Source organism: Drosophila mojavensis, unplaced genomic scaffold, assembly GCF_018153725.1.
Source record: "Drosophila mojavensis isolate 15081-1352.22 unplaced genomic scaffold, ASM1815372v1 contig_36, whole genome shotgun sequence".
In the NCBI taxonomy this organism is placed as follows: domain Eukaryota; kingdom Metazoa; phylum Arthropoda; class Insecta; order Diptera; family Drosophilidae; genus Drosophila; species Drosophila mojavensis.
This window is the reverse complement of record NW_025318858.1, coordinates 21,833,264-22,119,853: the sequence shown is the minus strand read 5'-3', so window position 1 is coordinate 22,119,853 and position 286,590 is coordinate 21,833,264. Positions and strand designations below refer to the sequence as shown.

The window sequence follows — 286,590 nt, the reverse complement described above, 5'->3', positions numbered from 1 at the left end:
TGTTTAAATTAAACATAACTTTGAGTGCGTTGTGTGTGTGTGTGTGTGTGTGTGTGTGAATCCTGCAAGCCTTGCCAAATGCTCGATTTGATATGCTATGATAGTTGGGCAATAATATGGAAAAGAGTTTTTCTACAGCCTGAAGTCATTGCAAATGGTAATTCAGAATGTGAAGTTGCGGATTATGATGGCGTGAGTGAAAGTCAGTTAAATTTGATATGCCTTGGGATGAGTGAATGAATTTGGCTTGGCTAAACGAGGATTTTAGACAACACTGGCACTTAGTTGCCTGGGGTATATCGTATACTATATTATCTGGATTCTTTATTCACAGATATTATTATGCGTCCGTCACGAATCAAGCACTGCCTTGGGCATGACATGTTCCCTTTACTTCACAAGCTTCTAGCGATACAATGCAGCTCGTCATAATTTAGTAGACAATCTGATGCTTTTCAGCTGAAATACAGATAGAGTTGCTTTACTACCGATAGCAACAGTACGTAAACTTAAATTTGTAAGATTCTTAGGCATATTTAATTTATTTAATTTTTCATACCACATGTTTCCTTTAAAACAATTTACTTAAATAATAAGTTTAGCAAAATTAATTTATATTTTACTTTATGCTGTTATTTATTATTCATTAAAATAAAATAAAAATATATATTAAAAAAATTAAATTAAGGAAAATTTATTTATATTGTAAATTTCATAGTTATTTATTAATTATTAAATTAAAAATTTTATATATAGATATATAATAAAATGCTTAAAATATTTAAATTTAGAAAAAAAAATAAATTAATTAAAAAAATTAAGTTTTAAAATAAATACTTTAAAATTTAAAAGCTAATACTTTAAATTCAAATTGAAAGGTTTATAAATAAAATAAATAATAATATTAAAAAGTGTGCATAAAGTATTAAAAATTAACTATTAAATATACAACTACATTTATTAATCCAAGACAAATAATACAAAGCAATGTATACGGTTGCTTCATTTATTTATTAATAATAAAAAAAAAATAATTAAAAATTGCTGCCAAAAATATAAGAAAATAATAAAAAACAAAAATAAATCAGAAATTACAATTATGTTTTTGTTAGCTTGGAAATTCTGTTTCTGTATAATACTTTATACAAGTTGATAAGCTGTGTGCCACACGTACAATAAACTATGAAACTCTGCATAGTGAACTTAATAAAACGTATAGACAAATTTAGAGCTTAACTTTGCAAAAGCCAATTGATTTTTCTAACCAATTTCACATTGGCAAATACACAAAAGTGTTTCAGCACCAAGCTTTTTGTTGTTGTTTAGCAGTTAAACAAATTTTCAGCTGTTTGTATAGCTTGCAAATAAAATCTGCCCAATCAAATGCGAAACAATATATAAAATATGCATATATCTTTTGGGAACTGTGAGCATATGAATAGTTCTACAATAAAATGCGAAATGCACTGATTTATTAAAGGCAGTACAAATTGCGGATAAATGCAGCTGGCGTTGGGTTCTGGGAAATAATAATTTGCAGTGATTTGCACCTGTTGCCGCGGCAACACATGCAACAGTCAAATATGCAGACATGCAACACATGCAGCGCATTCAGCTCATGCGGTTGCACAGCTGAAATATTTTGTCGCTTATGAAAAATCAGGGACAGGCAAATATTTTTGCACGCGTGCACATAAATTCCAATTCATTTACCTGTTAATTCAATTTTCGCCAGTCAGCCAACAGAAGCAGCCAGCCATCGAGCTAGCCAGGTGGTGCGCTAGGTGCGAAAAACCGTAAATTAACCCAAAAACGTTGTCGTGCACGAAATGTTACAAATAAAAGTTAAAAAAAAAAAAAAAATTGTAAAAAAAAAACTGTGAAAAAAGAATTGAAAAATTTTTATTTTAAACTAAAAATGATGCTGCATTTGTTGTAGTTGGGGAAAAGTGAAGTCAAATGAGCGCAACCCTTCAAATGTTTTTGGGCACCCTAAGTGGGCGTTTGGGGCGAGCGAGGCGTGGCGTGTGAGCCAGGGGAATGCATAAAAATAACGCGCTGATTGCAGGCGGCCCAAGTCTCTGGCGCTGTGAACGTGACTGAGTTTACACGCAAATAAATAAGAACTCGACTAAAGCAGCGACAACAACAACAGCAGCAACAGCAACAACAACAATGCAATGGCGGCGACAGCGACGACCCCAAAGTGCGAGCTATGCATAACAAAAATGTGGGGCTATGCGGGGTTAAGCATCGACAGCAGCAGCAGCAGCAACAACAACAACAACAACAACAACAACAGCAGCAAATATGAAATGCGGCTGCCAAAACAAATGCAATTTATTTGCAGCGCAAGACCCTCACACACACACACACAGATATACATACATACACGTACACTTTGCATACCCTTCCGTCATAACTTTATCACGTGCCGTCGCCAGGTGGCGCTAGGCAGCGGAAACGGAAACGCTGTCAACAGGCCTGCAGCTGCTGCTGCTGCAAGTGCGAAAAAAAGCTGGCAAAGCCGCGCAAAATGCGCTTTATCAGAACTCCTCATTTTTTCTCTCTCATCTCACGGTTTTTATTTTCGCTTTTGCCTTTTTTTTTTTTTTTTTTTTTTTTTTTTTTTGTTTTAAAGCAAGAAGTGAGATAAGTTGCGCTTAGACTTTGCTTAGTTGTTGTTGGACTTACCTAATGGTTACACCGGCGCTGAGTGCATCGATAAAGTGGCAAGCCAAGGCTTAGGCAGCTTTAGCTTTTTTTTCTTTTTTTCTTTTCTTTTAGCTGTGATGACAGGCATTGGAAGGCTTTAGCATATGTTGAAGTTAACTGGAACTGCGAGGGGAGGTTGTCATAGTTAAGTTACATTTATTACAGATCAAAGAGTTGCATGAGAATGCAGAGGATATCGGACATATAATGTAAATGTATATTGTATAATTATACTTATGTAAATAAGGCAAAAGAAGCAACCAGTGAATATTTGAGAAATAATATATTGTTAATTCAGTTTATTTATTTATATTTTTTCATTTATATTTACAGCACTCGAAACTTCCTGAAAAGGAAGTGAATAGCCTTCGTCTCGTTCAGAGACAATTCCGATTTAAATTTAAAAGTTATGGATTTTAATATCAGATAAATACTCATCACTTTTAAATTTAAATTCTATAAGATAACTAACATATCAATAGTCTTTATTCAATTTACCAAACCGTATTACTCTGCACTTCCTCTGCTTTAATATTTTCTCTCGTTTTCCATTGGCAAAGCCTTCAACTAAATCGAAATATTTTAAGCCATTAAATCATGAATGCTAACAGCTTGACAGCTTCATTGAACTACATGAGCCAGATTGAGAGAGAAGGAGAAAGCGAGAGAGAGAGAGAGGCAGAGAAAGAGCATTCTGATTAGTGGTCATTTAGTGTTCAGCATTGTCCTTGCGCTCCTTATCTTCGTCGAGTTCTTGCCCCCTCTTTGCTATTCATACATGTTTATGCCCTGCTGCACATACGCTTTCATTTGTAATCATCAGGATCCTCGGCTAAGGACTCTGTTGCTGATTTGTTAGCTAATTTATGCGCTTCATTTGATAATAAATTTTATATTTACGTTGAGGAAATACACAAAATATCGCACAACTAAACACACACATATATATATATATATACATATATGTGTATATGTATTCATATATAAACTTGTGTGTGTTTGGCTTTTGCTCTATTTATTTTTCCTTTTTTTTTCTCTCTCTACATGACAATATGTCATTTGTTCCATTTTTATTGTTCGCCTTACTTTGTTGTTGTTGCTTTTTTCGATATTTTTTCTGGTATTTTAGATCAACATATAAATATATACTGACATATATATTTATATATGTATTTGGCGTATTATTTGTTGTTGTTTCGATTCCGAACCATTTGTTATCGAATTTGCTGCTGCCTATTTGGTATGCCAGCCAGACCATTTAGGCCCGCTTTAAGCCTGCCAGCAGTCAAGTATGGGCGTATGGCTAAAAGGCGACAGTTGCCCCAGCGGGCACACACACACACACACACACACAAACATGGAGTCGGCGTTGGCATTAGATAAACTCGTATGCATGTTAATTTGCTGTGATTCAATAGGTTTGCATTGAGTTATGGCGGCATTAGGCATCGGATCTAGATTCTTGGCCATATATATGTATTGCATATATATGTGAATGTTACATGTGCTTGGGGCTAACAAATGTTTGGGCGTTAGTTAAATTCTCGAAATGCTTGCGGGTGTGTGTGTGTGGGATTTACTTTGTTTCACTTATATTAGTTAAATATAAATTTAAATTAAACTGCGGCTCGTTGTATATGGAGTATATGGAGTATATACACTTGCTCGCAGAACTCTGCGTACACTTGCAAACAAACCCCTATTTCTAAGTTTACATGTATATTGTATTTAATATAGAAGACTTAATGCAATACTTCTTTTTGTATAACAATTTTCATTTATTTATTAACATAATTATGTTTTCATTTTATTATTAAAACTAAACCTAATATAGAAAAAAATTATAAACAAAACACATTACCAAAAAATGACACCTCAAAAGTCTGCGTACATTTTAAGTTTGCTGCGTACAGCGCTGGAATTCACGATCACCGTTAGTTTTTGCATGTTTCTTTAATTCCTCTTCGCTCATTTGCGTAATTTGCTATCACTTTGAAAAGAAATTTGGCACGCGTTTCATCATGGAGCAAAAAGGGAAAGAAATATCGGTAGAAGTTCGTAAGCTTATATTAAAATATAGGTTAGAAGGCAAATCCTACCGAGAAATTGGTCTATTGGTAGGCAGAACTCATTCTTCGTGCCAAAGAGTCTACGACAATTATGTCTCATCGGGCTCTATATTGTCAAAGCCTCGTTCAGGCCGCCCACCCTTGCTCACGGAACGAGAGAAAAAACGTATTGTTCAATTGGTACCTCAAAATCCAATGATATCTGCTCACCAAGGACGTCTGGAAGTTGCAGAACGTTTCTCCAAAACTGTTTCTGAGGAAACCGTTCGACGCACTTGGAAAAAAGCGGGGTATCATGGCCGCGTTGCACGTAGGAAGCCACATGTATCAGAGGTGAACAGGAAAAAGCGAATGGACTTCGCCAATGAGCACATTTCCAAGCCTTCTAGCTTCTGGAAAAGGGTAATTTTCTCAGATGAGAGCAAGTTTTGCCTATTTGGCATAAAAGGAAAGAAAATAGTATGGAGAAAAAGCGGAACAGCCATGGATAAGGAAAATTTATTGCCTACAGTAAAGCATGGTGGAGGTGGTGTAATGGTGTGGGGATGTATGGCGGCTAGTGGCGTGGGAAATCTCTCTTTTATAGAATCAACAATGGACCATAAGGATTATATAAAAGTTCTTAGTGAGAATCTGCATCAGAGTGCCCAGAAATTGCACCTGGAGGACGAATTTTGCTTCCAACAGGACAATGATCCGAAGCATACAGCCCACAATGTAAAGCTCTGGCTACTTTACAATGTAAAAAGCCAACTCCGAACGCCTCCCCAGTCCCCAGACCTCAATCCTATTGAGCATCTATGGGACTTACTCGAGCGTAGGATTCGGCAGCACACCATAAGGTCTAAGAACATGCTGAAGGAGGTCATGATGGAAGAATGGGGCAAAATAACTGCAGAGGACACTAAAAAGCTGGTTGAGTCCATGCCTCGCCGTCTGGCTGAGGTGTTAAAACGAAAAGGGTATCCTACAAGATACTAACAACTAACAAATTCCAGCGCTGTACGCAGCAAACTTAAAATGTACGCAGACTTTTGAGGTGTCATTTTTTGGTAATGTGTTTTGTTTATAATTTTTTTCTATATTAGGTTTAGTTTTAATAATAAAATGAAAACATAATTATGTTAATAAATAAATGAAAATTGTTATACAAAAAGAAGTATTGCATTAAGTCTTCTATATTAAATACAATATACATGTAAACTTAGAAATAGGGGTTTGTTTGCAAGTGTACGCAGAGTTCTGCGAGCAAGTGTAGATTAAATTTCAATTTCAATTGGGCACAAATCGACTTTGTTTTTGTTTTATTCATGTGGACTTTTCCAATAATCAAAGCTAATATGCAAAAATTTGTGTAACTTGATGTACAAAGTAGTTATGATTGAATTTATTCCGAGTGGTCGCCGGCGCTCAAAGGAGCAAATGCCATCAAATTATGTTGAAGATGTTGGGAAAATGCTTCTAGTAAATATTTATGCATTTTCGTTGCGCTTGCCGATCCCCGGGAAGAGCTTATTGAAAACTTTTACCAACTGTTGCGATTCCTTTGGGCTTTTTATTTGTGTGCTGTCTGCCTCAATGCCCCTGCACTTCAGCCTGCCCCACTCCTCCCTCCCGCACGCACCCACAGTCGACCTGCCTGCCACAGGCGTATCTATGGCAACTATGTGAGGGCATTGGGGGGTTGGCTGCACGCCCCCAGGGCTGGGCTTGGGCATGGGCATGTCGTGACCGTATCGGCACTCGGTCTCGGGGTCAAGTTTCCTTTATCTGTTTACAGCTTGTAGATAGGGCCGTGACTGGGCATGGGCTGTGCTCTTGTCATTGATATATCCTGTATGCAGCGGGAGTTACTAAAGGGGAATATGCGTTATTCGTAAATGTGAAGCGATGCTCTCTATATGGCTTGTATACTCTATATATTAAATATACCATATATGATTTATATACTCTACACATTTAATATACTCGATAAGATTCATAAAATATGTATAATCTATATGATTTATGTATTCACTCTATGTACTACATATACTACTCTATATACTCTATAAACTCTATACTCTACATACTCTATATATTCTATATACTCTATAAACTCTATACTCTATATATTCTATATATTCTATATACTCTATATATTCTATACACTCTATACACTCTATATACTTTATACACTTTATACCCTCTATATACTCTATACACTCTATACACTCTATATACTCTATACACTTTCTATCCTCTATACTCTATACACTCTATATACTCTATACACTTTATACCCTCTATATACTCTATACATTCTATATACTCTCTACACCCTATATATTCCATATATCTATACTTTATACACTCTACTATTATTTTATGCGCTTTAATTTATATACGGTATAATATATAATAACCTTTATACTTTAAATACTCTATATACCCAAATACTTTATATACTCTATTAACTTTAGATGATAGACAGCATATAGCTCTAATTTCTATAATATAATAATATATATAATTTCTATACACTCCATAGTCCTTATATTCCCTTTATGTAGCACAGCTTCCTGCTAGAGCAACTTCAAGTCGATCACTTTAGTAAACTCCCCTGGCAAACCTCTTGCATTGCTTCGGCCAATTTGATTGGTAAAATATTGTGGCTGGCAGCGCGCGGCATCTCAAGTGTTGGCTGTGCTCGGTTGTCATTGGCAGCACACATGATAAATAAATGCCAGGACACGAGAGCTCGCATCCACTCGATCGGGTGCATGATGCAAACAAACAAGCAAACAGGGAAAAGAAAATGGTTAAGCAGCAGCAGATTTGTCAGAGTTCGTGGCAAACTAAATTTACACAAATGCTGCGCTGCCAGCTGATGGCAGCTGCCACACTATAAACGTAATTGATTACACGCACTGTAGAGACACGGGCCCCGGGCCCACAGAATTATAATATACAGCCCGAGAGCTGCGAGTAGATGTTTTTCTTATTTTTTTTTTCTTATATATATTTTTTTTTTTTGGATCCGTTTTTATGTTATGGCTGCTGGACCAACGCATTTGCATATGCAACACATGCCGCATGTGGACACGTGTCTGCCGGCAACACTCACAGCAAAATGTTGCATATTAATTTTTTTATGTACGTATTTTCATTTTTATTTTTCTCATCGTTCGGCTGCCTGGGCAAACATCTTTCTTTCTTTTTTTTTTTTTTGTTATTAATTTCCGTTTCAAGTTGGCAACGTCTCTGCGTGCCGATGCAAACTTTTGTTTAAAACAAACAGGCGAAGTCATATGATGGACGTTCAACAATTACAAGGGTAACAGCAATAACAGCAACAAAAGCGGCAACAACAACTGCAACAAATGGGTTTGTATGTAAATTACTTAAACAGATGTACGCCACATTATACAGACAGAACAACTCAGGGCACATCTGCCAGGGGGAAACAAATGTAAGTGAAGTGAAGTGGTGAAAAAAAAACTGTTAGCAAACTTTGAGTAATTTTTGTATTGCTCTATAATAATACAACATACATAAGCAAAAAAAAAAAAAAAAAAAAAAATAATAATAATAATAATAATAAAAGATATTATCAACTTCTAACTTCCATTAAAAACAAACAATTTCTCAACTATTTTTCGCTAATGAAATACCCATTTATGTAAATTAAAAAATAAAAATAAATAATTGTATGGCATATATGTATATAATATTAAAAAAAAGTTTTTTAATTTTCAAACTAAGGAGAAAACATGTTTGGAAAATTTAATTAACAACGTGCAATTTCTGTTAATCATAATTATGAGAAGAGCAAAAATGTTTTATAATATTTATGCTTCACTTTAAATATCGGTGTGGTGACTAAGCTCCACATATGTGGTCTGTGCTATTAAAGACAGGAAAAACTAAATGAATTGTTGTATAAATTCACCAAACTTCAGCAAAAAATGTTGCTTAACAAACCAAGTTTTTAACATTTGCTTATGTTACATGTTACTAAAATGTAACTTTTAGTTGGCATAGACAACAGTAGTATTGATCACATTCACCCTCTATAAATGTTATACCAGTGTTAGTTAGCATAAATTATTCTAAAATTATGTTCATGTATAGCATGAGCAACGTGAGTAGGTGTAAAGAGAGCCAATAAGATTATGTCAGTGCTAGTTCCTAATTGGACTTAATATTATGTTAATCTTACATCAACAATATTAATATCGAATATACTTAACACTATGTTAGCTTTATATAAATGTTAGTTAATGCTAGTTATTTAAGTAAGTTTATGTTTGCTTAATACGATATTATACATATATATATATATATATATATATATATATATATATATATATATATATATATATATATATATATATATATATGTATTCATTTTAAATATATAGAAAATCAATATTGATATCAATGTTTTTCTTTTTTCTTTTCTTTTTTTGGATTACTTTACTTTACATATTTCTTTAACATTATGTTAATCGTATGACAATTTTAGTTACTTTTAGCATACTTAACATAATATTAAAGGCAACACGCATATTAGTATAAGCCTTTAAGCCGTCAAAATTCACGCTTTCGAATATTGTGAAGAGTTTAACCATTTCTTTTTTTTTTCTTTTTTTTTTTTTCTTTAAGTTATTTTTGACGTCATAGCAGGTCGTTCGGACCTTTTGATTTCGCATGCAGCAAGCTGTGCATCTCATTCTGTTTGCCTTGTGCCGTCTCGCTTGCGCCTCGAGCTCGGTTGAAAATGCACAAAAAACCACAGAGAGCAAATGGCCAGCTGGCCAAGTCAGCTCTAGCTGAAGAGCAGCAGTTGGGTGCAGCTATGAGTGCGCTGGCCCGCCCAGCCGGCCCGCACCCCCTCTCGACTGCGTGCAGCATGCCACAAATCCAACGCTTTATGTTTGCGTTAACGTGTGCAAAATCTGATGGCTGCACTAACTTGCGGATTTAGGTGTTGAAAATTATGTGTAAAATGTGTCAGAGCTAAGCTGCGACTGTGTGACTATGTGTGTGCGTGTGTGTGGGTATGTGGGTGTGTGGCTGTGAGGATAACGGGCTTGGGGTCGAGGTCGGAATCGGGATCGGGCCTCAGGGTCTGACGCTCTGCTGCTGGCTGCTTGTCTAGGTTCATATGCCAAGGGGGGCGTGGCAAGTGCCAAATGTTGCCCCAAGGCACCCAAAGCGCGTGTGGCAAAAACTCGGCACAAATTTTCATATGTACAGCTGTATATGAATGAGTGTGTGTGTGTGGGTGTATGGGTGCTCCTGCGTGTGTCTTATACAAATGAGTTTATTTGCTTTTTAGCCAAAAGGCCACAAGTTTTTGGCATTGCCAAAGTTCAGTCTGTTCACTTGAGCAAAGTAACTAAAAATCTTTTGGCAAGACTTTAGCAACAGCTGCCCCTCGTTCGATATGGTGGGGCTTGGCACAGTTTGATAATATTGTCACATGCGCTCACCTTTAAGCCAGGCGTGGCACATGGCAAACATGACCCGGCTCTTAATTAAAATATTTATTAAGCGCTTTTTGACGCAGACAACAAATTAATAGCCCGCTCCAGAGAAGCGTCATGCACATAAAACCAAGTTAAGGACACGAACTAAGGCAGCTACCCGCAGCTTGCAGCTTGCATATTTTTGCAGTTACGTTGCCTCTCCCCAAACCCTTTCCCCAGCTCCTGCAGTGACTATGCAACAGCAGCGTCAACATTGCAGTTACCGCATGCCAAGTTGGCCAACTAGCTGGGACGGGCAAAGAGTTTCGGTACAGGCCGTAACAACAAGCGTCAGCCGGATGAACAGCTTGCCGGTTAGGCTGGCTAAATATGCAGCTGCCACTGCTACTGCTACTGCCACTGCCACTGCCACTGCCAGTGCCATCGCTATTTTCTGCCTGCCTGCCGTCTCCTTGCACCTCTTCCCCCATTCCGTACAATATCTAAAATATTTATGCGGCCAGGCAGGCGACGTGAACGCCTCTCGGCTCTCTGCTCTCCGACTCAGCTCTGGAGCTCTCCTTCAGTCCACAGCAGGCAACAGATTCTCGTCAAAAGTTTGCCAGCCCCACACTATATATATAAACATATATATATGTATATATATAGATATACATATATATATATATCTGGCCAGTTTGCAGTCTAAGCAGCTGGTTAAACAGCATATAAATTCAATAAAAATTCTAAAAGTGCATTTAATATGAAAATGTTCTACATGAGAAATGTTCATGTTCTAGATTTTTAAGTAGCTTAATTAGTTTGAAAATGCAATTATTTTGGGATTATGTTTGAGTCTCACACTTAACTGAAACATGATGAAATTTGCATATATGTACATATTTTATTAAGGAGAATAAATGAAATTTTCATCAGATTATCTATAGCACATAGAGTTGTATGAAAATATTGAAATATTGAATGAAAGTGAAACTAGAAAATGCTTACGAAGAACCAGCTAAAATTTATAATTATTATAAAAAATTTATAATTATTATATATTTATAATTTTGTTAAAATAACACATAGACGTTTGAGCGTGCTATAATTGTAATTATTATAATATACCAAAATAATATAATCGAAGTCTGCTTAAATTACAGATTGCCTATATCGCGTGAAGGGCTTGCTATTACTATCCAATGTTTACAACTATTACATATATATGTTAGTCATGCTTAATCTACCACCGGAATGAATAAGTTAACACTTCAATGCTCAAACTCTTTTCGGGAGAGACGTAGGTAAAAACTTGTATGAGAAAACTTTCGACAGACGCTCGTAGGGAGATCTATTTCCATATCTACTTTGTAAACTTTGCAATCTTGTTTATGTATTTGTTGATTTTTACTTCCCGGCAAATTAACTTCCACTTCATACATTTGCCAGTTTTTTCATACAGATAATCTGCTCACACTTGGTGCGTTAAACAGTGAGAGGAAACACACAGACTTGTCTACGGGATTGTTTGACAAGCATGATTTGCTGACCAACTTCTTTAAGTGAACTACCCGCATTCCTAATCATTGTCCCTATGATCTGATCTGTATCTGTATAGAAGCACTTGTAGTTCTCGCTCAAATTACACTTCCTGAGGGACAATGGCAATATACATATATATAAGCTGTAAAAAAAAAAAGAAATTCATAAAAAAGTAATTCAACAATGCAGCATACAATTTTTTACCTGTATCATTTGAGAAAATTTATATTATATAAACTAAAGGTGGAGAACTATCGATCGCAATATAAGAACTATTACTGATGGGGCACTACGGATGGGCCTATGTGGTGATGGAGCCAAAGGAACCATCGATAGTTGCTCAGCTGTAGTTAAATATATATATATTTATATATTCTATTATAAAAACATCAAATTATTCTCCGATCTTCGCAAAATAATTGTACAAACTCTGTTCCATATTCAACTTTACTTCATATCTCACTCGGACTCAAATTTTCCTTTATTATATTGTAGACTATCTTTTAAATTGATTTCAAAAAATTGGAAAATGAATTCATTTCTTTACATTTATTTTGCTTTAATTGTCTTTCCACCTTATTCAGGCTCTTCTAGTTAGAGAAGTATCTTTCTTCCTCTGCCGTGTTATTTCTGTTTTTCTTGCCTTACTCTCTCCCAAATAGTTAATCGTTAATTAGATGGTCGATGCAAGTGACAGACTTGGCTTTACGCAATTGCTTGCAAAGCTCACAGCGAATTCGCCTTGTGGCTCTGTCAGTGCCGCATCTTCGGCTGCAGCTGGCGTTGGCCCATCTATTTGACAGTTGCAGTTTCTATTCGATTGGGTGCGAACCGAGGCCGGGCTGCCACAATTAAATGGCAAATAAATTACTTTTTACTATTAATTTGAGCACTTCGATGAAATTAAATTGCTGCCATAAAATGTTCCGAAATATTTGCATTGATTTTACGCTTCATTGGGCAGGACAGAGGCCACGAAACAGTCGCCTTCCAAATTTTGGGCGAGCGTGCGAGATTTCAGTTTAAACAAGCTGAACGCGCAAATTACCATAAATTTACTGATATGGTGGTAAACGAGTCTGTTTAATTTAAATAAACCAAATGAGTCAGGGAGCGAGAGAGAGAGAGAGAGAGAGTGGACTTCCAGTGTAGAAGGAGAAAGCATAAGAGTTGCCAGATAAGTTGATTGCATTTCAGTGCATTTCTGCTCCATCAATTGGAAAACAATTTTCGTAATTATGAAAAAAAAAAAAAAAATCATTAAAAATTAATAAACAAAAACAGATACTATAAATATATGTATGATTAAGCGATATATAATCGTATGAGGACTGCTATACAAAGTGCGAGTCAAACTTAATATGTGGTTTTTAGTTTGTTGAATTTTGATACTCGTTCACCAAAGTCAAATGAGTATATTGGATTTCTGTCTGTCCGTCTGTTCATCGACAATATGCAAATTTTGACTAGGGGCGTGGGTATATCGCTAAGGCCCTGGTAGCTGAAGTGCTAAAGCATTGAAATTCAGAGATAGCAGACATGAAATTCAGCTAGATAGCAGACATGTTAGTTATATCTATGCCCATTGAGGGTGTGGCAAGTCGGAAAATGGATCTGACAGCGTTTTAGCCGTGAATGTGAATTCGGCAGTCGATAATGCCCGACTGCAACAGTCTTACTTATTGTCGTCTTTTTTGCTGTTTTGTATTTACATAATACAAATTGCTTTTGTGGATTTATTGCTCAAGCTGCGCATTTTTAGCCTGATTTCAATTATAAATAATCGGTTTAGTATTTTCCCATTTTTTTTTTTTTTTTTGTTATATTTTTTAATATTTATTGGCTATTTGTTCAGCCAAGCGTTATGAATTAGTCTAAATGAAAAATATGTAAAATATTAAATATTTATTTATTTATTTACTAGATTGTGGCCAATGCCTTGGGCTGTTGCTGCATGCGGCAAGCATTGTTCAAATATTTTTAGACTCTGTGCTTACAGTTATAGAGGGTATTGCGAATGGGGTGTCTAATAGCTAGGTGATAAGAAATCAAAATGTTATCATATGAATAACAGTTTGTCAATTTGCTGTAAAGGTATAAACAACTTCGTGGTCTACCTAAACTTAATTGTTAGCCAAGGCTAACATTCATATACACTGCGAAAACAATATGATTAGTATAAATAGCTTTTAATAATTTATCAACAGCTTTTCCACATTAAAAACCTCATTTATTTTAATGAGAAGAGCTCTTCACTTACATACATATATGTCGAGCATTTCGTATCTAACTCAATTTTATCAACTGCAGCTTGTTAGCTTGACTTGGCTTACACAGCTTCATTTTGGTTGTAGAGTCCGCCGGCAGTTGTCCAGTTGTTATACAAACAAATGCAATTTTCATGCTCCACAGATGCACGTGGAGCACTCGTATTTTATGCGCATGAGAAGTTTATTTGGTTTCCCGATTTTTGTTGCGTTTGCGTTTTTGTTTTTCTCTTTTTCCATTTTCATTTTCGTTTTCAATTTTTATTTACTTTATTTATTTATTTTGTTGTTGCCAACGGCTGTTAAGAAAATGCGCATCAAATGTAAATTTCTCTGCTGTGAATACCCTGCAGAGATAAGGCAGTGGAGTTGCTTTGACTCTGCAAACAAAATTACTAAAGCAAAATCTGAGGTTGGCTTTGTAGGGTATACGCCAGAGCAGAGCATGCTCTACTTATTCATTTTTATTTGCTTTGTTTCGTGTGTGCTGTGCGCTGTGCATTCTCTGTTTGCTTGGTTGTCTCTGCTGTGCATAAGTGCAGCTAGCCATACATGTGTGTGCACCTATATTTATACATATGTATGTACACTGTGAGAAAAAATTAAGAAATATAATTATTTTTATTTATATTTGATATTTAATTTGTTATTCATTTGTACTTTATTGTATTCCATTTAACTGGAATTTTTTTCTTGAAGTTGACTCCTGATTATACTAAATTTTCACCTAATGTATACGTAGTATTCGTATACTCAATATTCGATTTAACTAGAATGTCTTTCTTGAAGTTGCCCCCTGCGTATACCTGATTTTCAGCTAACGTATACGTAATATTCTCGCAGTGCACTTATTTGTATACTCAGCAGTAAACAACTGCAAACTGTTGTCTCCTCTCTGGCTTTCGCCCACTCCAACAGGAATGGAGCTTGTAAATATAACTACATACAAATATTTAATGCGCCATGTATAAAACCCTAATATTGACCGGATCAGCTAAAAGGTATGAGATTTTACGCTTTTGCTCATTTTATTCTGGTTCCTGTTGCTGTTGTTGTTGTTGTTGTTGTTGCTGTTTGTGTGTTGCGGCAGCGATTTGTGGTTTGTTGAAAATGTTTTGTTATCGGTTGGCCGTTTTAATTGATTTTCCATGTGCGCTCGAATATATGTATGTAATTTTTTTTAATGAGCTGCAATTAATTGCATGTTTATCAAATGCAAATTAGAAATCAACAAATGCGCATTTTAAATGCAAATACAAATATTTTGATTTAAATTAGGCCAAACGGGCCTCGGCCCAATCAACCTAGTCAAGAACAAGCACTCATAAAATCTAGGCCAATGCAGCAGCGGCCCAATAAACCACGTCAAAATCAAGTCAAAGCCTAGACAAACACTCTTGTTAGCTTATCATGTTACCCATGTTAAGCGTATTAATGACAGAGACAACTCAGAGGCCCGAGCTAAAACGAGGACGAGCACAAGGGCAAGATGCCGTCACACGTCTGCCCAGGCCAACAATAACAACAACAACAATAACAACAACATCAACAAAAGACGTCAAGGCGGCTGGCAGCTAGGCAAACAAAAACACAAGACCCAGAAATATTAATAGCCAGATACTAGAATAGCAACGGCAAAGGATAGCATAAAAAAGAAACGTTAAAGCAGAGCGGACCACTACGAAAAGTATATGCCCTTAAGGCCTGGGGATTTAGGGACGAGAAAATGCTCAGATCAGATGAAGCTATCTTTGTTTATCCAAAATGTGTTTCACATATTAACTGAATTTTGTTATCGTCCTTAATAGCAGCTATATTATAACAATATAATGCTATATAGATTATAATGTTCTATAACAGATAAATTTCTACGGGATGCAGTTTTGCCTTTGGGGGAGAAGTAAGAGATGTAAACTTCAAACTTTGTCTGATTGTCGATCGATATACATGCAGACAATTTTTTTTATTTAATTTATTTTTTAATTATTTGTTTACTATTTTATATGAGGCCAATTTCTTTGAAATGTAATTCTACATTTTTCAATTGAATAAAAAGTTTTCTACACTGTTCAATTAAGAGTATGGGACACCTTTGACCTTTTCTACTTAGGCATAATAAAATATACATTGAAACTTAATTTGCAAGACAGTGACAAAGGTAAAAATCTTTCATAAATTTTTAAATATATTATTATTAATTATATTATATAAATTATTTAATATATTTAATTATCTATTTTTTTTAATTTATTTACAATTTTATTTTGGTTTTAAAATATATTTTTAGTATTAATATATATGGCATCCATATCGATATCCATACCACATCCATACCACATGCCACTGGAAATTGGTCTTTTAACAAAATAATGAATGAATGTAATAAAATATTTAGATTATTATTACTGTGGTTGGCAATCAAAGAGATTTCATTGGTTGCAGTAGGAAGGATATATAAACGATCACCTGAATTGTTTGTGCTAAGGATATGAAAGTCAAAAGAATTTTTTGTATATGAAATAGGAAGATTAAAAACCTTTGAAGCACGAAGTGCTTGTCGAGAGAAAAGCTTTTTCATATATAACAAATATACTTTGTACAGACTTGCAATCAAATAAATATTCATATGTATTCTGAGAGTTAATCTCTATTATATAAATCTCAACAATGCCAATATCCTTTACACATTTGCAGTAACAAAATATGAATACCTTTTGTTAGAGTATAATAAGAACCAAATGCAAACAACTGATCCAAAGGGTTTAAGTGCGACGTGGAAAAGGTTAAAAGCTCTTGCAAAAGTGGATGGGGAGTTACAGCTACAGCTTAGCTGAAACTTGACATTCATCGGGGTGTGGAGTGTGTTTGCATGTATGCGGGTATGTACATGTGTGTCTCTGTGCATGTGTGTGTGTGTGTGTTTGGTAATATCTGTGCAAGTTAATCTTCACCTCAAAATTGTGTACATCTGTCACACAAGTGGTTCCGCTATATATGTCAATGGCGTCTGGGTGTGACTCTTTGTGTGTGTGTGTGTGTGTGTATGTTAAGACGATGCTCAGCATAAGCTGAGGGAGTCTGCGGTTATGTGAGACTTAAAATCTCGACTATGTGGCTGGAGCAGTTGGTAATTATTTATGAGGTGGCATTGTGGTGTAACGACAGTTATATAACTGTTTGTGGCGCTGGCCAAAGGCAGAAATCGAGCTGTTGTGCCTAGCAAACATAGTCTATAAACATATCTCCATTTTACAATTCCAGGTCGTCTATTCGCGACGCTGAACGTGACAAGTGACTCGCCGTCCTTCGTGTCTGGCAATTTGTTAAGTTCGTGTTCGAAGCGTTTAACTCATTTGTTTTTTAGGGTCTATCACATGGTTGGCTGCATAAATTTCTGCTACGCATGGGGCGTGGCAATTTGTCATGTTAAGCGCTGAATACAGCAAACGGCGTATTGACATATTGCCGGGCGTATTTAAATGGATCCTGTTCGGATTCTCGATTGGCCACCAAGTGACCGCGCCATAAAAATAATCAACATAAATTGTGCGGGGCGAAACTAGCTATGCTGTGTGGAGGAGGGGCTAAGGCAGTTGAATGCCTCATTCACAGAAACAATAACCATAAAAATAATAAAGCAAAACAATGGCTGAATATTTATGGGCAATGCAAAGCAAAAAGCATAAATAAAAAGTAAAAATAAGAGATTGTTACGCGCCCAAATGACTGTGAAAAAACAATAACAACAATAGCAGCAGCAACAACAATGCGAAAGGGACCAGCGTCCCCCTCCCTCCGTCAGCTCAATGTGCAGCTGCGTCTGGCAGTGTAAGCAAATCAACAGCCAACAACTGCAAACAGAGCAAAAGCCAAATGCTGTACAGGGAATTGGTATAGGCCGGAAAACACTCGCACATATACAGAGCCAGAGCACACAGACGAAGCACACCCACTTCAAATTACACACGCATCGTTGCCTTTAATGCCCGCTACCTAGAAAAGTTGTCCCAGTTTCGAGCAGATCTTCAGCCTTGTTCACATTTTCGAATATTTGTGCCAGCCGTGTTGCCGTACCTTATCATAGACCTATCTATTTGTTTTTATTAGCCCAATATACCCTACAGGTGAGTGGGTATAATCGACTCAGCAAAGAGAATAAAAAAAATAAAAAATAATTAAATAAATAAAAATAAAAAATAATAAAAGGGCTAAAGACAAAAATAAATAAAAGAATAAAAAATAAATAAAAATAGAGCAAAAGTAAAAGAGAGATTAGCAAAAAAATAATCAAAGCAAAGAAATTAAAATTCAAGAAAATAACATAAAAGAAGAGAAAATAACGGAAAATAAAGGAAAGAAAAACTAGAATGAAGAAATGAAAACAAGTAAAAAATAAGTAAAATTGTAAGGCGAAGTAAATGATAAATAAAAAAGAAAATAAAGTCAAAGAGAAGAAAATAAAGAATATAAAAAAGAAAAAATTTAACAAGGGAAGAGAAGAAAGAGAAGATGATAAATAAAAATATATGAATAAATAGAATAAAAAAATATAGAATAATGAAGAGCAAATGGGATAAGAGATAAGAAAAGTAAAGATAAGATAAGAGAAGGAAATAAGCATATAAGAATAGAAGTGGAGAAAAGGAAATACAAGAAAATATGTACTATATAAGACATGAATAGAGAGAGAGTAGAAAAAAGACAATAGAAGAAAAGAGGCGAGAGAAAAGAGTAATCCACCTTCGTTACTCTGCCTCTCTCTCTCTTTCTCTTTCTTTAAATAGATTCAAAATTATGTTCACTAAGTCGTCAAACAACAAAAGTCACTTAGCTGTTGCATACTTTTGGCAGCCACGATTCACTGCGTGTGTGTGTTGGAGTGTGCGTATGTGTGTGTGTCTGCGCGTGCACCAAGGAAATTATAGAGCAAAAAAAAAGGAAAGAAATAAATATGCAAATGTAGTTGTTGCTGTTAATGTTTGTTGTCTGCGTTGGCTGCTGCGGCTTCAGCTAAGGCCGAGGCCGAGGCCGAGGCCGAGGCTGAGACTGCTGAGGCGGCCCGCCCACTTAAGATATTTCCGTTTGCGGTTTTTATTTTGATTTCATTTTTTTATATATTTATTTTTTTCAGATTTTTTTTTTTTTTTTTTTTGTAAGTCCTGCCTAAAAGTTTCTTTATGTAAATAAGAAATTTATTTTTATGTAAGCGCGCGCCTCAAGTTGTAAAATTGTTTGTTGTTGCAGCTACTTGGGCATCATCTTCTCTCGGCTTGTTTTATTACCAAGCGCTTTAATTTAGTAGTTTGCGCTGAAGTGGCCCAGTTGCTGGCAAGTAACTGTGCTTTTGGGAGTTGGCCGCATAGAGCCCATGGCTCATCGTCTACCTCGTCAGCTTCTCGAGTGTTGTTGCTGCTATAACGGCTCTGTTGACTGATGCCACTCCTTTCATATTTTTTCGTTTCCCCCCTCCCCAACATTTTTTATTTGCCTTTTTTATGTGAGTGAGCTGCCTTCTGGCTGGCAAAATGAATCGAAAATACAAAGATTTAACGAATGAAACAGTTAAGATCGTGTAGCGAGTAGCTGATATTAAATGCAAGTTTTTCTTCTTCTTCTTTTGCGAAGCAAGTAGAGACAGAGATAGTAAAGGATTAAAGAAGTCGATTTTGTTTTAAATTTATTAATTTATTATTTTTTAGTATAAAGGCATAATAAAAGTGTCTGTTAAGAAAACATTTCGAAGTGACTCAACCATTTCAACTTTTCTCTGCTTTTCGGCAATAATTCCCATCAACGTAAACGGAATTATCCTGCTTGATTTGGTAATCATTTCGTTCTGTGTCTATTCAATATATTAGTGCGCACATTAAGGCAGCTTTACTATTTCGTGACTATGATATGGCTGTAATAATAACATTTCATCATCACGAATGATGATTTATGCAACATTTTCATGCCTCAAGTTGCGTTTTATGTATTTTAGTCCCATATATATATATATATATATTTTTTTTTGCATTATTTCGCTTTCATATGCCATTCACAATGGCCGCCACCCAAATAATTATGGCACCTAATAGCTGGCCGTCTCATAGATTTCGATTTACATACGATACGTGTAATTCTCACACGCGAGCGCATAAAATTTTGTTGCCTTCGAAGTTTGGGTTTCGGTACGCAAGGGTACAATTCACAGACACACACACACACGCACACACACACACGCATGGGTGTGTAGGTGTAATCACGAATGGGATGCAATCAAAGGCAAGTAGTAAGCGGGAAACAGAAACGGCAATTGGCACTTCATCACTTAAGCACCTGAGAAAAGCATTTTTCACTTTCAATTTCAGCGGCGGCGTGCCATAAAATCAAGCAAAATGCTGATGGCACACACAGACAAACACACACACGCACATGCAAACACGTACACACACATAGGCAACACCAATTCACTCACTGTTGGCAGTTGTGCCTGTCAATCGAGCAGTTGTTGTGCAATTTACACGCACAGCTTCAAATTGACAGCCGGAAGACAGCAACAATAACAACAACAACAACAACAACAACAAATTTTTGTGCTCCTCTTTTTTCCATATTTGCTAGGCTCTGCTTGTACGTGTGCACTTTGAGCGCAATCATAAAAAACAATTGAAATGTAAAATATAACATTCGTTTTGTATAGTATTTTGTTGTTGTTGTTGTTGTTTTGCTTGTCCTGTGTCACCTGCTAGCGGCACGCACACACACACACATACACTCACACTTGTTGTTGCTGTCATGCTCTTAGCAATTGCGCGCTGATTGCGTATACGCCGCGTTATCCAAATGCACACGCAGCAATTTCTATTGTAAATTGTGAGCATTTCTCACAAGTAAAACCAGCACTTACACACACTCGCACGTTAAGCCACTTGTGTGTATGTGTGTGTGTGCAGTTGCCTTACTAGCTTGGGCCCAAAGGCTCCTGGCAAACAAATTTTCAGAACTTGCCTGCCATCCTTTCTCGCCAATTTCTTTTCTTCACCATTTTCCTTTTCCTTTTATTTTTATTTTATTTTTTTTTTTTGGGCATGGGTTTTGTCTGTTTGGCGCCTGAAGCGTCTGTGGAGACGTTGCTGCGACATGTTGTCAATAAATTGACAGCAATTGAAGGTTTATAAAACACTTTTGAGCCCGTGAGCTGTCAGTCTGCAGTTGCGTCTGGACCCAAGTCTCACACAGTCTCTCCCTCTCTCCCTCTCTCTCTCTCGCTCTCTCTCTCTCTCTCTCATGCTCTTCGCGTGTGCGGCAAATATTTGAGAAACCCAAAAGCAATAAATTTTATGGTAAAAATGATTTTGTGCACCTTGCTCGGAGTTACCTCCATTTGTTATGCTCTAACTGGCGTTAGGTATTCGAATTTCGCCACGAAGCGTGTTGCTAGGTAGTGGAACTGTATTTGAAGAAAAGAAGTTTACTGTAGTTAACTAACTGAAACTGTTTATAGCATATCAATAATATAATAAATAATATCAATAATATATAACTAAATATAATTTGTAATTTATTTTTGACAGGTTTTAGTCTTTAACTATATAGAACCATTTTTAATATACCTTAATTATTAGCTAAATAAAAAAGTTCAAATTATACGGATTAACTGTAAGAGAGTTCATGCTTTGTCCGTTTAATTCATGGCTTAGTAAATATTTTTCATTTGTATATATTTATATAAAATTTCTTGTTTCAGCATTTATTTAAAGCCGAATAAGCTAAAGGCTCAAATGAAAATGTGATTATGGTGTTTTTTCAGCTCAATTTCTCACATTTTCTCTTGGGTAAATTCAGGCACATGAGGTGAGAGTTTGATAAAGTAAAAGTTTATAAAATCTTTATTGTTTTCTTTTATGCTATACACGTGTAAGACGAGAATGTGTGAAACAATGAATGAATTTTTAAACTTATTTCTTTTAAGAAATAAAATACAAAAGTAAAGAACAATATAAATTTGAAAATGAAAAAATTCGAAAAATTTACCTAAGGCATATCCATGTCAAATTCATGTTTAGTACGAGTTTTCATATAACAAATCTATTAAGAAACTTGTGAAAAATGCAGTTCATAAATAACAAAAATCTAAGTTATTTCTGTAGAGCATTCAATTTTAGATAAGTTTCCTGCATTACTTCCTTATTCTTCTTTTTTTATGACTCCGCAGCCCACTTTATGCGCTGCGATAAACTTAAATTGATGGGCGATGCTGGGAAACGTTTAAAGTCTTTAAGCAAGCGTCGCTTTTGTGATTCAATTTTCTCCTAAAGCTCGCCAATTTCGGGTTTTGCCCGTAGTGCAGTTAGAAAATATTGCGAAACACTTTGTTGTACTTGATGCTGCCTTGCTTGTGAAACCAATTTTACAAAAATTAGCCTCCTGCTCGAAATTAAAGCGCATTTCTCTGCAGAAATCAAAGCGACACACCCAAGCATCCGCTGTAGCTATAGCCGCTCCCCCTCTCTCCGCCCTCTTCACCATCCACCTCCTGCTCTGCTATTTCCTATACACCCAGCCGGCTTCTAATAAGTTCCTACGAAATTAACATGTCACCGCCGAGAGACATTAATGTCGAACAGCTAGCGTGAAGGCTGTGTGCGTGTGTGTGTGTGTATATGTATGCTAAGAGGGGGTTTGGTGTGTGGAACACATGTGGATTGCATTCCCCTAACATTCGAATCGCTGTTAACGAACAGGGGAGTGGAACACTGTTGCCTCTGTTAGGGGAACTGCTCGGATCTGTTCTCCTGCATGAAATTTGGCTGGGGTAAGCGAATGTTATTTGGATCGTGAGTGAGTGGCATGTTAACTAACAGTTCATGTTGACTTCATTAAAGAGGACTCAAATGCCTCTAAACCAAGAAATCGCGTAAGTCAGATTAGAAATTCATAATTGAGATATTCATATTTATATTCATATTCATATTCATATTCATATCCATATTCATATTCATATTCATATTCATATTCATATTCATATTCATATTCATATTCATATTCATATTCATATTCATATTCATATTCATATTCATATTCATATTCATATTCATATTCATATTCATATTCATATTCATATTCATATTCATATTCATATTCATATTCATATTCATATTCATATTCATATTCATATTCATATTCATATTCATATTCATATTCATATTCATATTCATATTCATATTCATATTCATATTCATATTCATATTCATATTCATATTCATATTCATATTCATATTCATATTCATATTCATATTCATATTCATATTCATATTCATATTCATATGTATTTAAACACAGATACATTAGTTATTTATTATATTACTCAAGCCCACAAATATAACCATATTGATATATTTAAATACATTTTAATATTCACAAATTCACAAATGGAAACTATAATTTATTTTCATTTTCATGTAGATATCAGGCAGAACTGATATTACTGAAAATATTATAAGCAAATTGATTTCTCAATCCCCTTGCAAGCTCTTCAAAACTTCATTTAATTGACTTCAATGATAGTTTGAATTTCTCTTATAAGTTTGACCATGGCTTACGGCTTTATCATTAAGTTAATTGCGAATTTTCGAATCAATCAATCTTGCATTCAGTTACGAGTTACAATCTCCGCTTGGCAACAACCACAATATTTGTTCATTGAAATCGTATGCCACACTCATGCACACATCATTAAATCTTCAAAGCCCGGAACTTTCGACAATCGTAATTAATTTTGCCTATGCGTAAAAGCTTGTATATCTGCTGTAAAATTTTAGGGAGTCACGCAACAACATTTCACACAATTATCGCTCTGCAGAAATTCCAGAAACAAAATAATTAAGATTGTAGATGATTGGGGAATACATATTAGATTTATTTTAGTCTTAGCTTTGGTTCTTGAACGTTTTTCTGAAATTGAGATGCTAAAACAATATTTATAATTTTTTTATAAATATTTTTTTATTTTTTTTTATGCTTGCGTTTCTTTTTAGCTTAATTTTTTTTTTTTTTTTTTTTTTTTTTTAATTTAAAACTCAGCACTTTGTTCGATTTCTGGCCTATAAAGTATGAAAATCTCATGGGCAACTGGGCCATGTTTGTTTTTGGGCTTAAGTAAGGTGTTAATGAATTACTCAATTATGCAATCGTGTGTTGATATTCGTCTTATATTTGATATAATATGTGGTTAATAAATCATTTCCAAAAAGTTGTTGCCCAGCCCAAATTGGCTTTGGCTAATTCCCCAGAGGCAGGCAACTGTCAAGGTAACAACAATAGCGCCTAATGCATTGCGAACTAATCCTAGCCATTTCGATGCTCTATTTGCATGCTCAACTTGATTGTGTGCCGTTGTATTTGTGCCTGTGTGCGTTTGTGTGTGTGTGTGGCACACTCGTATGCTCTATATAGTACATTTATGTTGGTCTACTGCACGACACGCTTTAGTTTGTTATATTTGCTAAATGCTTGCTAACAACACACACACACAAATGCAAATATACAGACTCGCACACACATATAAATACAAATTGCAGACTCAGCGTGGTACAATTACAGGCATTTCATGTGTTGTAGGTAGAGCGGGTGTGTCGTCTGTGGGGGGCGTACATTTAAACTGCCACGCCCATGAAAGGCGATTTGCATGAATATTATTGGGCGCCAAAACATCAAGCTAATTGGATGCGTTCAACAAAACGTTTTCAACCTAATTTCGCCAAAACTGAAAAGTAGCATACTGAAGTGTAGCATACTTTTCAGCGTCCACTATGAAATATGTCAGACTTAAAAATATTTTTGAAATAGTGAAGAAGACAAACATATTGAAATGTAACTAAAATTTATGAAAAGTAGAATAAATCTATAATTGAAATATTTTAAATAAGATTTTTTTTTTTTTTTATAATAATATGTTTTAGTTTATATGCTTTGGGAACTTTTATAAATATTTTTGTTAACTAACTATGAACTATAAAATTGTTTAAAAATATTTTTATATAATTAATGAACTGAAATGTTTTTTTTTGTCATTTCAGTTGTTTCAAGTGAGATATGTGGGGCGCTTTAAGCACTTAGAACGGGGCTCTACATTTAGTAGAGACAGCCCAGGACTGTAGCTTGTTGGCAAAGCCGAATCAGCGCCAATGTAATGGCAGCGTTTTGGGCCAAATTGCCAAATGGTCTGTGAGTGTGTGTGTATGTGTGTGGAGGAGTGTATGTCTCTCTCTCAGTCGTTATCTCTGCTGCTCCCTTCTCCCACCACTCCCTCACTCACTCTCTCTCTCTCTCTCTCTCTCTCTCTCTCTCTCTCTCTCTCTCTCTCTCTCTCTCTCTCTCCCTCTCTCTCTGGCCGCAGTCCTTTGCTGGCATTACGTGGTTTTTGTTTGTTGTTTTGTTATTTTGTTGTCTGGCTCCACTTGTTTGTCATTTGTTTGCAGATTTCTGTGTAGATTCTGCGGCTGCTTTGGCGCTTGTTTAGTTTATTTATTGTTGGCATTGTCATTTGTTGTTGTCGCAGCGAGGCTGTGTCAAGGTGCGCCACAGGAGAATCATAATTTTTTTTTCTTTTCTTTTCTGTTCACTTTGCAGGCTTGCCTTTAAGCTTGAGTAATGTTTTTTTGCGGCCTTGCAACTGGCAACGGCTCAGCTTATTTTTTATTCTCTGTCTTTTTTTTTTTGTCAACATTGTAAATAATGAAGACTTTAAGCTGTGTGAAATTAGCGCACGTTTTTATGCTGTGTGTGTGCGAATGGGCGTGTGTGCGTGTGTTTGCGCATTGTTGGCATAATGAACTTAATTCGGTTAAATAATCTTTGGGAGCAGCTGCGAGCTTCGCTTATTTGGGTAATGCATATAATTTGATTAACATATGAAGGCTTAAGCAGCCGTAAGAAAAATCACATACATACACACACACACACACACACACACACACACACACACACACACACACACACACACACACACACACACACAGAAATCTGTGATTATGTTGACACTTTTCGGAAGACATTAATTTTGCATATGTATGTATATACATATATGATTTGGATGCGGATGTCACTGCTTAATTACATTTCCGACAGATTGTTTGGAAAGTAAATTACATTAAGGTGTGTGCATAATTTGTTTAAGGTATTAGCTGTGCAGCTGATGCTTAGCAAAGTTTTGTAATTTATTTCTTTATTTTTAGAAAACGTTCATTATTTTTGTGGTCTTAAATTAGGCTTGATTGATGACAGTTCGTGTTTGCCTTAGATTTGGAATATTTTTATAAGATGTACATGTATTTCTACTCTTATGTCAGGCGGCATTGAGTAATTGGAGTCGCAATGAGCTGAGTCAAGTTAGCTTCATTTTACGCTGAAGCTGTCAACTATTACTGTAATGATTTTCATATAACTTATATTTTTGATAGGTTCAGTCGATTCGGCCAGCTTCGTCTGTCCTTCAACCCTCCTACGTTGATGAGACTCTTATCAGTCTCTTGGGTTCACTCCAGTTGAGCTGGCTCTCGTTTGCATATTATATATTATTTTGATGCTATTTTTACCTTTCTTTTATTTAATTTAACCCATTTCCATTTTTAGTATTATCCACTTAAATATGTGACTTTATGAAGCCGCCTGCCCGAGCCACTTGCTCATATTGTTTGACTGATTAGGTCAAGAATTTAACCGCAAAACAAAAGCACTTGACCCGATTTGTTGGCAGGGTTGTCGCTTTGAACCTAAACCAGCATAATGACTATTTCCCTCTCTATCTCTCACTCTTTCACTCTCCCCCTCTCTCTCTCAGTGCGCTGCTCTATCTCTTTCAAGTTTTTGTAGCGCATTCCAAGTGCATTTTTCACACACATTTGCTAAACTTTTCCTTTACATTTTCACTTGCTAATTCATTTTTAGTATATTTGATTTTTTGCTTTTTATTTTGATTTTCCTCTTAGGTCTTGACACGCGCTGCCTATTACTTCTTGTTGTTGTGGGACTTTGTGAAAAAAAATGTAATTTTGTCTACGCCAGAGTCGTAAACATATTTGAGATTTTTTTTTGGCTGTCGCTGCTCTGCGGTTAGTGTGTAGCCTAGACAGCAACTCTTCTAGCACTACCCCCAATACCAGCCCCGACCCCCCATCCCAGTCAACTTGTCTGCCTGCTATTTCTGGCAAAGTCCTTGGCTGAAGCTGATGTTGTTGTCGTTGTTGTCGCTTTTCCCATGTCGACGTTTATTTATGCAAATTTAATTTCCATACTAAACGCTCAGTGTGTACATGTGCATGTGTGTGAGTGTGTGTGTGTGTGTGTGTGTGTTGGTGTTGGCCTGTGGTGTGCGTATGAATGTTACGAAAATTCACTTAGCTGCGCCCAGTTGCCTGGATTTTACTTACTCTTTGTTGTTGCCCCTTCGCTGGGTGGCTATAATTTTTCTCCTTTGCTCTCTTTATTGCTTTTTATCAGACCTGATAAGTGAGTGGCTCATTCCGGCTGCTACTATCTTTGGCCTCATCCGCTTTCCTCTCGCAATTCTATTATGCTGCGGCGTTAAAAATGTTTGCCTGCTAATAGAAAATGCTGCCGCTTTTCCTTTTTCCTCCACTCTATTTCTTTTTTTCTTTTGCTCCTCTCTCTTTTCTTTCGTTTTGTCTTGTGTCGCGCACTTCATTTGCATGCGTCGGGCATGGGGACCAATGTCCTTAATTAAGTAACATAAAACAAGGCAGCGCAGGGCCTGGAATTTCGCTCTTAAGCTCCTTGTCATATGTGCTCGGCTGAGCCACTCGCATCAGAAGCTAATCTCGAATTTCTGCCGCTTTGCTCATTTCTCTTTCATAATTTTTTGCTGCACACCCTGAACTTTTTACATTAGTGATTCCTCTTTTAGCCAGAAATCAGTTTCTTTCTTTCGTTTTTCGCTGATTTTTTTATTTTACTTTTTTTTTATGGAAATGGCACTCAGGGCAGATAAAACATTTTCCCCCACATCAGTCGCTCTTTCCATATATTTTTTCTCTGCTCTGCGCCTTAAATTATTGGCAAGCATACAAAAGAGCTTGGCACTCAAACATTTTCCAAAAATGGAAGAAGAAGAAGGTAATACCCCCACTCGAACAGCCAACCACCTACATACGTATTTCTATTGACCAGGCAAACTTTTTGTGTGGCCCATTTTGTGGTGCGCCCAAACGTTTCGGCATGGTTATTTCCATCATTTCGAATCCAACAAAAAAAAAAAAAAAAAAAAAAAAAACTTGAACCAAAATAAATGTGTATGAGCTCGAAAAACCGTCTCAATCGAGTGTGTTTTCAAAAGCTGCTTGCCAACCATTTTTAACACATTTTTCCGTTTTCCCCTCATTTTTTTCGCACAACTTTTCGAGCGTGTGCATAAAAGTATTCAAGGAACAAACAGATGTATAAATTGTTTTCAAAATGAGACATAAAAAAAAAAAAAAAATAAACTATAAAAAAATTAAAAATATAGTTAAATTAAAAATAGACATATATGTATATAGAAATCTAGTTATCGGAAATGTAATCATTATTATAATCACATTATTTGTCGGTTAAATTATATTAAGCTCATATTAATAGAAACTAACTTAATTTTTATATGGCGATTATTATCATAGTATTTTCATTTCTATATTAATATAACATAAAATAATTTAAATGGGGTTTTTATATAAGTTTTTTCCTCCATATGAATCAATTTCCAAAGGACAATGTGTCCTGTACTCTTAAATTAAAAAAAAAGTTAAACTCAACACTTTTGTATGACTAAAAATAAACTGTGCCATATAAATAAATAAAAAAAAAAATAAAATAAAAATAAAATAAAAATAAAATAAAAATAGTTTAATAATAGTTTAATTTTAATAGTATTAATATAATTTGTATATAATAAACATTATATAAAATAAGAATAATAATTATAATAACATGATTGAGTTAACAGATCTGCATGAAGATCGGCAGCCAGCAGACATGTGTGGGACATTGAACTTGGTCCGTTGTTGGACTCGAAGTTCATGCGACAGTCGCGACACGCACACACACACACACACACACACACACACACACACACACATATATATATATATATATATAATAATATGAAAGATGTGCTTAGCGTCCTGTTTGTGGGACGCGCAGCATGGGATTTTAAACACATATCCTGGAACAAATTTGAGAGCTCTGCTTTAAGCTGGCAGGCGGTCCGAATTGGCCAAACAAAAATCAAAATAAAAACGAAACAAACACAAGCTGGACAACAAAGAAAAAAGTAAATAGATAAATAAAAAAAAAAAGGCAAAAGTAAATATAATAAAAGAGCGGAGCAACATCTGTGCGAGCATTTAGACAGCGGGTGTCCTTGTGCTCCTGCGTTGGCTCTTGCGAAAAGTTATCAATGCGCCATTTTTGCAGCTTGAATTAATTTTCGAGTGCAGGCGGTGGCGGCGGGGACGAAACGGAAGTGCTGCCATAGCGCACAGCAAACCGGAAGCAGCCATTGAAGCTCCTATTTGGCCCGCGTGAAAAGAGCTTGGCTAAAAGGATTCCGCCACAATTTGTTTGATGTTTGCTACGTGTTTTCAAATAATTCCACAGTTTTATGCTGTTTGCTGTTTGCTGCTGCTCCTGCTGCTCCTGCTGTTGCCGTTTGCTGTTTGCTGCTGCTGCTGCTGCTGTTGCTGCTTTTTGTGCGCTCTGCCGGGCGACAGTTGGTGGCCAAAGTGTGGCAAGTGCTGTGCACATTTCCAAGGCGAAATTGTTGAATGTTTTTGGCCCTCAAACGCTTCTTTATGCAGGCTGCGTGTGGAGCGAGTGATAAGAAATTGCCATGGCATGAAACCTTTCTGTGGCAACTGCATCAATTCAACTAACCATAACAAACTATATTTTCAAGCATTTCCTTTCCCAATACTAAATCAATCTGGTAACACTTTTGAACCACGGTAAATGTTCTGCCTGAATAAATTATCACAACATTTAGGCTGCTGTCGAAGTGCAGGACAAAATTTTAAAATATTCAGTAGATAAATAAATATAAATAGAATGGCTATAGGCAGGCAAAGTCTGGCTAGCAGATGCCCTGAATCCTTGTTGATTATTCTGAAATTATTATTATCTCATTATGAAATTCATTTGATCGGACTGTCAATTCATGGGAAATAAACTGAGAGCCATCGATTTACATTCTTTATTTAAAGTTGACTATGTCTGATGTGCAGATGAACTATAATAAAACGTTAAAGCAACTGAATTATTGCGTTCTATTTAAGAGATTCGCAAATGCTTAAAAATTCATTTGAAACAAGCCGGTAGATTAGAGAATAGAAGCTGCAGCTCTATGCTTGAATAATTCATATTATGCTCATATCATATATATAAAATTTGTTTATTTATTTATTTAGTCAATCGATCGCTCATCTCGCTCATCTCATTTCAAGCAATCCCCTTTAAGTTCTATGTAAACTCTGCTCTTTTTGAAAATTTGATGAAAATGTTAATCAAACTGCAAATTTATGCATGCTTTAAATTTCTATACAATACGCTCCCGAAGCGCGCGTGCAATTGAAAAACTTTTGCTCAACACATTTCGACACCTACTTCGGGCCTTAAAGTTTTTTGCATATTTAAACTTAGGGGGCAAACATTTAGCTAAGGCAATTGCAAACCAAAAATTAAAACTAAACAGACGTGCTGGAAAAAAATGAAGACGAAAAAGTGCGCTAGAGAGAGATAAAGAGCGAAAGAGAGAGAGAGAGAGAGAGAGAGAGAGAGGGAGGGGGATAAAAATACATAAAGTATAACTTTGCACAGTTCGCACTTGCGGCTAATAAATGGTGTGAAATTTCCATAAAATGAAAGTAAACGTAAAAAGCAACGCACCCACACACACACACACACATACACTAGCTCACATAAACTTCCTGTGTGCGTGTGTGTGTGTGTGTGTACGCCGGAAATAGGAAGTAGTAAAATCTCTAATAGGAAAAGAAGGCGAGGTACGGGCAGCCACACAAAACTAATTTCCCCAAGGCGCTGCAGCTATAACAACAACAACAACAAGTCTCCTGAGAAGGAGAGACATAAAGATAAACTGAAAAAAGACAGAGAAGGAGGAAAGTAGAGAGGGAGGATACAACTGACCGACAGTCAGACGCACAATAAATTTAGCAGGCAGCATTAGCAACTTGTTACAGAAGGCAAAGGCTGGGCAGGAGGCGGGGGAGGACTCGATAGGGATTTGCTACCTCTCTCTGTATTTCTTCCCCTCTCTCCCTCTCTCTGTTCCTCTCTGTTGATGGGCATCACTTTGAACGTCTATCAGAGCTTTATATATGGGCGTTAACAAGGGCCATTGTAATCAGCCGAGTCCTTGGGAAAGATTTAATAGTTTTTTACCATAAGTGGCACGTGAATTTAGGCTTGGGTGGCAGTTTATTGAACTCGTTAAAAATTAATTAATCGTGCCTGCTCTTCAACAGCTACAGAAGAGAGACAGAGAAAGAGCAATATATATAGAGGGAGAGGCATAGACTTGTAATAGTTGTATAAGATATTGATGGGAAATTTAATTTTAATTGTAAAACGGCTCAATGCTTTATAGTTGAGTAGGACGAAGAAGAGTGTGGGGAGAGAGAAAGAGAGAGAGAGAGCGAGAGAGAGAAAGAGGAGAGGGAGTCCTCAGTTATTATATGATAACTTGCTGACATTTGAAAACATTTAAGATGATAGTATAGCAGGCAGATGTGGGACTTTAATGTCTATACACTGAAAAGTTGATTGAGCAGAATTGAGATGGAATCTTCAATGCCTCAACCGCCCTTTTGATTAAGATTAAGTTTATTATCCCGGCGCATACGCCAACAACCATTATAAGTTACATTAATATCTGTTTCGCAAAAATTACTGCGGCGCTTACACAATAAATCAAACTAATTTGTCAAAAGGAAGGAGGGAGGGTAAGTAGATGAAGCGCATCTCTGCCTACGCATCATCACTAAGATTCACTTAATTTGGGGGGCTGTGTGCTACTTTTTATAAGAAGTTGAATAATTTTTGATATGCCCACAAGGTGTTTATTAGCAACACGGGAATAATGTGCGTATAAGTAATATTATACAAGAGCGAGCTTATTTTGTTGTTGCTGCTGTTGTTGTTGCCCGCAGACATAACTCATACGATGCGCTCTGCGGTGGCAGAAACACTCTGAGCCTCTTAAGAAGCCACTAAAAGCCAAAAGTCATAAAAGCAACAAAAATGTAAGAGAAATAAGTGAAAATGCTGCCGAGTGGCAGAGCAGACAAATGAAATAAACTACAGACGGAGCACAGGACGAATGAAAGAAGCAAAGAAAAAAATAAAATAAAAAAAAAGGAAATGAAATGCGCAAAGGTGCGCTGCAGCTCAAGAGCGTTCGAGGTGAGTGGCAGCCCGCTGAAAGATTCTGCGGAATGAGCCGGCTCTAAGTAAAGCAACAATTATGGCTAAGAGGCTGGCAAGGCAACCACCAAGACGTCAATGCAGACAGCCGACAGCCAACAGACGTCGTCAATGGGCTTTAATAGCCACACTTAGCCGGGCTAAAACGAGCAGCGACTCGGCGCCACCAGCCTCAGCTTTAACAGCCAAGTGACGAATTCCAGCTAATTTATATACGTATATATTTATATATAAATAGCAGCATACAGACATACATACATGAGGCAGTGTACTTCCACATTTATTAATGGCATTCCCTTGAGCTGCCCGCTCCGCCTCTTTATATGGGCTCACATTTTTTTATGCCTTGACATTTGTTTGTTTGTTTTCTCTCTCTCTCTGTGTGTGTGTGTGTGAACTTTTCCGTGCGTGACACAAGTCACGCGACAGAGTCAAAAAATAACACATACAATAATCACAAACCTTACTCCAAAGGGCATGGTATGTGTATGTGTGTATGTGTATAAATATGTGTGTTTGCACGCCATTGCATTGCTTATTGTGATGTGTTAATTAAGCACAGTGCAAAAGCTTTCAAAGGACTTTTTAAGGTCTCATTAGTGCTGAGAGTAAGACATACATATTGCATATGTGTGAGTTGATCACTCTCAATTTTAATTACAAATTGTTTAATTTAGTGCTGTCTGACTCTATTTACAGGCATTGGATTCTAGACTGCCCATTTCGCGTAATATTTTCTTCTGCAGAATTTGTATAGCCATCTTGCTCTAATTACGCTCAGCAACAATTGCTTTTGTCTCTTTCTTCCACGCTCCAATATTAAGCAGGGATGAGCAGCGAGCACTTAAAATTTAAGCTCACTTGCGGCGGCTACAGCAGTCACTCACTCCCACCACAGAAGGCAATCACAACAGCATCGAACTGAGTTAACAGCTGTAAACAGCAATGAGAGGAAAAGCAACAATGAAAGCATACTCTGTTATTAATTTAACAGTTAATGTTTATACAGCTTCATTATAGCTTACACTACAGTCGCAGAAGGCAATCACAACACATTGAGCAGAGACGGTAAACTGTAAACAGCACAGGGAGAGGGCAGAGCAATTAAATAAATAGAAAAGACTCTCGTTAGTTTTAAAATATGTTATCATATCACTGCAGACTTAAGACAAATACATATGTATGCACACGGTGAATACATATATAGTATTTAATTATATATTTAAAATTTTATTTAGACAGTTCTTAAGGTAATTTAAAATAAAATATATATATTTTGATTTTTTGTAAATTAACATTAAACAATAAAATAATATTAAAAATTGTTGTAACATTATTCGTAAATATTTCCTTTTCGTCTTTCATATTTACTGCTCATAAAACTTGCTCAAATTTATTTTCTCACAAAAACCAAATTGTACTAAATTAATCAACAAGTATTTTCGTCCAGCCAACTCAAGAATTCTTAGAGCTTATTTTTATTTATTTTTTTTTTCATTTTATTCACTCACAAAATTCGCCTCACTGCCCTACTTCCACTCTGTTCAAGTAAATTCCGAAAAACAATTCCATTCCAGACTCTTTATGATTTGATTAAAGAAAAGAGCAGAGATTTCAGACAGTTTTACAACTAATTTAATATATATTTTATGCAAAGAATTCTATTAAAAATAAACTGTACTCGCATGCTCTACGAGCCGTACTAATTGGGCTGCTCGCACAGAAGACTCTATAATAGTAACTTCATAAAAGTTGTTTGCCTCAATCTTAATTCGAAATGCTTTTGACCAGACACACGCATGTTTATACACAAATACACATAACTGGGTAAAACTTTGCCTTTTATATGTATTATATTTTTATTTCTTTATTTATTATTATTATTATTTTTTTTTTTTTTGAATTTGCATAACAAACTTGCTGTGCTGTGCTGTGTGCTGTGTGAGTTGAACAAGTTCCATTAGCAGCTCAACGCACTTGAAGTAAACATTTTAATGGTAATTTTCACATCAGCAGCCTCGGAGTGAGCCTCAGTTGAATTATCCTGTGAGTTATTATAATACAAAATGGGTATAGCAACAGCAACATCAACAGAAGCGACAACAGCAACAACAGCAACAACAAAAGCAACAACAACAATGGCCAACTAATCTCGGCTACAACAACAAACACATGTCAGTGGCACAGATTGAACTGATTTCACAACGAGGACCTCCACATAATGCATATAGAGCATATTTACAGAATATCTATATGAACAAGCACACACACACACACATATATATAGATAGGTATGTATGTAAGTATGTCTACAAAATATATGTATGCAAAATATTGTTTACAGCTAGTGTTTAGAAAAGAGGGAATATGCCTTGCTATGGTTAGACTCTCTCAGTGTGTGTGTGTGTGTATATGTGGGTGTGCGTTTCTGTGAGTGTGTGTGCGTTGGCTCGTCACATGTGCACTTGAGCTCTTGAGAAATTAATTTCAAGTGGAAATATTATAACAGATGCAAAAGCAAACAAATAAACAAAATACGTGAGAGATGCCAACAGAAAACAGACGACAGCTGTAAATTTTGATAAGCCCCAGGACAAGCAGCAGAAACCCTTGACTGACGTGGACCTCAGGCTGATGTCAACGAGTGTGAATTTGAATGTATGCGTGTGTGTGGATGTGCATGTGTGTGAATGCGGCATATGCAGGCTAGAGAAAAGCTGCAAAGTGAAATATAAAAGCTGCATTGGCTGCTTCAAATTATTCTTGACTTCGCTTTTCCAATGCAATTTATTCGATTATTTACGAGCGATAAGTCGAGATTTCTTGATATATTGTTTGATAACAGACTGTGTTGTATATATTTAAAAAATGCGTGGAAAAATAGAGAAACTATGTGATGAGTACATAATAAAATAAATTAAATATTTAATTTATTAAAAATATATATATATATAAATTCAAAATTATAAATTTAAAAATAAATCAAGTCTATAAAAATATGAATATAAATTAAATAAATTTGATATAAATACAGTTTTTAAAATATAATTTTTAATCATAGTGTTTATCTATCGTTATATAATTTATATTCATATTTGAGAGATTGGGATATATATATATATATATATATATATATATATTTTTTTTTTTAATTTATATTGTTTGTTTATTTTACTTTATTTAATTTGTATATTTTTTCATTAGTTTCCTTTTTTTTTTTTTTTAATTTAATTGTATTTGTCGGTTTTATATAAGTTTGTATACTTTACTTATTTAATAATTTCTTATCTTTTAATTAAAATATATACATATATACATATATTTAAATATGTATTATTATTACTAGACATATATACTACATAGCAATAGTAATATATTATATACATATATCTATTAATATTATACAATTTTAATATTATAGTAAATTATTGTTCTTAATTTTTTTAATTTTATTTATTTATTTTTTTATAACAATCTTTCATTTACTTTACCTATTAAAAATATATTCTTTAGAACTTCGTATTTCAGTTTTATTATACTTTAAATTCAAATTATTTGTAAGGCTTATATTAGTAATAATTATTTTATATGTTCGATATACAGTATTCTATAGCTGCAATGTAAAATTATGGTTCACAAAAGGCGACTCACTTCTCAAGGCTGCTCCAGGGAATACCTTTTTTATGACTTCCTTATAAGCTTTTCCTATCACTTTTTCAGTTGCCATTTCCAATTACATTATTAAGGCAAAGATCTCGCTGCCCAACAGTCTTCACGGTCCAGGCCAAACCATTTTAAAGTCTCGTTTTGTTCAACCAATTAAATTCTCTCCCTTTTAGCCATATTGAATTCAGGAATTGCTTTCTACCAAAGTTCTTTTTTGTGGCGACAGCGTTTCGAAATAATCCGATTGGCGCCATGAAGCCAAATACAATAAAAACCAAAATGAAGTGAAAAGACAGGACAAACGCACTTTTCCAACAATGTCAAAGGTCATAGAATTTGCTTAGTCTAATGCGTAAAATTAATGAAATTATTTTTGAAATCATTTTACAAATTGCCGTGGCACAACAACAATATTGGCCACAATGTTATGCCGGGCCAAGTCAAGCAAGCCCAGACAGCAAATGCTAGCCAAGTATCGGGTATCGAAAAGAATCGAGTAGTGCTGTGTGTGTGTGTGTATCTTACATAACGGGCATTGGGTATTGAGCAGCCAAGTCGAAGGCAATACAATGCTCAGCGAAGCGATTATATATATTTCATTTACCATGAGGCACTTACGTATTGCTAGCAATTTTTCTGCATCGAATGAAATAGAAGTTTTTTTTTTCTCTTTCTTTTTCCCTTCTGTTTTGCCTTCCTGCGCAGGGCCCGCTATCAATATCCTGGCAAGGAAGCGAGAGCCAATCAACAAGAAATACATTTGCTCACTTTCGCCTTTGCGCTTTTTATGAAATCTCGCATGCCTCATTTCATGGGCATAAAAAGCCGTTGGGAAAGGGGCGTGGGGAGCGTAGCGTTGGCGGTCGAACTGTTATTCCCATATTTTTGCTCATTTCCCTTTATGCCATGACAATATTCATATTAGCGGCCAAATTTACGCCCACTTTGCTGGGCGTGGCCCGTCGATCCCCTAACAATTGTGATTTGCCTGTCCATTGGGCCATGATGATTTCCAATCTGCATTTGCCAGCTTTTGATGTGAGCCGACTCGCTGTCTGTCTGTCTTTCTGTCCGTCTGTCTGACTGTTTGTTTATATCGAGTTGAAGCTTCCGAAATGAATTTGTAATACGGCAATCGCAGTATTATTTATAACGCATTTGTGCTGATGTTTTTTTTTTTTTTGTATTTATAGCATTTTGCTGAGATTTATTTTTATTGCCAAGTTATTACGCATATCGATATGGTAATAAATTTTCTCGTCGCCCTCCCCTCGCGCCATCTGCCACAAAATGCCGCAAAGCGCTGGCAAGACGAGTCTCTAGTGAAAGCAAAGCTTAAGCACTGCACTCACTGCCTCACTGCCTCATCATACGCTCCTCAGCTCTCGGCCCGGCTCGGCTCGACTCTCACTCACACAAGACGCACGACTCACAAGACTCACAATTTTTCTTCAAGTGGATTAAATTTTCGGCATCTTTATATATTGTTGCTTGCATTCGAATACCCTAGAATTGATGTGGGTCCGTGTGGTGGGAATTTAGCAAATTTATTTGGTTGTCTTAGAGCGTTAGTTCATCTGGCGATGGGAGCGAGGGCAGGGTTCGGCGTGGTGAGTTTGAAATTGTAGCCGGAATGGAAATTTCCCTTTAGGTTTAAAGAGATATTTGCATAAAAATTCATTGTTTTATTCAGCAATTATTAATGAAATAAACATAAAAGGTATTAGGAAAGTCTGTAATAATCTGTATATATATTAAGTATTATATAAGCATATTCATGTAGTCTACTTATATATTCAATTAAATTGCAAATAAATAAATATATTATACTAAATTTAAATATATATAAAAAAGTAATTTATCATATATAATTTTTCTGAATTTTGGTATTTTAATTTATATAAAAAATTTTGATATATATAATTTTTATATATTTAATAAATTAAATTAAATTATAAATATAACAATTTTTGCTATTTTATTCCAGGGTATCTTTGCCGTCTACATGCCACACCCACATGTAACATGTTATTTTTGTGTTGGTTTATTATTTATTTATTCATTTTTCGTTTTGGGCAAAATTTGATTCTTTTGCCAAGTTTTAAGCAATGGCAATGGCAATGCTCTTTGAGCCATTTTGTTGCCAATTCAGCAAGCTCTTGAAGCAAATTTCTGCAATTGGCCATGTTATTGCGTTTGGTTTGTTGCTTGACTTTCGCCTATGTCGTTGAACTTCCAGTCGATTTTCTTTGTTTATTTTTGCCTTTTATTTTACTTTCTTCTGTTTTTGCATTCATAACTTAAACCATATGAAAATCTATTTGCTTGTTGAGTTTGTGTATTTATTTGACATTTGCTAACGAAATAAATAATTGAAATTTGCATTTGGATTCTTTCTCAGAGGCATCTTGGCTAAAATCTCTGCTCTGCTAAATTAAATAACTAACCAAACAAAAGACAAAGGAATTATGGACAATTTCAACATAAATTGTAAATACATGTGCTGGTCACTTTAATGGCAATTAATTTCATAAGCTGATGCAATGGTTGACAACTCGTTTAGGCTCAGCTGCCAAAGGCCGGCTGCCAGCTGCCAGCTTTTATTTAATTTACACCATAAATCATGAGCTCTATTACAGCCCTCTCTCGCTCTCTATCTGTCTCACTCTAACTGTAGTTATATGTATATAAATAATAATCATACAAAAGAAGTAAAAACAAAGATTATGCGATTCAAATTGAATGCATTAAATTTAATTCATGGGAAAGGGAAACACAATAAGTTTCTGTGATAAAAATAACAAGTTTTTAAAATGTTGTTACTTAAATAAAAATATATATATAGCATATCTATTTTTTTTTTAATTTTAGTTTAGTTTTTAAATAAATAAATATTTTGTATTTATTTCCATAAAAATTTTTTTTATGGATTATACAAACTATGATAAAAAAATATTAAGTTTAAGCATATACATATATATATTTTTTATTACATAAATATTTTTATTAAAGCTATATTTTTTTGTTCGTATTTATAAATTTATATACTTATATATTTTTATATATTTAATTTTTTTTTTTTTTTTTTTTAAATTTTAAATTTGTATTTCAGAAGTAATTTGTAATATAATATAATAGTTCTTTACATATTTGACAGCTGCAGGACAATGTAATTAATTTGTATCCAATTTATAGTTATACTTATTTTCACACATATTAAAATGGCTGATATATTTGATTTATAAATAAAATAATTTAATTAATTTTTCTTTACGACATCCAAACCAAAGCAAACCAAAAATATTTCTAGTCGATTTTTTCTCCTTTTGTTGTCGCTTTGCAATAAATTGCCATTAGTGCCAATAGTGACTGAGAGCGCATCAAACGTAAAATTCAATTTGAAATGACTCTGTTTAATATGTGCACAGGTATTCCGGCTATTGACTTTTTTAGCGCTCTTTTATTAGCAATCTCAGCAATCTCTGTTTGCTCCCGGGCAAAAATTTCCATTGTAGGAAAAATTGCCGAGGCACTGAGTGCTTGATGTTGATTGATTTCGCTTGATGTTTGCAATTGACTCATAATTAAAATGGCAAATGTGGTGGAATACGTCAACAGTGAAATACTGGCAGTAGGCTGCCAGAATGTAATTATCAGAAGCAGCATCACATTTGCATGGTCTGCCAATATTAAGAGAATCGAGACTTGGACGGACAGGACTCTGCGCAGAGCTGTCTAATTGATTTGATTGCAAGCACCTGTGTGGACAATAATTGGCTCTATTACAATTCCAATGATTGTTGAAGCTGGGCAGCAGCACGCGGGGAGCGCAGTAAACTCTTGACCTTTTAGACAATGGCCGTGGAGCTAAACTAAATTTCAATTAGGCAACAGTGGGGAGCGCAGTGAATATATAGTGTGTCCAATGAATGCCCTGTTCATTGCGGTCATATATTTGAATTAGTTTGCCACAGAATGAGAATATATGATATTAATGGATAATTATGCTAACAAGTCAATGAGCTAAGCAAAGGTAAAGGCAAAACGCAAACACAAAAGGCGCAACAGTGCAGCTAAATCAGTTTAATTATAAAAGATTAACTGGCTAATAGAGAGAGACAAAAGAAGGAAAAGATAGAGACAGAAACAGAGAGAGAGAGAGAGAGAGAGAGAGAGAGAGATAGGATGTGTCTGTCTGAGGGCTTTGGTATACCATTAATTGAAATTCCACACGAACTCAATACAAATCCAATAACACGATTGCAACAACAGCAAATGGCAACTTGATTAGAACTAATCCCCAATGATTAACGAATATGCGCGTGAAAGTGTTCTCGGTTCTCTCGATTTATTCCCACAGCCTAAGGGCATATAATTCAATGCGGCTTAGTTAATGCCAGCTGTTGTTATTGTGTAGGAAGTATTCTCTGTGTGTGTGTGTGTGTGTGTGTGTGTGTGTGTGTGTGTGTGTGTGTGTGTGCGGAATTCAATAAAAAATTCTAATGGCTTTCTGATGATAATCTCATGGCTGCAAAATCAAACAGCAAACGTTGCCCCGGACAATATTTGCACTTCGACTATGCTTAGAGTTTGGGCCTTGGGGCCTTGTTGCCGAGACTCGATTCATTCCTGTTTTTCTGCTGCTTGTATATGTATGTATACGCTAATAGAGAAAGGGTACTTAAGGTCTGTTATGTAATAGGTAAATCAGATGAGCTCTTAAGGCTTAAGCTGTGCAGTTATGGTAGACGAATTCTCGAGCTGATTCAATGTAAATGAAAGCCCTGCTGAGAGATAACTGGAATTCATATAAATCGTGCCAGCTATATATACTCTATATATACATATACTCTATGCTCTAAATTTTTTCCATTCAAATTTTAGGGCGCTTACTTCATCAAGTCTATCTTTTAACCCTATCTCATTTTCAACTTACCGTAATAATATTCTTAAATTTGAAGTTCTATCAATTTCAATATACAATTTGCCTTAAAGTGTATCAAGACTTCGTCATAAGTCCGAGCTGTTTTTTGTCTCCTCTAAATTTTTGCAACGCTCCATGCTGTCAACTAGACAAGGACTTCGATTGAATTCCTTTATCGCTTCGACTTGCTTTGTTGTCAGGCTTGTCTGACTGTTAGTCTCTCAGTCTAACTACCTACGCTATCTCGCTCTCTCTCGATATTCCTCTCTCAGTCGGACCTTTTGGGCGTGCGTTTTCTTGACTCTTGTGACTTCAACTTCACGCTTCGTTAGCTGTAAATTCCAGGCAAGCAGAACATACGTTCTCCCGCTCGCTCACCTTTAACACCCGAACCCGCAGCCGCTCCTCTCACTCCCCCCATTCGCTTTGTCAGGTCCTACATATTTGTTAATACCTATGTATATGGCTTGGCCGACTGCTAAATTCGATTGACTTTCATCCTATTTGCCGCATTTGCTGCTTGGTTAGATTTTTTCATTTTCCTTGCTATTCCCTATCTGGATTTTTTTTGTGTTTCTCCTAAATCTCTCTCTCTCTCACTCTCGCTCTCCGACTGTTTTTTTTTTTCTTTTATTCGTTCTCTGTATAATTCGCACATTGACATTTTGATTGGCATTGACAACACACTTTTGCCGGTAGAAATTGACTTTCATATTGGCTTATTCAGCTACTATGACGACCGCTTGCGCGTGGTGCACTTCGAAATTTAAATAAACCACAAACAGCTTCTTGCATTGCTCTATTTATTTTAGCCACACGGCGTATGCGCAATTTTAATTCATCTCTGACTATGACGTCTGACTATGCTAGATGTAACGAATGTGTCCGCAGGCTTTAGACGTCTGCTTGGCTCGCCTTTTTCGTTTACTTAAATTAAAAATGTGGCAAGTGATAGTCAAGAAGTAGGATTGATGGACAGATGGCGTGAAATTTGTGTAAAAATAAACATATATACACAAATATACATATATTAAAATAATAGTTAAATAACATCAAGTGAACATGAATAAGAATAACGTTATCAGGATTTTGTATTCCATTTAATATTTTCCCTTAAGTATTAAAAAAAAGTCTAACTCATTCATATTGTCCATATTTGAGATTAAAATTTCCATTAAAAGCATTTTATTGAAATTTAAATTGGTATCCATGCAAATTTTTGAAAATTTATCTAACAAGATATAACAGACATAATTCAATAAAAAGATTTGATACTTTGAAAAACCTAAACAAGACTTAATATATTGCCATATTATTAATTAAATAAAACAGATAGTAGATTTAAATTATTTATAAATTTAAAAAATTATAAGTACTATTGGCCATATATAATTTTTGTTGAATTTAATATATAAATATATATATGTATATATTTTATTTTTTATCTTTTTTTTTTTTTATCTACATTCCATTTCCTAATATCATTTTCACATCTTCTTCTTCAATTAAGTATCTCAGTTCCGAACTTGACCCATCTAACTTTCGACTCAATCACCGCAGAGTCTTGCCGCAAACAGAACTCTCAGTGGAAAGCGCTTAGCAAGTCCACCAAAAAGTCGTTAAACTTGAACTTTCAACTACTTTGGGCTGGGCTGGAGATCAACTCTAATGTGTGCCGGCAACAGCATTCAATTTTCATTTTGTGTAAGCAAACAACAAACCAACAAGACACACACACACATGCGCTGAGTGCAAAACAGCCAAACAAATTAGCGGGAAAACTTTGGCGTGCAATTAAAAAATAGCTAGTAAACGCTTTTGGGCGGAAATGTAGCTCGACCCACAGACTAAAGCCGAAAACTGCGAATCCGCAGCTGGCCGCGACTTAAGCATCAGCAGCTGAGCCACTCTCATATTCAATTTGGCGGCTGCGTTTAATTTTAATGAGAGCCAATTAAAAGCAACGCCAGCTATTAGCGCTTACTTCTTCCACGCCTCACGCGCCACGCCCAACGACCAGTGCCACCCCTTTCGAAAATGTGCACACGCATACACAAAACAAATTGTCGTGTGGTTCCCAACAGACAAACACGCACACACGCATACACACACGCACACAGCAATCTTAAGCGGTTAGCTGCTGCCGCTTCTCTAATTGCGCAGCGAAACTACAAATTTTCAAATAATTTCAACGCTCCTTTGGTTTGGGACGAGCGTGGAGCGCTCTGTCCGAGTGGGGCGTGATAAAAACGAAAAGAAATTGAAGAACGGGTAGACAGTTGGCTTAAGACAAAATACGCCAAAAGCATCAAAGGAAGTGCAGCAAAAGAAAACACAGAAAACGGACAAAGAGACAGACAAAGATAAGTGTGTGAGAGACAGACAGAGACAGAGACAGAGACTCTATCTCTTTCTTCTGTTTTAATATAATGATCTCACCTGCAATGCTCTCAAAATAAAAAGCAAAAGTAAGTTTCCGTTTGTGGCTTTAAGAGCATTTGCATTTTAAATTTTCAGCATATTGCTTGTGAGCTACATTTTAATTTAACAGCCACTTTAACATGAAGTTCATATATATTTTGTTGCAGCAACTTACAGGCAAGTTTTTCAGCAGTTTGTCAAGGTTTGATCTACATCAAGTGCAAAAATTCTGTAGACTCTGTGGCAGATATTATATATTTTGTTTATTTTATTTTATTAATTTTTTTTTTTAAATTAACAGCTAGTTTAACTGGAAATTAATCTACCCATTAATGATAGAAGTTTTTTGTAATGAATTTTGATTTTCGCAGCAAATTAAATTATTGCTTATGTTAAAGTTGAGTTGAATCAGACAGCTTCTAGTACAATTTTACTTAATGTTAATGCTAATATGAATAAAAATATAACAAGCAAAAGTCTTCTTTATAGCAACTTTAATTAGAAGTTAAGCTACACATTATATATTAAATATGCTTGAGAGTAAGATTCTGTTCTGGTGCTTCAATCACTTTATTTTTTGGTTACACTTAAAGTGACTGACTTACCTCCATATTTACTTAATACATTTACATATATCTTCTACATATGCCCTAAAATGCCCCCATTTTTCTTAGAACTGTCATTTGTTCATTTGTCTTTCTCTCTAGTTAATTTTTGCAAGTGCAAGAACATTGCTTTCAAACCACTTCACGGAATGCCAGCTTATGTTTGGGAATTGTTTGCCTGCTCGAGTATCATCTGTGCATGTGGTTAGATTTTTAACTGCAAGTGCGCAAAATTAAATGTTATTTTCTATACACATACATATGTACTACATACACATATATATGTATGTGTACATTTCGAAGCAGCAAGTGCGTCTTTTATTGCCATGACAACGTAAGCCTTTACTTTCCGCCTGAGCCAGAGCAAAGGAATAACTTTATTTATTTATTAAATTTATACAAAAACAAAGAAAAGGAGTTTTTATTTTGAATTAGAAAGCAAATATTTAATATCAATTAGAAAGGATATACAAAATATTATATTCAAGTGAAGTCAGTTTCCCATTTCAATAGTGAAAACTCGCTTCACTTGAGCTTCCTCGAAGCGCAAATCAACTGTTAAATAGTGAATGCTGCTCTTGGCACTTTTGCATATCCAGTCGCCGTTGGCTGAGCAGCTGCTCTTGCAGCTCTCGCTCCAGGCGTGGCACATTTAAATTTCCAAATCGAAAATGGGAGCAGGCAGCTGGACAGACAGGGCAGACAGAAGGTATCGAGGGTAACCTAACCAAACAGACAGCTGCTACAATATTATTGACTCATATCGCATGCGTGGCACCAACACACACACACACACATACAATCGAGCAGCTGTTTACATTCAGTTCCTCTCGTTTTTTAGCTCCTTTCGCTTCCTTTGATTTGACAGGCTGTTGGCACTTTTTGAATACGTTGAACTTGGCATAAAATTAAGTGCTCCATTTTAATTGAATTCAAGTGGGGTTTCGGTTTGCAGCTGAGCTTCCCCTTGGCCCACCTCCCCACATCCCCTGACAATCTGATGCCAATAGATGGTTGGAGTCTGTGCCATATGCTTGCAATGGGGAGCATGGCCTACCTTAGACTCTGTCCTCAGATAGCAACTCAAAGCAATCAGCGTCTGGCATCGGGCACGTTTTCCTTTCGAGTTGCCTTTTCCTCAAGCGACAGCTGCTGCCGATTTCCACAGCAATTGTGGCACCTGTTCATGGCGAGGGTCGCCTTCTCGCTTAATTTTGAAATTTCTATTAACGCAGGCTTTTGCTCCATGCATTATTCAAAGCTCTCTAAAAAATTTCAAGCTTTTCATTTATCAAGCAACTTCTCCTGAACAAATTGTACCACTAATTGCTATATATTTCACTCAAGTGAAAAACCAAACTCCCAACAAACTTTCTTTCGCATTTTTAGCTGGAAAATTTATTAAAAAGAAGAAAAAAAAAGAAGAAAACGAAAAATATTCTCGCCCACAGCTAAATATGTGGAAAATTTTTGTTCAAGTTGGGCGTTCGATGTGCACAGTGCGTGACATGTCGCCGAAAGTTCGTCGAGCTGCCACAAGCCCACCCACCACAAGCCGCACCGCATAACCGTTAACGCCTTGACACTTGTGGGTTGAAGCTCAAACTGTCAGATAACGATGACGTTGCCAATAAAGCTGGGGCTTCTGCTGATGTTTAAAATGCCGTTTACGGCATTTCGTCGTGGGTATGGTATGGGCGAAATTGGATTTAAGCGACAATTGACAACAGGCATGAGCAGCATAGGTTCGAGTGCTCAAAACTTGCGAAAGTTGTCAATCAGAGAGCAAGTCTAACAACAGCGAAAGCAACAATGGCGGCGACAGCAACAACATCATAAACATGCGAATACATCCACAGCCACGCCCATTTTGCTGTTGACATTCAAGATAATGATGTCAAGCGTGCTGTACTTAACAAATGCCACTTAAACGTACCACTAGCAGCACCGCCCATTCACCCATTCACCCACTCACCCACTCACCCATTCACCCACTCACCCGCTCACCCAGCACTCTGTCAGTCATTCATTGAATGTGAATAGCTTCAATGTCAGCCGCAAGTCTTCCTCCTTTTCGCGTTCAGCATTTCTCGCATTTCACTCGCGTCAAAGCAAAATTGGAGCTTTTAATGATGCTGAAAATTTAGCGCTCCAAAGTATTGCCAAAGTTGCGAATCACTGAACGGTAATTAAATGTGACAATCTGATATGATTCACTTATCTATTTCGGTATCAAAAGTAATAGCGATTAAAGTTGATGCACAGCGCGTGCTCTGAGTAAGCAAAAATCTAGTTTACTAGCAGATTGCTGAGCTGAAGAAGATTTATGAGATTTATTAATTCTTGAGTGAATGAAAACTATCGACATCCGTTATCAAAAGTAAGGTGTGTGTCGATGGCTATTAATAACTATTATTGTATTGATAGAGTTGGTAATAAAAATAGTTCTGCTACTGCTTACTTTTGCCCTAAGTTATTAGTAATTTCATTAATATCTGATATCTAAAATCTAATATCTATTTGTTAAGTTATATCGATAGCTATAGAACATGTATATTTTGTAAGCTATTAAGCCATTGGCATTATATGTACATTATATAAATATATAGCATTATATATAATGATAATGACTATTTAAGTACAGTTAGAAAACACAATTAAGAAATCATAATAATAACTGATGAAATTTCTGAAAATTAATTTAGTTAGTAATCGATGTATATATATTTTTTAAAACTAACTTACAATAAGCTTTATATATAATTAAAATTCAGTTTTTAGAAATGATATCAACTATTATTATTTAATATTTTCGTTTTCTAACTAAAACTTGAAATGTCATCAAGTCTGTTTTCGATTCGAGAAGATAGCTATCAACATCTATCGATACTTTTATCTTCGGTTTGAGCGAAATAAAACAAAAACTAAAATACCATATATGTACATTCAGTAACTAATTCTTGTTTTCAATTAAAACAAAATTTTTATTTGGCTCACTCCTCTCGGTGCATTCAAAACATTTCATTTCGGGCTTAAATGCCTTGATTTATGCAGTCAAAATCGGAAACGCAGCAGATTTCTAAAAAATGTTTACACATGCATAAAGCGCAAATTGTTGCATATATACTCACACACACACAAACAGACAGACAGACAGTACAGTAGCACAGATACGTATTGATATCCTTAAAAAGTTTTGACCACAGCAAAAGGTAAGGCATAAAAAATGAATGTACAAATAAAACGCAACAGGAAATACAACAAACTGAAATTTCCCGGAAACAGATTTTTGTGTGGTTAATAATAATTTCGTTGTTGTTGTTGTTGTTCCTGCTATACATACACACACGCGCTTACAAAACAAAACTGAATTAAGCGCATACAGCAAAAAAATAAAACTAAAATAAAATAAAATAAAAAATAAAAAAAAAATGGAGAAAACAAAAAGAAAATATAACAAAATGAATTTTATTAAAAAAGTTTTCGTTGATGTTTTTCCCGGTTTGAATGTGAGTGAGTGTATGTGAGTGTGAATGTGAGTGTGTGTGTGTGTGTGTGTGTGTGTGTGTGTGTGTGTGTGTGTGTGTGTGTGTGTGTGTGTGTGTGTGTGTGCTGGATGTCTGCGCTTTGCTCTGGCATTGAGAAATATGTCAAAAAGAAAAACAGGCAGGCAATTTGCATTTGTCGTGTATTTTCTCTACATGTCTGTATGTGTGCGTGTGTGTGTGTGTGTGTGTGCGAGTGGGAACAAACTAACACCTGTCCATGTCAACTGTTGACGTTGTACAATACTGAATTCTAAAATATATTTGGGTATAACATTTTGCATGTGCCTGTGTCAGCAAACACACACAAATACACACACACACGCTCACCAAATATAATTAAAAATAACAAGAGAGAGAGAGAGAGAGAGACAGGAAGAGAGATGGAGCTGGAGCTGGAGCAGACACGTTCAATTGTGCCCATTGAAACAGCTGCATGCAGAATTTTGGAGCACAGATTTCTTGCATATTTTGCACAGACATTTTTTGAGGCCCTGCGCCTTGCATGCAATTATTCTAAACGATTATTTTGCAAATGCAAACAATTCAAAAAAATAATTGCTTTATTATTGTTGCCCAACTACAAATGCCTCACATTCGGTTGTTCTCCAGCTCCGGCGTAGATCTGGCTGATTGGCAACATCAGCAACAGCAGCAGCAGCTGGCAAAACTTGAATCTCAAATCATTTATGAGTGCAGGCAGCCCAGATGGGATTGTAGTCATAGTTCTGCAATGCATTTAATCAGCAGTGAAATGAAGTTTATACTGTATGAAATGTAGCCAACTAGAAGTGTGAAGAGACGAGACTGCAATAGAATACAAATGTTAGAAGATATCAATTCGGCTTAATATTTCAGCTTAAGCTACTCTTATGCCATTATCTACAAATATGAATCTCGGACAGAAACAGATGATATTTTCAACAATATAATGCAGATTGAGACCATTATTTATATGCCGATTTTTGCTTTTGGAATAGATGAGTCTAAAACGTGTGACTAATCTCTCGAGTGCTGAGCTACACTGACTTCTATGCCTTGCTTCTATGTGTCGTTCAACGAGAATTAAATATCAATTATTTGTGCAATAAATCATGAAAGAAATCGAGTAATTTTAAATCATATTAAATATTTGTATATCACGCAATTTAATTACTTTGAATATTTTTATTCAGCCTTCACATTCATCCACAGTCAGCAAATAACTGCTGAGCATTTCTCTATACATACAGTCAAGCATCGATAGGCCGGCAACCAATGCAATGGCATTAGTTCAAATGCAGCAGTAGTTGTGTTGTGTATGTATTTGTATGCATGCGAGAGAGCTCATCGAAAGTATACTTGAATTGCGTGTGTGCAAATGGTAAATTTTAAAAAATATTTCCAAAGCCTTCCGCAACTGTAGAAATATAAATATAGGATTTAGTAAAGCTCTTATAGGATATAGTAGAGCGGGTATATTAGATAAATTCAATTTCTCATGCAAGCCAAACTTCAACATTGAATGCATATTCACATTATAATCGATACGTTTGCTGTAATTTGGGATTCAATATGCGATTTGCGAGGACTTCGGCCGGTCGCAGCTGTAGCTGAAGTTGTTATGTAGTTTTTTGGCAAAAAATCAAGCATACGCCCCGTGATGCGGTGGAGCTTTATCTGACATGTTCGCCAGCTTTGTTTCATAGCCAGCCAAATATCGAATGACAGTCAACTGCAAAAATTTACGCTTCATTTGAAGTTGAGCCCGTGGTCGTTGTCGTTGTCGTTGTCGTTGTCGTCCGTCTGCTCTGTCCGCTCTGTCCGCTTTGTACGCTGCCAGCCAACCAGAGGCAAGCCAGCAACTGCTGCTGACGCTGACGCTGACGCTGGTAACATGAGCACACGTATACGACAGTTGAATGGATATCATCTCAATGACCCAACTACAAACAGTCACTCACTCATTAGATAACGCCCATCGGGGCAATCGACCCGAGCGAGCAGCTAACCAGACTTGCTGCCCCGACGTGGCCTGGCCTGGCCTGGGCTGGGCCTGGGTTCGCACTCAGTTTGATTTTCTATTGTGTGCTTTGGGAATTTTCGGAGCTGGCTATTTCGTCACTTAAGAGGCGACCCAGGCGAAATTGTTTTTGCATAAAGGGCCAGAAATTGCTTACCAAAGAGCCGTAAGGCCCTGCTCGCCCGATGGCCAACAAAGGTTAACCAATTTTGGTAGCCATGTGCGGTGGGGCTATTGTCACACAGTCTCACGATTATGGGCTGTCATTGTTTAGAATGGATTTCAAATTGGTTACAGATTAACCCAATTGGCTACCGAATTGCCGTTAAAGCAGTCTTTCCGCTTTAAGCAGCTATGCTGCGGAGTGGAAGTGGCTTAGGGACTTTTCCTAGAATGGGAAGCCCTAGAGAAAATCCGTGGAACTTCAAAGTGCCTCCAAATCGAAAGGTGAATGACACTCAGAGACAACTACAGCTGCTGGCAACAAACTCTAAAGATAATGAAATATTTATATGCCAGCAATAAGGTTGTTGAATTACAGTTATCAAAGCAGCAGATAGACAGAGCAAAGGTTTCTCATATTTCATATTAAGAAATTTTCGAATCTCAATTTAAATCGCACGACTGCTTGACTCCTGCTCCTGCTGCTGCTGCTGCTGCAGCGTATGGCTCCGCCTCCTGCTGACTGCAGCGCCCGACAATTTGCAGCTACTTGCAGCTGGCCATTGCCTGTGCATCTAATGAGATTATAGAATTATGTATTCATAGAGCAAAAATGATGTCAGACGTTGCTCTAGACATGCGGCTGGGCTGACGGGCGGTCGGGCAGAGGGCTGGCATCGGCTATGGCAAATAATAAGAATAAAGTGAGCAGAAGACAAACGCAAATTGCATACAAATGCAGGAGGAGGCGTCAGCATCAGCGGCAGCGGCAGAAGCAGCGGCAGCAGCAGCAGCAGCGCCAACAACTGCTGCCCGGGCCCAACTTTGAACTGTCCACGTTCAAATCGTGGCATCTTAGCGCAGTGCTTAGTTTAATGTATTTCCCCAGTCGTCTGAGTGACCCCCATGGATAGCCGCACGCCCGCATGCCACTCTCTCTCTCGCTCTGTCTATTTCTCTGTGTCTCTCTCTTTCTCTCTCTCTCTCTCTCTCTCTCTCCCTCTCCCTCTTTCTCTCTCTCTCTCTTTCTTTCTCTCTCTCTCAGCTGTTGTCTAGGTCCGTGGACCAGGTCGTGGTCCTGTTCCTGAGCCAGGTCCATCCTTTGCCAGCTTACTTCCGTCACATCGCAGCCGTTTTATTTGCAAATATTTCGCCATGGCAACGTCTGCCTGCACTTTGTATATCTATTTCCATTTCTATTTGCTTTTTTGTTCCATTTCTCTGCTGCTCTGCTCCCTTTTTCGGGCTACTGATAGTCGCGAAGGCAGCGCAGCCAGCGCAACTCCCGCTGCGTGCTTAACTGTTGCAGCAACAAAGCAATAACGGGGCCAAGCTGATAAATGCAGAGGGCGCACAGTTGACGCCGTCGCCTTAAAGTCGTACAGTGAAGTTTCCATAAAATAAGAGATGAAAATATTGTTCAAAACAAGTCGAAGCGAAAAGTGCAGACCGTTTTACCTGGAAAACGTTTTACCTGGTTGCAGTAGATATAACTGTCACCAAATTCAATTTTCAGCACAAAGCTCTTTTAGTTTTGCTTGTCTATCCTTCCGTCCACCTATCCGTTGTATGTATGTAGAGTCTTTCGAATTTCTTGCAAATCTCTATACGAGTAGATCAAGATTGTTTTAGGCTCATCCCGTTTTAATATTATCGAAAAAAAAAAACTCCTTAAACATCAAGCTTTTAGTTATACATCAAACGCCTTTACAGCTAGTCCCTAAATTTTACTGTAATGATGGTACGGAAGCGTTATTAGTTTGATTAATATATAAAATATTGATAATAATAAAATAGTGAAAATAAAATAGAAGCTATTAAACAAAATGTTTTGGCAGTTAGCAAAAGCTAAAAAAAAGCAAGTATTTTTTCTATACATTTCTAGGCATTCATATTATTTGCACATCAGCCTTAGTTAAGATCTAAAACCCAGTGCTCGAATATTGCCAGCTGAGACCCCACACGTGGACAACTCTGCTAAAATCAGTTGAATTTTGTATATGATTTGACGGTATCTCCTAGTCGGTCATGCCCGGCATCTGGACTTCTCTTTTTTTTTTACGTCTAAATTTCATCATATTTTAAGGTCAATTTCACTTGGTTTATTTATTATAGCGCATGTCTACTGTATGCACCCCGCTGTGGCCTTCAATCAAACTTAATTAAGCCAAGTCTATGCGCGACCTACTTGTGGGCCAACTCTAAGTCATTGGCTTTTAAGATGGATCAATTTTTTCTTACTTTTTGGGCATTCTCTCTCGCAAACTTTTGCCCATAAATTTTAAGTGGCGCGTCGTGAAAATGATTTCAACTCTTTAGTTGAGGCTTTTGCGCCCTTCTCGCTGGTCGAGCCATGAATTACGATACTTTTGCCTTTTTTACGATTTTTTTTTTTTTTTTTTTTTTTTTTTTTGGCGCAGTCCCTTTAAAGTTGGCGGCATCATAAGTTTTGCGTTAGTTTTCGGCTTTGAGCGCGAGACAAAGCGAGCCAAGTTGAGTTTACTTAAAGGCACCTTTTAGCTGTGATTGCCAAACTAGCTGGAGCTTAGCTCCTATAAGATGCTTAGTTTGATAAGCATACAAAGTTTTAATTGAATTTTTCGTTTGCCTTAATTATACTTCTTATATTTCGCTCTATTTTTTGTTTCTTTTTTGGCTCAGCCTAAACAAACTTTTGTAGCGTAATTTCCAAGCCTATATAAATAACAACTCAATCTTGAGCTCTCTCTCTCTCTCTCTCACTCCCTTATCCCCCCGATTGTTGTCTCCCTCACACTTTCACTTGTGAACTATTATTGAACGTTTGCCAGTTAGTAAATTAGAATATTATAAGTTTTGGCACGCGGCCGCAGCCCTTACATAATTAAATTATGCGCCCCTCATGAATATTTCATGCAAAAGCTTTTAAACGCCTCTTTATTTATGTATTTGGCGTACAAACATTGCCCCCAAAAATTTGCTTAAATTTGCGCACCCCAAAACAAGAGAAGCGAAAAAATTAATGTTTTGTTATTGAAAGTGCCAAGAAAGTATTCCATTTTAAGTGCCGCCTCCTGCTGCTGCCCCTGCTGCCCACTGTTCCTGCTCCTCTTTCCACTTCTGCCACTCCACCCCACTCACTTAACACTTTCAAAGTGTTTTTTCTCGGGCATTTTAATTAAATTTGCCGTCGCGCACCAGAATACGAAAACGAGATAGCAAAAAGAAAAAAAAATAAAATAAAACCAATTGAGAAAAGAATCACAAATTCTATGAAATTACATTTTCGCTAATTGGCAGCAGCCAAATTTTCGCAGCAACAATTCAAAGTTGCGTTTGGCTCTGTCATAGATTTTCAATTGCCAACCGAATGGGACGCATTGGGTTTGCGGCCAACGCCGCCTCCTGCTGCTCTGCTGCTCTGCGGCTCTCGTTTAGATAGCTGCATACAAAATTGATAAACCAACGAACGCTGAACGGCGTGTGTGCAAACAGCAAACAGATATTGTGGGCATGGTTATGTGTCATTAATTTCCATCGTGACACGAAAGGTACTAAATAGAGACAGACACGACTGAATTGAGATCAAAGAATTGTTAGGTAAGCCTAGGCAAAACTGAAAACTTTTCCTGGATTTGTATGAGTAGGGTTTTAATTCACTTCTCAGTTCTCACTATATGTTAAGTTGAACGATTTTGCAAAACTACTAATACAAAACAAAAATGAAAAACATAAACAGCAGATGGAATCCCACAAGTCCTACACAAATGTCAACATGACTCAAGCACGAGCAAACACAACTACAACACGATTTATGTTGTGCGTCTTTACGAGGCTTTTAAGCAAAAGACAAATATGTGACACGATATAATGAAACCTATCACAATCAAACACAAAGTGAAGCATGAGGAAAACGAGTTAATAATTGAGTTGATATCGAGCAATCGAACTGAACTAAAGCAGAACTCAGCCCAGCCATGAACTAGTGGGATCGTGTAGGATGCAACGCTATCGAATATAACTGAAGGCAACTTAAGCTACTATATAAGTATTAAATGTTTATGATTAAGTATTATAAATCTATATCGGCAAAATCTAAAAATTTGAGCCCGCTTTCAAAACACACAAAACAACTTTCACTTCGTAAAGCATTTGACTTTCCGGCAAAAATTTTAATCTATGCCTCGATTCAGCTCATGTCTACTTCGCTTCAGTTTTCGTGTTTGGCTTTGTGCCTAGCACGCTCGCATCTCTACACACGCACAGCCACATGCACACATGTGCACACACACACACACACACACACACACACACATCTATTTGCATCTGTTTGTACCCCGTGTAGGCGCGCTCGTGCTTAAAAAAACGTCCGCAAGCCCATATTGATAGCATTTCCCAGGCGGTAAGTCGGCATCGAGCAGGTTTTTTGTGGGGTACACCAACTATTGCCCCAATTACAGCAGAGACATGGCAGGAAAACACAAACAAACAAAAAAAAAAAAAATAAATAAATAAATAAAAAAATTGCAGCAACTACAAGAAAAACTCAAATACTAGCGATATGTGGCCATTTAGAAACATGCAATGCCAAAACTGATCTCATATGCGTCTGTCTGGAATTTAAGTTCGGAAAAGGACATATGCATTGCATTGCAGTTATCTCTGGGAGTTTATATGTGAGCTGTCAAGCCTAATAGAATTTGATTCTTAAAGTTTTCGAAATTCCGTGAGAAAATTCAAAATATTTAACTAACGTGTGAAAAAAAATTTTAGCTATAAACACTACACATACGGGAGTAAACAATTTAGTACTCATAGAAAAATAGTGAGTGTATAGAATGAATAGAGTCAGATATATATACAAAGCCATTTTTAGCTAAAAATGTTGTATTTAATTAATCTGTTTTCCCGATTTACTATTTGAAGCGTGCAAGCAATGGTACTCATTCAATTCATTTTATTTTATTATGAATATTTTTTACGTTGTTTGTGTAAATAATAACATGAATAATAAATGTTATTCTAGTTGATTGTAGCTAAAGTAAAAATATTTCTTATAAGATAGAGCAAGCACTAAGATAAGCTAAGCGATGTAAATTGCGTAGATAAAAAAAATTTTGCATGGCTGGAAGTAGCTGAGAATTCTCAATTTAAGGATTGCAAAAAATTGAAGCAATAAAATAAACTAAATTTTTGGCATATAATTGTCTTCATATAACAACAGTGCAGTTAGATTTAGAGGATTGGTTTTGCTGAATAAGAGCTTTAAAAAGTATGTAGATTTTTAATTTATTTATATTTTTTATGAATTGATGAAAGTGAAAATTAATCGTTAAAATTATTATTTAATTAAAAAAAAAATCAAATCCTACTCAGTTATTGTCCATTTTAAATCATTTGACTTGATTTTTAAATAATATAATCAAAATTCTCTTGCATTTCCCATTTATAAATCTATTTTTTAGCATTTATATTTAACGAATGGCATTAGTCAGCTTCTTTTTTTTTATTTTTATTTTTTTAAATTAATAAAAACCGAACATAATTTGGCCAATTTCATAACCGCACACAAATTGTGTTGTTTTCTTTTTCTCTGTGCCACTGGGTTTGCGGGCAATCGAAGCGCTTTGGTTAATTACAAAACATAAAGCGCAGTGTTGGGTATTGAGTGCAGCAGACAGGCAAGGAAAAATAAAGCTGCACAAAAACTATTGCCTATTTATTAGGGCGGACAGCGGCACGTGTCTGCGTGTGTGTGTATGTGTGTGCGTGTGCTTCAGATTGTGAGTGTGCATGTGGCATTCAAATTTATTCAAAACAATTTTATTCAAATCGCAAAAAACTAATTCGGGGCACGTACGGGCAACAACAACAACAAAAATCGAAAAACACAAACAACTACAGACGTTTGCTAATAAAAGGCAATCTCTCCCACACACTTACAAACACACACACACACAGAGAGCGCACACATGCTATGCTAGTAAATTCATATATATCTATGTATGAGTATGCCAGTATGTTTATTCTCGCGTGTATTTGCCTTTGCATTTGTATTTGTTGTTAGTTTTTGCCAACGCTTCACAATAGTTTTAGCCCGCCATCTCGCAGCCCAGCAAATTATGCCATTTCGCATATGTATTGGTGCTCCTGTGTGCGTGTGTATGTGTGTGTGTGTGCATTGATTGTATTGGGGTAGCGGCAGACTTCTCTTGTAATTATGTCTAATTTTATTGCACAGCCAGCCCCCTTCCCCCACAACAGCGTGTGGCTATCAGTGGACGGTCGATGGGTGGCAGTCATTTTATGATTGTGATACCCTGTAGAGATAGAGTGATGAGGAATGATGGTTATGTGATATGATAAAGACCTGAAAAACAATCGATCAATCATAGTGCTAGCTCAGCCAAATTAGTTTAGTTTCCGATACGTTGATTAAATCAAATTTGTATATATTTTTGCATCATTAGTATATACGTTTATTTATATAATTTATATCTCTATGTAATACCTTAACATATTACTTATACGAATCTGAAGAACTATAACTGAAAGCTCCATAATAAAGACTAAATCTGAAGCTATTCAAATATTTCTACCCCCAGTCAAGTCAGCTGAGATCATCTATCAGCGTCACATATGTAGGGTATCTTTAGGTCAATCACACAAACATCTTCATTAATATTGTTGTCGCATTGATTTTTGTTTCTGCTAATTGCTGTTTGCTCATAAACTATATTGATTTTATGCCTCTGTGGTCATTGCTGTAGCTGTTAATTAATTGTTTTAGGGCCACGAACTACGTACGCAATCTGATGATTGGATTCGATTGCAATATGTTACTCTGTTTTCTGAAATTATATTGTCAAGGCTGAAAATATTTACTAAGTGTGTTTGGCTTGAATTGTTCTTAAGAAATTGTCTTTTAATGTTGTGCAAAGACTTTAAGAGCTTGAGTGAAAGGAGAAGTGAGACAAGGAAAGAAAGAGGCAGAGGAAGAAATAGAACCAAAGTAGGAGAGAGAAATCAATTAAAATATAGTCACAGAAGGGAGAATGGAATACTGAGATCCTGCTGCAGAGGAAGACATAGAAGAGAATGAGATAGAGAGAGAGAGAGAGAGAGAGCTATACACAAATAAAGAGAAAGAGAAATTAGGGAAAGAGAGCGAAAGCAAGAAGAAGTTCACAAAAAGTTAGAGAGAAGGGGAGAAAGAGAGGTACAGAGGTACAGGTATGTACAGAGAGAGAGATAGAGAAAGAGAGAGAGAGAAAGAAAGAGGAAGCAGATAGAGAGAGAGATAGAGATAGAGGACTTTACACAAAAGACAGAGAGTGAGAGGGAAGACAAACAAGAGGAGAGAGTATGAGAAACGGACTGAAAGATAATAGAGATAGCAAGCGAGCCAGACAGAGAGAGACAGAAATACAGAAAGAAAGTTACAGAAAGTGGAAAAAGGCCGAAATATTCGAAGCGAATTAATTAAAAAATAAATTTTTTTAGCTTTATATTCTGCCTATTTTCTTCCTCCTTCTCCCTTTCTCTCATTCCAACTACATTGACCGCAAATAAATCTAAAATATTCATATAATTGAGCACCTAAGAAGCTGAGCTACAAAATGGAATTCGAACCAAATCAGCTGTGAATGTTAAATATTTACCGAATTCATTTGAAATTCAGACAAATGTTTTATTGTTTACCTGATTTGTACCAATTAAACTCTGTCCAATTGTTAGCCTTTATTTGCACATTCGGTGAATGGCTTCAATTACACGTACATTTTTGACATCGATTTAGCAATTGTTGTGCATGCTTATAAAGATGGCAATGGGCAAAAACAATCAAATTATTTTGGTGCCATGTTTATTTATTTTCATAACAAACTTCAATTAGCTTTCAGTTTTATTTTTGCTGTGTGCTTTTATTATTTTTTAATTAAATTTACCATTGAAATGATTTGACATTCCAGTCCCTTTCATTGGGTATTACGTTCGGCCAGGTCAGAGCATATTGACAATGAGCTAGGAATGTGGAAGGGCATAAAAAGGTGAGAGGGCATAATATCAAGTATACGCATGCGGAAATGCTGAGAGCAAATAAAAAGGCGGCACAGCACACACATAAATTGCAATAGTGTGCGAGCGTGTTGGCATTTAGGTGCACGTTAACAAGCCAAGAGCCGTGTATAATATTTTCTAATTTCTCAATTTCCCGCACATTGACATCCGAAACTAATAAAAATAAATCGCACTTTGATATCCGCTTTTGCCACTGCATTTTGCTATATATATTGTTTTGTTCTCTGCACTCTCGCTCTTTCCTTTTTCAATAATCGCCACACACACGCACACACACATATTAAGACAGCCATAACGGCTGTCATAGCCTGCTGCCCGGCCACAATTTTTATATCATTTTTAGTATCTTTTTTTTCATGGTTTTTGCCACACTTTTTGGCCTGGCGAGTTAGCGCCAACAATAAATAAATGCGCGCACAATTTCACCGACCTAGCACACACACACACACACACACACACACAGTCGCAGGACATCGGAAATTTATAGATCTGGCCGGATGTGCGTCGCTCTGGTGACATACACAGATACCAGCAATAGAACCAGCCATGAGATACGAACAGTGAACAGAAACTTATAGCTGTGTGCGTGTGTGTTAGTGTTGGTGTTGGTGTGTGTATGCGCGTGTCTATTACAAATACAAATAACAACAAAATGACCAACTAAATAAATAGTTTTTGTTACCACACACACTCACACACACACACACTCACACACGCACACAGGCTGAGTTAGAGACAGACAGGAATTGGCCTGCGATGCGAAATTCAGTTTTATGGGCGAGCAAATGGAAAACCCTATACTCAATGGGCCTCAAATGATTGTGTGTGTGTGTGTGAGAGTGTAAGGATGTGTCTGTCTGTGTGTGCGCATCGAAAACTTTGGCCAGCTGACAGCAAAGCTGCTAAACTCTAAGTGAATGAGTGAAAGTCATTTAATTAGAGCGGAAAAACTATTGCTTCAGAGTTTGCGAAAGAAATGTGAAATGCTAAAATAATTATCAAAGCTTATGAATTAGTAAATTAGATTTTAGCTCAACTTTGGGGATACTTTTAGGGAAGCAGGAATGAGCCAGAAGGTCAAAGTAAAAGAGCTCAAACTATAAGGCCAGACTTTGTAAATAATAACAAAATTGGCAGGTTGAAAAGTTGATGCACAAAATAAATTAAAATAAAATCATTTCAATTGAAAATTTTAAAAATTAAATTACATAATAAAAAATTGCATTAATATGTAATGGGTAATTTGAAAGAGAAAAAAATTATGCTGAGCTTGTCATGAATTAATATTGAAAACTAAAATAAATAAGTTAAAAATGTACTACAATAAAATAGAGTCAGAATCAAAAACTCAGTTTGAAATTAAATTAAAATTAAATAGTAAATTAAAGCAAATTTCGTAAACTAAATTTAAATAATAACATGTAATTAATATAATTGAAATATTAAATAAAAAAATTGCAAAATTTAACCAAACATTAAAAAAGTTATTTAAACAAATGTAAATTATATTGATTTAAATAAAAACTAAATAAAGAACATTTGAAAAAACATAAGTTGATATATTTTGATTTAAATTTAAACTTAATTAAACAAAATACTTTCTTTTTCTGTTATCTACTCCACTTTGTTTTGAGCTTTTCCAACTTCAGAACTTTAGTAATGTACCAATTAGAATTTAAGCACAGCATTTCATTTATGCTTCTTGTTAAAACTAATCATTCTTTAATTGCTAGATAACTCGTAGGCGGAATACCCTAAATGTGACAGTTGTCTAACACCGGTAATGGCCCAGCTTTATGGCTTTGCTAATCAATTATACCTATTGATTTCAAATGACAGAAAACAATTAAAGTTTTATTACAGCTGGCAGCTGTTGGAATACATAAATACTAGGTAATTAAACACTAAATACTTAAGCAGTTTTCTACGCTAACAACTTTTTTATATATACCTCAATTACTTAGCCAACTCTGGTGACATCTGTGGTCTTAAATTCAGCAAAGATATGCACTAATATGTATGTATGTAGGTATGTATGTACTATATACATATATAAATACAGAGGAATGCCTCAACATCTCTTAACGTTTCATTTGTACATGTGATTTATTTCAAGCTACTCATTTTACATACCCTATCAATGGGTATTATAGACTAGATACAAACAAAGTAACGGCAATGATCGTTTATTTGCAGTTCAGATTGTTGAATGATCTATTTGATTTTTCTTTATACTTACACATTTATACAATCGTAACTCTTAAACATTACTTTGCCATATTTTTGCCTCTAGTTTTCTACATTTTATTAAATGCATTCAGATTGGGAAGCGTTGTTAAAGGTGTAAAAATACTTGAGTAAATTAATAATTGTGAAAACATTTTTCTTAATTATTTTATATACGTATGTACATATTTTGAAATATTTTCAATTATTTTACATATTTAAGAAGTCAATTTTAATATTTAAAAAGTTTAATTTTATTAAAAGCTGAAAATAATATTAGTTTTGTTTAGAGCACACTTCCAATTGATAGATTCTTTGATTTTGATTTTAAAGAAAATTTTAATAATTATCAACTTTATATAAATATATATGTATATATATATTTTTTTTCTCTGAAAATATTTCATTTGAAATATGCGACATGATATAAAACTGCAAACATTTCCTCAACAACTGTAAGTGCATTACATTTTCGGCTTCTCATAAAAATATAATCTCATTTTTCTGGCCTTATCCCACCAACTGGACGCTTGCACTCTCAGCTGTCCCGCTCTAACCCATTGGCCTTTACATGCCCACTCGAAATAGAGACAGCGTTGATGCTGCTGCTTCTGCTGATGCTGTTGTTGCTGTTGGCTGGGTGCATCGTAAATCCTGGCAAAAATATATTTCACATACAATACAATATATACTTATAGAGAAACGTGAAGCACATAGACACACACACACAAGCTCACACACAGATAAAGAAATGCAAGATGGGTCAAGCAAGCGTATTATTGCTTCAGTTTTTAGGTCGCAGCACAATAAAATAGCTCAACTTGATGATAGAGCAAAACTGTTGTGTGTATGTATGGGTGTATGTGTGTGTGTTTATGTGCAGCATTAGATTGAGAGAGTAGCTCAGCATCCTTCTACTCATGCAACAAAGCTGCTTATCGTTTAACGCTCAGTGTAATGCGTTTAAACTTGATGATTGATTCAGGAAGCTGATGCCCCCGCCCCAGAAATCCCTACTCAAGACTCCAATGCAACTAAGTGCAGAGTGTTAACTAATGGGTGTGTGTGTGTGCGTGTGTGTCTGTGTGAGTTTGTGTGTTTGTTTCTTGGTCAAAAACTTTAATGGGCACTACTACTACTATTACTATTGCTGCCGTTGCTCCTGCTGCTCGTGCTGCTCCTGCTACTCCTGCTGCTAGATCCTGGGCCTGTGGCTATGGCCCGTCGCCATTGTTCGTTCGTTTTATGTTGTTGCCTGCGTTTTATTGACTCCGATGGTGGCAACGATGGCTGCCATTGTGTCCTAAACTAAAACAAAGTACCGTTAGAAGCGTTTTATACCACATACACAAACATATATATGTATATGTATGTGCCATACTCTGTATATGCGTGTATGTGGGTTATGGCTCGTTATGTGCGTGCGTGTTACTGCGCAAAGATGGCTCATAAATTTCGCGCATTTTCGCCTTCAATTTTTGTTCCTTTTTTTTGGGGCATTTTTTTATTATCTATTTTAGATACACTGTTAATTTAGCTAGTTAAGGTATATTCGCTTTAGCCCCATATACCTGAGTCGCCAGTGAGTCTATTTAGGTTCTTTTGGAATGAACAAGTAAAAAGGGGAAACTCTTGGAATTTATTTTTTTTGTTATTTTTTTTTTTTTTAGTATATTTTTTGAATGTTTTATTTTATTTTATTTATTTATTATCTAAAGGCAATTTTTTTTGTAATTTGTGATTTAATGTAGGTATTTTTCATTGGACCAAAATGGAATATCTGCAATTCATTAAAATCAAAGAACAGAAACTGTAAGAAAAACCCATTTCATGTTTCTATTCTTAATTATAGTAATTCTATAGGCACAGTATCTGACAACGATGTGTTCTAGGTTTTACTAAAAATATTTTTCTTAGCTCCTAGTTTTACATAAATACCCACAGTCCAACAGGAAATAAATTCCAATTAATATTTATAGCTATTCTCAAAGATTCTCTGTAACACAGTTGCAGCACAGTTCTATACTCCATCTAATGGCTATTCCTTAATGTTGTTTTTCATAACAGTAAACTGTTTCCCTATCACACGTATTCCCACTTCATATACACTCTCTTGACTGTCTACACAGTATTGTTCTATTCGTCACAGGCATTTTTTTCTTTTTGTTTTATTTTCATTGGATATATTGCACAATTATTTCTCGGCTGCGCAAAATGTTTTTGTGTTTCGGCATCTTTTTTATTCACTTTTTTTTTTGCTTCTAAATTTAATGACTTTGCCAGCACTTGGCTAGTAAATCAAATTGTTACAGTCATTTGGTGTGTATTTCTTTTACATGGCTATCGTTTGATTTAATTATATGTGCGCCACTGCCATTTGAAATGTGTAACGGAAGCGATTGCCTCCGAGAGCTAAAAAACATTGTCGCTCTCAATATTTATGGGTGCTAATTAGACCCGAAAGAGACAGGCAGACAGGCAGGCAGACGGTCTCCACATGAGAGGCACCACAAAATCAAATTGAAAATGCCGCACACCAAGAAGCAACAGAATCAACTTTACGCGATTGCCACAGGAAATCAAAGGAAACGAACTGGAAGACGGTCTGGCAATGCTGGCGGCTGGAAGCTGGAGATGAAGCTGAAGCTGATGCTGCCAGGAAGGCAGAAGTGAGCTTCCGCAGTGCAGGCGAAATGGTAAGCTGAACGCGCTCAGTATTGAACCGCCAGCAAATTTATTTTTATCACATATGCATATAGACATGCGGCATGCAAAAAGAGTGTATCTCTGTGCATATGAAGTCAGTGGATGCCAAGTGGAAATGTAGCTGAAATGCATGCAAATACATCTTTTTCTCTCTTTCAGATAGATGTTCTCAATTACATAACCACAAATAAAAAAAAAAAATAAAAAAAAAACCAAACAAAAAAAATCCATGTGGTAACCAGTGATGAATTGTTAGGGAAAATATATTGTATTTAAAGTAAAGAAACATATTACGTATACGTAATACATATACGCTTTGTAGTATGTAATGCAATATAATATATTTTTATAGTGAAAAGTTGTATGTTGAATGAATTTAAGCAATACTGTCACAAATCGCCAAACAATATTTCACAATTATTGTAAAGTTTGTATATATACCGTATACGTAATATTTTTCTCAAGTATAATAATTAGAGGGCTTTGATTTGTTTTAGCTAAATAAATATACATTGTAAAAATGGATTGATTTATCAATTACTTTACTTTTCCATTAGAGTATACTTCCACAGGGATCTCTGAATATGTTATTAAACTATTAACTTGAAAATTTTTATTATTTTAGCAAAAATTTACTTGCATATATTTAATTATATATATGGATAATTTTTTCCCAATATTTTAATAACGATTTTCGCTAATATATAACATACATCTAATACATAAGCTTTATAAAATAGTTCTCTTAACTTTATATACACTACTACAAAAAAAAAAAAAACTTATATTATTAGACCACGCATATGCAGTGTATAATCTATACTAAAAGTATTTTCTGATATATTTTCACCCACAATGCTAAACAAATTTTATACATAGAAAATATTTCACAAGACAGGAATGTTAACAATACTGTCAAAATATCCTTGAAATATTTTGCAACATGTATTCGTAACTTTTTACATGTTTTAATGAACTATTTTTTAATTCACATGTTATATTTTTGCTAGCCATTGGTATTGAACAATATTTGGCGTTAGTTGAGCTTGCGGAATTGTTTTAAAATATGCTAGCATATAGCATCGTATACACTGTATATTTCAGGGCATTTTCACAAGGCCAAGAATTCAGGAACGTTTTATTGTATGCAAAGAATTTATGATCCGCACGACAGTTGAACACTTTTGCACGCACTCAACTTATGCAGCGGCTCCAACTGCATTGACCACGGCAGCGGTAACTGCAGCTGCAACTGCAACTGAATACTGTTATTGCAGATGTAAGTGTGAATGCCAGGGCATGTTTCGCTTTTGCAGCCCTCTCAGCCAATTCATGTGTCAGCCGCCGCACCTTGGTATGCGCTCCCAGTCCTTAAAGCTGACCACAATGCACACGCGTAGGCTTACCCCGGGCCATGGATGCTGCGCTACGGCTGCACTTCAATTTTCACGTTTTCACATTTTTATAACAGTACTTTTTGTGTTTGCTGCTGCAACCCTTTGTTGGATTTTATTTTATTTGGATTTTACCCTACGTAGGGAGTGCGAGTGGACGGTGGCAGGAGGAGGGGCAGGAGCAGAACGAGGTGTGGTTCAGGTGGTCTTAACACTTGTTTAAAAATTTGTCATTGGGTTTCTTTATTCGTGTGGCTTATTTGTTGTTGGACTCCGGCCATGGTGTACCATGGAGGTCAGCTCTGGGCTATGGGGAGCTGTTGTCACTTTGCATTGGCTTTATCGGATTCCACGTAATATCGCTGACAAATTGAATACAATTGCGTTTAAGCTGAAAAGCTCATTAATGAAATTGGATAACGGCATTGTGCCAATCGGAAATTAAGGTCACAAAATTAATTTCACGCAGCATATGCAGAATATATTTTCAAAATAAATGAAGCGCCCCAATGAGAGATACTCAGTGAAAGTGGAAAATTATATTGATGTGTATTGGTGAGAAAAACATAATGATTTAGTTATTTTAAAAACAAATAATGTAGCTTCCTTTCTATAGACGATGACTATCGATTAGTTCGATAGTCATTTCTATATATTTTCTATAATTTCGTTTCTTTTACTGCTGCGACTGATCGTAAAATGTCTTATTTATTTATATTCCATTACTATAAATAGCATTATATGCCCAATCGTATTCAGCAGTGGGTAATATTAACAGATAATGCAGGTAAAGCTTTATTTGGATTGACTGCCTGCAAATGCCCAACGGGCTTCGCTTGATATGTTAAGCTGTTCAGCATTCTATGAGATTAAATAATATCTCTTCATCTTTTATTTAAATCAGAAGTCAGCTTTAACAACAAAAATAATAATTACAAATATTGCTATGGAATGAATTGTAATAATATACTAATATACTAAATATATATACTAAAATATAGTCGAGGAAAGAACTTTAAAGTCTTTCTTCTTATGCCTCGTGAATGTATGGACAGAAAATGACAGTATCCATATTTTCATCTGGTATTTATTTATTTATAAAGCAACGTGCTTGAGTCTACAATTTTCTAGCTGCCTGAATTAGCTTAGTTAAGCTTTTGCTTGCCAGCTTGGGCCAAGTGCCACACATGAGCCAACAGCTGGAGATGAGTTAGAGCAGACACAACAAAAAACATCAACAACAACTAAATTAAGTTAATTACAAGCAAATGAAATATGAGAAAAGTTTGCATTGAAATGTTGCAAAATGCTTTCAAGCCAAGTTGAGCATGGGACAGGACGACCGCTGAATGCCCCGCGCGCCCTCACCAGATTCCCTTGTTTAGTCTAGCTGTCAACAGTAGACGTTGGCATTGCCATTGCCATTGCCTTGTTGTATGCTGTTGTTGTTGCTGTTCGTGTTGTTGTTGTGGGTGTTGTTGCCCCGCCTGCGGACATGTTGCATAATATTTGCGTATTAAATTGTTGAGAGTCGCACACGTTTTACACTTCAGCAACATTTCCGCCTGTTAAATGTTTGGTCATTACAATGGCATAAAATCATTTTGTTGCTGAATTTTAAATGCCAACAGGGACCGCTGCCGAGCCACCCCAACCCAACTCTTAGCCCACACCAGGCAACCAACCAACCAGCAGACCAACGAACCACCCAACATGGACACAGAACAGCTGCGCGTAATTTTAATGAGAATATTCATTGGAGCCACAATTGAGACAACCGAAAGTGGAGTCACGTGGAATATGCCTGCCAACCCACCTCCTTCCCCTCCGACCCCTTGACATGCCCACACTTTTCCAGTGGCTGCCGGGAGTTAGTAAAAGATTGGCCACAGCTCTTCCGGCTATCGCAGCATCCAGCGGCAGCAACAGCACTTAATGTAATGTAATTTTATGCTGTCGGTTAATTATTCAGCGAATTTTCCCTGGGACCAATATTGAAGGCGGTTTCAACTGCTATTTGATGTCAAAATGCGTGAGTTCAAATAAAATAATATATACAAACGTACATATATATGTATACATTCATTTATATATTTTATATAGACTTTGCAGGCAGTTGAGAATATTTAATATTTAACTTAAGTGGGCATTAAGTGGGAACTAAATGCTTTCCATCATGGCTGATTAATATAAACAGGGTTCTCAGAAAATAGGCATAAAAATGTATATTGATATTTTTGGAACTCATAGTATGAATATTTTATAATGGTATGAGGAAATATGTAGGTATTATAGCCATACGTGTGGGGGATATATCATGAAAGTAAAATGTCTGGCGAGACATTTCAGGTATCCTGAATAAGGACTAAAGTCACGTTGCATAGGAACAGCTTAGGCGACTTTTTATTCTTTTTTTATTTGCACGTGTTGAGCAGGCAAAAAAAAAAAAAAAATATTGTTTTATTAATGCTACAAATTGCTAAATACTTTAATACAATATTTAAATAGAATGAATAAAATATGTATAGTGTAATGAAAGTTTCAAGCCTGGGCGGCCCTCAATATTTCAGTTGATGGCTGCAAAATAATTTGCAAATGATGATTACTTAAATTATAAATTATTCAACAATTGAGTAGTATAAAACATAGAGGCATTAAAATTTGAAAAAATGCAAATATTTACTTTATTCAGCTGATATAAAGCAAAAGCATAAAGCTCGCCATAAAATGGCAAAAATATACACATAATGATATATGTAAATATATAAATAAAACCAGATGAACAGAAAAAAAAAAATATTTTTGAAAAACCAAAAAAAAAAGAAAAATAAAAACAAAAACAAAAAAAATTAAAAATTACAAATAAATAAACTTGAAAACAAATTAGTACATAAATAATATAATTTACATAAAATTTTTTTATTTATCTAAATATTTTTCTTATATGCATTATATATATATTAAATGTTTAGATATACATATTATATATGTATATAAATATATATATTTAATTATTTTTGACAGTCTGAAGTACATGTATAAATTTATTTATATTTAACATGTACATGTACATATATATGATCACATAGATATGCATATATAAATACTTACAACTATATATATAATATATATTTAAATAATTGCTGCTCGAAATTTTCTGTTTTTGATGTAGCGAAGACATTTGAAGTTTGGCAACATTAAATCCCTAAATTTGGCCAATTTTCCAGAGTCGCACTCAGCCCATATTCACAATCTTTGTGCTTTGATTTCACATTTCAGATTTCCATATGTGTGTGTGTGTGTGTGTGGGAGTGTGTTTTTGTGTGGGTAATTTGATTTCTTATATGCTTCTCATGCTGTGCGGAAATATAAATTCATTTTAAATGAACCTACGCACACAGTCAGACGCACACTCTTGATAACGTGAGCTCGTACGAGTATCATTTCGAATTAAAATTTTGTGATTACGCAAAAATGCAATTATTTTCAATATTTGCTTGTAATGGGTCTGAGTGAGACGTCGAGGTTAGATATTAATTATGCAACAAATAAATTGATTTCTGCTTTGTCATTAAGCCACACAAAAGAGAGGGCAGAGAAAAAAGTCATGCAATAAAATGCGCACTAAGCTGGTTTCAAACTTTTGTGGAACTGCAGAGCGAACATTGCTGCTAGGGCCGTAATTTAAAGCAGCGCTTGAGCATGGCAGGTGCGTGGACTGCGGGACAGTGGCTGCATCAACCAAAAGGCAGCAACTGCCACGCCCACACTGCGGCTAGCAGTACGGCTGCTGCTGCCCCTGCTGCCCCTGCTGCTCCTCCTCCTGCTGCTGCAAAATTAAAAGCAAATTTCCGACACTCGAAGAGCCGCCTCATCCGATGCTGCTTGGCGTTGTCCTGGCAGTTTTACGAGCCGGCTTTAAAATCACGTTAATGATATTTACAGCGGCGGTCGTGAGAACTGAGCTGCAAATTCGAAACTGGAGCAAGTGCCAGAGCTGGTGTGAAGCGGCTCCTGCTGCTGCTGCTGCTCCTGCTGCTGGTTGCCTTTGACCAGCGCCTGGCCAAAGTCTCTTTGGTGTTAACTGTGCGAATTTTGCGTTGCCAGCGCAAGTCATTTACATAACAAAGTCGCGCCACGCCCACATAGCAGACAGCTACTCGGCTACCGGATCCAGCATCTGCAGCTGGTATTTACAACAGTTAAATTAGACATTAAATTTGAAAGATGGGCTGCCGAACAACTTTTGCCCCGGCCAGGTAGACTTTGCCTTCTGCCTATTTCCTTTTTTATGAGTGCTTAGCTTAGACGGTTGTTGTTGTTGCTTTTCTTTTTTCAGTTGTTGCAGATTATTTGGGGCGTATGGTACTGGCCTTGATTTACTTATTTACTTTATTTTTATGGCACTTAAATGCCAGTTGGCATTGCTGTGTGTAATTTGGCTTTGTGTTTGCGACTTTTTTTTTTGTCGTTGAGCTGCACGATTTGGAGCTGATAAGCGTAATTTCTCCTGCGCGCCATTTAGTAGCTACTTTTATTTGTTTTAGCTGTTGCTGTTGTTAACGGCCTTGCTGGCCAGTTCATATATTGGCTTATTGACAAACATTATGTGGGTTATGCTCTGGCAGTCCCTCTGTCACTTGAGCCCATCTGAGCTGAGCTCTGCTTTCAGATTTACGACTATTGCAAGGGCAATAGCTGTTCTCATATATTTATTTTTTAAATAATGCGACTTCTTTGCCGGTAATCTTTAAAATTAATAGACATTAACGGCGAGTCAAGTTGATTTTCAGTTCGGATTTGAGCTTTCGAGCCGTGAAGTCTTGAGCAGAAGAAGTTTCTCGTCAAACAGAACTGTAGCTTGTATATACATATATCTTACTTAGTTAAGCGCACTTATAAATTTTTACCGTTCCTTCTTGCCTTCATTATTTTGAACTGAATTTGCAAATCTGTTGACCCAAGTCCAATTCATCAAAATGTAATTAAGCGACATGGCTACCCAATAAATTTCGCTAAATAAACTCTAATTCATTCCAAGGTATCTGCAAAGGTCCTCTCAACAATGCCCTCAACGACTCGCTCACACTTCATCATTTTACAGAGATATGCTCTCAGCACAGCAACTACACTCTGGGTCGGCTCTCATCAACACTGGATCGATTTATTTAACATTTGGTTGGGTGCGCAGCACCTGCTGCGCTCTCTTCTGGTTTGCTTAGCCACCTACTAGCAGCTAAATGGCCACGTCAAACAGATTTTGTGGTAGAAAATATGCCTACTTATGGCCATTAGGACTAAAAGCTCAGCCAAATACAACGAGACGAGAGCTCGAAATTAATTTTCATACAAAATGTATAACGCCTTGGCTGAGTGCTGACTGGGAAGCGGGGGAGGCAAATGTTCAAAGAATGGCCCACACAGTGCCAACGATAAATAAAACAACAACGTGCCACAATATACCGCAACAACAACTGACAAAAAACACACAGCATAACAACAATGAAATCAGCACATTTGGTTTTAACGACTATGTGAGGTTGTTTTTTTTTTTTTTCCTTCTCTTCCTCTGCTGCTTCTTCGTCTCCATCTTCCATCGCTACTCACGCCCTTTAAGGAGATGCTACAGTTCCCATTCGGTTGTTGTTGTTGCTTTTTAATGTGCATTTGGGCTGCCGTTGGCGCCAGCGTCGCCATTTGAACATTTCAACATTACAAACGTCACGCAAACATTGGGAATGAGACAAACTTTTTTTTTTTTTTTTTTTTTTTCTTCAGTATGAGATTTTAATGGAACTGAGTATGAAAAGTTTGACGAATTCTTTGAGGGTTTTGCTAATGTATGAGAAGTCAAGGGAAACTAAATAAATGAAGACGAGTGGGGAAGAAGTAAATATTTTTAAACAATAGTTGATATACGTGGTATATTCTTAAACCTCTCTCTTTTTTGCTTGTTTATTTTTACAGGCTGTCATATACATATATAATATATAAATACAATAGCTTAATTGTTGTTGAGTTTTTAACATGCTTAAATATTTATATAATATTTAAAATATATTTAAAATAATAAAAATAAATAAAATAAAATAAAATAAAATATTAAAAAAAAAACTTAACAATTGTCTTTATTTTCCCAACATTTATAGTTATAGTAATATTAAAAGATTTTCAACAATTTGTCGCCTATACTCGATTTACTAAACGTTTTTTTAATCCAAGAATTTTTTTAATATTTGTCTTTAAAAATTTTGTATTTAGTATATACTTTGTATTATTTATTATTCATTTTTTATTATTTTTTTATTATTTATTATTTATATAATTTATATATTTAGTATTTTATATTTTTTATTTAGTATATATTTTCTATTATTTATTATTTAATCTTTGTTATTTATTATTCCATATTTTATTTATTTCAGAAATTTCAAAAACCGCCGCACCTATTCCCGGCTTGATTAGATTCTTGTTTGGAATTCATGAAGTTTATTGGAAGGCTCCCTAATTAATCAGAGGATGCCTTTGTTTATTATTATTTTTTTTTTTCATTATTTGTACATTAAGTTACATTAAATTATAGCGCAGCTACACGTCGCCAATACCCGTTCTCCTAAAATTTTGGTTGCTCTTTTCTGTGTTTTTGCCTGTGAATTTGAGCAGCTGATTTTGTGTCTGCAAACAGATGAGGCCAACATCATTTCATATCCGTTGTGGCAGCTGACAACAGAAAGCAGCGACAGCTCCAACCCCAGCCTCAGCCCCAGCCGAAACCCAACACAAACGCAAGCTCAACGAGCTGAATTGTTATTATGCAAACAAATTACATGGCCGGGAATTATGGGCTGCAGCCTCGTTAACCGTCTTTGTTTCCGCTTTTGTTAGTAGTTTTATGCCAGTTATCATTTGGCAATTTCGACTAGTGTTGAGCACATGCGAAATGTTTCGCCTTGTTTACAGCTACTCGTAATTAAAATATCCAATTAGGCAAAGTCGATGCTAAGCTGAGATGGCGGGCTGTGCATATGTGTGTGTGGTATGCCGGTTCATCTGCATATGCTGCTGAATTTTTGGGAAATTTTATGAGCTGCTCATATAACTAATGACCAGACCACACACAGCAAAAGAGAGAGAGAGAGAGAGAGAGAGAGAGAGAGAGAGAGAGGAGAGAGAGAGAGAGAGAGAGGGAGAGAGAGGGAGAGAGAGGGAGAGCACCATTATGCGCTTTGCAACATAAATTCCCTTTTGGGAAAAATTAATAAAAATGATTGCAGGCCGAGTCGCCGTCTCGTTGAGGCGAGAGCCACAATGAATGAATGGCGCATGCCAGCTGTTGGCAAAACATGTTTTTGATTGCCAACAACAACAACAACAAACAACAAGTAGGGGAACAAGTAAAACAACAACAACCACAATAACAACACCAAACAGTGTCCAAGCCCTGGGTAGTTACTCCAAACAGAAAAAGAAGAAGCAGCACATATGAAGTTAGCAATAAAATCAGAACGACTTCTAGATACCCTAAGCATGCGAGGAGGGAGAAGCAGTTGAAGCGGAATCAGATTTCAGAGAACGTTGCTCTATGAGCAGACAGACAGATACTATTAGTTAATTATATATCTTATTGATATACTGATATATTAATTTTTAATAATATTTATATTTGTCTAATTTATTAGATAAATCTTCTGCTATCTCTATTGGCATTTTGAATGATTTTAGCATTTAGGGAAATAAACAAATGTTCAAAGATCAGAAATACCAACATACAGTTAGTTTAACATATATGGAAAAGGATTAACAATATTTTGAATCATTTATTTAATGCATTGAAAACAGTTTCTCAGGCAAATAGAAGGAATGACACCACTTTGACCTGCTATATTAGATCTATATTATTACCCCACTCAGCATACCCCTTAGCCCATGCACAGTTAGCGCAGGTCATGGAAAATCTAAAAAAAAGAAGGAAACAAAATGCCTTTCATCAGCGTGTGCATAACAAGCGAGCGGCTGGGCTGACTGGGTAACTGGAAAACATTTGGGTGCTATACGTCGCTCACTCACAGCTCACAGCTCACAGCTCACAGCTCTTCAGCTCCATGGCTCTTCAGCTCTTCAGCTGTTCAGCTGTTCAGCTCATGATGACGATGACGAGATGGCTCCAGTTGTTGGTTCGCTTGCAGCCCATTTGGCTATGTCCTGCCACGTCCTTCGCTGTCACGCCACAGCAACATGACAAACAGCGCGCAAAATGTGAAGGAGAAAAAACCAAGCAGAGAGTAGAAGAAGAAACAAACAAACAACAAAATGTGAACAGCAAATTGCATTTGTAACTGAGGCAAATGAACATTTTGGAGCTGCCGCCAAATACACAAATGTTTGCTGCACACCGAAATCTGTTAGATTTTAGCGCTGCCTTTCCCCCGCCCCGCCGGCCACGTCTGCTCTTATAAGCACTTCACATCTAATCAATTATGCTATCTGCAAATTTGCCACGGCCTGCCCTCGCTCTCGTAGACGTTTCTTGGGGGCGTTTGGCTGGCAAAAAGCTGCCACACCAATGGCCACATAACATTTAAAAATGCATGAAGGCTTTAAGGGCCAACAGAATGGAGGGCTCGAACGTGGAATATGGCCAGCCGAAATGTAACTGTTACAGATAGCGCTAAGCAACAGCCAAAAATGAAAGATGAGAGAGAAGAGCGCAGCAACTGCAGCAGCTCTGATTCAGTACCAGTATCAGTCGTTCTGCTTCTTCTTTTCTTGTTGCTGGTGTGCTAATTCCGTTAGCAATTTCGTTAGCCAGCATAAAAGAATAACAAAAACAAGTTCAAGCGCTGACCTTGGCTCTGAGCAACTATGAAATACCCAGCATTATGCTACAAAACATAAAACATAAAACTGTCTCGAGTTACTTTCAAATGACCTGAAGGCATATCACGAACTATGAATGTTTTCAGTTTTGACAATTTTTGTAGAAAATTCCTGGATATTTACAGAGAAGACACAGATATTCGTAAATCATGCATTGTTCGTAATATAATCTCCTTTTCCTTGAGAGTTACAGCTCTTCACTTTATTTTTTATAAATTTATGTTTTCTCTTATTTTGTTTTATTCTGAACAAATTCGCGTTTACTAAAACTTAGGCTAATTTATTAATATTTTATTTATTTACCTCTTACTTGATTTAGTTTTAAGATTCATCGAATTTAATTTTGGTATTTAGCTAAAGTATTTTTTTTTTTTTTTTTTTTTTAATTAATGAGCAGACGAAATACAGTTATTAAATTTTCAGTCATTTTGCTTTATATATGTATATATTTTCAAAAATTTTAATTGTTGTTTACATTTATATGTATATATATTTTTTTTCTTAAAGCTACATATTCATATATATAAATACATATTTCGCCTTTTATTTTACATTCATTATTATATGTATCCAACTTAAAGTTTTACCTAAAAAATTACGTATATTTTAACAAAAACCTATATGCATAAATGATATTGCCTATGGTAATTTTACATCGATTATTTGCACATACATACATTCATGACATTGCCTTCATTTAAATTTAAACACAACATGTGCAAATCAATGTTTAAATAATAAAATTAGTATTGTGAATATTTACTATTCACATAATGAGAAGAGAAACATAAATAAATAAACGCTAATGTGCTTATCGTGTTACAGTTAAAACATTATGTTCATATTTGTTTTTACGCAATGATTTATTATTGAAATTAAATTTAAATTGTGTACATAATATTAAAAAAAATACTGAATGCAATAGAATTGAAGAGTTTTTATTTTTGAGCACAGGAAATTAAATGAGAGGATAATGTATTCAGACTTCTTCTCAGCTCTTCGACTGCATTTACATAATGACAAGCGAAACTGCTTAACGGTTTTAGCTGCTGCCAGCAAGAAAGAGAGCAAAATGCCCAAAACAAATTATAGTAGTGTGAGTGTGTTGGTTCCTTTCCTTTCCTCGATTTTTTTTTTTTTTTTTTTTTTTGGCTTGCGGGTATGCGGGCAGCATGGAGTAGAGTGTGGCACATCGCAACAGATTAACTTGCTTTTGCGGGGCTTAAGTACAGCGCAAACAACGACAGATAAGCTGAGTGACTGGGGGCGTGGCTGGTGCGACACGAAGAGGCACAAACGCTGCGAGCTGCCCCAAAAGTGGAGGCCACACACAAAAGCTACGTTAATTGCATTCAGGGTACACACAGCCACCCACACGGTGTCCTGGCGCTACACGTACCCCCTTCAATACTCGCTTTAAATAAAACAGAAAGCATACGCACTCGTCTCGTTATATGTGGGGATTTTCTTGTATTTATTTACATTAATTGGATTTCAATGTGTTTGCCACACGTTGCAGCCACGTTGGGGCACAGTACAGTCCAATATAGCTGGTCAAAAACACAGAGTGTATAGAAGAAGAGGGGGGAAGGGGAGCGAGAGGGAACTGGTTGGCAGCTGGAATTTACCCCCAGTTTGCGATGCTGGTAAATGGCAAAGGAACAATTTTGTAATTTAACATTTACATTACGAATGAATTTTTCCGTTTAACAAGCGACTCTTTGAGTTGGAGCGCACACATACACACACACACACACACACATACACACACAGTGGGACAGCAGCAGCAGCGGCACACAGCGGCCTCGTTTATCAAAGGACCCCATAAATTTATTTAAATTTTACGTTATTTGCATATAGTTTGTTAAGCACTGAAGACATTTTTGTACTGTCAAAAGTTTTGTTGAATGCATACACACACACACACACACACACATATGTACATAAGCATACAGATATATACATCCATTGAAAGAATGTAGATGGGTATATATATCAATATGTATATGTATATTATATACATATTTACATATAGATACATACATATATGCTGATGATGATATATACATTTATATATATACATATATATATATATAAACACGTCTATTCTTAGACACTTTCATGATTAGTTTACTAAATTATTTTTGCTTTTTCTTTTCTATTCTTAAGCTCTCTCTTGCTCTCCCTCTCACTCACATGCCCTCCTCAATTCATAAATTGAGCTTGCATATAATAATCTAAAAAAGAATTGATTTATATAAAGAATAAGTAAGTCATGCTAGGACAATTGAGTAAACAAAAAATAAATTATATTTTTTGTTCTTCTTCTTCTTAAATTATATTATGTCTACAATATTTCTTCTGTAACATAAACAGCTGAGATTACTTACTCCAGCCTAATGCAGTGGCCTCTGTTTCAACTACAACAAACATTTTATTGTTATTCTTATTAAACTAACATTTTTCTATCACATCAATTCCTTTTCCTCTGAAGATGAGTTCTCTCTCTCTCTCTTTCTCCCATGACCAAATAGTAATTGGAGCCGGCGCTCTTCTGGCTCGCTGAGCTTTGCATCCAATTAAAGCGATTAAAGCGATTAAGAAAAGGATATTATTAATTTAAGCTTCAATATGCTGGAATTTTGGAAGTTCAAGTAGAGATTTCTGATTCAGGATTTGCTCCCATCGAATCGTTCACATGAACACAATAAAGGTTGTTAAATATTTATTTTAGATTTAGAGTATTTGAAGTGCAACTCCGAGTGCCACAGGTCGAATGAGGCTTTGTTTATTTTGACTAGCTTATACTTCACTTCCTCTTCTTCTCATACTCGAACATTTTTCCCTGGAATATTTTTGTTTAAGCAAGCTGCAAAAAGCTGCAGCCAGAGGCCAGAGGACTTATTTAGAGAAAGGCATGCACTGTAAATCCCGAAATTGTTAACAAAACAAGCAGCAAATCATTTAAAGCTCTTGGAATGTGGGCAACAACAAAAGGGGGCGCGGCAGTGCGAGCCATACAGCAGCAGGCACAACAGGGCCGTAAAAATCCTTTTCTTTTTTCCTGGTATCTTTCGAAAATTGCCCAACACTGAAAATTGCATTTTGAAGGTATGCAATAAAAGGCTATGCATATTTTTTTTTTTTTTTTTTTTTTTTTTTGCTGCTAGACAATGGCGTTTGCCATTGAGGCACAAAATAAGATTATTAACGTTGTTAAACCGAACGAGAAGCGGAAGCCAAGAATCAACAGGAGAAGCAAGCAACGAGTGGGGACTCCAGCCTGGCCGATTGGCAGAGTCTGGCCAGGGCTTGCTTTGTGGCGGACCCTGGGCAAATGCGGAAACTGTAAACTAACAACAAACGAAAAGAATGGAAAAAAAATGAAATTGTTGTTTAGAGCACCCGAATGGGCAACAATAACACTAGCAACAACAGCAGCAACAACAACATATACGAACTGCAAGTTAAAATGGGAAAATGGCAAGGGGCAAACAATTTAAGAAAACCATTTGTTGACAAAGCCTTGAAGCTGAAAGCCAACAAAAAAGGCAGAGGGAGGGAAGACTGAGAGGGAGAGAGAGAGAGAGAGAGAGAGAGGGGAAGTATGTTATACTTGAACAGGCGAAGATTTGATACGCTTTCAAATAGAGCCTAATGGATTTTTCCATTTCTAGAGTTTCCGAGTATTAGATTCTTTTAGAGTGGAAGTGTATTTAGAAATGACTGGATATAGATGAAGATTTGTTACGCTACAGGATTCTTTATTTCAAGCGTTTTAGCATTTTCTAGAAATAAAATCTAATACAGCAAATAGACTTATTATTAATTAAATGAGACATATGTATACCTCATATTAATCTCAAAATCAAAGCTTCTGCTCTCATGACCTCATCATCTTCACTTTCTGCCGCCAGACGGTGAGTTTTTTTAATTTAAGAAAATCAATATATTCTAATTTTTGGCTTTCATTATGGCGTCTGCTGTGCTGAACATTCTTTCCCATTCAATGGATATGTCTGCGACGCACAAATATTTGTTTACTCAACGAGCAAGAGAATTTTAAAAATTTGTTGATTAAGTGTGAAATGCATGCCCTTTAAATTTGGTATTTCAACAACTCAATTGGCGAAGTATAAAATAACATTACATTTATATTTATCATATTTTGAATAAAAAATAAAAAATTCTAGCAATGAGACTTGTGGCATAAAAAAGTATCGAAAATTACCTTCAAGTATAAAAACTGTTTTATCTAAGTGAAACATTAAAGAAACATTGAGTAAAATTTAAATAGAGTCTTCCACTAATCCAGAGATACATTTAGATGGCATGTAAATCTCAGAGTCATACAGACAATGAAATCATATGATGAACCAATGTGAAAGATCTAAGGCTAACAGGGGGACAGCTCATTTTTTTGGAGACTCTGTTTCCTTATATTTAACAGAATTGATATACCCTTAAAGACAGTGTATTTCAAATGAATATGCTCTCTAGGCACTGCAGAAATTGTAGTGAGTGCAGGGACAATAACAACAAAAACAACAACAACAACAGCAACAGCCCGAGGCTAACAACATTTTAAGCCGTCTTCTTGGCTTGGCCAACTGATAACTTCCGGCTGCTAGCAGAGAGATACACAAGCAGAGAGAGAGAGAGAGAGAAAGAGAGAGCAGCAGGAGACAGGCATCATAAACAGCCACTTGGCACAATGGAGTTAAGCTTTGCTGTTTCCCTTGCTAAAATTTTTTTTTTATTTTTATTTTTTTTTTAATTTTCATTTTGTTGTTGTTTTTCTGCTGCTGCGGAACAAGTACTTGACTTGATCTTTCGCAAGGGCTGCAGACATGATAGATGAACCCCGCTGACGAGCTGGCTCAACCTGATGATGCCAGCATCCTGCCGCAGGCCTGTCACTATCTCTCTCCCTCTCTCTCTCTCTCTCTCCCTCTCCATATATGCGGCATATGTTGTCTTAGCTAAGCCATCATGTAACGCTAAATCTTTAGGTTTTACGCTCAATATGTTGCCCGCTCTACCACACTCCACTCTCCTCTCTTCACCCACCACCCTCCCACTTCATCTTTCACTTTATTGTTCGACACTGACAGGGTTCATTTGTTACTGTCCGCCAGTGCAGTTGACTGCGGTCCAGGCTATGGTCTGCTCCCAAGCTAAGTCGTACTACGAGAATGTGTCTATGTGTGTGTGTGGATATGTGTAAGCAGCAGATACTCATCATCGGCTTAGCAAATCCCCAGAGAACTGCATTTTGCTGCATGTTGCGGCTGCCTAATTAAATTTGGCTATTAGTTATAATCTGGATATTAAGTGGACACATTATGTGCACGGATATGGTGGTCTCAAAATCTTGAAGACTTTAAAGATATATAGAACATATATAATAGGATATTCTTTAAGCATTCATAAATTTGCAAGAGTTAAAATTTTATTATGCTCATAAATGTGGAATAAGTAATGCCAGATAACAAGCGATTCTCTCTCTCTTTTCGGGCATTAGCAAAATAAAATAAATAATAGACAATCAGAGAACGTAAACAAAAATCAAATATGAAAAGGATGCTGGGCATCACTTAAACAAGCGGAAAACAAACAGCAACAAAAATGCTGCACAAATCTAGTGTCAGCTGAGCAAAAAGAGAGCACATAAAGCCAGCTGATGGCAGCTCGAAACAACAGAAGTGAAAGCCGGAAAAATTAAACACCAAAAAAGAAAAACAAGTAAAAAACCGATTACCAGGAATAAAAAATAAGCCAAGTATTGTAGGTAAGTTCTAGTTGGAAAAACACGACTATAAAATATCATTTCTTATCATTATTTGAGTAATTTCAAGCTTCACATTCTTACTTGAAGTTAGATATTCATAAAGCGAAATATTCTGCAAGAAAATAGAAGAAATAGAAGTAGATTTACATGAATTCACAAGATATACACTTCAAATAAATCTCCATAGTCAGTTCTTAATTTTTAAGTTGGTTTTAATTTTATATTAACTCTAATAAGTAGCTAATAAATAAATAAAATTAATTTTATAAAAAATTATAATTATGTATACATATTTTCTATTATATATTTAATTTAAATTAAAAATAACTAATTTCAGTCAGCAATGCAAAATAAATTTTTTTTTTTTAAACTTCGTTAATATTCTCAGCTCAACTCTACTTAATCAATCGCAAATCGGTCTATAGCCAACAGTTATGATGTCAAATACATCATGTCCTGTAGCAACCGATATACCCGCTTCAACTATTTGCAATGGCTTCCGGGGTATACAAATAGCATTGAGACTGAACAAGCTGAGCGCTGGGAAAGCTGTAAAAGGAAAGCGTGGAATAAATAAATAAAATCAGATTTCGTTTCGGGGGATTTTTGTCGGCCTTTTTTCGCCCACACCCAGCCTGGCCGTAGTCAGACCCCATTCATGACCCCCGCCAGGGCCACACAGGTGCAAATGAAATGCAACGAAGCGAAACTCAAACAATAAATGGCTTAGATAATGCCCCAAAATATTCAATTAGTTTATGGCCATGTTTTACGTTGGGTTGGAGGCGCCAGCCCAAACTTTGTTGGCCAACCTCGAGAGCAGCAACATAATCATCCAAAACGAGATGAGTTTCGGCACGTTTGCCTTCAGTTATTATTATTTTATTTTATATTTTCTTTCTATTCCAACTCTCTCCCTCCCACTACCACTCCCACTCACCCTCTCTCTCTCTCTTTCTTGTTGTTTTTCGTGTGTTTTTCACATTTTTCACGTGCCACCAGCCCTTTTAATGGGCAGCCCGAGGGCAACCGTAAAAAATGTGCATTAAAATATTTTTATTGCGTGCACAGCAGCAAACACGAACAAAATTCTAGGATTCTAGGATTAAAGTGCGTAGCTGCAAAAATTGAAAATAGGCATTAGATAATGAAGCCGGACATCAACATGAGCTTTAACAGCTAATAAAAACGTAGCTGTTAGGTAATGAGGGCAACGCAGGGCCAAATACTAGCTATGTACGCCAGCTGGTAATAAATGCGCCTTTGACATTCAAATTATATGCAGGGAGGGTCAGCACAGCCAGCACTATAAATGTTAATGTTACATTAACACTAAGCTGACATGCATTTACAAGCAAAGATCATAAAATTAGACTACATTTAACTCTTTGCTGTAGATGTGGAGGAGAACAAAAATTGAATTTAATTTCTAGTAAAGTTTTATGCTGGCAACTTTATTAATTTTGTATCATTTATGTAAAGATAATTGTACGGTGAATAAGAGTTTCATATAAAAAAAAATAAAAATATGTATATTAATAAAGAATATTAATAAGTAAATAATAATTGTTTAAAATATAATACTTTCAGAAATCTATTTAACGACCTTAATAAAGTTTGATTTATTTTACAGTCCATTTGACAGTTGGTAGTTGCTTTTTATTGAATTTAATTTGTATTAGGATTTGTTTATTATTAGTATTAGTATTATTTGTTTTATTATTTTACTTTATTATTTTATTTTATTAATCAGCATAAATTCTCAAAGCATTTCAAATAGCCTTCACTCCTTAATTTTGCTCAGCTTCTACTGGAATGCTCCCTTTACCTACTCAATCGTAGCTTAGCCTCATATCTCATATATCATTGAATGTTCTGGAGTAGGCACAAAAAAAAAAAAATCGCCTTAGATCTCGTTAGCCTTAGTTTTTGTTTGATGACTTTAAGACATTAGGATGACTCAGAGGCTGCAAGAGTTTTATTTGTAAACTTGTTAAGCTAATGCCATGATTTATCAATAACTTTTGGTGAACGTCTTGTAGTCGAGTCTTGTGTAAGAAAAAAAGGTCAAGTTCTTAGCCACTTTAGAAAGATTCGTGGCTTTATAAACGAAATAGTAAAAAAAAATTAATCAAGAAAATTTAAGTTGCAAATTAAATCCAATAAACAAGTCATAAATTGAATATAGGCAAACTCTGCATTTCAAATACTGTATAAGCAGACTTATCTAATAGAGAATTTTCAATTCTCTAGCTATACAACATAAGTTATATTTAGGTATATCCTGCTGAAACCCTATCTGAAACACGTTAACATTATCTATGTATATGCGATGTTCAATGGCATCTGATATGCATCTCACTCAACCCCATCAATTCCACATGGATACAAAGCGAACCCGACAGAACGCCTCGGATTGGCTGTTCGCTCTGAGACGCTCATTATTAACGCATTTCGCTTGCCTTACATACGGGACAAATTGCATTAGGCTCTAAGGACATTTCGGCAAGGCTCTGACAAATTAATGCACATTTGCGACAACATCTTCAATTCAAATCACGTGACATGTCACATTCGATGTGCTGTTGCTGTTGTTGTTGTTGCTTTTGCTCTTGTAGTTCTTGGAGTGCCATTGAAAATCAAGAAGCAGCTCATTTGCTGCATCCACTGAAGCTCTAGTCCTCCATGTGCCAGCACACTCATATGCCCATCATCAACGCCATCATCATCAGCATCATGCTCATCATCGTCGTCAGCATTATTGCCTGTTGTTGTGCTTTGTCTCTCGCCCTGGCCCCCAAATGTCTCGCTCCCAGTGCTGGCTGACTGGCGATGTCGCAAATGCGCAACAATTCGTTCAAGTGTAAATAAAGCATAGAGCCGAGTCTGAAATCATGTCTGGGAGATAACGATGAAGATAGACTCTCCAGCTCTCCGTCTCTCTAGCTGTACACCTCTGTCTATGCCTTGGCGTCTGTGGCGTTAAAATGACAAAACACCTGCACCTGGACGAGGAGACGAAGGGACGTGCCGCTGTGTGTCTTTGTGTGTGTGTGTGTGTGTGTGTGTGTGTGTGTGTGTGTGTGTGTGTGTGTGTGTGTGTGTGTGTGTGTGTGTGGCGGGTTATCTTTTGTCATTTTTTATAGCAAGTGGCAGCTGGCGCCTCACACCTCCCCTCCACACTGCCCGCGCACTGCACCTGGCCGCACCTGCCCGCCCGCAGCTGCATTGTCTTTCCACTGTTTGTCGCGCACGTGCTCTAAGTGTAACTGTTAATATATTTGCCATTGGCCCAAGTGGCTACAGTCACGGCGCGACAGCCAAAAAAAAAATATATATATATATAAATGCTGCCCGACTTGCTATACTCTGTGTAGGAGGTGATATCTACGAATGTATATAAAGAAGTTAATATCTAGTCTCTCTCTATTGTCTTGCTTTTGCAGCTGATTCACATAAATAGACATAGAGCTTTCAATGATTGGCTTTGTTTATTTTAAAATTAATTAAAAAATTTTATAATCATTTTATATTAAAATAACAAAAAAGTAAAAAATAATAATTTTTTGTTTTTCTTTTAAGTTTTACGAGAAAAATATGCAATACGGTTTTATATATTTAATACAATTTTTTTTTAAATTATTTTTATTATTATTATTAATTTAAATTTTTTTTAATTTAAATTTAATTTAAATTTTATATATATATATATATATATATATATATATTTTTTTAATTTTAAATGATATAATGTCAAAGAAAAATGGATTAATTTAAATTAAGTTTAAACATGAATCATTTTATTTTTATTTGATTTTAATACAATCAACAATTTTTTAACATAATTTATTAAATGTTAATTATTAAAATTATTTATTCAAATTTTTAAAAATTAAATTTATTTAATTTATTTTTTAATTAAAATGATTAAACTCTAATTATAAAATATTAAAATTGGATCTGAGGTATTTGCAACGTTGAACATTATGCTATGAAATATTAATTAATATATTAATCGATACAAAGCATATACTATGTCTATGATTTACTCACAAATTCAATGCCACGGCTGAGGGATCATCATGAGATCATCTCAAATCGCGGTATCCCATAGTCGAGCATTCCCCAGCAGCAGCTACCGTGACTTGTTTTTGTCTAGCGCTCGTAGTGTGGCGCCAGCATCCAGTGCAGTTGTCAACTGTTGTCTGCCTCTCGCATAGCCGGTGGCAGCCTGGGCAGGGTGTAGGCCAACGTGTTGCCACGGCACTGAGATAATAAGTCTGGCGTAAATTAGTTTGCCATTTTGAGTTATGAATGCGCATTTCAACGGACTTTATGAGTGTGTGCGTGGGCGTTGCTGCAGTGTGCACTGGATCACAATGGATTAAAACTTGGCTGCGTATTACTTACGACCAACTCGCATCGCTGACAAACTTCGAGTGCTACAGATTGCCCGCACCCCGAGGCAGCAACAGTAGCAGCAGCAGCAGCAGCAGCAGCAGCGAAAAGCTCTTGGCAATATGTTGAAATTTACGCGTCTGCTGTGGATTTGGTTTGCTCAAATCGGATGTAAGCACGCCAAGGTATACTGCATGCTTAACACAGTAAGCTACTTAGGCGTTATTGTGAATGCTGAATTAATATCGCAAAGGGATATCAAGTAGAGAACACAATCTGGTCGCTATGGCAAATGATCTAAAGTCATATGCCTATATGCTTAGATCGTAAATTTCCTAGAATTTTAGATAAGATTACGTTTATACTGAAAGGTAGCCTTATATAGTTGTAGATTTATGTAAACGATTTATATATTGCTTCGATTGGGTTTTACCGACTAATGTACATATATATATATATATATATATATCATAATAGACATCAAAGTCTCTGCAGAGGAAAGCAACTGTTAACTACTTTGGAACAGCTCGAATAAGAGCTTAATGAAAGCATTTTTATATAATAAATAGAAAATATCATACAATTACCATTATTACCACATTACCCTTAAAAATTGTTGAAGAAAAAAAAAAAAATTATAATAATAATAATAATAATTGATAACAATTTATTTTCATAGAATGAAAACGAAGTCAATATTTTGACTTACTACTAAAAACTATACATCATATAGCAAGCTGATATTTCAGTATTATAAATTGTTTAAAAGTATTTTATTCATCTTAAGAATTCATAAATTAAATACACCTTCTGCAATCAAATTTAAAAATGCTGAAAAAAAAACAATATACATATATATATATATATATATATATATATTATTATTATAATAGGTATTATTATAATAGGTAAACTTTTTATAAATTGCTAATTTAACTGATTTGTCTGATTTAAGCAAGTATTTATGGTACCTTTATGTATTTCAAGAATTCATCACTTTATTGTACTATTGCATCCAAATATAATTACGAAAATGTATTTGAATTGCTTTTTAGCACTATAAACAAAATTTAATTCGACTAAAATTTATATTTTGCATTTCTTTAATTAGTTTCTAAATGCCCTATAGCACATCAAACTAATTAGGTTAATTAAATGTAGCTGAGTGAGCCATAAGATTTTGTTTTATTGATTGCATTAAATTTGCTAAAGATTATGGTGAACATGAATTTATTTATATGCTTGAATTAAACAGCTTATTTGGTTCATCAAAAATCAAACTAGAGCTAAACAAGGCAACTACAAGGCCGACCCAGACACACAGGAAGGCAGCATAATTAAACATATGATTGTTGGACAACACTAATATGCCCAATCATAAAACTAATCTACATGAAGATGGCTCATTAAAATAACGCATACGCCTCGTTGGCCGCTGTCAACAAGCCAACCAATGGTGATAACAACAGCAAGCAGAAGAATATGCCGAAGAATAGCAGAGCTGACAAATGTGCATGTGGACTGATAAATGTAGTTGACTCCTAAATGCGCTCTTCACTCACTGGTTTTTGCGGCCAGTCCTTGGTCTAACCGAGCAAATTAACATAAATGAATTTGCAGCTGTCGCTCGTAAAGTTATTACACCGTGCCAGACAAATGTGCCCAAGAACAAATCACACTGACCCAATAGTTAAGTCTGGCTCTGTCTCTGTCTGCGTGTGTATGTCAGTGTGTGTTCGTGTGTTGTGTCGACTGCCAGCTTGAATTAAAGATGAATGGAGAGTCGTGGAGCTGTAAACATGTGGCTTTAATAACGCCACATGAATCATTTATGCTATGCTAAATCCAAATACCAACAGCAGCAGCAGCAGCACCAGCAACGTCGAAGGTGCCAAGCATATTAAGTAATACGCAGCACGCTTCGAAATCCAGCCGCTACTTTAAGGACGAGGCACTAACCTACTACAACAAGCGACGCCTTAATAACAACAACACAAAACACAAACAAAAAATGACACATAAAAAGAAAGACGAAAAACTGTGTCAGCCGAAAAGTCCATACAGAGAGAGCAAGAGCGAGCGAGAGTGAGAGAGAGTGGATCATGCGCAATGCTCAATGGCATCCACAAACAATTCGAACTGCCTAACATTGACCAAGAAATCAAGCAGACGCCGAGCAACATGAAACATGCCACAGCCAAAGGACAGCCAGCAGCAGCATCCCGTCTTCAGTCGAACGGCATAGCTGTTACTGTGCACAACACACACACAACCTGGCTCGCGTCCCACGTTCTTTGCCCCAAACGCTTTCGTCAGAATACCAAAACGCGTAGATTCTGCGTGTGCCCCATACACCGGCTGCACTTTCTCGTAATCAAAATCAAAATCAAATCAAATTTTAATGCTCAATCAGGCGCGGCTAATTGCTGATCAAGCAGCATCAAAATCGAATTCGTTGAAATAAGAAAATAAATAGAATTTAATTTTTGCTCGTTGCGGCAGCTTTTGAAGTGGAAATTTACTGAGGCTCAAGAAAAATTTTGCTGGCCGAACTTGTTGCCAGATATATATTCATTTGAGCTGTCAGCAGGTGCAGCCTCCACAACCTAGGACACCAATTAGCACTCGGCTTGTGGCTGAGCAAAAGGCCAAAGAGCATAGAAACCAAAATTATAAGCAACAAATTGCAAAGTGCGGTTAAGTGAGAGAAAGGATAATGAAAATAAAGCAAAATTTCTGAAATAAAAAAAAGTGAAAAAAATAACTGCAAAAACTCAAAATAAAATTTTAAAAAATATTATTGATATAATAAAAATAATAACAAAAAAAATACAATTTCATTCAAAGGAGAAAAAAAATTATAAATAATGCATTAAATGTATAAAAAATTTTGCAAAACAATATACTCTTTAAATATAACGTTTAATTAGTAATAGAACAAAATTAATTATTCAAACAGATGCCAATGGAATCAAAATTTATGAATCAATACAAAATCAAAATTTAATGTGCGCTAAAAAAATCTCAAAGTAAAAATATCAATAATTAAAAAAATTCAAATATAATTGCCAACAAGTGAAGCAAATTAATCAAATCATAAGCCACATATGCTACATACATATATACATATTCAAATACATGTATATAAATATTAAAAAAGATATGCTTAAAAGACTTGTAACATAATCAAATTATTTGCAACTCTGACCTAATTGCCAAAAAAAAAAAAAAAAATTTATATATTAAAAAATGCATAATAAAATGTAAATGCATTTCATATAACCAATTGCACGTTCAAATAAATAAATAAATATATATACATATTTATGTGCTTTTCATATAAATTTTAAATATTTTCAAATCGATGGCATAAGTGTGTTCAAGTGCTGTTATCTGCACACATCTAACGGATGTGCGTGTGTGTGTACGCTTGTAAGTGTGTTGCCAATAATTGAGCATGCATTTAAACAAAAGCCATATATAAAAAAATAAATGATATATTAACGTAAATATTATGGAAAAATGCGCTCTTGAATGATTGAAGCTCATAAAACATTTATAGCTGCAACACGTTTCAAAGAGGAATACAACAAATGAAATGTCATATGAAGTTCATATGCTTCTTTGTGTGTGTGTGCTGCTAAATGCTTTAATTAAGAGTCAGCCATAACGAAAAAAAAAAATAAATAAACGGATCATTTGTGGATTATCAGTGGAAAATAGAACTGTAGCTGTGCTGCAAATGCGGGTAGGTTTATTGCACTTTATTATTATTATTACTTTTACATTTTTTCAATCAATTAAATACACAAAGTTGAGCTGCTGCCTTTGACAGTGCTGAGGCTTAAGCTGACTTATTATGAGTGCAGTGTACATTTTATACCAACGAATCAACTATTTGAGAAACCATTGTATAAATGAAGATGGGCGGATGATTTTAAATCTAATATGTAATTCTAACTAACATACCATCTTATCGTTATGGAGCTCATACTTGGATATGTTTACCTATTTCCATGTCAATAAAGAACCCAAGCGGTTGGGCTCTCGAATTTTGCAACACATTTAAAACATGAAGTATTTATTGATCACAATGCTTTAAATTCTTCCCTTTAAGATTGTCAAAGGAATATAATACATGCATATAATTTTATTTATTTATTTATTTATTATTATTATTATTATTATTATTATTATTATTTTAAATTTAGAATACTGTTACTTCTTATATTGTATAAAATATATAAAATGCAAAATTACACAAATCCAAACATTCTTTTTACAAAAGCTTAACTTCTTTCCCAATTTATTTTTGTAAGTTGACATTTTATATGCTGAAGTGCTAATTGAAACTTCTTAAGGAAAGCCAAAAATGTATATATATTTATATTATATTGGGTAGTCTAAAAAGTTTTTTCGTATTTTGCCAATAGATGTCGTTGGCGTCGTATATCTCCAGTGCTACCAATCACATTGTGTACACATTGTGGTGTTCGATTGGTAGCACTTTAAGCTTCGATTGCCAAAAAAAAAAAATGTAATTCAAAGAATTTGAAAAAAGTTACAGCTGTTCAAAAATGAGTGAAAATAAAGAAGAAATTCGCTATATTTTGAAATTTTTGTATAAAAAAGGGAAGAATGCCACGCAAGCCACTAATGAAATTTGTGATGTTTACGGTGACGATGCTCTATCAGTTCGTGTAGCACAACAATGGTTCGCACGCTTCCGTTCAGGAAATTTCGATGTGAAAGATGCACCTCGCTCTGGTCGACCAATCTTTGAAAAAGTCGATGAAATTATGGAAAGGATTGACCAAGACCGTCACATAAGCAGCCATGACATCGCAAATGAACTAAACATTCATCATCAAACGGTTCTGAACCATTTAGAAAAGGCTGGCTACAAAAAAAGCTCGATGTATGGATACCACATGAATTGTCTGTGAAAAATTTATTGGACAGAATTAACATTTGCGATTCTTTGCTGAAACGAAATGAAATCGAACCATTTCTGAAGAGAATGGTAACAGGAGACGAAAAATGGATCAAATACGACAATAATGTGCGAAAAAGATCATGGTGCAAGAGTGGTGAAGCTCAACAAATGGTCGCAAAGCCAGGATTGACGGCTCGAAAGGTAATGCTGTGTGTTTGGTGGGATTGGAAAGGAATAATCCACTATGAGCTGCTTCAGCCTGGTCAAACGATTGATTCGACACTTTACTGTGGACAACTGATGAGATTGAAGCAAGCAATCGAAAAAAAACGGCCAGAACTGATCAACAGAAAGGGCATCGTATTCCATCAGGACAACGCCAGACCACACACATCTTTGATGACCCGGCAAACACTGAGAGAGCTTGGCTGGGAAGTTTTAATGCATCCACCATATAGCCCTGACCTTGCACCTTCGGACTACCATTTATTTCGGTCAATGCAGAACTCCCTTAACGGAGTAAAGTTGGCTTCAAGAGAAGCCTGTGAAAATCACTTGAAGCAGTTTTTCAAAGAGAAACCACGAAAGTTTTACACGAATGGAATTATGTCTCTAGTGGAAAAATGGCAAAAGGTGGTCGACCAAAATGGTGCATATTTGATTTAATAAAGTTTATTATAAATATTTAAAAATATGATTTGAAGTTTCATTACAAATACGAAAAGACTTTTTAGACTAGATTTATATATGTTGTATTTATATTTCCTAATTAAAATAAATTGTTGCCGATTTTCGTCTTAGTCTCTTTGACGTATTTATCTCTAAGCCTTAGCTAACACGATTCCACCAAGCAACATAGCTTATTTGAATCTCTTCGAATTAACCTCTGAACAAGTTCAATCTGTTATTCCATACATAATATTCATATATACTCATACTCAACAAGTTGATAACCAATTCCGAATCTCTTTGCTGATATGCGAAAAAGCAATTAATAAATTAATAATTGCGCATAATAATGGACCTGGTTAATTGCAAATGAGTTTACGTTTAAACGCATATTAAATTATGCAATAGCAAAATATTTGAATGTTATATTGTGCGTAAGAACTGAAAGAAATGTACGCAGTTTCTGATTATGTTCAAATGTTAATTAATTGTTTTGCCTGTTCCTCGAATCTAATTAAGAATGTTCCCAATGCTCTATGTACAAAGAAAGAGGGACAGAGTTTTTCCGCATAAATTATTCATTGTTTGCTTAATGAGTTCGGCGTGTGCTAGACCACGTTGGGGCAGGCCAACAACAGCTAAAATGCTTTTTATGCTCCTGCTTCACACAAGAAAAAGAAAAAAAATTAAATTAATTGATTTCCAATAAAAAGCAAAAAACACAAAGTTGCAGAAACTCAGCGGAGCAATATAGAAATAATGTAAGGAAAACATATTTGACAACTTTTTGTTTGACCTCACTTTTTCTCTATTTTTTTTTTTTTTTTTTTTTCTCAGCGCTTTGTGTATTTTTGCAGCAATCTTGCTCTTGCTCTTGGCCCCCGAAATTTGCTGGCGAGTGTTGATTTTGAGACAATGTCAGCGCGTCGTCCTTATTGTTATTGCATGTAATTAATTTTGCTGGCGAGAGTTGGCGAGAGACAGCTATAATTAATTTAAATTAAGCATAAACTGTTTTGATATATAATACCAAAAACCCCGACCCCAAAAACAAAGCAAAGCTAATGCCTTTAGCCGTCGGCTATTTTGTTTTATATTAGGTTCCTTTCTCCCATTTTTTGCTGTTTTTTTTTTTTTTTTTTTTTTTTTTTTTTAGCACCACGTGGCGTATGCGTAATGTGTAATTGCCTGCGCTAGCCCTGAAGCAAAAGCTCATTTACATTAATTGTTGTCATGACAGCGTCGAGTAACGGAACCCAAAGGAAAATTCATCACAAACTCTCGTCAACTACTATTTACAAAGTAAGCATCAATGCGATTCCCTGTCTTTTGTGCTGAATCCGAGCAGTTGATAGATCGACTTGGGAGCGACACTGAATTGGATTTGTGCAGCAGCAGCTGCAGCTGAATTTCGATTTTATGGACTTGCAAATTATTTGCATAATGCAAATTAAATGCCTCAGCTTTTACGACATGTAGTATATGCAGACATATATGTAGTCTACAAATATATAGTTTAGATATATGTATGTATATTTATTGATTTCTAGACGTGGGCCCATCGGTGGCGCACTGATTGACATTGATGTATTGCCATGTGATGCATGTGTTATATAATATTTATGAGTGGCATGCGTATAGATAGCTACTCGAGCCGCGAGAGGCCCACTTCACAACTCGTGTGAGTTGTGCACAAGTTTCGCCAGCTGGCAAATGTGCTCAGTTGATAAATCATAAAATAGATTATGATTATTGCCGGGCTACGGGCGCCGTGTGCTGTGCACGCGCTCTTAATGTTCGCTGCTCCCAGTTTTCTCTTATTTTTTACATTTAGCCCAGTTAAATAAATTCTTTGGCCCGGCTTAGACCGATGCTGGCCGCAACGCAAATGCCAACGTGCTCGAGTGCTTGACAAATATGACGTGGCGTGGCTGGGGCATGCCGGAGGTAAGCCATGCAAAAGCAAATCCCACAGACGGCAGCTGCTACGTTCGACTGCCAGCTGCTACGGCAGCCGGGCCATAGCCATTACGTGGGCACCACAGCTATCTGTGGTTAGCTCTCCCTCTATCCCTCTGTGTGTGTGTGGGTGTGGATGTTTTTGTGCATAGCCTCCGCTGTGTGCATTTGCCTTGGCGTAAGCTGAAACCGAACGACGTAAACAATTTGTAAGTCATGTGTAAACATCATAAGTTACGCGCATTTTCTGTTCAAATTATAAGCACTTAATGTCCCAACAGGGACGCTCAGACCGAGCTCGAGGGTGGCAGCCGTGTTACGCGGCGTATACGCAATGTGCAAATGTTACGCATACGCCACGCAGCCGCGTAGCCGTACTGTCGTAAAATCAAACAAAGATAGACCAGCTGCTAATGCTGTCTGCCGTCTCTAGTTCATTCATGTTGTCGTTGTTGTTGCTGTTGTTGCTCGACTCCGTCTCTGTGGCACTAGTCGCTGCTTGTTAGTTAAACAGCAGCCAAGTAATTAGATTTTCCACATGAAGGCAACAGCTCAGACACAGTTACAAAGAGCAAGAGAGATGGCGACAGAGCAGCGGGCGTGCAAATAGTTTCAAGTGTAAACAAAGAGCTGGCTTAACACGCCCCGGCCACACCCACCTGGCAGCAACTACCAGCTACCGCCCATACAATTCAATTAAAAAGCAAACTCGCTGCGAAAACCTAATGCGTTTCATGCGTGAGGGGCAAGCAAATGGATTAGTGCTGTAGTTGCTGCGACCTGGCCACACTTATCCACCCACACACACACACACACACGCATTCACAGCCACATGCACATCCACTTGCTTTGTCTTGACTGCTCGGACCGCTGGCCATAAAGTTGAGCCATATGCCGGCTGACGCCAAATCGGCAAAACGCGCTTTGGGCCATTTTTGTTCGCTTCAGGCGCTGCTTGTCAGGCCGCCTGCCAAACTTATGGCTTATATTCCCATTGTTGACGCCGAAATGTGTGCAACTCTTGTTGTTGTTGTTGTTGTTATTGCAATGCCCATGTCGCTCCAGTTACGTGTGCGGCAAAAGTTGCCAGGCGAAAAAATTGATGTTAGCTGGCGGTGCGATGACAAACAGCAGGTGTATTGGCTTGAGATGAAGCTCATATGGAGAGTTGCTTTTATTTAGAGTTAAAATGGCTGAAAGAAGATGCAAAGTGGAAAAAATACAAGTTTTTTATATAAATATAAAATTGATTCAAGGAGAAATCAGAATTAAGCAAGTGGGTCCGCTTCGTTCCTAAGTTATGTTTTATACACATATATAATAGTTCTAATCTCTAATGAAAAAGCATTTTAATAAATTTGTTATGAGCTTGAAGCGATGATATTCTTAATTGTAAATAGGATTGGAAATAAAATATAGGAGCTTATAATAGGAAAACAGTGAAAGTCTTGTATTTTAATTAATATTCTATATCAAATATTTTATATGACTCAATACTTTATATATAATATTAATATTTATATAATATTTTCCGAAGACTTTTGAGTCCAAGTTTTTTTTAGAGTTCAAATAATTTTTTTTTTTTTTTTTAATATCAAAAGTAGGAAAACATCGAAAAAATAACACAATAAATAACAAATTATTTATTTATTTATTAATATATATTTTTTTTTCATTTTCAAGTTGAAAATATCTATATTTTTTTTTATATACTCCTACGAAACGCTAGTAAATATCATACAAATTATATTAATTTAGCACAAATAAAAGATAATAGAGAATACTCGACTTTAAGATTGTGAAAATTAATCTACCCAAAAGGTAAAAAAAAATTGTATTATGTATTAACATTAAATTATAATATAATTTTTCTTCGCCTTAAATATTTGAATCTTAATATCATCTGCATTTTCCCTCATTACCAGGGTATTGCGCCTTAGCTCACTGCCTATTTGTGCCTCAAACATGTGTTTATTCAAGGCTTGTCCGACTTGAACAAAAAAAAAGGTTTCGAATTCTGAAGCACATTATCATTAGCTGTTGCTACATCACATCCAAGTTTAACAATCGCATGTTCAAGTCGAATGAAACTAAATAAATATTTTATGACTCTGCATGCAGAGCAACAATTACCTGGTCATATGGGCGAAATTTGTATTTCCATTTGCATTTCATATATAAGATTCTCCATATTGTTATAAACATTTTTTGGAAATATTAATATATATATCGTATATGCAACATGCGAGTGAAATAGAAAACTGAAATAACCTGAGGCAACAAATGCAAAAATTTTAAAGTCCACTTTATGCATATTTGAAATAATGGCACATGCACAAAACTTTATGTTAACAATGTGTGTGTGTGTGTGTGTGTGTGTAGGTAAAGCGATGTCGCCTTTTGTATTTGGCCTGTGGACTCAAGCAGCCCAAACCAAAACCAAAATATTTTGCACTCTGCTCCTGCTGCTACTCCTGCTCCTGCTGCGGCTGCTGCTGCTACTGCTTCTATGTGTGCGCTGAGCAGATAAAACAGCTGCATATAAATCATGTCATAGCCAAGATAAAGAGTGCAAATAGCCAGACAAAAAAAAAAAAAAAAAAAAAAAAAAAAAAAATGAAGGAGTAAAAGAAGAAACAGAAGAAGAAGAGCTCAACGAAAATGCAGACTTCCACTTGAAGTGCAAGAGCAAAGGCGAGGCTTAACCCAGCCAGAGAGAGGGACAGAGAGAGATAGAATGAGGCAGACAGTCTCTCATTGAATTAGTCAGCTTACTTTTGTAATGGATGCGTGCATAAATAAATATAATTGAATTAAATTATAAAATAAATATTAGTACTGCACTCAAATGTAACTTTAAATAGTCAATAAATTATTCAGCAATAAACTAATACCATAAATAGCCAATGAATTAAATATAAGCTCGGCATTAAAATAATACAATAAATAGCTAATGTAGGAAAAATTATTGCTAGTTTTAGTATTGCAAATGAAATTATTGGCAAAGCTCTATCAAATTGCTGGCTGTCTCTCCTACTCGGCATATATGTATGTGTATATCTGTATATACATGTATATACGTGTATATAGCATACCCGTGGCATAATTACAACTGTCGAGACTTTCCATTTTCATGGGCCAAAAGTTCACATAATCACGGACTTTGCACAAGAAGCGACTCTTTGCTCCCAGGGCAACGTGCCCAAGAATTTCACGCTAATCCCCAAGTAATTGTACGCTTTAGCAACTAGACTGTCAATTTATTGACTTGTACGTCTTTCCACACCTGTCACAGTTAGTTGGGAGTATCGTTTGCCCTTCTTATAACCATTAGCTTTGATTTTTTGCACGATTTCTTATATTTCGCAATCGATAAGCAACCTTTTCCTTATGGCATACCCTGCGCTATGTTGACGTTGGATATGGAAGGCATCTTAAGAAGAGATGTCATGCAACGATGTGGTAAAAAACATATAGATAAATTTAAAAAATAAATAAAATATTAAAAATTAAGATAAAAAATGTTTATTTAAATTATTAAAATAAAAAATAAAAATCATTATAAATATAGGAATAAAATAATAAAATAAATAAAACAATATTTAAAAAAAAAAATAATAGTCGATTAATATTGATTTTAGCATTTTTTAAAAATCTTAGGATTTTTTGCTCTGTTCTACAAAAAGGTAGTAAACATTGCATACTTAAAGTTTTTACTGTCATTGTCCTTCTTTCTCCTTATTTTGTCTTCTTCCAAGACTCAAGACACATTAAGATCTTGGTTAATTAGAGACAACTTGTTTTGCTCTCTCTCTCTACTTCTTCTCCATACCAAATTAATATGTTTTAATTTCTATTCATCCATAGGGTAGCTTCTAGCACAGCTTCACTTTCACATCAAATCAATCCACTTTACTCTGACTTTTTTTTTTGGCTTCGAAGTTAGCAGGACACGCAGTTGGCACGTCGCAAAACTTTCCCCACTTCAATTTTTATTATGCGATTTTATTTATTTTGATTTTACCCCAGAGAAAGTTTACCGTTAGTCAGCGGCGATGCCAAATGCCAAACACCATTATAGACAGCCATGTCTAATGATGTTAATGGCCAAGGGCTTAAACGTTAAGTACATAAGCTTACGATCTAATAACTTGGCTCAGTCCACTGCTGTAGTTGGCAACGCTTTAAGCCAAGCTACGAAACTTTTCCACTGCTGGCCACCTTTTGCACAGCTCAAGCCAAGTCTTTGCAGGTGCTTAATTAATACGTAACTTCGATCTCTTATTATGCGCCTGTGGCCGCTGTCCATATGGAATTTTAATTTGTTGCAGCCAAAGCAGAAATAAGGAAAATTCAATTATTTTCTGCTCTTTCACCTGCCCGACGATAGCTGACCCGGCTGCCTGGCTACGTGGCTGCCTGGCTGGCTCGACTGGCCACTCTGCTGTAGTCGAATGTCGTGCGCTTCCGGCGGCGCATCGATGGTCATAAATTTTTAAATAACAGAAATTACAATTACTCGGCACCCAATGGCGCCAAATGGGCGAAAAATGCATAATGAAAGCAATCCATATTAAAACATAAATCACGCTCTGCGCCCTGAGTCTGTGTCCTTCTGCCACACACACACACACACGATATCTGTGCATGGGAACAATAATAACATGTCCAGCTGTCAGTCAGCGCACACCCGCAGCCTGCGTCACGCCAAATAATTAATTGGCTGCATTATGGAGCCTGCAGCGGACACAGGCCCGACTCGGCCCGACTTGGGCCAGCCATCTGGGTAAACATTTTAAGTGCGTCCACCTGTCAATGGCAGCTCAGAAAAAAAAAAAAAAAAAAAAAAAAGCAACCTACAAAAGTTTCATTTCCCCTTCCACTTCCAGTTTCAGTATCAGTTTCAGCTGCTCCACTCCACGCCGGTCCATTATGGGTCGCATAATTTTCAGCTTGTTGTGGCCGCCCAATTGACGTTCATTAACAGCGCGTAATTGCGGCCAAGTGGTTTCTGAAGTGCTCGCCGCGTGGTGCCTCTCAAATGGATCGCCCGCAACTGGCGCCCATTCACATGCAGCTCATGTCCGCTTCATCTTTTTCACGGCCCATTGCGAGGTCAATTTAATTTTCATCAAATACACAGCGCAAAATAAAATCTCATTGATTTTTCTGTCAGTCCATACAAATCATCTAAGTTGCGAAAAATAATGCTAAAAATATATATAATACATTTTTAATATATTTGAAATCTTCAATTGAAATTAAATTTTTTTTGATTTAAGTTTTGAAATCGTTTATCTCACATATTTAAATAGATTTTACAGATCTTAAAGTTTTTGCCAATTCCTTATCTGTACAATGAATAGTTAATCATAAATTGCAATAATAGCTTCGTTATTCATAATAATACTGTATTTTTATTCATAAGTTTTGCTCATATTAACTAGAAATTTCCTTAGTTACTTTCGTCTACTCATTTCATGGTCCACCTTGCAGCTTATGGCTATGCAGCAAACTGTAAATTAACTTAACTTTCTTATTGGCAAAAAGTTTTTATTGAATCTGGCAGGGGCAAAGTTGCCGAGGCAAATGGACATAACTCTTGGCCAGAGCAACAGCTCGGATATTAGCCCTGCAGCAGGAGCACAGATGTTGTCATTGTCGCTGCGCGCTGTTGTCCTTGTTTTTTTTATAAGCTACGTTGCATGTTAGCAGCTAAGAATATTCATGGACATGACTATGATTTTAACATACACACACAGAGAGACACAGACGAATACAGTCACATAAACAAATACGTCTAAGACCGGCGCCGCCTCACAGCAGGTCCTGGCGCTAGCTGGTAAAAAAAAAAAAAACAAAAGCTGCAATGCTATGCAAATCCTGGCGAGCCGAGTATAGCAACATGAAGCTCTCAACACGACATCTGCCTGGTGATGAAAGCACTTGCTAGCGCCGTCATCGACATGCCCCAGCTTGCCAGTGTCCTGCGTTGTCCCTACGACAGCAAACTACAGTCGCTGTCCCAGCTCCTGCTCCTGCTCCTGCTCCTGCTCCTGCTCCTGCTCCTGCAATATATGGCCCATGCAGTAGCTATGGCTTTAAGCACATAATCAGGCGATTTGCAGGCATTATGACCGGCCAGCTGAATGGCCGGCCAGTTGTCCTTTAGAAGAAACAGTCACTAAGCTGATGTCTATGCTGCATCCTCTCCACTGCCTCCTGCAAGTAGCTTTTCTCAGCAGTTGCTGCAGCTGGACAACAGCGCAGACAAATAGATGAAGTTTTTAGTTGTCCGTCTCTTTACTTTTTCCTGTCTTGACTGTGAAGCCAAACAAATTGACAATGGCGTGGCTCACGCCGCAAACGAACGCTTTGCTTTTGACTGATATTTTGTCTAGGGCTGGGAGCTAAAGGCATTTGATATTCCGATTTGGAAGCTTTAGTGCGGCAATAGGCTAGCAAATAATCTCAAAATGATTGAGCCAATCATGAATCATACTTGAAGGATCATAGTTGTCATACTTATTTGTTAATTTATTGAGAGTATATAGTTTAAGAGGAAACAAATTTTTTTTGAAAGCTATACAAAGTCTAAATGTTTGTAGATTTATATATGAATTTTTGAAAAGTTTATAATTAATCAGAATCTTTTTTAATAACATTCAAAACTTGACAATTTTAAATTGTTATTAATAATAATAAAAAATAAAGTAAAATAGTCAGAAGAAAAATAATTAAAAGTTGTTGAAGACAAACAAAAACTTTGTCGTATAAAAATAATTTGAGCATAAAATAAAAGAAAACAATTTTTTAAGGTTTTTTATCAGATATCACGAATATTTAAAACAATATGGAGATCAAACAAGTTTTTCATTTAGTAAAAGAAAAATATTTTATCTACTTACAATATTATACTTGAAGGATTATAGATTTTATTTATTTATTTTTATTTGTTATATTTTATTTATTTTTATTTTTTTTATTTTAATCAGAAAAATATTCAGTATATGTAAAAGAAATACAATTTTAATTAAAATAGTTTGACTTTTATTTATATATCAGAATATATAAAGGAAAGAGCCTGGCCTGTTAACAGCCCAGCATTTCAGTGTACTTCAGAAGAAAAGTAATTAAACTGCTAAGTAAAGAAGCTTTTCAGGCATATTAAGTTTTCGTCCATATAACATGAAATATACTTTACTCTGCTGTCTCACTGCCTTAACTTAATACTTCGTTTGCTCTTCGTCTGCGTTATATGGAGAGAGTTTATTCGGCTGCTTGTCGAAACTGCGAGAGTTACACGCAATCAAGTTGAAGCATTCTTAAGGCTCACACTTGAGCAGCTGCTTTGTTCGTAACCGCACAGATTTTGCTGGCCCTAATCTAAGGTGGCCAAAGCAGAGTTGGCAAGAAACTATCATCTATCTTGTTGCCTTATGGAAATCCGTTTCTTTTGCAAAACTGTTTTCAAGCACACGCACACATCAGGCAGGCATTATTTCTGTTCTATTTTTTCTGCTTTTATCCTCAGTCCCAAAACTATGGAGCAGACATTCGATGCAGTCCATACGCACATACAAAGCTGACAGCTTGCCCAGTTATACTAGTGACAGTTCTCTGTTTTGCAAACCCTCTCTCTCTTTCTCCCTTTCTCTTTCTCGCTTTAGCTGTCTCTGTGCTTTTCTGAGTTTTTTATGCGCTTTTCATTACGTCTGGTTGCCATTGCCCTTATTTTCTTGTTACACTTGCTCAAAGAATTATTGCCTTTGCATATACCAGAGATCGTTTTGTATTTTGTTTCTACAGTTTCATTGTTTTTTTGTTTTTTTTTTTCCTTTGCATTCCCCGCACTTAAATGACAGCTGACACTTGCGTTTAACCGCACAGATTTGCTCTGGTCATTGCCATTTCCCATTCACCCTCCCTCCCTTTCTCACTGCCTCTCACTCTGTCTCTGTCACCCCTTGCCATATGTCCGCTTCATGCTGTTGACCATCAAATTGCGGCTCGTCTATTTGTACGTTCATTTGAAGGCAAACTGTAATTGTCGTTTGTATTACCACCGACGAAGTTAAGCGTTGGGTTTGCGGTTTTCCTGCCCAGAACGTGGCCTGCATTGAAAGCATAGCCGCACTATCTCTATCTCTCTTTCTCTCTCTCTTTCTCTCTCTCTCTCTCTCTCAACTTCTCTGTCTGTTGCCAAATGTGTGAGCCGAAGACAGCTGAAAGTCCATAAAAAAACTACACGATTTTGACTTGACAGATTTATAGCCCACACGGCTTGCAAATTAAAAACGTGTTGGCATCCATTTCCCAGCTCATTTATAAGATGTTGAAGCAGCTCCACTTTTTATAAGCTTACTTTTTTTAAAACCATTTTTTTTTTTACTCTGCATAAATGCATTTGTGTGGGTAGGTTAAATAAGTTACCTACTTTTGATAAGCAGATTGAATCAATTTTTTTTGGTTTCATTTATGCCTTTAGCATGTTTTTTTTTTCTTTCTATTTTTTATATATTAAAAAAATTAATTTTTAACAGCATCATCATTTACATCAAGTTTCTCGAAAATAAAATAATATTAATTTTTTATATACATATTTTTCACCCCGAACCCATAGAAAACGACAAATCAGGATATAAAGCTTTAGCAGGCAGAAGGAGGCATGAAAAACCCCATAAATTATATACATATAAATTCTATATATTATTGACATTTATTATTACTGTCAATATCAATTATTTCAGTTGGCATATTTGAAAAAATATTAATAAAAGTTTAAAATATATATGTTATACTATATATTATAAACTATTTTTTATGAGAGTTTTTGTTATATATTGTGTATAAGTATATAATGTGAACGGCCTAAGAAAAATTATATAAGATTTGAAAAATATTATAATATTAATATATGTTAAAGATTTATACAATTATTGCTGAAATACAGTTTACCACTCTCCACCAAAACAAAAAACGAAAAAAAAAAAATGTTTTTATCTTTACTTATTGATTTTCTTTTATGATATTCTAATTTATTTTTATATTTTTCTATATTTGTAAAAGGCTTAAATTTACCGCTTTTAACCAAATGAAAATCAGCCGGATTTTATTTTTTGATGTGTCATATGGAAATCCGCCTCAACTTTCATTTGGACGCTCTGTTAATATTATTATTGGCTTAAAAGTCAACGAGAAGTGGATTTGTAAATAAAACCTCGGTGTCAGCTGCTGTGCCAACTGTTGGGTGTTAATGTTGCTGTTGTTGCTCGTGTTATTGTGGCTGTTGTTGTTGCTGTTGCTGTTACTGTGTTCCCTTGCCTGTTGTGTTATGTGCATACATTTGCATGCAATTTGAGTAACACAAACGGGCTCGACATTTGGGTTTACCACAAGAAAATACCCACACTTCAGGCAGTTGTTTCTGCCTGTTGTTACACGGAGCTGCTTAAATATTTGCTGACTTCGGTTGAAAGGCCATCAGAAATTTGCATGAGAAGCCGTGTTGGCGCAGAACTTTCGCCTTCCATTTATCATCGCCAACTGCCAAAGTGCTGACTGCGTATCACGCTGCGTATACTCGATGTTTGCCCTCTTAGCGCGCCACGAATTGGCTTTTGTTTAATTATTTGAAGCCCTTTCAACTGGCTTTGTTATAAATATTCGATTTTTCGCCAACGGTGAAAATGAATTGAAATGTGCAGAGTGAATTTTTTTTCTATCGATTTTAGTTTTGCTGCCTCCATCAAATATGCCAAAAGATTTATGTTGGCTTTGCAAATTTTTGAGTGCTAATGGAAAAATATTTGTTGCTGGTGCCGGACATCGAGCACAATCAAAAAATGAATCAAAATTAAAGTGCTGTTGCTTTATTACAACAATCGATATGTATCGATATTTAAATTGTTTTGTTATCTTGACTAAAAGTTTTAACACAAGTTCAGTTTGTACTTATTCTCGCATTTGGCAGTCGGGCCAAGGCAAACTTTGTAATCATCCACTTTGGAATATTGCAAAACAAAAGCAAATAAACATAAAGTCCGAGAACAAATGGCTTAGAAAATGTTCGCTAACAAATTGACATAAATAAGTCGATGGCAAAGCCAATATGAAACAAAATGAAATGAAAGCATTATCGACAGCGGCGGAAAATGCCTCGATGACGACAACGACGACAGCCACAAGGGGCGGAAGGACAGACAGAGAGACAACGTCAACTGACAAATATACAAATAAGATTTGGCTCAAAAATTTATTTAATTTCATTTTATTGGCCAAAGTCAAAGACAGCCAAAGCCGAAACCAAAACCAAGACAAGCGCTTAGCTTTTCGTGACCCGAGAAAATGTTTTTAACGCCGCGGCGACAATCCAATGAGAAATCATTAATCTTTTTCTGCTGAATCAGCAGCGCCCACCCCTCAAAGGAGCTTACGAACAGCACAACTCTTAGCCCGATATTTGCCTGGTCATTGTCTCAGTCTCTGACAGAGACTCACATTCGGAACGATTCGCCAAACACGACTTAATGGTTTCGCCGTTTGTTAAATTTAAAACGGGACTTTTTTTGTTTTTATTAATTTTTTAGCTTTTATTTGTGGCTCCATAAAATATATGTAATATTTGTTATATGTATTTTTTTACAGCTATAAATGACAATTTATTTTGCGTATTTTGTATTAATAAAAAAGTTCGGATTGAATATTTATTTATATTTACCATACTCTTGAATAATAATTTTTAAATGGCTTGCTATTCTTCGGCTCCTACAAAATTTGCATTTATGCTCTGGGTATATTCGCTGTTAGTTTCATATACATTAAACCTTCATTCCTGAAATATTTCTTCCAGTTTTTTCATCCTCTGTCGTTTATAGTCTCTATCTTGTATATCATATATCTTGTATCTTGTTCCTTGTATCTTGATTCTTCATTCTGTTATCTTTTATCTTCTATCTTCTATCATCTATGATCTACTATCTATCGTCTTTATTCTGTAATCTATGATCTTTAATTTATCATCTACCATTTATACCATATACCATGATTTAACTTCTACCTTCCATATTTAATCTGCCATCTTATATTTGCCCATCTTCAATCTACAATCTTTCCTATTCTATCTTGATTCGTCTACTTTCCATCTGATCTTTTCAGTTATTCAATTTCCAACTCCCATCTCATCACTTCCATCATTTATCATCTCTCTTTTCTCTTCCATCTCCCATTCACTTAAATTGTATTTTGAATACACTGATATACCCCGTCGTACAGGGTATATTCACAACAAATTGGTTTGGCATTTCGTTCGCTTCATTAACGCAAAATGTGTTTTCTCTCTTACTCTCTCTCTCTCTCACTCACTCTGTTGTCTCTTATGCTGTTTATTTATTCGCAATTTATATATATATTTGTGCAGCTCGTTCAATTTGGTTCAATTTATTTATAATTATATTTTTTGGGCAGTTTGCGTCGACAATTTTCGTATGGAGCGTTTGTTTGGCCAGCACTCGAGTGTCGCTCGGCCGTATGCGAGTGGGCGTGGCACACTTAATTTGCGCCCCACAATTGAAATTAAAAATTTAAGCACAACATGAACCCTCCGGGCCGCAGCAATAAAAATGAGAAATATGCGCCTGTTAACTTGTTCATTACCCTAATGGAGCGTTTGCCATTGGGCCATTGCCATTGCCATGCATTGTGCGTGGGGCTCGGATCCAGCCGAGCTGCTGGGCTCACTTCAATCCCATTTGCCAGTGAAAGGACTGAGTTGAGTGTTGTCTGCTTTATGTTGGGCCTTCTTATACATCTGCTGCTCCTGCTGCTCCTGCTGCTATTCCTGCTTCTTCTTCTTCTTCGTCGTTGACTGCCCACTCAAAGTTTTCCCCTCGAGCCGCCCATTGTTGGGCCCGTTGTTTATTGTGTGTCCCTTTTATGGGTGTCAGCCATGAGAGGAGCACATTTTTCAGTGCTGCAGCCACGCTGTTATATTTCATTTAAATGACATTTTAATTAATGTCAACATTTTGTTACTGCCGCAACTTTCTCGTCTTATTAGGCGTATGCAGACGCCGTCTGTCTCGCTTCCTCTCTCTCTCTCTCACACTCTCTCTCACTCTCCCTTTTCAATTTGATTTTGTCGAGCCACGAATTTTAAGTTCATTTACCCTAATACGATTATTTAATTAGGGCATTTTATTTTAATTTTTTTTTATTTTTTTTTCGTTGTATATTTTATTTGGAGTGAGATCTCGTTGAACTTGGCACCTAGGGATGAGGATTCATTTAAATATGCTGAATTTATGTGGAATTAGATAAGATGTTGGTATAAAATATGAGCGACTGAAGACTTGTTGCTGCTGATTAGAGACTGACTAGCTCTTTCTTTAGTTAGGTTTTTAGCTCTTGTCTTTAACCTTGTCCATGCCTCAAGATACGTTAAACAAGCTCTAGCAGGTCTACTACACGTTTAGACTGGATTAATACATACATATATGTTTGTGAATTAGCTTTTTTGCTAACTCTATTTATATTTATTATGTTATGTTTACTCATATACAATATATAAGATATTTTGATATTTTCCATCTTAAATAAATAAGAATAAAAGAAAAATCATGGCTTTGTTCCTATATTTTCCTTGTCAAAAAAAAAAAATAAATAAATAAATAAATAAATAAAATAAAAATTTAATAAATACAAAAAAATCATTAACCATTAGTTAATAAAAATATGTATAACTAAAATAGAAATAGAAATGTAATATTATAAAAATATAAATGGAAAATTGACTCGTTATTATATATACTTCAAAAACAAATTTACATATACATATACAATATAGCCAAGCCAGAGTGCAATCTATTCGTCTCTCTCCTATCAGCCTTTCATTCCCTTTCACAAATAAATATTTAATGAGCTCATTTTTGTATCCACTCAGACTTGAGGGATTTTTTAATATACGATAAACCACGAACCGATTTATTGACAGAGTTGATTTATAGTTAATATTGCGAAATCCAAGTGGCAATACAAAGGACTTACCGCAGATTTGCGAAAGCGAACCGAAAGGGTTCGCAGTTGGGGCTACAAAAGTCAAAAGCAAGTCAACTACTAATCTTGAGCTTAACGTCAATTTTAATCCCCTTGGCTAAGTCCACATTGACAGTTGAAAGTTTGCCAAAGTAGAATGTCGAACTGGCACACTCCCAGCGACACACACACACACTCACACACAGGCACTCAGACACACAATGGACAACAACGCTCTATAAAAATTGTACACAAGAGAGCAACTAAAAAGAGAACAGAAAAACTTTTAGTTACAATAAATTATATGCAACAGTTAAAAAATCACACACAAAAAAAAGAAAGGGAGGGGGAGAGAACTTCAAGAAATAAGAATAGTGGGAAAAAGGCCAAAACAAGAAAAAAGCAAAGCACAGAGAAACCAAAAAGAGTTAACGACGAGGCGGCCAACTGAAATGTTGGCCAAATAAAGCACTTGAGGGAATTGCACATAAAACGAATGCCATACGCCGGGCTGGGAAAGGCCGAAACACAGTTAGGCCAGGCCGGGTCTGGCCCTGCCCTGGTCTGGTCTAGGCCTAATGTGGGCGTGGCCCATCATTGGCATGTGGCGAAAAAAGAATCCTTTCATCTGGGGACCGCACATTGGCATGCGCTGGCATATGTGACTGAATGTGTGACTGCGTGCATGTATATGCGTGTGTGTGAGTGTGTGTGTGTGCTTCAAATATTTGCAGGTAGAAATGGCTAGGCGCAAGCAAATCCCAATGTGCCAGGCACTTTATTGCAATCCCTTTAAATAAGTTTTTTATTATTTGCTACCTGACGCTGGCGCTGGCCCTGGCTAGGCGCAGATCTACGTGCAAATGCGCAAACAAATGTGAATGCTTGGCAGCAGCCACAGTTCTAGCCAGTCCAGCTCCAAGTCGAAGTCCTTTTTGATACCCATTGCAAATGGCTGCTCGGGTTGTGATGGTTTTTGAGTAGATATAGCCCTGACTGCCTATTCTTCTGTGTAAATGTTTGTCTGTCTTCCTGTATGTACGCCTGTCGACCCTTCCTACCGTCGGCCCAAGCGCTCTTCTGTCCATTCTCCTGTTTGTCTGACTGTTTGTCCGTCCGTCTGTTCAATCGCCCATCCGTCCGTTTGACCGTCCTTCCGTTCGTCCATCCATCCGTCCTTCTGTATGTCTAACTGCTTATCCGTCTAATCGCCTTTTTGTCCGTCAATTTACCTATGTGTCCGTCCGTCCATCCGTCCGCGTCTGTCTTTCCGACTGCCGCCCGTATATCCATCAGTCTCTATGAACGTGTCGATCTCAGAGCCTATGAAATCAATATACTTAAATATCGGTTATTCCAAATAACCGATAACGATCGATGTTATCGATAAAAGCGTATCAATATTCAGCTAGTTAATTATATTTCGCTCGGTCTTAGAGCTTGTCTTAAAATTATACATAGATTTATTTATAATGTACACAGTTTATATTCAAATATATTTTCAATACCTAATCCATATTTAGTGAGGAAAACCAAAGCGTGCAGGGCATCTTTTAGTCCTTCAGTTACGTCTAGAGTATTCGTTTTTCCCTCTTTTTTTCATTGCTTTGTTCAAATCCATTTTCTTGGCCTTGGCAGCATAGCATACATAGCGCTGTATCTCAACTTGGCCAAAGCCAAATAAAATATGGAATTACTTAACGGACAGGGCTGACATTTTGTGTGTGTGTGTGTGCGTGAGTGTGATTGTGTGTGTGTGTGCGAGTGTATGTATATTTGCGTGTGTCTATTTGCTGGCGGTTCGCTAGATCTTTTGTGCTGACTTTAGCTGGGATTTTATTTGCCCCAGATGTGATTTGTTTAGCACTCACTCGCTCCCCCAACTCACAAATACATACAGCATATACACACACACACACTTACACGCCGACATATGCCAGTTTGTCTTTAAATTCGAGTGTGAAAGGTTTACTTTTTCAAGTCAGTCTCAACCTTTTCCCCCATTGCTTGGCTTCTGCTGGCGCTGTAAGTGCTACATGTGTTTCCAGGGGCTTCCCGACGTAATGTTCTTTGGGAGAAATTGTTTTCGGGACTTAAAGTAAACAGCACATTGAAGCGTGACAGCTGTTGATACGTCGCGTGCCACGCAGCGTATGATTGATATTTGCGCTTTAAGCACAAGCAGAGAAAGCGCGAGAGAGAGAGAGGAAAACTTTTATTATTATTTTTATCTGATTGAATAGTTTAACATTTTATTAGCTCAGCAAATGTCTTATCGCTAACAACATAAATAAGTGGAAGGCAAAAACTTTTGATTCCAAAACTATCGGGCAAACATTGTCGCTGGGCTCATTAAAAAGTTTTTTCTTATTTATTTATTTTATTTTTATTTATTTATTTTTATTTTTTTTTTTTTTTGTGAAGCTCATGAATTTTTCTATTAAAGCAAAAATTTTGCACGCTTCATAAAACCGCGACAAGGGCGAAACTCGAGTGACAGCAGTTGGCTTAAGCGGAAGAATAACGCCTGAAAGGGTTGCAGCTTCTTCTTGCTTAACATATGTATATATGTATGCTGTACATATATAATATATACGTATATATCTACGTCAGCGCCTTAGGTACTCATCAGAAATTCAGCGTGCGTGGGCGCATCTTATGAAAACTCAATGCCAGTGCTGATGACATTCATTGTTTTGTTTTGACAGCTTGCAGCGAGAGAGAGAGAGAGAGAGAGAGAGAGAGAGAGAGGGAAAGAAATACAGCGAATGGTGGAAGGAGAAGGGGGCAGAAGGAGAGGAAATGCGCTGCTTCATGGCATTCTTTTTTCAGCCACATGTAAGCTTAAATTTCGGGCATAACTCGTCAGGCATATCGAAATATTTATGCGGTATATGAAATTTCGCTGGCATTCAAAATGCCCTCGGTTGCCATCGTTTTGTAGGCCCTTTTTTTTCAAATTTACTTCTTTATTTATTATATTTTCTCTTTTTTCAGACATTTCCTTCAAGTGCGACGCGTCAAGTTCACATTTCCGCTTTGCTAACAGATGCCGCTCAAGCGCGCAAAAGTTTTCAAATGAAAAATTTAGCTGCTGTCCGTAGTGGGATTAGGCTTGTCTCCATCTCTTAATCACAATGCAGCTGAATGGGATAAAATTGAAGGACGCGAAATTTGCAAATGAATAAATAATTATATGTGCTTAAAATTATATTTTGATTTCATTTAAAATATGAAATGAGAAAAGGTTCGTGTGTGTGTGTTTTGCTTTATATTTTAGAAATATAAATGAATTTGGGTTTTAATATATATACATATATACTACATGTTGTATCAATACTTTATAATTTTGGGTTTCATTTATTTATTGTGAGTAGATTTTACCATGTCCTTATACTAAGCGCAATGGCTTAGGAAAGCATCTTGAGCTTTTTTATTTTTAATAAATATATAACATTAAGATTCTTATAAATGAAATATCATATCAGTTAACCTTATAGACTAATCTATTTTTGCTTGGTGTAAAATATCCCAAAGCATTTTTAACTTTATGTATGTGACTCCTTTTCAATAATAGTTATTACGGCGGCTAGATTTTTATTCTTTCATATTAATTTGTGTCTGGATGTTGACCCTAGCTATAAGAGCATCTCCTCAAGCTTTAATTTTGTCTAAGAATTAAAGCCAACATAATATATGTACATATATACAATATATAAAATGAGACTAAAATCAAGTTTTTTTTTATTAAAAGCTGACTAAGCTGACATTTATTATATAATCTATTTTCCTGGCATTAGGTTATTTTCGATAAAATGGCAAACTAATTGATATTTAATATTTCGCAACTTCAATGTTATCGATAACTTTAAGAGCATTAATACCACTCGAAAAAAGCACTTTCAATGTCTTTTGCTATTTTAGAGTGCTCTAGAAGATACCCTGCACCCTGCCTACTGCAAGAGTTTAAAGTTTTTAGGAGTCTTATTGATGACTTTCTTTTGCTCAAGTGCAATTTTTTTTATCAAATATACATACATGAAGCATGATAGCACATTAAAGGATATATAATGAAGCAGGATTGAGATGAGGCTGAAGTGAATGCTCCTGAATGACTCAGAGCTTATATCTAAAATACTTAAGAGCAGAGTATTTTGCATATAAAGTGGAATACCTGGAAATATCTTGACAAGCGCTAAATTCTCTTTAAGTATCAGTCAAAGGCGGCTCTGAGAGCTCAGTTAAGTCTCACGAATTCCCTGCTTATTTTCGAACAGAGGACAGACACTCAGATGTCTACAAAGCCTCTAATCATCATGCTGATCAGTCTACCACGCCTCCTTGTGCAACAGACAGATGCGTATACAAACTAATATACCCCGACTACAAAATGAGTTCAGGGTATAGCAACTCTAAGCACTTTTACATGTTTCAGTTGAGGCAACCAACAACAACAACAACAACAAAGGCTATATATTTATGCAAGCGTATTATTTTGCCTGCCTTCGTTAGATCTTCAATCTTCGGGTCCGAAATAGACTTTGTAACTGAACTGCAATTTCATTAAAGCCTATCTGAGTGCAGACAATTTATTAAGTGTTGAGCGTTCGGACAGAAGCCCGCACTTGCTCATTGAGTGCTCGGCTCGGTGGGTTGTTGGTGGTGCGAGGTGCAGGGCTGCGCCGCAACAGAATGAAGCAATTTTAATTTGCTGGGGGTAGTAAAACATCAACAGCAACAAGCAAAGCAGTCGAGCAGCCAAACCGAAAGTTTTTCCACACCAAATGCAGTGGGCAGGAGGCGGTGGTGGCAGCGGGGCATAGGGAGAGGCGGATGGGCCCAGGGCCAAGTGTTGCATCTCATAAATAAAACCAGGGGAAGTGCAAGACAGAGACAGTAGCTAAAAGAAAGAGAGGGCGTGGGACGGAAGGATGAGAGCGTGTGGTGGTGGGGTGGGGGAGGGGGCTGCTTTAATGGGAGCAGGAAGATGGCAGGACAGTGGCAAACTGTGTTGCGCACTTGGCCAGAGTAAGAGCATATTTTCTGCTTTTAATTGCAATATATTCTTTTTAGACAAAATGACTGATGATGGCTGAGCCGAGCGGAGCTGAGCTGAGCTCGTTTGGCCGGCAAAAATATATTGCCATGAAATTTGCACGAGGCAGGAAACGGAAAGCCAACGCGGAGACAGCGCCGGGCATTGTCCTTCGAAGGCAACTCCGCTTTGACTGCTAAATGAACAAGCCAAACTCATGCGCCCCTTCCCAGCCACACGCCCAGCCACGCCCAGCAGCTGGAGCTGTTGGTCGCTGCGGTCGGTTGTCCTTGCATCTGGGATACAAATAACTTGGGCCGAGAATACATTGGGGCGCGCTTTGTCTTAGCCAGCGATTTGGCCAACGCCATTTTGATGATGAATAAATGAAGGCCTTTTGTGTTCGGGCAAACGTGGCCAAAACCAAAAACAAAAACAAGTAAGAAAGCTCTAGTCGAGACTGCTCGACTACGAGATCCCCTGAACCCTTGGAGCAATAGATATTTCAATACTTTTTCGCGACTTTCAGCTTACACAAGAAACACGCACACACACACACACACGCACACGTACGCACACACAGGTATACATACACACACGCATACAGACACACATACACACACACACGCATACAGACACAAACGCATACACACACACACATACACACACACATACACACACAAGCACCCACGCATAAACACGCATGGGCTGCAGTGTGCGCTTACTATGAGAACTTAATTGTTTAATAACTTTTTTTTATGGACGTACGATCTTCATGAAACTTTCAGATTATGATTATAACATGAATATGCATGTAATTGCCAAAGCACAAGTCTCTAGTATTTGAAATACGCTTTTACAAAAGTGAGGGTGAGGGGGTGAATTTAGAGGTGGGGGGTAAATTTTAACAAAAACCGAAATTGTATAAATTGCATATAAGCATACATTAAAAATTTGGAGACTCTAGCAATAAAGGTGTAGAAGATATAATTTTATAACTGGGTTTCGATAAGGTTTTTTATCGATAAAAAAAGATCGAGATGAGTTATCGATTTTTAATGATAAACTTGATATGCGCGCTGTAATTACGGACATTTTAAAAAAATTTGAAGTCTCTAGCTCTTATATCTTCTGAAATCGACGCGTTCATACATACGGACAGACGGACAGACGGACAGACGGACAGACGGACAGACAGACGGACAGGGCCAAATCAACTCAGCTCGTCACCCTGATCAAGAATATATATACTTTGTGGGGTCTGCCACGCCTCCTTCTCCCTGTTACATACATTTCAACAAAACCATTATACCCTGATTTCCCATTGAAAATGGGTTCAGGGTATAAAAAAAAACAAAAAAAACAAAAAAAGCAAAAAGAAAATACAAAACTTACCACTTTCATTCAGTGCTCGCGAAAGAAATAATTAAAATCAACTCAGGGCTTAGACTGAGGCAGCTTCACAAATCTGTAAGCTCCAGACTTGTCCCAATTTGTGGACACACACACACACACACACACACACACACACAGATATAGGCTCAGCCACTCATAATGCTCTAATTTATTTAGTAGCAATTCAGCTCAGCTAAAAACTTGCTCAACTGAATAAAAAGCTGCCAAATTGACGAAAAATCTCATAATTTGATTTTATTTAATTTTTATTTTTTTGTCACGTTGCGCAAATTTTATTATTGGACATGCCAATTGCAGCGACAACAGCAGAGCTCAAGATTTTTGCATATTTTTTTCCGTTCAGTTTTTAGCAAACTATGCAAAAGTTTGCAGCGCTCAAAACAAAATGATTAATGAAGCTTGGAAAACTCGCGGCGCAAATTTAATCAAGCGCGAAAGCAGATCGAAACAATCGTAAAAAAAATCGCAAACTTATAATAAGCTTCAAATTTGTACAATATGCTGTGGATGTAGGAGTGGGAGTGGGAGTGAAAACAAAAGTGCGATGGGGCTTAGAAAATAAATTATGCCATGGTAAGAGCAATTCCGTTATTCTAAGGCCGCTGTGATTTATTACGCGATTTTTGACATGCATTTATTCAGCATTGTTTCTATATTCCATTCAGCTGGGAGTGAGAGGGGCAGAATGCGAGAGAGAGAGGGGGGGATAGTGAGAGGCAGAGAGTGTGAGAGTGCGAGAACCCAAGAGTAATGAATTGCACAGCGAATATATATGTATGTATGTGTGTGTGCGCTTGAATAAAAAAGGTTATATTCTCGCTCTCTCACTCACACTCTCTAAATATATTGGCATTTATATTTATGTGTAATCGAGTCAGGTTTCATAAATTTTAAGCGTACAACATAAACGCTAACTTTTAAATTATTGTAGATATAAATAGATAGACATAAATAAATGTATGTCTGTATAAATAAATATATATGTGTATGTGTATATAGATACAGTGATAAGATAATTTATTGTGCATATAAAATAAATACTGCATGCTAGTGCATAAATAAAAAACAATAAAAATAAATATATTACATGGTAAATTTATATAAATATATATGTATAGATATATATGGCGCAAAATTTGGTTCATGAATCTGCAATCAATTACATATATACAAAGATAATTTGTTATAGATAAGTACTTGCATTTAATTGATTAAAATTAATAGTTTGAATGACCCAACATTTAATTTTCTTGTATATAACTTTAAGCCTAAATACCTGCACTTATATTCTCTGCTTAAAATTTGAAAAATAAATAAAAATATTAATATGTATGCCTATGTTCATATACACACACAAATGTAATTCAAATACGCTGCTCTCAGACACCAAGAGCTTTTTAAAATCTACCTACTACAATTATGATTCTCTTTGGCGACCAAAACCTTAACGGATCCATGAAGAGTTTATAAAGTCATCTCGCGCTGCTCAGCATCAGCAGGGACCACTCTCTCTCTCTCTCTCTCTCTCTCTCTCTCTCTCTCTCTCTCTCTCTCTCTGTCTTTCCTCTCTTTGGTACATACGCAAGCTCACTTGGATAATATTTAGAGTTCGAAGCAAGCTCTCAGCCGCTCTCCACTATTGTAGAGGTAGAAGGCAATCAAAACAGAGTTGAACACGGAAACTGTAAACTCTCTTGCCCTCTCTCTGATCAAATCAGAAATGAGCAGCCTGCAATTAAAACGCAAACACTCACTCGGTTAATATTTACAACAACAGAGCAGGAGGAGCTGTCGGTGCACTTCTGTTTCCATCTCACCTTCCCTCTCTCTCTCTCTCTCTCTCACACACACTCTTTCCTTCTGCACAATGTGTACAACTCTATGCTCTCAGCTTCTCACACCTACTACAGTAGAAGTGGAAGGCAATCAAAACCAAATGAACAAGTCAACGGTAAACTGCATGAAGAGAGAGAGAGAGAGATCGAGAGAGCGAGCAAAAACGAAAACAAAGTTTGACTCCGCTATTAATTACGACGTCATATTCTTGATGAGTTGATTTGATCCGTTCATGTGTGTGCCTGTCCGTCGGTTCGACGGTTCGTCGGCGACTTTACTTGCTATAAAAGTTAAGGACATCATATTTTCAATGTGAATTCTTGAATACCGTCAAAAGAATAATATAAAAAAGATTTTGCCTATTTATTTATTATAATTATTATTATTATTATTATTTTTTTTTTTTTTTCTATAAAAATATTCCAAACCTATGCTCACAGAAAAATTCATTTAATTTATTAGAGTCTAATCGACAGACTGAAAATAATAATTAATATACATACATATGAAGATTTGCATACATACAAACAAATATGAATATAGCTGTGTTATTTAAAGTAGCAATGCGTCTGATCCCTAAATGTCTGATTACAGATTATCTCCTAGTGCATCATACCCCACTGAGATACTTGTTCATATTTGTAGCCAAGCCGTCACTCGATAAGGGTCAACAAGAATTTCCAGCAGCTGTTCTCATTCCTATTGAAGTCCTGCACAATCCATTTTTAGCCCCATTTCCACTTCCGTTCTGGGCTTCCCGGCCGTCGCCACTTCCTCTTGAACAGCTGCTGTCCATGTCTTATTGAGATGCCAAATCTCACTTTAGACTACATTTATATTGCTCTTAAAGTTTCGGCTCGGCTCGCTCATTTTTTATGCCGAGCTTTATCTGGTGCACGTGCTGCAAGCGAGCACAAAATATTTAAATATGCTCGGAATACAATGGAAGCTTTTGGCCAGTTGACGGCAGTCAGAAACATTCATCATGGCTGTCAGTTTTATGTTAAATTTTCATTAAACTTTTGACCGGTGTATAAATAATTCGATTCTATTCAATTGTTGTTGTTGCTGTTGTTTGTTGTTATTGTTGTTTGTGTCCCTCATCAGTGGCCATCACAGCAGCAAGAGGCAAAGTTTTGATATAATCAAGTGTCCGATTCATGCATATTTGTTTTTCACGTATTCATGAGCTGCAAACACCATCAATTTGATAACTGGCACCCGCTGCCTCTGTCGAGCAGCCGGCATGGGGCCAAACGCCCATTGCGTTGAGCCAGCTGCTCAAAATTTGACAGACGCTGGCCCCTATTGACAGCTAATAGGGGTGGGGCTTGGTCTGGCCAATTATTAACATAAGCCCAAATGAAGATGACGTTGACATCGAGCGGGTGACAAAGTTTTAATGATACTGTTAAGGCTCGGCATGGCACGGCACGGCACGGCCACGACTTGCACGGAAGGCAATTAATCACAGTCTTCCACTGCCACGTTCCACTGCCCCTGCGCCTTGCAGCTCGCTCCTCCCACTCAGTTTGAGTGTCGCTCAGCTTTTATGGCCAGGACGGTCAGCAGGAGTAGCGCGTGAAACAGCTCACGTTCAATTGTTTTATGCCAGTTGCGGTGCTTCGTTGTACTTGTTCGAGTGAATCGTCTTCTGCGCCTCCCCCTCTCAATCTCTCTCTCGCTCACTCCTCGTCGCTTTATGATGTCCTTGTTGCTTTGGCTTGAGCCATGCTGAGTGCCGTGAAACTTTTGTGAGCCTTGGCGAACGTCAATTTGGCTCCAAAAACTGGAAGCGCACAAATTGTGTGTGTGCAGGAGGGAGGGCGGCGGGGCTTTTAATGGCCATTTGAGGCAGTTTATGCAGCTGCAACTTCTCTGTCTCTGTCTCTGTCTATGTGTATGTGTGTGTGTGTGTGTGCGAAGATGGTCAAGTTGTTTGTTGCTGTTATTAAATTAGTTGCGGGCGATTTGCGGTAATTAGAGTAAAGTTTTATGGTCCTTTGAACTTGTTATGGCTGCCAGGCTCGACATTGTCTGCCTTTGACTTCCTGCATATTTTATAAGCTCTGGCCATGTTACATAAATAATAATTTGAGGGAAATTCTCTGGCATATATTGTTCAGCTACATAGACGGCCAATGTAAATGGTCTATAGATATTTGCGGGTGTGTAGGGGGACATGAGATATGATGAGGCAGACAGTTCGAGTGGATAGTTTCGTGTAAAACTTGAGCTGCTTCCCTAGTTTAAAATGAACTTATATTTGATATATGTATGTAGCTGTAATGCAGTCGAGGCTCGATAATTCGAAATGGTAAGGGAACATATATATATATATATATATATATATATATATATATATATATATATATATATATATATATATATATATATTTTTTTTTTTTTTTTTTTTTTTTTCGATTAACACAGAAATTTAAATTATCGAGAAATATTGAGAACGAATTTGTTTCAAGGGGATAGAATTTTGTTCGATTTTCGATTTAGTGGGGTACGAATTATCGGGGTTCCACTCTACTTCATTTCTTAACTGTAGTGAAGCTTTAAGTTTGACATGTTTATGGCTTTACTTTATTTTTGTAATTTTTTAAAAATACTTTCGCACATTGCATAATCAAAATCGAAAAAAAAAATTTCACATTTTATTAAATATTTTAAAATTATTTCCTTTTTATCAATATAAACTTCAGCTGAAATATAGCTAGTGCAAATACTAAAAGTCTTCTCAGATCTTACTCCACATACATACAGCATTATATTTTGCCATCGCTAATCGATGTTAAATGAAACTTCAAGTCTTTCCACATATTTCATTGGCACAGTTAAGAGTTGAGAGCAGACATGAACGCTTATCTCGGTCATGTCTGTCGTTCATCTTCATAAACTGTGAGCCGTCTCGCCGTCTGTTCGTGCGTGTTGCTGAATCTTAACCGAAGTATCATCATTTATTTATGACACACACAAACACACATACACACACATACACCTTGACAAGCTGCAAGTTGAGTAGCAGAAAGAGACGCAACCTGACAGCGACGACAACACCTGGAAGGAATCGGATGCTGTTGCTCTGACTGCGGCTGGTGCATTTGTGCGGCTGCTGTGTTAATAACACGTCAACGGCAGAGCATATCAAGCATACGCCACGTTGTGTGCGCAAGGCCTGTTACACAATGTTACTCCATGGAGAACATGGAGCCCTGGGCTGTGGGTGCACCCAAGTTCAACTGGCTCAACAGCTGCAGACTAAACGCAGCTGGCAACGAGCCATCGGCACACGCAGCCCTGCAAATTGCAATTAATTAATTGAAGTACTTAAGCGCCTCACTGCGACGCTGCATGCCACACCATTAATAGCAGCAGCACCACCACCAGCAGCAGCTATCCCGGCTACATTACCGCAAACTCCGTTTTCAAATGGATGTCACGTGTCTCTCGTGACGGTGTCTCAATGTCTCAATACCTCAATGTCGCACCGGCACTGACAAAATCCACTCAGCCCGGCCTTATTGATGCCTCGCCTTACGCTCTGTGACAGCTATTAGGACTGCATGACTCCCATTAACATGCCGCTTGCCACATGCCACATGCCTCATGCCACATCCTGCATTCCGCTAGCTGCATTCTTGACTTGTATTCGACCAAATTCCACAGTTTCTTTCTGTTGCGCTCGGCATGCCATTCAGGCAACAGGGCTTTCAACAATTGGCATATTCATTTATCCTTTCAAGCGCCGAATTACTATAGTCAATACGGTTAATCAAGCCGCGAATGTTGAGCATATAAATATCAAACGTACAGAGGACACACGTGGAGCTGCGGGTGAAGAATTTTATTGCAATATTTTTATTATACTCCTTAGGGACGTAGTCGATGGGCGGCTGATGTCCTTTGGCGTATAAAATATATGAAATATATTATTTATTTAGGAAGAGGGTGAGCTATTATTTACGAATGTGAAAAATCGTTAGAGTTGCAGAAGATCACGTCTAAACGACTTCAGATGTCTCATGCATTAATCTTTGCCAGATATGAGTCAACAGAGGTTTTACTCTATACCAATGACCTCTCTCTGATTTAAGACATAGACAACATCCTGATCGCTTCATCCCTTATATGATCAGCTGACAGAATCTTTCATTGGACGGCTTAACTCTCAGCATTGGGCTCATATCTCTGCTATAAGAGATAGATATAAGACAAATTTGATTCTTTTCTCTTTGCTTGACAATGATATCATATATGTAATAGTCTCAGATCCGGCTATTGGCTTAAATCAAATATAAGATATCAATATAAGAGAGTATTTTATATAGAAAGTTGTTTCTGTAACCAGTGACTCATTTCTGACATTATCATCATCTTTGATTTTTATTTTATTCATATATATGAACCGAAACTCTTTACAGAGCATCACTCAATTCAGCCACATCGCCAGCTCATTACTGAATCATTCACTCACAAATTAAATGAATGGCATAATTCGTGAAAAAAAAGAGAAAAAATGTGAAATCAGGAAATAAGAAACGCAATGCCGCTGTCAGCCTACTTTACACACATTAACATACAAATTTGATCGAAGAATTTCCTTACGACGTCTCGTGCTTATTAATTTGGATTGATACGGAAATGAAATCTCAATTTGAATACACATATGCCTATATCTCCAATCAGATACAATCGAGGAACAGAGCGACCCTCAAAAACAATATTTATTGTAATTTGTTTGCAGCCGTACGCTGATAAAAATAAATTGCATGAAAATAATAAAAAACCGAACATGAAAAAAAATATAAGAGAGAAAGAGAGAGAGAGAGAAACAAAATCAACACAAATAATTTTTAAAGTGTGTTCACATTTAATATTCATTGAAAATGTATATAAATATATGTATATACATACATATGTATAAATGCATATATGTATGTACGTATTTGGCAACAACAATAATCATGAGGCAGGCATAGCGGCAATAACAACAACAACAAACACAAACGAATTACATATATAGACATATATGTATAGAAACACATGCGTATATTTGCTTATGTGGCATGACGAGGGTTGACCCAGATGTTGCTCTGGCAATTTACTTTGTCGAATTTGCATTAATACTGATTGCTGAGGCGGCTTTATATGAATCAGCTCATATCGATCTGTATTTGAGAATTTGGTTAAAGTTCTATTCGCAAATACGTTAGACCTCATCAAAAGAACTTAACTATAATTTCTTTAAATTTTATAAAGTTTTTCGACACATTTAGCAGCCATCGACTTTTTCAGAATTGAATGACCGGCTTCAGTAAGTTTTTCAATATTTAATTCTTATAGAGATTACAAATGCAATCCCTCCTGTTTAGTCAATTTTCACACTCTTATTTCCTTTCTGCCCAAACATATCCATAATAATAATAATAATCTCTTTTATATTAGAGCATTCCTAAAAACGTTTCAATCTCATTGCGCACCGTCAAAACCAAACAAACAATTCGAAATGGCAAACACGTCGAAAAGGGCAAAAGGTTGGCTGAACGTGAAAGTGTTGGTTAAAGCGGGATCAACTTAATTCCCAATGTAATGTGATGCGAACAAAACATTTTCGCAGCAGCAGCGGCAGGACAAAAGCAGGACAACGACAGTTCATATAAATGAGTATTCGCTTGTTTCTCATCGTGATTGGGATAAATTGTGATTTACAAAAATAAAAAACACTGAGAACAGAAAACAGAGAACAGAAAACAGAGAGCAGAGAACGGAAAAAGGTGACAAGATAATTCACATGTAACTGAAGACTGTGAAAATTCAAATTACATTGTCAAATTGATTATAAGGCACAGATGTTGAAAAAAAAAATTTGTTATGCATTAAGGCGTGAAATGAGACAGTAAAGGAAATTCAATTTGGGCTATACAGTATATGAAATGAATTAAATACATACATATATAAAAATTTTACATTATACATCAATTTTGGGCTTACAATATTTAACTTAGATACATTTTTTTTATTTATTTTTTACTTTTCATTGTTCTCATTGAATGAAATATACATGTGTATAAAAATATTACATTTTATATTGAATCAAATACTTTAATTCTTTAATCTTTCTTTTTTTCCATGAATTAAATATACATTTGATTATTTTTGGAAGTTTTTGCTATTTTAAATTTTTCTAAATTAAATGTACATTTTTAGGTATTCTTTGTCTTTATTTTATTTTTTTATTTTTTGTTGTTTAAAATATTTATATATTTTTTTTATTTCTTTATTTATGTTAAAAAAAATATACATTTTTAAGTATCTTTGTTTTTTCTTTCTTTTTTTTTTTTTTTTTTTTTTTTTTTTTTGCTGTTGCTGACTTTTATTGTTTATATATTTTCATATATTTTTTTATATATTTAATTTCGAAAGAGTCTGAAATAGGAAAACTTTAAGAATAACTTCACATATTAAGCTAGACAAATATGCAGAAATTATGATATATATACGTTTTTTGTTGTTTTTGTTTCCATATTTCTTTGGCTGCCGTAAAGATAATAAATATGTGTGGCACATGACTCGCTTAATTTAGCAAGTGAAATTCTTGGCACTCAGCATGATATTTAATATGGCAAGTAAAGCATTTGATTAAATGTCCATTTGAAGCACATGCTAGCATGTATATATACACATATATATATAAGTCTGTATATGTATTTGAGTACATATATTATTAGTATATACATGCATATATATCAGACATAATGAATTCAATTAATTTACTCTTGCCAAACAGTCGACGCATGCTTTTTATGCTTACGACCTTGTCTCGGCATCATTATGATGACTGATTATTGTTGTCAGCAGCGTGTGTGTGTGTGTGTGTGTTGGTGTGTTTATGTCCTGTATTCACTTTGCTCTCCCTCTGCGTTTTTGGTTTTGTTTGGCTCACGTTCCTGCGGTTTTATTAATGCGTGCTAAATGTGCCGTCAAAGACGTCGTCTGCCATATACATATGTATGCGTATATACACAATGGAAGACTTGGCTACTGCTTCACATTCATAATAAACCCACTTGTGCAACGGCTTTCGCCTCATTTTTGTGAACATCATGATCTTGACGAAGCACCAGGCACTTATTCCATTACCTAATATAAGTTTGATTTGGCCCTGGGCAAACAATGGACCTGGCCAAGAGCTGCTCATGTCGCTCTCTATATATATGGCACCTATATTGGTTTTATTTCAAGTGCCCAGCAAATTCACATCAGATTTTACACACACATATACATACATATGTATATTTATTTTTGATAGTCACTAAATTGTAATACTTAATTAGTTGCAATTTTGTTGTTGTTGTTGCTGTTAGTTTTTGCATAGTTGATTTCTGTACATGTTTCGCGCCGCAAGCCTTCATTCAGTCTATTCCGTTTTTCGACCACCGAAATTTGTTGTTTCGCTGCAAATTTACGCAAATTTATGCAATTAAAAGTTCAGTTTTCTATTTTCGGTTGGCTCGTTCGCTGCTTGGCAACTGATGTGACTGTAAGCCATGTTGCGGCTAATTGGCACATTTATTTTCTAGACCACATCAAATGGGTGACGTTCGCAAATTATAATTTTAATCCATCAACTGATTGAATTGAATTGACCGCTTGATCGTCTTTGACGAATTGAAAAGAGCAGAAAAGCTAAATTGTAAAGTCTCTACAATTTGTAGTAAATGGTTGGTTATTAAAGGTGTATTTTGAAAAGTAAATTGTCTAACTATAGTTATATCTACTACAATTATAATTTACAAATTTATGGCTTTTCTTTAATATTATATATATTATATACATATATTTTGTATATAAATGAGTTTTTTAGTCATAGGGCAGGTAAATATATTTTTAAAAATAGTTTCAAATATTTTAACATATGATTATTTATTAGGAAAGTGCAAAACCTCAACGAAATATAAAGAAAAATACATTTATTTATAAGTCAAGAGCTATTGTTCCTGGACTTTTCTTATCGACTAACAAATCGACATATCGAAGTTGGAGATCAGGGCTGCGATTTACATAATTCGTCAAGCATTTAATACATAGACATATAATGTTCCATAGCAACAAAAAGCTCCTGTTTCTTGATCTGTCGACTAAGACTATAAGCCTGATCATGTGATGGCTTCCGCAATGCCTTTATTATTTCAACTACATGGATAGATACTTTTGCTAGCTCTCACTCTATATTTCTGCCTCTTTCTCTCTCTCTCTCTCTCTCTCTCACTGCACTCTCTTTGTTGATCTGAACTCTTAGAACAATTGATCGTATTTAATTCTAGAAAATTCCAGAAAAAGCTGCTCACATAAAATCGAGCTCAAGTTTTAGTTTAATAAATTGCATATTCATAGATATGACCATAGATCACAAAAACACAATTTTATGAATAGTTAACTGAATCAGTTTTGGCTTGCAATAATTTGGCCATGTTTGCTTTTGGCAGCCCGCGTGAGACGTGAACATAATGCGTCTATTTGCCACTTAATGAATTTTTCAATAGCTGGCCATAAGTTGGCCATAACTACGGGTGTGACTGGCAAATGGCAAACCTGTGTTCGCTACTCTCTCTGCCTCTCACTCTCTCTCTCTCTCTCTCTCTCTCTTTCTCAGCCAAACTCTTGCTGGCGTTGCCAACTTGGCAACTTTGCGCAAGTGGCAAATAAAGTAATGCAGCGCAACTTCTTAGTTTCTGCAACTTTTTGCATAGTTCGTGTTGAGAAAAACAAAACACAAAAAAAAAAAGCAGAAAAATTGAAGCAAAACAACAACTAAAGATGGTAAACAAAACCCGTTGACTGTCGCAGTGCAAAAATTTCCGGCTTCGGGCTGTGCCAAGTTAAATGTAATTGTAATTTTTAATTTTAAGTGCTTGCCAAAAACAAAGGAGAGCCAAAAAACAAAAAAAAACAAAATAAAAAATAAATTTAAAAACAAAAAAAAGGAATAAGAAACAAAACAAAATGAAGAAGTAGAAGCACTTGCTGTATGCTAAAGTATTTTGTGCCAGCAATGCAAATGTTAATTGCGCAACACATAACTCATATACTAGCAGCAGAGCAGCCAAAAGGAAGTTGCTGTTGTAGGGTGAGAAGAGATGGCAAGCAGAGTGTGTGTGCTGCATTGGTGGGGCTCTTGGAGGGGGGCTTAAACCTCTTTAATGAGTTCTGTGCCATCATAATTGGTTTTGCTGCAAAGCGAAAGACAGCTACAAAATGTTGCCAGCTGCAGGTTTTGCTGCAGCATAAAGAAAGCATCACCCAGCAAATGGGATATTATATATAAATTGTTCTCTCAACTAGTTCAAATTTCTTTGAGTGCACTTTTTACATTCTTTTTTTTTTTTTTTTTTATTTCTATTTATTTTTATTTATTTACTTTTTTTTTGGGTAGGAATTATAAAAAAGTAAATGAGTTGAATATTGAGTATTTAGAACATATAAATTATTAAATATAAAGCGTTTATAAACATATTAAAAATATTATTATTGCTTCAAAAAAAAAAAAAAAAAAAAAAAAAAAACAACCAACATATTTATATTATAATATATACATATATATATATATATATATATATATATATATATATATATATATATATTTTTTTTTTTTTTTTTTAAATAAGCTTTTATTGAAGCAATATTCATAATTATGCTTATACATTTTCCTCTATTTTACGAAACAAATAAAATAACAAAATTTGCGAACTTTTCTTTGGTCTGTAAGGCAATTAGACATGTTATTATTATTTTATTTAAACAATATTCATATTTTAAATGTGTATTATATTAATAAATATAAAAAAGATAAAATAATAAATAAAAATTATATTTTCAAATAAATCTAAAAAAAAAAAACAAAAACTTACAGTATAAATAAAAAAGGAAGAAGATATATATATATAAAATATCTTACAAAAAATATCCTGTTTTTTGAATGCCTGCTTAAACTGTAAAATTATTTATTTCTTATTAATTACTTTTAGAATTTTACAAATAAATATATTATACTATATTTATAATGATAAATAATTTAAAATATATCATTTTATTGAGCTATTTTTTTTTTTTTTTTTTTAATTGATATATATATATATTTGCAATAAAATAAAAAATTTAGTAATAAATCCAGGTGCGAGCAATTGCTAAATTAATATAAATGCGCACTCGAAAACTTCTGCGTGGAATCCATTTAACACTCGCCACTGTTGCAGTTGAAACGGGCTAAAATTTATTTGAGTTCTGTTGGGGGAACACTTGGCCCTAAAGCCCTACACGCTCTGGGCAGCTTTCAATTGCTGGCAATCGACAGCAAAAACTGACCCCAGCGCATGTACATATGTGTGTGTGTGTGTGTGCGCTTAGTGTACACTACGTGTGTGTATTTTTGTGTCGTGCTGAGGCCCTTTGTGCGTTACTTATGTGCGGTATTGTGTCTGATAAATGCGACGCGTTTGCTAGCCGTTTGTGCCTGCTGCCTCCTGCGAGCAGACTGCTGCCTGGCACCGGCTGCCCATAGCCTTTATACTGCAGCCTGCAGCCAGCAGGCAATGCATTAATTTGGTCCAGTTGCTGGCGCTGCTCCATTGTCCCGAAGAGTCCTTTTGGCGCCACGCGCAAGAATTGCAATTGTTTTGCTATGCCAGCACATCGATGATATGCTCATGACTTTCTGAGTGTTATCTTGGCCCAGGCAGGAACTGTGGCCCATTGTGTGGCAATTCGTGCTGCTGTTATTGCCAGTTGTTGCTCCGTTTAATTTCCACTCAGTTGCCTCACACGGCAAAATTGTGTGATTTTAATCAGCATGAAATCGTCCTCCTGCTCCTGCTCTTGCTGCTGCTGCTGATTCTCCTCCTGCTACTGCTGCTGTGTCTCCTGTTAGCTCCTGCCGAGAGCTGAGCATAGAGCACTTACATGGCTTCTCTATCGCTACAGGCCATCGTCGTTTATTATTAGCTTTGTGTTTATTAAACGCTCATAATCAAGTTTTGATCAACTCTCAACGACATGTGGCGTTAGATTTCAATGAAAGCAATTGATATTATCACAGCTATAATTAAGAGTAGATGAAAAGTTTGCTGCGGATGAAGAGAACATGAAATGGATATGAGAAATAAAAGCAGAAATAAATGATTGTAAAAAATGAATCGAGACCGTTTAATCGAATTTCAAAGCTTTATTAATATTTCAATATTTTTTCAATTAAAGTGAATTGTTAAAACTGTTAAAAACTGAGTTTATGCACCCATCGTTAGCTAAGAAAAAATTATCGACATTTATTTTTGTATTCTTTTTTTTTTTTTTTTTTTTGCATAGCTCTTCTTCAATAACCGAAATAGCTGAAGGAAATCGATGATGTGAAATGTTAGCTTCAATAATAATATAAATAACAAACTGAGCACAAACAAACTCAATTATCACATTTTATTCAATATTGGTTTATATATAGAGAGATTTTTGCTTGTTCCTTAGTTAACAATGCTTTTAATTGGTTGCAGTTTATCCAAACATTTTTTCAAGCTACTAGCGAAAAGGGAATAATCACATTGTTGAGATGTATGCAATGTGCGAATGCTGACATGCCAATCCGTGCATTTATGCACAGCAATATCAGATGAGCCCAAAAAAGTTTGTAATATTTTCAAATTGTTTTCAAATAATCCAATCTAAATTTAAGTATTTTTTTTTCGATAATTCATTATGTTTTCTTTTTATATATGTATATGACAATCGATAATCGATTGCAAAGCCAAACGGCTTTAAATAGACTGTTCTGGAGCCTTGAAGAAATATACAAAATATTTTTAAATTTTTAATACTTCTCCCTCTCCACCTTTCCTTTTTTATCTCAAAAAAAAAAAAAAAAAAAAAAAAAAAAATTATAATAAAAAAGTTTCTCAATTATTACAAATATGTACAGGTATTTGCTGGGCTCAGAGTATCTTCTAGTCGATTACTGCCGGTTACTGTAACACTTTTAGGGTTTTTTTTTTTTTTGGTAGAGAAAAAAAAAGCTTAAAATATTTTTGAAATATTAATATATGTTTTATCAAAGAAATTTACAAATTCCAAATTCCTTTTATCTACTTTAATAAAATATTAAAATATTTGTACTTCCAATTTGTTATTTGTTGTAATACAAGCTACGGAAATTTTAATTATCGTAGTCTGCTGAAAGCATTGAATTTGTAAAATCTGCCACAAATGGATAAATGGCGCATTTAATATTTCAACACTTTGCAACACATTACATGACAGTCACACTCACAACACTATCGACATATTGATAAAGCTGGCAGAGCTCACAAATTTCACACATTTCGGAGCTATAAAACGGCGATCAATCTAAGCGCAATCCACGAGCTTTGGCATTTGCTGCTGAAAGTGCAGGTTATTAATTTTCATTTGACATATAATTTCAGCAAATCGCAGGTCACAATAAACAAATCACGTCACAGCTGCAGTGGGCGAGTGGGCGGGCAGAAAAAAAGGAAACTGCCAAAAACAATTCAATTCAATTCATGTTGAATTTTGTGAGTATTTACAGCTGCACGACCTCTTTGTGGCCATGTAGCATTTGGTAGCTGCCTGTAGTTGGCAGTCGGCTGGTTCAGTTGCTGAAAATTGCAGTCGCATATTTTTGGTTAGATAATTATGGACTGACTGGGCAGCGGCTGCCGGATGCGGTTGCCAAACTGCGTTGCTTTGGTTGCCTTCAAAAATTATTCCTCACTGTCGAAAAATTCAATAAACACCAACTGTGTGCGAGCGCGTGCTAGTATATGTGTGAGTGTGTGTGTGTGTGTGTGTGTGTGTGGTGTCCCGTTGGCCTATGCGTGCACGTATATCCTGCCAGGGCGGCAGCTTGGTCAATTTTTCTGGCTAATGATTTGGTTTCCGCCACAGTTTCACTCGCTCTCTGTCTCCCTCACTCTGTCTCCCTCACTCTCTCTCTCTCTCTCTCTCTCTCTATAGACACAGCACTGTGTGGTTAGGTGTGTGTTAAATTTATGGCCTGCCAAGTGGTTGATTGTGAATGCCAATGGGCAACGACTGCCGTTGAATTGTGAATGCGACTGCGGTCACGGCGAAATGCTTATGAGCTGCCAGCCAGCCCAGCCCTGCTCAGCCAAATGGCAACTGGCAGTGGTAATTGAATGGCGAGCGAATGTGTAACAGCAGCATAAATTAGCAAGTCACAGAGATTTCATCGCCAGAGCCACGCTAAAAATAAATGTGAAGTAGGCCAGGAGCTGGATGATAATTAGCAGTCGGTTAAACCTTAATTCGCACTGACGACCGTTGAATTTTCTGTGTTCTCGCTAGCTAAGCGTCAATAGAATTACATATACATACATATATCGAGCCTGATTGGAGCTGACAACGAATTTGCTGAGCCACATTCCATGCAAGCTGTGGCGCCACCTGCCGACGCATACCGTTGGTTATTGGGCTTTAGTTCAATATATTTCAATCAAATTCCAATCTGTCTACATGACATCTTATATGAGTATATCAATCAAATTAGTTACCCCAAATAACATTTCAATAATTTAATTAAATATTGTAAGCTTTAAGCTGGAGCGAAAGCAACAGACCTCTGACTCCATGCAAATATTTGGTCATTTGTGTGGTGCTTGGATATTCCGACATCTTGCCACAGGCAGCTATGCTGTTCCCTGTAAAATACTAACTAATGATCAATCCTATTAAATCCCCAAACTAATTTCAGCAAAGCGCAACGGGAGTCGCACGCACAAAACCTTGCACTCAGGCAGCAGCATACACAAGTAGCTTTGTGTATGTGTGAATGTGTTTGTCTCTCTTTCTCTCTTTGTGCGTGTGTGTGTGTGTAAGCCCTGTACTGGCAAAGTTTGGTATTTGACTGTTGAGCATTTAGCAAGTGTTGGCTTATATGGACTGCGACGTACACAGTCGATTGAGTCGATTAAAAGTTGATAAAGTCAACCTAAGTAGCAATGTGAGAGTGTAGACAGTGACTAACGAAAGTACATGAAAGAGTAGGAAATTGGACGTGTAGAAATTTATTGATTTTGTTAAAGTCGAACCCGAGAATGAACATATATATATTCTCTATATGAAGCATAAGGGATATAGATCAAGTCGGATTCGTCTGCTTATTTGCAGAGATGATGCAGAGATCTGAATGATACACTCGCCATTTCAAAGAGCGACAGTCAAAGTATTTTCCTTTTTCAGACAATCCAGTACAGCTTGCTTATAGCTAATATTAGAAGTAGACTATATGAAATATTTTTGAAGCGACTCGATACCCATCTATTTGTTATGGCATAGGTTTGCTTATCTTAAAGGTTATGGAAATACTTGACTTCATTCCCGTATCATAGGTAGTAAGATTTGAACACCTTCTCGCATCGCTGACAGCCCAAAGAGGCCGAGTCGACAAGCAGAACCTACACTGCCAGCCGCCTTTACTATTTACTCTTTTACAGACCCAATTTATTTGTTTATTGTTTTTAAATTGAACTTCATTCATTTTCTATTAAATGCGCATTAAATATTTGAGTAAAGTCTTAACAGAGTTTTTATGCGCAATCGCTGGCCCTGGCCAGCTATATTTGAAAGGTAACACGCCAGCAAGTTGGCCCAAATGTTGTGAGCACGCTTTATTGGCCAATTTGCGAAAATGGCAGCGACTGTTGCACTCGTTGTCGATACTGCCAACTTTGCTCGCAATATATAAAGTTCCGACGCACATGACCGACAGTTCGCAACAACAACAACAACAAAAAGTTAACGAAGAAGCAAAAGAAAAAAAAGAATGTCTAGCAGAAATTGTATTGTAAGAATAAGGAAACATTGAAAAAAAAAAAAAAAAAACAAATAAATAAATAAATAAATAAAATTCAATTGAATAAAAAGATTGTTGATTATAAATTGAATTTTTTGAATGACATTTTCCAGAACATAGGATATGAGATAGTAAAGAAAATTAAGTTATTAATAATAACTTAAAAGTGAATTCATTTACTTATGATGATAACTTTTGCTTCAAAAATATGTATGTATAACTAAATTGAATATAACTAACTATCTTTAATTATGAATCGAGCAGAAAAAAGTGATGGAAGTTAAATTAACTAAAACAAGTCAATTTATGCTATTTATTACTTAACTTTTTACTGTTACTTTGAAAAAAAAAAAAGGATTATAAATAGCAATTTAAAAAAATAAAATAAATAATTAATAATAATGTTTTTTTTTTTTTATGTTGTTTGCAACTCAACTTTTCCCTTTTAGTTTAAACTAACTTATTTGTTCTATTTATTGTTGAAATAACAATATAATAATATTAGCATTGAATCACCTAACAATACTTCGATTTCTTGTTTTATTTTATTTATTTATTATTATTTTTTATGATAAAAATTAGGCTCTATGTATATGATTTTATTTGTTTGCAACGTTACTCTACTTATTTATATCAAATTAATGGAAAAATACCAAATATACAATTTTACTTTAATCCAATTTAATGCGCTCTGAGCTCCCATGTTAATAGCTTAACATGATGCGCACTGCCAGTTAACAGTTTAGATCAAATGCAAACGAGCTAAGCTATATTGAATTCAAAAGCTGTAAAGATCAACTTAATTTGATTTGCGTTGCTGTGGAGGAATAACAATTGTGGATACAGGCTACATTCAATAAAATTTAATGGAATGCATAATGTCAATTTTGATTTAACAACTAGAAAATCTAATGAAATTCAAGACTGACACACACACACACACACACATACACAAGCACATAAGAAGTAATTGGCAAGCAATAAAAAAATGCTGAAGTGAACTAAGAGAAGACAGAAAGAAGTGTGAAGCAGTCGTTGTAACTGTGGCACACACACACACACATACACAGAGAGAAATATCGAGTCTTGTGTGCTTGTGCGCAATCTATTTGCACTAAGTGTTCGTTAGAAAATGTTTGCATAGCAGCACTCAACGTCATTCAAAACACATGTAAAGGAGCTCGAAGTGAGCTGCTTCAGCTGAGCCACTGTGCACTCTCTCTCTCTCTCTCTATCTCTCTGGGTGTGTCTGTGTGTGTGTGTGTGTGTAAGGAAAATCAAAGAAAATCAATAAAAGCAAATTGTCGTAGGAAAACAGAAATGTGCATCATTTTCACTTTATGCAAATTGCAAAACTTGTGATGAAGTCGACTCGGAAGACGCAAACGCAGATGCAGACGCAGAGTCAGCTACCCAAACATTTGAGCGCTATATGAATGAATGAATGAAAGCCCATGCGAGTGTTCAGTAAATGTGTTCCATTCCTGTAAATGTGTGCCTGTGTGTGTATGTGTGTGTGTGTTTGCTATGTGTAAATGCATGGCTGACAAAAGGCATTTGCATATTTAATGTTATTACGTTATTTTGCATGCCGCACACAAAAATTTATGATTGCATATGGAACGAGGGGTTACCCAGGGCTCTGCCCTAGCATTCCGAATGTGCATCCATATACATACGTATATATTTTCACACACCAAATTTTACAATAATTCCGTTACAACTTTTTAGGCGCTGCTCCAGTCACACGCTCCCACTTTATGTCGTCGTCATCGTCGACGCCATTCACCATAAATAATAAAATTATTTTACTGTCAGTTTGAATTTTGCACCGCCCACATGGCCACGCCCCAGCTGGCAAGGCAAATATTGAAAAATGCATTGCTAGGAAGGGAAGGGAAGGGAAGAGAGCGGAAAAAAAAGAACTGCCATTAAAAACTCGTTTCAGTTACTCCACTGCAACTGACGTCGACTCAGGGCAGTCGAAGATGCCACAGCGCATTTGCGGTCTATGCGAAGTCCTCGAAAAATTATAAATGCGACAGAGTCGAGTGCGGCTGACAATAACAAGCACCCCTTCAGCTGAATGATTTATTTCCATATTGAAATCAACAATTTACCAGAGCGAAATCAAAATCAACTGAGCAACTGAGCTGGGTCTCTTAGAGAATCACGAGTGGAAAATGATTCTCCTATAAATATGCATTTATTTAATTGATATGACTACTCATGTTAGGAAACTAGTTGAATGGGCAAACAGGTGCAACAATCGCAGGTGAGCAAACAGTTTGAAATAATAATAAAAAAAAAAATATTTTAATATACGAGTATTAAAGAAAAATAATATTAATAAAAATACTAATGTGAAATGTATGCATTTTCTTTAAAAATTGTTTTAGGAACAAGATATAAATTGAAGAGTTATTGTATAAAGATTCATTTTAAATCCACAGGTACAAAAAAATAAAATTAAAATAAAAAATAAAATAAAAAACATGAAAACGAATAAATAAAAAATAAATAAATTTAACATTTAAATCATCCAAACCCAATATAATCTAAATTATACTATTACATAATTATATCCTACTATTTATATTACATTCCAAAAATGATATATTAATTGGATGTTTTTTAAATTATTTATATTGGTACTCATGCTTTATAATAGTATTAATATAAAAAAAGGCTTGACTTTTTTCGATTTTATTAAATATGAACAGCTTTTGTTTTCGAAACTCTTATATTCTAATTTTTTTCACCGAGGTGAATGAAAAACTAAGCATACTAAAAATGAAATCAAGCTAAAAAAAATTTTTTTTTATTTTTTTCTAATGTGATTATTGAACTAGGAAAAATTGTTTGAATAACTTTATGGTAAATTTGTAATAAATTATAGATATATATAATACAAAGCTTCAGCTTTTATTTAGAATATTCATTGAATATTTAGCCGAAAAATTATCGCAATTAAAGCTTTCGGCTAGAAGGCTCTGGAATCCTTTTAAAGCAGAAAATTTCAATTTGAGAAAATTAATAATAATGCTGTTAGCATCATGTAGCCTTAAATCCCAGGGTGTTCGAGCTAAAACCACAAATGCCCAAATGGCCTGAGCACAGATTGGCTGGTCAACTGGCTGGGCTGGCTGAGTGAGCTAACTCTCTGTTTGGCCAAAAAAAGGCAAACAATAAAATGGCCAGAAGGCAGCAAGTGTGACTTTAGTCACTTGCAATTGCCGGAAATCAGAGGGCAAAAGCCTTGCTAACTGTGTTGTATGTGTAGCTCTATTGTATTGAAAGCGAGGCGGAAGTGTTGAACACACACTCACACAAACACACATGCACACACATAGATGTGTCGACAATCATGGCAACCGCAAATCATCATAGATATTTCGAAAATTTCATTACTGAGTTTTTGTTGCTTTCGGTTGCCCTAGGTAGATAAGCTGAATGTTATCTACAATGCTGAATGTTGTCAATGAATGGCTAGATGAGGTGTGTGTCTCTATGTGAGTGTGTGTGTGTGAAGTAAGCCTACATACACACGCACAGAGCTACAGCTACGCAGTTAATGATGGCGCTGCCTGGGTTTGCCTGGCAGTCAGCAGTCAACTTATATGTGCGAAGCTGCGACTGGCTTAGCTCGGCTTGGCTTGTTGTTATTCTTCTTCTTCTACTGTTTTTATTTTTATTTTATTTTTTTTATTTTACCCTGTTCGTGCCGCATTGTGCTCATTGTTGTTGTGGTTGCTGTTGTTGTTGCTGTTGTCTATTGTCTCATTGTCTGTGCTAGCATGTATGATTTTTTATTATAAATAAGCTTCTAGGCATGTGTCGACCGCCTGAACATGCCAACTAAACTACAGCTGTAATCTGAAATGGCAAGCAACAACATCAACAGCAACAATAAACTCTGACAATCATGTTGCTCTGGCATTCTCGACATTCTATTTGCTTGCTGCTATTCAACTTTAAGATTTCCAGAAAGCATTTACAAGTAAAATAAAAAAAAAAATAAAACATGACGGCAAACAAAAAGTTTATTTAATTGATATATTAAATATATTATTATTTGAGTGAATTTATATTTATCGAAACTGTCTTATATATTGCAGATTTGACTCAATGCGGCAGTTGTCCGGGTAAGTTAATTAATATGCTTGAGTCTTAGTGTTTATTGCCTATAAAATATCAACCAAATATGTGTATATTAATCCTGTTATCTTTAAGCGAAATGTTTGTATGAAATGTAATGATGATTGGTAAATGCAAGACTTAATTTATTGATTAAACATCATAGACGAACTGACTATGAAGCCGTGTTCCATCACACAAAGGGAAGTCAGCAAGGTTAATGAAAGACTCCCTTTGTCATGTATTTCTATAAAAATTCAAATATACAATGTACTAAACATAGTAGTTGTGGATTCACACAGAGTTGAGCTTAAATATTAATTAGACATTAATGCAAGTTCATATTCTACAGCTTATATCTCTGCCTTGTTGCACAACTCAAAACACTCAAGGCTAAATTCTCATCCTGATAAACAACATATGTGTATACTTATGGTATCTGATACCATACCATACCATACCGATTTTCCATTTTCAATGGGCTTACTGTATATATATTCAAAATCTATGTAAAAAGAAAAAAATATGCTCAAGTGCTGCAGGCATTCAATTCCAATTAAACTCAATTCAAGCAAACGTAGAATGCGTAATACCTTAGTATGGGTAAATCCAGTCAATTTAATCAAGTCTAAGCACACACACACACCCACACACTTGCAGCTTACTGTTTATAGGAAACATGTTCTAGTGAAGCCAATTCTGGCTTGGCTTATACATTTTGAAAAAACAACAAGTCGACTCTCACCCAATTTGTATACTAAATCGCAAACAAATCGAAACCAATTTTTGGTGCCACCACAAGAAAAACCTCGATAAGGAATGAGTATGAAATGTTGAGAGTGCTGGCTGCCGGCGGCTATTTGTCGGCTGTGCAATGCAACACTCGGCTCAATCCCAGGTTTAAATGAATAATGGCAAATGCCCGCAGTCAATGTATGTGCCAGCCATACGCACAAACACACACAGCCAACACATTGTGGCTGAGAGTGAGATGAGGGCGAGCTGGCAGGAGATTGGCAGGAGGCTGGCAGGAGGCTGGCTGTGGCAGAGGTCGACGCTGAGTCTGAGGCTGTGTCAATTCTATCAATTGATTGCCATTATATTGTTAAGGTGAAAAGCGCAGTGGCCATGTTAAGAAATAGACTGAGAGAGCGTGCGAGGAAGACTGAGAGTGAGCGAGACGGAGCAGACACTGAAAGACAGCCAACAAGGCACAATGAATTGCAGCTTGTTACATCTTCAGTTGTCTGCTGTTGTGCGTGCAAAATGAGTTTACACTTACATAGGTAAACCATTTGCCTCATTTGCATTGACAAATCGAAGTGGGATACCGGGCAACGATTGGCGAAAAACCAAAGCTCATATAATTGCAAACTTGTCACGTAACGCATTGCGTATACGCAACGTTGCGCCATTACGTATACGCAACGTGCAACTGATGCATTGTCAATACCAAAGCCAAGTTGTGAGCGAGAAGGAACGTGTGAACAATTTTACCAACATGAATGGGAGATATGTATATTAGTAGAATATATATTACATATAATATAAATTTTTTGTATATATTTTATTCTAGAGTCGAGTCCCGATAATCCGAAATGGCAAAGGGAGTTGTTTATTTTTTCGATTTTCACAGAAAGTTAAATTATGGAGAGTTATCGAGAATGAATTTCTTTCAAAGGGATAGAATTATTAGCGATTCATCGCGATTTCGATATCGAGACTCAACTATATGGAATACCTTGATTTCCCATCAAAATCTGTCAGCTCTGAGAGCAGTTTTAAATTTATTCTTCAGCATCTGCCTCAACTGCAATTTAGTTCGACAGTGAGTATCAGGGCGCCGAGCATGCTCGCTCAGCGAACGGTGGCCTGTTATGTTGCCTGCTGGCTGGCGTCTGTTGCTGACCCTTGTGACGTGGCAAAAACAAAATTTGATTTTAAATTGGCAGCTCTCTGTGACCGACACCCACTCGAGCCCCGTACAGCCACACACAGCCAGCCAATTTGCTGGCTAATTTAATATGCAAGCGACAAAAAGCCCATGAATTGAAGTCGACGCATGTCATAAGGCATGGTTCGACGTAATTGGATTTGCAAGTTATTGTCTAAGGTTGATTTTCTTTTGCACATTTTTGCCCATTTGAAATATCGAAAAAGTTTTGCACTGAACTTGCTTAGTTTGTTGCTTGGCAGTTTGCTTTTTGTTGTTCTCTTTCCCTCTCGCTCGGGGCCCGTTGACAAGGGGTTAAGATTAGTTTCCCAAGAATATCGTTGTAGACTCGCCTCGCATGCATCTTAAGCCATGGCTGACCATGCGTGTTATAGCTAAAACTTTCAACTGACTTTTGCCTACTGCGACGCAGACATTTCTATTTGCACTTGACTTTTATTCGGGGCTGTTGTTCATTTATGCTGGGCGCTGATGCTATGCAGGCCAAGAGCAACAACTTTTCAGCTGCCTCAAGTTGAGTTTAATTAAAATAAAAAAATTGTTAGCTGCTGCTGCTGCTGCTCCTGCTGCTGCTCCTGCTGCTGCTCCTGCTCCTGCTATTGCTGCTTCTTCTTCTTCGATTTCTTTTTTTGTGGCAAGTTTTGCATGCATTTTGAGAGTTGTCGACAAAACTATTTCAATTTATGTAACATTGCAGCGTTTGACTTGAAGTTTTTGCTAGCGCGCATTCCATAGAGCACAACATGTGACATGCATATATGCCTGTGCATTGTGTATGTGTGTGTGTGTAGTAGTAGAAGCAAGTTTTTTCAACTATTAAATTCATAACTCTATTTGCACTCGCCAATTATGAAGTTTTCTTATCGTTTTGATGTGAAAATGCTTTTGGAATCATTTTTCTTTTCTAAATGCTTTAATCAGACAGTTGAAATATTTTGTTTCCATTGAGACATTTTCATATTTTTATTCCAATGTATAAATAGTATGTGCGCAATGCCCCAAAACAGTTTGAGCTCTGTTGTAGCTGCTTCAACACCTCAAGCTGAGCTGCACTTTCTGCTGCCCTGAGTAGCTCGAAGTACCTTGAGTGTGACCAGAAGGACCAGTTGATTTTTGTGGTAACTGTAAATTTAAAAAGCAGATTTGTTTGTGGTATTTACCCTAAATTAGTTCCTTATAATAGGAATTGTATTATCATTGCTTTCCATAGATGTTTTTCATATGATACTTCACTCTATTCTTTTGACTTGGGGCTGGCGGTAAATTCCCTTTTCTTGCTGCAGTAAGCTAAAATATTTTTCATAATTACATAACAGACTTTATAAGCTGTAAAGTCTATCTACAAGGCTATATTTAAAAAGCTCTCTCTCTCTCTTTTCCCTCTATTACTCCACATCAACAAAATTCACTAAATTTGCAAAACACTTCCAAAATTTTCTTAAAGCATTTTTACTGGAAATGTTTATCACAACGTGAATCAGTTGAAATCAAAATGATTCTTTTCAAAGTAATTACACATCCCATTTAATATATATTAAAGTGTTTAAAAAGTTATCAGCAGACGAAAACTGGTGCATATTTCATGCTGAGAAAAAAAAAAAAGCTAAAAGCTAATTTCGTACCACAACTTTTTGGCACACAAACACACACGCAAACACACACACACTCGACGATAGGAAAAAAAAAACTTGGCTTGTTTCATGCGTGGCACAACTTGTCATCTGCAGAAAATGACTTGAGCAAAATAAACAACAACAAAAATATACAAAACGCCAACGTGATGATGTGCTTTTTTTTTTTTTTTTTTTTTGGCTCAAAAGTTTAAAAACTTTTATTTGCCTGGGGCACAGACACACACACACACACCCACATACAATATATTGACAAACACACACATATGCAGCCGCATGGCACCCTCTCTCTTTTATACAAACAGTATGTGTATGTCTGTGTGTAGCACAGCAATTCGAGCGCACCTCTCATTGCACTTTGGCCACCTGTTATTGCTCGAAACTGTCTACCTTTCATTACGCATTTTCTACTTACGTGCTACAACAGATGTTTGCAACTTTTTCGTCTTGTCAAACTGATTCATTTTACTCCCTATTGATTAACTGTCGTTAGCAGCTTTTTTTGTCATCGAAAATGCATTTTTAGAAATTCTGCTTACTCTCTCTGGCTGCACAAATGTGTATTGTTAAATTACAGTATCATTAAGAGTAAGTCATAATGAGAATTAAATAATTATATTTAATAAGAAAGGAAAAAAAATATATATTTTATGAGTATACATTTTATTTAATATGTCAATATACATCATTCTATTATCCTCGATTTCGTCTAAAAATAACTCGTCCCATAGCAATAGACGTCCCATGGCTGGGTGCATCGGGCAGAATTTAAGGTATTCTCGACTAGTTTGTCTCTTAGAGATGCTCGTTATATACTCAGTGCTCCCACGCACTCCACTTGTAGGCGTCAGATAAAGAGACTCTAATCAATGGTACGTCATTATAATGTTTTTGCTTGAGTACAATAATTATTGCGAATAAATAACCTAAACAGTTAACTTCGCGTCCAATAAAGTTAAATCAAACTGCTTTCATTCTTTTAACGTATGCGAATGAAATTAAGAGATTGTTACAGTATATGTTAGCTAACAGCATATATATTGCTGAAGATAGTCTTTTGGGCAATTATTTATCATTATTTTTATGAATGGTTGAAAATATTTATATACATAGGAAATGACTTAATTATATTTATATACACTATGCTATTTTCGCTTGATCTATTTCGAATTTTATATTATTATATTCACCTTATATTAACATAAATACCATTTCTCACTACTTTGCAGATTCTGCTTGCTTAGCATACTCATGCCATACACTTCACTCTTTTGCTAGCCACGCCCTTGTACTCTCGAAAGGTGCTTAAAGTATTCAAATAAATATGTTTGTGCTCTAAGGGGAATTTCGTTAGAGCATTTTGTGACTGCGACAACTCGTTACGTTTAATTAAGCATTAACAACTAAACAGTGTTGTAAAATGTTGAAAAGTGCATAGTTCTACTTTGCCATGAAGTATGACAGTTTTGTTTTGCTTGCAAATGCTTTATAAAATTTTTATTCGCCACGAACTGCATAGATGTAGACGCACAGTTTCCGGATGCCAGCAAGAAGGCAGCCACAAAAGCGCTGTCATTTGCTTAGACAGAGCGATAGAAAGAGAGAGGGCGTGTAAGACAGAGAGAGAGAGAGAGAGAGAGAGAGAGAGAGAGAGAGAGCGAGAGAGCACCCACTTGGTTGTAATGAAAATGTGTGCAGCACCGGCATAAGTTGCAAGTTTTTAGCAAAGCTGTCCGCTGTCCGCTGTTATCTATTGCATGTGTGCTTTGAACCTGCCACCTTCCGCTGTAATTCAAAACAGTTTGTTGCCAGTTTGATAATTATATATGTGAATGACTATGTGTGTGTGGGTGTGTGTGTGTGTGAGTCTGTTATCAGCTGTTTCCTGTTGTTAAGTTTTGCTGGCTAGAAACTTTGTGCGAAAAAGTGCATGAGGCAAGTCGATGCTAAATTTAATGCCACATTACACAAAATGTTGCATGAAAACCAAAGGCAAAGGCAATTCAATTTCAAAAATAACACACAATCAGAGAGAGAGCTAGAGAGAGTGAGAGAGAGAGAGAGGGGAGAGAGAGAGTGGACTCCCACATAATGCTTATTGCCCGCACTGAGTGCTTTGCATTTGACTGTTGCAACAATTGCGAGTGATAATAAAAATCAAATGTTATTGAAGGACCCCGAACGGGGACAGGCGAGATATGCAAAGCATGTGGCATGTGAAGGCAGCATGCTGCCAATGTGCCACACAACGTGCAACTGCAAAAAGTCAATGCCACACAACCCTGCATTACTCAAGTAGGTAAAATCTGCTCGAGCTGTGCATGAAAATGCCAAATGGTCTAACAAACCGACTTGCTTGTGGCAACGGCAGAAACAAGAAAAGTTACATGCACTCGATTGCAAAATACCCTGTTGTCCGACAAAATTTGTTTTACTATTATTATCTTTTATTTTATTTTATTCCATTTTATTTTATTTTTATTTTTTTGCTAATCTTCGTCCCGCTGAAAGAATCAACTATACACACTATTAAATATAGTATCAACGAAAATTATATTTACGATTGTTTTGATGGATTTTCTTCAATATTTTCTTGCTTGTATATAGCTGAAACAATGCTAGAATGAAACAACGAATATTATTGCGTACTGAAAGATCATTATAGACATTCTTTCTGACAATGTAATCGTATGATAATAATAATATATATTAATAAATTATTATTTTTAATCTCATTGGACGAAAAATTTGATTTTTGCTGGGCTTATTTTTTAGTAATTGCTTTGAAAAAATATTCGTTAATATTTTTTATATATTCTTATATATTCATACAAATAAATTCAAATTTTTCATTAAACAACAATTTTTTTTTTTTTTTTTCAATAAATTCTTAAAAATTTATCAGTTAAAGTTACATAGTTATTCAGTATTTTTTAGTACTTACAAGTTTATTTATTTACTTTAATGTCATTATAATAATAATATATTTTTAATACAAATAGTTTGAGTGAATGAAACAAGTATATTCTAGAAGAAGTACTGAAAATGGAGAATGTGGGGCTTATGGATTAATAAACGGAATAAACTATCGAGTGAAGCCACTATCAATGCTATTGCTGCTCTACTGCACAGGGTATATGATGCTTTCAGCTTTCTGGTTTTTATTCTGGCAATAACATCTTCTAGAGTTCTGCCAGCTCTCGCTGCTGGCTTGCTCTATTGTTGTTAATCGGCTGCAAAAAGCAATGTACTCAAGTGGCAAAAGTTCAGGCAGCCAACTGGAAAGGCAAACAGATTCAGTTTCTGATTCTGAATGTGGGTTTCGTTCCTAGTGAGTGGAATTGCATTGCTGTTCTAACTGTCTAACCAGTTCAAAAACTAAGCTTAACTTCAGCAACAACAAGTGCTTCTGACATATTTTAGCAATGCAGTCAGAGTATGGATGAAGCTCAACTTAATCTGCACAAAAATATGAATATGAAGTCGAGTTAGCTGGAAGACAAGCCATTGTTGTTTTCTAGCCCCAGCTTGGCCAATTTAGCAATTCATTAGGGCTGGCCATTAATTGCAATGTGATTCATGCTGCTCTAGCTTCATTTGATTTATTGGACATATTTCTCTAAAAGCGAATTTCATTCAAGCTGAAGTCGATGGAACTGCGCGGCGTATACTTAATATGCATTGATGTCAGACGAAGTGAAAAGATGTGTATATATATATACATGGTTATATATGTATATCTTTGATGCTGGTGATAGTCAATACTCATCAATATCAAAGCGGAGCTCACCTTTACAGCAACACGAGATATGCGTGACCGGTTGTTGTTTGAAGTTGATTCCAATGAATTCGAAATGTGTATTCATTGTGCTTGTTGTTGCCAGTGAAATAAATGAATGAAATGCTATTAGAACTTGTCGTACGTTCAACAGTTTATTGGCTGCTTAGCCCAGTTGCCAGCTGCTGCCAAAGTGCAGCCAAATATTTTCCCAAAGTTAATTGAAAATGCACTTGAGCGGCTCTCAGCGCCCGACGCCCAGCACCCATCACCCATCACCCAGCACCCAGCACCCAGTGCCCAGCGCTCAGTTCGTTGTTCGACTCGAGTCGAGCATTTCTAATGAGCACTTAACAATTACGTATTTTACCTTCTGCTCAACGAATTTCATTGGAATTTCTCTGTTCGCTCTATTTCTGGATTTCTCCATTTCTCTACACTTTTTACATTCCAGACAAAAGTATATCAGAGACACACACACACACACACACACACTAGCGAGCTCTGCTCTACTTTAATCAAAGCCAACTTGTCCAGCTGTATAGATACAGCTGCACTCAATGTGCAGAGTGAAGTCTGCCTTGGCTGTGCTCTCGCCTCTTGCATTCATTCAATTGATTCAACTCGGATGCTGTGCAAATGTTTAGCTCTTGAGCTAATTTAAGCAAACTGAGGTGGGGCCACAGCATAATGACATGGGCTTTATGAGTGGCTCGCATCATGATTTCGGCCAGCTAAGTGGATGGCTTCCTTACGATCTCACTTAACAAGTGCTGCATCGTCGCATGTCCCAGTCGAATTAATAAACCACAAACAAGGCGCACCGCACTAGCACTCAGCCTGGACTATTCCCTCAGCGTGGAATTACGCGCGCGCCCACCTTCGGCCTCGGCATAAAAACAAACTGTGATTTTTTCTTGTTAGTAGTCTATAAGCTGTACAGGTAGGGCATATTGGCTGTGTAATTGGCAGGAGTTTTGCCTTGAAAGCTTTCATAAATATTCTTCAACATTGTAGAAGAAACATGCTTGAAGAGCTTAGCTAAAGCTTCTCTCTAATTTTCTGACTACAGATAGGGCATAGACGAATCGCTGGCAGCTTCAGTAAATATACTTATTTTTCTAATGTCATTCAACTTTTTCATTAAAGAAAATACAGGATAGCTTGCAGTCTATCATAAAATAAAGCTGTGATGCGTATGACAGATCTTAAATAGGTAACATATTGTTAAGAAATATTTGAATTTTTATTTGTAATTTCCAGCAAATTTTTTGTATTAAGAAAAATTGCTCTGCTCACTTGTAGATTTTTGCCTTACGTGTAACAAATCATAGGGTATATTTTAGTCAGCTGTTTTTGTGGACTTTTTGCTACACACATATGTATATATACTTATGTACGCTCTTCATAAGCTTTGTCTTTGACCGTATTATGTTTGAGGATATTAAGGGCTATAATGAATATCCACTAGGGTATCTTCTACTCAATCAGTTTTGTCTTTAATGCTTTAGTTTTCTTTTTTAGCGTCTATTCTATTTATATTTTAATCTTTAACATGTTTCATTCACCTGTTTTTCGCAGCTTGTCTTTATGTTTTCTCATTTCTTCGACATCTTCAATATTTGTAGGGTAATTTGTAGTCAAACATGTTTGCTCAAAGCTGATTTGGCCAGCCTTTTTTGTGGTTTACTACGACGAATTTATGTGGCTGGCACGTTAATGATATGACCATGTCCACCTCGCTCTTAGTGTGTGTGTGTGTGTGTGTGAGGCTGAGTGCGTGTGTGTGTGTGTAGGACGAGAGCAAAGAGCTTTTTGTTAATTATGCACGTGTGCTACAGAGCTACTTACATTATGTGTATGCATGTGTATGTGTGCGTGTCTGCGCGTGCTTGTGTGTGTAATAATGAGCAGCAAAACAATTAATCGTATAAACAAATGCGATAAAGGCAAATGAACTGTGCGCTTTAGTCCAGTGAAAAGGTTGAGTGCAAATGGAAAAAAGAATAAGCGAACAGAAAATAAAAATGATTCGGAAAATGCGCAGACATTAGCAGAACGAGTGCTCAGCTGTTAGCATAAATAGCCAGCCATTCACAATACAGTCAGACACAGAAGTATGCGCACACACACATGCATAGGTGGCGTGAACTCTTTGTGTGGCCATTGCGATTATTGCACTCGAGCAGAGACGGCTACTGCTGCTGTTGTTGTTGTCGTTGCAACAATTACAATAATTGCCACGCCCACACACAAACAAAAGAGGCGGCCAGTGTAAAAGTGGCACTTAATTTTTAATAACAAGCATTTAAATGAAAGGCGTCGGGTCATTAAGAAACCTTTCGCTCTCTCTCTCGCCCACTCTCTCTCTCTCTCTCTCTCTTTCTTGCACTCTCACACTCGGTATGCTCGGGCGTGGCTATTGAATTTACACTCCATTCACATGTCATTTACTCGAGTCAACATGCAATCAATCAATTGCACATGAAAGCCAAATAATTGCCCTTTCTGTAATATATTGTGGAAGGCTGGAAAGTTATTAAATTAAAATTTTTTAAATTGCTTGCATTTTTCTCTGGGTGTTGCGTTAATTTTATATCGTTTTAATTTTTTATTTATGTATTTAGTACTTGTATTTATAGGTAAAGAGCACTCAATTCAAATTAAAATCTATGGACTAAGTTTCATTGACTAAGTCTGATGCATGAATATTGAAAGGATTAAGTAAGAAGTTATCGGTAATCGATAACAATATTGATAGGCTTCTAGTATAAATATACTGTTCTAGTTATACATATAAATACATATAAATTATTGGATATATTCAAATCATAGGCGACATTTGCCTATGCTGCTGATTCTCTTCAAGAATACATAACGTAATCCAACAAAAAAGATATATTATATAATATATTTACGATCACTGTAAATCTGCAGCTCTTAAAGTTATCGATAGCTCAACGATGCAAGAGCACCGACATTGAAAGCTGCAGAGCAAAAATTCGTCCTTTTAGCTACTCCATAATATAGAGTCTGCAAGCGATAGGGAATATCCCTCGATAGGTTTAATATTTTTCGGAAAGTTATCGATATGGCACCCATTTAAAATAGTCGATTGCAGACCCGAAATTTATTGAATCAGCCATCCCACAAATGGAATATAGAATGAACTAATATGTTGGGAATCTATTGTATAGGAACTATTTAAGTTATCGATAACACGAAAATGCAGGTAATGCAAAATAAAGAAGTAGAAGTTGGCCATTTCAGTGACCTTAAAGCCCAAATTAACCTCTGCACTTAACTTGATAAACAATTAAACGTAATTTATTATTATTTTACAATTAGAGTGGCCTAAATTGCTGTAAATACTTGTCGATTTTTTTCATAAAGTTATGGCGAAAGAGAAGATACAAATATGAAAACATTGGATCACGTTTCGTTTGGTCAATTGATTGCGAAATGTGTTGAGCTGGCAACGTCACTTGCCTCAGTATTTTTCTCAATTGGCGCTGAGTGATTTCGTAATTAACAGAAAATGCTGGAGTGCCTGGGTATCGGGCGGCTGGGGTCAAAATGCCCAGTCGAGGACATGGCACACTCACATTCTCTTTCACTCTCTCTCACACACACACACACATACATAATGGCACCGAGCACGTAAGCATAAAAAGCTGTGACACGCATCAGGCGCTGTGAAGCGGGACTTGAACCTAGAGAGCCCGGCCCGAACATTCATGTGGGTCCAGCACACAAAACTTTGTCATCCCACCGAGCAGAGGGGCCCGTTGGCGGAAGGGGCGTGTGGAGGTTGGAGGATGGAGAATGGTGTGTAATTTCGGGTTGGTGCGCACAGTTTGCTGTTACCCGTTGATGGCACGCACCGAGCGCTGTCGACGTGACAATAATGCGCCGAACCGTTAAACTATTGTGTACCATAAGGATTAATGACATTTACATAATTTGCTCATGTGCCAGCGGACTGTGGGTTTGCTCGGGCCGCGGCTGTATAGGGATTTGGATAGGCTGCGGGGAGGGGGGTTAGCTGTTGCCTCCACTGCTTGTCGCATAAAACCAACAAAACAACAACCGGAACACACACATTGGCATTGGCCACTCGCACGAACAGCTGCTGCAACATGATTGAGCTTTCAATTTGTTAGCCATTCTCAATGGACGCTAACCCCAGCCGCCAGCAGCCAGCCATCAGCCCCCAGCTCCAATGTCAATCCCTACGCTTAAACCCTATTTCACCACCCAATCTCATCAAGCATCAAACAGCAAGCGTGGAAGTAACCAACAATTTCTGTACATTGCCACGTGGTTGTGCCCACGCCCACACTTTCTCGTTACTCCCCCCTCCCTACCTCGCTTCCACTCCTCTCGCTCCCTCACTCCCTCTGACACATGCTCGCTGTGCCATACTAAGCCGCTGACAATGAGTTTGGCTTAGGGCACAAGGACGGCAAGGATCATTGGCTGAACTCTGTTATTTCCAACAGAAAAACAAAAAACTACGCAAATTAAGTGTGGCGAAACGAGCTTTGACATTTCATTAATATTGCTTGACCACAAATTTCTAGAGAATCGGAATTACTGCGCTGATTTGAATTGAAATGAAATATTTTACTAACATTTATCTGTGGTAAACATTCCTCTATAGTTTTAGACAATCATTAGGCTAGGTTACAATAAATTTGACTTAAGGAATCTGTATAGCTCAGTCCAAGATTCAAGATATTCATACAGATTTTATGAGCTCACAGTCCACATTATCGTAGTAGCTGAAACCGAGCTAATGAATTTATTTAATACATATGATTCAAGCTAACTTTCTAAATTTTATTAATGTATCATGAAAAATGATTTCAAAAGATTTCTTCTTTTAATTTTTAATCTTAATTAAATTGAAATTGCTATCTAATATATCTTCAAACATACAGCTTACATAATAGTTAAATGTTTTGTTATAATTTAAGAACTATAAAAAAAAATTATTATGGACTTCAGGACATGGTGCCACTCTTTTATAGTAGCTAAAGTTAGGATTAGGCTAAAGATTTTTCGAGATATTTTGAAAGTTCTCTAAACTTTAGTTAAAGCTTTAAAAACACAATATACTTATTCCCTAGAAAACATGCCTTTGGTTACCCTGTATAAGTCAGTGGCAAATTAATCATTATTATCATCAGTTTCATCTGTATTAATAATATATGTATAATAATCTATATAGACTAGAGATTTGTCTATACTAAAGTGTTACTTACTCTAGTTCACAGAATTTGATCATTATATTTTGTTAATAACAAATAATTCTGCATTCAAGTTGTCAAATTTGGGTATTACAATGTTTCAAACATCTGTGAAAAAACGCCCTCTGTTGTTTGTATAACATATGACCTATTTAGTACTCGGATAGTTAGATTCTCGTGTTTTGTTCATTAATTTTCTGGTCGGAATTCAGATTTTCTATTAAAGTTCAGCTTAGGTACACATATTTCCCTTATCCATTCATACCAAATTATTCAAGACAAGCCAATAAAGAAAAAGACTCAAATACTCCGGCCAGCACTTTATTCATAACTTGCATTTGGTAGCTGTCTAGTTGTTGTATAGATGCATCGTGTGTGTGTGCGTGTGTGTGTGGGTGTGTGTGAGTATGCGTGTGGCTGAGTCCCGAACATTTTTGAGAATTACAGTGGCGACCGCAGGGTATTCGCACACGCAGTCGCATGCAAAAATAGCTGGGGACTTGTCAACAGCAACAACAACAGCAACAACAACAACAAGAACAGCTACAATGCCGAAAATTCGAGTGGAAAAAGAATTGCATGCTGTTAAACCACAATGGAGTCACTTGCTCCGCTCGTGGATCACTCTCACGCGCGTGGTGGCTTTGACTTGGCTATGACTATTGCTCGCGGCATTGTTGGCCCAGCCCAAACCCTGTTGGCGCCGCAACTCCCTCCCGCCCAGCCGCGCTGCCAATCTATACGAACTGACAGTGGTGTGCACACATATCTGAGCAGCGACAATTGCATTGAAAATTGGATTAACCCATCATGCAGCGCGGATACCAATGACAGATGCCCGTAAAATGGCGACTTTCAGCTGGCGCGACTCTTCGCTGAGCTATCTGCGAGTGTGGCGCTTTAAGGCAGTCGCAGTTGAAGTTAGTGTGGAGTGGACTAGAAATAGACTGTAAAGACGAATGTAACTACTTTAGTGTTGATTTATAACAGCTATAGAAAGTAAGACGGCTTTGTAGGCGAATTTGAGTACTACAAATAATAAAACAAATTTTGTGGAACTTGCTAAAAGTGCGATTTAAAATCGATATTTATCGATATTATACAAGTGAAAGAATTCATGCGCAATATATAAGCTCCATCTGGCCTTACTTAAGTGAACTATCGAAAAGTATCTAGTACTGATTTCAAAGCAGCTTACATTTTTTGTAGACATTATAAATATATCGTATAAATGGCGTATCAGCAAGTACTTATTTTAAAATTCTTTAAAGTATTTAAGTATTTAGATATTTATCGATACTTTGAATGGAATACATATTGAGAATAAATTAGTCTATATCAAGAACTCATTTCAAAATTGATCAAACCGCCTATTTAGCCTGATGATATGATCGTTACTTTACGATATTATGCAAACGGGTTGAGTATACCATAAAGATATTAACTTATGAAAAAGAATAATCAATGAATGATGTCTTCGACGTATACGGCTTTTGTATTTAGTACTATCATTTTATTTCAAAGTTTCTTAAAAATATAAGGTTCTATAGATATTTATCGATATTATAAGAAAAAATCCAGAAATCGTCAATCATTAAAAATCAGATTTATAATCGATACTTATCGCTTCTATAAAAAATATTTACAAATCGAGATGACAAAATCGTCAACTTTTATTGATAATAATAATCAATAATCGAAGACTGAAATTGTGACCCCGATTAACCTTTGTTCTTGTTTAGAGTCTATATTAATATATTTCTTTGCATATACATATATGTATTATATACAATGCCAACAATTTGCCAGTTTGACGTCAGCCGTTCATCAATTGCTCAGTCTGTTTGGCTGTAGCGCATATTGAAGACGATTTGACATGTGCAACTATTTCACTTCACTTGCTGCGCGACTGCAGGCAGTCGCTGAGAAACGATGCTAGATGCATGGCCATAGCGTTTTATACGACATCATAGTGGGATGTCGTCAGAACGCGTCATATTTCATGGCCTGTGCAGGCGGGCTGGCAGCTTCATAGTCTCTCTGGTCGTACGAGTTATACACATATTTGAGTTTGGCGTTTCGTTGACGCGACGTGATGTGGCAAGACTCTTGCCTCGTTGAGCATGACAATGCCAAAAAAAAAAAAAAAGGATGTCTAAAAAATATCCTGGGCATGGGCAATGTCTAGTCAAGTTTTTTCCAGTTCTTCTCATTTTATTTTCAATCTGGCATCTGGTATATTTATATATAGAGATGGATTACACGTGTCAATAGCCATGTCAATTGTTTGAATGAGTTGGCTTTTAATGTGGAGCATCACTGACTCACTGCAGTGATATACTACATACATATATCAGGTCTCATCGATTGGGCTCCAGTGCGTGGCCAATAGGCAAACAAACTGTGGCCACGCCAGCTAAACCACAGAATTAATTTGCCCGAACTATTAACTGGGAAACTATTAGCGCGACCCCGCACGTTCTGTGTCCGCTCGGATCACACGACGACAATCATCATCGTCGTCGTGATTAACATAATCGTATCAGCATATCATCAGCTTAATTATCATAGGCCACGTGCTGATTAAGCCCCAGCCCGCATAATCATAATCAAAAAGTTGTCGCGTCCCCGCGGTCGGCAGCGACATTAGTTGGCAATGAAATCGAGCGCTAGATGGCGCCAGTTAATAATTTCTGCATTTAATTTTACCCCACTCAGCCGCAGCCGCAGCCACAGCCATCGCCGCCTCAGACAAATGCTAATTCTCTCTTTTTTTTTTTTTTTTTTTTTTTTGCTCTCTCGCTGTCGATAGATGAGAAAGCGTTTAATGTGCTGAAACGAAGCGTAAATTTCGGTCAAACTAATTTGGCAGCCTGCGGAGGCGGGGCGAGGAGTAGTTGGAACTGACAGACAAAATACTTTTGCGATGATGATAGCAGCTGAACGGGCACAGAGTGAAATCGAGTATAACAGGAAGCACGTTGCGCGTTTAATAACTTTTGATTTATAGAGAAGGTTTAACCCACGCTCACGCCACGCCCACTACCTCGTGCGCCCCAGCACACATCTGCTGCAAACAGAAAAAAATGTCGTCAAATTGCGAGTAGTTGAGCAAAAACTTTGTTTTAACACTCTCTCACTCTGTGTATGTGTGTGTGTGTGTGTACTGAAAACTTTTTGCATAATTGGTGTTATATGGCAGAGCAATTTAATGCCCGAAATATGTGAGGTCGTTGCGAGTGAACTTATGCAGGTGGCCCGATAAATGGCTTAGATAGAAAGAGACGTGCGAAAGAAACTAGCTTTCAAATAAAAAAGACCCAAGCATTATTGATAGCAATGGGTAAATAATATTGAATAAATATCTGGTTAGACTCTTCTTGCAAGGAAATTACGTATGATTAAGTTGAGTTTAAAAAAATAAAAATAAAAAAAATTATGCAACAAGATTTCCCAAAGAACACAAGGTAGCTATTATTAAGAACTATCATTTAAAAATAAAATTATTTTTACATTTTCCAATAATATTTGTCATTTTTTTAACTAAGAATAACAATTTTGTGTCATATAAAAAAGTTTGAGTAATTTAGTTACCAAATTGAGTAAAATACTCACAATTTCATTTGATAAATTTTTCATTTAATAAAAAAAAAGTGTTTGAAGAATATCTTAGTAAATTATTAAAAAAAAAAAAAAAAAAAAAAAAAAAAAAAAATATATATATATATTTTTTTTTAATTCTTGCTGAAATAGCAGTAGTACATTATTTTGATTTAAAGCTCTTTTCGGCCTGCGAATATGCACGGAAATAAGTAACATTTATTTCTATATTTCCTTTATTTATTTTTTACATTATTCACATAATCGCAAAAAGTCATTTATTTAAATCCAACAGGCAAAATCCCATTTCAGTTGGCTACAGAAAGAAAGAGTAAAACTTTTTGGTTTCTAAGCCACTTAAATGTTTTTTTTTTTTTTTTTTTTTCTGTTTTGTTCCATTGATAAAATATTAAAGTCATGGTTTTTAGTCATTGCCAACTAGTTGGGTATATAACAAAATGTATATATGTATGTGAAAGTACTTAGCTTATGGAGCTTACATTTACCGAATAGAGGCGAATACAATGCGAAAGTCGCTGCCGTCTGACTGATTTCTAAACTGTCCTTTGTTGGGCAGAAACAAAAATGCATTTAGTATATGATAACCATTCCCACTAAAATACTACACGCCCCCTTGGTCCATGGGCTGCCCCTTTTAGGAAACGACTTGCCCTCGCCAGCCGTTTTACCAGTGTTGGGCAACGCTGCAACTTTTGCCACAATGCACAATTTTTACGCGCTCTACTTCATAAATTAAATAGCAGCCGAGTGACATGGGAATGTCTGTAAGTGTGTGTGTGTGTCTGAGTAAGTGTGTGCGTGTATTGCGTAATTTTCTTCACACAGACATATACACAGAGCATGCCATTGTCTTTTGCGGTTGTTAGCAAACAAAACGTCAAGAAAAGTAATTCAGTGCACAAAAGCGACGGCTCGGCATTTGCAAGCACTGAAATGCGGCGAGACAAGGCGACACAAGACGAGACTAGAGCAGACGAGACGAGACGAGATGAGTTGAATTGAGATGAGATGAGATTCCACATTGTAATGTTCCGGATTTTACAAAAGCAAAATGGCTGCATACCAATGCCAGTTCCCACCGTCAGCCGATCGAAATTGATGGCTGCTTCTGGTTTAAGCCTTAAAGCGAGGTACGCCAGGCAACCAGGCAACCAGGCTACCCGGCAACCTTTCGACAATTTAATCGCAATTCCAAGCATATTTTTTCTGACGATATTTCAAATGCGAATTTCAGGAATTTACTGATTGTCAGCCTAGTTGCTCCACTCGAGCGGCTTCGTTATAATATTTACAATTTTAAGCCAAGGCGAGAGTTTAACACTCTCTCGGTATTCGTCATATATTTTATTTTACCTGTTAACTGTTTTTTAAATTTGGAATTTCAATTCGCTTTGACTTTAACCAGCTATGCAAATGACTTATTTAATTACGAAATATTTTGCTTACACAGTTATTAATTTTTCTTTGTTTTTGCTTTTCATTTTTAATTGCAGAAAAATGTGCGCAAATTTGTTAAACTATTTTTTTTATTTTTGTTAAATATTTCTTTTGGTATTTATCGAACTTAATATTTCAGTTTGACGCCGTTTATTGTTCTTGTTGTTGTTGCTGCTGTCGCCTGGTGGTGTGCATAAAAAATTTACATTAATTATTTTCGCTCTGCTGCAATATTTATTGTGACAATATTTGATAGGGCATTCTGGATCAGCAACAATCATCCAGTGCGCCAGAGCTGCCTTTGTGTGTGGAGCACGCATAATTAACCAATAGACACACATAAATAAAAACAAAGTGCCATAAATTAAATCACTCGCATTATGTTTGCCATACACTATGGATGATTCTATGATTTGATGAAGCTGTTGCAACTTTATTTGGTTTGAACTTGAGGCTAGGGTATTCGGATTCGCAAGGGAATTGTTGAAGCATATCTTCCTTGATAATCAGATGAAGTATGAATGGACTCCATTCTAACTTGTTGAATAATATTAGTTCATTCCATCATAGCCATAAGAGCTGCATAGTTTACCAAGGCTATATAATACAACTTCCAAAAAAATTTCTTTAAACGCAAAGATTCTAAATTTTCATTATATATTTCTTGGTATTTATGTATAGATATGTTCACAAATATATATATACTAATGCATAGAGGCACGTATATATAATTGTCTCACATCTGTCGCTCAAGTCAATGTCTGAAACAAATCCACTTTCATGACATTTGTCTACAAGAGTATTTAAGCTTCGACATGTCGCATTTACTGCTTTTTTATTACACTTTGTATTTTTTTTTTATGACAACACAAATTTTTATTGAGCATTTAAATAAATGATGTAAAAAATGTGTCGCTGTACGAACTTAAAGTATGAAATAAACCTTAAAAGCTATAAATGATATCTTGTTGGTTTAATGAAAGTTTCGGGATGAAGCTGTCAGCCGACTGAGCTGCTCTGAGTTGATATGGTCAATAGCTATCGATTGTGAGCACTTAAAATTCTTGACAGAGAGGGGCGAGGCAGAGAGGCGCATAAATACAGATATTTGTGCAATGATATGGAAATGAATACGGGCTTATTGGAGTAAAAGGAAATATTTTGAAGAGAAAAAAAAAAAAAAAAAAAAAATTAAAATTAAAATTAAATAAAAGATATAAATAATTTTATGTGCATATACATATATTTTTGAGCAATATATAATTAACAATTTACAAATTATTTATTTTAATTTTAATTAATCATGTAAAGATTAACTGATATTTTTTGTTTTATTTCGTATGTATTTATTATTTTTATTTTTTTATTTTTATTTATTATTATATTATATTAAAAAGATTATTAGTGTAATTAAAGCTTACGTTAATATTTTTTATTTTTTGTATAGCGAATTCTTGAGAGTATGCTTTTATTTTAATTTGCGTGGAACTTGAGAACATTAATGGGGAGTGGATTATGTATGTATTTCATTTGATTAGTAAGTCGTACATAATGCTCATTTCTGGCGAAATGATATCCTCCTATGATTCATGTTATGTATGCGAAATTCTGCGATTTTTACATTTCTGATTACTTATGTATGTGGAAGCAGTTAGACAAATTAAGCTCTCTTATTGGATAAATTATACGGACAAATAAACAATACATAAATTTTTACACCAAACCCTATCTGCAAATACTAATGTCTATTTCTTCGCCATCTCATTGCAGCTCCTCAATAAGTTAGATTGGCAAGAGCGTACCCACTACAATTCCATTAGCTGCAGACATTAGAGGCAAACCGAAAAGATAAAAAATAAAGGAATATTGAAAGAAATTCGAAAAATTAAAGCCACAGCAGATAAATGCAGGCACTTTGATTGCAACATAAAATTGCCACAGAAAATTGCATAAAATTGCGAAAAAGAAAAGTGAGAGAAAGAGAGAAAGTGTGGGTGAGCGAGACAGAAATAAAAACGAAGATAGTCACATCTAAACGGGGTCAGTAATTTGCTGCACGATTGCCAACCGAGGCAAGCAGCCAACCAGCCAACGAACTGGAAGTTTAATTGCCACAGCTCTCATTGTTAGTGTTGCTGTTGCCGTCTGAAGCGAATGCAACAATTAAAGCCAAAAACTTTTTGGACAAAATGCTGCTGCCAACGCCCTGGCCCCAACTAGCTGAACAAATCCATTGGCAACAACATTTGTGCAGGGCATAAGGAGCAAACAAAAACAAAAACCAGCCAAAAACACGCACAAGCAGCAACACTCCAACTGAGAGCGAGCGAGAGAGAGAGAGAGTATCTTAAGGATTGGCAGCTGGAGGAGGCGTGGCTTCAAAATTGTCTGCTTCTAATTTGAATGGACTCAACAGCATTCGACATACAAATGCATATTTGGAAACTTTTGTTAATTGGTAAGTGGCAATTCTCCGACTTTTTTTTTACGCTCCAATGAAAGGGAAATCTTGACCCAGTCACCAGTCCACTTGGCCAGTTAGCCAGAAGTTGGCTCAGTTTTGTCAACAATGTGCCAAGGCACCGAATAAGAATGCTAATTTTCAACTTTCAATGCGCTGCAATCATTACAAAAAAAAAAAAATAATAAAATAAATAAAATAAAATAAAATAAAAAAATAAATAAAAAAAAAAACATAAAAATAGAAATAAAACAAAAATAAAAAAAAGTTTGAAAAATGCAAAGGATTTTAGTTTGTGAAAGAGTTGATACCCTAGCCAAGAAATCTGTGATTTAAAAAAGACATTTCCAATGATTTGTTGGAATTAAAAGAAAGATATTCTAATATATATTTAAATATTATATTGCAATAGATATATTCTATGAGTTATTAGATTTAAGATATGTATATTTTGGATGAACAACCTAATTATATTTAAAAAATAATTCTATTGATATACAGTCGTGCTTTTTAGTAGGCCTGATAGATCTTAAGTAGTAGCCTCTAAAAGTAATGATTGCAATTTTCGATCAGGTCGAGTCAATATAATTTAAAATGCAGAGAATCTTACTAAATAGAGTTAGACTTAGTTTAGTTAGTGAGAATGTAATTGATTTAATTAGTCAAAGCTATTGGCAATTTTATTATTTATTTTCATTTTATATATTTATTATTATTATTTACTGTCTCTAGAAATTCATATAATTGAGATATTCTTTCAATCACTGCCATTTGTTGCAACGCACTTTTTAAGCCAATTTGTAGGGTATGAAAAGCCAGTTGAATCAAATAAAAATAAAGCAAGGACAACGTTGAGAAAAGGGTTGCGTGTTGCTGGCTACCTATCTCTGTGTAGCATCCTTTTGCGCTCTTCATATTTAACTTGGCCTCCAGGCAGCTTGACTTCCGCTCCTGCTGCTGCCAGCTCCAGCTCCAGCTGCTGTTGCTGCCTGGAGAATTCAGCATATTTTATTCTTAAATTATTTTTTTCGCTGTTGTTTTAAATAGTACTTGTACTTTTGCCTACTTGTTACCAGCCACGGCTCGACTCGAGCAAGTTTCAGTTGCGCTCCTTGCGTTGAGTGGAAAGTGTCGAGTGCGCCTCGGGAGCCTCTGCTGCTGCCTCAGCCTGGGCGGGGCATCCTTTTCCTCTTTGAGGTGTTTAATTATGGAAGCCGCACAAGCTGCAAGTTGTGGCCGCTTAGTTAATTTGTTTTAAAGTTATAATGCCGACTTTATAAAGCTCCACTTCTGCTGAAACGCAATTTTCAAGCGTTGCTAGCGAAAATTAATTGCATTAAAACTAACGCCATTCGCAGCATATGCTGTGAAAATACCACAGATATAAATAAAGGAGCATAAAAATATATGTAAAAAAGAGTTGAAGTTGAAGTTTAAGTTTGGTATCTAAGTTCATTTTGTTGCAGACTTGGGATTAAAATTGTTTTTTGCTTACATATGACTTTAATGTGCATAAAATTTATAAAAATTATTGATGTTTCATTTGAGTTGATGAATAGCAAAATTTCTATGAGCATCTATTTAAGTTTTAATTTGTTTTGAAATATAAAATCTATTTTAGTGATTTATATTATTATTTTTTAATTAATAAATTTATTTTTTAATTATATTTTTTGTTTATTAATTTTTTATATTTCGTTTGAATCATTTTTATGTTAGCAGCCTGTGAATTTTATCTGATCAGTATTCCATTTCGATATGAAATGTGCCCTCTGTTTATGCTATGTTGCCATCCTAAGCTTGGCCTTGCCTTGGGCACATCACTCACAACTTCTCCCTAAGACTTCTTCTTTAAGACTGACTATGACAATGTGTGCAATAGTCCTCAATCTCACTGATCGATCGTTTGCCAATGCCCACACATACAAAAACACACCCTCACACACAGTTGAGCAGTTATTCTCAGGCTTCCGACAACGCCCAGTGAGACTATTCAGAGAGCCTGAATGAGAGAGAAGCTAACATTAATGTGAGGGACAAGAAAAATTAACTAAATAGAAAATGCTATTCAAAACTCTCAAAAAGAGACTTAATAAAACATCCAGTCATAAGCAATACATTCTAAAATCAAGTTTCAATAAAATCTCTTCTCGTTGCTCTACATTCGATACACTCAAATACCTATGACCATATGCCCTCATTTAATAGTGATAAATGCTCATTCCTGCTTTATCTTTCCTTTCGCAAAACCACTTGAAATATAGTTTTTCAAAGTGCTTGAACGAGTGCCGTTTGGCTCTCCGATAACATTGGAAAATTTCTGCTTGATATTAACAAAAGTCAATTGGAAACATATTGATAACGGGCACTAGAAACGCTTTCAATTCGATTGCATTTAAGCTCAATTTCAATTACAATTCCATGTCCTGTGCAGCTACAGCACAGTACGTATGTATGTGTGTGTGTGTGTGTCTGCCTTTGCTTCCTTTATTTCTATCTTATTTCGATTTTTTCCCTTATGGCGCAAAAAGTTTGTGAAAAGACATCCGGGCAGGAGATGCTGTGCACTTAATAAAGTTCTCTAGTATTTGAAGTCTTTGCTGCTCAGACAGCAACTGTGAAGCTGAGGTCAAGCATATCACACTTATACAGACACTCAGAGGCAATCTCAGTTGATTGATGACATCGATAAGTTTTTATAAATTGCACACATGTCCTGTGCCATGGAGAAATACCCGCTGCAGCAGTAAATTACGCACGAATTTGCATTCTCTGGCCACGGCATGGCTCGTGCTCAAGCTCAGCTTTGCTACTTTTTTGCGGCATTAGCCAACACTGAATAATTATGCTTGCAGCACAGATTCCATGCAGAAAAAAAGAAAAGCCAACTGCACTTAAGTCTTGGGCTTAGTGGCTAGCCGCTAAAGAGAAAGAGACAGACAGACAGAGGCGCAGAGTGAGAGAGAGAGAGGGAACTTTTGCAGACTTCAGCTGCTCTCGCGCTTAATGAGTGCCTGGCACAGCAGTCGCATACAAGTACCTACATAACCTCACTTTTGCCCATAAGCGAGTGTTTTGGTCTTAACAAAAGCCACAGCAAAAGTCAGACGGAACAAAAAAATAAATAAAACTGCAAAAAAAAACTCAAACAATTAAACTTTGACTGAGTTTTTGCAACTGCCAGACCAAAGCATAGTTTATAGACCTGCTCAGTTATGCTAAACAAAATGACTGTAAATGGCCAAGTGCATAACGGCTTATATATGTATGTATATATTTATATGCAGTCGAGTATAGTGCATTTGACACTCTAGAGCAGAAATGCGAATGTTTTGGATTTGCTTTTTAGGCAAAAGTTCAACGTTTTTTTTTAGCTGCCTTCAGTAAAGCGAACGAAGGGCGACAATGCTACTTAAAATAGTTCAAAAGTTGCCAAAAGTTTAGAGTTTGTGAAAATTTATGAACTTTAGAGAATTCTTTTACCAAAAGTTAAAGTGAAAATTTCATAAATTTAATTTGAAAATATTTCAAATAATTTTAGAGTTCATGAAAAATCTAAATTTTAAAGACTCATATATTGTCCTATACAAGAATTCACCAACTTCAACAAGCAACTCTACACAGAAAGCTCAAATGTTAACTCAACGAAACGTATTTTCATATACTCACGAAAAGCTCTCTGCTTTGCTGCTCCTGTAGAAAACTGAATCACAAAGCTTTTGCTATAAAATACAATTGTAGTATATTATGAATGCTTTCACTGATAGTATATTGTATAAGTATGCGAGCCAACGAGCTTTTGTAAAACGGATAAAATATAAGTTATGTATAAGACTTTTACAAGTAATAAAAAATATAAGACAAGCTGCAACTGCCAGCACATCTGGGAATTGTGAGTCTTACAGTGGTGAGAGCTTTGAGCGTATAAGACAAAAGACCAATAGCAACAGGTGAAGGCTTTCATAGCTTATACATCACAAGTATAAGACTGCGAGGAAATATGAGAACTTTTGCGGCAATCAACAAGTAAAAACAGAAATTATTCGAATGTATGTTAAACATAACTTATACAGTATAAGACTCCGAGGAAATATGAGACCTTTTGCGAAATACTTGACGTATTCAACTACAGTCGAAAATGAGGACACTTTGAAAGAGTGTAAGAGTTGACTTATATTGTATACATATACGATAACGAGGAAATGTGTGGAATATTAAGAAGTAGAAGACTCTGCGAAATTGAAGTAGACTTAACTTATACAGGATACATACAAGAATATGAGGAATTATTATAGCATTTGCAAAAGTTTTACTATAGAAAAATTAAAAGTCTTTTAAATAATGAATATCCTTTTGCCTTAAATCTCATAAGTCGAATTTATGCTTGAGATTGCCCAATATCAGATCGAAAGTGCATTGGTTACCCTAATTTCTATAGGTGCAGTTGCTAAGCAATTTAGCAATATTTCTTGTTCTCATAATCTATTGAAAATGGGAAATCAGAATATAGTGGTTTTTACATTGTAATCTTACCAGTATCTTAAAGAGCTTTAAATAAATTACTCCGAATACCGATATCCCTTTTTTAGATCAAATAAATCACAAGCTTTTACTGTTGCCTCAACTTGGCAAATACAAAATATTTCCCACTGTTAAGCTTTTAACATCTGCCATAAATATCAAATATGACAGAGGCGAAACTGTTATACAGCATTTTAAGAGCGCATCTCAAATTGTCTCTTCACATAAACTCTTAAAAGTAGACAAACATAAATAGTAAATAAAAAGTCAGATAAATAAATTACATTGTCGATTCATGACTAATGTTTCGTACATCATTATAAAATCTAATTTCCACTGATATTGGTTTAGCTTTGTGGCTTTCAGCCGATTTGCATTTGCAACTATTTATAAATTTATTCCTCTAATATAAAAGTGCTTCATATTGTCGACCGCAAATGCTGTCCATAATAATGATGAATTTCACTGTTGTGGTGCAGCATAATATAAGCAAATTACAAACTGGCCAGAGTGACAAACAAACCAGATAACCACCGACTGAAAGCCCCTCCCACCCCTCTGGACCAACCACTTTACAGCAGTTGACCGACTGAGCCCACAGCATGTTAACAAGACAACGATAACAGTAGCAGCCGAGTGGTTGGCGGCAGAAGCCAAAGGGGCTTAATGTTGGCTAAAAAACTATAAATTCTGTTGTTGGGGACAGCAACAGTCGACAAGGGTGTAACCCACACACACACACACACACACACACACACACACACACACATACGCACACACATGCCCACACTGGGGTCTCAGCTTTTATTATTGTGGCTTCATTTGCCATGTAAAAACAGACCCAAAGAGTTAGAGTTAGAGAAATGAGCGGATGAGTGGAGGCAGCTTTGCGCTCGCATCTGAAATGAAGAATCTACAACACTCTGCCTGATGTATGTATATGTATATCTATATCTTATATGTATGTCTAAATTTATATGTATATATGCCGCATTTATGGTTAGATATAGACAAAAAATATTAGCCGAAAACAACAAATAAAAATAAATAAAATAAGACCGGATGCGTATTCCTCGAGAGTGTGAACAACACTTGTGGCTTTGAGGTCAGACGCATGCAAAAAATACATTGAGAGAAAAGTTAGATATAGAACTTTCTGATTTGGATTGATTAGGTCGTTTGAATTGGAGTCTGAAAGCAACATAAACAATTTCTTAGAAAACTTTTTAATAGTCTTATATATACAATATAGCATCAAGTTAAAAAAAAAAAAATCATTTCATTTATTTATTTATTTTAATTTTTTTGTTTATTATTATTATTTTATTTTACTTATTTATTTTTTTTTGCCATATATTTTCTTATATTATATAATAGTATTGACAAAAAATTTTTTTATCTATTTATCAAAGTATATTTTAAAGTTAATTATTACAACTGATTATTATGAATTTAGGCATATAAAATACAATTAAAAAATTAAGTGATTTAATATTTTACTGATGTAATTTTCTAGTACAATTTGTATTTTACGTACTCTTTCCTTGGTACGAATAAAACTCTTTTTATTAGTCCATTAACCACATGGGGGATTAATCTCACGATTAACTTTCACTTTTCACCAAGTGTCGTCTTCTTTCGCAAGCAGTTTGTGGGAATTTATTTTTATTGCGGCCTTTGTTTGCAGGCAGTGTAGCGCGTGTGGGTGGCGAAATGGCCACAGATACAATTTGTGTTGCCACCAAGTAAATGTTGACACTTGACATAGACAAATACACCAAAAGAGAGAGAGAGAGAGAGAGAGAGAGAGAGAGAGAGAGAGAGAGAGAGGGAGAGAGAGGCAGACAGAGAAAGTGAGAGGGCGAGGGTACTTGGCAGCTAACCCGTTTGGAGTTTGTTTTATGCTTCCGCACACTTGACATTACGTTGCCATTGCACTTCCTTTCGCCTTCACTATCTCTCTTACTCGCTCTTTCCCTATCTCTTTCTTTTGGCTCATTTTACTTGTTGTGGTTTCTTTGTTTATTTGTGGGCGTAGGCCGTTTCGTGCCTCTATTCAATTTCACGTTGACTCTGAAAACAGCATGTAAGTAGTTGAGCACGAATCCGGGATCCGTTGCTCCTCCCTTGGGCTTATTGGTGACACTCTGATAGCAAATTATTACAGTCTGATGAGTTCCTCTGGCTGATGAATGTTGGTTAGCTAATAAATTATGCTGTGGGCGCTGATAAACCGAACCAAAAGAAAAGAAAATCAAATTTTTGGCCCCAAGCATTGCCTCCTCGCTCGCTCTCTCTCTCTCTCTCTCTCTCTCTCTCTCTCGTTCTCGCTCTCGCTCTCTATCTTTCCTGCTCAGTGGCTGTGGCACATAAATTTGTTTGCTTTATTTAAGTTTTGTGAAAAAAAGGGAAACTTGTTTGCATGCGTTTTAGTGGCCTTGCCACGTGCCCCATTGATGTGCTTGCCTCTTCTATTCATTTTGCGATCAGTCTCAAAAATAAATCGAGCCACAGCTGCTGCGCCTGGGCCGGAATTGTCAAATGGTATTTTAAGCAGAAACTTAATTAAACTGCGTTTTAATCACACCAAATGGCGGCAGCAAATGTGCAAAGTCGAAAGCCAAATTAACCGCGTGCATAACTCAAATTGCTGCCGTGGCCAGGGACAATGCGAGGATAATGCCAGAATCCGCAAATGTGCGCAATGCCAAAGCCCAAAAATAATTTTCCAAGAAATTAATTACACAGAACGAGCGGAGCTGAACTGAGGTGAGGCTGGAAAAGGGCTGCCGCAGAGCCGCTTCCCGAGATTCCACTTCGCTCTGCTTCGTTTGTTGTGCACGTGTGCATGCGTGTGTGTGTGTGTGTGTGTGTGTGTGTATTTTATAGACACCGCAGCATCAGGCCAAAGATATGGGCGCTTGTTACATATACCTGTGTATCCTTATTGGCCATATAATGCGCCTAGGCAACAGCTGCTGCTGCTGCTTCTCCTGCTGTTTCTCCTGCTGCATTCCATTTCTTGGCAGCAAACCGCAATCCTTGCAATATAAACTACTTTGAGGTTCAAAGTTGATGTCTGAAACTTTTGCTGAATACTGTGCGTCTGCAAGTTAATTAAAGTGCTTTATAACCGGCTTACCTGCACAGACCCCAGCCCCCCATCCCCACCCTGCCCTTTGTCTTTCTCAGAGTGCGCGGCTTAGCTTGTTCCGCTAAGCAATCACAACAGCTCGCAGTTTATCTCAAGTTTGTTGACTTTTCGCGGCTCTCCAAAGATCTCTCTCTCTAGCGCATCACTAAAAGCGTTTTGCATCCGCTTAAACTGTTGTTTCGCACTCGCAGCATACCTAATGATGTTACCCATCTTTAATCGCATTACGAGCTAGTCTAGCTTGCAAAAAGACTCTTGTTAGACACAGAGCGGAACAAGTTTACTATATAATGCGTGCTACTTTATAATGTGAGTTCAACTAAATTCTTATAAAATTATTAGAAAACATAAAAATAAACTAAAACAATATATAAAATGGAAAAAAAAAATATATATATATATATATAATTTCTTTTTCTTTTAAAGAATTCCTTATTGCGGCTTCTTGTCTTTGACTCTATAGCGCAGTGATAATTAAACCTAAATCTAAATAATGGGCTAGAAGCTAATATTTACATTAAACATATATAATTATCTGAACTATTTTTATATGAAACCTTAAAAATCATTAGGTAACTTGTTTCTTAGAAATGAATAAATTGTCAAATATCAGCCAAACTTAGCTTAAATTTCACCCAATAAAAATATTTTATGAACTGCGAACTAACTTAAGTTTTCGTTCAATATTTCATAAGCAATAATTCACAAGCTGTGGGTGCTGAGTTAGGGGGCGAAGGGCGTGGTTATTTGATAGTTAATCAACAAGCTGTTGGCCACAGCATTTTATTCAATTATGCAAACGAAATGAACACGAACTGGGCGACGAGACCCCAGGACCCCAGGCCAAGCCAGTAAATTGAACGTAACTTACAAAAGCCACGACTCGTGTCAAAGGAAGCTGCCAGCAGCAACACCAACAGCAACAGCAACAGCAACAGCAACAATTGCTGAAACCCATAGAGGAGCAGCAATGTTGCTGTTATGGCTAGAACAAAGCAAACTTTGCTTCCGTTCACATCAACTTGTGCAGCGTTGGCTACTGAATAAAAAAGCTAAACCAAATAAGTTATTTACTTTTTATTTTTCGTAAATTGAAAGTAAAGTAAGCTGGCGATCGATTTTGGGCAAATGTATGTAACGAAGTTAAGATGGAGCTTGTACAGATATTAATGAAATCAAAGTAAAAATTTCATGTGTGCATAAAATATTTTTTTGGATATTGTGTTAAGGTTTTAATGGGTTCTAAATTTATATAAAGTAAAATTGATCTCTCGGTTTCATTATTCAGCTACCTTTACTTGTTAATTATAGTTTGTGGACACTAATGAAAAAAGTTTTAAAAAAATTCAGACAAAACAAAACTAAAAATTTGTAAATTAAAAAAAAAAAAAAGTTGTGTTAGAAATTTCAGCTTGAGCTGAGTACAAAAATTAAATTTATTTACCAAAAATAAGCGACATAGTTGACATCAGCCAACATCAATTTACGATTTTTGTATGCATTTGATAACTCTAACAACTTATCACACAAATGTTGAGTTTATAATTTTAATTGGCATAGTTTTGCATAGCATATGTGAATATGTAGGTACGTATATCTACGCCTGACTTCAATGCAAAAGTGCAAAAGCTTTAAAAGTCAACTCAACTCCCGGTTCAGGGTATTTTGCAAGTCAGATGCATGCGAGGAGCAAACAAAAGTCCCGCTTGTTCACATTTTCACAGCAGCGGCAACAACAACAACAACATCATGAACAGGAGGAGCAGGAAGCTAACATGAAAATTAAATAAGTAGCAGCTTAAATAACTTGAGGGTCAACAACAACGCTGCAAGCTCAATGCGAGCAGTGGAAGCAGAGACTTGGTTTATAAAAGAGAAAAATGTGGAAAATAAAAAAAAAATAAGAAAAATCAAATAATAAAGCATGAATAAGTAAGGACTATCTAGGGAAAGACACCGCAGCACAAAAGGTCAGCCGGGCCAGCCAAAGGTGCGAAGTCAATGCGGCGCGGTAGGGCAAGTCGTGTCTCAGTGACAACTTGAAGCAGATCAAAAGGAGGCACAGCAGGAGACACGTACAGGGACAACTCGATGAGTATCTCTCTTTCTCTGTGTGTGTGTGTGTGTGTGTGTGTATCAGGTGTGGTCCTTTGGCAGGCACGTGCTCTGTTGTTAGTCCTTAACAGTTGGTAGCTTATCTAAACGGCCACAAGAATGTCGGCTATTCAAAACTTTTGATTTAAACAGTTGCCATCTGGCAGTTGCTGTTGTTGTTGCTGCTGTGACAGCTGCTCTGCATTTTGATTTGGGTCTAGAAGCTGCAAAAATATTTATTTAATTTCAACGCTCAATATGAAGTCAAACGGCCGTATATAATTTACCTATTTACTGTCACAACAAAACCAACTCCTGCTGCTGTTGCTGCTGTCCAACTATCAGTTAATCGGCATACGACAAACATTTGCACGTTTCCCATCAGATCCGGCCAGCTCTATTTGACAATCGACCATCAGTTCAATAAGTCAGCTCGTAAGCTTAGTTTGATCAAAAATAAAATAAAAAAATAAACTCTCGGACACAATTCGCTTGTCGCCAGTCGCCCATTTGTCACACTTGCACAGCTACGGCTCCGACTCCGGCTCCGGCTCCGGCTCCGTGGACAGTCGCATAATCATTTACTCGTTCCAATATCTGAATGGAACAAAATCTATTTCAATCTCTCTAACCCAATTGCGTTTCCGCTCCGACCAAGACAGCAACAACATGCTTTTCATTCGACAGCGTCAGCAATTCGCTTCGCAAGTTTGCTTGCTTCCTTCTTATTTTAACTGATACCCTGTAAGAAGTGAGAAGTGCTGGAAGAGGGTATACACAGTATGTTGCTGTTGATTTGGGTAGGGCAAGTATAAAGGATTTGTATGAGGTGTGTTTAAAAAATGAAATGATATATTGTATTAAGTTGACGCTTTTTATAGAAAGTAATATTGACCTTATGATCCCAGTTGATTTCGAGCTTAAGTGCAAAGCTCTGTGTGAATTTCGATGCATAAGACATACGACTTGTTTTGGAGCTTTGAAAGTTTTTGCCAATGCATTTAAGTAAAAAATAAATAAATAAATAAAATAAAATAAAATAAAAATAATAATAATAATAATAATAATAATAATAATAATGATAAGTAAATAACTAAATAAATAAAATAAATATAAATAAATACATCAAATTAAAAAAAAATATATATATTTTTTTTTTTTTGAGAAAATAACTAAATATAATTAATTTTTAAGCTTTTATTCATTTTGCAAACTGAAATCATAAAGCAATATATAATATATAATGCAGGCAGTAATTAAGCGGTTTGTCTGCTCTGATCTGCACTGATCCTCTACCTCTACCACTTCTATTAACTTCCTCCTCTAATGCTAATGACTCTCGTTGAGTATGGATACATTTAATATTTGGATATCGATAAGTAATTTCTTCTTATTCCCATTGGCCTTTTATCACCCAAACAAAATTTACCTTCCTCAACAAACTTTTAAGTATTCAGCATGCAATATTTCAATTGGCAATTTATTTTATTTTATTTTTATTTTTTATTTATTTTATTTTTTGATAATTCTCTCACACGAATATAAATGGCTCATAATATATTTAATTTTGTTATTCGTTTATTTTTTATTTACTTATTTATTTTTAGTTTTTTATTTGTTTACTCTTTTATTTTTTAAATTTTATTTATTACTCAATTATTTATTCAATGAATTACTTGTTTATTTAAATATTTTCTTTTCTTTATATTTATATTTATATCCTTATTAAATTGTTTTGTTTTTTTTTTATTTTTTTTATTTATTTATTTATAATATTTATACATTTGAGTACTTTGTTATAGAGCATCTCTGCTTGAAGCACTCTGTAGTGCAGCATTCATTCATTGTTTTTTTCTCCTTCTCCAGTTGGTTTCACATCTGTGGTGGGTGGTGCATTTGAGCTGTTACCACTTTATTTGCTTACCAGGCAGCCCATCCCGCAACCAGCTGCAAATTGTCGCATTAAAGTATTGTGCATGTGTGTGTGTGTGTGTGTGTGTGTGATGGCAGATAGCAGTGCATTGTGTTTGGTTGGCTGACAGCAATTGACACAAATGAGCAGAGGCAAATTGTTACCTTTGGCCAACAATATTTATTAATTGTGTGTTGCGGCTTTTGCGTTATGTTAATTAACGTTGTTATATCGATTCACCTGAAATCAAAGCTGCAACAGACTGTAAAAATCACATCAGTGTGCAAGGACACGCACTCAGGAATATGACAAGAGCACAACTGGAATGTGAATTGCATGTGTGTGTGTGTGTGTGTGTGTGAGTGGAGGAGGTTAGATGGGGCTATGTTATGACTACAATAGCCACAACATGACCAACTGCTAAAAAGAATCGATGGCCACAACGACAGCAGGTAACGGCAGCAAGAGCAGCAGCAGGAGCAGCAGCAGAAGCAGCAGCAGGAGCAGGAGCAGCAGCAGGAACAGCAGCAGGAGCAGGATCAGCAATGCATTAATGCATGTCGTGTGGCCATCGCTCGCTCTCAAATTGCATTTGAAGCTGGCCAACTGCAACGGGTTGTATTTGTGGGGGCGGAGGTGGGGGTCACAAGCAGTCGTGCTCCAAACAATGGACCAAATACAAAATAGCAAATAACAAAAGGCGGCCACACAAATAACTCACGACAATGCAACTTGAAATGAAGATAGATGCCATTGCTCCCGCCCCCAGCCCGAGCCATCGCTCTTGCCCACTTTGGCACTCATATGCGTATGAATGATGAACAGAGACGAGCTGGCCGAGAGATAGAGAGAGAGTGAGAGAGAGGGAGAGGGAGAGGGAGAGGGTGGGGGGAAATGTGCAGCACATTTCAGCTATGTGACACACTAACTGCATGAGTGAGTGCATTGCCTGAATGCCTGACAGCCCGACTGGCTACCGACTTGCCTCCGTCTCTTGTCTGTGCCCCCCGGCCGGGGCTGCCGATGTGAGTCAAGTTATTGTGCGTCACATCAAATGAATTGTTGTTTATATGTCTCGTTTTGTCTGTCCGTCACACGCACGCACACATTGACAAATAGCTGACGTTATATTTCAAGCCATTTAACTGCCGCCGCGCTTTATGCAACACTAAATTGAAATAAAAGACGAACTGTAATGCGCAGCCCTGCACAGTGCATTGAACCCTGCGCACAGTTGACTGCATAGCTATGCATAATTGTCTCATTGATTAACACTCGACGCACACAAAACAATTAATTAACAAGAGTGGAAGCCACTTCAGAGAAATAGCTCCAGTCTGGCCACAAGTCAAGGCTGCTGCGCAAGGCAAGCCAAGGCAGGGCAAGTCCAAGGACTCTCGTCGTGGCCCTCGCAGCGCAGAGCGAATCGCAGTGCTGCTGCTACGTGACAATAGCGAATTTTATACGATTTCTTGCATAATGAGGCAACAGAGCAAAAGTTGACATAAATTGCAAAAGCCAAATAGCAAAGCCGTAACGCATAAAGCCTTCAAAATGCGGCGTACGTCAATTTAAACAAGCTTTGAAAATTTAGTCAAGGGGCTTGAAAGATTAGCGCATATTCATTTGAGTGGGGAATACCCTATCTGATATAATTGAACTTATATTAAACATATTAGTTTGAACACGTACAGTATGCAATGATTAAAAATTGTTTGAGGCCAGAAAAGTCATAAATCAAGTTATGCGACAATCATGACACGCAAATAATTTTTTGTCGTTTTATTTCTTACGTTCTTTTCGTGAGATCAACCGAAGAAGTCATAATAAATCATCGCTCTGAGCAGAAGACTTCGATTCTTGTCGTTTTGGTTTTCGGCTGAGCGCCTTACGTTGAACGATTAGTCTGTCCTTGAGTGAATTGCTTTTAGGCTGCGATACGATTCAAGTTCAGTAAGTGAGCAAGAGCTCAACAAGTCAGTGGAAATGGTCTTCACTCTCACATACATATGCTCACGTTCACTCTCTATGAGATCGACTACATCGAGTAGAGACTCTTCATACTGGAGCCTCACCTTATATAGACAAGACTTGAAGACCATCTGTGGCAGGGCCTATTGAGAGGAGTGTGGTCTGTTTACTTACCGGAAATTGAATGCTATTTCCAGTATCTATTATGCAAATTACTTATCTCATTTAACTTCATATGAGTTTATCATCAATTCGAGTTTTCTTCAAGAACTTTTCTCATATGCAAATATCTAATTTTGAACTCAGTCTTAGTCAAATACAAATACTAGAAGCAAGCTGAAATGCCCCAACTACCAGGGTATTCAACAGTCAAATGGGGCAACTGGAATATGCCTCTCACAAGCTGCTCGCGCAGCTATGCAAATGAAATTTCTCCTAAATTTTCGCTGTCAAGAATTTTTGAAAATAATTATTGCAAAATATTTTAACATGAACCGGACAAGCGTCATGTAAATATGTGATGGGCACTAGGCGAAATGCAAATGTTGCAAGTATGTGTGCTTTTGTGTGTGTGTTTGTCTGCTGCATTTGCGCTCAGGCATATCAAAATGCATTCACAAAATATTTATGCTAATATTTTCGACAGTCAAAAACTGTACGAGCGGAAATTTACTCGATGCTTTTATTATGCATATTTGCTGTTTACACAAAATTTCACTTTTTCGACCTGCCTAATATAGCCCGTTAGAACGCTCTAATTAGCCATCTCATAACAAGAGTTTGCTGGTAACTGCAAATATTTATGTCGCTGAAAATACGAAATTAAAATTTGCTTTAGAGGCTTAACGTTTTGCTATATCCATTTTGTTGCCTATGATCAGAATATAATAATAATCAATTTTTTATTTTTATTTTTTTTTTATATTAAATTTAATAAATAAAAAATTAGATGTTGGAGTGCAATATAGCTACCATTTCATTGTATGTAAAATGTAAGTGAAATACTTTAAATTTTATTAAATTTGTATTTTAAATGAAAAACATATTTCAGGTCAATGGTTTTTTCGTTTATTATTTTTTTTTTTTTTTTTTTTTGTTTTTTAGTTTACTAATATATCTATATATACATATATATCTAAACGAGTTCAAGCTTTGATTTGCAGTACCCGGCTAATCTATGTTTATTATACAATTCATTATAATTTATTTCAGCCAAGTCTATGCATGCTATGGCATACTGTCTATATTGCTCAAATATTTATACGAGCCAGTTCCCAGTGGCTGGCAACACTTTTGATTCATCTTCATTAATCTTTCGGCCAGCCGGTTTCTGGCTAAATTTCTCGCTGAATGGAACTGCATTAAGCCTCAAATGTGACCGAATACACTCAGTCTCTCTATCTCTCTCTCTCTCTCGCTCTCCCCATGTCTCTCTTTATGCCTTCCGCTCTCTCTCTCCCCCTCGTTTTTCTCTCTCCTTAGGGAAATGCCAGCGTGTCCGGCGACCAAACACGTCGCATGCATAAATGCAATTTTTGCCCCGCACACGAATGCAGCTTTGTGGTTGTTGTTGCTGCTGATGTTGCTGCTGCTGCTGTTGCTGTTGCTGCTGTTGCTGCTGTTGCTGATGTTGGCACTGCAGCTGAAGTTACTGTCATGTCAGTGCTTGCCGAGCAGAACGATATTTTAGCTTCATGTATACACGGTCGACGACAACAACAACCACAGCAGCAGCAGCAGAGGCAGCAGCAGCAGCATCGAGAGCTGCACTTTGTTGTGTAGTCGTATAATTTCAACAGCCTGTGCCAGGCATGTGTTTGCACATGTTTGTTGCCATTGTTGTTGTTGTTGTTGTCGCTGTTGTTGTTGTCGCTGTTGTTGTTGTCGCTGTTGTTGTTGTCGCTGTTGTTGTCGCTGTTGTTGTTGTCGCTGTTGTTGTTGTCGCTGTTGTTGTCAACATGTTGTCCACCAAACTGGACACTCTTGACTGCCGTCCGACACATACAGCTCCAGCATGCTGGCCAGCCCGATCACTTAGCGCACAACCACAGCACCGATTACTGGCTGCATAAAACACATTAAACATGCCATAAACTCCAATCCAGCCAACCGTTAGACACAGCCGGCAATGAAGATGGCTGCGCACAGTTGAGAGTCGAAAGGATAATGCCAGGCTAAATATTATATGGTGAGACTTTGGACTAACAAGGCACTGACTCATGTATATACATATGTATGTAGACTCAGAGAGATGGAAAGAGAGTGAAAGTGTCGAGTGAGATAGAGAGAGAGAGTGACAGAGTATATACATAGGTCTCTCTGCTAATTCAGCTTACTTTGTCTAATGTGAATTGGGTTAGTTCGTTGTTGAGGGTTCTTCTATAAGATAAAGATGCTAATTTGCTAGAGATGAATAGACTGGAGACATGAATATTTAAGGGAAAAACAAAGAGAGAAAAAAAAAAAAATAAATAAATAAGAAATATGAATTTATAAACCAAAGTATATATATATATAATTTGTATTATTATATGTATTCATATTTCTATCTGTCTGACACATATATTTGCATTTTTTTCAATCTCTTAGTCTAGACTTTACTATGACTTCCATCATCTCACGCTGCTGTAAATCCCATTATTTGCAAATCAATTTCCATAATACATATAAAAGGTAGCTCTCTCCTTTTGTATTCACTCATCCACATGTCATCCACATCTCTTTCAATATTTGCTTGACTAGTCGCTTGTAAGAATCAAAATTAAAAATACTTTTTACCTCTGCTTCAGCTATCTCTCTCTATCTCTCACTCTCATTCTCTGCTCCTCTGGCTGCCATGCATGAACTCTGCTTCTTTCGTCTACCCACCTATTTGCCCACCTATCTATCCACCTGCAGCTACATATCTACTAATCCTACATTATATTTCACTGCATCGTCACTTGATGCATCATCAGAACTTATATCGAGCACTGGTATAATATTTTCCATGACTATATACTACATATAGATGCACGTGTGAGTGTGTGTGTGTAATTTACATGGAGGTTGTTGGGCTGTCAGTTAAAAAATAAAAAATAAAAGAAGAGAAAAGAAAAGAAAACGAAAAATGTTTTGCAGTTTCGCATGTTAAAATGCATAGAAAAGTTTCATGGCAGGCAGGCAGACGGTATGAAATGAAGCGAGCAGGGGGTGGGGCAGCTGGAGGGGCAGCATAACCTTCAATACAGTAGCATGTATTTTTCAATTTTGTCGGTGCAGAAGGAAACGCGTTGATGCCGCCACGCCTTGCTGTGGCAGCTCTCGCTTTGGCTGCACGAAATTTCACCGCATGACATTCATCACAGCGAAACCAAAATGCAGATCCCTTTTGCCCTAAGCCTCGCCTCTGTTGGCAGCTGGGCGTGGCTTGTGGGGGTGTCACTGGTTTTTTGTTTGCTTTAGATATTTGGGTTTGTTTTGCCAGCGTTACAGTTGAACATATGCGTGTGCGTGTGTGTGTGTGTGCGAGTGTGTGTGTGTAGCCAAAACAAACATTGCAAAATTTATGTCGTCTCATAAATTTGTAGCATAATTCTGACGATGCAGCAGCCGCCACTTGAAAATGTTTGGCTGCAATTTTGCTTTTTGGCCAAGCGAACGACCCGGCCAAAACCCCACAAAAAAGAACCTCAGAGCACAGAGCCCGCTCCCCACCTCGCCCCATCCACAAGCTCTGTAGCCCCAATGGGCAGACTAAGTTGTCTGTGCCAGCTCGTTTGGCCTTTGAGCTCTTGGCCCCAGGGAGGTCGCTAACTCTCTCTCTCTCTCCCTCCTTCTCCCTCTCCCTCTGACTCTCGCTCGTTATGTTGGTTGGTCTAACGAACCGCGTGAATGCAATTTCTTGGCTTTTTGGATGTTTTTTTTTTAAAGGTTTTTGGCCTTTGGCTGCAAAACTTCAAATATTTGGGCCTGCATAATGTTTAAACTCAACTTTGTAGTTGTTATTTCCCTTCTCTCTTTTTTTTTTTTTGACTCAAACATTTGCATAAGCCACTTACCCTGATGCTTGTGGTAATGGGCGAACACTCGGCGCTAAAGGTACAGCAATTGTATGACAATAAAATGCATAATAAGTATATGTAAATATATAAATCTTCGGCAAATCTTGAATGCTGGCTTACTAATAATAATTATAGTACAACATTTATATATCTGCATATGAATGAACAAATAGTAATTCTATACTTTTTTATATAAATGAAAAAAAAAAAAAAAAAAAAAAAAAAAAAATACATAGATCGAAACATATATAAATATATATTTTTATATAATTAACAATAAAATAATCATTTTTAATTTTTTATAGAATTATAATTTTAAAAAAATATATTTATGTATAAAAAAAAAAAAAAAAAAAAATAGAAATGAAAAATATAAGGTAGTAGACAACAAAAATTTTATAACCACTATTATTTTATATATTTGCATACGATCAAATGAAATTTATATATAATAAAAGATATATAAAATATATTATATAAAATAATATTATATTGTGTGTGTTTCGTATGTCTCTTAGGAGTGTAGTTTAGTCTTAGTTAGTCTAATGTCAGGTAAGAATGAAGATATAGCAAAATAAATAATATTTGTGATTTTTTTTTATTTTTATTTTTTTTTTACCTGACATTAGAAAAGCTAAGACTAAACTAAACTTCTAAGAGACATACGTAGCACACACACAGAGTCTAAGCCCTCAACTAGCGCAATTCCGTTTGAGCATATTCTTATTATTGCACAATCCCCTTACGAGTTGAGCTTTAAGTTTATCTTACCTCAAATGCTGCCCGGCTTCAGCAGCAGCATCATCATCAGCTCAGCCAAAAAAAAAAAAAAAGGGAAGAGAAAAATAGAGGAAGAACAGCACTTTTCGAATCTCATTGCTGTCAGTCGCATTAGGCTCTCTGTTGCGGTACGCTGTGGCTGCTTGTGGCTCTCTGCTTTGGCCTCATGCATATGCATAAGCGAGCAGAGCATTTGAGTGGCAGCAAAGTCGAAGTCGCACACGAGTCACAGCTGCTGCAGCTGGGCGCAGGCAGCAGGCAGCAGGCGCTGCACACGCTGCGTATGCGCAATGTTTGAGCTTTGGGCATTCGGGCTTACCCTAATGCCCACTAAGCGCATTACAGCTCTGAGTCGTCCTGACTTTTACCGCGACATCTCACCCAGGATCTCGGCTCATGCCCATTGCATTGCTAATTTGCACTAATTGATTTATTAGACGCCCGTCCAGTGACTCAAATCCCAGCAAATATCGCTGCAATTCCCCGTTTAGAGATTATGCACAGTTGAGCCGCCGCCTCCGCCCCCTCCTACCCATTTGGCTGCTGAATAATTGATGATGGTCATATGCGTGGCAATAGCGCGCGAATTGTTATGGATTAGTTTCTGCTTGATTTTGTCGTCGAAACGTTGATGCTGCTCCCGCTGCTGCTGCTCCTGCTCCTGCTCCTGCTGCTCCTGCTGCTGCTGACAGCAATCTATTAATATTCAAAAAGTTTGAGATTCAGCTAGCTGACAGCAATTGGGGAGCGTCTGTAAACAAAGTTTCGGCTTTCGCTGCTCTTTCCGTACGTCAACTAATCCGATATGCATAATTGTGGTAAAGTTGCAATTGGCTATTGACTTTCGCCTGCTGAGCTCAGTCAGCTGCAGCGAGTCAGCAGCAAATGAAAACCAAATAAAAATGAATAAATGCAATGAAGCGTTCCCAAAATTCCAAGTGGATATAAGTGTAATTTTATTTTATTTTATTTATATGGTTTTAATCAATTTACTGCATAAAAAGTGTTGTCTTTAACATTTTTTTAAATTTAATATAAATAAATTTAATATAAATATAAATATAAATAAATAAATAAAATAAAATTGATTGCTGAAATTATCAAATAGCTTACAGAGACTAAAGATACGATTTATTTTATTATTGTTGCTCAAATTTTTGAAAACTTAACTTTTTATTTAATATTTTATAGACCATAGAAAAAAGTCCTTTGACAATTTAAAATTTGACTAAAATTCCAACTCATGAATTTCGTCGTCAGGCTGCTAGAGAGCTTTAATACGTGAGCAGCTTTCCGAATTGTTGACTAGGAATGAGTGCAACAGTATTCAGCTTAGTCCAACATTCACATATTTGTTCATTGGGATTGCCATCATATTGAGGGCAACCCAAACTGTTAAAGATAGAAAATCCCAAAATGCAAAGCAGACAAGATGGGCAGCTCAGCTGAACATTTAACCTAAGATTTAGAGCAGGCAAATAAAATAAATACCATGCAACACTCACAGTCTCTGCCTAAATGAAATATAAGTTGCATTTGGCATTTAACAAAAACCAACTTAATTTCAACTAACTAATGCTCAACTACGATTTCCGGCTGAAAAGTAGGTCAAGGCTGAGCAAAGCCCACGCCGACAATTGCAGCATTTGACGTGAGCCCAATTAACTAAAAGGGGCATAGAGACAAAGTGAAGAATGGATGATAGCACTGGCAATTGTTCTTGTGGTGTGGCAGAGGGAGAGGAAGTGGCTCCCAGGCTCCAATGCTCCGAGCAGGTTGAGCTGCCGGCCACATAACACGCAGTTTAGCCATAAAAGTAAAAGTCTAATGCCGCTGAGTGGCTGGGGTAGACGGCGCACAATAAGCAGCATCTAGTCTAGTTGACAAAATAGCTGAAATTTGAGCATGGCCGAGACACTTGAAGACAAAGCAGCGACAAAACCAAGCGTGCGTATACTTGATATGCAGACCGGCGCGCTATTTGACCTACATGCATGCCAAATGTTGTTTTGTAAGCCCAACACATAAAAGGTAAATGGGGAGGGGGAGTGGAGGAGTGGAAGATCATAAGGAGTGGGCGAATTTTAATAATTCACTGCATACATTGAATATTCACAAGCTGAGCAGAAAAAAAAAAAAAAAAAAACAAGTAAATAAATAAATATTTTTCATGCTTGTCGCTAGCTTCATTTTTTCTCATAATTTTTTCTTTTTCTTTTATTTTTATTGAATTAACATTTTGCCATTAATTCGCAGCTTAAAAATGTTTTGCTATACGAGGCGGTTTGCGGTCGCTTAAGCTTTGTCATTAATTTAGATTTGGGCAAGCGTTGCGCGGTCAGCAAATTTTTCTGTTTATTTCATTTTTTATTTATTTATTTTTTTATATTTTTAGCCAGCCCGAGGCAAGGAAATTACTTTAAATCCATTTTATGGGCGTGCCATTAAAAAGCAAAGAATCATGCAGCATGTGTGTCATGCTAGACGCAACACGAAGCATACACACACACACACACACACACACGCATACACACATATGATTTCCATGATATTGCGCATACGCCACGTGTGTCACTTGGAGCATTTCGACGATGGCCTCGAGGTGCGCTGCCTAACTATGTTAGCGCGACGCCCTCACAAAATATATATAGAAAAATCTGGCATTCAGCTAGCTAAAGTGCAGTAAAACACACATTTCGACATTGAAAACTTTGCTCATTTATATGCTTATTAAACATATGCCGGGTTGAGGCCAACGAAAAAAAGTTTTTTGGCCTGCCTTAAGGTCGACAAGGCGGCGTAGACCACATCATGATCAACAGTTAGATATGCCTTAGCTGGCTGCTCAAAGGCATGATAATGAGCATGGAAATATATGCAATAAATATAATTGGAATATGTTAGGGGAAGCAATGAAGATTGATAGGTCTGTTCTATTAATATTCTGAACTAGCTTTAACTTGTTTTATATGTTTTACTATGACGTGCTATAAGTATGTATTTTGATATATTTATAGCCAGCTTAAAGATTTACTGAAACATGATTTCACTTTACACCTATCAAATTTCCTTTTTAAATTTATTTCTGATTTTTATACACTTCAATACTTTATTCATTATTTTCTATAGACTTTAAAAATATTTTATTTTAACTTTTGTTTAAATTATTATTATTATTATTTTTTTTTAAATATGTTAATCTGCGAGCATTTCAGAGCAAAAATAAATAACTGATAATAATAAATGAATTTATAGTTACATTCATAGAGTTGATGTGGCTGCTGTCCCCTTTATTTTTTATTTTTTGTCTTTCATAATTAGCTCAGCCTCTCCTCTACCGAGCATCCATATCATTTCTACATAAACTAAATATTCAATACGTCTATAAAATTTTGCTTGCAGGAAATGACCTTCGCTTACAGTGCTTTGGCAAAAATCATCAAAATAGAAATTGTTGATTTTTCGTCTCGTTGCGCATACTAACGAGCTCAACAAAAAAGGGAGAAAAGTCTTTAACCCAGCTTAACTCACCTACACACACACATACACGCAGACACATACATTTTGCGGCTCTGGTTGCTCTCACACATTAATGTGGCAAAAAAGAACGAATCCGTGACACATTTTGCCAGCACTTTCGATTTCATTTTGCATTTCGCAGAACTCGTTGCTTGTTGCCCTTTTTTTTATTTCTTTCTTTTTTTTTTTTGTCACCAACTGGCGGCACTTGTAATTTCCGCTGTGTGTGTGTGTTTTTTAGCTTCTTCCACTCTTTTGTTGTTGTAACGCAAAAAAAAGGCTTTTTTATGTTTTCCCTTTTCATTTGGATCCGAACAGCCATTAAACCCTTTTTGTTGCCAGTGCTGCTGCTGCTGCTGCTGCTGCTGCTGTTGCTGCCGATGTTGTTGCTGCCGATGTTGACTGCCTGCTAAACTGCTAAATGTCGCATAATTATCGTATTTTACTTGACATTTTTTGGAGTTTCGGCCTTGCCATCATAGCATGTCTCATTATGCCGCATTGTCTGCCAGCATCGCCCAGCGCCAAGGGATCTCTCTCTCTCTCTCTCTATCTCTCTCTCTCTTACTCCCTCTCTCTCTCTCTCTCCTTCTCTCGCTCTGGCAGCATTAAATGAAATGGTTTTTCATTAATTTCCACCATGTTTCATACTTTTATGTGTGCATGAGTGTAGTTCGCTTTTATGAGCGACCCAGCCAAGCAGCGTGGCTAATTTGAATGCCTCGCCCGAGTGTGCTCAATGCCTGTGAATAGATTAACCGTGGAATATGTGCATATACATATATACCTAATGGCCATTGTCTTCTTCTGCTGCTTCCACTACTTCTGCTGCTAATATTATAAATAAGCTAAAATTTTTGGAGCATGCCAAATGTAAAGACAATGTGAATGAGCTTGAAAGGAAATAATAAGGAAAAAGTTGATGGAATTTTAAATTTCTTGTTTCAATACGAGGGCTACATTTATAACTTTATACATTTAGAAAGTAGTAATTAATATAAAACTATTAATTGTTTAACTAATATTCCAGATAGACTCTTTAGTCGATTATTAAAGCAATTCGCGCACTCAGAAATGGATTGCTTCAGAGCAAACTGCTTAAAGGCTTCTTAAGGCTTTGACTACACATTTAGCTGCCAAATCTGTGCGATAAAGCAAATCCGATCTCAGCAACCCTTCTGTATGAGTATGAGTATGACGACTTCATTTCACCTTACCCGAGCTCAGTCTGGAAAGTACAAATTGAACTGCTTGACGTCTTAAGTAGTTATATGTTAAGTTAACTCCTAGAAATATCAAACTTTTTTAATGAAAATACCAAAGTGCAGCTCATGACACGAAGTCTAACGTGAGAGGCTGCCCTCGCCTTCATAATTAGTTTTGTGAACTGAAGTAGTTCACATGTTGACATTTCATTTCATATAAACTCTTCAAATATTTGCTCATTATTATTTTTAGCTATTTTGTGTAAATATGCTTTTAATTAACGCAAGTCAAGCTGCTTGAGATGTGAGCAAATTTACACTAAGTTTATTATTTTTGAATATTTAATGTTAATTTTCATTTAATTAACCTAAATGAAACTGCTTAAAGTATGGCAACGGTGGCAAGTTTTTGACTGATGGCAGACTAAATCTTATATCAATTAGAGCCAAGCCGAGCAACAATGGCCCAGCTGCAGCTGCTCGTTAACAACGGGAAAAGGCCCAAAAGTTTTGTAGGCGGCGGCCAGACTAAAGTGCAATTAAAGCGCACAATAACAATTAAAATCATTTAAGTCGTTTTAAACGGACTACACATGCATATAGCTGTCAATGTGTGTGTGTGGTGTGTGAGTGTGTGTGTGGTGTGCATGCAATAACCATAAACTATTTGCACAAACTTGGCCGATGCGACAACGTAAAGTGTAGGAACTGAAGACCGCAAAAACTTTGCAAAGTTCCTGCACTAATCGTAGGACAACGAACCAAAGGGAGCGAGAGAGAGAGTGAGAGAGAGAGAAAGAGAGACAGTGAGTTAGAGAGATACGGAGGCAGTAAACGAAAGCTTACAGTGTGACCAGAGTTAACTTTTTTAGTTGTTGAGTAACTAAAAAAAGCTGAAAAAAAAAAACAAAAACAATTTTTGTTGCCTCTGCTACAATTTTGTTTGGTTTTAGTTGTTTTTTTTCAGATTTCGTACTTTTTTTGTCGGCGCCAGCCTTGAGACAGATGCCAATTGAATCCCTTCCCGGCCAAGTTGTGTTCACTTTTTACGAGCCAAAGCAACATTTTTATATATTATTTTGCTACATTTTATTTCCGCTTTAAAGTTTTTTATAGCCCAGACCCGCAGAGCCTAAATGGCTGCTGTCTATGCGCTGCTGTTCTGCTCTTTGGATTTGCAAATTATTGTTTCTTGGCCTCGTTTCTGTTGGCTGCCTGGCATTGCCGCCTGTGGTGGCAGTTTCTAAACGTTTTATCGTTTCATAAATACTTAATATGTGCTGTAATTACTTTTAAGGATCTTATCATCGTTCCTCTCTCTCTCTCTCTCTCTCTCTCTCTTTCACTGTGTCTTGTGGTTGTCGTCGCCTGCTTTAATTGCCTTTGCCTATTTCACTTAAACCATGTGAACAATTCTGAAACGAGTCCGAGGCTTTGTGGCTAAACACCAAGTATGCCCCCCCTCTGCACACAACACTTGTTCCGTTTGACCCAAAAGCAAATAATAAAAAAAAAATTAAAAAAATAGAAACCATATGCTGAGCCCGTTTTGCTGGCGACCAAATATAGCCTCAGACAGGACAAAGGATTTGCTGTGGCAGTCGAGTGTGAATTTAATTGCAATTTAACTGATGAGAATTTGTGGTAGTCCCATCCGAGAGCCTGCGGCTGCTCTAAATGGCATACAACAGGTCAACAATAGATTTTTATCAATGTCTGTGGAGTAGGTTCTTGATGGTATATTTTATTAGAATATATATTAGATTGCTGTTCTTAAGAGAATTTCACTGCACAGACTCAGCTTAAGTGAAGCTGCAGGGTATTTGCTAGTCAAAGCTGGCTAGGTAAAGTTGTTTTCTCTTAATTAATATATATAGTATGGAATCCAATGACAATATATATATATTTATATATATATATAGAGAGAGAGAGAGCAAATAAATATAAAATTAAGACAAACCAAATAAGCTCTCTGTATCAACAATTTAGTAAGCAAAGGAAAACACAGCATGGCAATAATTTGAGCTAGCTCGATAGATGCTCAATCCTGGCCCCGCACCACAGCGCTCTGCAATCCTTCACTTGCACAGTTTGCGAAGCCATTGGCAACAATTGTCAGAATGAATTATGAGCCACTACAGCAGCCAGAGCAGGAGCCAGAGCAGGAGTGGCAGCAGTAACAAGTTCGCAAAAACCCAATAAAAGTCAACATAATAACGAGCAAGTGTAAAGCATTGCAATGTCCACATTCTAATCCACAAAAAAGACGAAGAAGAAGAAGCAGCTAGATATATATAAATATAGTATGTATATATATATATATGTATCTGTACAGTGCAACAAAAGCCACGTTACATTGGGTGCAGAGTGCAATAAATGTGTGCAATAAGCTAACAATATACAAAAGGCGATAAATGCCAAACGAAAGGAAGCAGCAACAACAGCCGTAAGAGTTGCAGCAGGAGTCGGAGCAGGAGTCGGAGAGGGAGAGGGAGAGGGAGAGGTAGTCGCAGACTCAAACATGTCCCACGTAGCACCAAGTTCTCATATATGAATTGTAAAAGTAGCCAAATAAAACCCATAAATCGACAGACAATGCGCCACACACACACACACACACACACACACATACACGCGCCCATGAAGTAATGCCAGATGGTGAGTGTGTTTGTGTGCGTGTGTGTGAATGCGTGTGGCTGTGGAATATAATATAAATACAAGTCAGTGCAATGGCAATTGCATGTCGAAAACGAAATGGCCAAACTACTGATCCTGCTGCCGGGACTCTGCTCTGCCGGGAGTCTGCTCTGCCGGGACTCGCCAATCCACATAGAGATGAGCGAGAGTCAAAGGGAAATTTAATAGGAAAACATAAGGAAAATACAAATGTGACCTACATATATACAGCAAAGGCTACTTTAATATTTTTTAAGTATCTTAAAGTCAGTTAGAAATGAGAAATAAATGGGAAATATAATTTTTTTTTTTTTTTTTTTTTGGCATGCATCATATTTGCAAATTGCATTTTTAAAGTTACCATCCAGTTTTTTTTTTTTTTTTTTTTTTCAAAAATATCACAAATTAATTAGTTATGACAGAATCTTCAGAATTTTTTGGGTGTACTTATTATTTTCATATATATATATATATATATATTTTTTTTTAGTATGATTAGCAAGTTATATGTATATGCAGCTAAAGCTAAGCATTTTTGTGTACACTTCAAGACTGCAATTTACAAAATTCCTGAAAAAATGCTTGAGAAAGACTAGCACATACCACAGAAAATAAGAGTTTTTTTATATTATACTCATTTTAAAAATATAATGTAAAACTTAAAAAAAAAAATTCTTCAAAAAATACTAGAGGAAAACTAGCAATAAGTTAAGGCTAAATTAATATTTTATATATATTTAGATAGTTGATTTCTCAACTCTTATAATGACCCCTCTTATAAAGAAAGTTGATGCAAAAAATACTGGAAAAGAAATACTAGATTACGAAATTCTTTTAGTAAATCAACAACTTTTGCGTTACTTAATAAAATTTACAGTATATAATTTTTTATATTTTTTACAATTTTTCTATTGATTGGAAAATAATTTATAAAACATTATGATTAATTCAAAATATACAAATCTTATACACTTTTTATTCTCTACCTTAAATTATAAATACAATGGGCATTTCGTAGACAATCTCCAATTGATCTATGCCCATAGACTCTTTATTATCGTGTCACGCTCCCATCACTGCAGTCCCTAAGAAAAAAGAAGAAGAGGAGAGAAGATAAACTCCGCGTTAAGTTGCTTTGTTGCATTTGAGCTTGTGAGTTGAGTGAAGAGCAGCGCCCTTGCCACCCTGGTGGCAGTGACAGGACAGAATTATACACTTACTCGGCAATCCAATGGACACTTTTTCGAGTGTGCCACCCTGTGCTCAGAGATGGGTCGGTGCTATGCTATGCTGTATAGTGTAGAAGCCATTCATCTCGGTTTTTTAATAAAATTTCGCTCAGCGACTCAAGTTGGGTCGAGCAAGTCCAGAGCTAAGCGCACTCGACTGTGTATGCCAATGTGGGCGTGGCAGCCAAGGTCCACTGCCCACATGCCAATAACGGCAACAGCAACAGCAACAAAACAGTGCCTGAGGAGGATGAGCTAACAGCACTTGACCACATTTAAAAAGAGTTATGAATATTGCAGCAAAGTCTACACAGAGAAAGGGCTCTGTATGTGTGTGTGTGTGTGTGTGTGTGTGAGTGATTGTGTGTGTGCTATTGAAATTGTTATTTTTCTTATTTATTTCAATTTATGAGATTTTTATATGCGCACTTTTGTAGCTGTCTTTCAAGGCGAAAGGCAAGAGAGAGAGAGAGAGGGAGAGGCGATGTTTGTGTATGTCTGCTGGTCTGTGTATGTGTGTATTTATATATTGCTTTCTAAACGAAATTTATTTTATATTATATCCGTGAACAATTTTTATATAATTGTTTTGCATAAACTAAAAATGTTCGAATAGCTTTATTCCTTTCAAATACATTTAAATTTAGTTGAATATGAATAAATAAATAGTATAATCATACTAAAATATATATGAAAACATCTTATTATATAAATATATAAATATATATATATATATATATATATATTTTTTTTTTTTTATTTATTCTACATATGAAATTATATATTAAAAATATATAAATTATATATTTATTTATTTATTTATTTATTTTTTTTTTTCAATTTTAAAACATTTTTAGCGTTTCAGCTCCTTGTAAATGCGTCTTAAAAAAAAACTTTCAATTAAAAAAAAAAAAGCTCAAAGGAAAAAACGAGTAAAGCAATATATGATTATGTAACGGTTAAAAGGCGCTCACAAACCCCTTTGAAATTATCGCGCTGCTGCGAAAGGTGGCTGAGATCCACTTCCAGATTAGTAAAGCAACTGCCAATGTCACTAATTCAATTTCGCAGACCACGATACCCACAAAAAAAGAAGAGACGTGAAGGAAAATATAAAATAAAATGCAAGAAAAACAGTAACAGCAAAAAAAAGGAAAAAGAGAAAAAGGAACTTAAAGTGAGTGCAACTCGGTCACGAACTGCCATAAAAAGCGCAAAGAGGAATCAAGGCGCAAAAAAAGTGGAAATAAATGAAAGCGAATGTGGACGAATGTTGCTCGCTGTGTGTGTGTGTGTGTGTGTGTGTGTGTGTGTGTGTGTATGTGTGTGTTAGTGTGTGTATTGCAGTTGATATTTACGCATCAGTGCGCACATTGAACTGTCAATGGCAGGCGACAGTCGACTCGCTGGCGGCAGGACGAGGCGAGGGAGAGAGTGAGAGAGAGAGAGAGTAGGAGTAGAGCGAGAATGGGGAGGCTATTGCCAATTTATCAATTGCAGTGCTGCATTCGGGCTGGGGGGGAGTGCGCTGCTAATGCAGCCATTGCTTTTGACCTGGCACTTATTCGTTTGGTATGTTGAGGCGAGCCGCTCGTCATGTGCGTGTTGAAAAAGTAATTACATCGCTGACTGGCCCTATAAATAACTTGACTTGAATTTTATTGCAACTTTAAAGTGTCATTTGGGGCATAAATTCACGGGCGGCACGAGGCAGCGCAATGTGCCTCGCTGGCTCTTTGCTGAATACCCTGTAATGGATGCGCTATGGGGTGGATGGGTTAAGCGGATGAGGGGCCATCTAAATAGCACTATTAGCAGGTGCATGTTAACTTTGACAGTCAGAGTCAAGCTGTGTTGTATTTGTTAGGCAGCTTTCCAGGTGATGTAAGACATGTTAAATATTCTTAGTTATTAAACTTGACACAAGTCACAAAAAAGGGATACATATTCTATGGACTGTCAAGTGCATCATACTATATAGTATTTTGACACTCAGATTTGACAGCAACTTTTAAAATTAGTTGTGCAAAGTATATGTTATTAAATATATGGATTTATTGGTTGGCAACGTGACTTAAGCTATCAAATTGACATAAACATGAGCTAGAGAATTTATTAGATACGTCTACAACTTAAATTTGACTACATTTGGCAACAACTATTAATAGCATTTGTGAGGAGTAGAAATAATTTTGGTTTCATTTCAACAAAAGTCCCAATAGAAATTGATTTAAGGCTTCATTGGCTGCCCTAAAGTGAAAAATTGACAGGAGCAAAAGCTTGAAAATTTGTCTGATGAGTCCCAGAGTTAATTAGGTAGTGGTAGGAATTGACAGCAACTTTTAACAGAATTAGTTAATTAGTATTAGTATTAGTTTTTTGCTAAACAATAATTAAAATGTATAAGAAAAAGCCAATTAGAAATTAGCAATTAGCTGAGAAATATATAGAATATGTATAAGAGTTATTTTCTGCAACATTTGACAGTGACTGTTAAGGGTAGAACTAAAGAATATGCAGTTATACAATTGCGTCTACTTTAAATTAAAGTTTATTCAAGTATATAATCCTAATATGACATATAACAACTCCCTCTGACTTGCTAATGATCTAGTTCAAGGAACTTTCTCATTACACAGCATCTGCTGGTCGGGTAAACTCGATAAGAGCAAACGTCTACATATTATTCTTAGTCTATTTTCATCTACTTGCTGTTCGCCTGCATAAATCAAGGCAAATGAATGCTATTTAGTTGATGGCTCAGGCCAGGAAATGCGCCGCTTAGCCAAACACACACACCGACACAGACACAGACACACGCACACACACATGAGCGTACACTTAACTGTTGGAAAAGTTAGATGTAGCTGCCGCCTGTACAGTTACAAATGCAGTTGGTTTGGCATTTTCCACATGCATTTCTCAAAAGGCAGCGGAAACCACGCCAAAAGCAGGCAAAACTCTGGCAGCATCAACAAGCGACGTTGGCCCATCTTAAGATGTATTGCATTAGTCTGTGACCTGCAACCAACACACACACACACACACACACGCACACAGACTGGCATGCCAACTGTGTGTGTGTGTGTGGCACTTCCGTTTGATATTAGCCCCGCACTTGGATGCGTTTAGTCAACAGCTACAAACATGGCGCAAAACTTGAATAGCTGCACATTTTGGATACGTAATGCATTTCTGCGGTTGCTGCTGCTGCTGCTTCTGCTTCTGCTGCCAGAGGCCAACAACCGAAACGAGAGACGAAAACTAAACTCAACTCGACTAAACTAGTCGAGATGAGACCAGACGAGACGAGATGTGACACGACGAGCCGATTAGACTGCCAGCCTTTTCTTTGTTGCTTCAAGATGCGTCTGGTGGGTGGGCTGAAAGTGGAGGGCAGGAGCTGTAGCTGTAGCTGGGGCCATCGACATTGCGAAGCTGTGGCTGCCACAGCCTTTCATATTTTGCATATTTGTGGCACTGCTCATAAATTCAGCCAGCAAATGTATCGCATCAGCAGCAGCAGCAGGAGTAGCAGCAGCAGCAGGAGTAGCAGGAGTAGCAGCAGCAGCAGGAATAGCAGCAGCAGCAGGAGTAGCAGGAGTAGCAGCAGCAGCAGCAGGAGTAGCAGGAGCAGCAATTGCTTTAGTCAGCCTCTCAAATATTTCGGACTGCATTTGGTAGTTCTGCTGCTACTCCTGCTGCTGCAGCTGCTGCGACTCCTGCTCTGGCTTGATAAAGCCAAACGCCAGGCCAAATGATTTGTGCACTTGCTTCATCTAATGGCAACGCTTTTGGCTTATCTCTGGCCAAGTCTGGGCTCAGTGGCATTGCTTATGCAATAAGCCATCAACTGGCTAGAGCTCTCGATTGCCGAATCGCAAAAATTAGTCGAGTCTTGGGCTGGTCTACAAAAAGCTGTCAATCAGATTCGTGATTGTTTATTGACTGAACTGAGCTGAACTATCGGCAAGTGAAATTCTCCTAAAATAACTTTTAAGATTTTCCATTAATTTAGAAATTATCTTAAGTGTGTATGCAAATATGTCTATGCTCAGCCAATTTAACTATGATGCGGATCTAGATATAGATAATTATATATCAGCGACTGTTTTAGCTGCCAAGCAGCAGTCTTGTTCTGGGTTATTTTCTTAATTGCTTCTGCATGGATTTAATTGAAAGCAAGTAAACTCGAAATTCAGTCAGCTGCATTCTGTCTATTCAATCTTCAATTTTCAATTAGCCGCCAGCCATATCATATCACTTGACTTAGGCCAACACGCGCACCGCTCTGAGACTGCTTGAGGTCAGAATTCGAGATGTTAATGCCACACATAGGGAACCGCGTTAACCGAAATCAGAGGTCAGGTTTCAGGTTTCAATGGATTGGAGTTTATATAATGCTTTCGATATAGATTGCAATTGAATCAAATATACCGATAGATGGCTTTCACTATCGATTGTGATAATAATCTCACTATCGATAGTTTTGCATTGATAGACTAGATGGAATAGCAATATGGTCAGCAATTAATATATAGTTTAGTAGGGTTTATATAGTTATTTAATTGTATTATTTTCACAGCTCTGCTTCTGAACTTCTTCGTGGTCTCTTTAAAAAGCACGCTCTGCTTCTTCATCTTCTACTTAAGCTATTCATGGATATCACACTCACGCAACTATCGGAAGCCTCTTAGCCATCGATATGGTTAAGTATCGATAGATACTGTTCCCTTTAATCTCTTATTGGCCGACTACAATATAAATCTATCGATCGATGGCTATAGTGCGATGATAGAGCATAGCTTGAGCCGAAGAAGAAGAGCGAATTTAAAAGTGTTAACGAAAGAGCTTCAGATGTATAGTTGAGGAAATAGGATTCTCACTCTCGCAATAAAATTTTGCATTAGAGCAATTGCTTTGCCTATTCTTTCGATACTAATTCTCATTTTATATACAAAGTATACAAACTAATTACAAAATATTTTTAAATTCTGCAAATAAACAAAACTAGTAAATTAGTAACAAAAAAAAAAAACAGAAATAAATAAATAAAAATATCACATTGAATATGAAAAACTCGCTCCACATGCTAATTTGTGCTATAATAATATTTATGGAATTTACATGTTTTTAGATTTGTTTACCTTTGCATCTCCCTCACACTCTAATGCTCTCTCTTTTTCTCTCTCTTTTTTCCAGGTAAGTATCAGATTGACTTGCTGGCCGAGCTGTAAGTAACAACATTTATTTAACATTTATTTGCACAATTTGCCCATAAGTAAATAACGGTAAACGCTTAACATAAATACGCGTATTTTACTCCACTGGTTTTTCATTCAACAGAAAAGAAAAGAGTAAAAATAAAAAATTCGTAAAACTAAAGTAAATACATGTTTTTTTTTAGCAAGAAAAAACGTTGTGTACTTAATTTTTTTTTCAGTAAATAAATTAAATATTGTTTAATAATAATAATAATATAAAAGGCAAATTCGCTTTAAAATCCTGTCAATTCAATTGATGTAAAAATTTTGCCTCGTCTACTGCTGAGTGCGTGGAAAGAAGCATTAAAAATTATATTTAAACTGTATACGTGTGTGTGTGTGTGGGTGTCCATTTGTGTGTGTGTGTGTGTGCGAAAGCTTTCAACTTTCAACAAGCCAGCGAAGGCATGCATAATATTTTTACTGTGTGCTTCTTGTTGCCACGTTGCAGCAGAACCTTTGGCCAGGACATGCCACACACAAACACATAAACAGATATATATATATATTGTATATGTATGTCGGTGTGTGTGTGCATACCTTTGACAACGCAGCAATTCGTGGAGACGTTGACAACATTGTTTTATTAAATACAAAATATAAAGAGCAAAGGGCTTAAACAATTTTTACCGATAAAGGTATGCCATAGCTTAACTACCCTAGCGAAAAAATATATAATTTTTTAATTACTTAAATATGCCCTTAATAATTAATACTTATATGTAGATTAAGTCAGAAATTAAAATATATAATGAAATATTTATAATTTAGATATAGTATAGATATTAGCAGTCCTTAAATTACTAAAAATTTATTTAACTACATATCAAGCTCTCATTAATAATGGTTCATTTGAATAATGAGAGCTGCTGCATTAATCGAAATTCAGAGACAGTTTATAAGACAACTCAATGATTTGTGGGCCACACTGAAATTTATGACAAATAATTTTATAAAACTTGCGACGGGGTTAGTTCGAGGTGCCATGTTACAGCTAAGCTGACTTGATGAATGGGAATTTAAGTTAACACTTTGTAGTCAAAGAGAGCGCAGCAATAAGAGAGTTAACAGAGCTCTATGTTAACAGCGTGGGAAATGGTAAAGAGAAGCGAGCAGCAAAACAATGTAACTCGATGTTAGCCAGTTAAGAGTGCGAAATAAGAAATGTTAAAAGTGTTCAAGCTGTTAAAATACAATGTAAGACAAGCGATTAGTTTGTTGAAGAGCAAGTTACAATAAAATATGCGAAGTGGAAAGTTATATGAACTTTGGTAAATAAATGTTGCCTGCTTTTAATTACAGAAAGCTAATAAACATTTTTTCAATTAAAATTTGATTAAATTATTTAATCTGTGAATTGAAATCAAAATAGATTTTTTATCATAATCATAATTAGACAAGTAGTTATATATTTTATTATTGTTTCTAATAATTCATAAAGTCAGCCAATATTTTACTTGTTGAGCAGTCAGTGTAACTTAACACTTTCCCTGCAAGTTAACAGCAGCCGGCTCGCTGTGCGGCAAAGAGCAAATTTCCCTCTGTTAAAGCCGGCATAAATGGCACTGGTGCCGGCAGTAGGTCAACCTACTAACCTAGTGAGCGCATTTAACAGTGCCCCAACGATACACAAATTAAGAGCAGTCACCCAATGCTGTCGTCCGCTTATCAACCGTTACCCAGTAAGCATGAGCCGGTCTAACAGCTACAGCTGCTGTTAAGGCTGTTATGACTGTTAGCATAGCATCTTACAGCTGTACAGCATCCTGGTGGCTGGGGCAGCTGCTCGGCTACGGTTAGTACATTTTTAGCTGTTGACGGCGGTGCGCGCGTTTTCGGCTGCTGTGTGGATGTCAGATAGACCGTTACGTTTAACAGTATTTTCCATGCGATTAGAGTTCGTGGCGTGTGCTGGGCACATGAAAGATTACACCCGAATATAAAATTCAATGTAAAGTTGTCGGAGGCAATAAATGGTTTGTGTTTTTCTGTCTGTGCGTGGAGTGTGTGTCGGCGTTTGGAGTGCAGCGAAATGCGAGCAGATAAATTATATTAATGTGATATGATAGCCGAAAATTTATGGGCACTCGCACTTGATGCGACCTGATAACACAATGTTCAAACGAATCAAAATGCCAACATAAATAATGAAATGAATTAAATTAAAAATGAAAATAATACGAGTGCCTACACTATATATCATTCAGTGTGCGTGCGGCTGCGTGAGTGTGTATGAGTGTGTGAGTGTTTGAGTCTTTGAGTGTGTGTAACAAATGGCGTGTGAAGCTGTTGGCCATTTAAATGCCAGTTAATCATAATCAAAGCGCGCGTGTAAACAGTTTAATTAATCCGCACCCTATGCGATTATCATGATAATTCTGATTAAACTGCATTGATGACCTGACAATCGAGAGCATATTTAACAAAGGAGCGCTCCATTGAGCTCGGCACGTGTGAAGCTCTTCATTTCCAAAGGCTATTAAAAACCGAAACCGTTGTGCGAACAGCATTACGGGTTTAAATCGGCTTATAATTTATATTCAATCACCATAAATACAAAATAGAAATACGATTAAGAGTTGACATCAAGCCAAGGAAAGTTGGCAATAATATTGAAAGTTAACAGCAAGCAAATTATAATTTATTATAATATAATAACAAAATTGATTGCTAAAATTAAATAATAATAATTTTCGTAAAAATTATTTAAAAAAATAAAATAAAATGTAGAATGCAAAATGTTGTTTAATTCACATACAATGAAATAAAATTGAATAAAATATTTAAATTGAATAATAATAATAATAAAAAAAAAAAAAAAAAAACAATTAAACAAAAAGCATCTTCAAAGTAAAAAGTATTAAAAATTATGCTGATACAACACATATTAGAATAAACAAAATGTAAATAATAATCATACAAAAATAAATACATAAGAATTATTTATGTACATAAAAAATAAAAAAAAAACCAAACAAATAAATAGAATCAGTCAGCATTATAAAAGTATAAATAATAAAATATACTTTAAAATGAAATGTAGAAATCCGTTTTGTGTCTTACCCACAAAATAATTTGTCATAAATGCTTGAAATATATAAAAAAAATCGCTTTTAAAAATAATTAAATATTTATTAAGAAACAACTTAAAACGAAAAAATCATTCATGAAAAAGTTAAGTGTTGGACGTCAGTTCTAAAAAAATTCAAACTTTAATGAAAAAAATATTAATGGACAGCGAAACAGAAAAAACAAAAGCTAAGAAAAAAATAAATACCAACCCACGATGCAAATGAAATAAAATAAAAAAGTGTTAAGCCAACATAACAAATTGTTCACAATTAAGAAAAAAAAAAAAAAAACTGAAATGGATTTTAAATAATTTATAAATTATGTGCATCTGTTTTATATGAAACATAAAAGCAACAACAACAATGTCAATCAAATCAAAGCCAACTCAATTGCGTGTTTTACACACACACACATAAACACATTAATCTATATATGTGTGATATTGATGTGTTAAGAGTTTGTGGGCCTGGAGGTAGGGGGCGTGGTTTGACGCATATAAAAGGGCAACGCTTGCTAAGCCGCTTAAGTGCTATCGTGTTGTATACGACGTCAATCCAGAACCAGAAAAAAGGCCAACCGAAACATGATTAATCTCAATTTATGACAACGCCAGCAACAAAAGCAGCAGAGAGAGAGAGAGAGAGAGAGAGAGAGAGAGAGAGAGACACACCCACATACATGAGAAGTGTAGTCAACGGCGCGCTGTGGGCGTCAGCTGGCCAAACGTTAACGATCACGTCAACCAACCATCAATCAATCAATCAGTTTACCAATCAGCGCTAACTGCTGCTGCCAAACCAACTGGGAAAAATTATGAAAGTTCAACCAAAGCTCAGCTTGACTCCGCTGTTACGAACTTTTCCCTCAGCCCGCTCTCGATTAGGGCGTAATTGGGCGTGTTTGTGTGGAGCTTAATTACACTAAGCCCAAGTTGTTGAGCCAGAGCTTATGATTTATGCAAAAGCTGCAATTAGAGCGAGGCTGGGGCCTAACAGCAGCTATCAATTTACGTGGGACTGGCTCATCAATGCGCCAAACGCACTAATAAAATAATAATAATAATTGTGGACCAGACCTGTGCTGAGTGTCATGTGTGTGTGTGTGTGTGTGAGTGGGTGTGTGAGTGTGTGTGGGCATAGAGTTACCTGCACCTTAATTATGATGCTTTGCTAATTAGTTGCATAAATCAAGCTATAAAACCGGATGGACATGTAGTCCAGCAGCTTGTCCTCTCCCTCTCTCTCTATCTCTGTCTCTCTCTCTCTCCTTATCTGTCTCTCTCTTTCTCTCTCTGTCTGTTAATTGGTTTCAAATGTTTTCCTGCGCCGCAAATTGATATTAAGCCAGAGCTTACATACATGAGTTTTGCATTTGTATTTTAGCCAGCCTGCTGCATAATTAAAACGACTTATACATGAAACATAAAAGTGCCCCTAGCCCGCAATACGCACACACACATTATAATATATATATATATGTGTGTGTGTGTGTGTGTGTATGCGTATATACCACCTGAACATAAAAAGTCTCGTTTACTTTTGCACCTCACGACTTTTTGGCTTTCATCTCTCGAGTCCAACTGCAAGTGAGTCGCTGCTCCTCCACTCGCATAATTTATTATTTCCGCTTCATTTATATGACGTGTGTGTGTGTGTGTGTGTGTGTGTGTGTGTGTGTGTGTGTGTGTGTGTGTGTGTGTGTGTGTGTGTGACTATTACACTTTGTGGCACTTTGGTTGGGCATATAAACTTCACATGTGGCGCCATTAAAAGCATGCAACATTATTATTACGATTATGCGATATATGTGTCAGGGTTACGTCTTTCTGCCTGTCCCCTGAGACTGGCTGAACTTGAATTTTGATTGGGTAGCACAAATCAAAAGAACTAATTTATGATTCTGCACCGAAGTGTTCAGGCGTGCTTTGAACTTAATATCCCAATGGGGATGGCAGCGGAATCAGGTTAAAATTACCTTTAATTTATGCTAAAGAATTTATTAATTTTTTATGTTTACCAAAACATAAATTCAGACTTCAAAGTTGAAACATTTTGAAGACTTAAGTGAAGCTGAGTTTATAGCTTAAAGAAAGGGTTTTCCTGGTGGTGGGTGTTGGGGTCTTTCACAAATATCTTCTACTGACTAAAAAAAGATAATAATAAAATAAAATAATTAAATAACTTAAGTTAAAAAAAAAAATAATAATAATAAAGCTATATTACTTAGTTAAATAAAAAAAATAAATAAATAAATAAAATCGAATATGGTTTGGAAGTGTCGTAAATGTTATAAATACTGATAATATATGAAGCCATTACTCCTTATTTTAAAAATCAATCTTCTCCATATTCAAGTCATATTCTATTCAATTAAGCTTGCTTGATTTCATATTTTCAGCTTAGGACAGCGGATATGAAACTGCAACTCCAGCAGTTCAGCGCGCTGAAAAGTATGCTACATTTTTAAGATACACTAATATCTTTTCTGTATAAGCTTCCCTCTTGAAATGCGTACCAGCGCTTTATTTTTGCTCTATTATCCCGCTTATCTGTTGAAGTCGCCTAATGCCAAAAATATATGAAGCGGTATAGAGCCTTGTGTCATATGGAGTTACGGCAATTGCAATCAATCTGCAAACAAAGCGCCAAAAATCTGTTGCCAATTACGTGAATCAAGCGCGAGTGCCACGGGCGTCGTGCCAAGATTTCAGGCGTGTCAATAAGCCTGATATATATATGAGTGTGTGTATATATATATATATATTGTAGAAATAGATATGTCTCTATATATACACACACATTTATATGGCAGCTAACTATTTGAGCCGACAGGCGCACGCTTGGCTGGCTGCACAAAGCGCGGGCTCAGTCATGTGAGCATTATTCGAGCCTACAGCCAGCAGGCGAGTGAACAATCCTGGCTATCCCAGTCCGCCTGTGGCCAACCCGCACACACAGAGTGAGCGAGAGAGTGAGAGCGAGAGGAGATAAACGGCTGTGATTTATTGCATCTAATTGCTCACAAGCTGTAGGGAGGCGGTGTGCGGAGACTGGAGCACGTGCTCCAATAACTTTTGGCTTTCACACCTCAGCAGATTTCGCGAGCACTGCAAATGGGCCCACAAAACGCCGCAGCTTCGCGGACCTTTACCAAAACACCGCAGTTATTGACGACGAGCATTTGCGGTTTACAGTGGCCGCCAATCAATTTGCGCCCGGGTCAGGCTGAGCGTAACGGACGGTTCATTAAAACCAATTTCAATTCACGACGTGGCCAAAACTTTGTGGGTGTATGTGTGCCAGTGTGTGTGTGTGTGGGTGTGTGTGCTTGTCAAACTATCACGGCAGGTGGCGCTGCCAGCACTTTCGACCAGCTGAACTAAGCAATTTGGTTTACATAAATTAGAAACGAACACAAAATAAATCAAACTATCTATCTGATCAACTCCAAAAATTTTACTTGATTATTTCAGGGACTTTATTCAGCTTCATAAATTTTACCGGAATCGAGCATTAAATCATGATGCAAATATTAATTGAATAATTGCTAAATAGAAGCTGAAACCTTAACCGCCATACAAATTTATATTATTATCATTTTTGTTCTCATACGTTTTCTTGAAAATATTTAATTTTAATGTTTTGCACGATAAAAAAAAAAAAAAAAAAAAAAACTAAATAAAAAATTGACATATAAAATAAAAACTAATAATAAATACAAAAATAAATAAAATAAAAATAGATAAAACCGTATACAAATACAAAAAAAAATATATATATAATAATAATAATAAATAAATAAATTTTAAAATGCAAATAAGTAAAATAAACTTAAAAAAAAAATTAAAGCAATAAATAGAATAACAACAAGCAAATATAAACAAAAATATTTTCATGTAAAAAATATAGATATATTAAAATAATTAATAAATAAACAAATAAACGTTATTAAAAAAAAAAAAAAAAAAAAAAAAAAAAAAACAAAAATATATTTTTTATGAAATAAAATACAAAAAATTATAGTTTATAAAAAATGAAATCATAAATATAAAAACAAAATATACAGAAAAATTGTATAAAAATACCAGAAAGTCCTGTTAATATTTTTAGATGAACTAATGTCCTTTGACCAATCCTTTATAGACAAATATTTTGTAAAACATAGAATTGAATAATACAAAAATAAAAAATTAAACAATAATAATAAAAATATCATAAGGTTACAGTATTAATGATATAGCCCTTGGTGCGTACCCAAGTACTTTAATAGCTAATATCTACAATTTTAATTGGTTTGTATCAAAGACTTATTTAACGTCAATTCTTCAAACTGAAAACTTCCCAACTTTCAGAACTCACAAAATAATATCTATATCAAAAGCGTCGGCTATACAATTTAATAATATACGAAACTTCTAATTGAATGCCAAGAGAGAGGAGTGAAAGGAAAGCGCTGGCAAATACCAGTGGCCTTTGAGTTGAGGAATACTTTCAGCCAGCAGAGAGAGTCTCAAAAAGAACTTAAATTGTATGTATGCATGCATGCGGCAATCAAAAAAGTGAAGGGCCCGAGTTATGTGGGAGGCGTGGCAGCTGTGGCAATGCACCAAAAACAGAGACGAGCATGAAAATGCATGCGGCCGAAACTGAAAACAAGTGCAAGTTGGCAAGTTGGGCATATCAAATGTGCATATGCATGTGAGTGTCTCTCTCCTTCGCTCTCGCTCTCACTCTCACTCTATGTCTGTCTCTGTGTGTGTGTGTGTGTGTGTGTGTAGCAGAAAGAGGACACGCCAAAGCCAAAAGGAGGGCAAAGTCAAGTTGTTTTTTTTGGAGACAGGTGTCAGGGCCTGAGTGGAATGGAGATGTCCAGCGCTCAAGTTTATGCACAACTTCAACTTTATGTAAAATTTGAGAGCAAACAAAACTTTTTGCTCAGCTAGCAGAAAGTTTGGCAAAGAAATTGCTGTCTATATGCAAAATACATATGAAAAAGGAAAATATTCAAATAAAAAACTAGATTTATTTATAAATAATATTGTGTGTTTTTGCAGTTACATTTGCTGGCTGGTCTTCATTTAATTTGTTATGCCACAATTCTTGTTGCAGCCATCAGAGTTGTAGCAAACATTTTGCAGCTGCAGATTTGATGTGCTATATATGTGTGTGTGTCGTCTACTTTTCGCCTCCCCCCCAGAGCAGGTCTTAGAGCGAAATGGCCAATTGACAAGCGCCCAGACAACTTGAGTTAATTTCATGTTTTATATTTTATTCTACTTGTGTTTTCTTTTTTTTTTTTTTTTTTTTTGCTTTGCCTTGCTTTGTTTACTTAATAAAGTTGCTGCCATTCCTGGCACGCCCCCTCAACCATCAAGCAGCGCTGAACACTTGTGCATGTGTATGCATGCAAACAATTTGAACAGCTGCCGAGAGCTGCGAGCCACTTGAGTGGTGCCTTATTTACTTTCCATTTGCTGCAAGTCAATTAATTTTTATTTATTTTAATGCCGCGCCTCCCACGGACTGCAGCGACTGCTTTCAGTTTACGCCACGTTTCCGCGCTTCACTTGCATTCATTCGGCTCCAGTTTCAGTTGGTGTTTCCGCTCGCAGCATCCAAAATTTATGCATTACTTGCAAATTTATTGACCCACTTTTGCAACAAAGATGAAAATGTTAAAATTCAGTTTTTACATACCCCGTAAGAGTCGACTGCAGGTGAGCTGGATTCGTTCAGTTGGCATTTGGTAACTGATAAAATTCCCTGTTATATGCAGCCACGCCCTTTGGTGCCTAGCTTGCTTACAGTTGAATATACAGGGTATTTATTATTTATACTATTTTATCTCACTTCTTTCCTGCCTTCAACCGGAATACAAAGTAACCAATTTTTTGTTTGGACTTTTGGCGCTTGTAATATTTTCCAGCATGCACAAAGTTGCCATTTCTACAACAACAACAAGAACAAATCGTATAGACCAAAATTTCAACCTATTCAGCTGGTCAGTTTCGTGTCGGTAATTTGATATTCAGCGTGAGAAATAGCTCAGCTAAATAAAAATATTTCAAGTAGGCCACATTTGGCAGTCGAATTGTTGTTGCTGCGTTAATTAGAATTCGAGCATGCGTTAAAAGTTAATTTCCAACAAAAAACAGATTCGCTGAAAAATGCCATCTGTATATGTATGCACCTGACAAGGCCTGATGGACAGGCATAGTAGGGGTACTCCCTCTCTCTAACGCGCACAAATTGACTCCAAAGTTAATTACACGGATTTGAGCTGTGAGTGGAAGAGAGAGAGAGAGAGAGAGAGAGAGAGAGAGAGAGAGGGGAGAGCAATAGCATGTGGGCGAGCGGAACTGCTGGGAATTAAATAGCTTAAGCTCGATGATTAGCATGAAATGGCAAGGCATATTCGCACCCACTATGCACGCCCAACCGCCTCGAACACAGTTAAATTGGGTAACATCAACAGGCGAAATTCATTGTGAATGATAGCCACGCCCCCTCGTGCCGCCCTTCAATGCCAGCGGGTGCTTTGGGCTCGCTGCTCGCTTTCACTCTCAATTTCGTGTCCGTATTTCGTTCAGCTTTCTTTTCTTTTTTTTTTTTTTTTCAAGTAGCAAATGCCAAAAAAAAAAAAAAAAAAAAACAAGTTGCAAGTTGTTGGCGACGATGCGAAGTGTATTTGGGGGCGTAGCACGCGGAAATTTAATTAAGTTTCCGTTGTTGTTGCCGCTGTTCATTGTTGTAGATTTGATTAAATTGTTTGGATGCCACAGCATCTATTTGTTAATTGTAAGATTTCCGCATAAATTAACTTTCAAGTGTGTGTGTGTGTGTTTGTGTGTGCCTCTGGGCGTGGCACAGTCAGCACCCCAAATCGTCATCCACAGAGAATGAGCCAAAGCTATTTGGTTACTTGGTTTCTGGCTAATGAAGTACAGTATGCATATAATTCACTTAATTATAATTAAATTTAGAACTAATTCACTTAAATGACGCGTCGATTTTTTGTCTTTTAAATATCTAGCAGGCGAAAAGAAGAGGAATATCTAAAAGGTCTTGAGTGTTTTTTCTTTGAATTGTCAGTTCATATAGCAACCGTAGGGAAAAGCCCATTAAGGAAGTTCGACTTCATGTTTTTGGGCTCTGACGCAATTTCAGCCCTTTTCCGCCTTTTAAACTCATTAGCTGTTCGAATTTAAAGTAACCGTTAACAACTCCACGCTGCTCCATTTACCTTTGCCGTTGCTGGGATAACGTTAATGAAATACTGAGAGAATTGATAAATTGGCATTAATTGAATTATTTGTGTAAGAGGATCAAATGAGAATAGATCGTAAGGCGCCAACTCATGCTGAAACCATTCAAGTGAACGATAGATTGCTTTTAAAGTGAAGTCAGGGTAGTGAAAGACTTAAGCGAATATTCATAATTTTTCATTTTTTAAGAGCAGCGAGCGCGCAAAATATAATATAGATCAAATGTGCACGACAGCTCAAAACTAAATACATCAATTATGAGGGCTTTTCCGAAGGCTGATGCCTCATGGTATCCAAGAAAAAGTAGTATTAACTAATGCATGAATCTGGTAAAACTATTTTGCTATATAACAATGTCGATCTGTACTATTGCTATATGACATTAAAAATTAAAAATCTGTTGCCTACTTATTTGGTCAGCGAATGCCAGCATCAGGCAAGACACATTTCGCTTTTATGCTAGATCATGTTAGTTTTACCAGAATATTTCTTTACTATTGTGTATTTAGTTATTATTTAATTTTTTTAATATGTATTATTTTTTATTTACTGTTTTTATTTATAATAATAATAATAATAATAATAATAATAATAATAATAAGAATAATAATAATAATAATTTAATAATAATAATAATAATAAAAATATTAAGACAGCAGAAAACTTATTAAAATAATAAATAAATAACATTAAAAAAAAAATAAAATAAAAATATAAAAAATTAATAATTTGTATAATAAATAATTAAAAATGGAAATAAATAAATTAAATAAATTAATAAAATTAATAGCTTCTAAATTAGCTTTATTAATGATCAGCATCTGCAGAACTTTATAGCTAATATTTATTTAAGCACACAGGCAACTCGTAAAGAAAACATTTTAAGCAATATCTGAAGCACATCGCAAGCCACTGAAGGCAGCTTAGCGCACCTTAAATTTCGCAGCTCATGAGTGCTAGTAAATTTTGCGCATATTGCTGGCAACTATCTGGCAACGCTCTGGCAGCGTAGCCACCTGCTTTGCCGGCATAAAATGCGCACAATTCATCAAATGATTTTATGTTAACTGCAGCCGACGGCTGCGATGGGTGCACTATGGGGAATTTTGCCGTTTTTCGGGTATTTAGTCATTTTTGCGAAGTATGAAAATTTATAATTTTTTTATGTTAACATCTTAATAAAACTCCAAACTTTAAGGTACTGTACCCAAAATGTTGAATAACAGTCCACTGTTAAGCCTAACAGCTGTTAAAGTCAGCTGTTATCTTCGAAAAGCATTTGCCTTCAGCTTACAATTTGTGTTAGCCGATTTTCAAATCATCGTTATTCAATGACCAGACATTATTTTTGAGAAATTTAAAAAGGATATGAATTTTTAGGGCTTCTACTATGCGTTGGCTTAAAAACCAATTGATGTTTGAACTTATTTTAATCATTTATTGTATAATTAGCAAATGTTGTCAAATTTCATTTCTTGTAAATAAAATTAAACTTTGCAAAGACATATAAAACAGCCACCAGGGCGCACCAGTGTAATTCCAATTGCATGTTATAGAGTAATCAATTGGGATCTTAGTGCCTTTGTCTCAATGTGCACTTTTGCGCACAACCGGCGCAAATCAATTTTTAGCAGGTGACTATGAGCTGACCTGTGTGATATTTGGCTCAATGAAAAAGGCAACTCTAACCAAGAAATAGTAATTGTGATTTTGAAACTAAATAAGACTAATATTGATTCAACTTATAAATGATATTAAAAAAGCAAAAGCCGCTTTTTTTGCCAAAATATAAATTACAAATGGAAGAAATGCAGCAGGAACAAAAAACTAGCTGACAACTATGAATGACTGCCTATGACAGCAAATGTTTATAAAAATAATTGTTCATTTGAGGCAGATTATGGAAAGTACTGTTCATCCTGTAGGCTTTTTTGGTAAGGGAAGCGTCTGATTTGCCCAACCAGGTCTATAAATCAGACTAATTTCATCATGCATGAGAGCATGAGAGCAGAATCCATAATTTCGCTGATGGTTTTTAACAATGGATACATCTGATCAGATTATTTCTTCGGCAAATCTTTAGAAAAGAGTTTGAAAGCATAAAGGTCGCTGTCTAATGAAGTTGTACGTATTGTATTATGTAAAGTTGAAGGCACAATTAAATCAGTTGAAGAACCCGAATTTTTTTAGCGGATCAATATTTCTGGCTGATTTGGAACTCGAAACTGAAGAAAACTAATTTCGATTTTATGAAAGTTCGATTGTTTTCAATTAAAATTATTATTTTAAAGTATGAACAAGCAAAATTCTTAAAAAAAAAAAAAAATTTTTAATACAAAATTTTAATAAATTTTTTTTGGGTGGGCGGTGACACGCCCATTTTTCTAAAATATATTTCTGATGGTATACATATTAATAATACAAAAACCGGATCAAAAAATCTGGCTTAGTTTTTAAGTTATTAATTAATACCCGATAATTTGGATTTTTCCCCATAGTGGGGTGCAAAGGCAACGGCAACGGCAACGGCAGCATCCGCCGTGCCTCATGCATATGCAACAAAAGTTGCAGCTCATAATTTTTCACATTTTTTTTTTTTTTGCTGCTGTTTTTCTTTGCATTTTCCTTTTTTAGAGCCAGTTGGAGACTTGGCTAAATGGGTCACACGGCTGAGCGCATTTTCGGGCGCGTCAAAGACGTCGATGTGTAAACAGCAGCTGGCTAAGAGGCAAAGGAGTTCAGCTCTGCATATATAACCCGCACTTGGTCGGTCCCTCTCCCTCACTCTCACCCTCCCTCTCTCTTTCTCTGCATCTGCATCTGCATAGCCTTTAGCTGCTCCTGCAGTCTAATGCGTTGTCTACTTACTTGACAGGCAATAGGCAAAATATGTCCCTGCGCCAATTCCTAAGCAACGCCTCCCCCACCCCCCCTCCACCGACAACCCCCAGCTGACGGTGGGGCTTTCTTTTTGTTGTTTGCCTATGAAATATGCTAATGATCAACTTGAGACACGTTCAAATTATTGTCAAGCAGCTGCGCTGCGTCCAACAAGTTCAACATTTAAGGCGAGCTGCCGCCTTCAAGCTGCAATCTCTGCTGCACGAAACTTTTTCATGAGTTTGGGCCAACTTTTCGCTGGCTTGAGCGAATGATGATGAGCTATGAGGTGGAGGGTGAATGCGCACAGAGCTGTGTTTTAATTTCTCTGTTCTATATAGACATCCAAACGCAGCAGCAGCAGCAGCAGCGACGCTTGCTAATTAAGTCAGTTCAGTTTATTGCAAGCTTCACATTTTTTTTATTTTTATTTTTTTTATTCTTATTTTTTTTATTATTTGCTTTTTCATATTTTGTTCTCTTGTTTTTTTTTTTTTTTTCACTACATTTCTTTCCCATTGCCGCTGGCAAGAGAATCTTACAAATTGTCTCGGCGCGCCTCGTAAATTAATTTTTATAAATTTAATTAGCGTTTCGTATTATCAACAGAGCTGGCGGCAATTTTTTCAGAGACGCGGACAAACGAGCTGGATGACAATGAGTGAGGGTGAGAGCGAGGATGCGGGTGGGGGCAAACGCGAGGGCAGGTCGAATACATTGTGTTAGGCGCGAAAGCGAGAGGAAAGTATCTCTTTGAAGAAGATTTTTTCTTGTTTTGTATTTTTGTTTTTTATTATTTATTTTATTTTATTTTTTTAATTTTTTTTTAAATATTTTTTTTTTATATTTATTTCATTTATTTATTTATTATTTTTTCTTTTATTTTATTTTTATTTTTATTTATTTATTTTTTATTTTATTTTTTTTTTTAAATAAGAATCAACGAGAAAATGAAAAATGAAACTTTTAAATACATTTTAAATATAATTTTTGCAAATTTTAATTACCATTTTAAGCCTTTTTGAGATTTTTGATAAATGCTATATATAAAATATGAGAATTATCTATGAAAAAGCTATACAAACCTGAGGAGTTTGAACTTTGAATAGATTTGTAGCTTTATAGATCGTAGCTAAGAATAGAGTAAAGGGAAAGTCGTACTTATACAGAAGAGATAAAGAGATAGAAAGAGATAGAGTACTGCATTAGCTAGCATTATCCCACAATATGTGATTCAAATAGCTTTAACTTTATTTAAAATTAACTATTTCTGCAATGCAGCGAATGGGGTTGAGCACATTCATTCAATTAGCAGCTAAGCCAATCAATAAAAACTAACTTCGCATTGTCACATATCGCGCACACTAATTAAAAAGAGTAAATGAAATTTGGAATCGGCGAGGGTTGCTTAGAGAGTAGTAGTTTGACGCTGGGATTAATTAGACATAGTTGTGGGATTGATAAAATCTCTTTAGACAACCCCCTTCCCCCCCACTCTACCCACACTCCACTGTAAATTGTCAGCGTACATTTGTCGCTTTCATTCGTGAGTTACTCCTGCGACATGACAATAAGCTTAGCGAGATACTTTTGCTGCTGCTTCCTTTAAGCTGTCTCGCTCTCACTGTCTCTTTCTCTCTCTCTCTCTCTAGATTTCAATGCAGTGCCTCCTGCTCCTCCACTCGGTTTAATTGCAATGCTGTTGCACATTTCATACGTGTGCGTCGGTTGCATTTTTCTTGCTCTCTCTCTCTCTCTCTCTCTCCCTCTCCTCTCCTTTGCTCTCCTTTTTCGCTGTTGTTTTGTTTTGCCATCAGCTAACTAAGGCGCGACAACTGAATGGACCTTGCTAACTGCTCCCACACATGCACAGCGAACCGACAACACACACACAAGCATGCGCTGGATGTGATTGTAGCGCATGCAAGGACGAATGCACAGGATCCCGCATTAGTTCACGCACGGTTCAGTGCGCCAAACTTAATCCTTGCTCTGTGGCGCCTCCACTTGCCACGCCCCACTTCGAGTACGTGTGGGTGTGTATGTGTGTGCGTGCTTTGGTGGATCGTTAGTTTATAATTTTAAACTTGGATTAAGCCAGCCAAGCAGCGACGTGCACACAAGTGGTAGTGGCAGGAGGCGGCATGGAGAGGCGGGGCGGGGCGTGGCATAGCGTGGCGTGGCGAAGGACGCGTAAAGAATGTGCTCGCAAAATCAGGTCAAATGTATGTGTCACTTTTACAGCTTATTATAGCGAGCGCAGGATAACCGAGCGAACCCTCTGATACTCTGACCCCCCTCTCCTGGTTCACGACTCTCGACTCCTGAGCCGCGACCCCCGACCCGTTTTAGTTTATCCTTTATGCTACTGCAGCCTTTATGGGCAACATTATCGCATAATGTAATCATTGGCCCAATGATGGCATGTCCTCAAGACAAATTCTTTGTCGCAGTATCTGTGCCTGGCATGCCGCAGCACGTTTCACTCCAGCCCTTGTTTCTCTCCGCTCTCCCGCCCCCTCTTCGTCCCATCGCCCATAAAAAGAATCCAATAAAATAATAAAAGTTTCGTTTAGTTAAAGGCAATAAACTGACAACACCTCGCATCATTTTCGTTATCCCATAAGCGAGCAGAGGACAATGGGTATTTGTGCTGCGGGCATGTGCCATTAGTGTGCGCTCTCTCAATCTCTTTCATTGCTCGGCTACAGTAAAAACTGCTGTCCGATAACAACTTGAATGGACCCCATTCAAGTGGACAACAGCACGCAAAATGTAAAAATTGTCAATCAATGCAATTTGCTTTGACACAAGTTCGTGCCTGACAAGGCTCACAAAAGAACTTCAGAGCTACAGAAACTGCCTGGACTGAGTTTCGATGGAAATTATTTGTGTGTTGTACAGCATAATGTTATGCTTTTACTATAATTAATTTTAGAGAGGAGATGGAAGACTATGAAGAACTTAAAATTCTATTTGCAAATAAAATATTTTTAATTATATTATTTATTTATTATTTAATAATTATAATCAATATATTTACAAACTTTAAGTAATATATTCATATATCTGTTAATATTACTTTTAAATAATACATTTACAATTTACATTTTAACTAAACATTTTTCATCAATATTTTTTTAAATTTTTTTTTTTGCTCTAAAATATATTTTAAAATAATAAATTTATACCTTTATCTTACCTTTTTTTACAATAGATCTGTAAATAATATTTTTTATAGATATTAAAGATTTTATGTATTGCTTATAGATTTAATATTTTTTTTCTTAACTATTTTAAATTATTATTATTATTATTTTTTTTTTTATTTTTATTTTTTTATTTATTTGCGTCGTGGACTGTCATTTGAGTTCTCTAAAAGTCCCAGTGCTAAGGCGTTGCCATGACCATGTAACCTTTTAAATTATAAAAAAAAAATCTAATAAATTTTTATTACTTTTTTTTATTATTATTAACTATATTTTGATTAACTATATTTTGCACTTTAATTTCAAATCAAGAGTCCAATTTAAAATATTATCTTGAATGACATTTGCACCATTTATTTTCCAAAGCCAAGTTGTTTCCTAAGGAAATCATGTCAATAAAGAATTCGTTTATAAAAATCCGCTAAAATGTGTAACTAATATAAATTATATTATATGCATAAAACACAAAGCTACGAAACTGCTCAAGAGAACTAGCATAACAATATAATTGTATTACTAAAAGTTCATGTCGTTCATGACTTTTGTCATAGGACATAGTTCAGAGGTTTTGTGCCATCAGATAGGCCTCGAAACACTTGACAAGTTTTTCATTTATGTTTGCTTGGCGCAAAAACAGATTCCCGCCAAGTTATTACAAAGTTTTTGCGGCGCAGGCAAATGCTGCCTAATAAGGTTGTTCGTCACACAGGAAAGTTCATTATGGGAAGTTCATTGTAGACAAGTTTGACTGTGCCAAAGTTTTTGGTGTTCAGCATCTTATTGCGTACGCATTGGAGAAGCCGCAGCTGCCACAGCTGCAACAAAAAGTTGCAAGCGAACGCGAATGCTCGAAACTAATGAGTTTTCCGCAAAGGATTTGCACTGGCTTCAACTTTAAGTGATTTGCAGCCCGTTCCAAGTTTGCCATTTGCCATTTGCCAGTTACAAGTTGCCAGGTTGGATGACCACTTGTTCGGATCTTTAACTGCTGCACGATTTGTCGTTTAATGCATTTTTATGAGCTGCCTCTCGATGCAATGCCGGAGCGACCCTTTTGCTATTTGCTGTCTGGCAACAAATTTGCATATTTATTGCACAGTTTTGTAGAGCGAAAATAAATCTATGAGAAAGTCCACTGTAAAGGGCCATAAAAAACAAGAGAGGACGAAGCAGAGTCGCTGTTGCTTATCTAGCATATTGATCTCTGTTTAGTGAAGAGTTTTTTGCCTTTACAAAAAATTATGTGTTTACACTGAGTCAGCAATTTGATGTATGGCCGAGATACTCGCAGCGAATTTATTGTGTTTTGCTTAAGATACAAACAAACACACACACACACACGCATAAACACACTCTCAGCATTGACAGTATAAGAAAATCAAATTCCTTTGTGTCTAAAACTTTTAAATGCGCCAACTGCCAAACAACAACACCAATTTGTCAGCCTACATCTGTGTGTGTGTGCCTGTGTGTGCGTGTGTGTTTGTGTATCTCTGTCCCATTCAGTTGCCAGTCGACGATAATTGATTTACTTTCTGCTCATTGTCGTCAATCAATTGCGATTGCCATTGCCATTGCCATTGCCAACGCTCATACGCCACGTGCACTAAACAACGTCAGAGCCAAAGACTTCGTCAACCTAACGAGCAGCTCGCATGCTGGCTGATAACACTTGATGGGCGGTGCTGGCGCTGCTCTGCGGGGCGTGCCCAACGCACATTGATTGATGTCACTTTGTCAGCGGCCGTGCCCATGACAGCGCCACTGCGCCCCATCAGGGGGCAATCAACTTTGTTCCGTGGCGCTAAAGGATTACGTTCCGCCTGCTTGCCATCTATTCTGTAGCCTAAATATATGTGAGCGCATATATGTATATGTATATATTTATATCAGCCATGATTTATGTTTAATCTTTGGTAAATATCTGATGTAAGCTAGGTGAATGGGCAAAACAAGAGCAAAGACGAAGAAAGAGAATGTACTTGATATAGACCAGGGCTACGCTTCATAGCAAATAAGGCATATTTATCCATAGTATTGACTCTGAATAAAGTGTTGCCAGAATAAATTCAAGGAATATGTAAATGCGAAGTAAATGTGTTATATATAAAAAATATCGCGTATACAGAACAACGAAAACAGATTTATTAAGATCAGTAAGAATCTGACAATACCACGCAATATGATTGTTAAATATACTGTAGAATCCCGACAATTCGAAATGGCAAGGGGATCAGTTCTTTTTCGATTTATAAAGAAATTCGAATTATTGGGAATTATTGAGAACGAATTTCTTTCAAGGATATAGAATTTTTTATTTGGACTTATCGCGATTTTCGATATAGCGGGGTACGAATTATCAAGACTCGACTGTATATATTTTATTCACATACATATATAAGTACAACAATTTATATGAATCATTGAAATAGTAAATAGTGTTATTAAAGTCTTGGCAAAAATAAGTTTTTCCCTTGCAGACAGTCTTAACTATTAAATTATCAACGATTTAGTCTACGCCTAAGTATTTCTATTCTTGCAGAAGCAATCGTGCAAAGCCTATGACTATTTATAGATTTATATTGATAATTGAGCATTTCTTTTATAGAAACTATGGCCATGTTATTTTCTTTTTCTGGTATCTATGAGGGTTGCTGTGTCTTGGCTTATTGGCACGCAGCCAGCTTTCTGCAGCTTTCGTACTCAAAGCGTAATTTCATGTGTGTGAAACACAATTGCGCCATTTAGATGAGATTGAGCGTGGCATTCCATTTGTGTGTGTGTGTGTTGTTGTGTGTGATGGCAAAAGTTTGGCACGTGACTAAAGCCTCGCACTACCACATGCCTTAGAGGGCAGAGCTGGAGAGCGAAGTGGAAGACTGCGGCGCTAAGTCGCGATGCTGGCCGCAAAATGGCGAACAGAAATAATGATGCTTATATTTATGAAATTTATGCGTGACACCCACTTGAATACGACTTCGCATGTCACTTAGCTGGTGTGTGTGTGTGTGTGTGTGCTAGCTGTGCTTATCAGCAGGCCGCCAAAAGTGCCTACAGAGCTGCGGGCTGCTGCTGCTGCTGCTCCTGCTCCTGCTCCTCTCCCTCCCAGGAGGAGGCCCTAGCAAAGGCCAAGCTGCGTTTCGCTCATTTTTAATCTTAATAAGAGAAAAGTTTTGCGCCCAAAAATGGCAGTCGAGGCGTTTTTATTACGCCAGCCCAAGCCAAATGGGAGCATGTTAAGGCCATGACATTACGGGGGGGACCGAGGCTAAACTAGTGCGTGTGTCTCATGTATGACAAAATGGCATCTCACATAAATAGTAGTGTGAGTTGTCGTCGTATCCGTACAAAAAACTTTTGCCCTTTTCGCACTTCGCACTTTGCTGAAATGAAATAAAATCAAAATATCGTAAACACTTGAAGGCAACAGACAGAGGCTTAGGCTTGATGGAGCTGATGTCGGGGCGTGCGCCAGTCGAGATATATATTTGTATGCCCAATGGCGCAGTCATTAGATAAATAATAACAAAATAAAGTTATTCCCTCTCTCTCTCTCGCTCTCTCTCTCTCTCTCTCTCTCTCTCTCTCTCTCTCTCTCTCTCTCTCTCTCTCTCTCTCTCTCTCACTCACTCACTCGCCTTCGATACATTTTCTTTGATTTCTGTGGGCGCTGTGCCCAAAGAGATTGCAATAATTTATTTGATTTTTACTTTAGGTGTGTCAGTTGAAGTCTTTCAGACGTCGGCGCTGAATCAACAAACAGCCAAACAAAGCCAATAATAATGGCTGGAAATTTGATGCTGTTTGACCATTTCTGGTGAATTTCGCTATTGACCCATCAAAAGTATCCATGAAATGCCTTGAGGTAGTTCGTTTTTATTGCATGTCTAGACCTGCGGGGAATATTTCAAAATTTATTTCGATATGTACACAAGTTGACTGTGATAGCAGACAACTTTAACTTTGATGAGTTTTCAAGTCTCAAATATGTTGCCGATATATCATTAAAAACTTGTGGAGTTTGCTAACTGTATAGGCATAGTAGAGTAATTAAAATTTTTTATTTTTTTTACATTTTGTATTTGAAACAAGTAAGAAAGCTCTAGTCGAGACTGCTCGACTACGAGATCCCCTGAACCCTTGGAGCAATAGATATTTCAATACTTTTTCGCGACTTTCAGCTTACACAAGAAACACGCACACACACACACGCACGTACGCAAACACAGGCATACACACACACACACGCATACATACACAAACGCATACACACACACACATACACACACACATACACAAACACATACACACACAAGCAACCACGCATAAACACGCATGGGCTGCAGTGTGCGCTTACTATGAGAATTTAATTGTTTAATAACTTTTTTTATGGACGTACGATCTTCATGAAATTATGATTATAACATGAATATGCATGTAATTGCCAAAGCACAAGTCTCTAGTATTTGAAATACGCTTTTTACAAAAGTGATGGTGAGGGGGTGAATTTAGAGGTGGGGGGTAAATTTTAACAAAAACCGAAATTGTATAAATTGCATATAAGCATACATTAAAAATTTGGAGACTCTAGCAATAAAGGTGTAGAAGATATAATTTTATAACTGGGTTTCGATAAGGTTTTTTATCGATAAAAAAAGATCGAGATGAGTTATCGATTTTTAATGATAAACTTGATATGCGCGCTGTAATTACGGACATTTTAAAAAAAATTTGAAGTCTCTAGCTCTTATATCTTCTGAAATCGACGCGTTCATACATACGGACAGACGGACAGACGGACAGACAGACGGACAGGGCCAAATCAACTCAGCTCGTCGCCCTGATCAAGAATATATATACTTTATGGGGTCTGCCACGCCTCCTTCTGCCTGTTACATACATTTCAACAAAACCATTATACCCTGATTTCCCATTGAAAATGGGTTCAGGGTATAAAAATATTTGTAGACAGCACATAAAATAAATAATAAACAAACATTTTAATTGCTCTACTAATCAAATTAATCTTAACAGAAATTAATTAAACATCATTTTGAGGAGTTACAGAGTTACAGAATGCATAGCTGGGTAAGAAAGAGTTATGAAATGATAGCGTTAAAGGGGATATTTGAATGACTTTAAGCCATGACTCAGTTAAGTAGCTCTCTGGAAGTCTGCGTCTGAGTCATCTACTCTAGTACGCAGTAACTGCAATACCTAGGCAGCTCCCTAACTATTTAGGCAAAAATCGAAATGCCTAAACTATATATGCAATTAAGATCTCTTAATGATGTGCTATCATGTGCTGAATATTCTTATCAGTACCATATACATAGCAAATAATATATGTATATGCTTGTAAGTGAATTTTGTTAGAGCATTTATATGCCCTTCACGGATTGACTAACATTGACTGCAGCTTGAGCTCCCATTTCATCGAACTACACTCAATACAGCAGACGTTGGCATCTCAGTCCTTACAGCTTAGAGCTTAGAGCTTAGAGCTCTTACAGACTGAAGAGCTACCAAGCCAACTGCCAAAGAAAATAATTGATGATTTTCGAGCTCTTCTCGGTAACACTTGTGAGGAGCCGACTGCGCAGCTGTAGCACAAGAATTGCCGTTGAAGTAATTTTTCTAAAATTATTTCCAAATTAATTTCAACTTTGATTTATATGGCAAAATTTAATAGGTATTCATATATCTAATTGGAGCAATAGGATATATATGTATATATATATATATGATCGCTGTCCAGAGCTTCCGAAAGCTAATAAATTGTCTGTCGATTAAAAGTACCAATACTCATTCATCATCAGCATCAATTATCGTAATCTTGTGAAATTGCATAACCTAATATATTTTTGATATACGAATACGCTATATTCGGTTCAGTGCATGAAGAGATCTATCAAAGCTGTGCTCCGATAGAAAACGCTCTGCTCTATTGAGTTTCACATAAAGATAGATGCTCACTCAATTGGGCTATGACAGAAAAAACTTTTTTTTAATGCCATTTTCCAATGCCTTTAAGACATTTCTGTTGCTCTGCATTCGCTGTGCTGTTTCTACGTCCCTTTCCATTTCTCCCAGACCACAATAGCCGTTCCTTAAATATTCTTCAATTTTCGTTTATGTGTGTTTTATTCGGTCTTTCTTCTTCTTCTTCTTGTTTAGCTCCGACTAGACTTTGGTGTGTGGGCAGCAGCTGATGGACATTTTGCTTTGCAGCTATAATTCTTTTTCTTGTCTGCTTATAAAATATGTATTTGCTTGGCGTTGTGGAAAATGTTGCTCGGTTTGCTCTGTCCCTCTGTTGTTTTTATTATTTTGTTTTCTAATCAACTTAAATATATTGAAATATTTATGCAGTCGACTCCTTGGGGCATTTGTTTTGTTCTGCTGGTATTTGTGCTTTTCAATGTTGGAAAATGAATATTTTTAGCTGCGCGAATTGCAGTGAAATTGTTGCCGCGTTTCTCATTTGTTTAAATGCCCGGCAGCTGCCATTCAGAATGCATTTTTGAAATTCAACAAACTTTACGAAGAGCGGCAAAAAAATCAAAAATATGGCGACTTTTATTGAACGTTGCGTTAACTAAAAAAAAAGAAAAGCAGAAGCAACGCAAATCAAATAAATTTCGAGGCATATTGAACACGATTCATACACACACACACACATAGAGAGAGAGAGAGAGAGAGAGAGAGACAAATGAAAAGAGGCGTGGCTAAACGAAAGAAAAAAAGTAGTAAACGCTGAAAATCAAATAAATCAAATGCTCGTAAATAAATCATTTGAATTTATTTTCATATGGCCTAGCAAAATAAAAGCACGATAAATACTCCAAATGGCAAGCAGCAAAAACAGCAACAGCAGCAACTACAACTACAACAACAACAACAACAACAACGAGAGGAATAGGCGACAGCAACAAGGACATGTCGACTCGACACGTTGCATAAGGACCTTCAGCAAATAGTACAAAAATCCAAACCGAAAGCAGGACACGCGCAACAGACACTGAGTGACAACAAAACGGGACAGTTAGAGCCAAGTCTCCCTCTCTCCCTCTCTCCCTCTCTCTGTGCGCTACCACATTCCTCTCTCTGTCTCTGTGTGTGTGTGTGCTGAGCACTTGTGGTTAGTTATTCGCTTGCCTGCCTGATCTTTTCTGAAGTGTTTGACGAATGGCGACAATTTCGCTGCCTCCTTCCGGTTTGCTTCACTTTGTCAAAGCATTCCATTATATTATTTTACGTTTACGTTCCTTCCATTTTCATTTCTTATGTATTTACTACACGACTACTATAAGTCGTGGAAGAGGGAGGGGGACAGGGGCGTGGCAACTTCAAATGATATTCAGCCAAAGTAATGCGATTTTATCAGAGTTGATATGGCAACTGCTAGTTAAAAGTTTGACTTCCGTGTCATTATATTTATTTCAGCAAAGAAACATATGGTTCGAGTCTCTTTGTTGGGCACTTTATTGTCAATTTAAGTTGCTTTGCAGTAAATATGAAATCCATAGAAATTTAAGCCTTAATGCTGAAGTTAGCTCAGTTTGCGGTTTGCCATTAAAAAAAGTATTAAATATATCAGCAGCTGCATTGATGTAACTTTGCTAGTTACGTAAATGTAATTAATTAAGTTTAGTATCAAGCTACAACAGTTAATCTGTACAGAAATCATTTCTATACACTTTTCAATTTATTTTATACATTTTCAACATTTTGCAATAAAATTAATTCAAAGTTTAGTTTAATTCAAAAACGTAAAAAAAATAAAGCTAAGTTATATTAATCAAATGAATATGTATTCTCAGTTATGAATATGAAAATAGAAAAAAAAAAAAAAAAAAAAAAAAAACAAATTATATATATTATTATTATGATTTTTTTTTTCCATTATATATACATGTAAATGTATATATATATATATTTATTGCATCACGTTCTGCGTACTAAATCGATAGCAGCTGGCACTTATTACCTCTTATAACCTCTGATCGATCCACTCTTGTGACTGCTTCGATTGCATTTTAAGCATCAATCATTCAACGCATTTACTTATATGATGCCCCGTGGCTTCTATCTATACGGTAAAATTGCCTTTAGTTGTGAATGGAAAACGTTTTGCGTCCGTAGAGGCAAACCAAAAAGCTTGTGCCGACATCCATCCGGTCAATGACCTGAAACACTCTATCGAAAAGCTTGTTATCGCACTAGATAGTTGCAATTTTGTATAAATAAACTCGAATTTATTTGGAGAAATTTCTTGTTTTTGCTTTACCTCAGTCTCGTTTATTTCGGAATACACCTTAAAATCTCTGATTTGGTTTTAGCCTAACTTTCGCAGCAAAACCTCAACCAAACTTCAAATAAGTTTATCAACAATAAATCTCGTTACAAATCTTCTTCCATACACTTTTTATGCCATTTGTTTTATGCAACTGCTTGAGCATAAATATTTCTGAGCAAAATTTCACTTTGAGAGAGAAAAAAAAAACAAACTTCTTAACTACGCAAACAAAATTTGCATTTGCTTCTTTCGACAAATCTTTTAAGCTGTTGCGTTTTGTTGTTGCTGCTGTTGTTGCTGTTGCTGTTGTTGTTATGTGAAGAGCTGAGATAGACTTTTCAACAACTGCTGCTGTCTACCTGTGTTTGCAGCCTGCAGCAAAAATTAATGCAAGACGACATAAGTTGAGCAACAGCAGCAGCAGCAACCACAACAACAACAACAGCAGCAACAGCAGCAGCAGCATTGTCTGTTAACTGGTCTTAAACTTGAATTGGCCGGCGGCTTGAGAAGTTGGCTGCCTAGTATTTCGGCAAAATAATTAAATTGAATTCTCTGCAAGTTGGTGCGCAGTCGTTGCGGGGCGGGGCAGGGCGGGCCGATTGATTAGTTTGTTGTTTAGCCAAAGTTAGCGGACAATTTGCAAGTTGGCCGCTGTTGCCTGTGGCACGTGCTGCACGTTAGCCACGTCAGCGATGTCATGGCGCTTATTGAATTGTTAAACGCACTTAATGCAATTTCCAGCTAAGCCTTAACTTCATTTTGCAAACGTGCCGCGCTGCAGCCACTTGCACGCCTCTTATCTCTTATCGCTAATTGCTTTGGCCAAAATCCGCAACGGCAAAAATAACTTTGTTTTAGCTTCAACATGATGAGCATATGCTCAAGCGGCTTTCAGCTAACATTTTTGCTGAACTCTTTGGCATATTCAAAGCAAACGCATCTCGTTATTGCTGTTGCTGCTGTTATTGTTGTTGTTGTTGTTGTTTTTGCTGTTGTTGCTGCTGCCATTGGTATGTAGGTCACTTCTCTGAGCTGTTAACGCATTCGAATTGCACGTCAACCGTACGAAAAACAAAGCCAGCAACTTTTGTCATTTGCTCAACAACGACAACAGCAACGACAACAGCAACAACAACAACAGCAACAACAACAACAAAGCAAACAAACAAACAAGAAAGCAAAGAACTCTGGCAACGAGTGCTCGTTGGACCTGGCTCGCTCTTTGTACAACTTTGTCGTTTAAAGCCGCTTACACATTGTTTACGCATAAAATCTGGTATTTGTTTAGTATTTTCTTTTCAAAGTTTTCTCGCAAGGCTTTTAAAGTAATTTGGGTTTTCCTTCCCATCTGATAAACTAGTATTTGGTTTACTTTAAAATCTTATAATTATTGTTGACTGAGATTTAAGAGAGGCCACATAATGAGACAATCAATAAAGTTGTAAAATTTCTTTAAAATTGTTCTTTTTATTTATGCTAGGGAATTTTCTAACAGCTTAAATAGTTTTTTCATCTGGGAAATTTGCCTTTAAATTTGTCATAGGCCATTACTTTGCTTAAAGCCTTTAAATTTTTTATTTTTTTTTTTTACATATTCGTTGTCATCTAGATTTCTTTGTTTGTCTTTTTCTGCAGACTAGGCCAACTTTTATTTTTTTATACCCTGAACCCATTGAAAATGGGAAAGCAGGGTATAATGGTTTTGTTAAATGTATGTAACAGGCAGAAGGAGGCGTGGCAGACCCCATAAATAATATATATTCTTGATCAGGGCGACGATCTGAGTCGATTTAGCTGTCCGTCTGTCCGTATGTTTGAACGCGTCGATCTCAGAAGATATAAGAGCTAGAGATTTGAAATTTTTTTCCTAGGTCCGTGTATAGCACGCGCATATCGAGTTTTGCTTTAAATATCGATAGCTTGCCCCGTTATTTTGTTATTGATTAAAAACATTATCGAAAACCAGTAATAAATTTATATCTGCTACATCTTTGAAGCTAGACTCTTCAAATTTTATATGTATATTTATATGCATTTTATACAATTTCGGTTTTTGTCAAAATTTACCCCTTCCCCACCTTTAATTCACCCCCTTACCATCACATTTGTAAAAGGCGTATTTCAAATACTAGGGTCTTGTGCTTTGGCAAATACATGCATATTATTCAATTATTTATTTTATTTTATTTATATATTTATTCACGTATTTTTTTTTTTATTTATTATTTTATTATTTCTATTTTACCATTTAAGTTATTTACCTAAGCCCAGCTGAATTCTCATTTAATTGCAAGCAATCCCCGTTGACTTCTTGCTATGCTGTTACCCGAGTTTTTCATCTCAGTTGCTCGTTGCTTCTCAGTTGTTGTTGTTTCATTTTGTTATTATTATAATTTATACAACTACAATAAACCTTTAGTCCATTTGTGCGGCTGTTACGCTGACCTTCATTGCCATAAACGTAAATTGCGCTTTTGGCCTTTGGACCAGCCACACCCACACCCACACGCACACCCACAGACACACACATTCACAATGTAAGCCACAAAAGTTGGGCAAGCCAAACCAAAAAGAATGTTCTGCTCGTGATTTAAAGTAAACTGAAAACTTACTTTGTCTCTAGCTGGGGCCGCGGCCAATGCATTGCCATTCACTGCTGCGGCTGCTGCTGCTGCTGGGCCAAAGTTGTAATTAATATTTCGCTGTAGGAAATCAGTGAAGTTGAATAATATTCCACTTCCATTCGAAATATTGCATTTGCTCTTTTCAGCGAGCGACAGGCTCTCGACTAATTTACTTGGCGTATTTCCTTTGCTTGCGCTTCTTTTCTTTTCAGGCTTTCTCTGTGTTTCTTCTTCTTTATTTCTGTTAGCGGGATCAGCTAGCAAGTTTCTGTCCATTAAACTTCCGCCATATTTTGTGATTTTCTACATTATTTTTTATTTTCTTTTCGGACGCTGTCGTTGCGGTTTGCTGGCTGGCCGGAAAGTTTATGCTTTTGTATTTCCGGCCAAAAAACTAGCGCAAGGGCTCTGGACTCTTGCGATGGCGTGAGCGTGAGCGTGGGCGTGGGCGTGGACGGAAGCGCGCAATTTCCAAATTTGTGCAGCATCGGAGGTGCCGGCTGGCGAGCGAGTCTTTTATGTTCGGCTTCCATTCGTTGAGCTGTGCTTAAAAAATGAACAGTCCAAAGTCCAACTTTCTGGATAACGAAGACAGGACTTCAAAATCTTTAAGCTGACCCCGATGGGCGAGATGCCACGCTGATGGGCAGCCGAGCAGACATCAATTTGCTTAAGCCCGGAATGGGAGCGCAGCTGTGCTTAAGCCAGCTAAAAATTGACGCTAATATTGTTGACCTCAATTGCAATGCGTCTCGGTTCAATTTTTTTTGCTTTCTATTTCGTTTTTCCTTCTGTTCGCCTTTTATAATCATTGCGCGTCGCTCGGCTGTCATATTGCCAATTGATTTGACCAAAATGCTTGCTTTTTTCGCACAATTACGTTTACCATTTAGCTATGCATAATTTATGAAGCTCCGGCCGGCTCTGGCAAGCTGGCGCCCACCCAACGGGATCCAAGCAAAACCGCCAATAACGGAAGCCATTTGTATGCAGCACCACTCAGCGCTGTAGCTGAAAAGCAATTGAGTTACTAATTACTTTGCGTTAGCTTTAATCGCCTGGCCTCCGCCCCATGGAGCTTAGCTTAGCCATGCTAAGCCAGCGCTTTCGCTCTCTCTCTCTCTCTCTCACACACACTCTCTTTCTCTCTTTCTGCGTGTGTTGGCTGTCCATTAAAAGTGCCTCAAAAGCGAGCCAAATGGCTGAGGCACGCTTTGGCGATGGCATAAACAATTAAATATTTACAGACAGCAGCAGCAGCTGTTGCCAACCTCTCTCTCACTTTCTCTCGGTTGCTCTCTCTCTCTCTCTCTCTTTCTCTCTCTCTACCCCTTTCAATCGCCTGCAGATAAAGGTCAAGGCTTTGAGGCAAAGGATAGACCGTGTAGCGTTTTCCTTAGTACTTGTTCGCTCTTAGCCCTGGGGCCCATTTGCTTAAGCCTTAGCTGCGTTAATTGGCGCCTTTTGTTTGGCCCCCAGTTCGCTAATGGCCATAAACTGTTGTTACAGCCAACCCGAGCATGCGACTGTATGTGTGCGTGTGCGTATGTGTGTGTGTTTGAAGTGCGATTGAGAATTTGTGAGCAAGGCGGCTTCGAGGCATCCCTCCAACCGGCACGAGTAATTGCAAACTCTGGCAATGCAAACACCTTGCCCCAGGCCATACGAAATTCTTCTGTGACCGAACCTTGACAACTATTTGGATTGTTTAGTCCTAATCTGACACAGTTGCCCGGTATGTGAACCTGTAAAATTTATCTGAGGATAGTTTAGCAAATGTTTCAAACATTTCTATGCAATAATTAAGAGGAAATAGGAAAAGTTAATAAACTATATTTTCTTTCCGTAATATTTTGTTAACATTTTCTGTAGCCAATTTCAAGCTTTCTCTCTCTCTCTCTCTCTCTCTCACTTTCTTTTGCTGTTTGGCTAAGGGAAAAACATAACTGCAATTAGTTTTATAAATATTGCAATGAATAAATAAAAATGTTCAGATCAGCATCAGATCCATGTATCCAACTCACAATAATATGTTCTACCATTTTCTCTAATCAACTTTGCTTAATAAATTTCATGCTGTTATAATCTGTTCCACTATCTTCTTTTCTTTCTTCGTTTCTCTCTCTCTCTCTCTCTCTCTCTTTGTCTCTCTCACACATACACTCTCTCTCTCTCTCTCTCTGTCTCTCTCTTGTTTCCCTCTCCCTCTCTCTTTCTCTTGTTTCCCTCTCTCTTTGTTTCTCTCACACACACTCACTCTCTCTCTCCATTTGACTAGTATATAAATTGTTTTGTGCTCCTTCTGTTTATCTGACTCACTCTCCGTCTTTCTGATTATTCCCGTTTCTCTTTGCCCTAATCAATGCTTGCATTCTTTCTCTCACTTTAACTAGTCTATAAATTCTGTTAAGTGCTTGTCTCACACTTTCTTTTCTCTACTTTGCCTCAATGTTCCTCAGCTTACTCTCCGCTTCTTCTCTGTCTCTCAGTCAATATATTTCTTTATTTTTCTCTGCCTCTCTTGCCCCCTCTCTCTCAATGTTTGTTTCGACAATCTTTTTCTCGATTTCAAGTCAATAAAGCTTATTAGTCATAATTCCGCTTTATCGACCATTCTGTATCACAATCTAACGTAATGTGCGTTAGTTCTCTCTCCATCTATCACTCATCCTTTCTGTCATTTTTAATCTCTCAAATTTGTTACTCTCCCTCTCTCATGTTTGGTTCTTATTTTTACTACCCATATTTATGGCCTCTAACTAAGTATAAAAAGTCTGCCAAACTACACTCGTCCATTGATAACTTCTAATGTATTGCCTACTTTTATGCGCCATCAAAAGTTTTCCTCTTCTCCAATACACATATGGGTCACAGATAAAATTTAAAAATAATTACACAACATCCATTAGTAAATATTAGCTTCAACTTATTTGATGTCATAAAACGCAATTGAAAACCTACAGATGAAAATGACAACAAAAATTTACTTTCTGCACAACAAATTCAAACAAAACAGAGAGAGAGAGAGAGAGAGTGAGATGTTATGAAGGGAGAGAGAGGGGGAGAGAAAATTGCACAAACTGGTTAAAAGTTTATGACAATGTCATAAGTTTTTAATAGCTTGAGATAATGAAGAGCAGAGCCATAATGATGTTACTCTTTCAGGCATTTGTTGGTTGGGTGGTTCCGTGGTTGGCTGCTTGACTGGTGGGGCGGTTGGGTAGTTGGGTGTATTGGGTGGTTTCGTTTGAGTGGCGAATGGCTTCGACATTGTTGCTTGTCGTTGACATATAAACTACGACTGTAAATAAACCGCAAACATTTAATTGCAGTGCACAGCTAGAATAAGTGAAAGCAACAATTGCGAATATGTGAAACACACACCCATCGCCATTCGCAGTTAATTAAAATGTGAATTTGAGCAATGCAATTTAAAACAAATTAACGCTTAGTACTATGAAAAATGCGCAAATTTTCGATTTATGTAAACGCCATAAAAGTGCACAACGCAAATTGCAAAAATACCTCAAAGGTAAGAGCAACGACCACTACAGCTGCAACGGCAGCAACAACAGCAGCAACAACAGCAGCAACAACAGCAACCGCAATTGCAGCATTCGCGCTTTGCTCATTAAATATAGTGCGAATCAACAAACAGAAAGGCCAGCCAACCAAGAGCAGCACCAGCAGCAACAACAGCAACAACAGCAGCAGCAGCAGCAGCAGCAGCACCAGCAACAACAACAGCAACAACAGCAGCAGCAGCAGCAGGTGGATCAACAGCAGCAACTGAGAAGGCAAAGTCGCGTTTATCATTTAGTCATTCACAGCAACAGTAACAGCAATAGCAACAAAGCAAAATTGCAAAGCCTCGCACCATAGCAACAGCAACAACAGCAACAATACCCATAACAGCAGCAGCAACGGCAGCAACAAATTAATTGCTAGCTGTTGTACAAAGCTTGACAGTAAACAACTGTTGACTGGCAAGGAGGAGCGATTTGCTGTTTATCAACGTGTTGCAGGCGTGCAGCAAGTGCAATAATCATAGCAACAGCAGCAGCAACAGCAGCAACAACAACAGCAGCAGCAGCAACATCAACGTGAAGTCCTTCTTAGCTTTTGCTATTGCCCGTTCGCCTGCGTAGTTATGGTCGATCCATTAAAAATCTTTTGGGTTTTGACAAATAGCACCTATTTAGGTAAGTGTGTAAAGCAATTTGTGTGCATGTGTGTGTAAAGGTGTGTATGAAGCAAATCAAGCTAAGTAACACGCTGCCTGTTTATGATTACATACAGCTGCAAGCAACTGCTGTCTATTAAAATTTCATGATGTGTTATTTAAAGAAATCTTTTATGTGTGAAGAATTCAGTCTGTGGGTGCGTGTGTGTGCAGGTGTGTGTGTGTGTGTGTGCTGCCTGCGGATATGACAAACTTATGATACCCTTGTGTTTATGCCAGGCTTTTTATATATGCATTAATATTTTCGCAAGTGCCTGCTTGAGTCTGGGCTGGGCTTTTTATACATTTTAATGGATGCATTTAGATTAGGGCCTACCGCAAACTTAGAGAAGACGAGAAGATGCTGGCTCTAGTTGATGAGTGTAATCAGTTTCTTAGGCATTTGGCACTGAAGCAGGGGCTTTTGTCGTAGCTGTAATTTCAGTGACAAATTATCATTGAGTTTTTGTTTTAAGCGGCTAAAGCGGCTCACATTACAAATTTATGGCTTTGGAGCACTTTTTAGTGGTCGTTCGTGGAGTGAACGAGGTGTATGGGTTGAGGGTAATGTCCGTCTGAGTGTTTGCCTGTTTTACATGATTGCATAGCATTGGAGACTTCGAGCATTTACCCATTATAAAGAGCTATTAAAATGTAGGCACTATGATTTGAGAAACTGTGGCAATTATGAACTCGAAATTCGGATATACATATATTCTAGAGTCAGCTAAAATTATACAGGATAATCGGACGACTATAAGATACTTGCTTTGTTTTAGTATGACTCATTTGACAGTCTGCTTTATTGAGATTTAAAAAAAAAAAAGGCTGACTAGCATAATTATTTCATAATTATATATTCAATCAAATGTACATTTTTTTAAAATTGCAATACAAATAAAATATCTCCATTTATTTAATTTGTTTTCAAAGTAAATTATATAAATACATCGACTATATAGATTTATTTATTATATTATTTATTTAGTGCACTAGTAAAAACTTTACTAAAGCCAAAATGCTTTACGTAACTTTTTATACTACACTCAAAACAAATTATTCAAGGTAGAATTCGTGTTATTTTACTTTTTTTTTAAATTTTTTTTTAAATTTAGTTTTGTTAATTTTTGTTCTTTTTTTTATTGAACATAATTATTATTATTAATATATTTTTTTATATTATTTAAAAAAAAAATGGTTTTGTAACACAGTAACAAGTAATAGATCATATAGCATAGCACTGAACTAGCTGGAGGCTGTCCTTGCACCACAATCAGATTCTATTTGCATAAAAGCTGACTTTGTGTGAGTGTGTGTTTGCGACAGGCAAATACAATACAAACATTTTCAAAATGCTTTTAATTTACTAATTAGTTTGTGACACAAAAACAAATAAATAAATAACAGTAAACCACACACGCGCATATACAAACTCATAGAAAACTTTTTTTTTTTTATTACTTTCGTTGTCAGCGCAAAAATTTTAATCCTCAAGGCGGTTAACGTTACGCCCACGGCCATGCCCATGCATAAAGCGACAAACACTGTGTAATAAATTAGCCAAGTTTATGATAATCTCCACATTGTGTTTACACATGTATTTCGGATTTAGTTTTATGACAATTCTTTCCCTATACTGTGCGATAACAGCTCCCTCTAATGGGGAATATGTGTTGGCTGAGATTGTAGGAAGCACAGAAGAAAAAGGATATGATGGGAGAATAAAATGTCTAATGGCAGCTGGAAGCTTGAAGATAAAGCCTTTCGCTTGAAGAAGGCAGAGGTCTAATGAGTGATAGGAATTCATACACTATACATAAGTACATATATATACATTTTGTATTAAATAACTAAATACTGAATTATTCTTTCACATGGTTTCATTTTGCTAATTCAGCAATGTTTTTTTTTTTTTTTTTTTTTATAGATCAGAAATCGTACTTCATATATCAAACATAAAGTATTTTCTACTTTGCCGATTTAAATATTAAAAAAATAAGAAAAATAAAGCAACGCATAAATAAAATATATTCAACATTTGCTTAATTGAACAGAAAAATATTCCATTGATTAAAATCCCAAGATGTTTTAAGTGCTTCAAGGCTGGAAAAAATATGGTAGCACTAGTAAAAAAATAACTGATGGGGATTATTCTAAAAGGCAGAAAAGTATATTAATGAATAATGAATGTTTTTTTGGTACAGAAATCATAATGAATAATAATAGATGCACTGCAATAAAATATGAGCAAATCTAATGCATATGCATTTATAATTAGCTATTGTTTGCTATAATCTACATTTATATCAAAACATTTAAAATATTTTTAATAAATTGAAAAGTATGCAATAGATGCATGCAAAAGACTAAGTCAACACTCGTGCACATATTCAAAAATATATGAAAATTAATATGAAATTAAGTTAGAAGTTAAAGTTGATATAAAATGAAAACTAACTTAAAGCTAAGCACTGGCAAGTGGGGCCTTCGGCTTATAAATGATTAATGGATGCACACATTACAGCGAAACACAGGGTATACCATAGTTAAGCCCACTAGCTACACATAAATACTGTTTGCCAGCCCCATGAAAAAGAGTTGCGAGCAAGTATAGAGAGAGAGAGAGAGAGAGAGTTTGTGTTTGCATTGGCTTTTGTATTTCATTTTCATTTATTTGATGCTGTTTGCGGCTGTGTGCGTGACTTTTATAAATAGTATTAAACTAATATGTAATAGGGAAAGCAGGCAAAGCAGAATCAGAGCGCGTGGGCTGAGGCGGCAGCGGGGTGAATGGGTTAATTGGGTGGCTTTAGTGGCAGACGCGGCGTATGCGTGATATGTCAATGCCAAAGGCAAACACTTTGACATGGCCCGCCATAAAATGTTGATCTATTTAAAAGTCAAAGGGTTTGCAATAAATGTGTCTAATTTCGCCTGAGGCCAACAGCAAGTGACGTGATTGTGTTACTTTTAATTAGTTTTTAGCTAAATTAATTGCTTTATCTCAAATCATATTCGCATGAGTTTTGGATTTCTATATCTGTTGATTTCCTTTGTCGCTTCGCTGGGTAATTTATGTGAGAGCGTGTCGTTATGCATTAAAAAGTTGCTGGGTCGCGAATTCGGCAGGCGCAAAAGTTTTTAATTGCGGCTGACCCTCAGTGGACACAGGTCGTAATTAACATGCTGTCGAATGTCCAGGCCCTGTGCCCCTAGTCCAATGCCTCAGCTGCCCTTCACTTTTGTTTTGTTGTTAATGAACAGCGAATCGCGACGTGCGACATGCGACATGCGACATGCGGCTACAAATGCCAAACGAGACCCTCGCAGCGGCAACACGGCCAACGCGAAGGCCAACTCATTATGGCTGACAAAATATTTGTCAACTCATCAGGAACTGCCTTTATCGCCATGCTCCCCCCCTCTGTATCTTTTATAAAAATGTAACGTGCGCCATCTTGCTTTCTGGTTGGATTTCATTTACATTTTCAGCTTTTGTTTTTTTTTTTCTTGTTTTGTATTTTTTTGCCTTTTGTCTTTGGCGCGTTTTGTTTACTCGCTTGTCATGGCGTTCGCGTTTCTCATTTGTATACCCTGAAATCAGTTAATGGCGAGCAAGAAACATGCTGCACGCAGTAGATAATATTTTCATAAATATTACATTCTTTTTTTAGTCTGCTGTAAGAGCAAAAAATATCTACATTGTAGGAGTTCTAATTTTAAACAGATTTGATTGTGATAAAAACAGGGATTATGAAGCAGGAACTTGGCTTGGAAATATTTTTTATCCTTTGATTGATTTGACAATGTGATATGTTATGTATTATGTATAAACATCTATCAATAGGCAATCGCTTGAGATTTTTCCTTTTTACTCTGTGTATAAAAGTCAATGGACGAGCACTATACACAAAATCATAAAATCATAAAATGGAAATCACTATATATTTATGTATAGAGGCCACTTGTCTTATTTTAGGGCTTAGAGCTATTGCTGCATACTTGATTGTTAGGACCTATTATTTAAAATATTAAATATGTTTGTCACAGTTATAAGAGCTTACCATATTTTTGTTTATTCCTAATATGCATAGCTCAAATATAACTGATGAGCATGTCTTGATGTCTCATATAAGTATCTTTCGCTCATAATCTGCGATCATCAATCGTATCTCTCCTGATTCGTCACACGATTGAAGCAACGCAAGGCGAACTAACGAGTATCAAAACGAAAAGAACCAAAGACTGAGCAGGGGCGAGTATGTATGGGGCCGTTGGTTGTTGTTGTGAACAGAGCGAAAGAAGCTATGCTCATATGTATATTTAGCATGGCGATTAGGACAGTGCAAATTGTATAGATGTTCATAACGCAAGAGGCAGAGAGGACGATAAGTGAGTAAAAAAAAAGACAGACTTAGGCATATTATTATTATTTTTTCAAACATTAATATTTCTATTTATGAATGTGAATAATTACACAGACATTTTCAACATCTTTATCCATTCTACCTAATTATCTGAGCTTCAGTTTTACTTCAGCGTAAAATTGTAGCAAACCATAAGCTTGTCATCTATCAGCAACAGGGTATCCTGTCTCACAACAGTCGCTGTCAAACTTCCCCTTTTAGCTTGTTCCCTATTTTATGTTTACATACTTTTTAATTAGTCAAGGCAGCCGCCAAGCAAAATAAAATATGAAAGCAAAAATAAAAAAAAATAATAATAAAAATAAACTGACCAGCATTTGATGATTACAGAGCATCCGCCGCGGCAAGTTTAATTATAAATTTATAGCTCGAGCTGCAGCTGTCGGGTTGAAGTGCAGGTGGATTACTTCCGGGCATTAGAAGCTCACGACGTGCCTGTTGATGGCTAATGAATACAAATTTCAATTAAAATAACTTATATACATATATAAAGCATATTCGCTTGGACTCGCTGCCTAATTGAAATAAATTTTTTCTGTTTTTTGGTCAGGCAAAGTGAATTTTCCTCAAACTCAGACTTTGCCGTGCTCGATGCCTACAAAGTTAATGAGCTGCCAGCGGCCCAAGGGCGTTTTCCGGATTTCATTGGGGTTCAACGAGTTTATTAAATGGATTCAATTGTGTTTTTACTTTGTGCGTAAATTGAGGTTTCTCATCGTGTTGCAAGCTTTTTCCACTTGGTGGCTTTGCTGCTGATTCGCCAAATCCAGAAATCCGTAATCGAGTAGGTGTGTGAGTGCGAGTGTGTGGGTGTACGCGGACTCTGTCCGTGTACGTGTGCGCTCTGTGTTCTGTGTGTGCACATAAATCATGCAGTACGGCTTAATAATTTCCTGAGCACATTTCGCAAGGGTCTAATTGGTGATTAAAGCCAAACAAGTAATGAGTGCATGAGGAGTAGCTGCTTACAGACGTAATGCTGGCAGGCATATTCAAATTAAATGTAAATTGTAATGTATCGATCTTATGTATGAATGCAGCGGGCGTTAACTTCTCTCTTCGATTTTCAGGCCCCCCCGTTGGGCGCCATAAAATCTATGTAACGAGCGTACTCGAGCATGAAAGCGATCTTCGTGCATTCGCATGTTTATATATATACATATATACATATATACACATATTCACATACATGTATACATACATACATACATACATCAACATACATCAACATACACAAGACGTGGATCGGGTAATGGCGGGCGGAATCCTCTGGTTCCCTTAGCTCTGTCGGTGGGGGGGTGGGTTTTGCCATACCTTCACCAATACACACAAACTTTAAAATTTTTAGGATTCCTGCACAAAGCAAACATTCGGACAACAAAAAAAACGAAACAAACACTGACAGTTAGAAAGACGCGGAAGCCGAGGTGGTGTTGGCTTCTCGGTGTCTTTACCCAAACCCAACCATGATCTTCAGCTTTAAATTGTTTATGAAGATCCCCTAATAAAGATTGCCTCGACTCTCTCTCTCTTCTATACCAAGCTATACTCCTAGCCTACCATGTTAATTTATTAAGGAAACTCAAAAAAATTCTAAAAGATACATTTATTCTTTAAATTACTCTAACTAGACTATTACATTTTCATTTACTCTTAATTACTGTCGCTTCATGTTCTTGAATTTATATATATGTATGTGCATGTGTTTGGTATTTACTTTGCGTGTATAAAAAAATGAAAAAAAACTACATAATATGAAAAAATTACAAATGAATAAAAAGGTTAACAATATAGTAATAATAACATAATAATATAATAATATAATATTACAATAAAATATTAAAAAATGTTTAAATCATATTTTAGACATTTGGGGGGTATGAGTTAATATATATTAATTTAAAAATTTAGTTTTAATTCATAGCTTTTATTTCAGAGTTTTTATTTCATAGTTTGTATTTCATTCTTTATTCAAAATTTTTTTTCTTTTTTTTTTTTTTCTTTTTTTTTTTTTTTTTTTTTTTTTTTTCTTTTTTTTTTTTCTTTATTTATTTATTTAGTTTTATTTCGTTATACATTTTGGGGACATGATAGGGAGGGGAAAACAAGGGTTAATTTAGCACTCACAGTTCTTTTTGTTGTATGTCCACCGCTGAAAGGCCTTTCTTTTGGTGACTGCTGCTGCTGCTATATGGAGGGTGTGTGTGTGAATTATTTTAATGAATTATTATTATTTTAGTGGTGAATTATAGTATCATGCTTCTTTTTTTTTTTTTTTTTTTTTTTTTTGTATTATATATATATTTAATTCTATCTATGTATAATATTCATTATTGTCTCTTAAATCAAGAATTTATTTAACCACTAAACATTTAAAGTTCTTTTTTTTTTGTTTTTCGTGTACTTGCAGTTTTATGCAGCACGTTCACTTTTATCAAATTGGTCTTGGTAGTTTTTTTCTTATGTTTTTTTTTTCTTCACATTGCGCACACATGCAGATATATATATTTTTTTTCTCTAATTTTTGTTTCTTTTTTAAACCGCACAGTTAATGATTTGTAATTTTTAGTTTATATATATACATATATATATATATATATATATATATATATATTTTTTTTTTTTTTTCACTAATATGTCGATGATAATCCCTCGCCGCGATCTGCTATACATTTTATTTCGGGTGCTATTTTTCGGGGCTCTTTTTTTTCTTCGGTGGCTAATCTTTTTTTTTCGGGGGCTATTTTAATATATAGCCCTAACCTCTGCACAGCGCATGTGTGCATGTGGCCTTCTGCTGGCCGAGAGGTTAGGGTTATATTAAAGGCTGCAAAATACAAAAAAACCGACTTAGTTTCTGTAAACTAAGTTTTAATTTATATTAATTTTGATCAAAATACCTTTTGTTGCCTGCTTGCACACTTGTTGTTTCCCACGAGTAAAAATGCGTGCGGCTGCGCGCACCAAAGTTAATGACTGACCAGCTCAGCTGGTCACGGTGGGCCAAATTCAGAAAATTGCAATCTTTTGTGGAGGGCAATAATCTTTTGTGTATGTTTCTTTTTGTTAAATATATATATAAAGATATATATATATATATAATTATTAATAAAAATTTTAGCTGGATAGAACTCCACGCTGAGGGTAACTTATTGAAAATGTGGGCCGGAAAAAGATGGAGCTGACAATGTGGCCGCTTTTTATACGCCCACATTCCAGTGTTCTTGGTTTCAATGTTTCGCTCTCAGCGAAGCTTCGGACAGCGGAATGCGATCGAGCGTATTGCTCCCACTGTCTCCGACGAGCGAGCAAGCGAAAGCTTAGCGAAAGCTCGATCTTGAAAGCTTCGCTTGTCCCAAATTTTTTTTTTCGTATTGCAGCGCAGGCGACAATGTTGTCGCAAACGACAAGCGCTGCAATTTGCAATATTACAAATTGGCAACCATTACAAAATTTTATAATGCTCTTGTATAAAGTATCTTAAGTTTATTATTAAGCATATCTCAGCAGCTGTTGAAGCTATAAAAAAGTTTTTTGTTTTGGTATATTATTATATTATTATGATTTGCCATTTATCTTATGACTAATTTTATGCAATTATTTTCTCTTTGAGAGAAAATTGACTCTATAGAGTGATTGATGAACCCTGAGAAATACTATTTAAGTTAATAGTATTTCCACAAATTTATAAAAAAAAATCTCTAATTTTAGAATATTTATTATGATATTATTAATTATCTTGCGATTGATAAAATTGCACAAATATATAAACATATATATATATATATATATATATATATATATATATATATATATATACCTTCTTTAGTATACTTTATTTAATTCACCAAAATTCATGACCTCTAATACACTAAAGCTCTCGCACATCATCATAAAAACATTAAAAAAATTTTTTTTTTTAATAAAACTAGAAATTATATTAAGCCCGTCACTGGTTTTTCTCCAATTTCTTTTTCTATTGCTCTAAGTGCTCTCTATTAAAAACTTAATTTCAACACTAAATAGCTGCAAAATATTTTAAATTATCTATCAAGGTGTACTTTAGAATACAAAGCTTCAATTTTATACTTACTCAACAGGATTACATTTATTTATAGCTATATTAGCTCTGCTCCCTTCTGCCACATTATGATGTTGAACTTTTTCTTTTGACTGACGCTGCATGACTGCACATCCACATCATCATCCCCATCATCAGGAACATCAAAAACCCCAAAAATAACCAGTCAACTAGCAAATTCAGCAGCAATTGCCCCTCCACTCTCCCCTCAATCCTACATAGCACCCTTCCCTCATATATTGTTTAGTCCCAAACCTGCTGTCACTTAAAATGTGATGCGCTTTGTTGCCTTTGGGATAACACAAAAAAAAAAAAAAAAATAGTTAAAAAAAAAAAAAAACTCCCCAAACTTCCGACTCTGTAAACTACTTCTCTTTCTCTGACATTTGACGCCACTTTGCCAGCACAGTTTTATATGTATTATATATGTATATACGAAATTATGAACGAAAAAAACTACTGTGTTGAAAAGCAGCTAACAAAATGATGAAATGTCTCTCTTTCTTTCTTTCTCTCTCTCTCACTCTCTGTGTGTGTGTGTGTGTGTGTGTGTGTTGATTCTTACACAAGCTACCGCTGCTGTTGGCAGCTTTTCACAGACTGACGTCTGACATATGCTGCGGACGTCGCTGGGCGTGGCACTTGCTGTGCCAGTTATGCGACCATAAATAGTTGACTCAGTGCGGTGGCACCTGTCTCTGGGCTGCACGTTAATAGTTGAAAATGAGTCCCTTTCCCTGCCAATCTCTGCTCATTTTGTTGCTCAATTTAACACCAACAAAAGGGCCACTTTAATATGCAGCCAGTAAATGACTGTTTGTATATTCTTTGGTGGGGGCCTTTAAGGTAAGTCATGCCGAGTGCAGAGGGAGAGAAGAGATCTGAAGCGACGAATCGTACTAGAAATGTCCATTCGTTTGGCTGCCTGTAGATCTGTTAAGTAATAAATCAACTTTACTATGAAATTTGTCCAAATAATCCAACGATTTGTGGTCTCTATTACTAGCATCGAGCTCGCACAGCAATTTACATCTGTATGACATTTAGGGCAATATCAATAAATCTATAGCTGTAAAGCATTTTATAGATATTGTCATGGTCATCTGAAATTGAATATTGAATATTCAATATTGAATAATAAATATGGAAAATTAATATATGTATATGTTTAAATCTATTTATTATATGATACTATTGGTATATGGTAATATTAATATCTGTGATGGTTTTCTAACTTATTGCTTAACTATCTAGATTTCATTTCCAATCACATACTTCCAGTTAGCATATGTCCTCATATAGAAAACATATATAAGAGAAAAATATTTTAATTAACATTTAATTTAAATTTATATTTATTGCAAATTACTCCCAATTGACATATACATAATGAATATATTTTACAAAGGAAGAAATTATGGCTTAAGCTTTTAAGTTTAATATCATAAATATTTTCCAATTAACAATTATATGCTATATAATTAATTAATAAATGCCTTTATTTATAATTTAATAAATAATATGAAAAAATATATATATCAACATGAATTTCCAAGCAAAGGCAAATGCCATGCCAATTAGTAAGTTAAGAGAAACTAATTTAATTAATTTTATACTGATACAGTACAGAAGTAAATGTAAAAGAATTTTAAATTAAAATATGCATATTTTCAATAGGAATAACCTTATTAGAAACATTTTACAATATTTAAGTATTTTCAAATTAGATATTTTTAAAGGGTATTTAAAATTCAGTATCCCACGTTAGGTCTGTCAAGGTCTTTTCCTTTGTTATATTTGCTCTTGTCTTGTTTTTACCGTCGATTGCCAAAAATTAAGTCAAGATAGCGGTAAGCACCCCAGTCCGAAAAAAGGGGAAAAAACGAAAATTCAATTTCAAGAGCTGCCGTGTTTGCTCAGCGTGAGTGTAGTATGTGTGTCTCTGTGTGTGTGAGGGCAGCTGTGTTTTTGAGCATGCGTGTGTGTGTGTGTGTGTGCGTTTATAGCTGTTGTATTTATTTAGTATATTGTAGCTACACATACTTGCGTACCTGCTGCTATTACCGCTGCTCTATCTTGCTCTTCCACTCTCTCGCTTTCTCTCTCTCTCTCTCTTTCTCGCCTTGGTGTTTCGCCTCTGCTGCTTTTTTCATTATTATTATTTTCGCCCTATTTACACAAGCTGGACGCTTGAGCTGTTGCCTCCAAAAAGAGTTGAGTTCAGTTGGTTCGCCTGCGTGTGTATTTACTTTTGCTCATTTCTCATTTTCCTTCGCTTTCCGGTTGGCAAGCATTACGTGCCTCCGACTGCCCGCTTCCAAACCAAATAAGGCTAAGCCAAATTCCAAATTAGATTTCGTTTGTTATACCACAGAAACAAAGAAAAAAAAAAAAAAAAAAAAAAAAAAAAAGTAGAAGCGAAACATTTTACGACCTGATTACTTTTAATTTAGTTAACTAAATGAAAAAATAGAGGACTTAAAAGTGCGCACAGCGTTGCAGAAAACTCATTTCAATTGTGTTTTGCTTTCACTCTGAATGATTTCAAATATTTATGAAAATAAAAAGCACGAAAATTGAACAAGTAAATAAAATGTTAAGACTTTACTCAAGGATTTTGCAACTACATTAAAAATGCATGATAAATATAATCCTGTTTATGCTTCAATAAATAAAATAAATATAGCTTAAAAATGCAAAGTCTGTTCAATTTTAACTCATACAAATAAATTTTAAAAACATCGAATTACACATAACAAAATATTGAAGTTTTAATCAAACATTTCTATTTGCTAAGTGATGCAAAATATTGTTCACAACATGCTAAAAACTTTGCATTTCACTTAACAGCAACACATATAAAATAAATAAATATACTGAATGCATAAAATTGTGTTATTCATATATAAAATCAAACGGCCTCTATAGAAATCAACCAAAATAAAAAGAGTTCCATTGACAGCTCTTAAACTTCGACCTTTTGCAAATGCTTTCAATAGACATTCGAGCTCGTTGTATTCGCTGTGCCCTGAAAATGTTATGTCAGAGATTAAAATGCATTTTGTGGCGGGAGGAAATGCGTTTAATAAAACTCTTCGTCTTTATGCATTCTGTGCTCTCCTCTCCTCTGCTCTGCTCTGCTCTGCTCTGCTCTGCTCTGCTCGCCTGCCAAAAGGAACCAACTGTCGTGCTTTTAATATTACGTATACGCAACGAGCGACTGCCTGCTGGCAATATTAATTTTCCTACCAACTTTATGACGTGTGTCCAAGTGTGAGTGTATGTGCCGTCTCTCTCTCTCTTGCTCACTCTCTCTCTTACAATTTTCCATCCATTTAAAGCATTTATTTTTGGAAAATGTATATATTTTATATTATTTATTTATATTTATACAAGTAGTTCAGTGCTTGAACCTTTTGTGTTTACATACACACGCACACACACACACGGACATGCAAGTTGCAGTTGCTATAAAATTCTAACAGGAAAAGCAGATTATTGCTTCCGCATGTATGAAAATTTTACCAGAGGCATAAACTTTTCTAGCAGCCAACGTGCTTTGATGCCAAAACTTGCCTTGCCTTGCCTTGCTTTGCGCTGTTGTTAAGAGTGCACTTTAAAAAATCTGTTTGCCAGAGCTTACCTTAGCTGAAGCCATAGTAAACCAATTATGTTCAGGTATAACTAAATGCAACACCTCAAATTTAAATGCATTCAAAATATATTTTCATTTAAATGACTGAAGAAATAAACATGGTCCTGGTTTTGGCCAATCCAAAGGAAACCAACTCTTGATCAATTTATCACAAAAATGGAAAATAGAGCTATTGCTTATTCAATTAGGGCTTAAATTTGAAAAATTAGATGGGTTTGAGCCAGGCAAAAATCAAAGTCACAAATTCGCAGCTCGTTCAAAGCTTAACCGCAACGAAAATAAGTCCTTGAGCATATCAGAGCGTACGAAAACCGATTCCTTTGAAGTGTTCGGAAAAGCCAAAGGAAACCCAAATCTAATATCTTATATAAATTTGCCTAAACAAACTATGTGCAAAGTAATAAAAAAAATAGTAATACCGAACTTTGTAAAAGGAGCTTGAAGTGGATCTTTCTTGAAACGGGGATGAAAAATGGAAACTCATTAGTGCAGAGTTGAGCTTGAATCCGCAAAAAAAAAAAAAAAAAAAAAAAAAAAAAAACTCTTCAACAACTTGGGTTAAACAAGAAATTAGCAGCAAATAAACAAAAACAAGGAGTTGAGAAAGTTAAAGTGTTTTTCCCGAGGCTACACAACTGAAAGATACCCTAAACGTGTTTGTAGAGGCCAAGCCACAAGTCTCTAATATTTGAAATGTGTCTAAATTTATGTAAGAGACAGGAAGAATACGAAGTCCAAAAACTCAAAAATCTTAGTATATATTTTCGGAGTGATTCCCAAGCTAAGACCATTTTTAAGCAATACCTTAAATGCCTAAATAAGATTTGTATCGATATTAGTCAAGTGGATTGAGCTATCGAACAAATTTGAAAAACATTACTGCATATGGAATACAGAAGTATATATATAATATTACAAGTCTCTAACTATTGTGGGTCATGAAAGAAACGGGCAGACAGGAGGAATGGATTAATAGACAGATAAAAGGATGGCCAAGCACGCAAACAGGATTCGCTAGATCAATCCTAATCATAATCCTGATATATAAAATACATTTATAGCAAAAGTCCATTGCGACTCCTTCTGATTGTTACAAACATTTTCCCAAAACCAATATACCCGATATGTTATATACAATGGTCTCTGAGACCAAAAGTAGTAGCAGTATTTAACAAAAAACTCTACAAAGTGATGAGAGTAAAGTCCAATATTCTCTTTGGTTTTTTGTTGGGGTGCATAAGATCTGAATGGGATGTTGTTTGGGATCTTGGTGCAAACTGGAAAAGTTTGACGCTTTGAGCAAAATGTTTCTGCACCCACACACAGACCGCACCCCCCCACACACACACACACACAGTAAACTGCGGCTCCAAGTGACATTCCCGAGAGCTGTTGGCGGTTTTAATATTAATTCGTTGACGCTCTCAACGCTCAGTCAACTCATTCGACAATTTAATTATGCTCATTTGCTCAGTTTTTGGCCGAGATGCGTGCCGCAATTTAATGCATGCCACGTTTCGCGCATAAGCCGAGCAATTTACGACTTTCAGTTGACGCCGAGGCACGCGCGCAATTTGTCAATCGATAAATTTTGGCCATAATTAATGCGGCTTATTGGCATTTCATAGACTTAACACAGTCCAATCAATATAAATGCATATATATCTATATATACATACATATATGAATCTCTTTAAGCATTTGTCGCTTTTCTGCTTGCTATTTCTAATTTGACTCCATTTTATTTCTATTTTTATTTGCAGTTACAAAATTTGTACGCATTGGTATTGCCGACAAAAACGATTCGCCGCCATATTTCGATAGATTTCTGTACGAGACTGAAATCGATGAGAATGCCGATTTGCAGAGCACAGTGCTCACTGTCAACGCCAAGGATCACAATGACTGTGAGTACAGAATGCTAATTTCATTTTATATCGAAAATATATAAATATACTAAATACATACGCTTTATATATATGTAGGTATATATACGTATCTAATTATCTAAAACAATTTAAGTTGAGTGTAAATAAATTTCATTTGATTGCGCTTTAAGCAGACTCAGGCAACATTTTGCTGCATAAATTAGACATTGATTTAATCAGCTTTTGCTTTTAATTGCAAGTGTGAGCTGGTGCTTTAATCTACATGAAAATATACTTGAATGCGAAATCTCTGTTTGAGCAAATTAACTTGATGGACATCAGGCAAATGTACAGAAGGGCTTCTCCCCTTAGCAAAAGGGCTTTGTTCGGTTAGGCCAGCAAGGCTGTAACGCACGGTTACGTTCAAATCTTATTATCGAATTATATACGCCTGTGCTAAGTATTTAACTAAGTCTTCAAGGATTTCATCGCAATTTATAAAGTATACTTTGCTCTTGTTGCTTCAATTAATTTAAATAAATGAATTTGAATGAGTGAAGTAGATCTACATAAAATTAGCTTAATGAAGTAAATTGTTGTTACAAGCTACTAAAGTACTAAAATTAAAGAAAATCTGAGACACTTTTCACCTAAATACTAAATGAATCGCGAATAGATAGAATATGAATATTAAATGATACGAATAGATGTCAGAGCTGCTTTAAAGCATTTGTAAATTTGTATTTAATATATTTCACTTTTATGCAATCTACAAATATTTAAGGTAAATAACATAACTAAATGACCATAAAATATCATTTAATGTGAACAAACAAATTGGAGTAGATTAGCTGTAAACATGAAGAAAGGCAATTTGTCGATTTCCCAAACTCCAAAAAGTCAAGCCTAAGCATGACTCTTAAAAAAATATATAAGTAATTTATCCACAGCAAAAAAAAAAAAAAAAAAAAAAAAACAGATACATCTCAATCTTATGTCATATATACAACATATGTATAAACGTACGTATATAAAACAAAATCAGCTATAATATTTTGTTTGCAACTAAATCCCAGAGGATGACTTGCAACGGACATTAGACGCTGTTGGGGTAACTTTCGTGAACGTTTAAAGACAATAATCATAATGTCATCAGTAGCAAAAGTCTTTTTATGTTATTCTGTCCAATCATTGTGTGGCCTGACTTCTTGCCTCCTCCTGATTTGAATGTCCTGCTTTGAGGCGTACATAAAAATATAAACAAATATATACATAAACATAAATAAATGATGATATAAACATTACCAAAATACCAATTTGCCGATTTCCTATATGGGTTTGCCTCTGACTGCTCTGACCCTGACTGCTCTGCTCTGACTCTGCTCAGCTCTGCTCTGGCTCTGCTCTCGCTGCTGCATAAATATTAAAAGATGGCTTTGAATATTTTTCACATTCGAGGGCACAAAATATTTGACGTTGGGTCGTAATAAACATTTGTTTATTTTAATACGCTGCCCGACTGCGCGTATGCGTGTGCTCATGTGTGAGTGTGTGCGTTGGCCTTGTGAAAATATTATTGCTCATACGCCATGTACGCCAAATATTTACCAAATATTAACAAATAAAGGCTCATTGAAGATACACAATGGGAGATACTGAACTTTCGCTCGCCATGAATAAATCCATAAAATACAAAGACAAACTTGGCAACAGACAAGTCCAATGATTCTATTTGGATATTGATGCCTCATGCGAAAACTATCATTGATAAATATTATGGCCGGCAGAGCGGGAGGGCGGAGCGAGTGAAAAAGATTTGCAGCCTCGCAACATTCAAAATCTCATTGAGAACGTTTAACAACTGTGATAGCGAACTAAAACAGGAGTGAACCACAACACATACACACACGCTGACACACACATGCACACACACACGCACACAGTTAGTCACACATCTTGTGGGACATGTCGGATTTCGAGCAGCGAACGAGCCACGGAGCCAAATCTTATTCTCTCTGCCCTTCGTGCTCGTCAACGTCGCGACGTCGTGACGACTGCGAAAAAAGCATTAACCCGAATTGGAAAAAAAATTACCAAAAAAAGAAGAGAAAGAGCAAAGTGGTTGCAAAGGGAGAGAGAGAGAGAGAGAGAGAGGGAAAGTAAAACAGCAACAGCAGTTGTACAAATTGAAGTGTGAGCGTGTATGTGTGTGTGTGTCAGGCAGAGAAAACAATAATACGAATAGGAGTATTTGCCAAAGTTGAGCAACAGAGAACGAACCAAGCAAGCCGGAAGTAAACGAATGCTAGATACTCAGTAACTTGGCCGGAAACGAAACTTAGATATGCAAAAGTGCAGAAAACAATCTGTGGATTTAATAGTAAATATAAGTTTAGTAAACAGGTGTTATCAAAGCGTGAATGCAATCCGCGATAAATACCTTCGATAGAAATTATTTTCTGCACAGGTATGCAATTTGTGATTTTCAAAGAATATCAATTTAAATCATTGAAAAAAATAACATAAATTAAAGAAAACCCAATCGATATTTATCGATTCGACACGTGCAGCAGCTGATGAATATCTAACAAACAATAATTAGCAATAACTCAGCCAGCTTTATCTTCATCAACTCAAATACTTTCTTAGACAAATGCATTAAAAGAATATTCATTAACATGCCCTTTTGGCTACTTTCAACAATTACAGGGTATACAATTTGTTAGCTAGCCAAATGCTGTCTACATAGTGAAATCCATATCGCATATCCAACAAGCAGCTCACACAAATAATATATGAATGGTCCTGAAGCATGCATAGGGCACACAAACATATATACTTGTATATGTATGTATATATAAATATATAGATAGATATAGGTGGTATATTTGTGTGACAATCTTTTATGTGATTTCTTTTGCCTATTTTCCTAGTGCAAATGGCATGGAATGGTATGCAGAAAAATGAAGCTGTAAAAACTTGGGCAATTCCCCCCATGCGAATGCCCGTTCGCCGTCCAGCGCGCAAATACAGCATTCGAAATTTATGAGCCCAAAAATTATTTATTATGCAAGTATGTGAGACTTTGAAACTGTTTTCAACATGCTGGCAGCTTCTGTGTGCTAGACGGCGAACATGTGAGCCACATGACTCTTAAATATTTAAACGCGTTGCCATTGCACAAAAATATTTCATTTTCTCGCTCTCTCTCTCTCTCTCTCTCTCTACCTATCTATTTTTTCTGTGTTTTGTTTTAGCGTTTTCTATTATGTATGTATCCATAGATTTTCATCAAGCGTTTGAATCTGTATATATGTATATATAGCTAAAACTTTTCCCCGTCAATATTGATTGAAGTCTCTGCACTTACTTTTATATTTTGTTTACCTCAATTTGTTTTCAGCTCTTTGAGATCACGTTGTTATCGAGCTGGGATTTTTCCACTTCTTTATTCTTGACTTTACAGTTCGTAAAATTCATTTCATTCTAAATGAAGCGCATAAGCGACGTTTCTCTTATTTGTCTTTGGATGTTGTTAAATCTGGAGTACTAAAAATGCAGCCATAAAATAGACAGAGTAAATCACAAGAAAACAAGAATTGTTTCAGCTTCCATTTGGACTTTTCTTTATTTCTCTAATTTCGGCATTCATTTATTATAGTTGCTTGCGGACGGACGTTAGAGTTAAGTGTGTTAAGTAATCCTTTCTTGGCGCTTTTGTTCTGGACTTGCATTGGCTAGCTGCGGCCATTAAATGGCTTTCCATTATCATCTCAAGTTCTGGCCCGTCATAAAGCATTTTACCGCCAAAAATACAGTTTAACAATAGACCGGGTCAAAATTGAAAGCGTTCTCCTTAGCCAAAGGGCAGTCATAAAAACACTTTGCCTCGACCCACACAAATAATGTAAGGTCAATGGAATGGGCGAAGGGTGCGGGGGCAATGGGCGCCAAGCAACAATAAAAAAACGCCGAGGCAAAAGTAAGGTCTTTTTATTTCAGTATGTTTAACATTTTAAACTGACTTTTCATGCTAAATAAGTATGGCATAAAAAGAGAAGAACAATAACATGGAAACAGGGGAACGCCACAGCTGTGACTCTGCGCATTCGTGTGTGTGTGTTCGCCTAGCTGTCTGTGTATATTAATTTATTATCATTATCAGTGATTTAAAAATGGCGTCGTGACATCGTAAATTATAAATGGCGCTGCCTAGGACTAAGAGTCTAAGAATCGGGTACTACTTAACGCCTGCCAAAAAATAAACACTTGCCTGCGCTACTCGCTGCTCTGCTCACTCCTCGGCTTGCTTGTTGTTGTTTCAGTGTAATTTGTGACCTCAACAAGAGGGCGACATGTGTGCTCAAAGTGTTTCATGTGCATAAATTTTAGATGCTAGCCAAGAGAAATGGTGCACATTACGCAAATAGCTGTAATTATGTTACAAGAGTTGGGCACTGAAAACTTTTCAATTTGATTATATATACTATATATATTTTTTTTTTATTATTTATTTATAATTCAGATGCATATACTATTACTAGTACTATTTATTTGCAAGTTATATATATATATATATATATATTTTTATTTTTTTTTATTGCATATTTTTGTAACTTTCTGCTTCTGGTTGATTTATCACCATATGGCAATGTACCAAAAGAGTAAAGTCAGCAAGCTTGCTTCGACGTTGAAGTGTTCAGCTTATTAAAGTTTAGCAAGAGTAAGAAGGAATTGATAAATTAGGCGATATCAAAGTCCTCTAATGATTGAAGTCTGATGAACTCTCATAAAGTACAGAAATTCTGTTTTCTTTTTGGCTGGTTTTAGTAGCTTGATCATAATCATAATTCTGCAATAAAAATCGATTATATTAATTATTAATTTTTTAAAAATGATAATTTTTATCTTAAATGAAAGATTTAAAATTATAATTATATTATTAATTAGAAGCTCTATAATGCTCTTACAAATTATTTGAAGCAAGTGTAATTCTAATTTAATGTAAGCTAATATCCTTTCATGTATTGAGCAAATGTATTGCCAATAGGGCTTTACTTTTATATTTATGATCTGCAAATACATAAGAGTTTCGTGTTGTAGCTTAATATCAATTAAATTATTCATTAATAGAAACTTTTTGATATGCTTAGCTAGATTTGCAAATGTGTTGCCAAAAGGATATCACTTCTCTCATTATGCATATATATGGATAATTATGCAACGAAATAGCAATTCAACAGTTAGTTCGTATTAATTACGCATTGATTTATAATATTCGCCTTCAAAGCGAATCTGCTACATGTTAAATCATTTGAATGACTCAGTTATATTAATTAATTATAAGTAATGAGAGTATTTGTAAGAGCCGGAATGTTGCTCTCCCTAACTCGGTCTGCCTTTGTTCAGTTTGTATAACGCATATTAAAGCCATTGTCAGACTTAAACACAGTGCCAAAAGTTGTACTTTGTATTGGCAAGTTGCAAATTGGATTTGTTTGATGGTAGGCAGGAAACCTGCTCAAAGGATTTATCTCTGTAATCGTGTACGCCGTAGCTCTTGGTAGTCATGGAATTGGGTTGCCGTTACTTCAACTGTGCGTTGTCAATTCCAAATCAAAATAATTGGGTTTTGTTGAAATAACTCAGCTTGTCAGAATATAGTAAGACAGATATAGATATATATTTTGGAATGTCAAATAAGTTATATCTCTTCAATGAATACTCTAAATTGAATAAAATAAATGAAGTTTAAATTTAAAAATTTACATTTAATATTGATTTTTATTATTTTGTAAGAATAAACAATTCGTAATTTTTGGTCTATTTTCCAGTTGAGCCGTTGTTCACTTTATATCTAAATAATCTAACAATAATAATAATAATTTACTATATACACTTTAACGTCTATAAATTTAAGTCTGTTTATCTTATAATCCAGTTGAGTTTATCAAAGTTAAGTAAATGAAAACTAAAGTAATCTTGAGCTCAACCTCAACCAATGCAGCTCAATACATAAAACTAATTTACACTCTGTAAGCAACATAAATTCCATAGCAAGACTCGCATTTCCTGTACCAGAAAAACAACTCTGCTCATGCTTCTCTTTCATTTACAAGCCGCTAATTCCCCAGAGTCACCTACAACTGCGATAGAGCTCTAAACTCCTTATTCCGCTCGCATACACACACACACACACATAATTCGCTTAACTCCAACTCCAGCTCCCACTCCCCCCACTCTGTAAGCTGCCTTATCAGCTGCTTAAGCATGTCGAGACATTTGCTTGTCTTCATTTCAAGTGCTTATGTTAATACGCTCTTGCTTACATGCTCGCTCGCTGGCTTTAATTGAGCAGAAAGCTGTAAAGTTCACGCACGCCGCCGCCCATGCTCCGGCAAGGGAGCCAAAAGTCAGTCGGCAGCTTCTTCAGCCTTTTGGGCTAAACGATTTACGCGTCGCTAATTTCCGCTAATGTTTTGTCATTTTATATACATACATATACGTATCTATATACATATATTTGTATAAATGAGCTGGCAACAGCTACTGCCTCAGCCCGTCGCTTGTCTTGGCGCACATGTGTGAACTTTTCTTGTTTCTCTTATGCGCAGCTCCCGCTGTTTAATTATTTAATAAGTGAATTATGCGCCAGGTTGAGCGCTTACTCTTGGCTTGAAAATGCCTTTTTATGAATCTAATTGATTTACTCGCTGCTCACTTTGATCCCTTGACACGAGCATTTGAGCAAGTAGAGCAATGAAATTTCTTTAAAATTCTTTGAGTTAATATTGTGAAATTTGATTTACACTGACCGCAGCAAATGAAAAATTCAAATTCAAGCATTTTTCATATTTAGAAAGCCAAGATATTCCCCGTCAACTTGAGATTCAATTTTCAATTATCGAAGATGTTTGCTTTAAAAATGCAAAAGCCTAAACGGCGTATCTGGCATGATGTGATGAATATAGTGTAAGTGTATGCTTGTGTATGTATCTGTGTGCGTGTATTTCAATTCACTGAACCTCTTTGACATCTTCATGAAATTGAGCGATACACCACAGCCACAGCCACATTCACAGCTCGCCAGCAGGTACGCACACACACACTCTCTCTATCTCCCTCTCTCGCACGCACACACACGCCCACAAAATAAATTAAATTCTGTGTGAGCATAAAAGAAGTGAGTCGCCCCCATGTTGTTTTAATTATGCACATGCCAGCAGCAATGCAATGCCTGTCTTTTTGTATTACGCATACGCCACGTGTGACATGCCGAAACCTTTTTAAGTTTTTAATGACTCAAAAATAATCTATGAAATGTTAATGACAGTCTATAAAGGCAAACTTACAACAAAAATACTTTTAAAAAATGAAATAAAAAATGAAATTATATTTATCTCCCCCTCTCTCCGTCTATCTCTTTGCAGCGACGAATATTCGATACCAGATCACAGGCGGTAACATAGGCAATGCCTTTGGCGTGCAGAATACGACGGGCGTCATCTACGTGGCCAGTCCGCTAGACTATGAAACGCGGCCAAGGGTAAGTAGTTAGTGTCTAGAAGGAATCTCGACTCACACGACCCTCGTCACAACACACACTCGACTCTCGGCTCGCTGACAGCGTCTATTCACGAGTCTAGGCTCAACTTTGAGCTGTTGCTGTTTCTACTTTTTTTTTTTACTTTTATATATATATTTTTATTTTTATTTATTTATTTTTTTTTGCTTGCTCAACTTGTGCATGCATAATTTATTTATTTTTTTGCTGTGAGACAAAAAGAAAAATAGAAAAAGAAAAGAATATGCAAAACTATGCAAAAGTTTCAGGCGAACAACTTTTGCGACATTCAGGCTGTGCTCTAACGCATGGCTGTGTGTGTGTCCATGTCAAAATTAATGCAAAAACAACACAAACGCAGCTCAACTCGCCTCCTCTCGCCTCGTCTCGCCTGGAGTTGTACATCTCCAGCTGTTGGCACATTTCCCAGAGCAAATTTTTAACGTGATTGCACGCACACAAATATTTATATGTAGCAGCTACCCCCAGACGCTCCCTCAGCGAACACAGCAGCCGCCACCTCATCGGGAATCCGTGTAGCTGTCAATGCGTTGTCATGCAACAAGCGGCTGAGGCGCCAACAATGCCGCAAAACATGTGTTGCCCACGCTCTTGTTTATGCTCTTTTTTTTCTTTTTTTGGGTTGGCTGGCTCCTTTGTTGTTGTTTTTGTTTGCGCCAAAGTCTGACAATCATTTTCGGTTCATTTTTTTTTTTTTTTTTTTTTTGGGGCATTTGTCATGCGTAAAAACTTTGCAAATATCGAGTTCGCATAAGAATTTTTTTTTATGTGCAATATTTTATTAAAGTCTTACAAAAATTCGATTTTTATTTAATTGTAGTATGAGCTGCGCCTGGAGGCAACACGCAATCGTAAAAACAACTATACCACCGTTGTCATCAATGTACGCGATGTTAACGATAATCCACCTGTATTCGATCGTCAAACATATCGGACGCAAATCACTGAGGAAGATGATCGCAATTTGCCCAAACGCATTTTACAGGTGAGTGTGAAGGAAATCGAGTAATATAATTTTTTTTTATATATTTATTATATACTTATTTGCCACATTAACATCCTTCCTATGCAGAACACTAGGGTCCGCTTTACTCAAAGCATATAAATCAAGCAGTGTCAGCAGTGCAAGCATCGCAAGCAGTTCAAGTTTGTACAAAAAACTATTGCATACTTTTGTGCGCTGCCCTATTTTTTAAGGCTCGCATCATATTTCACTTAGTTCTTTCCGCTCGTTGCATTTAAATCATAAAGGTAACCTCCATGTAAATCTGCTCTGTTGCATCTCTCAGCCATAAATCCTGTTGTCCTCCTTCGGGCTTAAAACAATATTTTTCGCAATTGCTGCAACAGCTACTTATGGGCGTTAAGGCGCCTATCATTATTTTCCCATTCCACATTTACAATCGCTTGCTGCTTGCTCTTACTCAATTTAAATATTGACAACAGAAACAACAACGGCCCAGCATACAATACATGCAATTTGCATAAAAATCGAATACTCGAAAAACTATAGCAGCGAAAACAAGAAGCCGTCCAGAACAGAGCAGAACAGAACAGAAGCTGAGCTGCGTCCTGGGCACTGGGCACTGCGCATTGCTGGCATATTAAGTGCCAGGGCGATTCAGCAAGCCGCACAATTCGGCCGTAAATACAAAATAAATACTCATTCATTAATAATAACGTGATAGTTGCCCAATGGCCTTGCATCAAATATACATACACACGCACACGCGCACATTTTGATCCATTTTACATATATGTTTATGCGTGCGTATGTGAGAAGTGGCTGAGTCTGTGGCAGCGACTTTTATTTAAGCCATAATTTACAACAATCAGCAACATGAATGAAAAAAAAAGAATGTGAGAAATTAAAATCCTTGCGCTTCACTGAGGGTTAAATGCTCTACTTTTCTACCGCGACAATAAATGCTTGAAACTTTAACTTACGATTGAAAATAAAATATTATATGATAAAATTAATATATCATAAAACATAATTAATAACATAAAATATAACATGCATTAAATAACAGTCATTAATGGAAAATATATTAAACATAAATGAATATATAATCTCCCACTCCATTTCCTTGCATACTCATGCACATTTTTCTCATGACTCAGCAAGCTTCACCTTTAACTTATTATCAAGCATCAATTTGCTTTCGTACTCTCCGAAAGGGTTCGTTGGTATTTTACGCACCCAATGGATGAATGAAGAATATCTAACAATCAATCAATCTTGATTTAATAATTGTTTCCTCTATTTGCAATAACATTTCTGCTATACATTCTAAAAGTAAAAGCCAACTGAATTTTATGCAATTGATTCTGCTACTCTCACATCAATCGTGAACTACTACTATTTTTACTACGACTTCTTTAAGTACTATTTCAACAATGAATACTTTGGGAATTAATACTATCCTACTACTATTAGCAATGCTGCTACTTCTATCGCCTACTACAATTAATAATCATCCAACTATTATTTTTAATTATTGGCATGCTCATACAGAATTCTTTTCCTATTTCTAGTACTTTACTACTACTACTGCTTATTATTCTACAATTGAAACTGTACTACTACCACTTCTGTTACTACTACTACTACCAGTGCTACTGCTTCTACAATTAAAACTCTACTACTACTACTTCTACTACTACTACTACTACAACTACTGCCACTGCTTATACTTCTACAATTGATACTACTACTACTACTGCAAGAACTACTACTGTTTATATATCGATAATTTTAACTACTACTACTACTTTTATATAATAATTGCAACTTTAACTACTACTGCCACTACTTTTTGTATATGGATATTTCTCCAGAACGGTCTACGTTTGTAGCGTTCAGAAAGGCCCATATATTTTATGTTATATACTTTTTATTTTGAAACCATGATCATAATAATTGAAATGCACTTTGAAAAAAACTTATTTTTTAATACGATAAGTTTAAAAAGCAATATTTCGATACATCACAAAAAAGTTTTAGAATCGTTTAAGCCAAATTGGCGTTTCCCATAAAAAAAATGAAATTTTTAGCAGAGAGCTTCGTGTTGACCCAAATGTGCTTCAAAAGGGCATCCAAGTGTGGTGACTCCCGCTGCTTCGATAAATGTTCTCGCTTGTAAAATATAAATTTAAATGACACGGCCCGGCGATGACTGCAATGGTGACAATACCAACAGCTATAACAACAACAACAGCAACAGCGACAATGGCCACACGCATTTTTAATTACGTATTTATGCTTAAGTAAAAAATTGAAGTGGCGCCAAAGTCGATGGGCCGACCGAACCGCATACCAGACAGAATCGAATGTATATATATATATATACACATGTACATATATACTATATTACATAATATGCATATATGTATATATACAGGGCATCGACTGCCGTCTGCGACACCTTTTGGCCAAATTGATTTTTGTGGGTGGCACAAAATAAAATGCAAATATTTCTTTTTGCCTTTGCACGCGAGTCATTTGGTGCTGCCACGCCCCTGCCCCAGCAGCCAGCCAGGGGGCGGCAAGAGACTTTAAATTATGCATGCCAATGGTGGGCATACAGCACACGCGCTCTTTCTTTGTGTGTGTGTCGTAGTGTGTGTGAGTGTGTGTGTGCGAGTGTGTGTGTGTGTGTGTGTGTGTGTGTGCTCTGGTGAGAGGACAATGGCATGCAGAGCTCACATCGCGTCACGCGGCCAATAATAATGGCACGTAGACAACTCTTTTGTCATATCAAATTGTGCGGAACATTTAACGTAAATTGTCGCATTGTCAACCAGCAAATTGTGGGCGGGTTGCCAGGCAAGCAGTGGGCGTGGCTGGCAGCGTTTTGTTGGCACTTAACACGTGGCAGCTGCCTTTGAGTGTCCCCGCTCTCTCTATCTCTCTCTCTCTCCCACTCACCCTTTAACATAAATGGAGATATTTAAATATTGAGCCATTGTTTGACCTCAATGGGTTTCCTTTTACATTGGTTAGGTGCGATAGCCACAAAAGTTGTCACATTGTTAACAGCTGCCCAATAATTGCTCTAATTGGCTTGCCAAGTGTTTGATAGCTGGCTTCTGCTTCAACAGAATTGCGGTCGATGCTGGAATTCAAATGGATGCAGCAGTTAAAAATAATAAATATGCCAGACTTAATTGAATGCATTTTTAGCTAGAGTCACTTTGTTATTTTGACTTTGTTTTAGTGAGGATAATTGCAGCTCCTTCAAATTGTTGACAGACTACAGACTACAGACTACAGACTACAGACTACAGACTACAGACTACAGACTACAGACTACAGACTACAGACTACAGACTACAGACTACAGACTACAGACTACAGACTGCAGACTACAGACTACAGACTACAGACTACAGACTACAGACTACAGACTACAGACTACAGACTACAGACTACAGACTACAGACTACAGACTACAGACTACAGACTACAGACTACAGACTACAGACTACAGACTACAGACTACAGACTACAGACTACAGACTACAGACTACAGACTACAGACTACAGACTACAGACTACAGACTACAGACTACAGACTACAGACTACAGACTACAGACTACAGACTACAGACTACAGACTACAGACTACAGACTACAGACTACAGACTACAGACTACAGACTACAGACTACAGACTACAGACTACAGACTACAGACTACAGACTACAGACTACAGATTTGACTGCCAAATAATCTATCTGTCATATTAATCCAAGTCTCTTCGTTTTTCCCTCACATTTGCCTTTCTGTTTACGACTCAGCCTTAAGTTGAAGCACTTTACTGCCACTTTAAGCTGCCATCAAAGCGTCTTTAATCTCCTGCTTAAGCATTCGCATCCATTCATTGAACCTCTTGTAAGTCATTTGGGCTAACAGCCCGTAGATGCTTATCTAAGTAATAACTGAGTAAAAAGTACCAAACAATTTGCTAGCATGTAGTTTCTACATTAATAAGAATAATAATGCGCCATAAAATATTCCAGACGCGCAACAACAAAATGGGCCTAAATACAGATTTCATTTAGTAGGAAAAAAAAAAAAAAAAAAAAAAAAGGAAAACATTTCGCAATAGAAAATAAGCAAAAATACCGCAAGCCGATTGAATAATTACATAAATCTCGGTCACATTAGCATTTTTCAGAGACAGCATTGCACTGCAATATAAAAAATACTAAAAAGAGAGAGAGAAAGAAAGAAGAAGAATACAATATAAAATAAAATGTAATACAAAATCGAAGCATAAATTTACAAGCAATCTGGCATGCAAAAAGCCCTGTTCGCCTAGCATTTCTCTTATTTTCAAAGACGTTCGCGTGGGTTTGCTTTTGCTTTTGCTCTTTATTGGGCATTTAAAGGTTTTTTGCGCATTTGCATATTTGATTTATAGACTGAATATTGTAAGTAAGGTCCGGCAACGGCTTAACAGTCAACCAAGACCCAGACTCAACTCCCCCAGCAGCAGCAGCAGCAACAACAACAACTCATTGTAATGCAGTTTTTATACCTCACTCACTCTGCTCTCTTCCGTCTCACTCTCTCTTTCACAGGTTACGGCTACCGATGGCGATGTAGATAGACCAATAAATATTGTATATTTCCTAACCGGCCAGGGCATCGACCCGGATAATACAGCGAATAGTAAATTTGATATAAATCGCACAACTGGCGATATTTTTGTACTCAAGGTAAGTGGCACTCACCAAGCTTAAGCGAATTTTTTTTACCAGCCAGTTGCCAACGATACGCCGTAAAGCCCAGCCGTAATGAATGCCCGTTAAATTCCCCAACCAACAATGAAGTCTACCTCAAAAACCAGAACCCCAGTTACCATGCCTCCCTCTCTCTGTGTCTCCTGCTCTCACCCCATCCCTCTCCCTCTCAGTCTTCATCCTTCACACCCGCTGGGCTAAGCGTGCAAATGGCGCGCCATAACTTTTTTTTTTTTTTTTTCCACCTGCAGCGACTATGATTGAGGGGCGTCTGGGCAGATGGCAGGGGGTGGGAGGGAGGTTTGAGGGTGCGCGTGCGGACAGCTGTTGGCAGTTTACAATTGGGCCAACAGTTTATATACACAATGCGCAGTTTATATTGTGTGTGACGAGCTAACAGTTAAAAATATACAACAACAAAAAACACTGAAAGGCAGAAGTTAAGCATGACGGAATACACTGAACAAAAATAAAAATGAAAAACAAAAACACAAAGCAGCATCAGAATTGAAATTTTAAAAATTTATATAATGGTCTATTGGCAGCCCTACAAAAAAAGTTGGCTAGATAGACGTACATATTCATATGTTCACATGCAATGCCATGATTTGCCAATATGAGAGGTTAGAGCTCGAAAATGTAGTGCAAATATAGAGAGTATAAAAAATAAATTTAAAAAAAATTTATAAAAAAAGATTTTAAAAGTGTATATTATTACACTAATTTAGCTATAGATAATTGTCAATGTCAAAGGATTTTAGATAGCTGAGCAAAAAGTTTGACTAACTAAACTATCATTGAATATAGCTGGCCGGACTGACAAATAAAATACCTCATCGGGCTTACCTAGCTTGACTCACGCTTCGTAAATATATCTTTAAATATATATGTAAATATAGATAGATGATATTCAGGCTCTTTGAAAAGCTGTTATAAAAGAGCAATCAAAAATTAATTAAATTAAATTAGCAAGCCACAGTCAAAAATTGAATGTATACGAAAATCTTCCGAATCTTCATTAAAAACTTTACAGTTATTTTTTTTTTAATTATCTTTAACAATATCATAACAAACTTATTTGTGATACTACGATCACAAAGGGGATATGGGAATATTTAAATTTAATAATAAAAAAAAGTCTTCCATATAAACACAAATACATTTACAGAGAAAAATTGATTTTGATTTAGATTTCTTATTCAAGCCTGTAATTATTGCTTTTGTCTGTTGAGAAAATTAATTGCTATAATGCTATAAGGAATGAATATACAATCAATATCAGCTGATCTAGCCATGCTCGTCAGATATATATTTAAATATATAAACAAATTTTTTTTTTTTTTTAAATCTATTTAATGTTGTTGTTAACAATAAATTAAACTAACTCTATGGCAAAGCTAAAAATAATTTTCTTGCCCCATTTTCATTGTCTTGCCGACTCGTCATTTATGACTGTTTGTTGCATTCATCAACATACATTTTCTTTTTATACAAAACATTTAGTTGTTTTTCCGCCAAATGAGTCATCTTAAAGTTTCATTGATAAGCGAATGCGTCTTCAAATAAAAACTGCTTCAATTCTTTCACGACATTTTTAACACGCAAAGCTGTCAAAGTTTTCAGTGCCATTTTTATATCGGTGGGCAGTAATCAGGCACTCTCGCACATTGTAAATTATAAAATTTAACTGCAGTGCGAACAAGTCGCTGTAAACACTTTGCATGTGGTTCTAAATAAATGATTCAGCCCGTAATATTGACTGTAGAAACACACTAGCAAATTTGACAGCTGATGCAGCTATTAAATTTATTCATGCACACGCACACGCACACGCACACACGTATATAAAATAAATATAAATTTGCCTTGCTCGAAAATACTTAAAATTGTTGTGCGATTTTATTTGTTAACAACAGTCGCCAGTGAATTGTAAAGCTTTCGCGGCAGAGCGGATCGGTGGCGTATGATTAATTTAAAACTGTGTCAAACCGCACAATCTCTCTCTCACACATACGCACACACATGCATGCAGATGGCCAAAAACAACAGCAGCAACAAAAAAAAAAAGAAAAGGAGAATGACATTTGTGAGCATAAAAACTGCAAGCATTTGATGCCAACTACATGAACTCCAATTAATTTCAGACAAAGTCCATAAAAACAAACCAGTCAAATGGCAGTGCCAACGACCAATGCCACGCCCACTGCGCCCATTTACTGAATCAAATGTTCAAATGTTGCTGTTGCTGTTGCTGCTAGCGGCATGCTTTATTTGTTTTATTGTTTTAGGAGCTCAGGCTGTGTGGCTTGTTGTTGTTGGTGTGGTGCTGTGGTGGGTTGATGTGGTGTGGTGGGCAAAAGGGTTTTCGCGTTGGCATTGGTTGCCAGCGACAGCATGTGGCATTTGTGGTTTTGACGCTCTACAAGCAACCACATGTAAATGACATTCGTCGTTCGTTATTGGTGCGTGGTTGCCGCGCATAAAATTCTGTTTAAAATGCTGGGTGGCTTTTGGGTGGCTCTTCTGGGGGAATAGCTTGGGTCCCACTGAAGTTTAGCGTCGACCATTCGACAGCTGCAGCGCGGTATTTAATTTGTAATTGCTATTGCAATGCGTGTCACATGCCACCGATATATGCCCTGCTAGTGTGTGTGTGTGTGCGTCACTTTGCCGGCTTTAATTGAGCGAATGCCATTTGCATAGAATTTAAGTTCCAACCCATTCACGATTTTGATTTGATGATGGCAAAGTGCTATTGAAACTCAAATATGACTATTTATTTGAACAATTGGCTAACAGCACGTTTTTTTTTTTTTTTTTTACTCTAGACCACAGTAGTGCTTGAAACGCTGAGAGAGAGAAATAGAGAAATGAATTTAAATCGTGAACTAATTGGTGTATATTTACTATGCACATGTGACTTGTTAGCGAAGCTTAGTTGCGTGGAGCAGCAATAATTGATTTTCATTTTCATTTTCCAAATATAGTTTGCTCATATAAAACTACTTAGGGAGTCTGTTTTGTTGTATGGAAAAAGGCCTCCAATTTATAATGCCTAAATAAGAGATTTCCATATACAATATTCATATACATAAAAATTGAAAAACAAAAAAAAATAAATAAAAATAAATAAAAGAATACTATAAAAATGTTATCTAGAGAGAGAGGATAGGTAGATATCGGCTAGTTAGATAGATAGCGCAAAAGTGAGAGAGTGCGAGAATGAAAGAGTATGAGTATCAATACGAAAGTTCCATCTTCCATTAGTTCCATTCCTTTCTACGTAGAAAGAGTGCCTCGCTCTTCGCAAAATGAGGCAGACATTGACTTAAAGTGAGAGAAGTACGATATACGACTAATAAATAATTGAGTGACGCTTGAAAGACGCCTATGAAAGTCTGTGAGTGTTGGGGGATGTACAAAATACAGTCCAGTCTCGATAATTTGTACACCGCTAAATTGAATATCGCGATAAATTGAGAAAAAACTCTATACCCTGAAAAAATTCATTCTCGATCATTTTCGATAGTTTAAATGTCTGTTTATATCAAAAAAAAAAAAAAAAAAAAAAAAAAAAAAAAACTCATCCCTATAGTTGCTATTAATATGGTTGAATGCATAGCAAAGCTTAGCTATACAATTATTTGTATACTTTTATTTAATAATCAATCTAGATTAAGCTAACAAGTGCAGATACCATTTCTCACCCAATCCCAGATCTAGCCAGCATCTAAATGTCACATAAATCTAACACTTTATACAATCATGTGCTTAAACAGCAACAGATTATGTGACTTAGGTTATCAGTGCACACAGACAGACACACACAGACAGAATAATGAATTATAATGCCCATCCAGCCGGCTAAATGCAAAGTCGATTTTAATTTGCATTCCAATCCACAATGCGCAATCTAAAGCAAAATTGTAATTGAAACGAAGCCTAATCCACCTGGGCGAAAAACAAATTCCAAATGAGCCGAGTAAGCAATATTTAAGGATAATTTAAATGGGATTCGGGGCGAGAGGCCGAGCTGACACAATTCCCATTCAGATTGAACACATTTCATTTGATTTGATGGCATTTGTTTAGCCCGCTCGCCAGGCCAGACGACAGGTGGGGTCAGGCGATTTCAGGGGATAACTCATTTAATGAGAGAAATCTAATATGAGCCTGGGCAAATATATATTGAGCTGGGGCTGAGGACAACCACAAAGAAGTACACACAATATGCAGACAAACACAGACAGACGAACACACAGACCGACAGACGGACAGACGGACATCATCGCCTGAGTCAGCAGTAGTTTCGAGGACCTGTAGCTGACAATGAGACTTGTCAACCATAAGTCCTGCTCCTGCTCCTACTCCTGCTCCTGCTGCTGGCTGTATGCTGTCTCAGTTGCAGCTTCCTGCCGTTGGCATAAAATAATTTGCAAACAAGCAAGCCAAACAGCTGGCAAATCAAATGGAAAGCGAGCTCACTTTATTTGCTTCATCTGCCTCGCTCACACTCTCACTCTCACACACTCTCTCTCTCTCTCTCTCTCTCTCTCTCTCTCTCTACTTGTTACAGCCCCTGGACCGGGATCAGCCCAATGGGCGGCCGCAATGGCGTTTCACCGTATTTGCCCAGGACGAGGGCGGCGAGGGCCTGGTCGGCTATGCGGACATTCAAGTTAATCTAAAGGACATCAATGACAATGCGCCGCAGTTTCCGCAGGGCGTCTACTTTGGCAATGTCACCGAGAATGGCACAGCCGGCAGCCCCGTGATGACAATGTCTGCCATTGACTATGACGATCCCAACGAGAGCACCAATGCCAAGCTAATCTACTCAATCGAGAAGAACGTCATCGAAGAGGAAACGGGCGCACCCATCTTCGAAATTGAACCCGAAACGGGCCTCATCAAAACGGCCGTCTGCTGTCTCGACCGGGAACGCACACCGGACTACTCCATCCAGGTGGTGGCCATGGACGGTGGCGGTCTGAAGGGTGAGTACCGTTGCTTCAAAATACTGAGCATGCCACTGACATAGAACACTCATTATGCACACACACACACTGTTGTGATGCCTTATGGGGTATATTGGGTTTGTTGTTGAGAGAGTCTTGCCTTTGAGTAGAACAATTATCAAAATCAGAAAAATAAATATTTGTTAAAAAATATTATTATACATATATAAATACCTTTTCTTCAATGAACTCAATCTGATGAAGAAATAAATTAATTTAATTTATAAAAAAATGCATTTATTTTTAATATGTCAATAAATTAATATTAATTTCATTGTAATTAATATTAATAAATTATTATGAATGTTAAATTAAGAGACTTACACTTGAGAGTTATTTTCGAAATATTATTTCATGCATTGTTAATATATTAATAAATATAATATTTTTTTTTTTTTTATATCTTTTTAATTATTTTTTATTAATATTCATTTATTTATTGAATCAATATATAATTAATTTTTTTTATATATGAATTCCACCCTATTCATTTAATTAGTTTTTTTTTTTTTTTTCTCTTTATAAATTGAAGAAACTTATGATCCATTAATAATAGTTTCGACATTATACTTTAAAAAAAATAAAATAAAATAAAATATTTCTATTTATTTAAGTTTATATACTTATTTAACGAAGATTAATTTAATTTATAGAAAAAAAAATTGATTCACATAAAATGTAAACATTAGGTGGAAAAATTATTTAATAACCTAACGTTATGAAAGAAGACTAAAATAAATAATTTATCAAGAAATAGTAATCAGAAGTCGAATATATAATAATTCCTTAATTCCATTTTTTCATATAATATTATTATATATTTTTTGAATAATAATATAATATATTATTTGAATATAAATAATATAATATTTAAATATTACAATCTATCAATACAGAGAATTACACAGTCATGTAAGCCCCATTTGATTTCTGTTCATCTACTCCTCTTACATAGGCACTGGCACCGCCTCCATACGTGTTAAGGACCTGAACGATATGCCGCCGCAGTTTACCAAAGACGAATGGTTCACTGAGGTGGACGAGACGAACGGCACCTACATACCCGAGACGCCCATTTTGACGGTCACCGTGCAGGATGAGGACGAGACGAACAGCTTTCAGTACAAGGTGGTGCCGAACAGCGGCTTCGGTGCGGACAAATTTGCGATGGTGCGCAATGCGGATGGCACTGGCTCGCTGAAAATCATCCAGCCGCTGGACTACGAGGATCCGTTGCAGAGCAGCGGCTTCCGCTTTCGCATACAGGTGAACGACAAGGGCGAGGACGGTGCGGACAAGTATCATGTGGCCTACTCGTGGGTCGTGGTCAAGCTGCGCGACATCAATGACAATGTGCCACGCTTCGACCGCGATCACATCGAGGTCTCCATCTACGAGGACACCAAGGTGGGCACCGTACTGGAGCAGTTTCGCGCCAGCGATGCGGACCAGGGCGGCCATTCGCGCGTCAGCTACAAAATAGTGCGCGCCAGCAATCGACGCAGGCAATTCGCCATCAGCGACAAGGGCGCCATCAGCATACAGCGACCGCTCGATCGAGAGGCGGCGGATCGTCATCATGTGCAGATCTTGGCCAGCGACGATGGCAATCCGCCGCGCACGGCAACGGCTACGCTGACTGTGATTGTCAAGGACGTGAACGACAATGCGCCCACGCTGGCCCAGGACTACAAGCCGACGTTGCCGGAGAATGTCTCGCCACGCAAGATCATCGAGGTGGCCGCCAAGGATGCGGACGATCGACAGCGCGGCAATGGCGGACCCTTCAGCTTTCGCCTGGATCCACTGGCCAGCGATGAGATACGAGCGGGCTTTAAGGTGGAATACGATCGCAGTAAGTGACAAGAGAGCTATAATAATAATTAATAAAGCAAATATCATATGATCCATCATATATATGCATATATAATCTATCCATATGAATATTTATGCATCCGAATCCTTATTTTTGTATACCATGAACCCATTTTCAATGGGAAATCTTATTTAAAACCAAACCAAACATGTAAATTTATCAAACGAACAACTTCGTATTCTGTCCATATTCTATAAACAAATAAGCTCCATCATTGATTACTAGTTAAACTCAACTTTTACTGAGTTACTATATATCGACCACTAGTTAAATTGAACTTTCTTTTAAGTTACTATATTTTGCAATATTCAACTTCAACTTCTCCTGCAACATTTTCGCATCGCAGCCGAAACTTTCAATGCGCAGCATCCCACTCAGATTCTTGTTTGGCCACAAGTCAATTTGCCTTTATAATCAATGCCAATTCTTTGCACAGGCTTTTGCGCTACAAGCCACCAGCTCGACTCTGGCTTGCAACTAATCTATACAACTGCAACAGCAAAAGCTATTCCCAAAAAAAAAGGATAGAAAGAGAAAAATAAAAGTAAAAGGAAATTGCAAACTGACAACACGAACAGCCTGGAAGCAGCACTTGGAACTCGCCCAGTTGCGTTCGAGTTGAGTTTAGTTCACATTCACAATCAAAATCAAACGCTAAAACCAAAGTGTGTTTGCATAGTAATGGTGATTGAATTATGCCACAGACAATCAGCATCATCAGCATTGTTTGTGCACTGAGTTAGTTACCCAAAAAGCCAAAAGCCCACAAAAATAAAAGAGAAAAGAAAACACGTTAGAGAATGCGCTACCCTGTAAACAATCGTGAAAAGTACTCAGACAGGAGGAATACTCGTGTAAAATATTAAAATATAAATTGAAAGGCATGAAACTCAAATGAAATTCTATATTAAAGCGGAACTGCAAATTGTAAAAAATAAAAGAAAGTTATCTTTGAAAGTAAATCTTACAATTTAAAAAAAATTTTTTCTATGAATGATAAAAAAAAAAAAAAATAATTTATCAATTCCTAAATGCAAATATTCTTTTTGTACAAAAATCCCTTCAAATAAAAATTTACATTTAAGAAATGATTATACAAAATATATAATAAATAAAATTAATAAATAAATAAAATAAAATAAATAACCTACAAGAAATATTAAAAGTATGTAATCATAAATTCCTCTATATTTTTTATAAGCTTTATGAATAAATCATTTTCTTGATATAAATATTTAAAAAATCGAAATCATTTTTGAACAAATCAATGAATTTTATTATCAAGAAATATGTTAATCATACGATCCTATATTCATCATTACCTTTGCGGTTGCTTTTCAAATAGAAATCTTTGATCTTTAAAACATGTTTAAAATAACAAACAAGTATAAATTATAGAATTCGCGCTCTTCAATATTTCAAATTTAATATTGTAACTTGAGCTTAACAATCTCAGGTATCAGAACTCCAAAAGAGATGTGATCTATTACTAGAACAACTGCACTTTCAATATACCCCTCGCATCCCACAGTTGACAGCGTATGGAAATTGGGCGATGCTGTAACCTCCGGGCCAGTTTGGACAGCACAGCAACGGCTCAAACGTTTCAAACGTTGGCTTTGATTTTGACCTATTTGTTTTCTCTTGGGCGCATTTAAAATTGGTCTTCACTTTCGTTACCATTGTACGTAAACGGAGTCATTAAAAAGGCTGCGAACGAAATAAAACAAGCCTAAATGAAGCAAAACCAAAACCAAAAAAAAAAAAAAAAAAAGAATGAAAACAAATATAAAATCCAGTTAGAATGAAAGAAATAAAGAAATTTGAGGTGTCACTCGAACACACGCGTCCGTTTCTGGACCAGCCCCTTGTAATCAATTTTCAACAGTCCTGGACCCGGACCTGGGCCGGACCCGGTCGCACTTTAACACGTTTCACTTTGAGGCCCGATTCTATTTAGTTGCTTTTGGTCCGTTCCGCTTTTTATGGGCCGATACGTGCTTGGATTTCACAGCGTTTCGGGACTGAATAAATAATTGATTCGCAAAGCCGATTAAATTCATTACCATCAACAAATAGGCGTAGAAAAAAAAAAAAAAAATAGTAGGGCTTTAAACCGAATCATTGCGACTGGGCACAAAATTCTATTTATTTGCATGGCTAATTATCTAAATGAGTTGTGTAATTAGTGAGCAGAAAGAATGAGAAGAACAGAGCGAAACAGAAAAAAAAAACAGGTAGCAGTTAGCTATCATTACGGGCGTAAATTGTTAATCAAGCTAATGCATTTTGTATAATAATTCACAAATGCGTTTGCATTACACATGCCATGCCATCTGCCAGCCTGCATATGTTCGATTTCAGTTCGATTTGCTCCCAATTAATTATGCGCAATCCAAATTTTCTAGAATATTAATTGAACACATAAAATCAGCAATATATGGCTTAAATTGTATTGAACTGTTTGTTGTGGGACCAGCGCACAGCGATTCGGCTCACACACATATTTATAGCCGCATATAAATTGGATAATCAAAAGTAAAATATCATCAATATTGCAATAAATGTGTAAATCCATAAATTTACAATTCTATTTTTGATTTGATTATCATTATTATTTGCACGCCCTGCAGCAATTGGATATGGTTATTCAGGGTATTATGGTTTCCTTGAATGTGTGTGAGAGGTGAATGCAGGTGTTGGCTGATGCCAAAAAGTATTTATATATATTACTTAGCAGGATGCGGTGCCAACATATTTATACCTATTTCAGCATCTATGGGAGCTAAAAACAAAAAAAAACATTGTCAGTTTTTCAATAGCTTATAATCAAGAACTTTTTGAAATGCAGATGCAAATGAAATGATATTATTTTACTATAAATTTAATACACTTGTTTATTTTAAATATAAGTAACTAAATTAATATCATCATGCACCACTTGGCAATAGCTTTCGCATTCAACAAAGCAAACGCAGCATTCTTCATTTTTAGCTTATTGAAATGAAAAATTCCTTTCATTTAAATGCCAATTGCTAACTTTAATAATGCTCGGAGCCATTCTTGAATTTCGCATTGCTTACTCAACATTTTCGCATTTTCTCTTCTTCTCTCTTTACATTTGCCTACTGCCTATGCCTTTGCCTGCGACAACAACAACAACATCAAATGAAATTCATCGGAACACTTGGGCCACCAATCGAACAACATTTGAAACCTAACAAAAAAAAAACCCTTCCATCTACCCACACACTCAAAGGGGGTGACAATGGCAACGGTGTGGCCATAATATCATCGCTGCGTCCCTTCGACCGTGAGGTGCAAAAGTCCTATGACATACCCATCGAGATAAAGGACAACGGAGCGCCGGCAATGACGGGCACCAGCACACTGACTGTGACCATTGGCGATGTCAACGACAACAAAATGCAGCCGGGCAGCAAATCGGTGCTGGTTTATAACTACCAGGGCCAGTCGCAGGACACACCAATCGGCCGGGTGTATGTCAACGATCCCGACGACTGGGATGTGCCCGACAAGAAATACTATTGGGAGGCGCAGGAGCATCAGCGCTTCAAACTCGACACAGACACCGGCATCCTGACGATGCGGGCTGGGACACGACGTGGCCGCTACCAACTGCGCTTTAAGGTAGGTCGCCTTGGGGAGTTTTTGAACTGCCTAAGTCTTGAATAATACGCTTTAGACGCCTTTGTATCGTTCAACTTTAATTTAAGCATCTACTTTTGGTTCTCTGTATTCCACTTTTATGACATGTAACCAGTTTAATTATTTTACTGATGGAGAGCTTATTAAGCTACTTTCGCTGCTCTCTTTGTTGGTTGCCTATTATTTACGTATGTCTTCTTTATTGGGCCTTTCTCGTGTCTTTTAATCTCAAATACCAATTTTATTGCCTACCTCTTCCTTCTATCTATCTATATAAATATATAAAATACTATCTATCTATCTATCTATCTATCTATCTATCTATCTATTTATCTATCTATCTCACCATTCCATCACTCATATATCGCACACTGATTGCCTATGTACCGCCTATATATTTTCTTAATAGACTCATCTATTACCCATCTATCCTTCTTCAATCTCCTATCAAATATCGATCACCTATCTATCGCACTTCGATCACCTATCGATCATCTATCGCCAATCTGTCGTCTATATATCATCTATCCAATGTCCCTACACTGTCAATCTAACGGCAAATTATTACTCATCAATTGCCTTATTATCATCGTCTATATATTTTCTAAATAGGCTTAATCTATTACCTAACTCCTTTCATCATTCTATTCAATTGTCTACTATCATATAGATAGATTGCTAGCTATCATCTACCTATCGCCAATCAACCAATCTATCGCACATCTATCGGCCATCTATGTCTATCTATCGCATATTTATCGCCCATTCATTATTTTTCTATCTATCTATTGTCCCTGTATCAATCATCGATCAACTATTTATCATCTAGATAAGTAAATCGCTATTGCCATCTATCGCTTAACTATCGTCAGAGTAGAGCGTACAATAACTATATAATAAATTGAATGTGTCACTTTCTGCTTTCAGGTCTACGATCGTGAGCACGGTCAGGAGGATATCCCAGCGAATCTGAGCGTCACAGTGCGCGACATTACCGCAGAGGCGGTGCAGCAGGCGGGCTCCATGCGCTTGGCCCACATAACCGACGAGGACTTTGTGCGCACCTGGAATCCGCTGAAGCAGCAGGTGGAACCATCGAAGCTGGAACGTTTTCGCAACAAGCTGGCCGAGCTGCTCTACACAGATCGCGACAATGTGGACGTATTCAGCGTCCAGCTGCGCGCCCAGTCGCCATATCCGCTAACCGATGTCCACTTCGCCGCCCGCTCAGCCACACAGCAGCCGTACTTCAAGGCGGTGCGTCTCAATGGTGTGGTGCAAATGCATCGCGAGGAGATCGAACAGGAGGTGGGCCTCAACATCACCATGGTGCATATCGACGAGTGCTTGCACGAGGGGCGTGGCAAGTGTCCCACTGGCTCCTGCAGCTCACGCACCGAGCTGGGCAAGCGCCCCTACACGGTCAGCGTGAATCGCACGGCTCTGGTCGGCGTCCGGCTGGAGTTGAGTGCACAGTGCGTGTGCCGTGCCAGAAATTTCAGTGGCCAGGATCATAATTGTCGTTCGCATCACTGCTTCAATGGCGGACGCTGCGTGGAGACGCGCAACGGGCCGCGCTGCGTTGCCTGCCCCGTGGGCTATGGCGGTCCGCGCTGCCAGCAGTCGACGCGCAGCTTTCGGGGCAACGGCTGGGCCTGGTATCCGCCGCTGGAGCTGTGCGGCGAGTCGCATCTGAGCCTTGAGTTTATAACACGCGAGCCGAACGGCCTCATCCTCTACAATGGGCCCATTGTGCCGCCCAAGCCGGGCGAGAGCGTAATCAGCGACTTCATAGCCATTGAACTGGAACAGGGCTATCCGCGTCTGCTCATCGACTTTGGCTCCGGCACCCTGGAGCTGCGTGTGAAGAGCAAAAAGACGCTGGACGATGGCATTTGGCATCGCTTGGACATCTTTTGGGATGCGGAAAACGTGCGCATGGTGGTGGACTTTTGTCGCACCGCCCTAGTCTCAGAGCTGGAGGATGGCACCGCACCCGAGTTCGATGACAATGCGTGCCAGGCACGCGGTCAGATACCACCATTTGCCGAGACCCTGAATCTGAACCAACCACTGCAGCTGGGCGGCCTCTACAGGCAGCACTTCGATCAGACCCTGTATAATTGGCAATATGCCTTCAGCTCGAAGGGCTTCGATGGCTGCATACGCAACGTGGTGCACAATTCGGAGCACTATGATCTCGCCTTTCCGGCGCTCGCACGCAACAGTTTTCCCGCCTGCCCGCAAACGGACGAGGTCTGCCTGAAGACGGAGCACACGGCCCGCTGCTGGGAGCACGGCAACTGTGTGGCCAGCCTGGTGCAGGCGAAATGCCACTGCAAGCCCGGCTGGATGGGGCCGGGCTGTAATGTGCCCACCGTGCCGACCACCTTCAAGCCGCAGAGCTATGTCAAGTTCGCGCTGAGCTTCGAGCCGGATCGGTTTAGCACCCAGCTGCAGTTGAGATTTCGCACCCGGGAGCAGGTCGGCGAGCTGTTCCGTGTCAGCGATCAGCATCAGCGGGAGTATGCGATACTGGAGCTGCGCCGCGGACAGCTGCAGTTCCGCTACAATCTCAACTCGTTGCGCAACGAGGAGCAGCTGCTGGCGCTGACAGCGATTGCCGTCAACGATGGCCAGTGGCATGTGGTGCGAATCAGTCGGTATGGCTCGGCGGCCATCATGGAGCTGGACGGCGGCGAGTCGCGGCGCTACAATGAATCCTTTCACTACCAGGGCCATCAGTGGCTCAGCATTGACAAGCAGGAGGGCGTCTATGCGGGCGGCAAGGCTGAGTATACGGGCGTGAAAACGTTTGAGGTGCAATCGGACTTCCAAAGGAGCTGCCTGGACGACATCAGGTAGCAATCAACGAAGGACTACGACTACGACTAGAACTACCACTGGTCGCACTCGTAGCTCTAGCTAGCTCAACTGTTTGCTAATTATGCACATTTTCATTTCTTTTGTGGCGCACGAACTCTCAAATAGGCTGGATGGCAAACATCTGCCGCTGCCACCGGCCATGAATGGCACCCAATGGGGCCAGGCGACAATGGCACGGAATGTGGAGCGCAACTGCCCATCGAATCGGCCCTGCTCCAATGTTATCTGCCCGGATCCCTTTGATTGCGTCGATTTGTGGAATGAATACGAATGCACGTAAGTACATGCTCACACATTGCCCAGGTCGGGCATTCTCTCCACTACACGCATTTTGTGTGTGTGTGTGTGTGTGTATGTGTGTGTGCGTGTGCGAGTGGCGTGTGTAATGGCAATTGTGTTTTACCCTAACTACACTAATTGCTCGGCCCAGCTGCAGCTGTTGCACCTGCTCGCACATCACTCAACCATAAATCGAGCTATGTTCTTCAATCAACTCGACGTTTTTGGTTTCAAGTCTCTAATTGGCAGCTGAAATGCTAAAATTAAATTTCATTCGACTGCTGCGATTCTCATCTTTGGCATTATGCCAGTATTTCAATGATAGACTAGGATAAAGGCTTTTGGAACATTTATCGATATTATTTTTTACTTTAAAATTTAGGTAATGCGCTTAACTCTTTGAAATATTTACTTAAATACTTGAATTTAATTTCATAAAGGTTTTAATTTATTTCGTTAAAAATTTGATATACAATTTTTTTATTTAAGATATATACATTTTTATTTTAATGTAATTCTTAATTATTTTTATTTTATTTATTTTTTTACGTATGTGTATATATTTATCACGAAAAAGAAATGATTATATTGGTTTTTATTTTTATTATTAATTCATTTATTAATTAATTTATATCTTTGATATTTATAAATTTTTGATTCGTTATTATTTTTATTTATTTTTCTCATTTATTTATTTATTTATTTATTCATTTATTTTTTTTTTTTTTTTTTTGTTATAACTATTTATTTTTTTATTTACAGCATTAAACATTTTACTTAAATTCTATTTCTATATTTTATATAAGCGTAATTTTAATTTTCTTTTTCCTTTTTTTTTTTAATTTTACTTTCTAATATTTTCTTACTTAGTTAATTTTACGATTGGGCTATTTTGATTTTAATGTGCTATTTTAAATTTTAATTATTTATATATTTTGTATTAATGTATAATATTAAATTACATGATTTTGTTCTTTTTAGAAATTGATAAGAAGCTTAAAAGTAAATTTTTACTTTTATTTCATAGGCTTTAAAATTAATATAGAATGTGAGTCAAAATTGCATTTGCAATATAGTGAAAATAATTATTTTATTTATTTGCCTTTTTAGTTTTATTCAGCTGAGGACAATTGCAATGTGCCTTAGTGCATTTCTGAAAAATTTAAGAAATTACAAAATTAAGATGCTTTACAAATTTATAGAAATATGTGCAAGAAATTTAAGCATAGAGAAAAAATTGCAACAAGCAAAATGTTGGTTATTCCAACCCATTTAAAGTCAACATTACTTCTAACAGACAGCTAAAAAACCAAAAACAACAAACAGTCAGCCAATGAAGGGGGTGAACCCAACTGAGCGTAATGCATGCGATACACATCATTTCTCCATTAACTGTGGCATCAACTTTTCAACGCATTCCCACAGCCATATTCAAGCGCACCTGCTGCCTGATGGCAGAGCAAACGTATCGCAAGGCAAGCGCACAACAAATAATATCAATTGTCATCAGCATGTACTGACAGAGAAACGCCCAACTTCATCTTTTTGCTCCCCAAGCACGACACCGCAGAAAATATATATATGTATATATGTATATGTATAGCTATATATAAAATGTATTTGCATTCGCTTTCGACTTTCGATGGGGCTTCGGTCTGTCCTTTTCATCGACTGCAGCCCATGGCAGCTGCCATTTGCAACACCAAACAGCAGACGAGCAACTCCGGGCGGCGAAGCGAGCACATTTTCCACATCATTAGTTTTGCCGAGTGACTCCATTTGAGGCACACTGAGTACAAACAGACGCCAGACCTGAGCCCCTTGGCTCTACCTGATCGTCCCTTCACTCCACCTACCACCTACCACCTCCCACTTCCCTTCCCTTTCCATGCAGCAGTGCATCATGACACCTTTGCCAAGCTGCTTCTGCTGGTCTGCTATCGCCAACAGCTTCGTGCTCCATTTACTTTTGCTAAAAGCTGCTTTGCTCCCATTTGTAAGACGAATTGAGGAGTTCGCACTTTAAGCAAATTTAAATAGCAACCCACTGAGCCAGGGCCCAGTGCATACAGCGTACACCTGTCCGCATCTGGACCGTCGTCCACGATGTGCCATAAATTATGCCTGCTTTTTAGCCTCAATTCGAATTTCATTGTGCACTCGCTGGCTGCTGGAATCGTGTCAGCTGCTGAAATATAATGTTGGACTTGCACTTGCCGTCTCACTCGCACTCACGCAGTCTTTGCCTTTCTCTCTCTCTCTCTGTCTCGACACTTAACTTTTTTTAATATGTTGAATTGACCCAAATAGCAATTGTGCGTGTGTTTGTATGCAAAAGGGAAAGCGCACAGGAAGTTAAAAGTATTTAAAACTGAGCAATTCATAAGTATTTCAATTAATGTCAAGTGTTAAGAGGCTTTAAAGAGAAATGGTTGGATGGAAGGAAACATTAAATGTTCTTTTATTTTGTAATTTATTTTCATTGTCTTAATTCTGAAATGTAGCAAACTTTAAATGCTGAAATATTTGTGAAATTTTAAGTGGCCAAACAAAATGAAGCTATGAAAAGTGGACTAAGGGCTTAGACATAGAGATATATGGAATGAAAGTGATGAGATATCTGAATAAACATATGATGCTTATAAAAAAAATATAGCAAATCTATAGTGGACATTTAAGACTAAAATTGACAATATTTTATACAGGACATTGGTATATGACAAGTAAGGGCTGAGGCAGGCGGTCGGTATAGCACATGTGATATGACAATATAAGACGTAGGGAATATGACATATGGTATATAAATATGACAATATATGGCATATGAATATGACAATATGCGGCATATGAAATATGACAATACATGGCAATTTATATGTTAGCTTAGCCATATAAATATGACATTATATGGCAATATATGGCATTGTATTAACAATATATGGCATATGAAACAAGACTATATTTGACATATTAATCCATCCTTGACATACTAAATATGACAACACATTAATAAGAAATATTTGGCATATTAATATGACAATATATAGAAAACGATTTCTGATTTCTTCTAAGTATCAAAAATCGATTGGTTTAAACATTTTTTCTCTCGAATGAGTTTCCTCTGAGGAAATGAAAATCTTCAAGAAATTGACAAAGTTGAATGTAAATGTTAATGAAGTTAGTGGACTGAGGCAGTAAAATAGGCTAATCAAACAACAAATTGGAAAGATCAAGTGGATATAGAAATTGTTGAGTTAAATATGGAAAAAGAAGTACAACTTTAACATGGAATATTGAAAAAGGATATATAAGCTGGCAAAGTACAGAGAGAAATGCAGTAGAAAGTTGTTTATTTTTAAGAGAAATTATAAAATGTATTTATTTACAGTTTAGCGCACCGCTACCTAATTGGTAACTTAATCTAAATAGATATTTACAAACATTTATTTACTTAAAAGCTATATTATTATTAATATTATATGCTATATTTTTGTCAATTCTGGAGGTAATAGAAAGTTGTGGAAATATTAATTGTGAAAAAATAGCAAATGAAATGAACGAGTGAAAGGAATAAGCGACATAACAAAGACCAAATGGCAGAAATAAGTGGGAAGCGCAAATGGAGTGGGAAAAGTATAAGACGTGAAATAAACAGGTAGGAGAAACATGGGCGAGAAGCATTTGGAATGTGGAAAGGTAATGAGAAATGTAGAAAGTGTCAAATAGGCATCTTACCCAACTTGCAATGAGAAAAACTGAAAGAGTGAAATGAAAAAGTGGCATTAGCCGGTGGAATGAGCAATTGACTTCAGCAAGTCAAAAGAAAATTGATATAGGGAAAAATCAATGAAAGAGTCAGCGAAATGAGTAAGTGAAACAAGAAAGTAAAGTGAGCTGCAAAGATGTGTTTCTAAAGAGACCTGGTGTAATCAAAAAGAACACGAAAGGAGGCACAAATAAGTGGGCAAAGCAAGTCTAGAACTTACCGAAATAAACTAGTGGAAAGCAAAGGGAAAGCCAAAGTAAAATGAACTAATGGGAAAAGACATTTAATTATCAAAATGAAATAGCAAGTGGAATGAGTGATTAAATATGAATGAAAATGAAAAAGTAAAAGAAAATGTAACAGTATTGACGGCTATAACAGGACAAAGATAAAAAAAAAAAATAAAAAATAAAAACAAAATAAATCAAATTTAGATAAATTATTCTGTTATGAAATACAAAAAAAAAAAAATAATCCTAAGACAGGGGATTGAAAAATATACATAGATATTTATTCAAAAATGTTAGATATGTAAGTTATAAATTTTAATTTATATAAAATGCAGAAAATGTTGGAAAGCTAGAAAAAAATTATAATTAAATTTAATTTGACAAAAAAATATATATATATTAAAGTAAAACAGAAAATTCTTGCAAGTAAATTAAATTATGACCAAGAGCTTGAAAATATATACATCCAAGCCGAAGTCCCCGGCTGCCAGTGCTGAACCCTTAGTTCGATTTAATTTTATATTATATTCATAAATAAAAATATAAGCATTTTATTTTCAGTCCTAAAGTCCTAAAAAAAATTGTGAAAATTCAATTTAAATTATATATATATATTAGCAAAAGATATGACGGAACTTTACATGAAAAATATATATGTATATATTTTAATTATTATTTATTAATTATGAAAAACGAAACCATCAGCATGAGGCTTAAGCTTGCATTCTAAATATTTAAATAATTTCATATAAATTTTTAAAGCACTGTGATTACCCTCAGAAACTATAAACTAATCCCTCATAGAGTACGCTCGCCAGGGAGACTTAGACCAACGGAACTAACACGTTTAATGCGCAGCGAAAGGTCGCGCATCGTGGTATAGGCATCTGGGAAATTCTACTACAGCAGCAACTGGCCAACTATTTTTTCTCTCTCTGCTGTTGGTTTGAAACAAAAAGTTGCGAGCTTTTAAAAAGTTATGCACAACATGAATTTTACAAACGACACGCTAGAACTTTATTTCCTCTCTCACACTCCCTGCCCTCTCTCTCTCTCTCTCCCTTTCTCTCACTCTAATTCTGTTTCTGTTTCTGACTGCATTCGTTGCTCTGTCATTACAGGTGCAGCGAGGGACGCATCATGTCAGCGGATACCAAGGGCTGTGTCGATCGCAACGAATGCCTGGACATGCCCTGCCTGAACGGGGGCACGTGCATCAATTTGGAGCCACGTTTGCGATATCGCTGCATTTGCCCCGAGGGCTATTGGGGCGAGAACTGTGAACTGGTGCAGGAGGGACAGCGTCTGAAGCTCAGCATGGGCGCCTTGGGCGCCATATTCGTTTGCCTGATTATCATATTGAGTAAGTACTGTAACGGGACAGCCACAGCCAAGGCAACCAACCAGCCAACCAAGCCAGCCAGCTGGGTCCTCTCTCTCGCTAAGCTCCTGCAATTTGGCATGCATGTGTGTCAGTTTAAGCGGCTTAAGCCGCATCCGCAGTGCCCTCTACATAACCTAGACTCCCTCTCTCTCTCCACCCCTTTCTCTCTCGTGCTTTCAGCTGTCTGTTTTTACATGTAAATGCAATTTTCAGTAGGTTGGACGCGCTGCACTTAAATCCCAGCAGGCAAAAAAAAAATAAAAAAACCCCACACCCTAACGGCGCAAAATCAACAAATGTTTGCATTGGCGGGCTGAAGGCGCACAGAGTGCCACATTTCTTGCTTACTTTTGAACGCCCTCTCGCCCCTCTGCCGTTGCCACTTCCTGGCCAAACAGAATGCGTTGTTAGCCAAATGGAAATGCCAGCGTGGCTAATTAACAAGTGCACAACAAAATGTAGTACAATAAAAATAAAAGTCAGAAAAACATTTTGGCAAAATATTTAAAAATGCTGAACATTTACTTTCCATTTATTTCCGCTACTTTTATTTGTATTTTTATTTTAATTTTATTTTATTTATATATATATATATTTTTTTTGGCCTAAAAACTGAATACGATTTTAGCTTAAATGAGCTGAGATTAAAAAATAAAGATTAAAATAGAAAGAACTTGTATACCCAAATGGATCTAAATCCGTAGAGATTTGCCCATTTTTTCAGTATTTTCCATTAATTTAAATTCAAGAAGCAAAAACATTTGATAAATACAAAATATTTTAAATTATTTTCATAGTTTATGAAACAAAATTTATTTTTACAAAAAATAAAAATATGTTTGTTATATACATTCAAGTACTTTTTTAATTTTTATGTACACAATTTTTAAAATGCTTGAAAATTCGATACAAATTTAATTTTATATTAATAATTAATTTAATTTTAATGTATTTGGTCCAATATTGTTGTTGTAAAAAGATAGATTTATACTCGCATGTGCATATTTAATTTTTATATATATTTAATAGAAATTCATAAACTTTCGTTAAACTATTTTTTTTTTTTTTTTTTTACATTTTCAATTCTATAAAATTTATTTTCAACTCAAATCCAATTCCCATTCAAAGCACTCTATATAGCAACTGCTGGTATTACTGTTACTGCTGCTAATGCTACTGCTGCCCAAGTCTAAACGGCATTTAGCCATTTTGCTGGATTTGGTTTTTACTTTAGACCAAGATTTCATTTGATTTCAATTGAAGCTATACTCTATGTGCTCTTGCGAACGCACTGGCACTTAATGGACTTTGCAGCGGGCGTAAATTGGATTTGGTCATTTGCAAAATGTTCAGGGGCAACAAAAGAACAGAGTAAAAAAGCGTGTGCGAGAGGGAGTCAAGCAAATGTGAATGGTACGCGCTGGCGTATACGCAATGTGCGACAGTTTATTTTTGTTTGCACGCTGCTCGACTCATTTTACGATTCCAAAAAGGATTTTCAATTAGCTGAGCTTTCTTTTTGCTGGTGCTTGAAACCAGAGCAGAGATTTTGCTTGCTCTCCCTCTCTCACTCTCCTTCTCTGTCTTACTGCCCGTAGGCAATTTATTTAAAAGGCATATTTAAGAGGAAGGCTGTGTCACGCACATAATCGGAGGAGGGCTGGTTTTAATGAGCGAAAGGCGTGCGGTTTCTAGTTGCACCAACAACAATGGTAAATAGCAACAACAACAACAACAACAACAGCAACACCAATAACAACCTTAAGCTAATTAGTCAGCTTCGGGCCAGCTAATTACACAGTTGGGCCGGCTGGACACACAGTACGCATACGCCGCGTTGGCCATAAAACCGCTAAACCGCAAAATAGGCGCAATAAATAAACGCAAACGAATGTCCTGTCGCACAGCCGAAGCTGCTCGTCGCACACACACACACACACACACACACACACACACACTGACACACACTCACAGACACACGCAAACACCGCGTTTATGAAGTGAAAATTTCAAGAAACTGACAACAAGCTCGTTTCGCTGTAGGCACTTTGCTTTTTATTAGTCGTTGTTGTTGTTTTTGTTGTTGTAGATGCATTTAAGTGGCGTAAAGACAAAAACAAACTAAATAATTATCTAACATTATTTACAGTCAACGCTTTTTGTGCTTTCCCATTCGTTTCCCAGTGCTCGGTTCTCTGTAATCTCAGAATCGCTGAACTGTATTTTGGCATAAAATTTGAGAAGGGAACGGACTCGGCTGCAGGCATAAAAGCAAAAAAAAAAAAAATTATAATAAATGCTCAAAAAACCCAAAAACAAAATGAGAGTGAAGAAAAAAGGAATACAAAGTAAAACATCGCTGCCTCCTGCTGATGAGCTTTTTTGCCATGCCGCGCAACTGACCCGACCTGGTCATGAGAAGTTTTTTTCTGCCAGCTGGAAAAAGAAAAACTAAGCCCCCGTTTGTGAGTGTGTGTGTGTGTGGGTATTTGTGTTTGTGTTCACTGTAGCCAAGTGTAAACAAAGGAGCCCAAAGAACAGGACACGCTTTGTTGTTTTACAAGTGTACTAGTTTTGTGCTTCCTCCCAGCCTCCGCTCGCTTCCTTGCAATTCTTGTTTATTCTTGGATATAGACGCTAACTCGTAGACTCCATTGTCCCCTGTTGGGTGGGCCGTGTGTATGCTCGACCCGGCATTGACCCCAATGGTCTAATAACACAAACAATTGGAGAAAATGAGAAAACGTTACTTTGGACTTAGCTTTGGCCATTTCTGTGTCGATGGCCCATATCCCTTTGAAGACATAAAGGAAACATTCGGATATCCTTTTGATATTCTACATACTATTGTAATGTTGTTATAATTGATAAATAAAACTAGATAAAAGTAGAAATAAAAAATTGAGAACACAAAATAAGTTTAAATGTACAATTTTTTGTTGTTTCTTCGATCTCGTTGCTCAAATAATTAAACAAAAAATATTAAAAAACAAAGAGGAAAGGCTTTAAGAATAAACATTGATTAAATTGAATGGAATTTAGATTTTAAACTTAATAATTTACAAAATTTTCAAACATATATATATTAAAAAAAAAAATAAATAAATAAAAAAGAAAAAAAAAAAAACGGAAGAATTTCAATATATATTTTTAAAGAACATTTAAAATATATTCTTGAGTTTTATGTATTGCCTTAAAACTATTTTTAATTAATAATAAAAAAAAATGTTGTGACTTTCAATATAATTAACTATTTGTTATTGTAGAAGTTATTTAAAATATTTATAAATTATATCTTATGAAAATATTTTATTTATTTTTTACTTTTTTGTTAGTTAAAAATTACAATATTAATTTTTAAAAATATTTTTATCGTAAATTTCGATTTCATTTTTTTTTTAATTTTTATTATTATTATTTTTTTTTTATTATTATTAATATTTGTTTTTATTTATATATAATTATTTATTTATTTATTTTTTATTTATTTATTTATTTTTTTGTATTTTGGCTTTTAAGTCTCAATGTCAAAAATCTCAATATTTAAAGTCTCAATATTTGAAATCTAAATATTTTATCTTTACCTCTTTAATACTTCAGTGGAAGCCAAAACCCCTTCCTAAATGCTTTTAAAAACTTTTCTCTTCAAATTTTCAGGCATTGATTAGCTTCTGTTGCTGTAGCACAGCCATTTTTATGCACAACTAACCCCAAGTACCAAATTTTAAATTGAAATGCGGCGCTCGCCGTTAACGGCTTGGAACGATTCTCAGAGTTTTTGCGTGCCTGCCAACCAGTCTATCTATCTGTCTGTCTAAGCGCCGGTAGGGCAAAAATGTGAATTAGGAAAAAAAAAAAAGTAAAAGTCGACTGTAGGATGTCGAAATGTCAGTGGTGTTGGTAGTGTTCCTGGTGTCGGTGGCGTTGGTGGTGGCTGTGGCCATAACAACAACTCCATTTACGTTTAATGATGCTAATTAAATCTAGAGAAAAATGTTCAAAGTTTTGCGCCGCTGCGAAAGGGCAATCGAAAAGGTAGCATGGAAGACTTTGACGTTTCAGCAGACAGGCTTGATACATACTCCTTGTTTATTGGAAATGTTTGTCTTGCCTGATAAATGATACTAATCGACATTTGATGGTAGCTATAAAGTATGTGAGTTCCGTCTTCAGTTTTGTGTCCTGGGTCCTATATATCTATGACTATGAGAATTTATTCTTGCCATACAGGCATTAAAATCGATTAAAATCGATCTAACACTTTCTCTATTTTGTAAATTTTTTAAGCACATACAAATATTCCGAATTGAATTTCAAATTGATAAATATCGAAGCACAAGATATCGCGGGGCTCTTATACTGAAACCTGAGCTTGAGATTGAAATCGATATTTATCGATGTTCAGGAAGTAGTATCCTTATGAAATTAATATCCATGTATTGTTAAAATCTTTAAAAAATCTATATTTATCGATGTACAACATAATATATAAAGATATGTTAAAGAAACTGACTTGAGACCTCAGATCAAGAAGATACAATTTTAAATTCAAATTTGGCAAGACATTCAATTAAAAAATCAATTTCATCGAGGCACAAGAAGAAAATTAAAATTATATAAAAATTATTATCATGTATTCAAAACTTTTCCCTGACCATATTAATTTTGTAAATTTTAGATATTCCGAAGATCGCATTAAAACATCATTTTTAATCGATATTTATCAAAATAAAAATCTGTGATCAGCTGATTATTACAGATTCATAGAAAGTTCGTTGAAAATTATTTGGTTTCTAACTTCAAGATAAATGTGATTAAGCCTTACAAACACCTACAAATTACTGGGTATACATGAAAGGCAAACGTCAACGAAATACCACTGTACAGGCTTGCTAATGATAATGGATGTTTAGAGTATTAGCTTAATAGAATACTCCTGTTTTTAATAGCGTTCTGCGGATAATAACTGTAATGATAACTAGCATGCGCTGTGATGAGGACTGCTGGATTTTGAAGTGCTGAAATGTTTAAACTCTAGACTATTATTAATGAACTTTTTTGGGCCAAGTTTCGGCTAGGCGCTGCCTTGTCGACCAGCTGCCAGTTATTGTGGACCAACTAATGAATCCGCTTAACCAAAAGTGTAGAGAAGGGCAGCAAGAAAGTAGAGCAAACCCGCATCCTAACTGTCAGCCAGCCAGCCAGCTGCCCAGAGTTTTAATTATTTTTACTTGACTGTCATGTTTGCTGAGCCTTCCCAAACAGCCAAGTTAATATTGCTGTCAACGGAAGCGCAAATGATAAAATGCACTTGCAATCGCACAGAGCCACGCCCCGTCCCATCCAGTTGCTTGTTTATAGCAGCAGCGAAAATAAATATAAGGAAAAAAAAAAAATGAGTACAGAAAATGTCGCCAAAGGAATCGGCAAGCATGAGACTTATTAATAACTTTATGCTGCTTAAGCAAACTCTAACCAAAAGCCAAAGAGCCGGCAAAAACGAAAGAACTTAACAACTTTCTCTGTACAGTCGAAATGCTCGTTGTTTTTCTTCATCTGGTAATCCGACTAGCTGGCACTACTCACAGCCATGGAATGTCGCATATGTGTACGCCGTCTCTTTCATTTCTCTACATGTTTCTTTCTCTCTCTTTTTTTTTTTTTTTTTTTGTGTCTCCTTTTGACTGTGCGCAAAATTTTAGTCTCGCAATTATCAAGCATTGCGAGTTGCCCCCAACTAAAACTAGTTCATTATCTGATTCTGTTACAGAGCGCAAAGTATCTCTCGAACTTCTAATTTATTTAACCGTTAACTTTAAGTATTAATGGATAAAGGATTTTGCCACCATATAATTGGCAACTAATAGAAGATAGTTTTGCGGCATGCTCGTTATTTTATTTTGATTATAAAGTTTTAAGAAACTTTGGCAGAGAATAAAAAAACCAGAAACCCATTTGATAACCAAAATTAAGCGAAAGTATAAATGCTGAACTAATTATTCTAGTAAAGCAATCAATTTAATTTTTATTAATAATAGTGTAAAAAATACCTTTTTAGGGTTAATTTATTGATAGCTGAGATTTTCTGAGTGACTAAATACAAATAGATTTGCAAACTAATCCTAACAAAAAAATCCTAATAGCCTATCCTTTCCTTTCCTTACTTCAAATTCATAACATAAAATTCAAAATATCAATATCAATCAAAAAAAATATTGTTCAAAATGTTTGCACGAAATCCTGAAAAATGCCAAAGCTTTTCAGAGAGAAGCAACATTGAAGCAAACTCAAAACTCTAACAATGCTTCAATAAAATTTTCCGATTCACTTGCAGTTCTTGCATTGATATTCGTGCTGTACAATCGCAAACGTAAAACCACCAAGAAGAAGAAACGCTCCGGAACGGAAAAGGATGTGCGCGAAACGGTGATTAGCTACGAGGACGAGGGCGGCGGCGAGGATGATATGACGGCATTCGATATAACCCCACTACAAATACCAATCAGTGCGCAGAGCGGCACAATGCCACCGGACATAGCCGCCTGCAAGATGCCCATTATATGTGAGTAAACAGAGAGGGATACAGAGAGAGAGAGAGAGAGATAGAGACAGATTTGAAATCTTTCTCTGCTTTCAGATCCTGTGATGACACTGCTGCCGCCTGGGCAGGAATTGAATGTGGCCTATTTGATGGAGGAGCGCAAGCAGCGCATCGACAAGGATCCCAATGCGCCGCCCTTCGACGACCTGCGCAATTTCACGTTCGAGGGCAGCGGCAGCATTGCCGAATCGCTCAGCTCTTTGGCATCAGGTAAGCATAGAGCAGAGCGTCAAAGAAGCACAGAAAATACCTTGACACTGACATAAAACCACTCATGCCCATTGCAGGCACCGACGATGAGAATCAAGACTTTAACTATTTACAAAATTGGGGTCCACGTTTCAATGCCCTTGCCGCGATGTACGTGCATGATAAAGCGAAAGCCAAACAGCAGCAACAGCAGCAGCAGCCGTCGCCTTCTCAAGTGGGCGTGGACAATGCGTTGGCCGTGGTGGCAACGGGCAGCGGTGCTGGACCGGGCGGTGGCAGTGGTGCAGCCAACACGACGGAAGTCGGCAAAGTTGTATTATAAAAATAAATAGTTAAGTTGTAGCTAAAAATGATGTTTCAGCTGTAAGCGTAATGCCAGGATATGGAAACGGATGTGGATGTGGATGTAGATGTGGATTGTGCAGCAATTTCAGCTCAACTAACAAAACTTAAGTATTCCATTAATACATCTGTATATGTGTCTGTCTGCCTCTCTGTGTGTCTGTGTATCTGTGCGTGTGTGCATGTTAGCCTAAGCTAGTTTGTAAGCCAGAAATACGAATTAAACTAAAGCAGAGCCTTTACGTGTACTACTACTACTACAACTTCTCCATAGATATTGACAAATAGCAAATACATATAAATTTATATAAATAGCTATCGAAAATACATATACAAATAAAAGAATGTATTTCTCTAAGCCTTTAAGCTTCTGAAACTATTCAACTGTACTGAACTTTTCTCAATTTGAACAATTTCATGAGAGAGAACTTCTATTTCTTTCTATTTCGACCTAAGTACATTTTGTACAAAAACTACTTTAATAATTTTTAGTAAAAAATTTGTAAATTCTTTTTTTTTTTTTTTTTTTTTTTTTTCTTTTTATGCAAAAAATATATTTTACTTAATTTTAATTGTAATGTATTTAGGTTTCCTATATTAGTTTTTATTGTATTAAAAATATTTAAAAAATGAAAACATTAATAAATAGTTTGCAAAATTCTACAAATCAATTTTAATAAATCTATTAGTTTAATTATTTTCAAGAGTAATTTTTTTTCTAAGCAAATTTAAACTATACTACAAATATTTATATTCAAATTATTATTTTTAATAATCTTTTCAAAATTATTCGCTTCGTTTAACTTCATCTGTACATAAAAAATAAAATAAAAAAACTTAAGACCGTTGGAATTTAAATCAAAAATAGACTGGAAAACAAAACCATTTTACTCTAAGTAAATAAAATTAAAAAACCTAAAAAAAAAAAAAAATTAAGGTGAGAAAATAAAATGAAATTATTTTTGATTTTCAATTATGTATAAGAGTTCAGTCATTTCAAATATAAATGTCATAGTACTAGTTCAAAGCCAGCATAAATATTTCTTAGCTACATAAGATATAGTGCTGATATGTCTAATACGTTTTTCAACTTTACTTTACTTTTCGTTTCTTCACATTACTAAATTCCTTTCCCTTTCCTAAAACCTGACCCAAAACTGATAAATCGCAAAATACCAAGTTAAATAAAAATAAAATAAATGAACTAGCGTACTATGGATATACTACTATTTAAAAGAGTTTATAAAACTTGATACAGTTAGTCAAATACATACATATACCCACACCCTGTATAATAAATGGCATCAGATTTAGCACGTAAGTAAACCTGCCAGACATTTGCCGCAGAACAACACAATCCGAGCTCCGGCTGTTCCAGCTCCGGACTGCGGGGCCGAGGCACGTCTCCGATTGCGAAACGATTTTGCACCTGGCCATTGGTGCTTGGCTGCTTGGCTGGTCACGTGGCCACAAAAGTTTATGTTGGTGAGGCAATAAACTTTTTGGTGAAATTTAAAACTAAAAAGAAAAAAGAAAAATTTCTATAAAAAAAAAAAATTAAACTGAAAAAAAACTGTAAAATAATTTTGTATATAATAATTTATGTGTAATTTTAATATTAAATTATGAGCCAAGTAGAGAGGCAAAGTTACACGTAGAAAACGACAGAGAAAAAGAACGAGAAACAGAAACACAAACCAACTACTAGACTAAATGACTACAATTAAATTTAAATTAAACCCAGTTGAATAACAAAAAAAATAAAATTAAATTAAAAAAAAAAAAATACAAAAAATCCATATTTCTGCATTTACTAGCAAATACACGTGGTAAATCCCCTTTCCCCCAACCAAAAAAAAAAAAAAGTAAAATTAAATTATATAAAGAAACATATATATAAATTAAAATTAAAAATAAATCAAAACAAAATAAAAATAAGCAAAAATTATAATAATCTTGTAACATGTATTGAAATGAAATTTCTGAAGAAAAACAAAAACAAATCGAATACCAAATGTTAATTAAATTTACGTTAGTTAATGGACAATTTGTTAGTAGTTAGCGTATAAGCATAATTTTTTAAAAATCAATAAACCCCCAACAACAAAACTAATAAAAGCCAATAAAACATACAAACTGAACTATGTTAAACATTTCGTTTTACTCCAGTCAATTGTGATGCGAAACCATTCCACTTGCCTGACCCTGAGGCTGACTAACGATCCTTGAATCATAGGAATCTGGCTAACATTTCCGTTGGACTCGGCAGCTACTTTAATATGGCGTCAAATTTAAAGGTGTCAAAAAGGGTGCCAAGCATCATTTTATACAATTTATTTCAGAGATTTTTAGCAGCTGATAAACATTGAAATACCCTGTATGTCCATGATGATGATGTTTATTTATTTCCTATAGAATTGAATTCGAATGGTGTGAAGGTATATACTATACTTTCGTATAGCCTGAAAGTATATTTTTCACTTCAAGCCATAACCGTTTTCAGACTATTCCCGTCAGTTTTTTGGGTAAAACCCGGCATACTCCATTCATTTACATACGGAAAATCGATTGAATTTTGACATGTTTAAAGGGGCAAAAACTGCTTGATAAAGGATAATTTCAATGTTTCTTTTTAATAAGCTGTCTTTCATTTGAAATTTCACGAACTAGACCCACAATATACCCCATTCAGGTGCCTAGAGTGAGCATTGCAAATAGAAAACTTTCAGCGTCTGTGAAGCTTGAAAAACTCAACGAAGCATGCGACAGGCGACAGGACAACATGCATTGCGTTTTATGCCACAAATACAAGCAAACAAACACACATACATACGAAAGGAATAGAAAAATGGACGAAGGACGTTTGGGCGACAATAGAGCTGCAAACTTATAGACATAAAAAAAGGCTAACCTGACCCTTAAAGGTTTTTCGGCTTTTATTATTATTCTTTTTTTTTTTTTTTTTTTTTGCAAACGTCTGGCCGCAGTGTAAGTCCTTATCGTCGGCAACCACGCCCCCTGCGTCTTTGCCTTAGATGTGATTTGCTCAGATAAAAAATATATTTTCTTTCTCTCCTTTTTTTTTTGAGGCGCATAATAAATGAGACAGCTTTTAGCTATCGATATGAAATAAGAGTGAGTGGACGAAAATTTGCTGATGAAATTGATAGCCGCAATTAGTTTACAGATAAAATGCAAAGTGTGGGTGTAGTTGTAAGTGTCTATGTGTCTGTGTGTGTGTGTAAGTGTTTGTCTATGTGGTTGGCTTAGGTGTGGATTGTTGCTGGAAAACATCATTTTATAATTCCTATAGCAGACCAAAGTATTATTACATATATATATATATGTATATACATATATACTTAAACTGAGAGTAGTTCCTCTTTTAGAAGCTGATGGAGTAGATATTTTTAATATACAAAGATATTAATATTTATTTATCTGTCATTAGTACAAAGAAGAATTTAGTAAACCTGACACATGTCATTGGCATAGTTTTGTCATACGAAAGAAACAATCCATTGTATCCGTATTAACTCCGCCTTGGCCCAAAGCACTCCACATTGGAATTGTTCCATTCTAAGCTTGCTTTTGCCATATTTATCTATATCATTTTCTAGCTCACAGTCAATAAAAATAATAGTAATATTATTTCAAGTATGCTTTATAAAGCACAATAAAGCAGAAAATATTTCAATGCTTCTCTGCTTATATAAAAATATCTTATATAAAAATGTATAAATAAATAAATATATATAAATAAATAAATATGATATATAGACATAGTATATAAATTAAAAAGGTTTAAAAATCATTTAAAGAGTTTGCATCCAATTTCCTCTAGCTTAAACTGAAATCTCGTTTCCTTACTCAATTTAACAGTGCATTGCCCCGTTAGTCAGAAGCAGCTGTAAATATTTCATCAACATTTTCAAGTTAAATTTTAGCCACAGATTTTGGTTAGCCAGGATATAATAGCAACAATATTTAAGGCATTATTGAATGCAACTCATGCCTTGATACACTTCAGAAATACCAATGCTTGTAGCGCTCTGAGTTTACTTCCAATAATGTTTAGCCCAACTATAATGGCCTCAGAGCAAACGCACACACACCCACACACACACACACACACCCACACACAGAGTACTCAGTATATATACATTTCTCGTGTAGCAAATATGCTCATGTTGTAAAGTAGAAATCAAAGCAGCATAACTAAGAGCAGTCAAGCGATGATAGATTTGTTATACCCTTTAAGTGTCTAGGGGAATGATTTGCTCAAATAAATCGAAAATTTAGATTAACTGAAATATAATAATAATGAAAAAAAAAAAAAAAAAAAAAAAAAAAAAAAAAAAAAAAAAAACATTTAAAAATTTATTTTAAGTTTCACCTTGATAATATTAAAAGCTAACATTTGTATCAGAAATAATTAATTATTAATATAACTAAAATTATATTATTGCCAAACAATAAATTCATGAATAAATAATACCACAATTTTTTAATGTAAAACGAAATCAAATATGTAAAGCTAAAAATATATTTTAAAAGAAACTATTATTGATTTTAAGAGAGAAAAAAAAAAAATTATTGAGTAAAAAAAATATAAATAGTAACAATGAGTATGTAAATCTAAAAATATATATTTTATATATATATATATTTTGAATTTTTCGTACATATATACATTTTATATAAAATTATTATACTAAAATTTAAAAAAAAAAAAAAAAAAAAAAAAAAAAAAAAAGATACAATATTGTGGAGTTATTCGTACCCTTTTTTGCTTTGATATTGCCAACCCAATTAAAAATTAATCACCTCAACTACAGGCTATATTTATAACAATAGTTGTTGCTCTAGTAACCGTTAGAATTATTATACTAAAATTAAAAAAAAAAAAAAAAAAAAAAACAAAAGATACAATATTGTGGAGTTATTCGTACCCTTTTTTGCTTTGATATTGCCAACCCAATTAAAAATTAATCACCTCAACTACAGGCTATATTTATAACAATAGTTGTTGCTCTAGTAACCGTTAGAATTATTATACTAAAATTTAAAAAAAAAAAAAAAAAAAAAAAAAAAAAAAAAGATACAATATTGTGGAGTTATTCGTACCCTTTTTATACCCTGAACCCATTTTCAATGGGAAATCAGGGTATAATGGTTTTGTTGAAATGTATGTAACAGGGAGAAGGAGGCGTGGCAGACCCCACAAAGTATATATATTCTTGATCAGGGTGACGAGCTGAGTTGATTTGGCCCTGTCCGTCTGTCTGTCCGTCTGTCCGTCTGTCCGTCCGTCCGTCTGTCCGTCTGTCCGTATGTATGAACGCGTCGATTTCAGAAGATATAAGAGCTAGAGACTTCAAATTTTTTTAAAATGTCCGTAATTACAGCGCGCATATCAAGTTTATCATTAAAAATCGATAACTCATCTCGATCTTTTTTATCGATAAAAAACCTTATCGAAACCCAGTTATAAAATTATATCTTCTACACCTTTATTGCTAGAGTCTCCAAATTTTTAATGTATGCTTATATGCAATTTATACAGTTTCGGTTTTTGTTAAAATTTACCCCCCACCTCTAAATTCACCCCCTCACCCTCACTTTTGTAAAAAGCGTATTTCAAATACTAGAGACTTGTGCTTTGGCAATTACATGCATATTCATGTTATAATCATAATCTAAAAGTTTCATGAAGATCGTACGTCCATAAAAAAAGTTATTAAACAATTAAGTTCTCATAGTAAGCGCACACTGCAGCCCATGCGTGTTTATGCGTGGTTGCTTGTATGTGTATGTGTGTGTGTATGTGTGTGTGTGTATGCGTTTGTGTCTGTATGCGTGTGTGTGTGTATGTGTGTCTGTATGCGTGTGTGTGTATGTATACCTGTGTGTGCGTACGTGCGTGTGTGTGTGTGTGTGTGCGTGTTTTTTGTGTAAGCTGAAAGTCGCGAAAAAGTATTGAAATATCTATTGCTCCAAGGGTTCAGGGGATCTCGTAGTCGAGCAGTCTCGACTAGAGCTTTCTTACTTGTTTGCTTTGATATTGCCAACCCAATTAAAAATTAATCACCTCAACTACAGGCTATATTTATAACAATAGTTGTTGCTCTAGTAACCGTTAGAATCAAGCAGAATATTACACTAATGCCGAAGATGAAACACGGAGAAGAGGGCAAACTGTATTTACTTCAAAAATCTGCTAATTGGTGGGCGCTCAGCTCCTACAGCAGCTGCAACCCCAACAACAACAATAACAACAATTAGAAGGGGAGACCAAGCCGAAGCCAAAGCCAAGCCACATAGCAATTGGATGTTGCTCTTTAATTTATGGTATTTACAAAGTGTGTCCACACTGTCTTGGTATGGTAGTAATATATATGCAGATGGAGAAGGCAAATGAGTCATGATATATATATCATATACATATTCATATATATCATATTTCAACATGTTTCAAGAGAAAAATTTTTTATTCGTGAACTTAACTTTTCAGCCAAAATATTGTAATAAAACGCTTTGAAGTGAAGTCAATCAATATCAAGATAATTTTTTAGCAAAAAATGAATCGCTAATGTGGGATAATGAAACAAAGGATTTGATGATATGATGAGCAAAATATTTATTTTGACTATATTTAACTTTATGCATGCTAGGGAAAACCAAATTAGTATGCGGCAGCCGGAAGTAGCCGACTGTCTAATACTCTCTCACGGTTCACTTCTATGAAAATTTGATTAGATATTGAAACTTTTAATATATAATAATTAGTCTATAATTAGTTTATTATTATTAGTCTTTATAGAAATTTAAAAATAAAATATGACAAACTACTTTGCCGCAAACTAATATACCCATTCAGAAATTTGTAAATGAGCATTTAAGCATTATCATATGTATTTTTAATGCTTTCAACCATATTTAAATTATGCTAATGTTGGTTTTTTATTGCATTTTTGTTTTTGCTATATTTTTAACATTTTCGCCACAGTGAGTACAAGTTGAACGAGTTTTATTTTATTTATTTCGATTTTAAGAAATTTATTAAAAGTTATTTGTGACTACCGTAAATATTTATTTTTATTGAATTGATTTGAATCTGCTCCTTTATTCAACTATAATTCAATAACTGCTGTTTGATTTTGATAGCTCTCAATGTATCAATTAGCGTATGGCCACTGTATTGAATTTATACTAGTATATTACTTATTTTTATTTTTTATGCAAAATTTCTATATGCACTGGAAAATATCATTGACTTAATTAAGGCAATGTATATACATAGATATATAAATATATATATTTCGAATGCAAATTTTATTTATATATGTCTGACTTCTTTTAAACCCATTGCAAATGATTGAGGGTATAATAAAAGGTACAATGTCTATGTAACTATGTACTATGACTATCAAAATATATATGTCGAATATATTGTGACTTGGTATTGTAAAATAATTGAGAGTTGTCTAACGTCTAACTCCTTATTCTTAGAGCAGTGGAGGTATTACTCAAGTTGGCAGCAGGCCAAGGGAGTGGGAGACTAGCATGGCTTCCGATTGAGGCTTGGAGAATGAGTCGGCATGTCATGCCTACGTAAGTGGGAGTAATATACATAAAAGAAGCTGCATAGAATTTAGACTCGATATAAAAGGAGTAAGCTCTGACATATATCAACCTATATTCTGGATCAGCCGACCTAGCTAAGTCTATCTCTTTATCTAATGCTCGTAAGAGCGCAACTATCTAGTAAGGTACAAATGGTAGAGGCTTATTATTATTTTAAATAGTTTGTTGTCCATAGGTTACGCAGTAAAAATTACAAAATTCGTTCTTATATTTCTCATCGTAAAGCCCACAGGTGCGTGTGTGTGTGTGTGTATGTTTGTGTATGCAGTTTAATTACCAGACACATACACTATTTCAAAGATTAACTTAATGCAGGGTATCTCTTAGTCAGCCACACATTTGCTTACTTTTTGCTGTACTTTATTTAATTATAATTATTTTTATTGCGCAACGTTATGGCATAACGAATGCACAAATATTTATGCATTATATAGGATAAATTCAACAGCTCACTTCCTCTCTCTCTCTCTCTGTTTCTCCCGCCCTCTCTCCGGCGTATAAATCCCAGCTCAGTGCGCCACGCATTAGTTAGCTGAAATTGGAAAACAGCATTTGGCCTTTGTTATTATTATTTCTAATTGCCTTTTGGCCCGATTCGTGCGCCAACTGCAGCTGGCTAACGGGAGCAGCGGTGCCCCAGCGGGGACATTTGGCGTTTCGGTTTATTAAATTTAAGCACATCTAAATTCGCGCATTAGCATCAAATTTAATTAGTTGCTTGAAGCACCTATCGCTCTGCTTGTTTGTCGATTAACTTTGCCGCCTGTGCCTATTCGACAGAAAAGCCAATATAAGTTGATATTTATTATAAGAGCTATCATATTTGATAATCAATGTGGTCTGTTTAATAATATAATTAACATTACTATTTATAGATGATAATGATGTGAGAGGCAAATGTTAGCTTTAGGAGAATTAACGCTGACTTACAATGATTATTAATCACATTTTTTTAATAGCTGACTTTTTCAGGATTAAGCACAGTTTGTACTATATTATATAAGAGTTATACTATCCAAGTTGTTATATTGAAATTAATTCTTTCATGGAAATGTATTTATAACAAGCTTTTCGACAGCTATTTCCAATTATAATATACTTAAAGCAATAATTAATTTATTAATACTATAATTTATAAATATTATTTAATATAATTTAAATATATTAATAACAAGTAGTTTTAATATTTTATTCCTTCAATATAGCTGTTTATTGCTACGCCGGTTGCTGTCCATGCTACTAAAGTCGGGCTAGCAACTTGGCTTCAGCGCCGCTTATAATTTGTCTCAGAGTTTTAGCATATACACAAACCCAGTATAACAGCAGCCAATACACATCGCTTCGCACTTAACGAATGAACAAGCAAAAAAACTGAACTGCTTTGTGCTACATCAGGTTACTATGCAGGCTACTGCTTTTTGCTACATCAGGCTACTATGCAGCACTGTTTTATGAAACGTTTGAAATCAAAAAGAATTTAAAGATGAAGTTTTTTAAAATTGAATAACAAAACAAAATTACCTACAAACAAAATATCAATGCATAAAGAAAGATATAATAAATAAATAGATAAGATAATAATATAATAAATACATATATAATAATAATAATGAATGCAATCACTAATCACTAACCACTAATTATTTTGTAAAATATACTTATGAAAAAATTGTAAAATTTTCTTCAATAAAAAACAATGTTAAGGAATTCCACATTAAAAAAAAAAATTATAATTGTGAAGTATCCAGAAAAATGAGTTTACTAATCAGCACGGTTCATTCAAAAAACGTTCACGCAAAAATTCTCACGTTAAGCAGAAATTCAGCTTTTCAAATTGAACTTGTTGACATCCCGCAGAGCTGCCACCGCAAGCTGAACAAAAGAAGAAAAGAGCGGGAGGGAGGGAGCGAGAGATAGAGGTAGAGAGGTAAGTAGACAGGTACACCCAATGGACCACACGTTGCGCACATCTATCCATCATTCAATTATTAATTATCAACACATAAGGTAGTCGACGTGAAGAAGACGACGAAGCCTAGAATAGAGAATACAGATGTATGCGAGAGCTACATCTAATAAATTCAATCAAAAGAATATTAATTTTAATTAGGCAAACAGATATAAATCATTTTTAATTATATCATTAAAAAAAAATAGGAAATTCAATCGTTGACAGATGAGAGAGTGAAAAAATCATATTTTCAAAACGTTAACTGAGTGTTAAATGCATTTGTAAATGTCAACAGCAAAAAACAAAAAAAAAAAAAAATAAATAAAAAAAATAAAAATAAATCAGTTAAAAATGGTTTTAACTGCTGAAAATCTATAATGAAACTGACCTCAGCAGCTGGAAGCTGTAATTGTTATTCTGCCATTTCGAGTTGACCTTTTGCCTGATGACCGCAGTTGCCTGAAAAGAAAAGAAAAACAAAAACAGCCAAAAACAGCAAAAAATTTTAAGTGAATTCGCGAATAACATTCCTTAATGACTTTTTTCAGCTGGGGCAGCCCCGTTGAAAGTTATTTGTCGCTGGGCGATTTTAAACAAGTATGAAAGTTGCAGTCGGGCGTAACCGACTGTAGAATACTCATTCACGGAACAATCGCATCCGGAACCAATTCTCCATTTGCAAACTCTCCAATTCTTATATATAATTATATTATTTAGTTGCTGAAACTGAGTCTTTGAATTTTGAGATTCTGGCTTAAAAAATTAGGAAATATTTGTTTTTCAATTGCAATCCTAATAGGATCGATGTATTCGACATATATTATTTTCTATTGTCTACGAGAATATACACTCCACATCTGCATTCCACAGCCCTTTAGATTCCGTAAAATATACGTTCCGATTTGCCACACCCCTAATACGCGGATCATGAAATTTCAAGTCTTTAGCTTCAATTGCGTCTAAATGGGTTGCATTCATATGGACAGACGGACAGATGAACGGACGAGCGTACAGCAAAATGAAAACGGCTCAAAGCCAATATACCCATTTCCACTTTGGCGAATGAGTATGAAGAGATAAATAAATGCCAGTTTCGGTCAGTGCGAGCAAAATATTTAGAAAATGTTTGCCATGTGAGCCATGACTTAAATATGCTTTAAAGACTTTGCTAATGAGTGAAAATTGTTGGTATTCCCGTGAGTTAAATGCATGCCACAAATATTTGCCATGGATAGAAGGCAAATTACATTAATGTAAGAAATTCAATATTTTAAGTGGTCAGCAGATTAAAATGAGGTGAAAAGCAAAGTTCAACTGGCTTTTGTGGACTTTTGCCTGCAATTGAATTCCTCAGTCAAACCATAATGAGAAATTCAATTGAAAACAGAAATCTACCCATTTTGTGGTTACTTCATAGCCAAACTACATTTGATTAGACTTAAGCAGAAATTATTTCAGGATTTATTTCAACAAGGACTTTTTAAGCCTCTTATAGGTTAAGATTATTATTATACGTAAGAGCAAAATAATTCAGAGCATTTTCAAAATGAAATTGAGCTCAAGTTTTTATTTTTATTTTATTTAATTTTTTTTTTTTTTTTAATTAGTTTTGATTTTTAGAAACTTATTTTCGCAAAATTTATTTCATATAGAAAGAAATTTAATTTTTGTTGTTTAATTTTTAATAAAAATAAAATGCATAAAAAAATAAAATTAATTTTTATTTTATTTTTTTTTCATTTATTCACTTTAGATAGGGCAAATATGTTCTCTGCCCATAGAAGAGGATATTTGGTTCTAAGGCGTTTTCCCACAAATAATCGATACCTTAATCGATAATCAAATAAAGGTATATTATCTCAGTTCACTTATTTTAACACAACTCCGATGACTTTAAACCCAGAGTTGGCAATAAAAAATGTCATTTCTGGCCAGATAATGTCTACTTGTCATATTTTATAAATGATTGATAAATTGTTAAATAATTGTCATCCAAACAGAAAACTTCCTGAACTGGTTTCATTCCTATCGGGTACCCATTGGGGAAATGGAAAACTTTACTCTTTGAATTGCAATAATGTCCTATGCTCATTATCAGACTTTTGTTTCTGTTATGCGAGCGGCAAGTGAAAACTTTTTGCCCACTGACACTTTTATCGCGCTTGCGGTCGGCAGTGCAGGCAAATTTGTTCAGTTTTCGTGTGGTCAAAAGTTTCATTTCATTTTATATTTATTTTTGAGAAATCTTTCGTTCGCCTGTTGTTGCATTTTATGGTCAGGTTTTTAATGACTGACAACGAGCGCGGACAAACTGACAAACTGACAAGTGGAGCCTAACTGAATGGCCGCCCGACGCACGTGTCCAAACGATTCCCCGCCAGAAGTCGAGCTCCAACTCTTTTTCTCATCTCTCGGGTTACCGCAGTGCGGGCAACTGTCCAAAACACACCTTACGCACGTCTTTCTAACTAATTTCTGCGCTTCTCAAACTTTTCCTTAAAAAAAAGCCAAGAAGAATAAATGAAACAGAATATCCAGTGCAGGCAAGCTGACAGAGACAGAAAGAGGGAGAGAGAGAGAGGGAGAAAGATTTGGCAGTTGATTTTGGCTGCTGCCAGAAGTTTATTACCAAGGCCCAAAGGGGGCCTGGGCGAAGGCCCCCAACTGGGAACGTCAATTCTAAACGGCACTCATTCACATCAATGGAAAACCGTGCAAAGAGAGCGACAGGGAGCGAGAGCGGGAGTGAGTGAGCGAGAGGGAGCGCCGTACATAAACTGCGGCTGCGGCACTGGCACTGGTATTGTATGCCCGCCCAACATGCCATTTAAAGGAGTATATTGGCTATGTTGGTATGCAAGTGAAGAGCTTGACAGTACGGATACATGTGGAAAATATCAGCATCTGATGAAATTTGTATCAAGTAGTGTGAGTTTGGTCGCTCACAAAGTAAAGGGAGCATATTAGCTCTGTGCTGCCAAAACATCATTAAATAATACTAGACTATGATACACTGATACACTGATACTCTGTCCTTGAGTTAAATGGGTATATAAACACTGTACAATTAAGCAAAAGAGTCATGCAATTTATTTATATTTATTTTTTTAGTTTTTCTGAGAATTAATGATAGACCGATAGAGCCACACCGTGTTAATATATGTTTAGTAAATATAAGAATATCTTTTATAATTTGGATAAAAGTTTATATATGTGATATTTTTAGTACTGTATGTGTGCTTATTGATATTTAAAAAAAATTTAATTGTTATAATTACTTAGTTATAATTACTTAAAATTTCAGAAATAAAATATTTAGTTTTAAAATTATATCGTAATATTTTTTTTTTCATATAAAAAAAAAATTGTTAAAAATATTTTTGAATATATATATGGTTATTAATAATATAAGAATATATATATTCATAGTAAATATAAGAATATATTTATATTTATATATATATATATATATAGAAATTTATTTATTTTTTAAACTTACTCAAAATTTCTGCAACGGTGAACTCACTTTAAATTAATAAAATAAAATAATTTAGATGGATTTTGTTCGTTTTCAATAAATTGTTATTAAGAATTTGCAAATATGATGAAAACTAAAAAGAACAAAAAAAAAAAAAAATTAAAACTTAAATTAAGAACTTCAATGTAAGTATTATTATACAGATTTTCTCATATAGAAGCGAATGTCTACTAATGAGTTGTATCTAGCCTGATATTGTCTGGATCAAATCTGCTTTAAGTTGTAGATCTAACCTGAACGAGTGTGGGACAGTCGCTTATGCCCCATTGCAACGTTTCTTACTTGTTTTGATAAGTTTGACTGCTGCGGTCTCGCATGTATCGCAGCTCCGGTTTGTTCAGGTTCTTTTCAGGCACTTGGCGGAGGCTGCAGCATTACTATGTGTGTATGTGTGTGTGAGTATCTGTGCGTTAATTCATCATTCGCTTAAATGGGTGTTACCTGTTAAGTGCGTTTATCACGTGCTGCTACGCTGTTTCGTTTTTTTTTTTTTTTTTTTTTTTTTTTTTTTTTTTTTTTTTCTCTTTCGGCTGCTTCTTCTTCTTTTTTATGAGCTTTTCTCCTCACGTTGCGGTTTGTTATTTGTGGGGCTTTGCCCACTTTTGTGGCGCTAGTTGAATTGCGGCGTTGCTGTGGCAACGGCGTTTGTCTTTAAAGTCAATAAATTTTGATTGATTCCATAAAAAAATATAAACAAAATATATCCAATAGAGACAGGGAGAGAATGAGGCAAGCTTTAATTAAAATTAAAAATTGTCTTTAATGTGCTGCTATTAAATGTTATTTAAGATTTTTGGGAAAAAGAAAGAAAAGTAAAGAAAAGGCCATAGAGATAGGTGGAGAGAGAGAGATAGAGAGAAACTGATAGAGCGATACAGCGATAGAGCTAGATATATACAATATATCTGCAAAAAAGTATATTTGCTTCAAGCTGTATTCCTCTTTTGAATATATACTTTAAATATATTATATAACTACATTAATCATTTTTCCTCCATTAGTTAACATTAATATTAATCCTCAGCGCATATCCCTCACTTCCACAATTATTCAATCTTCAATCGACAATTATTTTAAACGAAAACCTGAACAAAATATATAAGTCTCAACTATCTCAGGGATTATAAAATTTATTCCTACTTCAAACAGGTCTCGATCTATTATTCAACAATTTCATTCCACAGAATGGCAGCTGCGCCTATCTAAATAATTAGACATATTTATGTGTTCATAAATTTAACAGATATGATTACCGCAAACGGACTATGTTCTATGTTTTCTCATTAAGCGCGTAGATACCCATAAAAACCAACAACAACAACAACCGAATCAAAACTTCGGCAGCTTTTAATTAAAGCCAGATAAAAGCCGAGAGATTCGTTGCGGTTTGTCTAAACGAGCAGCCAGAAAAAGGTAATCTAAGCTGAAGGAGAAGAAGAACCAAATTGAAAGAAAACCAGAGCTATGCATATTATATATACATATATATATATTTCAGATGACGATTTCCTTATCCACATTCTTGCGCACTTATTTATGTAAATCTTGAAAGCGTTCACAAACAACCAAAATGCATTTGTGGCCCCTCCAAGTGCGCTCCACAAAATCCGCCCAAACACACAAATCCGAAACTAAACCAAATCCAATCGACCAATCGACCACTCGACAAAACGAGAGAAAAAAGCCAAAGCCTAAGCCAAAGCGTCGCAGTAGCCGTAGCCAGAGCGAGATATTCAAAGCCTATTGAATAAGTTTGATTTGATTTCGTTGCCTTTAAGTTTTCTTGTATTCGTTGGCATATTGAAAAGAGAGTATATTGGTTTTTGGACACTCACAGACTAGTTACATATACATTTTTATATCTAGCTTGAAGTTGGAGATTTGATATTTGGAATATGAAGACATCTTCCGATAATCCTAAATGGTTAAAAGTATATAAATGTATATATGTATAGATAATATTTATTAGATGTATATGCTATACTTTCTTATATAGTAGCAAGCTGTAGAAATGCTATGAATTCTCCTTTATGATTCAATGAAATTATTTGCAGCTCAGCTTAACTACTTTTAGTTTTTCCGATTAGTTTTTCACATCAATTTTAAATAATAATTTAATTTCAATAAAGTTGTCGAGTCTTGAACAGACATCATGCAGTCAGTTACGCCCGACTGCTACATTTGCAACTTTTTATTTGCGCTTTAATCACTTAGTAACTTGATTTTCCACTTTATGACGGATTATGTGCAAATGTTTGGCAACCACTTCAAGAATCAAACAGACTGAGAGAGGGAGAGAGTGACAGAGAGAGAGAGAGAGAGAAGAAGATAGGGAGAGATAGAGAGCAGAGAAATAAGTCTATTGAACAATTTATGCGCATTGATAGATCTTAGCCTGGCTAACAGAATTTAAGCCATTAATCATTCGAGCTTACCTTTACAGATCCACGCTTTGAAATCGCTAAAAATTAAGCTCTGTTTTCTAGGAGATTACAATCTAATAAAATGTGCCAATGAAAAGTAAGAAATCGGTGCAGTCTGTTGGTGTATATGCGTGATATTTATCTACATATTAGCTGAATAAGCTCATATTAAATATAGTTCATTTTCTGTATCCATTTAATTTAATTTATATTAATAAAAAGTGAAAATAAATGGAACCAACAAAAATAAAATTAAAATTAAATAAAAAAATGTATAAATATAAAAAAAAAAAAAAAAAAAAAAAAAAAACAATAATAAAATCAAATCTACAAAAAATAATATTTTAATAAAAATACAACTAAAACATTTGGAATTAAAATGTATATTGTCAATACTTAATGCTTAATACTTTTCATATTTTAACAAAAATTTATTAGACGAAAATTAAATTTATGATTTTCATAATTCATTGAAATAAAATAAACTAAAAACATGAAAACAAAATAAAATTTTCAATCTAAATATATAAACAATATAAACTTAATAAATTTATTGGGGATTCATGGCTTATCATTCGAACAAAAATATTACATTTGATTAATCATACTACATAATAAATATAAAATATAAAGAGATAATTAAGGTAATAATGTATAACATCATCACAGATCTATTTGTATTACGAGTGTGCTCACTTTAGTGTTAACACTTGGCCAGCTTTAGACGGCCGACATCCGGTGGGCAGATGCTTTAGCTACAATACCATCAAACCCAGCATTCCCTCAATGCCGTCAATCCCTCAGTCCCGAGTCTCGAGTCTCGAGTCTCGTTGGCCCGTTGACCATTTAGTGCTCAACGACTTCCGTTACGCTTGAAAAGAATTTTTTGCGTTCATTTGTTCTGTCGACGCTTTTGTATTATTCAAAGCTTTGCACAGATGCCTATCTCTAGTTCTGTCTACCCCTCTCTATTCCACTCCCTCTCGCTCCTTTCTTCGCTCGAGTGTCTGGCTTTTGTTGTTGTCCCGCCAGCCATTTATATCGCGCCGTCGATCGCCTTTCATAATTGTCACACATTTTCAATAATGCAACGCCAACAGACCCCCATACCCCTTTCGCTGGCCCTCTCCTCCGTTACCAGTAAATCCTCAGTTCCAAAAACTGGTTTCAATGCCGGCACAAATTTCACTGGGTCAAGTCTGAGTAGCGACCGAAACGATTTTTCCATCATTAGCGCATTTTAGTGCAGCGGCTTTTCCCACTCATCGACCACTGTGCCGCTCGTCCATCTCTTTCTCTCCTCTCTCACACATTTCACAGCAGTGACAGCTATTTTGATTTATAATTATTCTCATAATGGCAACAAATGTGTGTATGTATGTATGTATGTGTGTATTTGCTTTATCATTCGCCTAATGAGCATAAATGGAAGCTTCAAGGCTGCGTGGAATAACGGTTTCAGAACTTATGGCAAGCTGGGTGAGAGAAATGTGAACTATACTATATGTATATATTGCATATATGTGTGTATATTTATATGCATTTTATTTTTATATGTATATAATTAATTAGTTGTTGCTGCACTGCAATTCACTTGAATTACCTTTGCACCTAATTCATCTCACTGAATGCCGCGTGCGCGTTCACTCAAAACATAAACAAACAGACGTTCATTTTACCGGCTTTTTGACGCCGCAAAATGAACGCTCACACTCTCACGCTCTCAGGCGCTCAATCTCTTCGCGCTCTTCGGATCATTCACACAACCAGCAGCACGTGCAACGGGATAGCTACCAACAACAACTGTGTGGGGGTCAAAACATAGTTCATGCGCTCTCTCGGTCTCCTCTCTTTGGCTATAGAAGACAACAGCAGCTGCTAGAAACGAGTCGCTCTCGTGTTTTGCTTCGCAGCACGAATTGATGCGCCTGCCAGCAACAACAACGAGCTATATTTCGTGCCGTTTCGTGCTCAATGGCCACTCACGATCGCACCACCACTTCAGCACGTAAAGCATCCAATTGGAAGAAGCGATCGTCACATTTGCCTTTCAGTTCGATTTGAACACACGAAGCGCGCGCGACACACGGAGCGGAGTGAAAGAGAGATTTTCAATTGCTTCTTCGA

General features: G+C 36.2%; 2 protein-coding genes and 2 long non-coding RNA genes across 6 annotated transcripts; 2 read left to right on the top strand and 2 right to left on the bottom strand.

Annotated features, from left to right (window-relative positions):
- The first annotated feature begins 86,591 nt into the window (after positions 1–86,591).
- On the top strand, positions 86,592–269,158 carry LOC26527527 (putative neural-cadherin 2). Of its 3 annotated transcripts, XM_015165710.3 has the most exons (17): positions 86,592–87,046; positions 131,184–131,210; positions 150,646–151,333; positions 229,204–229,347; positions 236,739–236,854; positions 237,714–237,878; positions 242,482–242,619; positions 247,220–247,640; positions 248,617–249,516; positions 252,797–253,188; positions 254,134–256,067; positions 256,198–256,368; positions 261,489–261,730; positions 268,086–268,313; positions 268,389–268,562; positions 268,640–268,872; positions 268,924–269,158. In XM_015165710.3, exons 3-17 carry the CDS (start codon positions 151,279–151,281, stop codon positions 268,927–268,929), a joined length of 5,319 nt encoding a protein of 1,772 aa, XP_015021196.1. In that variant the 5' UTR covers positions 86,592–87,046; positions 131,184–131,210; positions 150,646–151,278; the 3' UTR covers positions 268,930–269,158. The 3 variants fall into 3 exon arrangements, with proteins under 3 accessions (XP_015021196.1, XP_015021194.1, XP_015021195.1); XM_015165708.3 differs by having other exon boundaries at positions 86,593–87,046; positions 268,640–269,158; XM_015165709.3 differs by lacking the exons at positions 86,592–87,046; positions 131,184–131,210; positions 150,646–151,333 and adding an exon at positions 215,003–215,257 and having other exon boundaries at positions 268,640–269,158.
- On the top strand, positions 185,214–214,937 carry LOC122757189 (protein kinase 4-like). Its single transcript, XM_044008673.1, has 2 exons — positions 185,214–185,680; positions 214,388–214,937. The coding sequence occupies exon 2, from the start codon at positions 214,512–214,514 to the stop codon at positions 214,935–214,937; it is 426 nt and encodes a 141-aa protein (XP_043864608.1). The 5' UTR covers positions 185,214–185,680; positions 214,388–214,511.
- Positions 200,230–221,942, bottom strand: LOC116803945. The gene is made up of 3 exons (XR_004363977.2): positions 221,832–221,942; positions 220,016–220,149; positions 200,230–200,336 (listed from the first exon to the last, which is right to left on the bottom strand). It is a non-coding gene; the product is annotated as an uncharacterized LOC116803945 (long non-coding RNA).
- LOC122757190 lies at positions 238,090–243,937 on the bottom strand. Its single transcript, XR_006357128.1, has 2 exons — positions 242,635–243,937; positions 238,090–241,011 (listed from the first exon to the last, which is right to left on the bottom strand). It is a non-coding gene; the product is annotated as an uncharacterized LOC122757190 (long non-coding RNA).
- Positions 269,159–286,590: the final 17,432 nt, after the last annotated feature.

Coding starts and splice junctions, on each gene's coding strand:
- LOC26527527 (XM_015165708.3), top strand. CDS start 151,279: ATGGACTCAACAGCATTCGACATACAAATGCATATTTGGAAACTTTTG. Junction 229,348..236,738: donor CGCCAAGGATCACAATGACT/GTGAGTACAGAA, acceptor ATCTCTTTGCAG/CGACGAATATTCGATACCAG. Junction 242,620..247,219: donor GCGATATTTTTGTACTCAAG/GTAAGTGGCACT, acceptor TACTTGTTACAG/CCCCTGGACCGGGATCAGCC.
- LOC122757189 (XM_044008673.1), top strand. CDS start 214,512: ATGAAAAATGCGCAAATTTTCGATTTATGTAAACGCCATAAAAGTGCA.